The following is a 249,488-nucleotide window of genomic DNA, read 5'->3' on the forward strand; positions in this document are numbered from 1 at the left end:
ATTTACCAAACCAACTAAGACATTTCGGTAACACTTTACATTGAGTGTATCTAATTACTGTGTATTTACATAGTAGTTACTTAGTAAATACATACGTACTTACACATAATTACAGTGTTATTATGCATAGCTACAATGTACAATAACCCTAACTCTAAACCTAACCCCAACCCTTTTCTGATAAAATTGTGTACTTACATAAATTGTGCAAAAATATTTACACATTGTAACTATTTCAGGTAAAGTATTCCAAGATTAGTACCAATCACTGTCTATGAAACCAGCTGTTTCCACATTTAGGGCACCACAAATATCTGAGGCTATAAAATACATTTGGTGGTTCACTGAACCAAATTAAAGCAGTCTCAAAACTATGGCCTGTAAAACATATGCATTTCACTAAAAAAAACTAAAAAAAAAAAGGATCATGGGTCACCATGTGGGAAGTTCAACAGAAAAAAAGTAGCTGAGCTTGAATCATCAGACAGTCAATAATATAAAAGTTCAAAGAGGAAGGTCACTGTAATGTAAAAACAGAACAGGAAGGAAGCCAGCTACCTTGGAGAGACAGAAAGTAAGTATTTAAAGATTGCCAGCAAGGGTAAATGGGTGGCCTTACTCCTCAATTGTACATTATGTAAAACCCCAGAATGAAATAAAGGTAAGAGAGAAACCGTTTTAAACAGTAATTTTTCTTGGCTGCTGTTATAGAACCATCCTCCATTTTGTTTGTTGCCATTTAAATTATTTGAGTAATAGAAATCCTCCTACTGGTTCATGCGCATTTGGACCGTCAAAATAAGCAGACAGGATTATCACACAATGATGCATGATGAGCTGGGTTTAGTGGAATAATTACTTGGTTGGGCTTGGATGATTTCAGTTATGTAACATATGCAACGCCATTTGCTTTCTGATTGGCTAAGATGATCTTCAGCATTGTGCATGTGCATATCTATACCAACCATGCCCTGCTCAAAGGCTATCAACCAAACATTACACCTCATATTATTTTTATGGGCACCAAATGTAAGCACTTCACAGTAATGGACCTTTTTTTTACAACCTGTTATCTCAAATGGGCTGCAGCGATCTGTAAACGCTGTAGACTATGAATCTTAAACTTGGGTAGACCAGCTAGCAATGAATTACAGTCATAATGTCTCAAGGTCACAAAAGCATGGGCCAGTTTCACTGTTAAGCTTCCATTAAGGAACTGGATGAGATATTCTTCAAATGCTAACAAGCCTTTTATATGTGCGTGGAAACCACAGACACAATTGTTTCATTTTACTCTTCCTGCATCCCGGACTACTTTAATCAGCCTAGTTCCCTTAGATTAAATCAACCCGTCGCCTTTTTTCTTCTTTTCTTTTTTTTTTTGTTTTGCTAGGGATGTACAAATGTCAAAAATAGTCCACAAAAGTTATGTAACAGTAGAAAAACCGCCACAGCAGGAATTATAAACTCCCTCATCCTCTGTAAATGCTCTGTGAACACAGTAAGGTCAAGTTTTTAATTTTTTTTTTTAGACATGACAACCAGGGTCTTACATATTTTAGAGTTCACTTTTTAATCTTGATGTTGCATAAATAAAAGTTATAAATAGTTTGGTGAACAAATCCTGAGTGCTGATACTCTGCTGCAATGTGAGTTCAAAAGCAGCTCCCTATAGTTGCCAGCCACAGGCATAAGTAACACTAGCTAGATAATCCTTTAAGGTGTCTTTATAGTAGAATAGATAGTGCCTAACAAACACATACACCTACTGACATAAAGCCACTTTGACCGATCTTGAGCCTGTGCTACTTTTCTCTATTGCTGGCAACTCGAACTGACAAGCAGCCTTGGAACTCAGACTCAAGCACCTAACACCGACTGTATCAAAACATTAATAACAACACCACGATGTTGAAGTCATTGCTGTAAGGACCATGCTGAATGATTGTAAATATCATAAAAAAGCTAAGAGGTCATCATGTTAAGATACTTACGGCTGGTTTGACAGACCTACTGTAGATTAACATTAATCATGGTCATGGATTACCCAATATTATTGTAGACAAAGTAATCCAAGATTAGTACTGATCAGGGTCTATCTTTAATTAAATTATACAAGGCTTTTTTATCAACTAATGTTAGTATCAACAATAAGCATAATGCAGTGAACAGTGAAAGTACTGCCATGCCACGTTAAATATAAAGGCCAGTATCAGCTCTCTAGCTGTTTAAAACTTACATATGTCACAAAAGTCCCAGTGAAAGACAGAAAATAGATCTCTTAACATTTTCAATTCCCTAATCTTTCCTTAAAGGTTGCACTTGCCTGACCTAGTCTTGTTGAGTTTAACTCACTTTGGTGTTATTGAAACTGATTAGGAAGGCTGCAAACATGTCAAGTGTATTGACTTAAACCTGTGCCTCTGGGAAGAGGATGAGCGATTCTTTACACAAGAGACATTTTCCTTTCATGGCCTTACTTCTGAGCTCCCCTGCTTGGTTAAACATTTGCTATTGCACACATATCAAAATGTAATTATATTACTGGGATAGATATAACACACAATATTTTAATAGGACAATATAGCGTACAGTGTTTAACTTTTACAGAAGATAACGCTTGTATTTGTTTTCTGAATAAATGCAACCATTAGAGATGGGTGGGGGCAGGGGAGTGGAATGGTACAGTAAATGGCAAATCTATTTTTTGCATGGTTATATTAGACACGTTTTTTGCCTCCTTATTTGATTAGTAACAGTAGTGTTTGAACAGTATTCAATAATAAATAAGCACATAGTTGGAATAAGATAGACTAGAATAGATTAAGATAGCAACAAATGATCTATAAAAACCTTGCTCCTGTTTGGCATTATCAAACCATAGGATATATTTCCAACTGTAATTGCAGTAGTAGTGAGAAAAATCTAAGATCTGAATTTGCACATCAAAATACTGAATCCCTGAAGTGCTACAGACAATCTAGTTAACTAACAAAGAAAAATATAACTGGGTTACCTGTGGGGCCAGTCTGCTGCTTTTCATTTTCATTTCAATTTGGATTAAGACAATGAATATCTGACTATTTTTTTTCCTGCCCTTTGTAAAGAGAATATTGCATGTACGTTAATAAACAGCACTAGTCGGTATATAAGGCTACCAGTAATGCTTTATTTTGTGTGGAAAAATAGTAATTATTTAATTGATACTCTAACAGTTATGTAAAGTATTGGTTATGGTTGCATTCATATTACCTTTTATAATAAAAATCAAGGCACATCATGTCAAACATTTCTATTGAACTTGCAATACTGGATTTTTGTGATTTGTGTATATACTGTAGAGCAGTGTGTGATTTTAGCAAAGTCATATAATATAAGATCTGCTGACTTGTGGTAATAGAAAGTTTGTGTGTATAAATACAATTTCAGCTTGTGACTTCCTATCCAGGTATTTATTTATTTATTGTAGTTTGTTAAAAGTTATTTGCATGGTGATGATTGAATTACTGGGAACGTTAGGTTACTTACCGTAACCCTGGATCCCTGAAAGAGAAGACAACCACCAAAAACATTAGGTATGGGATATGCCTGCCTATTGGTAGGTATTTTCTGAGCTCTCTATACCAGAGCTGCCGATAGGCCCATTTCCTAGGATGACTAGGAGTCTGGTGTGGGTGGTACTGGTGCCACAGGAGCTTGGTGCCGTGACAGTAACTCAAGGACCTGGGCCATCCGTTCCTTGAGAGAAATAATATCTCTTGCCTGCCTTGAGCACGTCACCCTTCATGCCTGAGGGGAGGAGGAGCGACTGTGAGGTTTTGGCACAGGAGCCTGAGTGCGGGGATCTCTTGTGAGGGGCTCTGTGAGAGTTGGAGGAGCGGGGATGGGGCCCCGAGGGCTGCTGACGGCTCTACAGTGGGAGACTGAGCGTCTATCCCCATGGCCCATCTGAGCCTATTGCGATGTACCCTGGGCTGAAAAGCCATGCATAAGTCGCAGAAGTCCTCTCGGCCCGTGTGCACCGAATGCACCAAGGCGCTATACACTGTGCACACTGAGTGCACCGAGGTAATGCAAACACCGAGGCGCTATGAACACCATGCACAACGAGTGCACTAAGCACCGCGCGCACCATGTGCACCAAGCGTTGAATGCACCGGGCACCGTGTGTACGAGCACCGGGGTAACGTATGCACCGAGGCGCTATACGCACCGTGCACAGCGGGTGCACTAAGCACTGAGCGCACCGAGTGCAGTGGGCAACACGTGCACCGAGGCACCGAAGTACCACATGCTGAGCGTGCACCGGGGTACCGAAGCACCTGGGGGCAGCTGAAGCAGTGGTGCCTGCCCTAACCACGTGTAGTCAAAAGCCTGGTCAGCGCGTAGCGTATACCAGAGGACACACAGGCCGAAGCTACGGCAGGTGAATCTGTGGAAGGAGTACAACACAATAATACAATACAACAATGTTACAGGGGAGTGGCCGGGGCAGCCGGCGAGGTCTACTCTACAGCGGGTCTGGAAAAATACAGCACGTGGAGGACAAAGCCTGCTGTTTTTTTTTTTTTTTGCTGCTGCACAACGTAGGTGAGTGGAAAACCATGTGCGCACTGCACATGTGTCAGCAAGGGTATATATATATATATATTAAAACTGCTACTTGGCAGCCAGCTGAGTCGCTCGACAGCGGGGGTAAGGCAGAGGCAAATCCTGGTGGAGGATGTGCTCCCACACAAGTGAAAGGCTGTTAAAGATGACAACACTCACTCCTTTAAATCAATACTGCACAGGCAGTCGAGCCACGTACCACAGATAGCCGCGCACAGGTTGCTGAAGAAGAAAGTCACTGATTCCGTGAAAGCGGCACGCCAGCTTTCAGCCTGAAACAGATACATTTCTGCGGATGTTCGGGATGTGACAATAGAAAAAGCATGGCGCGGAGAAAAAAATAGGCAGTTTTGAATCCAAACCTTTATTTTGTAAATCCATGCGGTCCAAGCTTGGACTTGCATAATTACAAAGCAGCACTGGTGTTTTACATGGAAAGACCAGCAATATTAAAACCTACAGGCAATTACGTGTAAACATAATCTCAGGGTCTCTCATGCACACACTGTGGTGGCTGCTGGGTTTCCAAGTGATTCATTGTTTCTAGTGCATTCTGGGTGATGTAATCCTCTTGGATCATTGAAATATAATTTTCTGTAAACACTTTCCTCTCTTTTTTTTTATTGGGCCGTGACATATTCCCTATTTATAAAATTATTTTAGAGCACTCTGCAGTGAAAGAGTTTGATTGGTTGCTGCCAATACCTTGGTCTGATTTGTTTCCTTTTTTGTTAAATTATTTACAAGTATAAGACTTATACTCAAGAATAATTTTGGTCTTCAGTCACAAATTCAATTTCTGGCTTGCTACTTGGCATCCTTGACATCAAAACCAAACAAGAAATTACAGTGCGATATTAAAAAAAAAAAATTGCCATTTCTGTCAGCCTTTCTTCACACCAGTGAACACAAAAATTAATAATCTTTGATTGTATAAATTAATCTTGACACAGTAGGCAAAGCAAATATGCTACAGGGTCTATTTTTACATTTAGTTGCAAATGTGTACAGATATGCTTTTTATGAATTACTACTCCATTTCATTATGCCGAATAACTCACATTAGTGGTCAAGGGGGTGGGTTATAGGTAATCTGATTAAGTTTAGCGTGTTAAAAGCTAATTGAAATTTCAGAATTCCATAGTGTTTATTACAAAGTAATTTCACACCAGCTCAGGATTTGCATAGTAACAGGTGACAATAGGTTATTACTATGTTAATTTTTTAGAAAAGAACAGTGTGGTATTGAAAAAAAGTATATTAACTACTGTATGAAAATACTTGTTAATCTCTTTAATCTTTTCAACTCAAGGAGGGAGAACCAAATACACTAGATCCCAGAAAGCCCCAAAAAGTCGTAAATATACATTACAAGGAAATGTTTTTTTTACAGATTATGTGGCCCATTTTTTATATTAATTGTAACTTGTTTGCTCTCCAGAGGGTTACAAGAAAATACACCTTTAAATAAAACCATAAATTAAGTTTCCTGAGCAGTCATTAAAGAGCAGCACACAAGCTGCTGGGAATATACAATAATGTCATTTCATATGAACAAGGATTAGTTCTTTATTTATTCTATGCAAATGAGGAACCAGTCATTGAAAAACATCTGTGCTATGAAACACATTTTATTATTTTAGTTTTCTACAGATTACAAATGTATGTTGAAACTTGCAATGGCAGTGAAATGAATGCCAGCCTATAATAGTAGAATTGTCTGCATAAAATATGCTGTTAACCATCTGCCAACAACCACAGTTGTGGCCATTCTGCAATTAGTTAATTGCTGTTAATTGGGGTGTGGCCACATGTATAAAAGGAAGAAAAATCCTTTGTTTGGGGAAGGAGTTAGGTGTGTGAAATGCTATAGTGAAGCTGAATGCCCAGCCTGTATTGTTTTGTGTGAACCATTTATTTTGGCCCTTGTGCTGTGTTTATTTTGCAGCTGTTTGGTTTTGTTAATTAAATATTTGCAAATGAAGTGAGATCCTTAAGTTGTCTACCCTCTATTGGTCTGTTTTTTCAAACATTTTATGGAGAAAGCCCTGAAAGCAACTAGAAACTACCGATGTTATACCTGTAAGACTTTATGGAAACTGAGCATTCATAAATTCAATCCCCTTCCAGGGTCGTGGAATTCAGTGTGTCTTTTTGGCTGTTCGGAGATTCATAAAGGTTATCAGCAAGCATTTATAATAGAACTTCTGCTGGCTTTGCTACCATGCACTGGGAGGATGGGCGCGCTATCAGTTTGACATTTCTGTCAGGACTGGTATTTGAACCAATGATTGAATCTGACAAATGCCACTGCTATCGTATGCTCAGTTTTAATTATACCTGACCGAGGCTTTTGAGAAGCTGCAAGCAGAAAACCTAATTAGTTGGTGTAAAGGCTGATGTCCATAGACCTTGCCAGTCGGAATAACCCAAACAGCTTTATTGCATTTATATGGCATTTTAAATCTCATTGTAGAGACAATATGAATTAACAAATGACTTGAGAGGAATGTGATGTTGGGTCACTGAGAATTCTACCATGCACAGCGTGGCTGTGTTTTTTGTGCCGGATTCTTGCAGACACAAGGAAGGCAGGTTTAGTGCATACTAGCATTACTCTGAAGCTCAAAACTCCAGGAATGCCTTTGTGTCAGTTTAGGGTGTCATTGAGTTTGAGTTGCTGTTGAATGTGACCTGGTCCACATTGATATTTTTAGCTCAGTGTTTTACAGAAAGAGAGCAACTGTATGTGAACCTTAATAAAATCTCAGTGTAGTCCTCAAAGTGATGTCCCACAATCAGGGCTCTTTTTATGTATAAAATGGAACACTTAATTTGGAACAGTTTGGTAGTTTTGAGGTATATGACTCAATATTATTACACTAAATCACTACTGTAAAAAGAAACCTGTGACATACAAGTTAAACATATTCATCTTTTTTTTTTCTCTCTTGTGTCCTGTACATCACTAATAACATCTTAGTTTCGAAGAGGGCCCTGTTATAACAGACTAAATGCTTATTGTATTTAAAATAATTGTCATTCATCTCTAATATACTTAATAGTAAATAACAGAAAAAATAAAGAACACACACCTGCATGAATACATTCTTAGAATCGTGGTGTTCAGCCCTCATATTTATATGGATTTCAAATTTCATAATCTAATGTATCTAAAGAAATATGGAAATATTTTAATAATTCTCTGCCATACAAGATGATGAGTCCATTGAAATGATTTAGTAGGAGATAAGTTTTAATGAACTAAAGCTACTCAAGTGTAAGGTCATTTTAATTTAAATCTCCTCCTGTTTATGATTAAGACTAATTTAACAAGTTAGTGCAGAACAGGGAGATCTGATACATTTGGTATTAGGAATTCTAGAGCTGTAAATTAAACAGACCAGTGTGGTTTGCCAGTGCTCTCTTTTGAATATTGTCCTTCTAAAACAAATCATCATACTGGTTCCATGTACAGCATGAATCGCTGCATTTTAATTATTTTTACTTGCAATCTCTTTAACATTTTAATGTCTTTTATCATCCTTTGATATTTTAATTGATTATTCTTCTATTCAACTGTTACACCGTTGATTCGTCAAAGAAAACACAGAACTGTGGATTCGCCAAAGAAACCAGACAGTAACTACACAATACAAACACTTTTTCTGTCTGAAAGTCAAAGTCGTTCATTGCTAAAAGTGGTGGACAATCATTGTCATTTGGTAAACATTTTGTACTTAAATAATTGTTGGTAATTTTAAATGCTTGCTGTTACATATTGTGCTATTGGCATTGGGCTTCTTCTGTCAGGGTTCCACTGACCAATAGAGGGAGGCCCTATCTCCAGTAGTGCTTCACGTTACTGGTTGCATGTGTAGCCTCCATTAACATCTGTTGAATACAGCACTGTCACTTTAAATAAACCTTTGGTTCTGCAGTTACCATAGACACACGAAGGGGTAATGGATAAGGAATACTGTAAACTGTTAAAGATGTACAACACATTATACCACCAGTCTGAATAGATTTTTTGTTTTCCAGAAATTAAACTACAGTTTAAGTATGCACTTGTCTATTCCAGGCTTGTCCTGATTATTATTATTATTTTTTTTGTTAATTTGCCAATTGCAAAAATATCTGGACTATTCTTATATGTATTTGCTAATATAAGAGCTTTTCTAAATTTCCACTTTTCAACGTCTGTGCTTGTGGTCTATGCACGTTACATTGACATTCACTGTGTTAATTCAATGAAAGCACTGTATAAACATTATGTGAGATTTAACAAAGCCACCAGACTATATAACAATGTATTATTATTATTATTATTATTATTATTATTATTATTATTATTATTATTATTATGATTTCTTCTTAGCAGACGCCCTTACCTGGGTGACTTACAGTTGTATACAAAAAATACATAAAGAATTACAGTACAATTAAGAGCAATGTTCACAATGCAACCTGGGAGCTGGGCACATTCTGCAATAATCTTCCATAAACTACAATAATGAAAGACAGCAATATTTCTGGAATGCAAATGCTTAAAAATTGGAACTGGGGTGAATGCACAGTGAATTTGAACCTGTTTTTTGGTCATATATTTATTTTATTTCATAACATTAGATTTAACAAAAAAAGAAAAGAAAAAAAGTCTGCAGATTGCCAGTTAAAATCAACTGAATATGTAACAAAAACCTTGTCATCCCTGTGAATATCTGTTATAAACCAATCTGTGTCTTTTATATTTTCTATAGTCACTAGCACTTGAAAAGGTGTTTAACACTTTATAATGTCTTCATTAATTGCTGTGATAGGGATTTTGAGTTTTTAGTAATGCAAGACAACACTAACTGGTCCTTTCTTATCTGGACAAAGTAAAAAAGTCAAATGTTCTATTGTAGTAGGTACAGTGATTTACGTTGTTATTAACCTCATTTGAAAACAAAACAAAATCAAATCTATTGAATTTCAAGTATTGATTAATTTCACTGCTCTGCCAGGATCTTTCCAGGATCTATTTCTAGCCAATGCTAATGTAAAAATAGCAAAAAATAGCTGGCTAGCTGGTATTACTGTATCTGGAACCAGTATCTTGGCAAGACATTAAAAGACACTTGTAAGAATGTTTAGTACATAACCGTTATATCTGTTAGGAACAAAAAACAGTGAAGAAAAGTTGTGAAATGGCTGTAGGTTTTCTTTGACGGTAAACAATAATTTATTTTTATTTTCACAATAACCACATATTTACCTGACTACATGATCAGTTCTAATACACATTATTGAAAAATTGTCCACCTACACTTGACTGGGACTAATACAGTTTCAATTTACAGTTGTAATGTACAATATGTTATTGGGGGGGGGGGGGGGGGGGGCTATTAGAAAAGTGTATGAAACAGTTTATACTCTTAGCAGAGAACACTTCAAGCACCATTTTGCTGAATGTTAGTATATAGGACAGTATGCAAGGTATGGTTTTGGCATTCTATTTAAAAACAAAGGGCTGTATTTATAAAGGTTGTTTGCATCATGGAGTTTTTAACTTATCTGTGATATGTAAACCTGTCTTGATTCAGCAGCAGCGGCCGCTGTAAGAAGTTGAGAATAAACAATAAAAGAGCAATATGGAGGTTCATTATACAACAGCGTCCTTCATTAGCATATATTATGTGAGGTCAAATTGAGGTATGTGATCAACAAGTGACCATTTTCGTATTCAAGTACAACTTAGCTTCCAAGTTTTGTATTTTATCGCCTTATAACAAATGCCATGGCATATGTTTTTTGCTGCTTGGGACCTTGAATGCATTTAAGTGGGAGCATCAAGCATTGATGCTTGATGCTCCCACTTACCATGTATATAATCATGGGCAGCAGTGTGGAGTAGTGGTTAGGGCTCTGGATTCTTGACCGGAGGGTTGTGGGTGGATGGGGACACTGCTGCTGTACCCTTGAGCAAGGTACTTTACCTAGATTGCTCCAGTAAAAACCCAACTGTATAAATGGGTAATTGTATGTAAAAAATAATGTGTAAAAAATAATTTAATTGTATGTAAAAATAATGTGATATCTTGTAGCAATTGTAAGTTGCCCAGGATAAGGGTGTCTGCTAATAAATAAATAATAATAATAATAAATAGGACCATATGTGTGAATACTGTATGTTTGTTTTTATTTTTTATACCGTGTAGGTGCACATGTATGTCTCTGTCATTTTTGAAAGTTGGAATGTTGGGGTGTAAGGGATTGAGTGCTACTTTGTCAATGGGGGCTTGAGTATCCAAATGTCCCGACATATTTCAGGGTTTAAATACTCTCAGCTGTCTTTGTCTCTGCCTGTTGATAGGAATCTTGGCCACACAAGCCCTCATTATTAGTTGCTGGGAGAGAATAATAGCCCACACATACAGTCATATAAGCCTAAAATATACAAATAACAATAATAAAAAATAAAAAAAACTCTGATCTGGAAGTAACATAGTTAAACGTAATAATGGAGGAAGCGTAAATAATTTGGCTGCATACAAAGATATGAAAAGATGGAAGTTTATACATCCAACTTAAGTTTCACAGGACACAATCAAGGGCTATGTGGAGATGGAACCTCAGGAATTGTAATAAGAGAGAAGTGCTTTGTGACTTAGAAAAGAGGACAGGGTTTCCCCTTGGCTCGCGAAGAGCCACCGTCGCAGGGGTGAGACTGAACCGACTGGCCTCTAAGGTTGGGAAGCAAGCATTATTTCCCCCATGGGAAATCTACAGTAGGCAGAGAACTGGAAAACAAAAGTGTTAGTTTGGATAGATTTGGCCAGGGGTCTCCTCTGGTTCACAGAGAATCTTCCTGGCGGAGGATGAGGCCAGTGCCTGGGCCTCTAAGGTTGGGAAGTGAGCTTCAGTTCCTCCAGAGGGAGACCATTGCAGAGGTAGAGCAGTATAGTGGAGGAGTAAGAATGGTGGAAATGAAAAACCCAAGACAGAGAATAAAGGTGTGACTTGGGGGTTTAAATTGGGAGATTGATGATATTTTGGCGGGACAGAACGGGGGAGGTGCACTAGCTCCTGTCCCCTGAACCACACGCAAGGTTAACTGAAGAACTAACGGACATGAAAGTATAACTGTTGTTGACTGAGCATACACAACGACAAAGACAATACAAAACAGTGAACATCATTTATACATCTCTGAATCCTAAATGAAACATGTACGTACCACGAAAAGAGGTATTTACAAACAAATACTTTTATACATACAGCCCATACAATACAAAGGAACCTCCTTTGGGTCGATTACAAAATATAAAAAAAACAATAAGTTATATTACATACAATCCAGTAGGAAACTGTTGCAGAATATTTATACATATGGATGTTTAAAGCTTTACATAATTCTGTGTTTTTTGTGTTTCAGTATTTCAGACAAACCCCACAACTGAATTCAAATTTTAATTTATTGAGGCATATAATATGCATAAAGATGATAGGCTGAGGCGCTATTGCCTGACCAGTGGATAGACTTTTTAAAATATTAAGGTCCCAAGGCAAATATAACGAAATCTAGGTGGTTTATTTAGATTTTCTGATTAGTTAAGATTAACTTTCATGAACTAGTCTCAAACTTCCATTAAATTCTATTACTGCTTGTGCTTGGCTTATTGTTAGATTTTTTTTAAGTAGTAAATTGAATTAGTAGTGGGTCTATTTAAAAAAAAAAACTAAACTAAAACAAATAAAAACTAAGTTTTAAAACAATAAGGAAACCAATTAAGCTGAAGGAAAAAGAAACATGAAAACAAAGTTTAAAAAAAAATGTTTACAAAAAGTATTCAGGTTATAAACTGTGAAAAACTTTTTAAAAAATGCCACATTGAACGAGGCAATTAAATTTTACCGAATTTGGTAGAGTCCATATTATACAGTAGTAACAGACAAGAAGGCATTGTGTACTTGTGGGTCCTCGGGAGACTTGGCCCCATGGGTCATCAGTTCTTGGATTGTCATCCAATTGTCCAAGATTTTCTTATTTCGCTTTTTCATCATCTTTTTGTGGCTCAGTTCAATAATGTTTATTTCCTTTTTCCCTTCGCTGCCACTTTGAGGGCTTTCCTTGAGGCATTCCAGTCTGCTGCGCATCATGAACTCCCGCCGTCTCCTCTGCTCTTTGGCCCTCATCAAGTGCTGCTTCCTCTCCTCCTTGCTCCAGTACCTGCCCATCTTCATCTCGCTCATTGTGTCGTCATCTGTCGTCATTCCGCTGCGCTCCTCTTTGATCTTCAAGGCACGCTCTTTCAGAATTTTGTCCCTCACTGGCCTCTTTGTGATGTATCTCGTCCCGTCACTACGGACTTTGACCTTCCACTCCATTTTAGGCTCTGCAAACTTCTGCAAGTCTTTGCACATGCTCACAAGGCTAAGCTGGCTCTGGGCGTACTCCACGGCAGACTTCTGCTGGATGAGATGCATGTAGCTCTGGTAGTGCCTGGCGTGAGTGGGTATATTGGTATGTCTGTACTGGGAACTGTGGCATGGTGAAAGATATGGAATCTGTGGAATACTGGACCTCTCATGCTCAGTAAGTTTATTGCTTTCAGGCGCATTATCCTGCTGCTCTGCTGAACTGTCTGAACTTTTAGTTTTAGCCAGACATGCCTCTTTGCTGTCTTGTCTGGCAGTCATTTGGTTTGCTGCAATGGTACTCCTCAGATTCTTCTTGTTCGTAATGTTGATCATTCGCTGCAAAGAGTTATCTGGTGAGTGGCCCACTGTCAGTGGCGTACTGCGACAGCTCTCTGCTGTGTTGTACGCACTGGAGCTGTCCTTGTCCGATTTTTCTGGATGCTCTATGATATCCGCTAGCTTAGCTCTCTGCAAGTCATCACTGGTGTTATAATCTCGATAGCCTTCCTCTTCGATTGACCAGACATCAGCATATTGATCCCTTGCATTTTGACGCTTGTGAGCCTGCATGATATTCTGGCACTCCAGCTCAATGTTACGGAGCTCTTCGTTGAGCAGCTGTAGCTCCCGTTCTACCCCATTTGGTTCCTTGAGGTTGCATTCGATGGTACTGCTGCGGCTGTAGTAAAGGTCATACTCGCCGCTGTTTCTTATCTTGCATTTGAGCTTCAGCAGCTGGCGGAACCTCTCGCAGTCCTCGTCCTGGGCTGCAGTGCAGTCCGAGTCGATATATTCACCAGACACACAGCTCTCGTTACACGGCATCTCATTGCTCACCAGCGTGTCCTGACTCTGGCCCAGCTCTCGTTTGTCCTGCAGCGAAACTTGCTTTTGGCTGTCCCCCAGGTTCTCCTGCTCAGAGCTCTCATCGTTGCGCACACTGTCATCGGTGCGGCCCACCCCGCTGTCCTTCTCCTGGGTGTTGGATGAGGTGGTGGCCGTGTCTGTCGTTCCACCATCTTCCTCACTTTTCTTTGGCTGTGAAAAAGGAAACTGAAATATGTTAGAAATGATAATTTACCCCCAGACTACTTTTGGCCTTCATATAACAGTTGGTTCAAAAAGCAGGTAAAACAAGAATACATGCATCCTGGAACATTTGTTCTCCACTAATTTTTTTTTTTTCTGTTGCATGATTTTATGAAGGGGTACAACTATAAATGGCATATTTAAACAGTAAATCTTGTGCAACGAGAAATACATGTTACAATCACAATTAGGGGGCATAGATGGGGCTTCAAGCAGGGTAATTTAAATGGAAAATAGTCAGTTAAGTGAAATACATCCATATTTGTTCAAAGCTACTTCCTAATGTTTGGCAAAATGGTATTAAAACGAATTAATGACAAAAATGAGGCCATTGTCTAATATTCTACTACAGTTCAATTCAGTCACATTTTGAGCTTGTTTGAACGTCCTTAAATTCGATTCAATATCAGCGTTTCATATAAATTAGGTCATATTACTGTATTCCTCTGCTGTATTATTATTTTTGTTGTAGTTGTGATGTGGTTTCCTCAGGCTTCACCATTCTGCACTGGGTTACCATTTTTGCATAATTTAGATGAGAAAGCAAAACATGAGAAAGCAAAACATATTTCACATTGAGGGGGATATCAAGTTTTTAATGGTAACTTGCAACTAAACATATTCCTTTTACTGTACATGTCAAAACAGCCTTGCTCAGAACATGGCATGCAATTACATTTTCTCTTGAAGTTAAATACAGTTTACAGTTTCAAGCAATTGATATGTAAATGTGTACATATTTAAATAAAATAATAACTAACAGTGGTATCGATAGCAAATGGATTTAGTCCAGCCAACCCTAATTGGTAATAATTCTTTGAATATTTTATTAGAATATTAGAGAAACATTTTACAAAATAATTGCATACTTACAGAGTTGTCAGTTCTAGCCCATTACCTTCATCTAATTTAAACTGTCACAACAGCATACAGGCATCTGCCAGCCAATAGGAATTCCGAATTATGTAATGTTCAGAAATTGATAAGCATCATTAACACATCTGTACTGAGTGAAAAGCTGCTTTTCATGGATCAGGAGCTTGTCTACTAGTCATGAGTTACGTTTGTGAGCTGCTTGGAAGATCCAGCAGAATGTATAACTATAAACTGTGGTTTTGTGAAGAGTTTGGTTCAAATTTGGGAAGTCACATGGTGTGGCAATGAAGAAAAAGTAAGACAGAGATTAACAGTATTTGTTTTTCTTCATTTCTCACCTGCTCCAGCTCACTGGCTGTATACTGCATTGCTTCGTGGTGTTGTTCCTCCAACATCTCCATTTTCAGCTCTTCTAAGAATTCATTTCTCTCATCATCCAGCCAGCCTTCGTCCAGCTACAAAGAAACACACCATCATTTTTACGAGTTGTATACTACGTATCCCTGAACTAGTAATTCTCTCCTTGTGTTCTGCAATCAGCAGGGCAGCAGTGTTGAGTAGTGGTTAGGGCTCTGGACTCTTGACCGGAGGGTTGTGGGTTCAATCCCAGGTGGGGGGACACTGCTGCTGTACCCTTGAGCAAGGTACTTTACCTAGATTACTCTAGTAAAAACCCAACTGTATAAATGGGTAATTGTATGTAAAAAATAATGTAATTGTATATAAAAATAATGTGATATCTTGTAACAATTGTAAGTCGCACTGGATAAGGGCGTCTGCTAAGAAATAAATAATAATAATCAGAAAATATGAGGCCATGCATCTACAACTTTCTATGTACAGTAACAAGTGTATTATTGGTTAGAGAAGTTTAAATAGAGAAAAGTACATGGAAATGTTGGGCATTGCAAAGACAATTCCAATTGCTAGATTTTGAATATTATTTCATTTGCTAGATTTTTAGTATTAACTATCTGTGGATCAACTTAACATCCCAAGCATTTTTAGATAATTGAAAAGAAAATATCGTTCTTGTTATACACCATATTGGATGAGCAAAACACAAGTTAATAAATATTAGGTGATTTTTCAAGTACAGGGGAATTGGGTCAAACAAGACAGCTTGCCTGACCAAAAGTTATAATTTGCATTCTCAGATATTGTCTAACCCCCAAAAGGGTCTGCAGCATTCCTCTCTGCAAAGGACAAACACTGGTTCATTTAGTTGGTCTCATATCTCTAAAATGTTCTCGAATACTAAATGCCAATCTTCTATCACCTGCTCTGACATCAGTCAAGGAACACGAAATATTGATTATCACTCAAGGCTCTCCACCTTAAACCACCCCTATATATGACAGGTATTATTTAATCATAAGCCCCTGCAATATATGCAGGTTGCCCTTCGTTTCTGCTCCACTGATGATGTTTTTTTTCCATTGTCATTGCTACTGAGTCTGCAGAACAATCTTTTTATGTAAGTTTTTAACAAGGAATATACAAGTTGTTTTCTCCTGCAATGTAATAGTTAATTATATTGCATGACATTGTGATGGCTTGGCTATACATAGGGCTTCTGTTTTTCGGTTTTTATACATTTCATTTTTCTGTGTTTATTTTTTAGCTATTTTCGAGTTTTATGTAAATCGGTTACTTTCCAAAATGCTTGGGTGTTTTTTCTGTCAAAATATGTCTAGCAACTCGACAGCACTTGCACACTTAAGTTGTACCTTCTTTCCTTTGCTGCCTTCCACAACGAAATCCTTATGGTGATGGGCACATTCTTCTGGGGTTTTTATGTGTAGGCATTTTTTTACATTTTGCCACAATTTGCTATTCTGTTTTCAATCCTCTGAACCTTAACTGTAATACAGCTTTAAATCCTGCGAAGAAGCCTCGTTTTAAATCTCACAAGCAGAGTCTCCAATAGAAATGTGGGAATTTGCAGCCACTCAGTAGTTGGGGTGGGTTTAAAGAATTCAGAATGATTCAATGACTGATACAAGTCAGGAAGGAGGGACATTGCCCAGCTGCACTGGGAAAGGTATTTTTTTTTTTTTTTTAAATGGGAAAGGGGTGAAGTCAACTCGAATTGAGTAACCATTTCCAGTGTTTTTCCAGTGTTTATTGGCTATACACTGAATATATATATTTTTTAGTAGCAGGGGTGTTTTATCGGTTAAACCAAACATCTGAAGCTCTAGCCATACAGTACAGCGGCTTTCAGTAAAAGTGTGTGTGTGTGAGACTTATTTGTTTAACACTCATTTTTGTATAACCTGCTTTAAATCACCATACATGTCTCATGTTAAAATTAAGTGCTGCGTGTGGAATGGTAATTGGCCTACCATAATAAATCACATGATTCTGATACAAAGGTGAAAGAATTAAGATTCAATACTGGAGAAAAATAACTCAGAACCACAGATTTAAAGCTACGTGACCCCTAACTAATACATTCTTAATAAAAGAGTTTAAGAACAGACATCATTGTATTTTGTTCATGCATCCTGTAATGACTTAATAAAAAATAAATAATAATCAGTTATATATGCAGCATTCATTTACAGTGTTACAATGTGTATATATTTATTTAATGTATACAGTACTTGCTCTTTTTTATGCATTTGTATAATTCTATACATTCATTTTAATATTCAATGGCTGCCTCTTGCTCTTCTAAGGCTTCCTGAGGTCTATTTGCCCTCAGGATCTCCCCTTCACCCTTCAGAGGTCCTTTGGGAGACTAGATGCAATGTATACACATTCTTTTAATATTCAGCTTCTGGATCAGACAGTGAAAATGTCATTTAGTATATTCTACAGCCCATTTATTTTTGGATTATTGGTATCCCCTGTATACAAGGTATAGTTCAGTGTATAATAGTTAGGTTAGGTCATAATAAAAAGCACAGAGCATTAAATTAAAGCTCACTCTTTCTGTCCTTAATAATTCCCTTTGGCCTAAGACAGACATTACATCCACATTGTAAAGGTGCCTGTTATTAAACTGTGTTAGCCAGAAGGTTATTCTAACTTGCCCCCTCAGTGCATTTAATCCAAAGCCTGCAAATTGTTTTTCATAAGCAGTCCTATAGTCAGGATAACAGTGTACGATATCACAAACCAACTTCTATGTTTAATACGAAACTGGAAAAACATAAACAAAAGAAAAAAGCAATTTCTAACCTGTATTTCTGGTCTGGCAACCAGCAGCACAATATTTCGGCAGTCTTCACTTGAGAGTAATGCCACTGCTTCCTCGCGATTCTGGACGTCATGACCATTTATCTTGGAAACAAATGAAAGGGAAGCGTTAGTCCCCCTTGCACACATCAACACACAATAAAAAGGCAAATTTCAGCTGGTTGTTGGTGGTAAAATGCACGCACAATGGGAGTTGCACAAATGTGTTCATTCAGCCCCATTGGTGGCAAGTGCCTTCACTCAATTATGTGTTTACTGTAAGGGGTTACATTGATTGTTGAAGGATGGTGGACATCGGTGAAAGCAGTTATGTTAAAAAAATGTCCAACCTTCATCCTAGCAACATACATCTAGCAACACAATTAACTGGCTGCTGACAGGTGACGTTCATCTTTTTCCGTTCAGAGTAATGGAAGTGTCACTCTGAGATAATAGTGCTGGTGGATGCTGGACCAGGAACCTTACAGCTGAAATCAGTCATACTGCACACTTGCCATGAGCCAATTAGAGAGCTCCAGCATTATCTCTCACCAAACAGTACTTACAGGGCAACGTTGATTGCTCTTTCATTTAATCACTTTGTGTTCTTTGTATGGTTTATAGTTCAAAGGGGCCAGAAAATTCCCATTTGGCGTAATCTGAACTGTTGGGTGCCAGTCCTGAAAAATTGCTCGTAGGTAATAATGCCAAGAAAGAGTTCCTTCTGCCCAGGAGAGACATATGCACAAAATACGATTCAAAATACGATTAAAAAACCCTCACGGCAATATTTCTTGAATTTGTGTGTAAAACAGCTGGAAGGTACGCAGTTTTGCTTACTGGCACAAACCAACACACCAATGATTCTATATTTATTTTTAATTAGTGTAATTAAAGCAAATGCAATGTATGCAGTTTTGAAAAAGTAACATGCGCTTCCAAGACATACGCTTCCAAGACTGGTTTTGCTGTTATTAAAAAAGTGTAATACCTGTAAAATTCGATCCCCTTCTTTGATACGACCATCTCTGGCAGCAATGCTGTTTGGGCCAACCTGTTTGTTAAGAAAATCAAAGAAGTATTAAAATACTGCGTACTGTGCATATGCTACAACATACTGCATAATATATTGAAAACATGAACTTGTATACTTTACATTCTAGACATTATCTTTTTTGATGAAACATAACTTACAATATATGTTAGCTGTATTATTACTGACAAACATTCACGTTTGTATTTATACTGTTCCAAAAATATTCTGCCATGAAATAAGACCTTAGTCTAACTTCAAACCCTACAATACGTATTGGAAAATAAGTGTGTTTAAATTAGGTCAAACCAAGATACTTTTGCACTATTCTGAGAAATATACACTTATCTATGATTTACAGTATACAGTTTGTGGTGGAAACTATTGTCGGAAGAAGATTAAGTAAATATTTGTTATGGCATCTTAATTGAACAAAAGTCTAAATCATTATTGTCCATGTGCTTTATCTGCATTTCAGGCTCTTTACCCAATATGGAACATGTCTGCTTTGTTCTCTCACAGCTTATAGGTTATGTGGCCAGTTCTGTTTTCATGGAATGTAACATGGATGGGTCTCAAGTGAAAATATGAGAAACAGTAGTCCCTAACTGCTTTTACATCATCTGGAATTTGTTAGGGAATATGGCTGTTAACAAAAATATATGGGTTGAGCTAATACTTTATCAGAGTCCCAAATGTTCAGCTTTGACGAATGGTCCATTGAGCTTGGGGGCAGCACTATCTATCACCTTGCCCTTGATTGTTATCTTAAACCATTCATTTTGCTCTGTCACATCACCCTCTGCTATCCTTCTCATTAAAAGCAAAGCGATGTTTCTCATCAAGTTATTCAAGTAGGTTACTTTAGAGATGAGTCTGTTTAAAGATGAAGGCTTCTTCTCTAACTACAATGATGCCTCAACGGACTGCTCAAAGGCCACGTTTATGAATAAGGGAAATTGTATCTGCAGTTTAAGCATTACACAGGGCTTTGTTCTGGAAACCTGCTTCATGTACTTTTTGTATTACAATTCCAGTCTAATAACGGTATAGCCACATTACTATCCCATTGGTGTACTCATAAAGGTAATAAAAATAAGCATCAAAATAATGTACATACTCCCAAATCGTGGAAAATACAGGAAACAATAACTGTACTTGAAAATGCTAATTGCTAAATGCATGGACTTACAAGCCCTATGCTATCCAAAAATATAGGAAGAATAATTCTGTTATGTCTATGTGTTTTGGTTTTATGTGTGCCGTACCACATTCATATAAAGGTATGTTTATCATTCGGATTACATTTATCTCTGATCCTGCAAACAGGTTTTCTATGGTCCTTTTAACGCAAGAATTATGCATAAGGTCAAAAATATATATTTCTACTTACAATCTTAAATAGCAAATCAGATAACAGAAATACTGGTTTAACTGAGTTTGCCTGTGGAGTGTGTAAGGACTCATGGAAAATAGAATATTTTCCACTCTACAGGAGACAAGAATTGTGACACAAAAACTAATTAAAAATTACAATTAAAAAATAAAAGGGGGAAGAAATCACATTACAAACTTGGCTTATTGTTCATGCACAGTCAATTCTGAAAAGATACAAATATTTGCATAGAAACTATTTAACTGTAAAACTAATTGATGATGTTTAAAACTATCTGGATACTTAGAATCACGTTTGACTTCTTTTTTGAATTTGTTTTGCTCAAAATAATTATTATTATTGTTATTTTCTACTTGCCCTTGTGCAGTGTTTCGTAATTAAGACCCAATATTAAAGCATTTGCCTAAAATGAATAAGCAGTGTAATTATATTACTTGGGCAACTCGATTTAGTATGGTAATTTGAACTGTCAGGCTTTGGCTCCCAGCCAGCCTTTGTCAGTAGGGGTGGTGAAGCTGTGCTTCATACATTTCCCATATGTTCCTTACCTCACTGACATAGATGCTCATATCCTCATCATCATCAGTCCTATAGCACAAGGTAAATCCAAGCTTTTCCTGGCTGTTGACACGACACAGTTCAACTTCCTGGAAAACAAAACAAACCAGGGGTCTTTTTTCTTTCTTTTACATTTTATTTTCTGGAAAGCTCTTGGCTTTGGACCATAAATAAATTATCTGTGAGCCACCAAAAATCCCTTTGAAAGCAGGTGAAAGGCACTTATCCTGTGTAACTTGGAAAGAACACAAGCTACTTTTAACTCTATTTGCAATTCGTTACCAGAATCACTTAGCAGATAGTGTGTTGTAGTTCTGATGCCAGAGCACTGCCCTCCCTAGAGTCATTCCATAAACCTCTTGAATATTAATGGTATTTTCGAGCAATCTGTTACATACGGTCATTTCCACTGATTGTTTCAGCCAATGGGTTTTGAGTACAAGTTCTCTAAAGAAATGTTGCTATGCAAAATTCGTGCTAATCATTTAGTCCCAATGCGGTAGCATATGCAGTCTCCTTGCATTGGTGCAGTGTGTAACAAAGTGCTACTTCAACACCTCTCCATGTACAGTGTTAGTGACACTTCCATATAGCCACCAACTGTGAGCAATTAGCAAATCAACCAGCATTTAGATTTTTGAAAGCTCTAACAAACCTGCAAGCCCAGGTTTTGACAACCTCTTGCTGTTGCACAGAATCAGATCAAAGTACTGTAAACAGCACAGCTAATTGGTATCAGAAATGTTGGAATTCTTACATTTGCTCTCCTTTTTAGAAAGCTTATGGAAAATGTTAACTGCGTGGCGGTGTATATCATGTCAGTCAAAACTATCTGATTCCCTACATTTAGATTGGATGTATCCAGCAAACTCTGTGTTTCATAAACCCAAAATGTATTTTAATTTTAGACGAAGGCATTGTGAGAAACTTCAGCTTCAGTGTGCACCACAGACTCCATAAGAGAAGCAGAGTATAGTACTCCAATGGCTGCTTTCTGAACATCCCCTTACCAAGTGTGACTGAAAGAGTAATTAAGTGAAAGTACTCCCCCTTAATGACTTCCATTATCTGGTACTGCATTCTAAAAAAAAAACAGAAGGGGAGTACTCTTCATCCCTGACATGGAGTTTACTGTGTTTCTTTAGTTTCTGAAGGTTAGTTTTCTGATTTTCATAATCATAGTTAAGTGGCTGAACTAAATTCCAGATGTCTTCTTAAAAACAGTCTATTAATGCCATGTTGGTTGAGTGCAAGAACATTGTAACTACAAAATTCCAAACAATTATATAACATTTTAAATGTTCATACCCAAAACTAGGATTAACTTAATTCCAATGTTCTTGCTCTCAGCCAGTGATCTGTAAAAGATGATACATTTATCGTCACTGTCTTGGTAAATAAAAAAAGAAAATTCCATGCACCAAGTTAACGGAACAGATTATTAGCCAGAACACATTTCAGTTTAATACCCCCAGCTTGAACTGTATTAATAGGATACATGGCTTAAAAGATATAATCCACCGTGGCAGGCCTGCTTTACACTTTCTTCCCACATGTAGGTTATATTACAGAACATTTTGAAGAGGATTAAAGTATTTGTCATAATCACTGCTTCCCAACATGTAACCAATACTTTTTTTTAGATATATAATGTATATCTTGCAGAAAAATGGGGCAGGCATCATGCTGTAGACATTTGTGATCACTGCTGCCTGCTGTTATTTTCATTTATTTAGGAAACTGTAATACTACTAATGCTACTATTAAGCATACTACTACTATTAAGAGTAAGTTAATGTGCATGCAAGCCATGGGACCATGGATTCCTTCTACAGAAAATAAATGGGAAAAGGCAAAACTATTTTTCTAAAAAGGGGACAATGAGCAAGCCAGGGGAATCATGTGTTTTCTGATTATGATCATAATCTGACAAATCATCAAACATGTGTCTCTATGTGAGCTGTAACACTTATTGCATATATTTTGACAAGGTTGCTCTCTCAACCCCTACAACCATGCCCCCATGATTTTATATTATAGTAGATTGGATGGCGAATTGAAAAGCAAACGATTGCCGATACTGGACTATGCTGATTTCAGGCTGCAGATCAGCAAGTGATACATTATTAACTTATTGATAAATTGTACAACTGGCTAAATTGGCTATGAGAGATCTCGGTGTGGCGTTAATTGGCTTGCCATTGTTTTCAAAAGGGACTAACTGTAATGATATTTGCAGCGAGGTGGAATTTGAATGGTTGGTTTTGTTGACAACTGTATGCCGTGAATACACCACACCTCTTAACTAAATAGTAAAGTGCTTGATATTTTAGTAAGTTGTTTGTGACGTTAGAGGCATTATTACTATTATAATTATTACACTGCATATTTTTCTTCTTCCTGAATCAGCTGAACAAGCTGTCTGTCTCAGTATTTCGCACCCTTGTTGCAGTTTATTTTCCTTCCTAACAAGATTATTCACAGGCATAAACAAACAATTAAAGCTGAAATAGCATTTTTACATCACATGGCTATTACGAGTTGCAGACTTGTGTCTGGCTGTGAGTTCCTACAGCTGGTTCTCTGCTCCTGATGCGAGCGCAGCTCCTCTGACTATTTTAAATTGCACAGCAAACTCTTCATTTCAGGCAGGAGGTCTGCCTTTGGCAGTAAATTAATGACTATGATTGTGTGATTAGTGGAGATTACAGTTTAACGCGAGTGTGCATTTACTGCTGTCATAATACGTCTGCCTTTCATTATCTGGGATTATTACTAGTCGTAAGGTGGACACTGCTAAAATGTGGTCCACTGTAATAGAAGACCCCTCAATATTTCTGATCTCATTAAATGAAATGATTTCACAGTAACCAGTTATAAAGGTTTGAGATCATTTGTTTGATGTACAGTATGAGGTTTTATTGCAAATTGTGACTTGTTGATCTGCTCGGCGATAGCACTGGATTGCTCAATATAGATGTATTTTTCCAAAGCAAACAGTTGATTTGCAATCAGACCCCACATAGTAGTGTTATTTAAGGAAAACTGACAGTAAAAAAGTCACATGTACTTTACTAAGGATTACAAACCAGTTTGAGCTGACAAGCGTTTTGCACGTAACTGTTGTTATAAGCCATTGGTACAGTGTTCAAAATAATGTTATAAAGCAGAATCAGTTGAAAGGCAGTATGGCTGTGACTCTATGTACCTGTAGTGTCGCTTTACTTGCAAAAGTCGTTTTGAAGGTGAAACGCATATAAAACAGTCTAAAATATTACTTCTGATTAAGACTTAACAAGTTTTCACAGGTTGCTTTTCTGTAGGTTATCCTGTCGTTTGAAAATGAACACGCAATGAAGAGAGACGTTTAGTAATGACATTCCATCGTACGAGGAGCCACACTCTGCCTGTTCCTCAATGACATGCCATCGTACGAGGAGCCACACTCTGCCTGTTCTTCAATGACATGCCATCGTACGAGGAGCCACACTCTGCCTGTTCCTCAATGACATGCCATCGTACGAGGAGCCACACTCTGCCTGTTCCTCAATGACATTCCATCGTACGAGGAGCCACACTCTGCCTGTTCCTCAATGACATGCCATCGTACGAGGAGCCACACTCTGCCTGTTCCTCAATGACATTCCATCATACGAGGAGCCACACTCTGCCTGTTCCTCAATGACATTCCATTGTACGAGGAGCCACACTCTGCCTGTTCCTCAATGACATTCCATCGTACGAGGAGCCACACTCTGCCTGTTCCTCAATGACATGCCATCGTACGAGGAGCCACACTCTGCCTGTTCCTCAATGACATTCCATTGTACGAGGAGCCACACTCTGCCTGTTCCTCAATGACATGCCATCGTACGAGGAGACACACTTTGCCTGTTCCTCAATGACATGCCATCGTACGAGGAGCCACACTCTGCCTGTTCCTCAGTGGCTTGGAAATGCAATGTATTAAAATGAAAGGGCATAATGACATATGTAGACATTCCAGGCATCAAAAGCGACAATAAATTAGCCATTAGAGTCTAATTAACACATTTGCAACTGAAATTTAATGCCATGAAGAGGACACAAGACTTGTCAATCCCCAACACAGTGCATTAGCTCTGGTTTTTACAATCATTTGGAATCATTAAATGAGAGTAACAAAATGCAAAGCACATATGCATTTAAATGTTAGTTTATTACTGTTCTGAAATAAGTCAAGCCAAGTCTACAATCATTTCGGCTAATGTTTAATCACGGATGCTGGCATTAGCCAAAACACTTGTCTGCTTTTGATATGAAGCACTGTACAGCAGGGTTAGGCAATGTCAGCACTTCAAGTCCAGGTCTTTGTTCCAATCATGTCCTTAGTTGTTAAATCTGACCAATTAAACCTCTGACCAGGTCCTGAAGCATAATGGACACAGCAGAGGGGTACATTTTTGGTAATGAAGACACATATTTTGGCAGATTTTACAGACTACGACAAATTTCTAACTTTCAAATATTTTGGCTCACAATCTGTCAACTATTATATCAGAAGCTTACTGCTTTTCAGAAGTGTCATAAGTTTGGATGATTTTTGTCTACTATTCATTGTTAAGCTATATTACCTAGTGTGTCAGGTTATGGTAACAGACTAATAGTCAATTTGTATGCTGTATTTATTATGTATTTTATTCTAGCAGGTTTAAAGCTGCCCTCACAATCATGGGTTTTCTAGTGTGTTGGTTTGTTTGGGCAGCAGATTTCCATTACATGAGAGTAGATGTTAAAACTTCATGCTGATTTGAACTCGGCTCTCGCCAAGATAAGCACCAACTAAGATGTAGCTTTACAGTAAACTAATGTGATCCACATGTGTCTCCATCCATTTACGTTTCCTTCCATATGATGATGTAGATATCCTCCTGTCTGGTGTTAATGGCTGAAGTGTAATGCTGGCTCCAGGGATCAGCTTATTTTGCCTCCCTGGTGCGTCAGTACACACAACGGCTGCGATGCTGGCTCTGGGGATCAACCACAGTGCGGCCTCCCCAGCGCATCAGCATGACAACCGTCTGGATTGAGCTAAGTAGGGTACATCTCTGGGGTCTTCAAGTGGGCACCTTCCATCCTCAGTGTTTCGTCGACTAGCCCACGGCGTCCCAGCATCACCGCCCTCCGTCCCCCACTCAACTCAGCCCAGCTTACTTACCTGAGCATCAGCGTTTCTTTCTTTCTATTGTGCTAGAGATCCTCAGCCAGAATCTTTCCGTCTCAACCACAGCCAGTTGCTGCTCCTCTCTGCTGCTTCAGATAAGTTCTTCACTGTGCGACGCAACTCTTGGCCACTGAATCCGACGTCTCTGAGAAACCGGGTTGTAGAGTGTGCCACAAATCCTCGACAACCCACCTCCACTGGGTAAACCCGGACTCTCCATCCTCGCTGTTCTGCTTCAGTGGCTAGTTGAGCATACCGCAGTTTCTTCCTCTCATATGCCTCATCTACAGCATCCTCCCATGGCACTGTTAACTCTACCAGGTGAACAAGGCGTGCTGATCCAGACCACAAGACAATATCTGGTCGAAGGTTAGTGGTGGCAATCTCAGGTGGAAAAATAAGCCGTTGACCAACATCTGCCAGCATTTTCCAGTCTCTAGCAGCTTCCAGTTGTCCTGGGCGAGGATTGGTTTTAACACCTTTTTTTGGTGGTTGCTCTCCTGGGTGGAGGAATGTTGTATTTTGTGTGTAATGTTTTGATGGAACAGGTGGCAACTTATTGGTCATGTTACGCTTGTCTTCCAATGCTAAGGCCAAACATCGCAGCACCTGGTCATGGCGCCAAGTAAACCGTCCTTGGCTAAGAGCCACCTTACATCCTGTCAAAATGTGCCTTAATGTTGCAGGTGATGAACACAAAGGACATTAGGGATCCTCTCCTACCCAGAGGTTTAGGTTCTGTGGTGATGGGAGAACATCATATGTTGACCTGATGAGGAAACTGATCCTGCTCTGTTCCACTGACCATAGGTCTTGCCAGCCAATCTTGCATTGTTCCACACTCTCCCATCTCATCCATTCTCCCTGCTTGGCCTGGGAAATGGCCTTTATACACCTCATCCTCTCCTCCTGCTTTTGCACCTCGTTGACTACCAGCTTCCTCCTTTGAGCTGGGGCTGCCTTGTGCCATGTAGGAGGAGCTGAACTGAGACCAAGACCTCCTCTTCCATGCTGAACTTGCCCCATGATATCACCAATTCGAAGGGCAGCCTTTGCATCTTCCACAGCTTTCTTTGCCGCCCACTTTCTTCCAGTTTTCAACACAGGTGCTGCCTCCCTTACGCATTTGTCGCGTGACTCTGCTAATGTCATTTCCAGTCTGACCTTGGCGCACTTAAACTCCTCGGTTAGAGCGGAGACTGGTAGCTGCAGTATTACTTTACCATGAGGCAGTGTGGAACTCCCAACCATTTCCTGATGCATGAACTGATTAAAGCTTCCAGCTTCTCTACTGTTGTCAAAGAAACCTCGTACACAGTCAGTGGCCACAGCAACCTCGGCAGTAGACCAAACTGAAAGCACCAGAGTTTTAGTTTACCTGGTAGAGCGCAGCTGTCTATGCTCTTCAACCCTTCCACTGCTTGTTGTCTAACTTCTCCCACACAAACTGTGTCCTTTAGATCCCCGTCGTACCATCTCCCAAGACTCTTCACTGGCTTCTCAGACACTGTTGGTATTGCCTCACCATTAATGAAGAATGTTTTATCTACTACTTTGCCTTTAATTATAGAGATGCTCCTTGATTTAGTGGGCTTGAATTGCATTTGTGCCCATTCAATGTTATTGGTTAATTTGCCCAATAACCGTTTAGTGCAGGCTACTGTTGTAGTCATGGTTGTCATGTCATCCATGTATACTCGAATTGGTGGTAGTCACATTCCAGAAGCCAAGCACTCTCCTCCTACTACCCATTTTGATGCCCTAATGATTACTTCCATTGCCATGGTAAAAGCCAGTGGAGAAATGGTGCATCCTGCCATTATTCCAACCTCTAGGCATTGCCATGTAGTGCTGAATTCTGAAATTGAAAAACTAAATTGCAAATCTCCAAAGTAGGCTTTCACTAAATTTGTTATTGTCATCGGTACACTGAAAAAATCAAATGCTGCCCAAATAAGTTCGTGTGGCACTGAACCATATGCATTAGCCAAATCCAGGAATGTCACATGGAGCTCCTTCCTCTCCTTTTTAGCTGATTGAATTTGTTGCCAGATCACACTGATGTGTTCTAAGCATCCTGGGAAACTGGAATGCCCGCTTTTTGTATTGAAGTGTCAATGAAGCAGTTCTTTAGTAGGTAAGTTGACAATCTCTGAGCAATAATGCTGAAGAAAATCTTGCCTTCTACGTTTAATAGGAAAATAGGATGAAACTGACTGATGCTTGTAGAATCTTTTTCTTTAGGTATAAAGACTCCACCTGCTCGGCGCCATGCTCTTGGTACAATCTGTTTTTCCCATGCGACTTTCATCAATTTCCACAGAATTCGTAGAACTCCTGAAGCACTCTTGTACACTCTGTACGGAACTCCATTAGGTCCTGGAGATGATGAAGCCCTTGCTTTTTTCACAGCTTGCTCAACTTCTTTCCACTTAGGTGCACAGTCCTCCATTTAGTATTCGGGTGGACTGATAGGTGGGATGTCTGACGGAACTGACATAGGCTCCTGCCTTTTTGAATCTGTATGTGTTTCCTCCAAATATCTCTCCAGCTCAACCTTAGATGCTTTTAGTGTGCCATTCTTCTCACTGGTGAATAACTTCTTTACAAATTTGAATGGGTCTTTATAAAAGTTAGCTCTCGCACGCTCCTTCTTTTTGTAGCGTTTCCGTAGGTGCTCAGCTCTGCGTAATGTTGCAAGCTTATCTTTTATGACCCTTTGTAAGAGATTGAGTCCCTCCTTCTGACTTTGTTCTGCTCTTCTCCATTGCTTCCTCAGCTGTCTCCTTTCTCTAACTAAGCGTTCAATCTCCTGCTGCCGTCTAGACTTTCCAGGAATAGTTTGTACTTTTTCCTTCCTTTTTTCAACTCCAAACCTCTCGCTTCCATATGCGTAGATGATGTCCCCAAATTTATCCAGCTACACCACGGGATGTCATGTGTGTCAAAAGTGCTAAAAGAAACAGATTACTGACAAACGTTTAGACTACAAATCTATCTCAATGTCTTCATTGTCACTCAATATTCTTAGTTTCTTTTAGTATTAATACATACAGTACACCACCATTGAGTGTTTGTAGTTATGCGTGAAAAAAAGCAACACTGTTTGAGCCCTTTTCTTTTTGGCGAGTAGCCCTTTGCACTTAAGTGACATCTCATGGTGTAGCACATTTAAACAGCAAAGCGGAGTCCCGGTAAATTGTAGTAATTTGTGTTTCTTAGAAAATGTGCAACCAAATCAATCAAATATCATTTGTAAAAAGCTGTCACAAGTCACCCTTATGGGCAACAATGGAATCAGTAATAGCAAGGTCACATTTCAGTTTAACAGTGGTCACTGTTATGGGGTGGTTCTTGGAAATGTCAAAAGATATTACTAAGAACAATAATAATAAAAAATATCACCTCATACTCAAACTCCTCTGTCCGGTCTGCATCAGCAGGCATGCTCGAGAGAAACTCGTTTCCTTCATAATATTCATGCTCCATTGGATGTAGTGAGTGACAACTACATGAGGAGAGAAAAACAAATTCAGAAGGTAAGCCACTTTTTTCAAATAGGAGTATGATATGATCTGTGTTTATATGCGAAGGCATAATCAGCCATCATAAAACCAAACACTGGAAATGAGAAAATTGTCAAGAATATGCAGTTGTTTAAACACACACACAAAAAAATGGTCATATTTTTCTAATTACAGATTTTGCAATATCGTTTGTTTAGTTTAATATTTATGCTTATTCTTTTTTGCTATACATATGTTGGTAACAGGAACAATCAAAAGTGACGATATATTTCTGGTTTCAGTTTTACAGCTGACTTTAAACATACATATGCTTATATAGAAGACCTTAAAAAAAGTATAAAGTCTTCGCTTCCAATTTCTACCTTATGTTATACATGCTGTATATTGACACATTTTTGGTGTTACTCCAGCATAAATTACATAGTATTCCAGTTTATATTCTGCCAATATTACCAGCAAGATATGTGCATATTACCAATCTTAATGCATTACAATTTTGTCACTTCTGGGGCAGCCACACGTGATAGTTTGAAAGTATTTTTAGAGCCATTAAGTTGTTGGTCTTTGGGTATTGAAATCAAATCAGAAATTTAAATGAACCTTTGATGTAACTTTGCTAATAGTTTTGTTACATATTGTTACACGGTTTATTCCCCCCGTCACTAAAGATGACGCAAATTGATAATTCTGGCATTTAAACTACTTATTTTCAAAAGTGTTTAACAGGGAGAAAGCAAAGTGCTAAAGAGATTGAGGGATTCATAAATGCTGCTTCCTGTTGCTTTGTTACACTAACCATGAATCACCTACTGTAGGTAACTCTCCATTAAACCACATTAAAATGCAACCCTCTAATTATTACATTCCACTCCTAATCGCCATTTATGGTGTTGAACCAAATTACATTTAAAAAATACATAGCACCCTTCACTGTGTCCTGAGGTTTCAATGGGTAGATTTTGTCTGGATTTTATGAATTGGGAGGATGATGAATGTTTCATTGCTGATAACACCAGAAACCCAATGGTGGAAACCGAAAAAAAACTGCTTTTTTTAATACTCATTTTGAAACAAATGGAACCTATTCACAAAATATTTAGGACTGTTTTAAGGAATGTTTTTAAAGCCTATTTCGATCAAGTTCAATCAAACATTTCAAGAAACTTTAGTTTATTTTTAGGCTCAGCTCACCGCTACCACCCCTGCGCTGACTCGGGAGAGCGAAGACGATCACACGCTGTCCTCCGAAGTGTATGCTGTCAGCCGACCGCTTTTTTCACACTGCGGACTCACCACGCAGCCACCCAAGAGCTACAGCGTCGGAGGACAACGCAGCTCTCGGGCAGCTTACAGGAAAGCCCGCAGGCGCCCGGCCAGACTACAGGGGTCGCTGGTGCGCGGTGAGCCGAGGACACCCTGGCCGACCTAGCCCTCCCTCCCCCCGGGCGGCGCTCGGACAATTGAGCATCGCCCCCTGGGAGCTCCCGTCCTTGGTCGGCAAAGGAATAGCCTGGACTCGAACTCGCGACGTCCAGACTATAGGGCACATCCTGCACTTCACGTGGAGCACCTTTACTGGATGCGCCACTCGGAAGCCCCAGAAACTTTAGTTCTGATCTCCTTGTTCTGCAATACCTTTACAGGCACATCCAAAATAAACCCCAAACACAACTGTGTGCATGTGCTGTCTATTGCTATGCTAAATAACGTTAACCTCAACAAGTAAATATGTGCAGGTGTGATTTGAAAACTACAACATTGAGAAAGAAGACAAGGAAGTAGCAGTAAGTTATGTATACTGTCACGCATTAAGCATATAAACAAGCAAACAGCATACCTGTCAGAGAGCAGGAAAGGGCAGATGTCAGGTACGGGAGGAGTTGATGGCCTTAACTTGGAGAGAGCCATAATGTGTTCAAAAGTAATGTCTGTCTGAGTGCAAACATCCACCAGATGGATTTCCTGAGATGTCCCATGATTCTTTGTGATGGGAGTTCTTCTTAAAACTTGAACTACAATTGGTTCCTTGGCACTGCGAAAGGCTTCTACTGCTTCCTCATGCGTGGCCTTCAACAGATCCCTCCCATTGACCTGCAGAGAAAATACACAGATTGTTATACTGACATTCGGATTATATTTTAATCAATTATTAATTCCTTTATTTCCTATATATTTATTTAAGCAGGTACAGCGGACAACTGAAGACAAATTCTTATTTTACAGTGGTGACCTGGGCAACTGGGGGAGGGGAAATTGAGACTTGTAGCATTTGTGCATATATTTCTTTTTAAAAACGTTTTACAAGGAAATGATCCAAGCTATCTTGTTCCATGAGTGTTTATTTAAAAATCACAGTTAGAATCACTGTTTAATATTGTTAAAAAGGACATTCAGTTCCAAATGAAATGATTTATGTAAGGTAATCCAGGAATCTGTCCAACTGAAGTACCATTACAACTATGGTGTTCAGCCAGCAGTAAAAAGGGAACCACTCTTTATGTGTGGGTATTAGCATTTGGAAAGTTCTGATTTACAGCAAAAGGCAATAGATAATCAACTAAGACCTGCAGAGAGGCAGTTAATGTAATAACTGGCATGTATTTAAAAGCAGAAATCCTAAAGAAAGTATGTGCCCCTTAAGATAATCTCTTTCTGTGTTTTATAACAAATTATCTTAACCCTTTCCTCTGAATCGATTGCTTCTGAATTTTGATATAACCAGGTTGCAATCCTGGAGGATCAATTTAAGCTCCTTTCAACTGTAAAAAAAGGCTTGAAATGTGGCTTTTGATGTCTCCTTGCTGTTGTGTAGTACAGTGGTGCTATTTATAAAGAGGAGTCTCTTTATTACTGCAATCCATAACAGTGTAAATGCTACAATGGCTTTATTGCTATCTGAAGCACCTACTACTTCTTGGCATTCAGAATCATTTTCCATTCCTTGACAGAAAAAATGCAGTAAAAAGTGAAATACTGTAGTATGACTCCAACATTGTTTAAATTGCCAACGTTTTTTTTTTTTTTTTTAAAGAAACATTTAGAGAAGCCCAAACTATTATGTTTTTTGGGTTTTTTTTACATTTACATTTCATATTTAGGACCACTATAGAAATAAACCAATACAACAATATTAAGTCTCGCCATGATTAAAAACCCAACTAACACACAGAGTCATGCATTTGTTTAAAAGGCAATATAAAACTCGTAGATGGTTCAGAGCGGAGCAGTCATTATTCCACAGGTATGTACGGCCGATTCCCTCTTAAAACTACAGTAACAGAAATGGAGTCTTGTAACTTCTGTCATGGCACCTCAATAAGCTCATCTATTGCTTTCACAGATTTTATACTGATCACCAAAGTTGAGGATGATTTAATTATTTGAGTGTGCTGTGCAAATATTGTGTTTTTCAAATGTTTTAGTATTTGCTGCAGCATTTGTGAAGCCCTGAAGTGTCTGGTACAACCGACTTAGGTGCTTGGATTTGCCAGTGTAATCAAAGGGCTTCTAGAGTCATAGCTCATACAGCATAGGCTCTGGCCCTACTCCAAATAGAAATGACTAATTATTAACATAGTGGCACACTCAGTTTGTTTAAATTCTATCACTTCATGATTTTACAGTGTAATTCAGAATTATTCAATGGTAGCACAATATAAATTAATACTGTATTAATTTATATTGTGCTACCATTGAATACAATGCAGAATTCGTAGTATGTAATACTTTTTACAGTTCTTTTTAAGTAAGTTGTAAATATTTGCAATCACTAACGGGGTAAGAAAAGAACCAAAGATTGAATTAACTGAAAGGTAGTTATCAGTAGAGCAGCAAAGAAATACAGATGAAATTGACGGCCCATTAGGCTCTGTAATGTGAAAGAAAGAAGAGAGACAAACTGAATTGAAGACTTGTAAATGTTACACTACAGAAACAAAAAAAAGACAATCTCCATTCTGGTGTGTGTTTGTTTAAATGAAGTGTCCTGAGCACCACCAATCATGATGATACATGTTGATTGCAGACATTCTGGTCAGTTGCATTGATCTTTAGTCTGCTGTCCCCGAAGAGGCTACTGTAGTACTGTAGATGATCTGGTCTATTTGTGTGTGTAATGATAAAATACAAAGCAGGTAATGATACTGTATGTCTGCTGGGCCTGGTGATCCACTGGTTAGGAAAGCCGTGTGATTGAAAATGTAGTGAGAACGGTGCACTTCCCACTGTTAAAAAGCACCCTCGGCTCTTTAGTTTCCAACCAGTGGACGCAGCACAGAGTCAACCGACAACATCTTAAAAATCAATTTATTAAATTACACATAGCCACAACATGGGGTAAGCATAACAAATGAAAAAAAACCTACTGAAAGCGACCTACTGAAAGCACAGCAAGCCTGACTGAGAACAAATAAACAATGTTATGCTTCCTTGTCGTCTTTCCTATTAAAAGCTGTTTATGCAGCAACATCTCCAGTAAAGCTTTAATTAATACAGGCATGTATTTTTTTAATTCTAGATTGTGTTGTAATAATAAACACAGTATTATGCATGTAGTGTATTTCAGTAAAGTGAGAAACCAAGACAATGTAGAGACCTATAATATATACTTACCACATTAAAGCAATACAGAAAGTTCTTTTTTTTATAAAGTTCCTCTATGTGTAAAACTGTAATGTGGTGGATATATACAGTATTTGTTAAGGTTATATAGTAATAGCCTGGGCAGGTGCTGATTTTGCTGAGAATTTCTATAGGCTGCTAAGAGAGCCCGGATTATACCTCTATGATGTCAATGAACAACACTGGATCATGTATAACGCAATGTCTTTCTTTATATGTGAATGTGTGCATGTTATTGAAAAGTGTGTCATTGTCTGGTAATGCACAAGAAATAGTGTGAGCCACAGAAATCCTTAAAATCAATATCTGTATATTCAGATAACATAACAGGTCTGTATAAATATACCAAACAAAAATTGAAAATAATGAGATTATTATAATATAGTAATCACTTTGAGCGCATTAAATGTAAAATCCTCACAAACATTTAATTAGCTGATTTGCCTTTTCATAACAGATTGTTTTAGTTCAGTGTCGCCCTGTAAATAAGGGAACGGGAAGCACACATTTGTATCTTGCATCATAGGATTCGAAGACAAAGGATTATAGCAGACAAATGAGCATGACAAGAGCTTCTGACAGACTGGGTGAAACAAAATGATGTAAATTCTACTACTGGTCTCTCTGGTCCTATCTGACCCGTGTCAGCACTGTGCAAATGATAGTTAATATGCCATACTCTTAAATTCAAGATTTTGCCTTCAGAAAAAATTGAAGAGAGTTGCTTTTCTAATATAATGAGTACCAGATGGACTAACTCATTTACAGTAAACCACAGGATATTAAGTAAAGAATACAGCCTTTCATATGCAAGTTATATCACTTCCATACCTGATTAAGCTTCTGTTTAATGACTGCACCATTAGATTTGCTGGCTAATGTGTGCCAGATGTCAACAGTGGAGCCTGTCCAAAAAAAAGGGCAAGCAATAGACATTGCTTGGACCAAGTCCACGAGAGCATCCAAATAATACAAAAGCTATACACTTCCTGCCATTTCTGAAATCAGCATAGGGGATTAACATCGGTATGGGGGGAATAAGTAAGCATGTGTAAGCAACATGAAAAACCACAACTTGGAAATTTATAAATATAAAAAAACAGAGAACTGGCTGCCTTCCATTAGAAAAAAACAAACAAACAAACAAAAAAAACATGGGCTTCTTTGCAACCCCAGAAATTAAAATGCAGAGCTTATCTTGGTTAACACAATAAAAGGTGCATGTGTGTGTGTGTGTTTGTTTTTTTTTTGTAAGCCTTAGCCATGAGTCATGTCTAGAAACAATATACAACTACAGTACAGCACAGGTGAGATTGAGTTATTGACAATGCACAAAAGGAACTGGTGTGGTCAATGCCACAATGATGGCTTTCCCACTTACTTTGTATTGGGTACAGGACCCATTCACGACTGGAATTAACATGTTCAATCAACCTAAAGCATTCCACACTCTTCCTAAAACTCTCCACACATCAACAATATGAATACAAACCGTTTAGTTTACTAGCAGTACAAAACTGAATCTTTCCCAAAATGAAAGGAATGACAAAAGTATCTTTTACTTAATCTTCACCATAAACTATTGTTCTAATATTGTTATGTTACACTGTCCATCTCAGACATTATGATCAACGCCAATGGTCAAGGTGATTGACCACTAATGACACCCTAAAGGCACCCTATAACCATGAACTATAGATGATGTTTGTGGATGCCTGCAGCTTAACAGTGATGAATGGGCAATGGGTAATGTTCTTGTTTAAAGAGATTCTAGAAAAATCTTTACTTTAATAAGACAATATGGTTCAATTTCTGATTAGTGTTCCTTCCAATACAGAGCACGTTATTCACCCTTCATGATAGATTACAAAAATCCAGAAGATGAGTTCTACCCAAAGGGCAAACATTTGGACTAAAATACAATAAACACACGAACGGTATGAGACATGTTTTATGATATTTTGAGGGGCACTTTTTAAATATAGTACTGTGGACTATAATGACAAGAAAAATTAGTAGGGAAACTGCACCAGAGATAAATTGAGGATAGCTAAATAATAAATAATAAAAATTCTATTTTTTTTGGTGAAACACTTTGAAAATACACATCAATTGCATCTATTATTGCACACTGATAGATATGTTATATATCACACAGTTTAAACAATTGGTGAGTTTTATTTTAAAACACATTGTTCAATGTCTGAACTGCTAAATACATGCAGCAAGCATTCTGAATTCATTACAGAGCAACAGTAATTTATGAACTTCAGTAGAAGCGAATTGCTGAACTACAACAATCCTTAGGCAATAAACAGTAAAATTAACTGCATCAGATAAACCACACGATTTACAGTTTATAAACAAAAAAATTATAATTACTCAAGGGTTTTTACGTGCAGATTTATATGGTTTTTATGTAGGCCTACTCCCTCATTTCACCTAATTATGGTACCATTACATTAATTAAGTACTTGCTGAAAAAAACTCAGGTGAGTGAAAGGATGTATGTCCAGAGACTAAGGACTGATCAAGGCATTGCTCCATTAGAAATCACCCTTCAGCATATCAACTTCATATGAGAAGTGTTGTCATTCATGTGTAAAATCCACATGAGCTTGATACTGTAGTTTGCACAGAAGCACAAATGGCCTGGAAAAGCATAATAACGCATGTTGTTTTTCAATTCACTTTGTTTCAGAAATTCAAAGCCAAAAGAATCAGAAACCATCGCTTAGGCTCCCTTCTCAAGTGGGGAATGATCATAGACAGCTAACAATTCCGGGAAACATCGCAAGGATTTTACTGATTTAAATAATGTACTTTTGATGTGTTCCCCATGCACCCATCAAAGCTAAAACTGACGTTTGATAAATGCCATTAGTACATTTCTATCATAAAAACTCATTAAATATTTGTACTTAACACTTAATAGTATATAAGTGAAGGTAAATGTTTTTCGTTAAAATGACTATCACTATATCATATCCAATGGTATTCATTAAACTAAATTGGTTCATGTCGTACCTAGTGAGTTTCAATCATCTTTCATAAACACCTTATTGTTTTGAAACCACAGACCAATATCAATGTGAAATAGGCCTAAATGTCACATAGTAAACATTTATTTCAAACGAGCTAGTAAATCCCTAATGGCAATGTTCATTTTACCACAATGGTAAAAGCTGGGACTAGCCCAAAATGTGTCAGGCTAAAATATGACGCCCATTCTGTCTTGGAAGGCAGTTATGAGTATATAAATCACTCATGACAATCAAAGCCACGATCTGCACTCGTCCTGGTGCTTGCTTGCTCTTATCCGATGACATGGAACTGCAGTAAAAAGGCCAAGCCACCAGGGAAATTTGACAATCCTCCACATTTCAGCATGAACCAACTATCACCCAGCCTTTAACCCTCAACTGCATGAAACACACTGAATGTACCTTTCATAAAACAATATGTATTCAGACATTCCCAGTTTGAAGTATTGTGCTTTCTATCTCCCTGTTATTCATACAATGCGTTATATTGTCAGCTGTTGTGAATATTAATCTTTCGCTCTGTTAGGTGAAATCTTATAGTTTTGGATAATTTAATAATAAACATGACTTTGTCGGGGCATAAAGGAGTGCCTTCAAATATAAGCTTCATTCAAAGGAAAAGCGTAATATTACAAATCAGCAAACTATTAATATTATTGAGACTGTTTTATTCAATGCACATTTAGCTTATCAATATGAATTAAGCATCACTTGGACATCAACAAAACCCTTAAAATCAAAGTGCATGTTTCTCCTTTAAGGCGTGTTTTAATTATATGTACAGATACAAGAGAAAAACCCTCCAGCAAGTTCAAGCATAGGCTTTGCATTGCTAGTTATGTGCCAGAAAACCGCTTTACATCAAACGTAAAACCAAGACTAGTGAAACAAGTTTAAGTTACTGTACACTACCAAGGACCTGTCCCCATTGAATAGGGCTGGCATTTGTTCTAAAATGAGAAGCAGGTTGCGAAGCATCAGTAATGAAAAAAGCTACCATTACCCTTAACTCAGTAATGAAACAGGAATATTCTTTAGCCTTTAGTTTTCACCAATTAATTTCTTTGCCACTGTAACCCTTATTCATTCAGTGAAATTGTATTCTCTTAGTTCAGCGTGTTCAATCAGATTACTAGCACTTTATAAGAAGATGCCACTGATTATTTAAATGGACAATATAAACAGCTGTCAAATTATATTCTGTCTTCATTATCCTTTATGTTAACTGATCCACTGGCCAGATGGCACTGAGACTGAAATAACATTACTGCTCGGGTCATCTTAATATATCAGATGACTGGGGCCTCTGCAAACTCCAGCCCCGTGTCTGCTCTTTGCAAAACAGTGAAGTGGAGGACCCAGCATCTGGAGCCATGCAACTCCAACACACCCAGAGTCACATGCATTTTTATAGAGTCTGGCATATGCTTTGAAACAGGATAACCCCCACAACCCAAAAGTTAGTAAATGGATTAGGACCACTAAATACATTATTTCCATTTTCAATTGAGACACGATCATTTTTTTTTTGGCGTGACATGCATTGTATGTGTTTTCAATTAAAGGTTTGGCATATACAGTATACCAGTATGGAACTTCAATTCAGTAGTTCTAGACTATAGCTCTATTGAATGTAGTAAAGCAGGTCATAAAACAGCACTGTATCCCTTTTACTCAATTGACCCTTTATTCTTCAAATGGCTAAAAACGACTATCTTTTCACAAGCAAACCAAGCTCTTTTCCCTTGGTTGAAGCACACTGATGTGGCGGGGTGCTGGAGGTCTGCAACAGCTTCTTGTTCTATACTTTTGCTGTCAATCTGGCATCTTTCACAAATTCATCACAAATATAAAGAAATACAATGAGATCCCAGCGCTGGAGGGAAATTCTTACTGTTCTGTTCAGCTGGTGACAAGCTAAAGTAAAATTTATGTCAGGATTATGCAATCTAATTTAATGGAAAAGATGCAAATGACACTGACTCCAAACCAAGACAGCTCTTCTGCATTGCATGGCCAGTTCTTACTTTACGCTAATTTAGTGACAAGTCTGTCCCTTTTGACAGGAGAATATGGCAAGGTTTGTGATAATGCTATTCACTGTGAGAATAAGGTAATCTCAATGTTTCAAACTGATTGCATCATTTTAATAAACCATTCAAATCTAAAGTGCTTATCTTGAATAAAGAAAAATGAGAACTGTTTGCTTTTTATTCTGTTACTTCAATGGCAGTTCTGAAAGGATATGTTGCTAAGATCAGTACTTTGTGTACAATATATCAATACTGTAAACGAATGACAAGTCTTATTCAATGAAATGGCAATGATAAGCATTGCAATTCCCTTACCTATGTAACATCCCACAATGCTGACAGTCTTTGTTCTTAATGATTTTAAAGCTTAATAGAGTCCACCCAAGTAACTCTACAGGGTTTGAAAAATAACTAGAGGGTGGTGGCTGCTAGTCAATTGTGAAACATATTGAAACAGCAATACATGTATTTTGAAAATCTATCATAAATGAGGCAGTTATTCTCATTTTAAAAACAAACACCTTTCTCCTATATTAACAACATTCAATGTTGCTAGGTAACAAGCCCTAAAATGATTATTGACAACCCCTAGGAATCAAAAATGATGACCCAAATCTTTTTGACCCAAATCTGTTTTCTTTCTTTTTTGGTCCTTAAAATGACTCCTGCAGTTTCTATGGGAAAAAGCTAAATGTAGCATATTGTTCACCGTATATCAGTGCATGCTGACTCTCCAACAGTCAAATTGGCATATGCCAGTTGTGACTCGTTACCTGGGATAATAGAAAGCTGTATAGCATTCTGAGATTTGTTGATCAAATATAATAAGTACAGAGAGTGAGGGAACTGTCAGAGCCCCCCCCCCCCCCCCCCCGGTTCCTATTTATCCTGCTTGTAAATAATAAGCTGCATGACAAACTTGAGAGGTCCTGTGTGTGTGAAACTCTACTGATATCTGCACTGTTCAGAAACCATGGTCTCTGTTAAGCAAGCAGATGACCCTTTTGCTGACTGTGTACTTTAAAGCACAGTAGGCATCTAATCCTCAAATCCACGTACTATTAGAGATATCTTAAATGGAACAGTAGCCATATTTACTTGGGGATCGACAAACAGTTTTTAAAATATTATTGTAGGCTCTTTAGCTGAGACAAAATAGATTTTCGGCTATCTGTCAAGATTGAAAGATTCTGGCTGCACAAGGACTTAATAGTAGTGACAGCGAACAGCTCTGGTCAATTTGTCTATGATTTGGAGAGATCTGCCAGGATTATTAAAAGGTGGCTATAGGCCCTAGCTGCGAAAGGGCATAATACCTTAAATAAATGGAGAATGGTTGACATGGAAATACAAAAAAATGTTGGTGAAAATAGAGGAAGAAAAGCATTTAGAACAGAATAAAATTGAGCTTGGCATATTTTTTAACTATCCTAGTATCGGATGAAAACAAGTGTATGTCTAAATTTGATTAAACCTTAATGATTAACTTTTGTTTGGTGGGTGGAGCGGATAACCTTTTTGCATTGCATTTTCTAGGGTACAGCAGCTGTAGAGTTCAATATACTACAGAGGATATGCTCCAAGACAGTGTGTCCATCTACTCACATTGAAGAATGGCTTGCATAAGGAGTTTCTATATGTGCAAAATTGCATGTTACTCTTATTAGTTGAAGCTGCAATTTATGCATTTAATCATCAATGTTATGGTTTGATTTCTCAAGGGTTGGAATACAATTTTTTTACATCTGCAGAAATAAAGTAGAACACACACACTTTAAGGTTTAAGAGGTGAAAGGCAAGAGCTTTGGGGGCACAAAACACTGAGCAGTATTAGAAAAACTGCGATAAGAAAAAAATGTATAGCAGGAAGCTTGTGGAAAAGGAAATAGTTTTTTGGCACAAGGAGAGCTAGTTGGACTAATGCTGGAAGCTGGACTGAAAGCACCAACGGCTCTTCTAATTGCAACCCAACAAGATTAGCTGAAACTCTCATAATTATAAAGTGACCATGTTTCTGCGTATAATATTTCTATTAAATACAAAACTAATTTGCACATTTCAAGCACTGCTAAAAGAAAATCTATTTTGCTTTAATAGGCATATACCACAAAGAAGTAATGCAGTGGCACACTTTATGACAGTCTGTTAATGAACTGGCTACTGATTGGGATATCCAATTGAAAATAACCCACACATCTTCAGTCACTTATGTGTTCTGACTGTATAGGCTTTGAAACACAAACCTCTTAATTATAATAAGGTCTAATTATGCTTAGAAAATATCACAATGGGGTATTTTTGTAATTTTTTAATAGCACCAATAGTCATTACATGGCAGTGTGGTCCACCAATGTTAGCTACTGTTTAGAATCAAGATTCCATGCCACTAAACCACTGTGTGAGACACCCACACCCTCCTCAGAAAATGGCTAAAAGCATCTCACATGTGCATTTTAGAAACTGCTATATGTATCATTTTTTTTCATCATTTGTCAGTTTCAGGTTCCTTTACTTCCTAAGGGCATGAAGCGTGTAAGATCTTTCCGAAAGGGATTTCAATTTACTTTGATCAAGCAAAATCAGACCGCACATAGCAGATTTCTCTTCAGATTAATCAATTCAACATTCTATTAAAACAACTGGAACACCCTTTTTGTGTATATTAGATTGTCAGACAGGATCATCATACCACAAGCCTGTGATATGATAAATATAATACTGTTGCTTCATTTAACTCAATGCTCTTGAGCTCACAATAAGGTTTCTTAAGAGACTACAAAATCTAAAGGCTGGCACACTCCACACTGGCTATATATAATCAAAATTAGAGCTTTTTTTGTCCACAAAAAAACAACAACAAAATAACATTGTTTAAAAATCTCTAAACAACCAATAACCATAGCGACTCAACAACAGGCATGTGTCAGTATTGCCTGTAGATAACTTCACCTTAATCTACATATGGATCTTCACACTAAAGACCATAAGAAGCATTCTTTACGTGTGCCTGTTCATTTATTTCCATCCCTGTGAGTGCCTTCTGAGACTGGTGCAGCAATTCACTATTTAATTCCCAGTCAAATTTATGGGCAGATTGAATAACGGATGTTACCCTCCTGGTGCTGGATAGCATTGTCTGAAGTGTCCTCATGGAATCATTATACTTCATTCATCGTTAATCTGCAATTAAACAATCAGGTCTACGTAAAAGATAACTGCAAACATCCCCTCTTGAATGTGTACCAGACAATATATCTTAATAAGGAAAAAGGGGATGGCAATTAGGACCTGATTCATCACTGGGTCCAGTTCAACGAAAGGTTACTTGGGAGAAATAAAAAAAAAAAAAAAAAAAAAAAAAAAAAAAAATCAGAAATTGGACAGAATTACATCTTTACGCGTATGTAGTAATGATGATAGATTCAGAAATTGTGCCATGAAGGTATGGTTTATCTGATAAAACAGCCTTGCATTGCACAAAGTGGAACCTGCTGCAAATCTGCTTTCTCGCCAATTAGGAGCTCCATCTCCGGCTCTGCTTAATTGGAGAGCTATGCTGCCAGGCAGGCACTGGCACCACAATTATTAACAGGTAGTTTTTGGTCATTAAGGTGCTTATGTCTCTCAATTTCCCTTCGAGCAGCACTGTCACGCACAAGTGGCACCTCACTGCTCAGGGCCAAATGGTCTGGCCATAAGAATTGTCTATCACAGGCTTCATTTCTGCCACTTCAGAAAGTGATTAGATTAAGTCATAAGGTGCCAGTGCTTTTGGCAAGGAATTGACTCTCTTATGTGGTGTTGGAGCCATTTGGTCTAGTTCTAATGTTACATACATAATTTGTAAGCAGGTGGGCATCTGCTTCAAATTCAACCCATATTTCATAATTAGACATCAGCCTTTTCCAAGACTGAAGCGTCTGTTCTTGTGTGTGTGTGTTTTATCTAACAGTTCATCAGGAGGGCCCAGGCAAGGGCCCAACATTTAGGAACATCAGTGAAAACCAGTAAAATGAAAATTGTATTCATTAACTGCTATATGAATTTATATTTCAAGAAAGAGTTGTAACCTACATGGTCACACTGAGGCAAATATACTGTTGTAAAAAACAGAATGCTAGTGGAAGAAATCATCAGAAAGCTTTGAACTGCAGTGTTCTGAAGATTAACAAATGAAATTAGTCATGGACAACCAAATCATAAATGAAATAAAGTAGCACTGAAGTCAACTCATAGGGGTTCACAGCATATTTGCACGCCAATATTATAACTGGAACACTGCAATTACAGATAGACAATACCCATGTAAACTATGAATAGGTTTCCCAGTCTGCTTGTTGGTGAAATCCCCATACTCACTGTTGTAGTTTGATGAGTAAATGGGGCTCTTGATCTCCTCACATATGACTTGTAAACAAACTGTGTATGAAGATTAACAATCTATGTCTTATTTCAGCAACTGTCAATAAAACACTGGTGCTACAACATACAACATTACCATCAGTGAAAGATATATGCGTCTATATATTATGGTGAAGACGGATAAACTATTCAGTTGCGAGAAACCAGCCTTTTTTCAGAAAATAAAATTGGATGAATACAGAACAGATTCCCTAAGGAGTGCTTTATAAGTGGTTCCAACAAATATAAGGAGAGAAGAATTGCACACATGAATGAATGGAGTAGGAAAGGAAATCCTGATGGTATAAACAAACATGCTCATGTGGTTTTTAAAAATGACTCCTGGGGACATGTGCATGCATGTACATGTGTACAGTATAATATGGTGCTGGACATGTTTAAAGAAAGAGGATCGTTCTCACAAATTACCCTGACCAGATTACAAGACGGAGGTGGCACAGTTAATGAAAAGATACATGTACGTAGACCATGAAGAACTTTATATTCAAATGCACTCAGTTATAGATACCATATAAACAAGGACTGTCCACAACATTTTAATAGGACAGTAATAATTACTACATATAGAAAAGATTTGGGTTGCTGCATGTGATGGAGACTACAGTAACTCTTTTCCTAAAGCCTCTTTAACCTCTGGTAATGAGTTGTTTTAGCTGGCAAGGAACACTGTAAAAGTAGAGATTTCTCTTTAGTTTAGTTAGAACTGTGTATCGATTAAAAATCAACTTCAAAATAACCTTATGGTTGAGAGTTGTGATACGGATTATTATATAAAAGAATATTAAAGTGTATTGGTTAAGCTTGTTTTAGTATTCCCTGAAGCGTATTCTTCCTTTAACCTCAAGTTTTGTATTGTTGTATTGTAAATGCATTTTATAATGAGTTAAAAGGGTCAAAAAATGTCTAAACCTTACATCTCTCTCTCTCTCTCTCTCTCTCTCTCTCTCTCTCTCTCTCTCTCTCTCTCTCTCATTGGGAATTTTAGATGTAGGGGAAGCTCTATATAGGTATTGCTTAGGACTACCTGGGTTTTGGATTCATAGCCGCACAAGTTGAACAAAGGTTTTTTTCAGGACCATTCAAAGAATTGAGGAATTGAGTTTACTAAAGACAAGAAGTTCTGTACATACATTTTTTCAAAGAAATGAAAAATATGCCCCAAAAATCCTTGGCTACATTGCAAATGCATCAGTAGCATTATAGTTTGATGGTCTGTATGTGTAGATCCTGTTGTTTCTTTGTTTAATCTGTGTACTACAATAACTGCATTGGAATACTAAAAAGTCTTGAAGTGCAACTGCAGGTAAGAAATCTCAAAGCAATCCCATTATTTTTGTCTTACTAAACATTTATACAGGATTTGGCAAACACGGAGCTCCAGTTGAGGTACTGTAACCAGGTCTACCTTTGCTCTTCACTATCATTCTACCGCAAGCAGCGCTGTAATGCAAATGACTGCATTCACCCAGCTAGCTTTGTTGGTTATTCATTGTGTTCTTTATCGTTTCTTTCCAAAGCCTTGCTGCATCTGCAACGAGCACGGAGGTGTGTCAACAGCAGCATCAGCCACTGTCACATGCAGCCTTATCAGGAACAGCAGAGTGCACCGGGAATGTCCTGCAGAGTCACACTGAGCCTGCCCCATCTCCCCGGCCCATTGTGATGCTGCTGGCTCTTGCTCTTTGTCCCCTTTAATGATCAGTCATTCTCTGGCAGTGCCCTGGGCACAGGACCTTCTCCCACATCTAGAGAGAGAGAGAGAGAGAGAGAGAGAGAGAGAGAGAGAGAGAGAGAGGAGAGAGAGAGAGAGAGAGAGAGAGAGAGAGAGAGAGAGAGAGCCTTCCCAAGGGCTTTACCTTTCCTATCAGTGTGGAAAATGGGCATGGCAGCTGTAGCCTTCTTTTTAAATGTCATTGCTGATCTTCAAGGCAGATGTCTAGGTGGCCCATACAACTAACTGTGGCAAATTCAATTGCAAAGATAAGCGAAAGTTTAGGAGGGATTTGTTAGACGGGCTATCTGATTAATGCAGTTTTTTGTGGCACAGTGGATTAGTACTCAGCTTCAATGCACATGTCTGCATTTCTACAAGATGGGTTTGAACCCTCAAAGTTTAGCAATTTTTCAACTGATTTCCTTTGTATAAAGCCAAATAGGTCCACATGTATCAAGGTCTTTATACCAAAGTGCAATTTTCACCTTTTAGAAACAAACAACTTACAGTATATGAGCCCTTAAAATAACCATGTAATTAGCTGCCATTAGCATCCAATATACAATTCTGAGCATCAAATAGACCAAATAACCCATCAAGAGCCAGTAAACATTCTATTACAGAAAATAACTCAATTTTTTGTTGCTTTTTACATTTTATTTTAATGTCACAACAATGTTGAAAACTACTTCAGTTAAAAGAACAGCTTTAATATAATAGCGATGGGAAAAAAAACAAAACATTCAAAACAATAATTAGCACACAGGCTCTTTGCTGATCTTCAGAAGATAACCTTGAAATTTACAATCAATTCAATAGAGGCTAATGGAAGTGGAACTAAGATCACGCACACACTATTGCTGATCTGTAAGATAGACATTAGCACTTTGCCCATCTCAGCTGTGCACAGCAAAAAAGGGTGATTTTTCAACACGAGTAGTCAATTTTAATTGCACAAGACCCCCTTTTTTAAATAATGATGATTTAATGAACATTCATTCTGTCTTTCTGAATACAGCTAATTGGCTGAGTTGCGCTAAGCTACAGAAAAAGAGTCTTGCATATCATTTCAGCAGAATTAGTCACCCATTTTTATTCACAAGGGTGCAAGTAGATTGTCAAGATGCATCAAGCTGTTACTAAGAACTTCACAGTGAACGTGTTACAATGCATTGATTATCGTACTGATAATTTCCTGCCTGACTGCTGTAAAATATCTTAAATGGGTTATTCCTAGTAAAAATACTTAAGAAATAATTACCTGAAATAGATTGTGCCCTGCATAACATTTTTCATCTAATTAGTGATTGTCAGTTGCATACTTGATCGTTTACTTGTAGTATCACGGTGCAGCGGTCAAAAAGGGTTGCCTTCCTTTTACGTTTTGCTCCCTATGCAACTTCCTCATGCAAGTGTCTAACAATAAAAGGAAGGGACCATACTGAGACTGCAGCACCCATGACTATATACAGTGAGCTTTATTGATCAGGCACTAATTCGATGAAAACTGAAGTTAAAATTGAAACAAACATGCAAACGTTGTTTTTCAAGGATTATGTTTTAATATAGAAGGCTATAGCCCTTAAGCATCTAAAAGGATTAATAGGATACACACACACACACACACACACACACACACACACTCACTCTCATTATTCTTTGTTGGGGCTGTGGTGAGAATGTGTCACCGTATGAAAGCCCTGTAATCAATAGTATTTGTGGCGCATGCAGTTGCTGTTGGCTAACCTACTTTATTAACTGGCAGACAATCATAACAGTAGTTTATAACAGTAAAAAGGGAGGCACTCTCTAATATTAAAAAAGGAGGATTGGATACTGTAGAAAATTTCATTTTGAACAGCTCCCACGGGCTAGTCATAGGGGCAAAGGGGATTGTCTCTGCAGCAGAAAAGGTCAGCAATACATTTCTTGGGACAGAAAATTGTAGAACTGGAAAAGGTCAATTCATCAACTACCTCCTAAATCCTCAACTTCCATCCTGCTAAAGATGTAATATAGTCGATAAGATCTCTAGATCTCAGTACTATCAATATTCATATGTATTGCCTTTTCTGAGAAATACTGCTTTCATAGTTGTAACCTTGCTACGTGTGAAATCAACCAGAAAAGCCAAGGAACATCATTATTATTATTACACAATTACTGGTCGTGCCTGGTACTGCAGTGTCTAAATCAACTTAATATAGTTCATGCAACCTAGTATGGGGAAAATGAAATCAGCATTTCAGTTAAAAAGATCAGCAGCATTTTCTTGGGCTAGAAAACTGTAAACGTGGAAAAAGACTGAGTCATCAAATACCCCTTAAATCCTATACCGCTAGACTGCCTCACATTAAACTGACTAGTTGTAAAGGTATACAGTAAATGCAGAGATTAAACCTCAACACCCACTCATATTTATTGTCAGTGCATTAAAATGCAGCACTGTAAAAGATTCTGACCCTGATAAAAAAAAGAAATGCAGTACTTTTTGAGCAGAATCATAATAATGCAAGAGACTGAGCAATATGCACCCAGATATACAGTACACAGTAAATTTGCTCACATCCTACAGTCTCAGAAATAGGTCCACAGCCTATGTTATATTTCAGAGTAATCTTGCTGGTGGACACAAAATCAATCAAACAACACATTTTTCTTTTTCTTTGTTCTTTCCTATCAATTTTAATGGGTGAAGAACATCATTCACAAAAATGTAATGGGACAAGGAGATGGATGAGTACATTTGTAGCTAATAGTCATGAGATAGAAAAGCTTCTGATGAGGTGACACAGCCAGCTGAAGGTTCAACAACATAGGTTGGGCAATATAACATTCTGAGATGCACAAGAATATGTATAAATGGTTCTAAACAAGTTAGCAACCCCAGTGATACTGTAGGAACATCATTTGATTTTTTTCCACAAAGCAATATAAGGATACTGATTGGGTCAAAATCACTAAGATGAAAAGACAACATTGTCCCAAGGCATATTTATCCTAAAAGTCAACTGTTACATATAACATATTTACTTCAGAGAATCAATGACTTCCATCCTTCAAACAAACAGAGCCAGCCACATAGATGACACATTACAGTACTTCTGCTTGTCAGTGTTGATGTCAAAGGGAATTATTTGAAGCTTACAGTCTGCCCCAAAATGGGATTGTCAACAATACCCTGCTGGTTATGCCAAGAGTTTACAGTGATGTCAAGACACGACACAGTCCAGGGAATTCTTTTAATAAACTGTGTTCCCATTTGGGATACGGTGTACTTTACAGTAGGAAGGAAGATTAGATTTACATAGATTATATACACACACACATACTGTTGTAATTAACATGTTTGGAAATGAGGACTTATCTCGAAATAACATTGCCTCAGAACTTTAGTGTAGCCTTGTGGTTGTAGTTGGGTACTGCTGGGACTAATGTGATCTGAATCGAAGCACAACCTCTGTCTGTAACTCTTTGACCAGGTCAAGTTATCTTCTTGTGCCTTGCCCCAGACAACCAATAAAACAGACTGGAAAGAGCATTCAACACGTGTCTGTCTGTACAATAGAAACCAACGGGTTACATTATTGTTAAAAATACAAGATGGAAACTGTCCATGCGTCTAAAGATAATGATGAACATATTAAATCCCAGTCTTACTCTTTGAGTGGAAGTACCAAAACACAGAACTTATATATTTTTGACAACACAGGGGCATTGTTAGGGCATGTTCTCCAAAGTTAAATGTCATTGAGTAAATTGCATTATAACCTGTTTAGAAACATTTACACAGAATTATTATTAAGATGTGCTTTATAATTCCTTGTCATACTATTTAATACTTCCAAACGAGGGAAACAGGAAACTTAAATCATAGCCTAAGTCACATTAGGAAACGTGAAGCAGACCTTGAAACACTACATTGAAACTGTTATCTGCTGTACTATTGAATTGTATTTTGTAACACTTGTACTTGCTTGAACCAAAGTCATTGTATTTATCTTGCTCTTAATTGTATTATTACTTGTACTGTGATACTTGAAATGTATTTGCTTACGATTGTAAGTCGCCCTGGATAAGGGCGTCTGCTAAGAAATAAATAATAATAATAATAATAATAATAATAATAATAATAATAATAATAATAAAAAATAGGGGGGAAAAAAGCCACTCAGTGTGTTATGTAAGAGCCAATTTAATATGCTTAAAGGTCCAACACTAATACTCAGTGGCTGCCACTAAGGATTTCTTTCTACCACGAGAAAACTACTACACTTTCCTCCTTGGAGAATTGACACATATCTGAAATTTGACCCACCATTGTGTAAAACAAAAAAAAGGTAAAAATAACTACTTGTCCAAACAATATCACCAAAGTTATAAATCCTTCACTGGGTACAGAGGTCAGGCATGCAGGAATTGTGTCAAAATTGATCCTCAGTGTGAAAAAAAACCTACATACTGTTTGGATGACCATGTTTTTTTCTTCTGGTGTACCGCTACACTGACTACCATTCTGTCTGCTTTAGGTGGTCTCTAATTTACATGAAATGCAAGACATGCAATCCTAATAGAACTCTAATCTGGGAATTACAAGACCATAACATTGGAAAAAAAAGAGAGTGGTAAATCGAGTGCTAATGTTTGAGCAGGCTCCTTTCATTTCATTATATCAGATCCAGCCACTCATGCTTACAAATACAACTCAGAAATGCAAACAGGGAGGTTCCCGTCTTCTGATAGCAGCTGCTTCTAACTGCTTCGTACGATACTGTAGTGCTGCCCCTGATCAAACATGCACATTGTCACTCTGGCACTTCCAGGCTAGGATGTACATAAACCTGTGAGAGAAACCGCTCGCTGTCAAGGTGGTCCTTATGGTCAGAAGTCACATTGCTGTTTTCTCTCGATACTGTACCTTATCTCTGCCTTTACCCTAAAAAATAATGGGATGTAGTGTTGGATGCTGATGTTGCATTACTTCACTGGAACATTTGAGAGATTCTGTCAGGGATTAAAAACGTTATCTGGCAAATTCCAGGATTAGAAAGCATAAGCAGCAGCTATTTCACAAGCTTCTTAACTCCACAACCATAATATACTGTACAAACGCACTTTATAATAATCCTTCAGAATCTGGAGCAGTAGGTTTCCTCTAATAAATGGAGACCCAAGAAAATTGTGTATGCAGTTTTTTCTTTGTTTAATAAGCCACTTGTCCAACAGTATTTGATGCTAGAGCTAGAGCAAAGTAAGGTGCAGTTTGGGCTTTTGAATGTTGCGTTAAGTTGTTATACAGTACCTAATACATTATTTTATAATTTAGTCACAGGAATATAACAGACAATTAACACTTTTATGTTAAAATCACTACAAAGTGGACCTGAAGATGGGCTATGCAGAAGTGCTCCAACAGTGCCCTGTAATGAGAGTGATCGTTAGTCAGGTATCTGTTAATTTCATATAATTTCACTCTAAGCATCTTCTGAGTTTACAGTCGATAAAATTAATCAAAAAAAGCATTGCCCCTGGAAGTAATTATCAGTGTTAATCATCTTTTTCCTCTCTGTGGCGATAAGAGAGACATTTTACATTTAATTAATGCACAGAATCATTTTATAAAATAGATAATGAGCCTGTTATCACATTACCATGAAAATGTTCATTAACGCAGCCTCAGGAAGACGCCGTTTCATGTGTAGCGAATCTGCTTTGTAATTAGCCCACTGTGAAATGAATCGTGTTTGAGGAACTCTAAGGGATACAAGGGGCACTTAGCTTTTGCTGTGCCAGCAGACCACCAGCAATGTACAAAGTATTTTGTTCATGAATACTGTCAATAGAATATATTCACAGCGTATTTCCAATATAGGCTGACTGCTGTTGCATTAAGAATACTGTTTCCCAACTTGAAAACTAAGTAGTAGAGAAACACAAGCAACTGCACCGTTTTGGTTCCCAACATCACAAAACACCCTGTTTAATGTGAAACAATAAATTATACAAATCATATCTATTTTTTCACTCTTATTTTCAAACAAGTCTGTGATCTGTGAAGACGCCAAAGTAAGAACACTATGAAACTTTGAATCACCTGTGCCATTATAATAATACCACACTCTTTAGAGGCTTACAAGACTATTTTCATAAATTACCCTCATAAATACAAAGAAAAGTTTAAAATAAACAACAACTTGAAGAAAGCACCCAGGCACTGACACCAGCCAACAAGACAACTTTAAATAAATGTATAAACATAATTCTAATCACCAATGTAGAGCTGAGGTTGCCTGCATTAACCACAAACGCAATTTCAATGATTGAGAAGTGTGACATCTCAGAGTTAAGAAGCCCTGGGAAACTCCACAAGTCAGCTAAAACTATTTTGACATCTACTGACCTGTGAAAACAGCCATTATCTTGTTCTTTAAAAAAAAAATTTAAAAAAAATCCTAAGAGCCAGCTAAGTCAACAATTTCACCAAAAGCACACTTACCTGAGCTATTTCATAGAGCAGTTTGTAGTGTTCTTCTTTTTTCTGTAAAGAGCACAGATTGCAGCCCATTATAGTGAGCGGAGAATAGCAAGGCTTCTAATTTCCCCTGCAACTGATAGGCAATTGAACTGACAGGGAATCACCCTCCAGACTTGACTACTGTTTCTCATCAGTCACTCTGGCACAGGACACACACAGATACACCAGTGTTAGCTCGGAACAGAAGCTGGCCCAGTGTACAGCAGCACACTCCTCTTTTTCCTCTCAGTATCACACACACACAGTTTTGACTCAGTTCATGGTAACACTCCCCCCGTCTCAGCTTGAATGCACATGACTACACAGATTCCAACTCATGAATAATAATAAGGTGTTCATTGATTATTCATGACACGAGGTGTTAGCAGGGAGGGGTATCACAGCTCCCTCCGATACCAGCTCAGTATTCACTAATTAAGGATCCTTCTAAACAATGCACACTCCTTTGTGTTAGTGACACCTTTGCTTTTATTGAGGAGTACTGAGATTGGACTGCCATTTCAAACAATAACTGGATAAAATGCACAGATTATCTATGCTATGTTTTTTAGGATGAGGAATTATTCTCATATTAGAAGCAGGGTACAGTGCAGAGGCAGTGAAATTGGATTTCATCACAAATAAAGCTGGTTTGATTGTCATATTTTGAGGATTACAGCAACTGAGAAATGTAGAAAGCTCAAATTTGTATTCCCAAAATAAGCACATGCCGAATAAAGTTAGGCTTTTAGAAATGCAGCAGAGATGCAGGGAAGTGACTGTAAACCAATCAAATAAAAAATCTATAATTTAATGGAATCAAGCTAAACATATATATATATATATATATATATATATATATATATATATATATATATATATATAATGTGTTGGTCTTTTATCAAATTATTTTTTATTGTTTTAAATGTAAAATTACAAATTAAAAAAGGAAAATTCAAATATTATAGGAAAAAAAAGAAAATGCACAGTGGATGTTTTTGTCTTTCGTCAGCCAATTTTGATGTACTAACAAATCTATTTTTAGACTTAGACCAATAGTGTCTCTCAAGGCATAGTTTTATAATTTGTTGAGTGGAACTTTACTGTATTCTTCCCTTATGATAATAGGAAGTGATGCTAACGAGTACTCTTTTAACAAATTGGCTTTCCGTCTACAGCACAGGGATAGAGTAGATCGACAGTCATCAGCTGGCTATCAGCCCTCTCCCCTGGGATACAATAATCTGATTTTCTGGGCCTTAATTTTACTTAACAGGCTGGAGGAGAGCCAAGCCAATGCCTACATGAAACAGCATCATTACCATTAATACTCAATGTTATTAAAGATCGCTAAACGGTGGCTTTCAAGTTGCGTCGTAATACCAGCTCCTTGTAATGAAGTGCCACTTTCAACTCACAGAAAGCGAATATTTGGCAAGAGCACTGTGGCAAAGGCCATACTGGAGATATAATTGCATTTCTAATTATTTATTTAGGAACAACTATATATTTTTAATATTATTATGATTAGTAGATGGAAAATACACACATACATAGAAATCACTGCTTCCCCCACCTGCTACACATTTCTAAAAGAAAATTAAATCTACCACTGAATCTACCACTTCACCCTATAAGAATGCACTTGTAACAGTAAATGCGGCACTGCCACTACTATTGTAGTACAGTCTCTGTCCTCTAAGAAAGTTTTCACTTACATTTTAGCAGGGCTTCTGGTACTGTGCAGGTTCCTCATACCAATACTATAATGTAATTAATGTGAAGTAGAATCTTTAACTTGGCCACGTAAAGCAATATTCAGCAAACCTATTTATTAAGAATATTTACCATACCTGCACCTGGTCCTGTCCACTTCAGAAATAGTGACATAGTTCATGCTATTTACTGAACATGATAAAATCTGTCTTAGTCCTGATTAATGTCAAGTAAATCTGTAAGGATGTCTTCAGTTTTTCAAAACACGACTAACCATTCACTAAACGACAGCATCTCAAAACATAAGAAAATACGCTTTTTAAAGTAATTAAAAACATACAATTCAATATACCTTATGTACAATGTCTTCTACTGACTTCTAATTGTAACAGAGTTATCTTTGCAGAATATTATTTAGATGGCGGGGTACAGTAGGCACACAATTCTATGTAACAACCAGATGCTGTCCTTGTTCAGTCTGATGAAACAAGAATACATAAGGTTGGGTTGGTGTTTTTCTTAGCTAGTTGACCATTTCATCCCATTGGATCCCAACTGGACCGAGATCTAATGATTGGGCAGGCCAAGAGTGGTTTGTGAAGTCCTTACTGTGGTCTTCAAACTAGTCCCTGAGCCGTGGATAGGAACATCATCACTTTGTTAGTTACCCTCTTTGGGACTGATATAATGCTGGTTCCTTCCTCAAGTATGACTGCATGTAGCTCGGCCTGATAACCAGATCTGAATCCAATTGGATGCCACATCACCCTAACACTGGATGCATGGTCTAACCAACACCTCTGGGGACATTCCAAGTTATTGGTTGACTGCTTGGTGTTTTACACACAATTATACATGGGAAGATGGCCCTACAACCTATGTTATGCTTATTATGGGTTAACAGTGCATAACAAAAAAAAGCACTAAAATATATTCCATTATATTTATATAAAAATTATTTGAAACATTTTTAAAATGTTCATTAACTATGTCTTTTGTAAACGCAGTGGTATATAGGCTTTAGGATAACTAACGGGTTTTATCGAGTTAATGAAGATATATCCCACTCTCCCTAACACCCTTGTGGCGTTGACATGTTGGGATTAATGTGGCCTTCCTGACAGGATGCAGGCAGTATTAAACTTTTGCTTCAAATTAAACACTATCCCCATGGTCCAATGTGGACAGTCATTTTAAAAGGAAGATCATTTCTACAGCTGCTACTATATAGATAATGTAGATATTAAAGTAATATATGTACTGCTAAGTCAGTGGAACTAATTAAAAGGATACTTGAATTCACTGCTGCATGGTTGTGCATCCTTGCTGTCCTTGTTTGCCCAATTTGTTTCTCTCCCGAACGAGAACAGGGATTCTTAAGTAATTTATCAAGAGGCTACCCTTTGCCCGTTTGAACTGGACAGGTCTTACCTTGTGCATCTACATTCACCTAATGGACAAAGGGAGCAAGGCCACGGGAAAGTGATTTATTTTATACTGAAGGGGCCATTCCAGGATTTCTAAATTTAATTTCTACAAAAATGATATTTGAACGCACCTACACCTGCACTGCTAACCTTGGTTCACTGGAGTGTGAAAATCAAAAACAGAACAAAGCATAAAATGATGATACCTTTAAAACACAACAAAAACTTTTTTCTTTTTTTTTCTGAAGGGCAAACTTGATCAGGAAATGACCGAGCAGAAGCTCAATGAAGAAGGTTTGATTTTTTTTCATATCTGTATTTGAAGGAACAATTTGGTCATTTCTAGAATGACATTGACACATTACAGCAGGTGGTGTACCAATATCCTTTTCAATTAGTGTTTACTTTTTTGAAAATATTACAGGTGTGTGGGGTACTGTGTCTGGCCCTTGAGGTCTATCTTATAATATTTTTGCATTATCTCTGATTGAAGGTAGAGAGGCTTTCGATTTGCAAGATTATGACGTAGAATGTAAAAAAAAAAACTCTATTTGCAATAAACCTCCCTTGATAAAATTTAGTTTCTGAGATTAATAAAAGGCAGTCAAAATTACTCAATTAAAAAAGAAAAAAGAAATAAAGCAAAGTAAAACAATTAGATGATTGAATTAAATTTGAACTACACAGCAGATTGAGTGATTGGGTATCAGGAATCAGAAGCAATGTTTAATCTCTGTTGAAGAAACTGTACGCAGATACCCTACAGACAATGTGTTATTTTATTATAACAAAAACAGATCTTGTACTCAGAACAGCTGTTAATATGATTATTTTTTTTATTTATAATTTTGCTGTATGTTCTATACACAGAAATATCTGTACACATAACTAGAAACAAACACTTTTGAGGCATTACATTAATTGGGGCCAATTTCACAAACCACTTTTAGAAAGTACCAGTCCGCTAAACCCAGTTTTAGAAAATTAAGTGAAAGAAAACAGTAATTTTCAATCATTTAGAATAGCTGAGCTGATTTCTGCAAAAACTATGCCGCTCTATCTTGAAACATTGTTTTGTGAAACAGGGAGATGGAGACTGCTACAATAAGTGGATAAAAGTGCTTTGTGACACAGGCCTCAACTTGCTTGTTAATAGTTATGTTACAGTAAAGTGTAGATGGAAAAATAAAAAACTGTTAAGGCTGAGGTAAAGCGAAGGTGGTCCAAGATTAGTGGTAAATTAAGGGTCTATAAATCCAGTGTGTGTGTTTTTTTTAATTTCACTTATTCTAATGTTACTTGTAAGGTCTATTTTTTATTGCAGTTAAGTTTTAAAATAAAAGTGTGTTGGAAAAAATATATTGAGGATCTGCAGCAATAGCTGTAACATATACTGTTTTCACTGATGATTTCTCTCTGACAGGAGGCCACTTGAGTTACCTTGGTGCAGGAAGCACCTTGTTTGTTCTGCTTTTCCTGCATAAACATTCGACAAAAACAGAGAGTTTGAGAGGTTTTTTTTATCATTATAATATTCATTTTCTATTAACAACAACAACAACAACATGCATAAAACAAATAACATTATATTTTATGTGTTGAATTTGCATGGAATCAAACACAAGAGTAAGTTTGAAATCCCAGATAGGGCAATGCATACAGCTACTGATAATATAAAATGGTGCCTCACAAACCACAATAACCACTAGTATTTTCCTGCTTGAGGCAATACCAGTTCTATGCCTCATTGACTCAACCTCCACCAATGTAACAGTCTGACCCCAACACAACCCCGACCAGCAGATAATCCCGCTGGCTGGTCATGCCGTTTACAAAGCACTGTTATTCTCTCTATGCACAGCAGGGGCGCCACATTGAAAAGGCGCTGGCAATTTAATCTCATTAACTTGATGTAATATTTCTAGGCTATGAAATGTTTTACATAACAGAAAAAAGAAAGAAAGAATGAGAGTACAGTGCACTTTGTCATCATGTTTATTGTATTAAATGAACTGCAGGCTTTACGGCACCACTGCCCTAGGGTATTTACAATGTGTCCAATGTGACCTGGCCTTTGAAATGTGTTAAAAAAGAGCCATTCTCATTAAACCAGATTGAAGGAGTTCATTCTTTAATGCATTCCTTTTTTCCTGTCCTTAAGATGAGAATGTCAATTGCCAGAGGAAAGTAATTGAATTCACCCATTAACCACATCTCTCATTACAGTTCACCCCAACTTTACTAAACATAAATATTAAGAATATCAGTACATTTTAAATGAAACTTGAATATGCAAGCATATTGCAGAAGGATTACAGGCAGCTTGTTTAAAATGGAAAGCTTCATGAGGTACCAAGCTCAGCTTCTATTATATCCCCTCTTGTAGTATCAAAACTGCAAAAATGAAATGAATAGTAACTTGAAGCCTGTACTGTACAGTATATCCTCCAAGGTTGCTTTTCACCTCACTTTGGTTGACACAGCAAGCCTAATACAAATGTTATGTGTAGCAACTGTATTAGCTATAATAATTCTTACATTTGCCCCTCCCCCCCCCCCACCCCTTTCTATAAGCTGCTTCATTAGAATGAGCCTTATAAAAGGTGTTGAATCACGAAAAACCATCACTTCTCGTATACCACAATATAAAACAGCAGGTTTCAGCAGTCAGCCCTTCTTCATCAGTGCAGTAAGACAGCAGGAGCTAGCTCTAGAGAGGACTCATGCTACAACATTCAAACAACATTCAGATTTGTTTTTGTTTTGTCAAATCTACTAAAAGGTACAATCATTTTGAACAAAACATTTTGAAGCCTGAATGTTAAATGCATGGATTATTTCAAGCATCATGCATTTTTTTCAATTAAAAATATGACAACTACATTTAAATACATTTTCATCTTGCTTTGGCATTTAGAAAGCCCTGTCACACAAGAAATGGTTACTGTGTGTATTCATACGTTATCAAAATCTGCTAAACAGTCGCGTGGTACGCAGGGTGAGTCATACAGCGCAGGTTCGCGTCCTTGCTGAGCGAAGTAGGCCGGTCTTCGCTGGGGACTCTGAAGTGAGCGTTGGCGCTCCCGTGGGTTAGGGAGGGACTGTTTCTCCTCATCGGTCTACAGCGAACCCTGCTGGCCAGGTGCCCAGTGAGAGCAGACACCTGCAGGGCTGGCCTTTGTCCTCCAGAGGTTGGTAGCTCACTGACATCCACTCTCGAGTTCCTGGGTGAAAAAGGAAGCTGGCTTGGTCGTGGGATCGGAGGACACCCACTGAATCTTCAGGTCTCCTGAGCCATGTGGGGAATTGCTGCGGTGAGGGGAAAAGCGATTGGGCATTCCAAATTGGGAGAAAATCGGGGGAGAAATATAATTGGACATACTAAATAAAATAATTTTTTTTTTTTTTTTTTTTAAATCTGCTAAAACAAGTAAACACATTCAAATTTTATAATAATAAAATCAGTCTCCAAAACCCCAGGTCAACTTGTGAAGTTCTTTGTGTAAAAACGTGTTTGGTTGTTTACCCAATTTAATTGTTTACAATGCTTTTTCTCAATTAAATTCCATGTTTTGTAACCAAAGCGTATATCTAGTGGTTTCTGTTGAAACTGGAAAACCAGACAGATCCTGGGAAGTGTAAAATAAATTCTGTCTCATCTCAAACTCTTCACTCATGAGAGCCTCTATATTTTTACATATTACTACATTATTCAAATAATAAGAAGAAGAAGAAGAAGAAGAAGAAGAAGAAGAAGAAGAAGAAGAAGAAGAAGAAGAAGAAGAAGAAGAAGAAGCATACTCCAATCTCTGGAGGCATCACATTTCAAAGGGGGGGGGAGACATCAAGTGTCAGGTTGCTATGTCAGCTGTCTAAGAGATGCACCAGTCTGTTTAAGGCTAACCCTACCCATTGTTTAATATCCCGCCATACTACAGTCTGGAGCCTGTAACAGCTGTTCTGCTATTGTACAGGTACTTACAAAGATTACAGCACACCAAGCCACAAGCCTAGCACTGAAAAGAGCCATCTAACCTGAAACCCTCAACCAGCAATTGTGGAGACAATCTGGAAGTGTCGGATGAACTCAGGAGGCTTAAATAAAGCGTCAGCGGCAAAACTCTATTCTGAGGTGCCCCTCTTTTGTTCAAACTTCCTGCAAGAAATTAGCATAGCAAATCCCAGCTTTATCTTTCCAATCGTTCAATAGATTTCTGCAAAGTATTAAAAAGGATCCTTAATCTGAGATCTGATCACAAAAAAGACAAGGAAGAGAACATGTCAACTTGCAGGGAGAGATTTGTCACACATCACAGAGTTTTGGGATTTGGTTTCTCTTTTTTAGATGTTTGTCTGTTCGGTTCTTGGTTACAGTTGGAAGCATTCCCTCAATGGCACCTTCACTTTTAGTAGATAATACAGCTTCCATTGTTTCTTCCTAACACCCACCATGGTTTCACTGGGCCACTGCTAACGCATACATTACAATGAAGCAATATACAGTGTTATGTTTCTGCTTCAGAACTACTGTATGCCTGATGTTAATCAATACACAGTTTCATTCTATGGAAAAGTGGGAATCACTAATGTGAAACATGATTCTTAAAATATACGCCAACTTGTTTTCACTAAATACAAGCCTATTTGTACTGCTTTGAATAACAATAAATACATAGAAAATGACAGTGGTTTCCACTGAAAAAGGAAAAGAAGAATGTCATTGTGTGCAATGAGGTTGCACATCAGTGATATTAAATTGTTTGCTTAAAAGGTAATGTGTATTAGTGAATAATGCAACAATGCTAAATTGGCTCACATAATTTACATCTAGTTTCCTATATTGCAAGCTATATCTACAGCAGTTAAACCTTTAATGAGGCACTTATATCAGCGTGCTGATAACCTTTTATCTCCTCAGTTATACAGACATGAAAGCCAGGCATCTTTTAACTTCAATACTTGATTTCCTTCCACCACTATTTCGGTCAGCTTGGTCTCTTGAATGGGTTTTCATGTTCTTTCATGTTTAATGCAGGGACTGGGCTTTCTGATACCAGAGTATCGCAGTGATAAGAAAATCCTTACAAAATAATCCGATCATGAGGGACTGAATCTGTCAGCATTCATATTGTCAAAACAAACGTCAGCCAGCTTGACATATGCAGCATATACTTTACATGATAGATCAGCACCCCTCCCCTCCTCCACCACCTCCATTCCACACACTGTAACTAAAATGTTAAGGTTGCTATGGAGAACATCCTGCTTCAGCAAGAGTGCAGAGACGTATAGAAAATGGCTCCTGAGGAAATGTGGAGCCTACAAAACATTATAATACCACTACTGTCACTTAAACAGCATTTCCGGATGTAAGGCAACCCTTACAGTCCTCAAATAAAGCTTTCATTTCTGTGACAGAAACTTTCTACTGTGGGACAGTCAATACAGAGCTGTTGCTGTGCCAAGGTGTCAGACTCTCACTTTATGGTGCAAGATCTGAGTGGGCTGTACGTTGTACTGATGGCTACAAGGAGAGACAGACAGCGCGTGACACACGTTTAATTGATTTTAGTCTGTTATCCTGCTGCTGGCAGAGTGGCAGTCAATACAGTCAATACCCTCCAGATTGTAAGTCAGAGTTTTGTTACATCTTACAACTTAAAACAGATCTATAGGACACTCTGTATAGACAGCAACACTGTGGTCCCCTGAAAGTCAAAAAATGTGTCTGTAATGTGTGCCGATACAAGCATAAAGCTGTTCTACTATAGCTATAGCTTGGGGTAGTAAAAAATACCCAACAATTTACTGTAATCGAAGCCTCCTCAAACTCCTCCAAGTAGTAACTACTGTATGGTACACAGTAAGAACCTGTTAACCTTTATTACGACCACTTCAAACACAAGGTGGCAAATATAAAGTAGTGTACTTATACAAATGCTTTGAGCTGTCAGGGCTTCATGTTCATTTAGTACTTCTTTATAACAAATGTAAGTATTGACAACTTGTAAATAAATATTACACAAAAAAAAAAAACATTTGAAAACATTGAGAATAAATCAATAAAATCACCAGAAATGCAACCCAAATTAAATTAAGAAAATGGAGTCAGTCAGTGCTTTAAAGTTAAACAATGAAACAATATTGCTTGTTTGAGAAGGAGTACAAGCCCATGACACTGTATCCAGTTTGACCTTAGGTTAGAGGGCAAGAGGGGTCAAATGTCCCTTCTGTTTCATATGTTAATGCACAGTGTATAACCTTACAGACCTTTGATAACTTGCCCCCCTCAAATCCCCTTTCTGAAGCCTATTGCTAAGTGGATGACTCAGGGACATGGTTAATTATAAAAAAAAATCTTATGGTTCATTTGGATACAGGTATAATCTTTAAAACAATTCACAATGAAAAAAAAAATTCAGCTCATTTTATTCAGTATGTATTGTTTATAATTTCACCATCCTCAAGCGGTAGCCTAATAACAGCATTACTTGTTTTCCTAATAATAATAGTAATAATAATAATAATAATAATAATAATATATTTATACAGTAAATGCGGCTTTATTTTTCATTTACGTGGGCCCTTATGAAGCTGAGAAGTTACAAAAAAAAAAACACAGTATGGTTACAATCATAATATTAACATTACTGTCTCAGTTACTACACAATCTTTCTCAAAATAGCCTTCTTTTGATCGTCACTACTGTACAAATATAATACCCTATAGTCTGCAAATTGTCAACATTGTGTCTGCCCTTCTCAGAGGACAGCCATTGATTTTCTAGTTATTATGAACACGACATTATTGAATGACAAATGATAGAGTGTTAGGTTCTACAAGTATTTTCCTAAATGGGTTATCTAGCCTAAGTTGTCATAGCAACCATGCTGTTTGACAGAGCTTATGACAAAGAACTCTTTGCCCAGATTTGGCAGCAAAATAGCTCTCTACTGCTCGCTGTGCATCTATGTAAATAACATAACTCAACATTGTGCTGGCTATACAGAAAAGAAAATGTGTTTATTCAAATTGAAGTCTACTAAACCAGTACTGATGCAAGCATGACAAAGACCTGGATTTGTGTGTCAATGTTTTGCAATCTGTACCCTATAAATATGTATGCAATAGGGCTGGGGAAAAGAGAGTACTGTAATTCATTGCTTTATAGTTTGTTCAAAAAAGGTAGCTGTCCAAGCATGTTAGCATACTCTAAAGGTGAAATAGGACCGGCAAATATGACATCAAAGCACTTGTTTGTGTCAATTATATTTTCTGCTGCACAATTCAACCATCGTTTTTCATGAAAACCGTTACAAACCAACTAAAAGTGAAACTGTCTTATGAACTTGAGTGAGAAACGCATGTCTCATAGCACAGCTCTGTAACGTGACCAAATCATTGATAGACATGGGGGACAGCTTTTGATAGTTAAGTACCTGTAATTTCAAGAAATGGAGAGGTTGATAACAGATAAAATGCTTAAAAATAAAAGGAAACTTGAGGTAGGGGCCTATTAACTGCCATGGCTGCAGGCCTATAGTATGAGGACATTGCACTTTAAATTAGAAGCGATGTTGATGACGTCATTTTGTTCTTAAGTTCAATATCCTGCTCATCCAATAACATGTTTAAAATGGAATCTTGAGTTAGAAGTTTATTACCAACAAGTAATGATGTGGTATTTGTTAAGTACAGGAGAATATATATATAAAACATACTCAAATCCTTTCTAATGTAATTTAATATAACCCAGTACGAGGTCACTGAAGGCCTAGGTGCTTACCACAATATGTCTTTTGTCCAGTCAAATAAACAGCCATATCAACCAATACATTGTTAATCAAATGTTCTAATAAGCAGTCTTCAGAAGCTAACCTCAAGACACCTGATCACAGCAAACTAGGCCGGCAAAGGTCACCCTGTGTTCCAACAGATATCCTATGGCCATGAATAAACAATAAAAATCAAATATCCTAAATGTGAATTTCACTCAGACCACCTTTAATGTCGTTCCACTCCAGGGTATTAGGTCACTGCAGGTCAGTATATTTTCTAAGATGCCTTTCTCTGCCGTGGAAGGCAACACTGTACTATTTGACAAGACAATGTTAATTCACGGAAGATAAATTAATAGCCCTGACAGCGGCCCATGGGGAATGGAGTTTCCGCATCACAGCGCACAACTGATTAAACCAAAGGGGAACAATATTCACAAATCAACCGTTGGTTACTCAGTTATAGGTAACACTTTCTGCAAGTGACACTGCAACGTGACGCTCCCTACAGAATCTCGAGCGACTGGCGACTTCACACAGCCACAACACAAGCCTGCAATCCCCGGACTGTATGACTCACCCTGCACACCCCGGACTGTATGACTCACCCTGCACACCCCGGGCAGTATGACTCACCCTGCACACCCCGGACTGTATGACTCACCCTGCACATCCTGGACTGTATGACTCACCCTGCACATCCTGGACTGTATGACTCACCCTGCACATCCCGGACTGTATGACTCACCCTGCACACCCCGGACTGTATGACTCACCCTGCACACCCCGGACTGTATGACTCACCCTGCACACCCCGGACTGTATGACTCACCCTGCACACCCCGGACTGTATGACTCACCCTGCACACCCAGGGCGGTATGACTCACCCTGCACACCACGTGGCCATGCTTTTACCAGGTGAGCAACTCAGGGATTCCACAAGGTCTTTCTTAACATGCTGCAACTCACCTTACTCTGAGAGGCATGAATAATTATGAGGTATTACCACTCCCACATCCAATTTGATTTGAAAAAAAAAAACATCAAAAGATTTTATGGATGTGACTAGAATGAGTGGACTATTTCTTCCCTTCAACTCAACAAACCTCAATAAATATCTCCCAGATATTAAAATAGAGGTTTGGGGACTTGGGTTTGGCTGCACACTGGCTAGCATCTGAAATGCAAATCAGAATGAATGTGATGAAGCAGAGTGGCCATAATGAAGCAATTATCATTACAACCTGCCTTCAGATAAGGCTGTAGGAACCAAACCAGTAAACATGTTTAAGATTTAATTGGTGATTATTCCATATGTTTTTACTGCTTTTGTGAAGTGTGTGTGTGTTTTTGGGTGAAGGGGGTCCCAAATCAAATACATGAAAGTAAAGGAAATAAAGAAGAGTGTGGGTGATCTTTTAAATCATCCACCCACTTATTCCATGAAACATCTGCCTCTTCACTATATCTATAAAGTTACTGCCATATTCAGTAACTTTATAGATATAGATATATCTTCATATAGAAATATTGTTTCACTTATTTTTTAAACTGAAGATAACATTCTTGTAGTTCCTACTTTCATAAAATGGAAACATTTCAGTGCTGCGGATCACATTAGGTGAACAGGGTTTTTGTAGTAATTTTCCTCTGAAGCCCTTGAAAAAACTGGGATGTGCACATTGAAACTTCGTTTTCGCTAAAAAAAAAAGTGTGCTGGCAGCAAAGTGATCCCATAGTGACGCACTGTCAGTCAGATAATTCTTTAGCTGTTCCAGACTGTGCACAACTCACAAAACTAAACAAAACTAAAACTAAACATTTCAAAAGGATTTTGATAACTGAGAAGCATTATCTGTGTAAATGTTTCTTTTTCTTTTTCTTCTGAGATCAGCTTATTTTCAAAAGACCCAGAACACTTCCAATAAGGACAAAATTATAAAGTTTTTTGAATTATGAGCAGTTAAAAACCATAAAACCATAAAATGTTCTTGCTCCAAGTCAGTGCAGTGCATCAAAAATGACGACTGTTCACATCACAGCTGAATTCCTCTAAAATGTAACAGCCAGGCAAGTGTAGAGAGGTAAAGAGTGTTTTATGGGTTTTACAGCAGTAAGCAACCAAACACAAATCCACCTTTTATAATCTGTCACTTAATTACTCCTAATTACCATTATCAAGCACACTAAAACACTCCACTTATAGCTCCGGAGCACGTCCTATAAAATAAATAAAGAAATAAATAAAATCTGACAAAGCCATCATCCAGTGTCTTTCTACATCGCCTGTTGTGATCCATGCATTCATTTAAATTAGGGTCACTTTGCTAATCACACAGAGCACTTTCCTAAGGTATCTGGGATGAGAAAAGAAGAAAAAAAAGTCCCTGAATGTGAGTGCTGTCAATTTAGGACAAGCACTATGGGAAACGGCTAAATGGATTAAAAAAGAAAGATAATAAACACAATGCACTGTATATTTTGGAATTTTCTGTTTTGAGTTTCCTCAACATTTATTCACTATCGTGGCCTTGTGGTTACAGTTCATCAAACTTAGCGAATGTTTTAAATGTTAAATTAAATTACAAACAGAATAAGGACCTGAGGGAAGGTGTTTAACAATTACTACCTGAGCAACCAATACAGGCGTCCCCTCATAAATACAGATATTGATGTATTAAATGTCAGCAAGTGGTCGTTTATGCTGTCACTGCAGACTGTGTTATTGAGCCTTTAGAAGCTGCAATAAAACAAACTGTGTATTCAGTGAGGATCCAAAAATCCCCTCAAAACTAATCCTGGTTCCCGATTATCACCCCAGTAGGAGATCAGGGTAAAGCAGACAATCTACTTCACCCATCTAGAACAATTCTAGCCTGAGAAGAAAAGGGCTGTTAGGCTTGTCAAAAGCCATTCATGAAATTATACCTGTACAAGTGTTCCACCTGCACGGGGGATGGGTCTTGCCTGCTTTCAGAGAAATCCCTTCTGACAGCTTTTCATTCTGTCAAGCAAATCTCACCATGATTTATATTCTGTTATGCCTGTCATACATTCTAAACATTTCCAACATCTGCGTCCCTACAACAACTCCTACCTACTGGACCTCAAACAAGTTCAGCTTTTGATTTTAACTCCCCGTCCCCATACTTGAAAGCAATTAATATATGGTATGAACAAAGACATAATGGGTTTGTGTTACCAGACCACATTATTTGTATCTTTTTGCACACTCATATCGAGTGCATGTGGTTCACTGATCCTCCTGTTTAGCTGCCGACTGAACACAACATTTTAGCAGTATAATGATATATTTCTTTAACAATTTCCAAACCTAATGATGCATATCATAAATGGGAAACCCGTTTTGTAAGCAACACTCCAGAGTTCCTTTACACAAAGGGCCGGATTCATGTACTTCTCCAAACTTGACTCCTTACTTCTAAATACTCTGCTGTAATTCAAACATCCCAATGGCGTTTTTTATCCGTGGCGTTTGATCAGCTGTAGTTAATTGGTGTTACCGTAATATCACACTTTTTTTTTTACCATGATAGTGGGACTCCTACCTTATCGCCTTCAAAATAAATTGACACACATAATACTTCCAGTACAGCAAAACAGGGAGTGGTTGAAAGTCTACCAAGACAAAACTGCCTGGGCAGAGCAGTAAAAAATGATAATGATAATTGTTTTTAATATATAGACGAGTAATCGTGTGGTATAGTTTTCAAGATGCTTCATATTGTTTTAGTGCCCTGTCCGGACAGTTTTACCTTGGCCCAGCTTTCAAGCACTCCTGTTCATTAGCTTCTCTATGTTTGGTCGGGAGCTGCACACTCTGGTGGATTTGACATTTGGACGGCTGGTCCCGGACAGGGACCCAACGCCAGCAGGGCCAGAGTACAGAGTTTGCATGGGAGCACATTGCAAAGGCCTCAGCGAGACAAAAGAGGGGTATGACCTTCGCTGCAAAGGCTCCCAAGCAACGGAAAGGGAGGTGCCCGAAGCTCTCCAGCTCCTGGGAGGGCCCCTACGAGGTGCTCCACCACATCGCTGACGTGGGGTACTGTTTGCATTCCTCAAAGGTAGCTTTAGGGACAATATATTTTTACCCCCATACAGTGTATGTCACTACTGCAGTAAGAATAACAAGCAAGCCATGCTCTACAACAAGGTTATACAATTCTACTCAATCAAAGCTCAGGATGCACAACAGAAATTAAAAGGGTGTTTACTTTCAGTTTTAAAAGGCAATTTAGATTTAGGATATGTGGGTTTAGGACACATTATAAATGGTATGTTAAAAGTTTGTCAATGTTTGGCCTCCTGTGTTTTCGTGCTCTTCAGGGTGCATTACCGGGGAATGAACCAAATGAACCAGAATTGCCTCTGCCGAGTCAGTACTTCACTGCTTACTTAACTTCACTCTTAGCAATCTTTGTCTATCCTTGGCATCACAAATCAAAGTCTGATGACCTGTCAGTTGCATAGACCCCCTCCTTAGTCCAGTGCTAAGGAGGAGGAACAGTTAAACACAAAATGAAAGTGCAAAAAAGTTGTAAAAACAATAACTCCATTAAGCTCTGACATTTCTGGTGTTATGCATGCTGGCTGAGGGCCGGACCGCCAACTCCTGTCTCTTAAGCATGATGGCTATCACCCAGAAAGGTTATCCTCTTGTCCGATTTTGAGCAGACTTGGTATTTAAGAGGTGAAAATTTGTTGTCTTCAACAAGGGGGGTCACCACATTTGCCCTACAATGCCCTGGTACACTTTTTTTCTTTTAATGTATTGGTACCTTCTTTAGTTACAAAACTATCACCCTAAAGAGAGTATTTACATAAATAATAATACTGTATTAATTCTACATTAAATTATCTTAGACAACATTTCTAACACAGCAAATAAAATACATGAATAGGGCGCACTATCAGTTGTATAAATTATGGATAAACTGCTGAGACAGAAGCTTTCAGGAGACTGTCTCCTCCCTGTGCATTTATATTTACAATTAAATTTTGATTTACTGTTAAGGTCTGTTGAAGGAGCACAGATACACTGCACTACTTAACCACTATGGGTATAAAGCCACATTGACCATTCATGGTTCCACTTCCATTTTCATGAGTTGTTCCCAGCCATTGTAAAGTTTACAGCAAAAAAAATCAAACTATTTTATTTGTTTCGGCAACTGTATGATTGTGTCCTTTAAAAACATGTATTGTAGGCTTTCTTTTAAACTAATACACCTTATTCTATATTATATATATATATATATATATATATATATATATATATATATATATATATGTATATATATATATATATATATATATATGTATTTGTATATCCACTTATATTTACAATGGACCTTATGAAATTATTTGAGATTGAGTTTGCAATTTAATTCCCTAAACTGTTTTGTTTGTTGTCATGAAAATATTTTTTGCCCCAGGAAAGTAGCGCATCTTGTATCATATGAAAATGTATTCTAGTATGCATTTTTGCTAAGGTAGTCTACAAGCCAACAGAAACCCCAGCTGTTAATGAAAGTGGTTGGCGTCAGCATTTTATCGTCAACTTATTAAACCCAATGCTATTCCATTCAACCCACTGGTTGCCAGTAAAATGAGTCCTAACTAGAAATGGGCGTTTTTGTGAACACAAAGGAAACATCCCTGGGGGCATCTGAGGGGCATGTCATAATAGAGCAAATGGTTTGTAAACAAAATGTTCACTGAAAAAAAACCTATAATAAACTTTATTGAAAGACAGCAGTGTACCAACTATGGCGAAGCATGTGGTTTCTATCATTGATAGGGCCAGGGGTTAAAATAATGTGTCAATGAAAAGGTTTATTTTTACTAGACATAACTGTGTACCAAACAGCAGTGTGGAGTAGTGGCTAGGGCTCTGGACTCTTTACTGGAGGGTTGTGGGTTCAATCCCAGGTGGGGACACTGCTGCTGTACCCTTGAGCAAGGTACTTTACCTAGATTGCTCCAGTAAAAACCCAACTGTATAAATGGGTAATTGTATGTAAAAATAATGTAATATCTTGATAAGACGCCCTGGATAAGGGTGTCTGCTAAGAAATAAATAACAATAATAATAATAATAATAATAATAATAATAATAACAACATGACAATACCTCAAAGTGTACTTTCTCTACACTACAGAAACTAAATGTCACATGACCTCAATAAAGCAGCCATACTAGGTCAGAGGTCAATGGCATGGTCACCAACACATTTAGCATGTAGAACACATCAAGTGACTACTTCAAATGGTTTCTGAGATTTGAGGCTTTAACACTGTGGCAGCAGCAGTTTTGAAGTTTTTAGGATTGAACTTGACTCTGAGAATCACAGAATACATTTGTGTACAAAGTATGAAGCCTCCAAGTGTTAGGTATTAATCCTCCAAAAGCAAAAAGTCACCTGGCTCCAATATGGCAGCTGTCTTAGGTCACAGGTTAACGCTGGAAATATGAATAATTGTATTGTTTACCATGACAGTATGTTAAAGATTATTATTATTATTTTTTTTAATAAAAGTGATTTCAAAATACAAGAGTGTGAGGTCATTACATTTACCGTACTGTACTACCGCGTACGGTGTTTCTTCTTGTCATTCAATGTATTAAGTTTCTTTTAGTATTTCTAAATTCATCACTATTTATTTATGGGTGAACTTGTATCCATAAACAAATACAAACTGTGTACAGTACATTAAAATGTACTAGGTTTGTTTTTTTGGATAAAATGTCATCATTGTAGTACATCTACTGAAACACTTGGAAAAGTGTATAAAGTTGAATAAAAACTCAAATATAAATACTACAATGCATATTCTTTTAAAAGTAAAGGTTCCACATTTACAGCCAATAACCAATTCATTTAGGAGCTTTATTTTAAGTTCATTATTCATTTTAGAATTGTAATTGTTTTTTTTCCCCCTTTCAGAAAAATCTTGGTAAATGAGCAAATATCTTTGCTAATATAGAACTACTAGATTAATATAATTAGTCTATTCATCTTAAATATAGTTAATAAACAATTTTAAAATGCAACACATTTACAACACAATGACTCCTTTCTCAGTGTGGGGTTTTCATCTTGAAAGGGTTTAAAAACAACAGATCTAACCTCTATCAGTGTTTCATATTTATAATTATACGGTAGAATTGTTTTATCTGCTCTACCAACCAGATTTTATTTTTTGCAAAGCTCGTGAAGGAAGAAACATGCAGAATAGAAATATTATTGTACATTCCATTAACCACAGTGAAACTTAAATCTTGTTTTAAAATAGGCCATCCAATTACACCTTAAAAGTGTCATTTGTTCATCGTCCGGTACACAATATAGTTTCAAGAAAATTATCAGGAGTCACTCTGCTGCATCAGATCTGAACTTTATATTTAGATGCAGTCATATATTACTTCTGATAATGTGATGTCGGTGAGTAGAGTGGAATTTTTCACTGTCCTTTATAAAGATAAATTGTTCTGTCAATAGCAAATGGCTGGGCAGTACTAATGCTCGGCACAGTATATGACTTTTCATTCCAAGCAAAAAATTGTATTTAATGCCTTTCACAGAATCTAGGACCATAGCTGTTCCCATTATCCATTTAACTACCTTTAAAAAGAGGATTTATTTCTGAAAATTAGGCCCTGTATAACAAGATAGTATCATGGGTCATAAACTTTAAGTCAATACAAGGCAGGACAATGCAGTTAAAAGAAGAAATACCTTGCTCTCATTTACTACTCATCCAATAGCATTATCAGGCAATGGTAAGAACAGCTGCTTCAAGCAGAACTTTATCATGGCCCTCTTCCATCCACACTGCACAATGTCCCACAGTAGCAATTTCCTCATTGGCCTATTACTTTCAATAGGCATGGCAATAATTGGCTATTTCACACTTGTAAGGGTTGAACTGGCAGAGGGTAAAGGCCAGGCACCCAGCCTGTCAGCATCTGGCAATACGGTCATTCATCAACTATTATCAGCCTCCGTGAGAGCCAGTGAATCTCTGCGCAGCCAGTTTGACAAGCCCCCAGTACAATTTCTGTGTAATCTATTAAAATGTAGGAGATTTTTTTTTCATGCGACACACACAAAATGCGGCTCTGGGGGTGCCCAACCTGTTTGTTCCCTGGCAATTGGAAGAAAGAAGAAAAGCAGGTTTGTGTATTCTCTTGGGGTGTTTACGACTTTTGTTAAATTTCTGTGGACACCAGCTGTCTTTCACACATGAGGTTTTTGTTAGCCATGAAAATCCCAGATACTTACAAAAGATGGATTAAAATTAAAACAGACATTTATTTATCTTTTTTGGAAGGGGGTTGGCAGACTAGTTGGCACCCTACACCCTCTTCTTATTTATTAGGGCTTTGTTCACTGGGAAAAGCAACACACAACAGAGAAGCTACAGCTGCTTTTTTGTTCTTTCAAATAAAATCACATTTTTTTTAAAAAATCTGAGTTGTTGCAACAATACTAGTCAGTGTAAAAATGTGTTTTAAAATGCTCAAAATCAAACGATTCTCCAGTTTGTTAAATTTTATATTTTATTGATTAACAAAGCATACAACAGAATTTATTTCGATTGCTAATACCAATAGTACTCCAGGAATATTCAAAATCCTATCTACAATATATCATATAAACCCTACAAAGAATAGAAATGCCAATATTACTGTGTTATGACGGCACAATTCTGCATTCAAGTTTGGCTAAATATTTTGGCACAAACCTTCCGTTACGCCAATGGAAAATGGATGACGTGCTGTTTGTTTAAAAATGTTCCTCACAGCAAGTCATGGCTATTTCTTCTTGCTGACCTATTTGGTCCGGTGTTGTGTTAAGCAAGAATAAGTGGCCCCAGGACATAACAGATGAAACAGTGTAACAGATGTTTATTCTCAGAACCATGACAAAATCCTGTATGGCACTGTTAAACTGTACGGGCAATCTGATAAAAAAAAAAAACAATGGAATCGGAACAAAACACAGGAGTGACCACTGCCAAAAATAAATCCTTTGCAGTTGACTTTAGGGTTATTCACAGTAGTTGAATAAATAAAGTCAAACTGAAGCGTATTTAATAGTAATACATCACAGGCCAATATGTCAAGCTCCAAGTGTGTAGGCCCTGTCACATTTCCCTCTCCATCATTTATGAACAGCCCTTGCTGCCAATAAGGGATAATTACTTCAGAGAAGACAGGGGATCTGTAGGGTTGTAGTGTACTTTTTTGTTGCTAGAACCTATAATTTTCTATGTATACCATGTATAATTATAATTTCATAAATATAATGTCTGCATCGTCAAACATATTCTCAATACCAACTAACACTTTCGAACACTTACAATAGAGATACCCACACAAAATATAGCCCTATGAGTAGCTGGTCATAACATACCATATACTTGGAAGACTATAATCTAAAGTTATTTCAGGGTGCAGTGGGGTTTCACATTTTATTTCCGACACACAACATCCAGAAGTAAACGTTAATGCTACCAATTTATAAGTTCCAAGTGTGTCTATTACCATGATAAGGATATAACCTAATGGACCAGTGCAATATTTGTGTTCCTAAGATGGCAAAGAAGTGTGAAGGACACTTCCATCTAGTACCCAGATTTACATATATTCATGATCCAGAAAGTCTCAGTTCAGCAACTGTCATAACGGCAATCCTTTTCCATTAGAATGCTCCACAGCTGTTTTCTCTATCTACAGTACCTACTGCCCTTTCTTCTTTATTCCCATGTGAAGTGTGCCCGAGGAAGCACATCATCGTTCCATGGACTGTACAAAGAGACCTGTGGACAAAGCTTTAGCTTATCTACTACACAGTAGCGCTCTGCAAAACTAACCGTGTGTATTGGTTACATTTCTATTGGGTATGAAAGCAGGTATCCAAAGATAAAAGGACAGAAGTAGAACAAAGGACAGGAGATGGATTTGGACAACAGTCATGACAAGAGAAGCATATTAACATGATAATGATCCACTGGCTGTGATTGGATTGTAAAAGATTTTACTTGAAAGTGATTAACTGTAACTGGCACAACAGACGCCCTCATCAGTAATAAACCTAGAATATACAATTGCTATGAGGAGAGGAGAGAGCAACACAGCACTTGTTTTTTTTTTCCACTTAGTAAAGTGGAAATCAGCTTTACCCTTTTCTTATACAGTTTATTTTGGGTAGCGAGGTGCTGTTGTTGACCACAAAATATACTTAGTATTGCATTTCAAATATGCTGTTTAACTATTTGGTCAGGGGACTCATGGGGTTGCTTGTAACACAAGCTCACACGGGCCTATGCGTCTCTTCAAACACAACAGAAAAGTACATGAAGTTGAATAATACTATAGTGACAACATTGTGAATTGGAATCCATTCACTTTCATTGATTTTGCTTTTTTGGCTAAACAGTTATTTTATATTCACTGTAGTGTAAAAAAACAAACAAACATGGGATTCGTTGGAATGATATGGTGCCATACACATTTACAGTACTGTAATTTATACTGCATATATAATTGCCTTGTGTAGCTCTCTAGGATGCTTAGAGGATGATATAAATAGGAACAGAAGCAAAGAACAAGAAACGGTATTGAGACCAGAAGTACAGTGTAATGCATTAAAAACTTTCCATTCACAAAAAGCTTCTAAATGGCTAGATCTGAATTGTAATAGACTGTGTTCTTAAATTAAATAACCATGGCACTTAAATACTAAGAGAAAGGGGGTTGTTATGAAATGGGTTTTGCTTAAGCAGTAGATTGTAAAATATCAGAGTAATCAACATGGGACGGGCATAAATCTTACTGTAGACTATTTAAGTATTCTATTGTTTGTCAATTAACTGTTTCAGGATCGGCCCATTGACCCAGAGGCTGTCCTTTATAGCCATGGTTCAATTTAAAAGAGGCTGTTAAGTACTTTTTTTTAGTTCTTTACCTCCTCCCTCTCTATAACTATGAATTGGATAAATCAACCATTAGCCTATAAGGGACTGTTTTGTGTGGCTTCATTAAAGCCATAAATAAAGGTGACCATTTTATATATTTGCTTGGATAATTCTAAATTTTGTTTGACAAAAAACAAAAACATAATTTCCATGCTGTATAGCAACACACAACTGAACTGTACAAACAACTATTTGAATATAAGATTGACAAAGGATATTCATTTGTAAAAAAAAGCTGAAAAGTGAATAAAGCATCAGTGAGTTAATCCAGCAGTTAAACGCAGACTACTGAGTTTCAGAAAGTAAATACAGACAGCATTCAGTAATTAGATATGATACTGCTGAGTCAATCCAGCCTAATGTAAGTAAGCACTGCACTTCATTGCATAAATATTAAATGACAAAGTACCGTTATTCAATTAGAACTTTACGTTATATTTGAACAAAAATAATTAAAAAATGTATATAAAATAACGTATTGTTAACTTTCCATTCTACAGGATGCACACACTAGATAGAAAATCCCTCAGCCTTCAACAGTACTGTAGATGTCTGCTGACAAGCAGTGTGTGTCACAGGATATGATGGTAATGGATCCAGGATCAAAATACTGATTGATTGAATTTGAAGGACTCTTGTGTTTTTTTTCTTTCTTTCTTTTTTTATCACAAAAAAATGATTTGCCATATGGTTGTGAAGCCTAGGATCCTCTCCCTCGATGAGAGGATTAAGCTAGAGATATAATTCGTACTGTAGCCCTCACAGCTGGTTCTGATAATGCCTACGAATGGCTTCATCTATCTGGGTGTCACAAAATAGCTGGTGCGATGAGAATCATCTCCAGATGCAATTAAAATGTACATCATCTGTTAGGAAGGTGAGAAGGTGCCTGACATCGAAGCGTGTCTGGGTTTAGTGTGGCTGGGGTTTAACCCTTTCAAGCCTTTATAAATCAAAAAAAGATTTTTCCTCCACAGAAGTGCAGTTTTCCACTTTACCTGATGTAGGATTTGGACATAATATCCAGACCCCCCCCCCCCCCCCCCCCCAGTTCTGTTTCTGTGAATTTAGGTTTTCCAAAGGTTATTCAAACATACGATGTGGTTCTAGTCAGCACACTCTTATTTTGTCTAATATTCCTAAAGCTACTTGGTAACTTGATCATCTTCAGACTGACACAGCTGGATACCACAGTCCCTTACAATGATGGAGCATACCGATCACCATACTTGCATCTTTGCTAATGTCGTTAACGCTAGCAGGATAGCACTGTCTATCATACAGCACTCCATGTAACCCCTGCTTTCACCAGGCATGCTGTTCTCTTTTGTAGTAACAGCTTGTAAAATTAACCTGCAAATACGACTTGCAGATTCTCAGGTAGCTTGCGAAATGGTTTCAGGTGGCATAAATGTCTGGAAACCTTGGGGGTCTTTTTTTCCCCCACAATAATTTACAGTAGGAAAGGGCAGCATTTATTTTTATTTGATATTTTACCTGTTTATAAGACCTCCTTTGTATGTTGGGGATACCTGTATACAAGACGTCTTCCTTGTTTAGTCTATAACAATGAAATCAATGGGAATGGGTAGTTAATTATATAAGGACAGTTATTTATTTATACACATACCACAATACACATATATTTACACAGCATGGTCTTTGATGGTAAAATAGTTAATTAGCAGTGTGCTAAAAATACTAAGTAATACTGATAAGTAACTAGATGCAAGGAAAGGTTAAAGCAGCAGCAATGGAAGGAAAGTGATGAATCTGAGGTCCTGACCCTTAGTGCCCTAATTCAGACCCAGTGACCTTGCCCTGATATTTCCATACACTACAACGGGTGGCTCGATAGTGGAAACATGAGCAAATCTTGTGTTATTAAATGCAAACAAACCAGGAACAGCAATGAGGCATGATCATTTTAATTATAACTTAACAGCTGTTAAAATAACATACAAGGATATTAGGAAGGTGACTTCTTCCTCATTTGTAATTAAAAAGTTCAGCCTAATTTACTCCTGTCAGAAAAAATACTGAATACCAATCTGATCTACCTAAAATAAATTATCATACTTACCCACAGTACAAATATCTGGGACTAAGATGACACCAATCTGATCACAGCCACTCAACCCATACAGAATACAGGTTTAGTTACATCACAAGTTACTACCTATTGGCTTCAAATAATATATTCTATTTTTTAAAGCCCTATCTATCAAAATAAACCTTCATCTTACACCTGTGACATTGTTGGCTATCACCAAAGATTCCCAGTCGGTGCCGCCTAATTGGGATACTGATTAATCAGGATTTCTGCTTAAATCCTGATTAATGGGAAATGGGAACGGTTCTTCCCAATGCTATTTATGTCGTTTTATTGGGACGTACAGTACAGTATTTTTAAATGATGATGAAGACAGGTCACGTAGCACAGTGCAGTGAGTGCATGATTACACTGTGACTTGTGTAAATTGCGTAAACCACGTTGAGCTATTGAAGGAATGTGGTTTCTCAGGCTGCTGTTGCAAAGAAAAGTTGGTGTGTCAACATCGCAGGTGCCTCGCCTTATTTCATGCAGAAATAAAAAAACAGTGATTCATTTTGTTTAGGAATAAAAAAACACTGGCTCGTATTTTAAATGATGTATTTAACTTTTAATCATAATGTGATGTGAGTTCATTCTTTTTTTTCATTAAGAAACAAAAAAGCTTGACTAAGGTCGTCTCAACTGACTCTCGTTTAATTGGGACAGCCGCTTATTCGGGATATTTTTCCGACTGTAACTATGCTGGTAACATGGAATAAAATTACTTTATAACACACACTTATTGTACAACACACAGAAGAACTGCAAACAAAGTACATATTTAGGTATTTGTTACTGGCTTGCTGGAATAGTTAACTAGTGTTTGGAGACCTAGACTGCTGTGGAAGGTTAAAGATCATATCACAATTCAGCCATAACTAGGTTTTGGATGGTGAGGGATGACAGTGGTCATGTCATGTCATGTCACATCTATGTGTTAGCAGGCCATGGACACAAGAAATACCTCTAACAATGCCTGGTCTATGATTCTGTATGGGCACAAGAAGCATTTTATTATTATTTTTATTTTTCCCAGACCAATTTGATAGTAAAATGATCAAGAGTGGTTAAGATAAATACCACCATAAAAAAGGAGGAAGTAAAAATTAATTTGGGGGCTGGGCAATGAAAAGATCATTTGTCATTGAAGTGCTGAAGTGTGCTGGAAAATGACTACAGCCCTGTGATACATGGTTTGGTCTCATCGACTCTACACTGTATTCTGTCCCTTTCTTTAACAAAAGCCCTGCTCTTAATGATTCAATTCATTCCAAATGAAGGTTATTAGCAGTATTAACCAACCAGGATGGAAGTGCTAGGCCCACGGAGTGGGGGTGGGACGTGAATTTGTAAAGACTAATTTGTCTAATGTGCAGGAACAAAGGAAAGGGAGTCCGTGCTTTGCATCAATGCCACATCAATCAAAGACTAACGGTCCTGGTGCATCTAATGGGAATATTCCATGCCCAGCCCTATAGTCTGTACAGACAGCTGGTTATAATAAAACAAATGGACCTTCAATTCTATGCAACAACTTCTAAATAGAGAGTGGAATACACACACAAAAAAAAGTGTTCAACCTTTGATGACTTTGCATCACTATGTTAAACAATTATTTATTTATTTTTTTTAAGTCAGGATGATTACAAACACAAGTCACATCAATGGCTTTATTCTGCTGGAAGTTTTTGGAGGTTAAAGAAATTCATTAAACAGATTTGCAGGGGGATTAGTAATCCCTTTGTACAGAAATCTAATTGAAAGTGCATGCATTTTATTTTTTACATACAAATCTGATTTGTTCTGAGTCCTGTTGCTTATGAATCCTAATACAGTGTGTGACACTTTCTAAAATTGTATAATGTGAATACGCTCTTCAGAAACATATTGTTCTAAATTAATTTTTTTGCCAACCTATACATGCATGTGTGTTAGCAGACAGATAATACATCCTGTATACTGTACCTGCAATGATTCCCTGTGCTGTAAATTAGTTTACATTTATACAGTGCAATGTCTGATGAACTGAATAAATTAGTATATTTCTAAAACGCTGATTATAAAAAAAATTCAATTGGTAAAATATATTTGTTTTGCCTTTACAAACATGTCCTTAAGATCATTTCTTTCATGTCAAGGACAGGTTCTGACAATATTATTATTATTATTATTATTATTTATTTCTTAGCAGACGCCCTTATCCAGGGCGACTTACAATTGTTACAAGATATCACATTATACATTATTTCACATTATACAGATGTCACATTATTTTTACATACAATTACCCATTTATACAGTTGGGTTTTTACTGGAGCAATCTAGGTAAAGTACCTTGCTCAAGGGTACAACAGCAGTGTCCCCCACTGGGGATTGAACCCACAACCCTCCGGTCAAGAGTCCAGAGCCCTAACCACTACTCCACACTGCTACCCTGCAGACTTGTATAGAAAGGTCTAGGACTTGATTAAAAAAGAGATCAATCAGGACATATCCATTGGTCTGCTCGGTAGTAGACTACGAGACAGTGTTCACATAAGTGTGGATTGTTAGCACCTCAATCCTTTCAATAGGTATGTCAAAGCAAAAATAAATAAATAAGCAAGCCACTCCCGTAAGAGACACAGATGTTATCCTGTCTCTCTGGTGGAAATTCATTTTCTCATTAAAACATGGCCTTCCTTCTTTTTAACAGTCTGTTGCAAATCAGGATTAAACTTCTAGATCGTTATGATCAATAGTTTATCTGTTTGATTTTTCGGCCTTTAGGAACAGCCTGTCGCTTTTTCAGTTATCTCGGGAGAACAAGGCTAAAGCCATTCATTAAACCAGTAGTGTGAGTGACGGGATGATTGGTGCTGGATGCCGGGTAATGTGGCGATAAGGCCCTGAGTTCTGGGAGAGGGTGCTGCTCGGCACTGACCTGTATTGTTTCAGCCATCACTTCTGGCAGTGGATTGATCTCCAGATAAATAAATTGACTATGCTGTGGGTTTTAAGCAGTAAAAAGCACAGCCAAGGAAAAAAATAAATAAAAAAAACACTGTCTGTATTTATTGGGATATAAATCAATAGAGCTTTTCTTTTTTAAAAAGGTATTTTCATTCCGGGGAACGAATATCTATCACTTCCACCTGGAGTCAGTGTTAGACCAAGGTCGGCACTGACGTCTGAATACCATTTAATAGGGATGAGTCGCTTCGGAGACAGCTTTAATATCAAGGATGCAATACAGGTAAAACATTATCCTCCCTATTCTGAAAACATTGCAAAAGCCAAAGGAAAATTAAGACTTGCAATAAACTAACTGCTCCTTCCTGCAAATACTTGTTTCTGGCTAGTTTTATACTGGTACACAGTTGCTTAATTGCTCTCCTACTGTACCTTTGCACTTGCTTCAAAAAAGACCCCTGGCTAATATTAACATTATCATTCAATAGGACAATATCTGCCACTCAAACACACAAATCATACAGTACATATGTCGGTACATTGTACAACATCAGTCCATTTAATACCTATACCTTATTAGTAAATACGCAATGCTGTACAGCTGTTTTATTTATCTTTGGAATAGACTGCGATATATCCCTGTTTCTCAGATCCTATATAACACCTGATCAATATGCTAAGTGTTTACACTATATACATACACACAGTATATATACATATTTTATACTGCATACACTTAAACAAGATTTAAAAGTAAATCACATAAGGTTTTTCTGCATATATTTACAACCCAACTTCAGCAACATTACTGTATTTAACTGTCAAACACAGTGAAGAATCACTGCTGTAACATGTCAGCATGGATAATGAAGAGTTTTAAAGGTTTTCTACATTAACAAACCACACTCCACCCTTGTTACAGGGTGGTTTGTTATAGTACTTTCTCTGATTAACTTCAATTACTTTTGCAGAATAAAAGATGCTGTCATGCTGTTCAGCAATAATTTGGATTATTTTTAACATGATACACGGGAGATACTGTTTGCATTGCAGGAACATATTACTGAAAGTATTTTACAAGAGAATCAAGAATGTTTTTGCTGAATCTGCAATACATTTTGTGAATATGTTTTTTTTACAGTATCTGTTGTGCTTATGAAAAGGTGCTGGATAGGCAGCACACTAAGCACTGACTGCTGGGACGAACATGGGCTTTTCATGTTCCAATATTATATACTTTATTAGCTGTAAAACAAGTGTATAATTTGATACATATATTTGGGAGTAAAAAAAAAGTCACAACCTGGTAGCTCATCAAATGATCTATTGATGAAATGAGAATCTGTACAGTAGAGTGTGTGTTATTTATTTTAATGTCTTTTAGGCAATGGTTTCCTTTGCATCATATCTTTTTGATACAGTCGTATATAAATGGATACAAACATTGCCGTTTTTTGCCACCAAATACAATGAAAGCACTGCTTGCTTGAATAGTCAACTGTTTGTCCCATCTCTACTATTTATTTTCAGCTGGAAGCTCTCAAGTAATGGCAATGTAAGCTTCCTCACATCTATGAACAGGCTCAAAGCATACCCCGGAGCAGTTCAGTCTCAAAGCCCATTTAACCACTGACCTTTTCTTTTCTGGAAAGGTGCCTCGGTAAAGTTAATGTTAACAGTTTTAGATTAAAAAAAATTATAAAATCTAATATAAAAATGGTTTTAGGAAAATCAAATGTAAAGTAAGTACTTAGAACAATGAGCAATCAGATTCCGAGTACTACAGTGCAGGGATAGTGGTCATCCTCTTCTGCAGAATTCCTGTGCTTCTGTCTTTGCAGTCGATGACGTGGGCTGTGTAGAATTGCATCCTCTGAAAGCAGCAAATATGTATTACTTGCAATGAGCAACGCAGCAAAGCTTGGAAAAGGAAGTCCTTGTTGTTCATAACTGGCAGCTTTATAAACCATGCCTTTGCTTTGACCATGTGTTTTTGCATTCCTTTTTCTATTGCTTTCCAATGCCTTTTTCAATTTTATCAAGCTGGTGTAGATACCTAATAGGACCAATGTTTACAGTTTAGAGACATCCTTTTGCACCGGTTTACAAAGAGTAAGGGCATTATCCAAAGCAATCCCAGTCATGCCCAACTAAAACAGAAACGTCAAAAACAACCTTGATACTCGTTCTATATTTTAAAAAGTCCAGTTCTTTTTAGTTTTGTCAAAGGGTTGAGATTTTCCAAGTGTGCTGTGTATAGATACTTAACATTTGCTTTTTTTTATCCCCTTAAATAATCACACAAACTGCAAACCTCTGTCGATTCTGTCTGCAAACGACTCTTCCAACAGACCAATCCCGCTAAAATGTCTCATCTTTGATTTGAAGTGACTTCCAAATATCTATAGGGCCAAGGTCAGGCCTAGGTTGCTGCTTTGGGTAATATGTTCCCCTTAGGCACTGTACCCTGTAGTGCTAAAATTACCCCTAAGCTTAACCTAATTAGTCGAATCCACAATTTTACAATGTCAACGTTACACCAGATGATGTCAGGTATCAGCTGCCCATGGCCTAGTCTGGTCGTGGGATGAAGGATGAAATTACACTGTATACAGTTACTTGGATCTATATTATACCAATCAGGTTTGCATTCTTTGAAAAATCTCAGGAATTGTGACTATTTTTGGTTCTTTGAGAATTGTTCAGAAAAGCATATCCCTCTGATATTCACATGTATTGGGATTGCAAACCCTGTTATGCTGTGATAACGTAGCAAAGTACACTTTGGATAAACAAACGTGACATATTGACAGCATAGGGACAGAAGCATAATGCTGAACAATGGATATATCTGACTTTCTTATTAGAAACCAAGCTCTTAAAGGAAAAGATGAAGTAACTTATAATAGCTATGAATAGATTACATTTCTACTGTAGTGAGACTTCCATCTTCCCTATAAAAAATATAGCCCAGAGATCAATGTGAAAAACCACCTTCTGATAGAACATGTTGAATTGATAATTTCCCCCCTTTTTGCAGATATAACATTTTTACAACCACAATGGAAAAAGCATCCCTGTCTCAGTTCCTGGTTAATGAAAACTCAATCAATCAAATTCATTTTTAATGAATTTGTCTTGTACAGGACTACTAATAAGTATTATTGATTATGGGCACATGGATTACATGGAATTTGATGCAATTACACTCTGCACGGATTACCAAATGCTCTCACGAAAGTGCTTTCAAATACATTCATCCATTGCATTCTGTTATACTTGATTTGAATCTGTTCTTGTATGCAGCTAGAGGCCATGTTACAGCTCACCTTTATCAGAGACAACACTCTCCCAGACTTATAATGAGGACAGAGGTTATCCAGCATTCAAATTTGAAATGCTTATTATCTTCTTGTTTAAAGAAGCATATGGGTACTTACAAGCATTGAAAGCCACATACTGTACCAAACTGAGCTTGCAGACCTCCCAGTGTGCAGACACAGTTTCCAGAGCCTCGGGTCACATGTCATTCAGCAGCAGAAATCATGTAATTGCAGATGAACAAGCCGTTCTATCTGTTACCAATCCCCAATGAATTTTACCATAGCCTAAAGGTACAGTCAATACACTAATATGTGAAGTAACCCATTAGTGGAACAGCAGAAAAAATATACATAATTATGCAGTTTAAATGGTGAATAATGAAGGAAAACTAAACTAGTTGACAGTATATGCTGATTTCAATAATAACAAATACAAGAACCTTAAACTGTATTTAAAGGGACAGTTGTACCTTATTTAGATGTTTAAGTAGGCTACTATTTGAAGCAACAGTGTGCTACAGACAGGATACACGTTACAAGGTCTGTGGTATACTTGCCTGCAGCTTACATCTGCATCACAAGTTATAATCTAAATGACTTCCAACCTGTTCTCATTGCAGCAACTAAAACTAAAGATTTTATATTGGGATTGTCTGACTTTATGAACACATTTACAGTTTATGTTTAATTGATACCTTTACAATAAAGTATATATAAAAAACAGTATTGTTTGATCTGACTAAGTATTATTCTTTGCTCTAGCCTTCTGCTTTTAGCATACCAGAGGCGCATGTTTTACGAGAGCATGGTGTGACAAGAGGTGAACATTATACAATGGGGGCGCGTCGTCATACAGGGGATGTCAATTCCTAAAGCTGATGCAAACCCACTATGTTATGTATTTTACTTTTCTTTTGTGTACAACAGGTGCAACTACTGCATAATATCACAAATAACCAAAATTACAGTTGGTTTCCAAGAAACTTATAAATTAAGTCTAATTTCTCATAGGGCAGAACCTATTAACATTAAGTACATTCAACGGCATTGTGAAGGATGCCAATTATGCTAACAGGGATGTTAACAACAATATCCAAACCATTGCCATGGTTGCAACCAGAACAGTATTGTTAAAAGCCTTGGTTACCCCCTCTGGCACACAACCTTGAATGCCTAGTTTCAAGATACAGTAATTAAATGCAGCAGCATATCGTCATCAGAATGGCCATCCTTAATATAAAATATCCATGATCTCAATCCATGCATTTTGCCACTGTATAATTATATTACTACAGAATAATATCCCATTGTTCCTGGTGCTGCAACACAGTTGTACAAGACTGCTGTATTAATTTCCTCCATGTAACAAATTACCACAAGTGCAAACAAAGAAAGACAGCATGACTAGTAATGTAGAGCGAGTTTCTGAAAGAAGGTCTATTCAAGTTTGTTCAAGTTCCCTGCTGTGACAAACCAGGAAGGTTTAAACACAAGATTGATTGTTCTGACAGCAACAGTTTTCTGCCAGCACAAATTCTGACATGTCACAGCTGTTTATAAGGACACAGATACATTCATTGATATCTAAGACAGATGGGTTAAAGCAACAAAATCAAAACAATCATTTAAAAAATATATAATTTATTGATATATAGTATACCAGTATTGGAGAATACAGTGTCCATCTACTGTCTTTTGAGGTTCACGTGAAAAACGTATTTATAGAAAATAACATGCAAGGAAGATTATATATATATATATAATTTGTTTTTTTTTAAGATTTCAAAAGTTCTACAAAAACTTTTCAATACCAAAAACTATGTAACCAGTGCACACACATATATGTGGACCATCATTACCTTGTAAATGTTTGTGTAAATATGAGATGTTTATTAGATTATACCAAAATGCAATACTAAAATGAAGACAGCTGTTCCTCCATTGGTCTAAGAAGCTTTTAGAATTAGCTTTCATTTACAAGATTTTAGTATTCTGAGCTGAGAAGACGCAAGCAAGCAATGCATGCTCTAAGCTATCTCTTATGAAGAAAAGTATTCACAGTTTGAATATATGCAAATTATTTTAATGAGCAAGCTGTCTCACAAGAACAGTGGCACTGTACCCCAAAATGTTAAAAAAAAAATTGCAATACAAATCAACTTTGGGTGGGACATCTATTGACTGTTAACTACACTCAGACCTTGCCATCACAGATACGATGTATTGTCCCCTTTTCAAAAATAAAATTGAACCATTTACTATCAATGCAGAATGACTGGGTGGGATATTTGTTCTTCATTTTGAAATGTGTTTATGCACCTCATCATCTTGAATGTTTTACAAGTCCTGTCAATTCCCACTGCAGAAAACCATTGGTAGCAAATGGATAACATTAGGGGCGCCACTGAAATAGTGAGACGTCTTGTTAATAAAAAAATCTTCTGCCTATTTTTGGATAGAGGATGATTATCTATTTTTGAATATTAAGATATGTAGATATTTAGGATGCTATACAGTTGCATATACAGACACATCATTTATGTTATATTCCTACATATGTACTATGAGGAGCTGTTGATGTAATTAGTTTCAATTTGTGTTAATATTTGCACTGTGTGCATACAGTATGTGATATACTGAGCATTTTTATGACCTTTTCATTATCATATGACCTACATGTTTTTAGACAGTGTGGTCCAGTGGTTAAAAGTCCAGGGCTTGTCACCAGAAGGTCACCAGTTCAAATCCCACCGCTGCCACTGACTGACTCACTGTGTTAATCTCCTTGTGCTCCACCCTGCGGATGAGATATTAAATCAAAGTCCTATTGTAAGTGACTCTGCATATAATGCACAGTTCACAGCCTACCTCTGTTAAGTGCTTTGTGATATATATATATACCTCTGTTAAGTGCTTTGTGATATATATATATATATTTTTACTACATCTAACCAGGATATGAATGTGACAGATAAAAGTATCCCTAACATTCCACCCGATTAACTACCCATCATATATGAATACATCAGCACAGCACAGCACAGGAGACAGAAACCAGAAATAACAACACAATATTTCAATATGACTCAAGATTTTATACAATTAAAAGAGACTGAACAGCTTATCGTGGTTACAAATATTTACTTTAAGCATTTTATAGTACCAGGGTTTAAAACTGACAACCAAAAAAAATGCAATGCACGCTTTTAACAGTCATATAGAAACAAAGGTATATATTTTTTATTTAATACTTTAACACGTTACATGCAGTTTATATAAAGGCCACGTATTACATTTTTTATAATTTTGTTAACTCGTATTGTGCACGTGTATTCTGCTGATAGTGTTACAGTCGTAGAGCGCACTGCAAGTTCATCGGTGTTTAAATGGTTTCAACAAATAGTGCCAGACAGCAGGCCAAAAAATATTCAGGAGAAATCACTTTTTCCTTGACGATTCCAAAAGGTGTACCACTGTATCATTGGTTTAAAGACCTCCGTTCATCTGTAAGAAACTGTTAAAATTCCATCCAGCTGCATTAAAACATATTTTAATAATAATGAGGACAACAGCTGTTATGACTAAATAAATAACAATATAAAAGTCCACATTCATTACTCTTGGCACGCCTATTACTGAAGTAACATAGCAACCAGATGTTCAGCTCGATTTACTGTATCCCCTACTGGGGGATGGATATACCCACCAGGGGGCATAGTGGAGTCAGGTGTACGTCTGAGTGTCACATAGAGTTTTGCGTGTACTGAATCACTAGTTAAATTGTGTAAAAACTGTTTGTCTTACACTAGTAATTAAATACATCAATACATCTAGACAGAACCATGTCAGTGTCAAGTTTCTGACCATGCTACTATCATGTATTATGCACTTTCCACTGTATTTAATGTATTTTGCATTTTTATTTTTTACTGTATATCATGTATTATGCATTTCTCTGTATTTAAAGTAGTATGGATTTTCTTGTTGTTACTGCATCTTGTAAAGCGCTTTGTGATGGTGGTCCACTATGAAAGGCGCTATATAAAATAGACTGATTGATTGACTGTGCATACAGTTGATAGCTCTCATTTTTAATTGACAGGCAAGAAATAATACAATGCGTGTGCCAATTATTAAGACAATAACTATTTATTCAGCTGAATCTTCAAAAGTCCCATGATCTCAACATGGAAGCCTTATTCAGATTTATTCAGCCTTGCAAAAATGAAGTCACTCAAATGCTTTTTGAGATACAAGGCAGCAGCTTTGTAAAAGAAATGAAAGGCTTATTTTATCTTATATGGCACACAATATCGATCTTGACCAAGAGAATCACAGAATACAGTGTACAGAGTATTATAAGAAGTGAGTAATCGTAGTAGTAGGTGCAGAGGAAGGTTGGGAAACTCATACAATCTCCCCTCACAGGAATGCCTAAATACACTTGAGAGACAGTCACACAAAATATTAGAGATTGAATTTCTAAAAAGTCCTCTCTTATAAATGAGTGGTGGTATTTAGTCTCCATTTAGATCAACTGAATACACCCACAATGTCTGCTTTTCAATTACCCGTATTTAGTGATACAACTTACATATTACCAGATTCTTATGGCTTCACAAGTCATATTTTCAAATAAAAGCAATCCTCTTAGAATACAGTACTACTAAAGAGACATGATCCTGTATATTGATGATTCATGGAAGTTCAATTAAATGTAACATTTATGTATGTCTGTTAAGTTAAAACACTAGCAACACAATGATATGCAAAGGGTAAAGAAGTGATTGCTGTGTTAAAAAATACCCTCAGGCCACATTCTCATAACATTCTTTTATGTGCTTGAAACATTATTCACGTTTACAAGTTAGCACCAGCACAAATTATTGGGCCTCAATATGCTTCAAGACAAGTAGATAGTTATTTCTATCTACTTTAGAATAATAGTACCTTTTGATCACTACTGTTGTGTAATTATTCCACAAATTGTTCATGTCTGTATGTTGGAAAATCATCAATAAAAAATAGTTATTCAAATCTCAGTGTTGTTGGGGTTTGTCCTGACCTACTGCATATCTATCTATACACACACCTACTTTGAATGCTAAATCAATTCAAATATTCTGACCACACTGTAAATACAAGAATAAAACTATACAAACCTGTGGCAATGTGCCCCGCCCCTGTGTGCAATTGTGTGTTATGTGTTGTATGTTGCGTGTGTAAATGTTGGTGTATAGTCATTGGTACACGGGATATAAACGGGTCTGTGTTTCACGTGTATTTAAAAAGTGTATATTTGTATTTAGGCACGGGATTGCACATCACGCACGTGCATTTAAAATATAATATGTGAACACGGGGTTTCACGTAATGAATTCACGTGCTGGGATTCAAGTGAATAATTAATTAGTAATTGAATCCCAGCACAAACAGTATAAATAGATGCACGTTTAGTCACTCGTGGTTAGGTGTTCGGTGAGTGGAGAACGGGTGAGAGAGAAGGAGAAATACATTTAAATATCAATTGCTATTACGTGCTGGTAGGACCAGCACGATACTTGTTTATTTAAAACTCACCATGTTTGTTTGTGTGTCTGTCCGTTTACTGTATAGTCCGTTTTGTTTGTCTTTTTATTTTGGCGTGTAGTGCCGTGTCCCGTGTTTTTGTCTGTTAAACCCTTTTATTTTCTGTGCTGTTTTATTAAATGCTGAGCGAAACCATTCGCTCAGCTCCACCAAACTCCAAGTCTCTGTCGTTTGTGTTCCTGTTTCTGGTCTGACGCCACCCACTCCGGCCGTCTTTGTGACAAAACCATAACAATTTCAAAGAAAACATAACACACCATGGTTTGAATTGGAATAGGTTCGATGTATTCACACTTAGAGGGAAGCACTTGTTAAAAAGTCTATGGGCCTCATGCACTGAACAGCGGTAACCAGTTTACCACGCAGTAAGCCCGTTACTGCATGCTTTGTACACCTGCTATATTCACTAACCAGCGGCAAATGACTTTGCACGCACGAATGAATCACATGGAAAAAGATACCGAATGCTAGTCATTTACAGACAATTAATAATGGTAATCCATGGAAATGTATTCAAATTCTCCCCTCTAATACCGCGAGGTATTAGAGGGGACACACTTTCCTAAGTGTGTCAGCGCGTGTTAAGTTTACTGCTTATTGAAACCAGGCGGTGTCTGTCTAAATCACAATATAAACAGAGCAGACCACAAGTAGTGCTGTGCAGGAAACATGATAAAATGTGTATATCTGCTTTCAGGTACTGTATTTAATTTTTTCCAGGGTAAACGATTGCCCATGTTCCACAGAACACTACAAATAAAATGTCAAATACAGGCTTCATAGGATGTATTTTGTTGGTTTTGTGGATTAATGGCAATATTTTAACATATGGTGTTGTAATACTGTACATAATGATATGATTTTGAAAATGCAACTTACAAAAGATGACTGCATGTGAACTGTATTACATAATAATTTCCTTTATTCCGATTCCAAACATGTTACTTTCTCAATGCAAGATGCATTGTAGGAATAGACAGTGCTGTATAAAATCCCATGATGTACGGTATTTTTTCCATCATGACGTTGTACTGCCGAAACGGCCAAGAGACAGTTGTGCTCTTTTAACAGATGAATTACACTGAATTATTTTGGCCCTGAAAACATTAGCATTTTTGTCATGGAAAAGACAAGAGTGAGTACTGCACACATTGTGACTAGTCTGTGCAGCACGTCGAAATCGCTGGATAAGCAGCTGGAGGGTTAAAGTTTCTTAAAAGAAAAAAAGAAATAAACCGCACACTTGCAATCCCTTTAAAAGAAACACATTTATATTTAGCCAACGTTTTGGTACCGGAGTGCCTTCAAAACAAACCAGGGGGGGATAAAGGTGAACAAACAAATATTTGTGTTCAGTTAATTATTTTCTGTTTCTCTGCTTTGACCGTCTCAAAGCAAGACATGGACGTGGATGGGTGATATCCCTGCACCCGAGTCCTGCTGTGTTCTCAAGCACTGTCATTGTGTTCTGCTGCAGTTTGCAACAAATATTGAAAACAAAACCAAACTAATTCTGTAGCAAAATAAAACAGCACATTTAACACCACTGATTTCCTACAGTACGCTCAGCCTCCTGCACTGCTCAATACACAAAACCCTTGATTAAAATTAACCTTATAAAACTGTATTTCTTTTAAAACAAATTTTATTACATGTAAATACTGTTCAGAAACATCAAGCGTTCACGTATAGCGATCTTGATCTATACAGGCGTCAAATCTAAGGGGATACAGAAATCTGCGTAACACCGGGCTGCCTCCCCTCATCCTGCAGAGACCCACTGAAGATGTAGCTGGTGCCGGCTGCTGCCTCCTTGGTCGCTGTCATTCTGATAAAGTGAGAGCCAGACTACCTGTCCCTTGGATTGCCCATATACTAAAATAAAGGGTGTGTAACACGTGCAGCATTTCGTGTGCTATGATTTTCAAATTAATAATTTAGCTCGCCTTATTTGTGCATATTATTATATTAGTGAATAGAGCGGTCACACCTTCCTTTTTAAGCGCAGTATGGGTTTCTCTTACCATGCAGTATTTCAGGTAATTTACCATCGTTTAGTGCATGACACCCTATATTTTTCTTACCTTTCTCTTGAAATATTGTTGGATGTTTCACTCATAACCATTGTGTATCCACCATTTCAATATACAGTCATCTCCGGCTAAGAGAACAAAGCGTGTTAAGACAGAGTTGACCACCAGACACAATATGAATCAATAAATAAAATAAATATGTATTACTTGTCATGATCCACGTGCATCAACATATGAAATGAATAGAATACGTAAGAGAAAAGCAATAGGCAAGTGTATGTTAATAAAATCTAATAATAAAGTAACAGACAAACTAACGTTAATAAACTAACTGTCAAATTAAATTAACACAGAACCCCTACACACGGTAAAAAATGCAGCAGCAGCTTGAAATTAATTATGAATACCTGTACAGGAGCAATATTGAAGACATGCACAATATTAATTTACAGAATGCTGAACTCACCAGAACGGAAAATACCAAATTGCTCGGCAACTGATTCAGGTTTTTTTCAGCTCAGACAATTTCCAACTTTGTGTAGCAAAAGAAACAGCGGTGCATTTCGACGTTTGTTTACATGCCATTTTGTAGCGATGAGGTGCACTCGTGGAAATCGGAATACAGAACGAGGCAATGATATGATGGCAGCTCTGGAAAGATTGAATAAACCAATCAGTGTGCCTCAAGACACTCTCGCCATGACAAGTCACATTTGAAAAGATTGAATAAACCATCTGAGTTATCAAACTACCATTTGAGTTATCAGGTTACAAAACACTGTATCAGTTGTGAACGAATCAGTAGCGGCGCCAAAAAGGTGTTCTTTTAAGCGAAGTTTAGCAACTGTGTTTGCCATTCATCAAGTGAAGACAGTAGCTATAGGCTAAACACATGCTTAATAGCTTATTTTATATAGTCACAGTCCATTACACTTACTCTGATAAAAAGATGGGATTTGCACAATTTGATGGATGCTGAAGGGACTGAAGGAATCTTTGGCGCTACACAAAATATAAGCTGTCTATATAATTCTGAAGTCTGTACTATAATTTACAGCACTGAAATTCACAGCCCTGAAATTCTATATTGGCTATGTAAACAGGATGGAAACCAAGCAACCCAACAACATGCATCACATTTACTTCTATTTGCAGACATAAGTAAAGTGTGGAGATATGGAGAAAGGACAATCCACTCTTTACATCTGCACTGCAACAGACTGATCTGCATTCTTTAATAGAGCCGCAGAAAGATGGCAAGAATGATCAAAAAAATGTGGCGACCAGGATAACAATAAAGAAGGTTTATGTGACAGCCTGTACTTGTCTTTGGAACAAAAGAGTATGCAACCAACAAGTAAAAGGCAATTAAAAAAAGGACTATTAAATGTTATATTAAAAAGGTGCTTTACACAGTACACCACCTTTACCATAAAACCCCCTATTCAGATCAATGTATGTTTTAATGTTCAAATAAATAAAATAAATTCAAAAGATCGATCATTTGGTTCACTAAAATGGCTTCTTTCTTTTCTTGGCCCATTTTGAGGCTGCTTTTGTTCCCAGTAATTGACAATTGTTCTGATTTATGGCAGTAATGTTATTATTTTATAAGCAAATGCAGTCTCATGGAGAGAAACAGCCATTCACAGCCATGCAAATCAGTTCATTTTCATAATATGGTTGAATAACTGCACTCTTATAAATGAAGGCTGTTTGCCCCCAATAGGCAATAACACTACAGTTTTGGAAATATGAGCCTAAGCTCTCTCCACATGAACCTCAAATAGCTCTCAAGTGAAAATGCATATAAAATAGTCTGTTTCCTACTTCCCTCTCAAAATAATTCTTGATCTGTTACTGTATACCTTTGATGGGTCAATGAATGCTTGCGATGACAGCATTTCAAACACCTTCATGTCAATCCAGCAGCTTCCTGTCACTTGCAGTGAAAAGAAAATTTTTATAAATGAATTTTGTGGCAAGAATTGATTGATAGAATGTGTTTTTATCCTCTCTCAATCTTGTATCTATCCCGAAAGGAAATACAATGATTTTCCTTCTAATCAATCTAGACCCAGTTGTTTTACCTGCTTGTTTTTCTATTCTTCTGTCAGATAAGAAATTGCTCTGTTTTCACTTGAAAAGGGTCCAATGCCTACATGAGGAAGAACTTAAGACTAAATAGAAGAATATATGAAATATGACTTTATTGTACAGGAAAGCTGCAGCCTTGTTAGATATAGGATTTTGATTTATTTGTTTAACTTTGAAAAGCACAATCCTTTTAGCGACTGCATGGTGCATGAGCAAATAAAAAATAAAAAAATCCTTTCAGAAAGTAAGAGCTGTATAGTTACTATAATTGTGTACTCTCTGCCATTCACTTTCATTGGGATTCCAGATCACAATAAATACACAAGACAGTATTGTTCGGATAAAACAAAATGGCACAAAGCGTTCCAATAACAGCATAGTGACAGCAGTCTGTCGCCGAGATGAATGACTGATTCTTATTAACTCGAAAGACTGTGATCTCATGGTACACTTGTGTATTTTTTTCTTAAATAACAAATAATCTTGTACTTGTCATTCTCTATAACTTCTCTGAAGACATTCCTAATGGCAAGAAGATATTCAATAGATTTTATATTGAATGATTCATAAACGTTATCTTTATCCTAACATGTACTTGTAACAGAGAAAGAATGCATCTTGGTTATAAATCTCCCTCCCAACCTGTAAAGGCACTGTGTAAAGGGAACAGAGTGCCCCGGACTGGATGGTCGGACAATTCATTCTAAGGGAAAGGTGGAGTTGGCCACCTAGGAAGGGGGCGGAGCTACGGTACACCAAGTCTTCGCAACCACAGATTGGAGGAGAAACGGTTGCACTCGCTAACCAAGGGGGCATGACTGACGGTACAAAAGGGGATGGGGCTAGTTGATCTGTTCCTTTGTTATGGTTAAGAGCGACCCGTTAAAGGAGAGCTGTAAACTTACCGCAAGTGTTTTGTTTGTTTGTCCTGTCTAATTATACTTGTTTGTTCTTGTTAGACGGCTAACACGATCCGGAGCTGTCGCTTAAGGCCAGCACTAAACCCGGACAACACTTCACAACTGTACACAAATTTTATTTCACCACTTGCACTTTAGCACTCACTCTGGACTTGTGATCGTGTATGTGTCTTTGTGTGTGTTATACTGTGTTTATTCTTTTCGGGACTGTAACCCGTTGTTTTGAAACAGTGCAATAGACATTGCTGTGTATTGCCTGGGATTATTCTTTGCGGTCGCCTGACCAGGATTATACAAATAAACGTTTTCTGTTTGGACCGTGAACTTTGATGTCTGTCTTCTGTTTCGTAATCACGTCACCTCTACACCTGTACACTGCAAACCACTTTTCCATAGTAAGGCAACAGCCTTATGGCATTTAGCAACTACAGTACACCAGCATTGAGTATTTCCTGGGAGGCTCAATCCCAACACATTTCTTTAAATACACATTTCAATTAAATGTACTTTTTCATGACTTTTTGTCATGCCATGGAGATGGAAGGGTTCAGTCCCTCCACAAAGGGCCACATGCGGCAATCCTTCAGGTCCCTGAAACTCATTTCCGATTGATCCCCCTGGCAGCAGTTATTTTTAAAACGTCAGGTTTTACCTCAGATATACAGTAATCATGTAATTCAAAAGGTCAAGTGATATACTTTAGTTTCTTGTAATCTCATAAACCTGGAGAGCAATGGAGTATTTATAAGGAAGTGATGGTTCACCAGCTTCATTGTGATTTCTACAATAACTGTCAAAATATGTCCAGAACATCAAAACGTCAGTTTTGTAGGTGGATTTCGAAATGAAATGATATGCCTATACTGTAATTGATCATAAATACAGTACTTGCTTACAAAAAAGAAATACATACATATATATATATATATATATATATATATATATATATATATATATTACACACACACACACACACACACACACACACACTGTATGTCAACCATCCAATAGGGAAATGTTTGCCATTTCTGAACAGTCAGCCAAGCATTCCTGGCAAGGTTATTCGCAAAAAAAAAAACTTAAACATTGATCCCCAAGCAATTGTTACAAAAAGGTTTACCATAGGTTTACATTACTGCCTATTGATTTGTATGGTATACAGAGTAGATCAGAACTCAATACATTGTGTAATTAACTATGGCAGGCATTAGGAAGCTTTCTGTATGGTCAGGTCTGAATTATTTAATAACATCAGAAATTGGTCTCTGAAACAATTAAAAAAAATGCTATGTACTCAGACACTCAATGTTGCTGGCTGTACAGAAACGCTAATTTACTGTACTGAACAATGTGGTCTTCACCTGATTGTTAACTTATAATGCTTCCAATATTCCACAGCCAGCATTAACATTGAAGAGGAGAATAACTGTAAACATAAATTATAGAAGCTATCAATAAATAATTACATTCAAATGGCTGTTAATGACTACAAACTGCTGACTGCTGTCATTTGTGAGTTTTAATGAAATATAGTATAGCCAGCAAAAATGTAAGGGGTGAAGGAAGTCCACAATGAACTGGAGTTCATATATGTATCATTATGACATTCATCCTCTGTTTCTGGTGAATCTCAAATGAATCCTTTAGCTCATTACAGAACCAACAGATGTAATTTTCAAATGGGCTCCTAGTGGCTTCTTTTAGTATTTCTACTCACTGGTGCTTCAGAGGTCACTAACTGTCGGTCATTCAAAATTTGATAGATGAGTAAGATGGGTTGTGGGTAGAGAAATCCTGCAGTTGCACCTACTGTCGCTCACCGTGCAGTATAGCACCCTGCAGGTAAAGCCACATTCAGCTACTGATTTAATTTACCACTGAAAGTGTTTTTGAATACCAACAGACTACTGAGCACTCACTGCACGTGGGGTGCTTGCATCTCAGGACAATGTATCTTAATGAAAAACTTCTCTGCTCACCTAAATAGTATACTGTACTGTAGTCTTCCTATGATTTCTGTTGACAGCACAATGCTTGGCTTGCAAGCGATGGTGCTTCCTCATTTATTACATTCAATGAGAAAGCTCTGAATATAAAGAAGGGGATTTTTGACAAATGAAAGGGGACAGGGGACTTTTGGAATCCCATTAATTTTCATTGGATTTTCTCAGTGACAGCATCAAGGCAAATTAAAGGGAACTGTAGCAATCTTTTATACTCACATCCTTTCAATCAAAAATACAATTCTTTAACAAGCAATTAAACATTTCTCATTTTTGTCATTCATTTTGCTACCACTGCACTTTACCCTGTTTTCTCATTTAAAAATGACTTGCAAAATGTCATTTTATCTCATGGGATTTTATTGGGAAGATTGCTGGCATGTACAGAACAGAGCCATTTAGAGGTACATGCTTCAGTACACCATTACTAAATTATAAATAGTAAAAAAAGGCAAATAAATAAATAAAAAATAAATACATTGTGCACTCCCACCCCCAAAAATGCTCATCTGCACCACAGTACTGTGGAACACCAGGCAATATCAAAAACCCTTATTATGGTCACAGTGACATTTGAAAAAACTTTAAGGTAAATTTACACTATAATAATAATAATAATAATAATAATAATAATAATAATAATAATAATAATAACTTCCTAAAAAGTCACTTTACCCACAGTATTAATAAAACAGCTTTCACAATGGTCGACAGATTTAAACCCAGACAAGGATCAGCTAAGGTTTCTGGCACCACTGTGCACTGGTGAATGAAGAGCTGTGTGTGAAGGAAAAGGAAATGGGAAGAGACATCTTATAGAACTGAATATGACTATTAACCAATACACTGTTTCACCTATTGTCAAAGAATACCAAGTTTGAAACCAAACATAAATTGTACTAAAAAACAGACATATACGGCAAATAGCTATACGTACACATGTATTTACAGTCCTGTTGACAGTGCCAAACAAATAGGTATCATGCAACATTAAGCATTCACTAGGCGTTTTCCCTTATTTTAACAACAAAATCAGACTTCTTAGTACAGTTATTAAGGTAAACAAATCCTGAAACAGTGTCTCTAGTTGGACTAACAAAGATGTTGACAGAATAGTAATTCGCTTGCATACCTGACAGGATACCAGCTGTTTTGTGGCACAGCACAGAGCTCTGAGCTAAAGACATGGTGTCTGGTGTAAATTTTGAATTTGAGCGCTCTTCCTTCTTTTATTTAAGTTCCACAACTCCATGAATTATTGAAAGCCAGGGAAACATTAAAACGTACATACAACATTAAGGCCAACAGCAAATGTAGCATGAATACTAAATATTGCTCACCGAGGATGTGCTCGGAGACAGAGAGAGTGATAAAAAAAGATTCTTGTTAAAAGCCTTTATATTGTCTCTTTAGACAAGATCAAGTGAACACCATATATACTGGGGGCATGCATAGTAGAGCGAGTATATTTCACATCATTTGAAAAAAATTATATTAATAACCTCTTTTCCACTACAGAAAAATAGACACCAGCACCCGAGATAAATTATTTTTTTAATTGTTCACAATATACATCATATACAGCCTGCATAATGCATAGAAGTGGGTCATTTCTTTAGATGTGTTGCACAAAGTCCTAACATGCATATTAAAGGGATATTAAAATGCCAGATACCGACTGCTGGAATTCCTTTTAAATTAGACATCTAGTGTATACAGTTTTCCAATTTAGTTTGTGGATATATCCTCCAGACAGTGACCAATAAATCATAAGCAAGGAAGTTCATTGTAACAATTCTACATTTACATTTCAAGCCTTTTGCGGCAATGAAAGCAGTAAACTATTCACATAAAGACACTTCTGTATTTCACTATAATGACCAATATATAGTGCCAAGATTTGTCTCTCTATTAATTCTATGAAATTATGGATACGGCTTTTCAGCTTAACACTTTCTCCTCAGCTTCCTTTTTTTTTGTAAATGGCCAATAATGTGCTATGAAAATGACACCATTGACATCACCATAGTAATATATAAAATAAGCTATACCTCCCAAGTCAGTTTCTGTCCTGAAGGTAAGATGGTTGTTGGCAGGTGCCTATATCCAAAACTGAGGAAATTGCAGAACAAAAAAGTTTCACAAGGACATTTTTATAATCTTTATTATTATTATTATTATTATTATTATTTATTTCTTAGCAGATGCCCTTATCCAGGGCGACTTACAATCGTAAGCAAACACATTTCAAGTGTTACAATACAAGTAATACAATAAGAGCAAGAAATACAATAACTTTTGTTCAAGCAAAGTATAAGTGTGACAAACCACAATTCAATAATACAGCAGATAATAGTGATAGTTACATTTATGGGGCATTCTTTATACCAATTCCAGCAGATCTCCACCTCTAACATTATTTTAGTGGTTAAAGCGCAGGTAGCTTCAAATGTCAATGTATTTATTTGTTCACCTTTCCCTTGTCCTGTTATGGTCTTTGCAATCATTGTGAGTGGTTCTGGGTTTTGATGCCCCAATATTGAGTATATATTTTTTTTCTATATCTGTCTTTGCTTGGCTTCGAACTTGCTTTGAGCTTGTCTAGAGAATTCTAACTGTTTAGAACTGAAAGACTTCCTCATTGCATTCAAACTATGTGATAATGTGAACTTTCACCTTTGCTGGCAAACCTACTTTACATACAGTATATATTGAGGGTGAGACCAGCCAAGCTGAAAGGCTATTTTGTCACATGATTTAAATTAAAGTCAGTTCAGTCCTCGGCAGTTAGAAGCTCACAGCCAGGTACAGACACAGAAAAATGATCTCAATATCAGATCAACAGAACTCAGTTAATTTCAAGCATCACAAGAGGGCAAGGGGAAGTGAATCATAAAGAAAATTACATTTTAAGCTTCTTACTCTTTAAATCATTAGTTTTTGGTCACACATCCCTCAAGAACAATTTACACACCTTGCAGACTAATAACAAAGGCCATACTGCATATCGATAGTGTTATGCAATGTATTATTTTTTTCTCCCAGTGCCCTCCAAGTCCCACAGGCACAGATGAACATGTTTAGTCCCATTGCTCCCCCACTTGAGAGCAGAGAGGTTCCCCCTGTAATATTGCAGCATTAATAAACGAGTCCCTGTGGCCCTGAGCAAGGGGGTAGGGAGAAGATGACCTGAGAATGACTAGATCATATTATATTACATGGCCCCTACCTTTACATAACAACCGCTTCCGCCTGTTAGCTACAGGAAATAAATTGACCATTACCAAGACATTTCATTGAAACCTTTGTAAAGTTGGCACTTTTATTGACAATTTATGAAGAGCTATTGTTATCCCAGATGTATACTCATGTTTAAAAATGAAAACGGATGGTTATATAAAAACACTCAAGATGTCACAGACCTTTTTATACAACTGGCTTTAGATGCATAAACAAAGTCATAAAAACAGAAACAGCAAATCACGTCTGAATCTGCCAACTCTGGCCATAAAACAACAGGAGGCCTTGTATCACCGATACCTGAGAAATATTGCCACTGGTATCTAAGCATGTCTCCCGCACTAAACATTGCCCTGGAGAAGCAGTATCAGTCTAAACACTTCAGGAACCATTCAAAGCCTTATGGCACCAGACTCAACCAGACCTCAGGAGAAAAAGGTAGCAGGAGTCCCTGCCAAACTAAAATGATTTATCATCACGAACCAGAACTAATGCATTCTGCTTTACAACTCTCCTGGTAGTCCAGGGGAGCAACTGCATTTATTGCCTACACATGCTGCCCTATGTAGGGAGCTCTGTTTTATTCATAAGGCTACCTTTCTGTCATTATGTCACTGCTAAATTATGGAAAATACATATTTAATATACATTTATAGCATGTTTCTGTGTATATCCCTATACATCAACACAGGGATATTTGCAGAAATAACTGGCAGTGAATAATGCATCAACAACTAGGGGGGCATGAAAAATACGTTGTACGTATTTAATAAACATGCACCTTTATAACATGATGTTGACCTGAAGATGATTGAGTTAACAAGGAGATAATATACCAATTCCATGAAAAGGTATTTGAATGACACAATTTGAGACTGCAAGGAAGGCAGAAATGGCATACTTTTGACGGTGTGTGTCTAATATGATATGAACGGAAACATAATGGAGCTCATAATACATTTTTGATGTGCTTATTTATCAGTAGAAGTAGATGTATTAAGTTTCTAAATCAATGTATTACTACTTTTTAGGGGGAGAAATGGTTGGTATACGTAATGTACTGTCAACAGTGGATCTTTTAATAAGACTGTCAGATGAATATTACAGTGTGAATGATAATATCTTATCATTAAAAAAGAGCTGAGGATCCCTTCTATGAGGGCTATATACCTCATCATGTATAAGAAAGGTAACTTTTCAGCCTTTATAGTGTTACTTCACCTACACACATTAGCTCCTCGTCTTACTTTTCTTATGACACATAGTGAACTCCTGGTTTGGTCTTGTATTGTTTATTACTACTAAAATAAAACATGTTCTTTGTTTCATTCCTTTCTATAGCCGATAAAGTTCGGATTCTAGAGGCACTACGTGAACCCGGTGCTAAACAAGTACGAGCAGCATAAAAGTTTGGCATCTCAAAATCTGTTGTATACTGCATTTTGAAATTGGCTACGAAGCTGCATGTAAAATTGAGAGTGATTTACAGCTGGAGGTGGGGAATCGTATAAAAACAAACATTGAACAACTACTTATTTTAAAATTATGCTTCTGTATTAAATGTAAGTACTATATACTACATTTGTTTACTGGTTTTAAGGATATTGATAGTACGTTGTTGTTGTACTATGTGTACAATACAGTACTGTGTATACGTTTTTGTTTTACACATCTGTATAGTATTAGTAAACAGTTGTTTGTTCTGATATTTCATGTTTTTCATGCTTATTTTTTTTTTAAACACTGCAGTGAACCAGGACGTGTATTTCAGTGCGCTGTTTCTACAACTATAGTATACATCGTTTTTCCATATGCACTTGAAAATGTGGCTTTTTGCTTTATAACAACGTTCAGTTAATAACAACTTTTTGCTGGGGAACCGAGAGGTTGCTAATAAGCGGTATCTACTTTGTCTGTGTGTGTACAACCTTGAAAATGACTCATTTTCAAGGTTGCACACACGCACACACACGCACACACACACACACACACACACACACACACACACACACACACACACACACAGTAGAATAAAAGGGACATTTTGTTTTGTAGTAATATTTACAATATTGTATTATTTGAATGTCTTCTTTAGCATCATAGATCAATTTACCACCTTTCCCCATGAATCTATATACTGAACTTGAAACCATTCCAAGCAAACATCATAGTAAATAGCTGGTCTGTGTAATTTCTTGGTAGTTTTAAAACATACAAACTATTTCATTTCTCTTTGCCATTGCATTTTCTTCAAAACAGAACCAATTAGCTTTATTCTTTGTTTTATTATCTTTTTCATATAGACTCCAACATACACATCACATTATAATACCGGTAATCATCACTCAATAATAATCATCGTTTATTACAAGACTAAAGCAGACAGGCTACACCATGAATGCTTCAAACATCTTAGTTCTTTGGAATAACAAACCATGTCTATTCTTGTTTCATAGGCAAATGTGTGTGTGTGTGTGTGTGTGTGTGTGTGTGTGTTCTTTTATGCTCCTTCTTTCCTTTATTAAAGCAAAACCCACATGGCAATTAAATAATCATAAATGTCCAAATACATGTGCATTGTGCCACCTGCTGGTTGTAAAAAAAACATCACATTTATTTAACAAACAATAGAAATTAAGATTCCACTTGTTCTGTGCTTCAATGTAAATATCCCCATTGTAACCAAGCACTGCTTCAGAATTATTCCATGCATAATGTTTGATCCAGCGGAGTGCTCATGTACAGTAACATGTGCAGAAAGTCTATATAAAAGCATCCACTCATCAAATTAGCCGACACTTTCTGACAAAGCTTATGGAAACAGGATACACAAAGAGGTTGATACTATTCTTAAAACATATGTGTAGCCCAGATGGTCATCACTTCAAACTGTTGACAGGAGCACAGACCTACTGTATCAATATAATTAATACAAGTATTGCAGAGCATCCAGGACGTGGAGGTGGCAATTACCAATAAGGGTGTCACTAGAAGGAACATTTATTTTATTGGCTGCATGTTGACTTTTAATTGGACCAGTTTAATGATTATATTATTTCAACTAATTTGAAGGATTAGTGGTGTGTTCCATAAAAGCAGTGCATTGCAAAAGCAATTTAAAAAATGGTTCCATCATGCAATTTTTTTTTCGTCTTTCATTTTTTTTCCTGTTGCTAATTTTGTTGTAGAGAATGATATTCCAATGCACTTTTTTTTTTTTAATTTTAAAATGAACAGTTCACTTCCAGGTGGTCCTAAGCTTCACAAGAATATACTGTAATGTTGCAGTGATGTGTCACGGTATTTTTAGTGCTCCCTTTAATTAATGCAAGCTTAAATATAGGAATTTGAGGTATTTTGTCTTTTCCATGTATTGTGTGGTTTGCTTTGACTAGCTGGATATAAGAAATGCATGTTTATATTCAGGAGGAAGATGGGAAAAGAAAAAGGGCTCTATTTGTATAGTCAAAGTCAAATCCAGGGGCACAAACAATTTACAGAATAAAACTAGCAAGAAAGCATTCAGAACAAAAATGAATATCCCTTCATTTCTTGCAAGCTGTATCAACAACAACATACATTAATTGGATTGTTTAATGTATATGCAGACATTTTACATTACTATTAATAATACTTGTAACAGAACTACGGACATGTCATGTGACTGTACCAATTAACTTGTGCTCACCTATGGTCGATACAGTAGAATGATTTCTTCTGCTCGCGTGCCCATTAAAAACTGCTGTATGACAGTGCGAGGCTTCTGCTCTCACCATATTTATTATTTATTATAACAGTATTGCACCAAGGGACACGGAGTGTGTGAGAACATGTTGTTTCAATGATTGACCTGGAAGTGGAGCCTACACAAAGGACCTGGCATAGTCATAGCATGCAGTTTCAGGCAGAGATTATACTGGAATTCTAAAATTACAATTGAGAACAATAACATCTTCTCACAAACCACTTAAAAGGATTATGGGTAGGCCTACCTGGTTTTAGACATTTTGGCTTCTATTTATAAAAGCTGTTTACTCAAGGGCACCATTTGAAAAATGTCTTGTGAAAGATAACACCACTAGGTAGAGTCCTTAAGTTAACTTCTAAAGTTGATGGTGGCGCTTGCACATACTGTAGCCGTCAACATATTTGATGAATATGAGCATGTGACAGTGTCTCTTGGCATTAAACAGGTTGTGTTCTGGTTTAAAGACATACACTGTATATTAGACACCTTTAGACTCCACAAAATCTTGAGGATAAATTATATTTGTGACACAACAGAATATACTTCTTCTAGCCTGTACAATGAAATAGCTTTTCTTGAAGTGCGATTGAAAGCAATGCTTTAGATACATTATTGGCAGTTCTATGTAGGAATTGCTGAGATATTGTAAAGGGAATCATTTCTTATGGTCATTATTTACATTTAAAAGACTGAAAAAAACTAAAACAATTCAGTGTGTTTTTTCTTAACTAAGAGCTGATGAAAGGCTAACTATCTTCTCAGCAGCAATGAACTGGAATCTACTGTATGCTGTCCTTACCCCGGGTCTGCATAGTTCCACAGCTCCTGCCTTCCAGCTACATATAGGTTCTGCCACCTTGGTGTTCGTGCTCATTAATCACAAGTGCAAAACTGAGCGCAGTTTTGGTTCGCAGGCGAATGTCTACCCATGTGATCTATCTCCCTCGATTGACAGCTTGAGTCAGAGTCCATGAGGATGTAGAAAAACAGATGCTTATTTCGTACGAAGCAGCGGAAATCACAGGGCCAGGGAAGAGAGTTTAACTAATGTGATAGAAAGATGAGGATTTGCATGAACAACCACATGATTTTATTTAATATACCCTATATATATATATAAGAAAGAGAAAATACTTTTTTTCTTATTTTTAAATTGGAATGCAAAACAGCTTTTCAGGTCAATTTGTGACCATACATAACATCAATCTTTCATGGCTATAGGGTATTTGCAATACATATAAATATTAATTTAAATAGCAGTTAACACTGCATCTTTTTCCCCTAACACAGACTTTTTAAGTTGATGTAAATGCAATTATTATATATCGTATTTCTTCAATTTGGCGCCGCAGCATTTATTTTAAATTGATCAAAATGACTGTGGCCTACGAGTGTGGCCATTATACGAGAGCGGCCTTTATTAATAACATTATGATTTACAAACGCTGCAATATTTTATTACATGATTTAAGGCATTTTAGAAGCGGTGCCATGAGAGGCTCCGATCTGCAGCACTATACTCTTGTGTGTTTTGGGGGCTTGAATACAGTACATTTACTGACAGTTAACTAGACCCTATTAGGTGGGAATTGGGCGGTCAGGGGTGTACTGTACCAGCAAATCAGAAGTGTGTATTGGTTGCTATGGGGCGGGACAAGAAGAGGAAAGAGAATGGTAGTTGAGTGTGATGCAGTTGTTTTTCTTAACGAAAAACATTACCTCTGAATATCGGTATGGTTTCTGTTAAAACTAAAATATATCCTACTCGGTTATTATTATTTTTTTCTCACTGTAATTTTCCTGCTTGTTTGTAATTTCTTTGTAAGAGAAACTAAATCTTCTCAGAGATAGTAAGCACGTTTTTATATATAATGTGTACAGGACTGAGTATTATTATTATTATTATTTATTTCTTAGCAGACGCCCTTTTCCAGGGCGACTTACAATTGTTACAAGATATCACATTATTTTTACATACAATTACATTATTTTTCACATACAATTACCCATTTATACAGTTGGGTTTTTACTGGAGCAATCTAGGTAAAGTACCTTGCTTAAGGGTACAGCAGCAGTGTCCCCCAGCTGGGATTGAACCCATGACCCTCTGGTCAAGAGTCTAGAGTCCTAACCACTACTCCACACTGCTTCCAATTGAATAAAAAACAAAACAAACTAAACCCCTTACAAGAAGATATCTTCAGCCAGCTTTCGGATAGCGCTTAGAGTGACCAGCAAAGCTCCAAGTTCCTCTGAGTTCAAGTTTTCACCATCCAAGCTGACGATGAGGTAAACAGACAGCCCTTGTTTTATCCCCTGCTGTGTTGGCACTGAACTCTGCTGGAAAAAAAGAGACGTGAAGGACTGCTGTGCTGTAAGTAGTTCATCTTGGGTTGTCTTTCGGGACTAAAATAAAATGTGCTTACTAAGGTGTGTGTACATTAGTTTGCATTACATGGTGGACTGAGGCTACAATCACTTTGGGGGTGTCACATGTACATAGCCTGAGTTGTGCGTTTCTTTCTTTTTTTTTGAGCAGGGGTAGAAAAAACAAACCTTTACATTTCTTTATTGAGAGCGGCGTTTATTCGAGGGCGGCGTCAATTAAAAAGCTGATATCTGAGTGAGGCGTTAATTTGAATATGGTAATATAATTATGAACAATATACAATACATTCGAAATGCAATATCATATCAGGATTTCATCTATCTAGTAAAATAAACATATATAAAATGATATGGCAAAAGGTTCACCTCGTTTGAACTCGAAAAACAGTGTGAAACATTTGTCAAAGAATTTCTTTTAGTATTAATATTTATACAGTACAACCTCTGAGTGTTTTAAAGTCATGGCTGAAATACCTACTGCATTGGAGGATTTCACTGATGTAGTTTCAACAACAAAAAACAGGTTAGTAAAAATGAACTTCCTCCAAACTTATATTAATTAGATTTTTGCAAATTCTAACAGTTGTTGGCATATCCAGTGGTGGATCAATATCCAAGGAAAGGTTCTCTAAAACTGGTCAATGCCATGCACCAGTGATTGCTGTTATTTTCTTTGTTTTAAATAACTAGGTTAGTCAATCACATTTAGAGGGCAGTTGCTATAACTTAGTGAGAGCTGAACTATAAAAGCTTCAGCATCTCTCTGAAGGTCTGGAGACTAGTCTTCTCGACGAGGGCAAAAGGTATTGCCATCAAGAACGATTCTACAGTGAATCTGCTCCAAATTGTGATATATTCCAAGGATAAAAAAGAAGGACACAGAAATTGAATGCAAAAACTATGTAAGTATCCCTGTTTATTGCAGCATGTCAAACTCGTCTCTAAAGCACTCAAAAGAAAAACAGTTTTACAATGCCAAAGTGACACATCTGAGCAGCAAATACTGTAAATACAGTCCATGTCAAAGCACTGTACACGTAATGCTACTACCATGTAAAACAGCGTCAAATCGACTGGGATACACTAGGAAACCTGTTGTGGATTTCAGATCTAATGAGGTTTATAACATTTGTGGTCCTTTAATAGGAAGCAGTGTACCTGCTGTCCCTGGTTTAAAACCCTTTACCACTGAGTGGATGCTCCCTGATTGAACTAGCATTGTTACAACTGCTTACTGTATCAAGTACAATGTTGTGCTTTTAAGAGATTTAGCAGTAAAGGTACATTTGATTTTAATAGCCCAGCAACAATACAATACAGTACATAGGAATACACGGTTTCTCTTCCTTGTTCAGACCTAGACAGAGATTTTTTTTATGATTCGACTGAATCCCTATAGTGCTCCCTTTATTAATTCATCTTTTGATAATTGACACATTTGGTTAATTCCCATTTACCATAGGTCTTTCTGAAAGTAAATTGTACATCACTAATTCACCATACTCAATATTTCCCAATGTACTGAGGTGTACATCATATCTCCAAATAGAGCGGTGTAGTCATACACTGCCTACACCATGTATCTGTTAACACAAAAACAAGTTTCACCAGAATGGTATGTTTTATTACTGTTACGACATCAAGCAAACTTCTGCTACAGTTTTACCCTAAATTTTCCACTGCTTTAGTAAAAGGTAGCAAATGGCCCAGGGCGAAACTACATGAAGTTAAATGGCTTTGTATCACATAGGATAACATATCACAAATGGCATGTTCTACAGTGAACGTTTATTCATGGCTGTCAATCACCCAGGCAAGATTAATTTATCAAAGAGAGGTAACTGACAGACATGATCGTACTGCACCTCCAGCAATGACAGGAACTGGCTAGATACAATGAACAGGGAATGCAAACTGTGAGTCAGTATAATGTTGTCATTAAGCCAGTAATATTGACTTAGAGAGTAAGGTAATGAAAACTTGTATGTCTCCACTCCCTCTCTGTAAACACACAGCAAAACACACCCCCATTGGAACTGTGAAAAGCTATTATATATATATAATTTTAAAAGCAGAATGTCTGCTAAGTGAGACAGATGCTGAAATCCATCCAAGATTTTATACCTCACAGATCTTAATGACAAAGGGGAAAGATTAGCAAAGTAACATTTTTCAGCTCTGCAGTATAATCGACTATTCTAGAGTCCAAGAAAAAAGCAGAGTGCTTCAAGGCAATATTCACGGCAGGCCTACAGCAATGGCATTTGTTAGCACAGCAGGGTATTTGGATACAACAATGTTCAACAGCTACACCTGGTGGAGAAGCAGTGCTGGTTTGAACTACCTGCATTTTGTTTGGTTTTACCTTTATAAAAGTGTACCATAGTAAAAACATAGCAAAGTGTAATAAAGCATGGCAAAGCATAGGTAAGCACTGTCCAGAGAGGTCTGGAAAAGCATATTAAAAACATGGCAAACCATGATACACTGGTTAATGCAAAGTGCAGAGATACTCTTGTAAACGATAAGCAACAATATCAACAATGTAGGATATTGAATCCTCAAGACAGGTCCATCCGCCCCCCATTATCTGCAATATGTTTTATTGAATAAGCTATTCTCACTTTCAGAGACTAAGGCTCACAGACAAACCACCCCATTTTACTTAAAAAGTCTTCCCCTTCACCCTGAGAGAGGATATTGGTCTTGCCCTTGTAGATGCAAACTGCATTTAAAAGGCTTGTGATTATGTTACTAGAATTAAAAAATAACACCTGTGTTTTAAAACCAAAGCAAAACTAAATCTGTCAATAGTATAACTTAATTATTACATTTTTCTGAATATGATTGTTATTTTAATAACACTTCATAAATCAGCAAATTCTGATGCAGTTTTAATTTCAGGACCACGCTTTTTATACTGATATAATCAAAAGATATTCAGAACGAGCAAAGTATAAATACAGGGAACAACTGTATAAATAATAAGTACAATTACAAAAAGGGTAAACCCTAAGGGAGCGATAAGAAAAAGAAAAAAAAAATGCCCAGGTTAAACAATCAAAGATCACTCCCCATATCCCACCTTTAGAAACTTAATAATGTATACAAGTCAAACCTGGCAGCTCTTTTAAACATGCATGTGTTAATCCATAATTAACAAACCATATCAGTCAAGGAGAGTCAACACAACTTTTTTAATCCATTTAAAAAGACATTTTGTCAAAAAAACATTTGTCAACTTGAACTACTTTAATTGAGTTTCACTTTAAATATATAAAATTAGTAAAAAAAATACATTTAAATAAGTGAACATCTGCTGAACAAATGCAAGAAAATTAGGCAAACAAAAAAGTTTCATTAAATGTTAAATGCTCAGCCTTCTATATGAAGAAGTGTCAGAGGTAAAAAATAAAAAAAACTGTTTTTACTGCCCTCTAGTGGAAATTTAACAAATACCTAAATATGTGGAAGCCCTAAAGTGTTATTTATTTGCCTGGAAATACAAATTAATAAACTGGTTTGACAACTTACTGTGTATAAAGATATTTTAGATCTGATACAGCCTAATCTAAAGCCCCATTCACTGTCCTACAGTAATAGACTTTGAATATGAACACCAACTAAGATTCTTGAAGAGCATCATTGTAATGGCTTAAACCTGCTGCAAGAAATCAAACGTACAGTATATACTGTAGATAACAGCATACAGATGTCTATTAAGATGAGATTTTATTTAGCTTTGAAGGGTTCATAATTCATCTCATGATTTTGCCATACGAGCAGCTAATCTCAATATGGTACAGCATTATTGGTTATGTGCCTTCTATTTTAACTTTCTGTGTTTGCTAGGTCTCTCTTTATCTCCCCATGTAGCTGCAAATTTTGACAACTGCAGTAACTGAAGAAAAAGATGCGCAGTATCTTATCAACTGGAGTTGCCAAAAGCAGTACAATACAGTAACATGCTGAACACTTTGCATGAACCTGTTTTAGGCATTTGGACCAAATACATTGAATTAAACTACACTCTTCAAAAAAAAAAAAAAAAAAAAAAAAACTGTATAATACCAGCAGACAAAGGCTGGCAGATCTGTAGTCAGCAGGGTTCTCAGTGATATTTACCTTCACTGAACTTTAAAGAGAACGGACATTCAGGGGGCTCATTAAGTCTCAATAGGTATGTTAAAACTCACTAAACCCTATATATTTACAGCACCAGGGGAATCGTTGGTTGTGATTTGTGGTTGAGCACTGGCTGGTGACTTACATCTACAGAAAATCAAAGGGGTTATAATTCTACACAATGACATAGATGACTGGAAGTGGTAATCCCATACTACTCAGGAGTTCTGAGCATACCTCTTCATGACTGGATCAATCAGACACCTCCATAAAACCTAACCAAAAAAAACATGTTTTTCAGCACACGTATCGGTACTAAAGAAATAACACAAAAAGGATTTGTTGGTATCAGTTCATCTTTACTGTGTCACTGGACTCAAACTAAGACAATGAGAAAGTCATTAGCTTCATGAATGCATTCATTTATTTATGTATGTTTTACAGTCCTATGTTGGCAATCAATCAATCTGAGAGGTTCTGGTTGCAGTTTCTCAATATTGTGTTGTTTCTAGTCTTTTAATTTTACACTGAATTCAGAAGCTGATCTTCAGCTCTATTTGCCCGTCATAGATATATGTAATGTAGGCTAGATCAGTGTTTTCATATTAGTAAGTGCCAACTCCATCTAAAGCTCTGCTTTGTATTGCCAGAGAAAACAAAGTGGCAGATCACTAGATGATGCTGGCTGTTTATCATATAAACACACTGTGGCTGATCTAGCCTGTGTTGCTATGGTAGGCAGCTTGAACTGAAGAGCACCTCTTGAACTCAGGTGAAATCACCTTAAGGCTCTAGACTGGAAAAACAATGCTGGTATATTAATAATAACATAGGGGTTGAAAACACAGCCAGAATAAAATAAAATAAAATAAAATAAAATGTATACTTTTCATCTTGGGGAAGATCAACCCTTTTGTTTGGAGAACCAGTAAGTACTTCCACACATATGAGAACAATTTAATGTAACATTAAAAGTGTAACTACGACCATTTAAAATGTCATATTATATTAAACAGTGCCCATATGATGTCTAATAGAACTTTCTATCCTTTAGAATTGAAGGACGCAGATCAATTGGCATGGAAGTGTTACTCTGCTACTGCTAACTTGTCCAATGTCTCATGATTGCACTACCCATCTACAGCTTATCATTTTTTTTATTCTTGGTTGACATCCCTTGCTGACAAGATATTTCTTCAGTCCTACTAAGTAAACCAGCTACCCTCATCATTTAGAAATGCATCAGATTTGATCATTAAAACATTAAAATAATTATCCTCATCATCACCACTCCCACCATCAGGCGACACCTACTCTGAAAGATACAGGATTTATCAATTGATATAACCAGTGGAAGATTTAAATACTGTCAATGAGATCATTTCAAGTTGAGAACCAAGGACATGAAACTCAGCACAGAGAATCCACCACGGATGAGATTTATTGATTGCAATTGTAGATGGTTTGATGAACTGTGATGGGCATTCAGGGCCTGAGTGAATAATAAATTTGACCGGAAGCCTCGTCCATGGGTGTGCAAAGGCTACCTGCATAAGGCCGGTTGGAAAAACATGAACGGTTACAAGCACCCCAGTGCCGCAGCAAGGAAGTGGCAATGAGCCACCCCACCCCAAAAGACGAAGCCGCCAAAACCATGAATGAAAAATAATAATGATTAACGCACCCTACAGTGCTGCATGCCACCTACCCCCAAAATACTGAAGAATTAATGTAAATAAAAGCTGAGACACGGCCCGTCCCCTGGAGCATCACTGCACCGGGGAGAAAGAGCCTAGCCTCTCAAGCCTGACCACGCACAACTAAATACGAACCACTCAGCAGTCAGGTGAGGAAAAAAGCCCTACTCGCATATTTAACATTTTTTAGGGGGAAAAGTCCGTGGCTGAGGGTAGCCCTTCCTCCAGGCTCCAAGCGGTCGACTCCCGTTTCGGCCGCCCAGCTTTCTGCTTCCTAGCGCTGACTGAGCGGCCGAAACAAAAGAAGCGACATGAGAGAATAACAAGGCGGATTCTCCTGCAGAAAAGCAACCACGTTTACAATGCATTATGAATCCAGTACTGAGCACAATATCCGATATCTTGTGTGGGTAAAACAAGGGGAAAATAAAAGACACCGGTGTTGCTATTATATTAACTTTCATTTTAAAATACCAAAAAGCAGCAGTTTGCCGTTCATTTTTATATGACACTTGATCTTTGGCTTGCAGTCAAAGCTTTAGCAGGGAACCTTTCTTCATTTCACATGGGGAGATGATTTACAGCTTACATTGATTGTTAGTAATTTTCTGTCCCTGGTTATGCCTCACAGCAACTGTCCTGTGCCCCAACTGTCTCTATTGGTAGTGAACGTACAGTAAATCTGAGCTGGTGTTTGTTCTGTCTCAGGGTGACCTCCCCAGCTGGTGTTGGTGTGCAGGCGCTGACCTTTTTGTCTCGCATGACGAGGTCAGACACCAGGACAGGGGGCCAGCAGTGGGAAGCTGACAAAAAAAAAAAAAAGTGTGGCTGGTGACTCATGTGAGTTTCATAATATGGTAAAAAAAAGCTTCAAGAACCACTTTGGTTGGTTAATGACTTTGACAGTGGAATTCAAGATCACAAAATTCAAGATCAAGATTATATATATATATATATGTATTGTAGGTTTCCTGGTCAGTCAGATCGGTCTACAGTCAGCCTCAGTTCCATTTTCCGGCCTAGTCTAGAACAGCCTTATCGTTTTTTACACTTCATTTTATTTAAGCCATGTAAGTGGCACTGTGCCTTAAAATAACCAACAAAGAACCAAAGTTGCATTTAGCTCTTTTGAATGCTGGTTAAATCAGTACCATTTGCAGACAATAAACAAATGTTCACCCAGCTTTCAACTGCTTCCTGTTCCAAAAAGTTATTTAGCATTAAACCAATAACACTTTAAAAGACTAATGAACCTCTGTTTATACAAAAAAGGATCTACTAAAAGCAACACAACTCATTGGCCCTGTTAGTGCCGAGGGAGATACTCTACAGTAGGATACTGGATAATCAGGCATTTGAGACTTGAGTTTGTATTTGGAAGCTTAAGTACCAGGAGTGTTTTGTTCAGTTCACAAAATAATGTTTATTAAGCAACAGTTCACTAAATGTGAATACATACCACTGAAAGAGACATTCCCATTTAAATGTGAAATACAGTCAATACTTATGTATAGTACACAACACAAACAATCTATAATGTGGCCTTAATCTGATGAAAAGAGGGTGCTTCTTTTATGTAGATGCGCAACGTCTTATTAATAATGTATCACTTGCTTCCTGTGAAGCATGTGATACATTATTACCATAGTTTGATGATGTTAAGTCTGTACAACAGCCAAAGGAAAGGGGCTCTGCTTCAAAGCAATTTAAAAGCAATGCTCAGGGCTAATCATAAAGCACATACAAGTACAGTACACATGTGTTCCATACTGTGAACCTGACTTCTAAAAATCACTTCCTGTTCACGCTATCCTGTGGATGTTGGTACATAAATCTACTCTGTGCTTAACCCTGACATGAGATAAATCACCACCCGATAGCTGTATAATGGCGTTTTAATGAAAGCTACTTAGGTTTCAAACAATTCTCTTACAATATCAATCATTTACGTACACATAGCACAGAGTAACCTGGAAATCCCTTTTTCTGTTTATTTGTGCCCTTTCCCCTGGGAATGTAGGCTGTATTCCAGATGTTAGTATTTTGTTTAATTATTCCATATGAAATATGTTATAGTTCACTCAAAGTTGTCAAAAACTACACATTGCAATCATTAACATAAATGACCCCAACTTTTTCTTGCTATCGTAGCATAATGATTAATTGCGGTAGTCAAGCAGCTTCAGACTTTGTCAAACTGTCTCAAAGCTGTCGTGTCTCCTTAAGAAAGGAGCAAATGCAGAGTGTTAAGAAATATGGATTAGAGGATTTCTATTTTTCATCTCTTTCTCTTTCCCCCATTGTATTCACTGCGGAAATCTTTGAACAATAACTGTGTACTGTAAGCAGCATTTAATCAAACTGACAAGGTTACTGCTGTGAGCTTTCTGAACCCCCACATCACAACTAACAATGGGGCATGTTAACAGAAAAACATAATCACTCCAAGCTTTCAGTAGTTTTAATCCTCCACTTTTATGTCAAGCTTTTCTAACACAGGAGTGCATGTGTATTTCTGGCAGCTACAGTACATCAAGAATGATTGGAAATCTCCCCTAGATAGCTATCTATATATATATATATATATATATATATATATATATATATATATATATATATATATATATATAGATAGCTATATATATATATATATATATATATATATATATATATATATATATGGATGAAAGTTGTGTATGTGTATTTCTCCAGCCTTTTAAAACACAAAAATGGATATAGCATCCTCCATTTCTTGAGATTCTTTTGTGCAGATGCCAAAGTAAATATTTTTTATTTGTGTTTTTTTTCAGGTTTTGATGATAAATTCACCTCAGGCACCAGGTTGACAAGTTGTATTTTTTGTCTTTTCACACAATTACAGTTAGAATCAGGATATGACATCTAAAGCTGTAGTGACTCTAAAACAACATGTAGTGTTTTCAGTGGAGAAATAAGTGCTTTCACACAGAGCAGTCATTCACAATTGTTCACAGGGTTATTCAAAATCAAAAGTTATTACAGAAAAACATATTTCTGTGCTGGGCGCTGGGAGGAAACATGTTCACTAACACTTCAATGTGACATATTGCCAGACTAGCTCAGACTGCAGATGTGTTGATGCATCTACAGTGCAATCTGCCAACTGCTTTAATGACAGCGGTACATGTCACAGCGGTGTAACAACCAGTCAGGTCCTACCACAGCAGCTCCACAACTCCTCATAGGAGTCATTTCCTGTTTAACACCCACAGCCTATAACAACAGGCCTCCATGTTCAGCATCTGAAACAGTGCACATTGTGTCAATACTGCCAGTTAAAACATGATGACTATCGATACAGCCTGACCCTCGAAATCCTAACACTCACAGCTGGACACTTAAAATGAAAAACCCTTTCTTTCCAATTTGAACTTTTGCAGTTAGAGCCCTGTATTGTGTGCCTCCCAATGTGTGTTCAAACTGAAGATGGAAAATTAGCTACCTGGTAAAAGGTTTGACAGTGCAATGGCTGTAGTCAAAGACATACTAACACTGCCCCATTTCTCCATAAAGGACCTTAACTGATTTTTCAAAATGAATTAGGGGAGGGGGGGCATCAGTCATTGGAGGGGGGAAATGGGTGACATGTTGTTTCTTATACAAACAGGCCCTACAGTTGATATGGATCATTTAACCATTAAATGGTGCATGTCGATGCAAATCCATCTGCGCGGTGGTCACTTCAGGGAGGCAAAACCCCCCTTGATGCTGTAACACTAGTATAATGTTAGTTTGATATTCATGTACACTATGGATTTACTGGAGTGCATACATTGAATTTGTCTCATAAATAAGTAAGTGACTGGTTTAGTAATTGAAACTGGACAGGGATATTGTACTATAATTACTAAAATCAGTAACTCTGCTTCACAGCGTTATATATGTAATTCACTGTCATTAAAATGAAAAGAATTGTTAGTAAAAAATAAATAAATAAACTCTAAACTGAACGGTGTTCAGCACCCTTAATTTTAAAGAATTTAGCTGTAGGGTAGTTTCAGACCTGCTGATCTCACCTTTGTAATTAGGTGTATGTAATCTGGAGACCCTGTGGGGCATGGCAGGCGGTGAAACCATGGAGAGACTGTTTTCACAACAGCCAGTGCAAGTTAAAAGGATACGAATAACTCAGTTTACAGTTTGTTGTTTTTGAATCATAGTAATGGTTGTATATTGTAGCCCATGTACTTTTTATTAATGATTTTCAAAATGTTTGCATCCAGTTCAATTCATGCTCCCCTCCACATGTCGGTGCTCTGACTGTATTGAAAGACATTGTGGTAACAGAAAATGACAAGCTGCACTGAAGTGAGATAATGTAATTGTATGTAAGTCGCCCTGGATAAGGGCATCTGCTAAGAAATAAATAATACGCGTGGAGTGCAGGATGTGCCCTATAGTCTGGACGTCGCGAGTTCGAGTACAGGCTATTCCTTTGCCGACCGAGGACAGGAGCTTCCAGGGGGCGGCCCTCAATTGGCCGAGCGCTGCCCGGTGGGGGAGGGAGGGCTAGGTCGGCCAGGGTGTCCTTGGCTCACTGCGCACCAGCGACCCCTGTAGTCTGGCCGGGCGCCTGCGGGCTTGCCTATAAGCTGCCCAGGGCTGCGTTGTCCTCCGACGCTGTAGCTCTGGGTGGCTGTATGGCAAGTCTGCAGCGTGTAAAAAAGTGGTCGACTGACGGCACACACTTCAGAGGACAGCGTGTGCTCGTCTTCGACGCTCCCGAGTCCGCGCAGGACGTGGTAGCGGTGAGCTGAGCCTAAAAAAAAAATAATTGGACATTACTAAATTGGGAAGAAAACAATAAAAAGAATTGGCGACCACTAAATTTATAAATAAATAAATAAATAAATAAATAGTCTCAATACACCATGATGATGCATATGAGAGAAACGTTCTTTGCGCAAGAGTAAAAGCTCAGTGTATTCCCCAGGTGATTTATGAACCATGAACCAGTATTTTTACTGAATGTGCACAGTTCTACAATGGTTCAGCCTATAAAAATAGCATGCAGCATCCCAATTGCAGCTTTGCCTTCTGCTTGTTACAAGCTAATAGCTGTTGCTGCCTGCCATTAGCTCTGCCCGCCCTGCTGCTGCCTGCTACATCCTACATGCTACCAAACGAGCAAGATGGGCCGAATGGCCTCCTCTCGTTTGTAAACTTTCTTATGTTCTTAAGTCACCAGAGCAGACTGTTTCATTGCTTGGCTGGGCTGCACAATTTCACTTTTTACTTCTCCCTGCTTGGTTTGATGTGCCACTTCGTCCAGCTGTTTTCACTTGGACTGTGCTCACAGTGGCCCCTTTTGAGCCGTGGACACGGTAGTGTTGGCATTCAGCATTTCTATAGTTTTTAGACCAAGTCTTGAACAGTCAAATGTTCCGCAACTTGATTGTTTTCCTACTGGTTAAAATTAACTCTGGAATGACACAGTTTCTTAAGAGTTGTTTTGTATTGTATTTAAAAAGGAGTCTGTCTGTTTAACCTTTTCCTGTTGTGGTCTGGGTGAGTTCAGTTACACAGACCAGTGGGCAGCTTCAAACATGTAAGCCTGAAAGTAACAGTTTATCCTCCTTTCCCCCCTTGGCAAGTCCACTCCAATTACACTCATATTTACTGACTGCTCTGGTCACTCACAACTCACTTTTTTCCAGCTCTCTTTGAAGAGAGACAGCATGGCTCCATCTTGTCATAGGTTAAGTATTTTCTTCTTTTTCAGTATGTGTAATGGGCTAGAAAAAGTAACCTCATTTACCTGTATGAGTTTTCAAAGGATTCTATTTAAACATAATTAAAAGTAATAACATCTGATAGCCCATTCATGAGCCTATTGTGAATATTGTATCACACCATTAATGCCAATATAACTCTTGTATACAGCAGTCTTTTAGACCTTCCTAGAATACATATCCATTCCAGCAAAGTAAAAATAGAAAAAAAAAGAAAAAAAACAACTTGTACTTGTTTGCATATTGTAAAAATATGTACACTGTGTGTAAACTGAATTGTATTCAAGTACTGGTACCGATTAGGGTAGTGAGCTTTACAGTATATTGACACCTCAGAAGCATTATGCTACAGTATCATGAGGTGACTGATCGAAGCAATCAGAGGCGGACAGAAGGTTTTATTCCAATTACTTTATGTATTAAGAAATATTAAAAAATACACGTTAGAAGTATATTTTAAGAAAAAAAAAACAGAGGCTCTATCATGTTGAACGAAGGTTTGGATGTAATTTACATACGTTCCTGAAATATAATTTTAAAATCTGTTCTATTCCAGCTTCTAAGTTCAGGGCAAGATCAGTCTTTTCTAGCTCTGCCAACACAAAATGATTTAGGTAACTAGACCCATATGCATAACGCTCCTTGTTTTTGATGTGTAGGATTGTTTACACAATGAAAATAAGTATAGAAAATCTGCAGTACCCCCACCACATAGAAAAAAAAACAAACAAAAAAAAAAAAAAAATTCTGTGTATGTCACAATTGTTCCAGAGTTCACTTTTGAGTGTGTAAACAGCTTGCGCAGTACAATACAGACCACTGAACGTTTTATTAGGGTCAAGTTAACACTTTACTTTACAGCTATCGTGTAGTTACTCTGCATGGATCTCAGGCTTAATTGAGCCTTTACAGACACCCCTGTGCAATGAAATGAGTTCCACTCAGCTCTCTGATTAGCTGCAACCCTATGCTATGGAGTCTGCTTCTAGTGCTAGGAGAGCATTTTGCAGTATGTGCACTAAACTGTACGGCACATCCTTCTTTCAAAATCATTTAAATACACGTTTTAAGAGTATGAGGCATTAGTCCAGTTCTCTCAATTATCTACCCTTTTCGCAATTATTACATTATTTATTATCTCTGTGTTGGCACAGTGGCAGTAATTAGAATTTACTTGAAGCAAAAAATATATGACATAACAGATATGGGGACATGCAAAAAATCCTCCACCCGCCAAATATCCCTCCAAGACAAACAAGTACAACCAGAAACGGAACACATTCTTCTTATATTTGATCTGCCAAGTCAATTTCGGGGTAAAAAGAGTCTATATAGGTAAATAAGAACATCATGTTACTTAACCTGAAACAGCTGCGTTTTCAACAAACCAAAGGTGTGATTACAGCCTGGTATTTGATGCAGTGCCTTTAAAGCCCCTAGATTGAACATATATTACATTCATAAACCTTTTAAAACAGCTCTGCAGAAACCTATAGTCTGTCTGTCTAGCTTTGTCCTCTGCCTTCTGCCATTTAATCAACTGAAACTCAATGCTTCTCAACATCAAGAGTCGCTCATGAATGCTTTTCACTGGTTAGTTCCTTTACAAACCTGGGACATATCTTATCTTTGCCCACTTGCACAGTAAGATTAAAGGAGGCTAGTTAATAACTTATATTGCCTTTGGATGCAGGATTCAGCCTGTCTGGCTCCATGCTCCATTACTGCTGCTGTCAAAACCATTGTTTCCTCTCATAACACTTTTATTCAAAATCATTTAAACTACTAAAGGCATGTTATTGTCTGTGCAGGCGGACAAGATGCAATTATCATTGGGAAAGCTCTTGTGACAACATAACAGTGGCACGGATCTGAAGTTTATTAAAGTCGTACAGGCAGAACTTATTATTATTTGTTTATTTAGCAGACGCCTTTGTCCAAGGCGACTTACAGAGACTAGGGTGTGTGAACTATGCATCAGCTGCAGAGTCACATACAATTACGTCTCACCCGAAAGACGGAGCACAAGGAGGTTAAGTGACTTGCTCAGGGTCACACAATGAGTCAGTGGCCGAGATGGGATTTGAACCAGGGACCTCCTGGTTACAAGCCCTTTTCTTTAACCACTGGACCACACAGCCTCCTTATTACACTACTGCAAATACAACCTTTGAAATCTGAAGTCTAAAGCAGAACATAATGTTGCGCTGTTGTTTTCTCATTGGTACCAGTGCACTAACAACTTTTGAGCCCGTCATATATTAGTGCTACCAATATTACCAAACCGTGCTAATGGTGGCACAGATGTGAAACGAACTGCTTGGCTTTGTTTTTCAACAAACTCAATTTAAACCATTAACGAGAACACTTTAACTGTTAACTGTAGCACACCTTTTTGCTGACTGCCATGCAAGGTACATGCGGTAATAAATGGAAAGTACCTGAGGCATTTAGTTAGTCCACAGTATCAAGAGAGATTATGGTCATGAATTTGAAGGACAAAAAAACACTTAATATTTGAAAGAACCGTAGTCAGTATACCAATTAGAAAAATCAGCCCCTGGGAAATGTACTGTATTAGCTAACCTTTTATTCCTTCACTTTATCGGCTTATGCAAATTATATGAAAAAAAAAACTTTCAAATTACATTTAGCATATAACAGTACTGACTAGAAAATGTGATAATTGCGATAACGTGTCTGAAACCACGTTGTAGCTAACGGTATTAAATCCCCACAAAACAAGGATGACATTTTCTGTCAGTCTGAATATACAACCTGAGACCCCTCAAATTCTTGCATTGTTTGATACTCCTGAATATATTTCAAAGCACATGTGGCTGATGAAGCTTTTAAAAGATTACAATTCCTTGAATTCACAGCTTTTGGGAAATAAAAAAACCCAAAACAAAACCAAGTTAAAAAACATGGTACCTTTCTAAAGTTACGGCTATCTTTTAGTAGACTCCTTTGGGATGGTATTTGCCCTGAAGCAAGTTATTGTGTGGGTTGAGAAAATGTTATGATGTTAAAAATAACTTTTTTTCTGGATTCCAATACAATGAAATAATTAAGGAGCAGAGACATATACCACAGAAATCTCAGGTCTACTTTCTTCTTTAAATCACAGCTGTTAAAAGCTACTACCTACTGAAACAAAACTGCACAGTTGATGAAAATGGCTGATACAAGTAAAACTGCTGAGCACAACTGAATTAACCACATACTGCAAAACCCTCTTTATAGATTCAACAACTTTATCTTCAAAATGAAGGTTCAAACATGATTACATCAAAGGGTTTTCACGGTACATATTTTTTTTTCCACAGCCTTGTGCATCTCCCTGGCATACTCTTCAATATTTTTTTAAGAGTAACTGAACTGGATTGAAAAACATGACTGAGAACTCTCACCTGCCCAATGTGAGGCATTTTTATGTTCACAATTGGAGAGGTTAGTGATCCTGGGAGTTCATCCTTTCAACATCTATTCATCCCTTGTTAATGCAGAAGCTGCCTGTCTAAAGAAAGAAGTGACACCACACAAGCTACTGGTGCATGCTGCCCAAATTGTCTATCAACACCTGTTGAACTCTAAATGGGATTCAAATGGACAAAAAAAAAAACCAAAAGCAAGATGGTGAATTATTCCAAAAATGCTCCACAGAATTTTTTATTCTGAGACACTGACCTTGGAATTGACGACCATTCATTTTCACTTCAGATTCTATATACTGCTTATCCTTGTGGTTACTTTTGTATTTTATGTCTGTTTAACATTAATGAAGAAATTACATTTTAGTCAACCGCCCTGGGATACTGCAAGTCAACAACTTTCATGTAAAAATAACAGTGCTTGTGTGGTCTCATTTTTGACTGACAAATATACCGAGTCCACAGCAGTCAAATACACACACTCTGAATTAACTCAAAAAAAGCTAAAACCTGGTGGAGCTTGTTTTTGTTGATGTTCACCGAATGTGATCCAAGAGTTCCTCTAAAGAAGGAATTTTCAACAACACGTGACGGCACCAAGTACTTAAGACACCAAACCATTTAATTGAAACCATGCAGTTAAATTAAACATACAGTGCCTTGCGAAAGTATTCGGCCCCCTTGAACTTTGCGACCTTTTGCCACATTTCAGGCTTCAAACATAAAGATATGAAACTGTAATTTTTTGTGAAGAATCAACAACAAGTGGGACACAATCATGAAGTGGAACGAAATTTATTGGATATTTCAAACTTTTTTAACAAATAAAAAACTGAAAAATTGGGCGTGCAAAATTATTCAGCCCCTTTACTTTCAGTGCAGCAAACTCTCTCCAGAAGTTCAGTGAGGATCTCTGAATGATCCAATGTTGACCTAAATGACTAATGATGATAAATAGAATCCACCTGTGTGTAATCAAGTCTCCGTATAAATGCACCTGCACTGTGATAGTCTCAGAGGTCCGTTTAAAGCGCAGAGAGCATCATGAAGAACAAGGAACACACCAGGCAGGTCTGAGATACTGTTGTGGAGAAGTTTAAAGCTGGATTTGGATACAAAAAGATTTCCCAAGCTTTAAACATCCCAAGGAGCACTGTGCAAGCGATAATATTGAAATGGAAGGAGTATCAGACCACTGCAAATCTACCAAGACCTGGCCGTCCCTCTAAACTTTCAGCTCATACAAGGAGAAGACTGATCAGAGATGCAGCCAAGAGGCCCATGATCACTCTGGATGAACTGCAGAGATCTACAGCTGAGGTGGGAGACTCTGTCCATAGGACAACAATCAGTCGTATACTGCACAAATCTGGCCTTTATGGAAGAGTGGCAAGAAGAAAGCCATTTCTTAAAGATATCCATAAAAAGTGTCGTTTACAGTTTGCCACAAGCCACCTGGGAGACACACCAAACATGTGGAAGAAGGTGCTCTGGTCAGATGAAACCAAAATCGAACTTTTTTGGCAACAATGCAAAATGTTATGTTTGGCGTAAAAGCAACACAGCTCATCACCCTGAACACACCATCCCCACTGTCAAACATGGTGGTGGCAGCATCATGGTTTGGGCCTGCTTCAGCAGGGACAGGGAAGATGGTTAAAATTGATGGGAAGATGGATGGAGCCAAATACAGGACCATTCTGGAAGAAAACCTGATGGAGTCTGCAAAAGACCTGAGACTGGGACGGAGATTTGTCTTCCAACAAGACAATGATCCAAAACATAAAGCAAAATCTACAATGGAATGGTTCACAAATAAACATATCCAGGTGTTAGAATGGCCAAGTCAAAGTCCAGACCTGAATCCAATCGAGAATCTGTGGAAAGAACTGAAAACTGCTGTTCACAAATGCTCTCCATCCAACCTCACTGAGCTCGAGCTGTTTTGCAAGGAGGAATGGGCAAAAATTTCAGTCTCTCGATGTGCAAAACTGATAGAGACATACCCCAAGCGACTTACAGCTGTAATCGCAGCAAAAGGTGGCGCTACAAAGTATTAACTTAAGGGGGCTGAATAATTTTGCACGCCCAATTTTTCAGTTTTTTATTTGTTAAAAAAGTTTGAAATATCCAATAAATTTCGTTCCACTTCATGATTGTGTCCCACTTGTTGTTGATTCTTCACAAAAAATTACAGTTTCATATCTTTATGTTTGAAGCCTGAAATGTGGCAAAAGGTCGCAAAGTTCAAGGGGGCCAAATACTTTCGCAAGGCACTGTATATACACAATTGACCATGAGTATGAGTCAGCATATTGCAAACAAACATTAAACATTTAGCTCTCAAGGGAACTGGTCCTGTTGTGGGTTAACACAGAGAAGAAAATGTAACCTTGCAGCCCTATTCGTAAAACTAGCCCAGGTCTGGGAGCTAAAGCATTTAAAGGAAACCCAAAACCATGGAGATTAACTCTCCCACTTAGGTTAGCAGAGTCCTCTTTCAGGTCACATGGCCCAGCTCTTGCTTCTATATCAAACAGTCGGGGAAATAGAGAATACACCATGAACATTCATAGAGTACTATAGTTATTTCACAAACATAGCCGAACAACCATGAGCCCCCGAAGAGCTCGAGTGGGTTGTTTAGGGCTCTCCACATGAGTGAAGTAACCACATGACTATGAACTCATGACTGAGTATTCTGTAGAATAATAATGGGAGAGAAAGTATGTTTAGGTATAGCTTCCCTGCATCAATTTTTAAAGAAACTACTCTTAAAGAAGTTTACTATGGTAAATGAACACTTCACTTTGGAAAAATGCATGGTCCTTCAGCACTACATTAACATTTGAACTTTATTCTTAAAGAACTCAAACACACTAAATAGTGAAAATCTGCCTTTGGTCTACTGAGACTCCAAATCAACAATCAACATCCTTTACTGGACCACTGCATAGCCAGAGCTTGTTTATGTAACCTTTTATCCCTGTACCAGGTCTCCATAAAAGCTTCACATAGTGTAATGCATGTATATCTGGAATGAGAATAACAACACAGAGTGTTTGTTTTTTTGTTTGAATCAGAGCATCTCTGCATTGAAATAAATAGAGGGTGTCAAATATGTTATATATTTGACATGTATATATGCATCACCTTAAACCTACCTTACCATAAATGCACTTCAACCAAGTGTGAATTAACCTTGGCAGGGGAGAACGCAGCGTCTCCACTAAGGCAACCACAATGTCATCTTGATCCTTCTTGTATATATCATTTGTACAAACAGTAATATAAATACATTTCCTTTCATGAAGAGCTAAACCCTAGCTTAGCTGATTTCTTTTTTTAACTTGGGAGGCTGCTTATTTTATAATACTAACTTAATGGAAATCATAATGTTGTCTGGTTTAATTAAGCTAACAACAAAGAGGGAGTTTACTGGTTTGGTTTAGTTTAGTCTCGGTCTTGTATGCCAAAGCCACCTATAATCCTCATTCCTAATTTCTGATGCAAGGGGGCTTCAGTGCTGTCACTGCTGGTATATTACCTCATTCTTATTCCGAACAATTTTGACCCAAAGTCATTTCTGACACACTTCTTATAAACAAACATATGCTGTTAAGCATTAAAGGACTGCAAACATACTTGGTGTCAAACATTGCCGGTGTGTGTGTTACTTAGCAAATGCCACCCAACCAGGACTGAAGATCATGACCCCCATAAAGGGCATTAGCTCAATTAAAGGCTGCTGTGTTTATGGATTCAGTCTGTTATAGCTGAATTAGCCAGTTAAACATCTATGTGAAGTCTCAATCCAAATAGAGAATCTCTGTCACTGCCATTATACAGCATAAAGAACGAACCTGTACTTCAAGTAAGGTGGATTAATTTGTACATTAGGAAAGAATCTAAAAAAATACTTTTAAAAAGCTACCTCTGATGGCATTGAGATTTAAAAGTTACATGCATTAGAATATCCCTAGAGTTATCTTCAAAAGCAGAAACTGATATAACAATTTACTAGAGAACAATGCTCAGCCACAGAAGTGGTTACTGGACAGTTTTTTTTTTGTAGTATGAAATAATGGACTTTGGAGCTACAGTACAGTATGGGTCTTTATTCACAAAACATTGACTTGCACTTCATTTAAAGAATGAATGTTCGAAAACCTTCTCTGCAGAGTGCACTAAAACACAAGAATAAACTCAAAATATACCTTTGAAACAGTCAAGCAATGTTTAATTCAACAGATCTTTGGTAATACGGCCATGGTCTGAACTTGTATACATGACCTCTTGGTTCACAGCCCCCTGGAGTGACAAGTTATTTAAAACAACACTATAAACTCTAAACTTGCGGTTAACGCAAAGGTAAGCCAGTACTCCATGAACTTGATGAATGACCCTGGGGCAAGTCACTTCACCCCCTTCCAACTTGGTTCATCTACAGCAGGGCTTCTCAAACCCGGTCCTGGGGACCCCTGTGTCTGCTGGTTTTCATTCCAACCGAACTCTCAATTACTTAACTATACCCTTAATTGAATTGATAATTTGCTTAATTAGACCTTTTTACTTGTTTTCAGATCTTAAATGGTTGCAGATTTCAAGTTAGCTATAACATTTTATAAGTAACTTGAACTGCAACTGTTTAAGAGCTGAAAACAAGTAAAAATGTCTAATTAAACTAATTATTAGTTCAATAAAGGGTATAGTTAAGTAATTGAGAGCTTGGTTGGAATGAAAACCAGCAGACACAGGGGGTCCCCAGGACCGAATTTGAGAAGCCCTGATCTCAAAAAGGTCAGGCAGGGCCTCTCATGAAACAGGCAACTTCACAATCCCTATGGTATTCTGCATAAAGATACAGTACATTGCTTTCTAAACAAAGCTTCTAGACTATGAGACATATCAAGCATAAAAAGTTACAGCACAGCTCAGCCACAGGATTTTGATTAAAAAGCTTTCTGCACTTTTGAGACATAATGTTGGCTATTGCTGAAAGCGTAGTCTCACACACATAAACGTCAAACCAAAAAATACGTATTGAAAGACACACTAGGCAGCCAGTTCTTTTCGGATATTCTCACTGTATTATGCAATCACCCACCGAATACAGTATTTCATGCAGACAAAAACTAGCACCAGATTTGCCCCAGATCCACCACAATTGTCTGGAGAAGTCAATAGGTCATTGAAGTCAATAGGGTTGATGAATTAAAAATGTGATTGAGATTTTAATCTGTTAAACAAACACTGTATATTGGAATGTATGCAAGACAGAATGGATTTGCAGGTGCTTGTTTCTTAATTGCCTTCACTAGGTACAAATCCTTTACAGTAAGTGGAGTTTTAGGGTTCTGTTGTCACTCAGCTCACATGCTGGGAGAAGGGCTTACATGAGAACATAAGAAGAACATAAGAATATAAGAAAGTTTACAAACGAGAGGAGGCCATTCAGCCCATCTTGCTCGTTTGGTTGTTAGTAGCTTATTGATCCCAGAATCTCATCAAGCAGCTTCTTGAAGGATCCCAGGGTGTCAGCTTCAACAACATTACTGGGGAGTTGGTTCCAGACCCTCACAATTCTGTGTAAAAAAGTGCCTCCTATCTTCTGTTCTGAATGCCCCTTTATCTAATCTCCATTTGTGACCCCTGGTCCTTGTTTCTTTTTTCAGGTCAAAAAAGCACCCTTATGCACCCTTCTGACAGCTCCTAAATAGCAGGTACACCAAATGAGACTAGGGCCCAGTGTCCAAAACTAATAAATCCTAGTAATATTGTATTAGGCCCTGAACAGATTTGCAGACAAGCATTTACCTAACTTTCATAAAATAAGCATTAGGATCACCACATAGACTATTCTGAAAAGAGCTGTGACATCTGTTAACTAACTTATTAAGGATGGAGTCATTTCTGCCAAACAGACACTGTAACTTTTCAACACTGTTCACTGCACTCTGTGCAGTCCAACACGGTCAACATGCCATGAATAACAGCATTTACAGAGACATCTCTGTTTAAAGAATTAATTCATAATCATGATTTATTGTCAGAGACAATTATTCCCCCCCCCCCCCCCCCCAGAGATGCCTCAGGAATTTGCTTTCTTTTTCCATCGGGTTGTCATTAGGAAGAGAAACACTGAAAAACAGTATGAGAGAGATCTACTAAACGATTCCATCTATCTAGGAGGTACCTAGTTAGCAGAAAGAACATACGTGGGTCATCCTACAATGTCTTACAAACAGAGACCAACTGCAGGGTAGATATAAAAAAAATTGGCACAGTTATAGTACAGTATATGCCCTTGTTATGGCATCCTCTTCATACAAATCTGTCACAAGTATGTTTTCTATATTAGGATACCGACACTGCTCAAATACATAAAAGGTGCAAAATAAGAACTAGGGTGCAAAATAGTTTTTACTGCATAACCCAACATAGAGTTTGTGAGAAAAGAGGAGGGACATCCTGAGGATTTATAATAAATAGTATATGGTTAAAATTTAGCATTTCAATAAATTGTTTTCTTTAATATTTTGAATGCAAACTTCTTGATTTTGTACACTTACTCACAGTAACGTGTGTATGTCATTAATCTCAAAAAAAAAAAAAATCATGTAAACTCCTGACATTGTAGGTTTGTGTTTTGCTATTATATTCATTTTGGAGGTAAAAACTGCATTGCAAAATATTGTTTTGCAAGCTTCTGTTTACTTGTTTTTCTCCTGCTCCTCCAGTAGGTGCTTTGTATAAATTGGAAGCTTTGGTTAGATGCTTTTAATTAATGACACCATTAATTTCGGAAAAGAGAATGTACTTAACAAGGAGCATGTTTAGGAGCTGGAAAACATTCCCTGTGAAACCATGTTTGGATTTAAAGACATGACAGTCACATCCTATTGAGTCTCTGATTATAGGGTTAGCAGAGTTGCTACACCCAACCACACATAATTAAATGTTTAATGAAAAGGGAGACTGGGAAGATTGAAGGATATTGGGCACCCAGTCTGGGACTCTGACAGTATTTCTTGCCTTGAGGTAAGCGGATAACGTACTGCATTCATACAACATACGTTAGCTGTCTACTTCTCTTTATGAAGCTGCCTCAATCTACAAAGAAAAAACTACCTACTCAGTCCATGATGTGAAATTACAAGCAAGCTTAGAGTGGCTATGTGAAGCGGTGTCAGCGCCCCCAGCATCTGGATGTTCTGTTAATCATTGCAACCAGTCACTGGTGTTGACTTCAAAAGCTGTTCTCCACACAACTTACAAAGTTAAGAAGCCCCAGAAGTGTGATTTTGCTTCTTTTTTCTCAGTGTCCACCATGATTAATAGCCACTTTCTGTATTAGAAATGTACAAAGTCCTCCTGTCAGTAGCTGGCTAGTGCCTGTGTTGTACAGCATGGCTACCATTAGGACCTCTCTCATTCCAAAAGCCTGCACTGTACCCGTCATAAGAAGATAAGAGGCCATTCAGCTGCCAGTGATGGGTCTATTAAAACACTGAGGTCTTTCTCTTGGTGAGCCTGTTCTAGTTCTATAACCCCGATCTGGTATTTGGATCCTACATTTTTGTGACTGTTCATGTATCTCTTTACATTAAACTTAATTTCTGCCTAGTTCTGTACAGTATGTGGCCTAAAGATTTTTGGATGTCCTGGGGGGCTGAAAGTGTGTCGTCAGCAAATCTGAACTAAGATTGCTACTTATCCCCCAATCTGTCACTGATGTAAACAAGAAACAACAGGGCTCCAAGCATGGAGCCGTCAGCACCCAGGCTCAAGTTACACGCTGTCCTTTTACCCAATAACCAGTGAAGCACCTATGAACTCTGAGACAGTTACGGTATAAGTTTATATTAAATAGTCTTTTTTTAAATGATCCCCCTCAAATCATGAAACACATTATACATGATGTAATGCAGTACAGTACAGTATAACAGTATCCCTTGAAGATAGTTGGCATCTGAGCAGAAAAATTGATAAACTGACTAGTTAAAACCTCAAAACTGTTAAATCCATTATAAACACTTCACTTTGTGGTATCCTCTGCAGTTTGTGGTTCCAAATAATTGGCGAAACATCCCTTCAGTGAGGCCCTTTCATGTTTAAATTGGTCCCCATGGTGCCAACGTACCCATGATAGCAGTAATCAGACCTGCTAAAGAAATCATACAGTGACAAATTACCTAAGTTATTTTAGTCAAAACACAGCTAATCCATGTAGAAATGTGCTTGTATCAGAGGACAATATACCAAATGCCTTGTTCCAATATGTGTTCAATATAATGCTTGCAGTATTTATATGGTATTAGAAATAACCAGGAGTTCAAATGAACTGTCTTCCTTAGAGCTCCAAAATGTGCCTGCATAAAATAACATGTTTATATTTTATATCAGAACTGGCATGCTTATTTTGTTGTATGTCCATAATATAAACTGATGTTTAAACTTTATTATAGTGTATTTATTTAAAAATATCACATCCCTAATTTCAAGACCAAGAAACAAACAAACAAACAAACAAAGACCCAAAACTAAAATTCGTATTATTAGAGTGACAGTAGTTGTTTCAAAGTTTTGATTCACTTCATATTTGTAAACACAACCCGATAAGACTTGCCTGAGACCATCTGAAGACGAATCACAAGATTCTTGACATGGCTGCCCAGAAAGCTGCTTGAACTATGTTTGTCTCTCATACTTCCATGTTAAAAATGTACAGTAATGTAGGTTACAGAAAGCTCTGTTTGCATGTCTTGCTTTCAGTCATTGCGTATCCTGTCAATTGTCCGGACCTCTTCAACAACTCGTGTCCTATTGGTTATTAACCATCCAGTTATGCATCCAATGTGACATTATTTGCCCCCAATTACACTGCTGAGGAGTTGACAAATTGCTTGAGTTAAAATAAGACATGCAAAGAGAGCTTTTGTTAACCTACTATGCTACCAGATCAAAAGGCATGTTTGCTTCAGCATGTGTTTCTTCCAAAACTGCATATGTGAGATCTCAATAGTGAATTTTGCACGCAAGGTAAGATTTATAGGATATGTTCATGGAGTACTGTAGTTTTTCCACGAACGAGGAAAGCCAAATATCCAATGATCATCCTCGTGAGTGTCATAAATAAAGTACTCTGTGAACTGTGCGATCCACCCAGTCATTCTGTTGCAAGATTTTTAAATGAATGCAAGATTAATTCCAAAACGAAACCTGGTATAAAATATTCACTCTTTACATTATTTCATTTACCAGAATTATTTTAACACACTGGGCCACCTAGCTCCTCCTTTTTGACCAAGAGAAAAAACAACTTTGTTACTTGTCATGAAGCAACAAGTACAAACAGTCTGAATTAAAATAACTGTGCTTTTTAAATATACAGTCATTGTGGCAATGTTAGGCACCTAATAATAGTCACATTTTAACATGGCATTTCTTTTAAAATGGCGTTACCAATTTAAATCTAAGACTTGTAAAGCAATAACAACAAATACCAGAGCTGGTGAGAGTAAACAAAAGGTTCCATTTTTTCTTCCTACCTGCTTTCCAGTGATTACATTATCTAATCAAAAACAGCTGGCCGCACAGAACTGAGCCAGACGTTCTCTTTCAAAATGAGGGTGACTACACAGACCCCTCAAAGCAGGAGAGCAAAGCACTGTCTTCCAGATGGTGTTACGCTACATTTCAGTTTGGGACTGAGCCTAAATCACCCTTTGCATGGGGCCTTGCAGTTTAAGACTGCTCTGTGAGATGTAAGCTACTTTTATTTGGCAGAACTAGTCAGCTGTGAGTGCTTTTGTTTGGCTGCTGTAAATTCAATTCCTCTTACAAGCTATTGCTCTGTAAGTAAAAGGAGTTATTTTCAGAATTACCTTTAGCCTCCTTGGGGGTGAAAATTTATCGGAGCTGTGTCAATGTTAAATTAGTCCAAAATGTGTGGTTTATTCACCTCCAGATATGTAAGTGCCCAAACTGTAGCAGTACATATCTGTCTGTCATTACAGTATACTGCCTTTCTTTGTGTAAGTGTTTTAGTTTGCTTGTTTCTTTGTTTTTTATTTGTATTGTACAAGTGTGTATGTGTGCTGTTATATACAGCCACCAAGAGCATTGAAAGTATTGTAAAAAAAAAAAATCCTAAACGCCTTTGTATTTTAATTGAAAATGTCCTGTTATATGAGGAAATGAATGGTCAAAGTTGAGATTACTAGAAACAAATCCAAATAAAAGAAAACAATTCCTCACAGCACTCTTACAACTCTAGCAGTATACAACTTCACAGCCCTGGAAGTAAGTGCCCTTTTATATATTCAAGAATTTGTGCTAAAGAATGTGTGCAGAATATCTGATAACAATTTTATGAGGTAAGCCATCCACATGGATGTACCATGACATATACAGTATGTTAAATAACTTCTTGAAACAAATGTACAAGCGCAGTTTCTTTAAATTACCAAAACTGGTTACAAAGATACAGGTTTATTAGCTATCCTAGCCAAGAACTCATACATAAGTGGAACACCATGACCTATATTCTGAGAAGTCTCAACAACATGTGTTAACAAACATTTATATGATCGTTTCTATTGAAATCTAAAAAGTCTGATATTCCAAGTCAGTATATCCCATCACCAGAGAGTAGTCATTATAGTGGTTTCATAATTTGTTTTTAGATTTGAAATTACTATATATATATATATATATATATATATATATATATATATATATAGTACTGCTGTACACTGTCCTTCTTGCACAGCTTGGTGGGCCAGAGGCACAGTAACTGATTTATCCCCTTGTTAAATTAAATCAGGCCATCTCCAAACAGGGATAAGAAACCAGGAAGACAGCCCTTAGTTTTGCAAGTAGGTCTTAAATCATAATAGTTAAAAATAGGGAATTATTTACTACTGTATACAAAACAAACAATTAACACATACATGGGAATAAGGTAACCCCCCCTTAAGAATCTCAATATTGCTGCCCTGAACCTTGGAAACTGTCTCCTGCTGCCTTCCCCCACAGTATGAAGCCTTGGTGTACTTCTTGTCAGCAACCTCTCCTTTAATGCACACATCTCCTCCGTGGTCACATCTTCCTTCTACCATCTTTGAAACATCTCCAAAGTCTGTCCCTACCTTTCCCTCCCCAGATGCGGAGATACTTTGTCATGCATTTGCCTCCTCTCGACTCGACTACTGCAACTCTATATGGTGGTCTCCCGGAATGCACCATAAACCGACTGCAGCTAATTCAGAAAGCCACTGCCAGGATCCTTACCAGATGTAAAAAATGTGATCACATCACCCCCCCGTCTTGCCCAGCTGCACTGGCTACCTGTAAAGTTCAGGATTACTTTCAAAACTCTCCTGCTCACCTACAATGCCATTCATCACACAGGTCCTGAGTACCTCCTCAACTTGCTGACGCGTATGTCCCTGCACGCAAGCTGAGGTCCTCCAACTCTGGCCTGCTTGTTATCCCCAAGCAAAAGTGCACCACATCTGGAGAACCCTCGTTCAGCTTCATGGCTCCAACTCTTTGGAACTCTCTCCCATGCTCCCACCGTTGCTCGCTTTAAATCAGCTCTCAAGACCCACCTGTTCTCTTGCTTTCCATGCTCTTTAAGCCTGATGTCTGCTATTAGCTGCTGTGTTGTTGCTACTATTTCATGTATTGCTACTATCATGTATTATGCATTTTTCACTGTATTTAATGTATTATGCATTGTTGTTGTTTTTAATTTTTTTTGCAACTGTATCATGTATTATGCATTGTTTTTTTTTTTTACTGTATATCATGTATTATGCATTTCTCTGTATTTAAAGTATTATGGATTTTCTTGTTACTGCATCTTGTAAATCGCTTTGTGATGGTGGTCCACTATGAAAGGCGCTATATAAAATAAAGATTGATTGAATGATTGATTGATTGATTGATTGATTGATTGATAAAACAACTGAAACAAACAGACCAAACCATTTAATGATGTGATTACAAGACAGCTGTCAAACAGCTGTGCCTGGAGATTCTATTGTCATAGTGTAGCAAGGCATGGCTCACGCCAGCTGAACCTCATTTTTCTCTTTTTTTTTAAAAATCCAAAAAAAAGGGTTGGAGTTTACATAAGGGTATAAGACTTCCGTAACTATGAGCACACCTCTCCTTAAAACTAATGCCAGACTGTTGATTTGCTTGACCCTGATTACACAGTAAATACGCTGATGTATTACTTCCTCCAAAATGGCCTATAACAGCTCAAACTAGAAGTCTTTTTACAGTGTATATATATATATATTTTTTGACACATTAGTTGCAGATGTCATGCAAATGCTGGTTTTCCAGACCCCTCTTACCTCCACAATCCTGTCGTGAACTTGAAGTCCATCTGCTCTGTCCGCTGAGCCATTTTTCAAGATTTTTGAAATATAAATTCCTTCGGCAGTAGAATCTTCTTGATTCTTCATAGTGATGGGTTCACGAGCAAATGAAGAATGAAACAGCGTCAGTAAACAAACAGTGACAGAAAGCCTTTGTTTCACATTTTACTGAAAGCCTGGAGGTACGCAACTGAAATGAGTATGGAAGTGATTTAGCATGAAATACCCTGCTGTCACAGTTTGCGGAGTGCTTAATGATGATTAAATCACAGTTGGTTTTCAGGTGTGCCAATCATTACAGAAACTGTTCCCCAGTGTCTCACTCAAATGCAGGTTTGCTCAACCAGAAGCACTCAGAACAAACTGTAAAAACAACAAAAAATCCAGCCCTTAACTTAATCCCAACTCCACTGTCCCTAGCCCTCAGCCTCTCCCCTTTGAAATTATTTAAGTTGCTGCAGTTGTTTATGTAGCTTGTGCTTCTAGTTAAACTTTTCTTTATGCATGACGCAACACTATTTTATCTCCAATGGTAATGATAAAATGTCTCTGGTCCCAGTGTTCTTGTGTAGCAAGAGCCCTTCTCTGCTGCACAGAAGGATGCCAGCTATACTTGCTGTAAGCAGCACACACACACATTAAAACATGTGTGTCCTGACCTGACCCACAATTAAAACAATTCCCATAAAACAGGCATCCCACCCTGAAAGAACAAGGGTTACCAGAGCAATAGTATTGCAAAACTGTACATTAATCTAAGTCTCCAGTTAGTATGACTAATACCGTATATACAATGTTTCAGCAGCAATACTTACTTTAGAGGTATGTTTTAATAATGTATTATGACTAGACCGTAATGTGTATCTCCGAATACAAAATACAAAAATATTTTACCTGGCACGGTCTTCCTCCAATGATGTTGAATCCCAGACTGTCACTTTCTCTGTGAAGAACTATATTAAGTGTTTTTTGTTCTCCTCCCTAGAAAACAAATACAATTGGTGGATCATAATTTGTGCACAAACAGTTTGTGGAAGTGCCTGCCCTTAAACAAATTAGGACTGTATTAACCAGCTAGTCAAGTTAAAACTAAATACATTACGCAGTAAAAAAGTAAATATACCGTTTTGATGTTGCTGCAAACGCTACCAGGTGCGTTTACAGTTGTAGCGAAGTGTTTATAATCGAGACACGTGTTTGTTTGTTTTTTGTATTATTTTATTTATTTATTCTCATTAAGAGCAGCTGTTGTAATCAGCACCGCCATGACCTAGCTTGTTTTAACACTGTTGTGGCCGTAGAAATTAGTGAAAATTGACCCTTGGTGTGTTTGACATTTGGTATCTATCATTTAAATATATTTCAGCAGATCATACAGTATACATTTTTACATTTTAATGTGAAGCATTTCTCAATTTAAAAAAAAAATAATAATAATAATACTAATTTGCAATTTATGTAACATCCCTATGTAATAAAATAACACCCCTTTTATTAATATTTTGTATTGTTATAACATTACTAGTCGTCGCAGTAGTAGCAGTGTACAATATTCACCTACAGTATTTCATATACCAAGACAAGCACTTCCATGGAAATATAAGTAAACTGAGAAAAAAGAGTAAAAGATGGTGCCCCCGCCACCTAGTGCAGTGTATCACCCATATCTTTTTTTTTTTTTTTCTTACCTTGCAGTGGCTTGCAACATATTTAGTAATGTTGTTGATGTGGATCATGTACTGGTTAAATTTCTTCTGGTACCTCAGAGCAGTGAGTTGCACTTCATTTTGAAGTGCTGATACCTGAGCCAGCAACGATTTTTCTCGTTTGCTCCATTTGACAGTCTGCTTCTTCGTGTCTTGCTCCAAGCTGGACATTTTTACCTGTAGCGCCCCATTCTGGGCTCTCAGTGCCCGGAGGCAGCAGTGATTTCCCTGGATCAGGTCCTTATGGAGCAGTACCAATCCGCACCCTTTCTGACAGATTCCTACGGGTCTGTAATCGCAGCTTTCCCTCATGTGAGAGTCCATGTCTCTTAAATTGAGCACCTCTTTGCAGCCCTTATTCCTGCACTGGGCTGGACTGTAATCACACATTTCTACATGATCTCTCAATTCCTGCAGTTTGACTGTCTTTGCACAGCCCCTGGCATGATAATCACATCTGGTGTCCAGCTTCTGGATGAGATTTTTCAGTGGAAGGACCTGGTGAAGTTCCTTAGCAGAGATGGACTGACACTGCAGCGGGCAGAGTCTCTGCTGTACCGCCCAAGGTAGCAAACAGCCAGCACAGAAAACGTGTCCGCACGGGGTGGACAGCGGCTCCTCCAGAACTTTTGCGCACAGTTTGCATTTTAAGTCAGAGTCCACGTCTTCTGCAAACCGATCCAAGTCAAACCCCATGATTTAAAATATATATATATTCTGGTCGGTGATTAGTGAATTTGGAAAGTTTCCCCGAGCCCCGCGTATCTGTACGAGATGTTACCTCAGTCATTGGCTATAATGACTTCCAGTTTTTTTGCTATGAAGTTTTAAGCAGCCTGCGCCTACCGTATTGTCACTAAACTAAGCGCCCAGAATTCTCAAACTAAAACGCATACTGTAGACAAATTTATATTTAAAATTATAATAATGTAAATAGATATTTTTCTTGAAATAGTCAGGATCAACCAGAAGGTAATATAATTTAAAAAACACGGATTATAGGAAAACAGGAGCAAATGTATGCTTCTTAAAAAAAAAAAAGAATACTAGTAATGTATTTTTTTAAAAGTCTGCTTATAAAAGTCTACTTAAAATACACAAATGGCAAATGGAGAACACATTTTCTTAATACTATTTGATTTAATGGGTGTCTAACTGTTGTAACCATAATCTGTTAAATATGTTTAATCTCTTTTTGTTCAACAGTTTGCACTACGTATGGTTACATTAAAATGTAATAAAGCACATAAAGTCTGTGACCGTTTAAATCCCCTTTTTTTATCTAAATGTTATTAAAAACTGCAAAAAGAAAACAGAACAACTTCAGAAAACCACATGACTTTCAATTAATAAGAGCAACTCAGATTGCATGACTAACCAAACAAGACTGATTATGCTGTAGGGACTCCCATGATGTTGTATCATGGCAGTCATCCCTAGCATAGACATACTGTAGCCGATGATGCTTGAAAAGCACAGGAATGGCTTTTGGGGTGAAAACAGCATGGCAGTTCCATGGGGATTGGCTGCACAGTGGGTTACGCCATCCTTTCGCCTCTGGAGGCCTGCTTTTGAATCAAACCTATGCTGGCAGTGAAATTAGTTTTGTGATTTTAAACCCACAATACTGTACTGTTGGCACTGGGAACCCCTGCAGACATTCATAAAGAAAGAAAAGTAAAGGAATGAATGGGTGTGTAACTGGGAGTGTTGCGTGATACACTGCCAGCACAGATTCTGTCCAGTCCCCTGTCGGTGAGATGAGATCAGGTTAAAAACTCTAAAACCACAGATGCAAACAGTTCTTTTGTTTTGTTGTTGTTGTCATTGGCATTGCTTTAACTGAACAATAAATTTAAACATGTAACAATATTTTATTTAAGTTGTTTAAAAAGTTTTATGAGGAGTTTGACATCTTGATCTTGATTTTAAAGAATCAGCTACAAGTACATGCATTCTTTAAATACTGTAAATACGTTAATGGATGTTTGGATTGAGTAGTCAGTAGAATGGTGTGCAGACTCTTAGCATAGCTGTACTTATATTGTACTTTTTAAATCATTTTAGATCATTACAGTATATATGCAGATACCTCAAAGGTTCATTTAAGGTAACCTCTTATTTTCCATTCTTTTATTGACTTGTCCAGTCACTCACACTCATATGTATGCAGAAAATACAGTCCTGTGTATTACTGTTCTACAATATCTTGCTATGATTAATACAGCAGACTGGAAAGACTCATGTTTGTCTTCCATTTACTACTATTTAACTCCAAAGTAAAGCATAGTTTTAAATCTATAAACCAGGAAAAACTTTTAAAAAGCATGGGTATTCATTTATTTTAAAGGCTCTATGGCATTTCACAGTTTATGTAAGAGGGGTCATCACCAGAAAGATAGGGATGCACTTGGGGCCCCCGACTAATAGCATATTTTTCCTTCATAATACCATAGTCTGGAGAAGACCAACGATTCCAGCACCATTGTACAATAATAAAAGCAATACAATGAATAAATAAATAAAGCAAATACAAAGATGAATTTTAACAATTTAACAATGCAATAAATAGCCTAAATCCTTAGCTAAATACAGTAAGAAATGGTTAAATGGTAAAAATGTCAGAAATGCAGTATTGCTTAGTGTAGTTTCCTGTGGGTCAGGGTTTAATTGTAGGCTGTGGCACTCTATTTGGTGAGCTGCAGAATCATTGTCAACCCAGTTAAAATGTCTTGTGCAAAAATATAGAGAATTACTGATACTGTTAACAAAACACCCGTAAAGGCTAAAATGAAATGAACGTTGATACAGTGTTAATGTTTGACTTTTTTATGTTTTTTATATTTGCACAATTTACCTAATGGAGATTAAAAAGGTATTGGGTAAAAAGGTATGCTCTTAGTCTTTGTCTGGAAGATGACCAAATTAAATGAATCACTCGCCATCAGCAGCAGTTCCTTCCATTTCTAAACAGATCATCTTCATGGGCTAAGGCCATGCCAGTTCATCCCTTTCAATCAAAGGTTGCAAACTATTTCAATCACTCCCCTCTCAATTATTTTTTTAGATGAGAGCTGTTACACAAATGTTACAACCCGTTTCAACGTATTTGTTCAGAACACTTAAACTGAGATAGTGTCCAACAAAGGAATCCAGCGTCTGTTGAACATATTTCCCTGTGGGTAATGTCTCCCCAATGTCATTGGTCTATCAACAGCAATGTTGTCTTGTATCTTTCAGATTCTACATTTACTTTTTGTTAAATATGGCATCTGTGCTTGCTTATGTTGCGTGTATTTCTTAAAAGACAATTCCTTGTTGGTAAGGAGACTCATTAGTTTACATGACTTGAACAACATCCATTCCAAATAGAATTTAGCCCTCTTCCAATTTTGAGGCTCTCATCTTTCCCATTGACGCCAAAGTCTATAATGTAACTCGAAAGAAAATGAGTATGAACAAAGAAGGACACCTTTTTGTTGCAGCTGTTTGTTAAAGTGGTCCAAATGCGAATGCTCTTGCTTGCACTGACAAAATGTGCAATGCAGGCGCTGTGTAGGGCTTTTCACACTGCACCACCAAAACCCGGGTTGAGTCGACACGGGGTGGCCCTGGGGTGACTCACCCCTGAGTTCAGCCCTGCACGCATTCACATTTGCCATGCTCTACAATTCTCGGGATAAGATTCGCCACGGGGTTGGACGTGACGTGTCACACTGCATATTTTCAACCCGTGTCAAACACAGTAGCAGAAGTAAATATCCAACATGGCTCCCGACATGGCGTTCATTTCTCTGTGTTCTTTATTCCAAGCTTTTTTGATTATTTTGCGAAGGAGCGCTTGTGTACAACAAGCTCGGAGGACTCGTGTACAACAAGCCTGGAGGAGGCGCCGGCGACGTGTGCTCCGTGCAAGACGTAACCTTTTCAGGTTACCACAACCCCGAAACGATCTCTCTTTTTTTTATTATTTTCTTTATTTTACTTATTGTAGATAGTTCTTTGTGCAACCAAAGTTACTTTTGTTATTTCTTATTGTCTACACCAATCCTGGTCCTGGAGGACCTCGTCATTGGTCCATAACATTCTTGCCATTTTTATTTTTTTATTTACAACTGCCCGCTGATGCGTGAACCTTGTCTTTTGACGTTTGTTTTTGGCTACTGTCCTGCGCGTTTTCAACCCGAGCGTAACGCTAAAGCATTCACATTTAATTTTTCAACCCGAGGTGAGCGCTTCGTCCTGGGTTGAAAATGTTCAACCCTTGTTTCTGTTGGGGGTGAGTTTACCCCAGTAAAACAGTTTCGCCTCGGTTTGAAACTAGCAATGTGAAAAGTCCTTGTATGTAAAGTATGTGTTGCCATTTGTTTAAATGCCGTATCTTACTCAATAATATATGAACAAGAAAAGGCCCTATAGGTAAATAGGTCCAGCCCACATTCAGGTGGTTATCCTAAAAGATGCCATATCAACCTCCTGGAATTGTTAGCCCACCTACTAATAAGGCTTATTCATTTCTAATTATTATTCAAACATAACATTGTACTGTCATATTGTTTTCTACCAATTCTAACGTTGCTTTTGCATTCTTGAAATAAATATGCCCAGTAGTCCCCTGTATGAAAATATCATCCAAACCAATCATGTATAAAGGAGTTAGTTAAAATAAACTCGTTGTTTATACAGTAGTACTTATAAAGTTACCAGTATCATTGTGAATGATGCAAAACGGTTCTCCGGTTTGGTTTTATTGAGTGGGCTAGTTCAGTACCAAAAAAAGTATCTTATATTGGGAAGTTTGAGTTTAGGCAGGTTTACTATACATTGCAACATTATGCTACACTGGTTTTTGGGAATCAGCTTTAAAACATTAAAAGTGTTTAGGGCAGTGTGCAAATGAATCATTATATCTGAGTGAAGTAAGCTTCTTTCTTTTGCCTGCAGTTTCTTATTTAACCAACAGAGGTCTCTTCGTGTGCCTCTACTGTCATCAATGGAACATTTAGAACAAAGCCAACACAGTTCTAAAACATTCTCCACAGCCTGGACTCTCTCGTCCAGTTGTAGGTCAGCTGAGGACTGGCAATCTGTAATATTTTCCAGAAAGTCTCTCCTATTTTCTGTTTCTTTTAGATTTAAGCAGTTATTTGTGAAGCTAGCCAGTCTTTACGGACAGAAAATAGTCAAATGCATTTAGATTTTTTTAGATGCTTCTAGATTTGTTTTGTTGAACTGACGACCTTGCATCAGGCTTTATTTTCAGGTTTTATATTTAATATTCTGAATGGCAGAAACTAATCATCTGTGGTTAAAATACATTAAAAAAGATGGGCCTGCAAGATAATTGATTTCCACTGTCATTAAGCCATCTGCAGTTTTATGTTTAACAATAGAAAATACCGTATTTACAAGAACAGTATACATTTATGTTTTTTAACAACTTGCTTGTTCTTGACATCCCCATCCACTGGAAAAAGGAAGTGTCCTTTTGCTATACTGTACAGTTAATACAGTATAGCAGTCATATTTCTTTGTGACATTTTGTCAGATAAGTATTACTTTGAATTCTGTCTTGGAAGCCACATAACTGCTGTGGGAAATGTACATGGAAGCCGTCTGGTAAAGCATTTTAAACTGACATTTTCCTGTTAGTATTTACTGCACGTCTCAAAAACCACATAGTTTAAAAGCGGGAGCAGCCAATACAAACAATCACACAAACTCTCTTACTTTGGTAGCGGATTCTGAGCCAGACTGTTACCTTCAGTTTAAGAACTGAATACAAAGGAAAAACACTTGGAAGCTTTGCTGCTTTCTACTTTTATTCAAATTAAAGTTAAACAATGTGCGTTTGTGTTGCCATAGTCAGGAAGGAGGTTTATGACATGATGTAGTTCATCTTCACCGAGATGCATTTGTTGGCAGCTTTGAAAGAATGATGGAAAATACCCATCTCTTATGTATAGTATTAATGGGAGTATTATTCTATCAAGTATACTGCACAGATATAAAATTGCCATGGAGTCATACCTCATAATATTATTTAGCTGCTTGTATGCAATTTGGAATTGTTGATACACTGCACAGTGGGTCAGATTTATCTCAAAATCATTTTAAGATATCTAAAAAACATTTAGAGATATCTCAGAATGATTTCCAGATATCTTTAAATGGAGCTTTAAATTAGATATGTAAAGTGCATTTTCAGATATCTTTAAATCATTTTAATTGTACTGTATATTCAGGGCAAGTACAGAAACTGAGAAGGGGTTACTTCAAAGGAAGAAAAAAAAGAACATATGGCCACCTGTGTCCTTAGTGGGTGCCATCTGTTATCTGTTTACTTGTTGTGTGATGGGGAAAATCAATTATGTCATCTCTGTGGCAGGGCTAGAACCTTTGTTTTCCATGCCAGATATATCCCTTTAACTAGACTCATGTCTTCCAGTACACTATCTGCAGCTATTACCTTACCCAAACAATATAATTGTCTGCGTACTGCCTTTGTATTTCCTTGAAAATTCATAGGAACTACCTAACTGTGTATTTGTATGAACCTACTTTGTGAAAAAGACAACAAACATAGGACATGACTATTTTGTCAACCTTTTCTGTTTTATGCATTAACTTCAAAAGTAATAGGAACCAAATTTGAATCTTACTCATTTATACCATATTGTATCATCTATTCAAGTACTGTGAGAAGGTTAAAAATAGAGGATTGGCCTGCTCACCTGCCCTTTTATCCTGGAGGTAAAACGTTTCCCATAATCCTTGTATGTCGCTTAGTTTATCTGTGTAACAATGACCTCAATGACTTACTTAGTTTGTGAGATACAGTGTGTGAAGGACGGACAGAAGGGCAATAAGTACATTTTTGTAGTCTAACCTTCACTTGGCATGGATGCACATAAACATTCTACTTTATTATATAGAACTTACAAACATACCTTTCTAAACTCTAGTAGTGGCAAAAACTATTTGTGTGCAATGTATTTGATCTACAGTAGCTTCTATCAAAAGCAAAGGCCAGTTTCATAAAGCTTTTCACAGGATGGTAGTTAGCAAAACACTATTTCAAGACAGAACGTCATTATTTTGCAGAAATCAGTTCTGCTAATTTCTGCAGAATTAAACTGGAGTAGAAACAATAGCAGTGGAAGAGGTTTGTGAAAATAGCCCCAGGTGTCATATTAGTGGTTCAAGCTTATGCAGCGGGTGTATTAAAGTTTTTAAACCTCACATTTTCACATTTCTGGAAGACTTTCTTTGTGTCATAAAAGAGGTTATTGAGCTTTATTTTGAGAGGGAGAGGACAACTGTGCAGCAGTTAGGATGACCAAAAATTACATCCTTGCCTTCTGCCAAGACATACCAGCACAAGTGGTCTACTGGGAAACACTGTATAGAAACAAAGAAATGTAACCTTATACTAATGGACCAACTCCAAAAATGATGTTAAAAAAAACTGCCTTTCATCTGATACAGTAGGATCCCCAAGTGTCTTATTGTCTAATCTAGCATGACAGATTTCAAGGATTCAAACAGTAGGGATCGGTTTTCATTTTTGTTATGCTTCCTTCGCTTGTTACAACAGCGTTTTAAGAAATTTATACTGGTGACATCCTAGAGCGTCTGGAAGAAATGATAATTTGCCAGCAGGTGTGGGATTACCATTACAGTTACTTTAGAGAAGCATGGGCTTTGAATGTCAAGACAAGTCCATCTTAAACTAACAAGCAACACAACATAATAAAATACAGCAAAGCTGAAGTTTATAACCACCACACATGAATTTAAAATCAAGATTCGAGGTATCTTGGGTCTATAGTAGCTGCAGAGCTGCTAACACATGTAGTAAACATGGCAGCAAGATCAGCTATTGGCTGCCAGAAGTCAAGTGAAAAAGTTTGATACATTTATACTAATACAAGCTTCTCATACTTTACACGTGGGTTAGAATAACTGTGTTATAACACATCTCAGGTCACAAATAAAATGAAGTAGTTATTTCAACTTTACAGTGGAAATTACTCCCCATCACATGCCAATGGGCAGTCTGCTTGAGCTAGGCCCAGGACTGAATGAGGTGTGCTCACTGAGCTGTCTCAATATCAAAGATACTGTAAATGAATGCCTTTAAAAAAAGTATAGTCAGTAGTCAGCAGAAAGTATGTTTTTTCTTGTAAAACAACAAGAAATAAAAATAGGTTGAAGTTTGTAGGTAAGCGTTGAGCAGGAGAAACCTTGATGATACAACAGGAAGAAAATGAGGATTCATACATCAAAGAATCTACCCATGCAAAACAAGAAATGAAAGTTCCAGATACCAACAGTATTCTGTTACATCAAAGGCTTCCTGGTCATCTTTTATGGAACCTTGTCAAATCCATGGTATTATTATCAAAGATTCTGCACCCTGAGGCATACATACTGCAATGTCATAACGGAGAAAAGCCATTATAACAGGTCCACCACCAGGACATCCTTCAAATTAAGTGAACCACCTTATAGGATTTATACAGTACATACATATCTGTGAAATAAATAAGACATTTAGAAGATATTCATAAGACATTTTGTGTATCAACACTGCACCAGGAAGACTGTATACTGTCAGCCAGAATGCATGGCTTTTATTAGACTGGAGGCAGACTTACAGTATATGAGTGCTTCATATGGTACAGTAGCATTCTTCTCAGTGCTTAACCATTTGTGTGCTACATTGTACTAAGCCAGATGTACTACATTTGGCTTTGCTTTCACTACACTATATATATATATATATATATATATATATATATATATATATATATATATATATATATATATATATATATATATATCTGTTAACTTTTTTAATGGAATTAAAATAAATAAACTGGAATCAACGCAAGGCTGATTATTTTGTTTTGCTGTGCAGTAGGCTTGGTCCTTTCTGTTCAGACACGTCTACAACTGATTTCACGGATCCCACGAAACTAGGCTGGCATTTATGATTACGACTGGATGCATGTAGCACACAATCATGGGATTGTGAGAATGGAAATCCAAACATTACCACCATGTGATGAACAAAGTTATTTTTCCTCTCACATCATTTTGTTGTAAGTTTAGTAAATAATATGAAAACGTATTGTGTAGCTATAGTGTAGTTAATGTATGTTTATTTTGAAGTGTATCCATTTTAACGCTGGTACTAACATTTTTTTATTTTATCAGCCTGTGCAGTTACTGTATTTCTTGCCATTTACATTCTACTGTATAAGTTATTGTCCTGTGGTAGATTAATATATATATATATATATATATATATATATATATATATATATATATATATATATATATATATATACAGTATATCTTATTATGTTGACATTTGCAGATGATACTTTCAAAAGCACAATAAAATATGAAAAAAAACTTTGAATCGACCCCATGGTGTTATAACTATGTCTTCCCTTTGATATTCATAGGTTTAAAGTCATACCTTAAAATAGACCAAACCATAGATTTACTTTGATATTTTACTCACTAGGAAAGAATGACATTGGACCCAACTGGAAACTAATTTAATGTCAATCATATGTAGCTTTCCTGGTTGGAAAAGCTTACAATAGCGATACTGATTTTATTTCACATCTCCTGAAAGCTGTGGAACAAATGTTGAGGGTGATTTAGCATACCAGTAATGATTACTGTAAGCAGTACAAATACTTTTTCACTGGTACTGCTTAGTGTTTAAAGTCATGCTGACTGCCAACAAACCTAACATGAGTTATGGTTTATGTTCCTAAAGTCTCTCTAATTTAACCATCACAAACGTCAACACACAACTTGGTACAAGGTTATTTGCCTATCAACTTTCTTGAAATTAGTTTCCTGTAAACTTGAATCTTGGATTTTGAATCACTCTCACACAATTATTTTACATAATTTATTAGAGATACTTTTTGTCACTGAACATTTACTGTTATCAATAATGTTCCTCATAATATTTTTAAATTGAATACGTGCCAGTGCCCCCCCCCCCTTATTTAATCCCATTTACACACACACACACACATATATATATATATATATATATATATATATATATATATATATATATATATATATATATATATATATATATACTGTATATATTCTAGTGTGTTTAGCTGCCAATGATGATGACGATTTTATCTTAGCTTTGTTTTTTGTGTCAAGAAACCCTTGTAAATGAGAATGGGTACTTTTCTGGTTGAATAAATAATAGTAAATAATTGTCAATGCAATCAATGGGACATGAGTCCAGTTCTAACATTATCAGAACTGAATTAAACAGCCTGATGTCTGGAATATGGAGGGACATATTTGTAAAATATTGGGAGGTCTTATTTGTTTACAGGCTCGTTATGACTTCTTAATATTCCATAGAATGTGCAAACGTTGGAACAAATTACAGGACATGTCCCCTGGTGAAGTCATGAACGGGTGTTTTTTGTAAATAGAAGATAAAATGCAGGGCAATTGGTATATGTGGTCATGTAGTTATATGTAGTCGGGTTTCTGAATATCACATTTGAATCAGTTCAGTTGAATAAACTGGCTGCTCTCTTCACACAAAATCGCGGTTGATTTCCTTCAGATTAACCTGATTAATGATATCCTGTTTTTGTCTCTGGTGCACTAAAAATGTTATATCCTTTCTGCTTTTATTTTGAAGGCATCATTGGTTGTATGTCCTAAACTAATGGAGCCCAGATGTTCAATGCAGGGGTTTAACCCTTAAATTGAAACCCAATATGCCACCCAGGTGCAAGGAAAGCAGAGCAATAATTTCATATTGTTCTACATTGCATTTGCAGGTGGTTGAGATTCTAGCATGAGATAATACTAGATTAAATTGATGTTACTGTTTACACAGCATTTACTGCATTATTGTCACTGCTTCAAAGTCATATTATATTTCATTATGAAGTCAAGCGCTAAATGTATTTTTTTTTTTTAATTCTTTTAAACATTACTTATGATGTGCATGGCAAAACAGCATGGCAACTCCTACTTAGAGATGCAATGACAGATGGTTTAGTAACTAGCATGACGTGAACTCACCTGAACTACTTTAGTGTGTTTCTGTCAATTTGGGGGTCACATAAGCTTTTACATTGTGTAGGGTCTTGCAAGAGGGTGATGTCATGCAGATAGAGATTTTCTTTGTATTTTCTTTTAAATATTTTGGCAAATAACTTACTCATGAAGGGCGAGGTGCAGATGGCCCTGGAGCCTCAAACTATCCATCAGTCTCTCCACCCATTAAAACACAACACAGTGTGGGCTGGGCTTCCATACTAGTGCCTTGGATCTACATCGTGTGGGTCGTTATTGAAAACCCAGTCCAGCAGGACTGGAACGTTGTCTATGGAAACATGTCAGGTATACCCTTTTCAGACCACCCATACAGACCTTTAAGTTTATAGTGTGGGAAAGTAAAATTCATTCTATGGTAAAACTATTATATGGAAACTAAATCAAGTAGACAAACAATTCTGTTAGTATCTTTTTCAGTGTTGGTGGTTTTACTTTAGAATTCTGCTTAGGCGTTTTGAATTTATGGATAACATTTTTGTTTTATAGTAAAAGTCATTTTATACACACAGGTTTTTACTTTCACACAAGATGGAGGGTCATGGATAGTCAGTAGGCATCCTCTGAACCCACTGCCAAGCCAGACACTTCTGTAAGGAGGTCAACAGCTGATGACGAGGTACCAGTCCCTGAGGGAGCATCCATACTGGTACCTACTCTACTGTATCTCCACAACAAAACAAAAAAAAATGGCATAGCCCTTCACTTTTATTAACTGCTAGTGTTTCGCCTGTCCTACTGTTATATTATCAAAATTGCTTTTCCATCCACCATTAAAAACTAAATAAAAAATAAAACACATCAAAAAGACTTTCTAAATATCTTGTGGGTCATTTTAAAGCTTTTAAAGTGTAAAATGCTAAAGTTACAAAACACGAAATAAACCATTCAGGTTGATTGAAGGCTATTTTATGTACCTTTTTTTCAGTTCGTTACTTGAGTGTTGAAACACTATTGGTTAGGGGTAGCACCAAACAATCGACTGGTCAACTAATCGAATAGTAGTGACAGTCGACTTCTGAAACTTGTGTCAAATGATTGTGTGGAGTAGTGGTTAGGGCTCTGGACTCTTGACCGGAGGATCGTGGGTTCAATCCCAGGTGGGGGACACTGCTGCTGTACCCTTGAGCAAGGCACTTTACCTAGATTGCTCGACTAAAAACCCACCTGTATAAATGGATAATTGTAAGTAAAAATAATGTGATATCTTGTAACAATTGTAAGTCGCCCTGGATAAGGGCATCTGCTAAAAAATAAATAATAATTGCGAAGCGCGGTTTCAACCTATTGACATATAAATAACATTAATAAATAATTTTTAAAAATTCCAAGTTTTAAAAACAGCAGTGTTACAAAACAGTACTATACATTATCAAATACATGATTTATTTACTTATTTATTTTTAAAAGTGGTGACGAGTCGACCTATTCGACTATTTTTACCTCAACTATTGCACTTGGAATAAAGAGCCTATTTATTTTGTAGAAAAGCACATGGATTATAATAGTATTTATTGTTAGGTCTACTGTACTTGGTTGTCTACAATTCAAGATCCAGTATTATTTGCCAAACTTATTAAATACAACTCATCCATACTTTTCAAAATCAGCTTCAAGTTTAAACTTGTTTCTGTGAAACGAACCAGAACTAAAGTTTTGTTTTATGATTTGTAATGGTATTTTACTTTACATATGGGGACAAAGTCAATAAATCTCAAACTATATCTTTGAAGGAGATTTAAATTGAACACTCTGTTTGTTTCACCAACCAAAAATAAATTTTCTAAATCTCTTGTATATAGAATAACACAATAACAAATGATATCCAAACTTATCCTGTATTTTGCATGGTTATCCATCTTAGCATGGAATGGTAGCAATATATTTTAAAATGTTACTAAATCCATTAAAACACACTTAAAAAGGATTATAGTAGTCTCCCAAGTCATTCAGGGCAATAGCTGTGGTAACCAAAGAACGTCCTAAAAGAGATATAAGGATCTTGAGTGGTAAAACATATCATCTTGTTACCTGTGTGAATGTCTCAGGTTTGACCATAAATCCTCTTCTTCAAAGTTTAAGTAGGAAACTGGGAACTATAAAGATAATCAGACTGAAATATTCAATATTAAATGTCAAATTACATATAGCTGTACATGTGAAATACAGATCTGGCATATCAAATACGTATCATGTATGCCAAAAGATGTTGTTTTTCTCAAATAAACTTTTGATTGAGTAACACACTGACAAATCTTTCAAACCAAGTGGAAACATGTTCCTTTGAAATGTCAACATATTTCAAGTTTCCAGTTTTTAATTGTAAAAATGACCCATATGCAACAGGCAGAGGCTGGGCGCAAAGCTGCCAATAGAGGCCTTGCCAATTGGCTACAGCAAAGCAGGGATAATCTGAATCACAGCCCTCATGAACAGAATGTACATCTTGAAATGTACATGGAGTCTGTTACTGTCTGGGGACCACCAGTAAATATAACTGAGTGTGTTGCACATGTTTAGACCACATTTTCATGATTTAGCTAATACGGTCCATATCATTTACTACATTAGGACCTATTTATTTTCTTTTACTAAATACTATATTTGATTATGGCACAATGCACAGAAAACAACACATTTGTCTATATAAATTTTAATTGAGAAGACTGGCTTTATGTAAGCAGATAATACATAGGTTAGGCTTATTTACAATATTTCTGACACATAGGGTTTCATTCAAACATGTATGTTTTTATACCAGTAAAGGCAGTTTAGAGTTACCTGATCAGTATGTGAGCTGAATTATTTTTTATATGTAATTATGTTTAAATTAAGCTTTACCTTCCATTTCCATTTCATGCACAATAAATGTACCCATTTGCTCTGAATATCATAGATTTTGCAGTTAAAGGCATTCATGCATTTGGCAATTTGTTCAGTTGATTTGTTGATTATGTAGAAAAGAAAACACACTTTTTGGTGGTTTCATATTAGGTACTCACAATGCAGAAGTGTATATTTGTGTATCATACTGATGTGTTTCAAACATAACATTTCTGGGAAACTATACATCTCTATTTTCAATAAACATTTCTGTGATAAGTCATAAAAAATTATTATATCAAACCAAAAAAACAACATTTTAAGTCACAGACATAAAACTCATTAACAACTTGTTTCCTTCATATTTAAAAAATACAAAAATCATATATTACTGTAATAATAACAAAGAAATGTATATTTAAGCAATATTGTGCCTATTCTGCTTTTTGACAGTTAATAATACCAATATGCTTGCTGCTTTTATTTTTGTTTACTGCGAAATTCTAAAAGATAAAAACTACCTCTAGTGAGCTTGCCAGGGTGTGCTACTAAAACATCATTCAAAGCTAGTATTTTTGAAGCATCAGACATTGTACTACTTGAGCCAGCTGTTTCAGAACCACTTCATATAGTCAACACTCACACTCAGACTGGAATATCAACAATTTAAACAACAAAAAGTACATTCTTTACACAGCACCAGCATGTAATACTGATTTCCCAACGATACAGTCAAAACAAAACTATATCTGTTTTGTATCATACTTGTTTACCAACTTTCAGTCCAGTCAATTTGTTATACACAGTATTATGATTCCCAAATACACTGTCATCACCATACATTTAAAATTGATGTTATAAAAAAAATGTTGTCAGTGAGTTACTGTATACATGTTAATATTTCCTATTCATTGCTTTAGGTTTCTATTTTTGTATTATTCTTGTTCTTCATTTACTATTGCTTTCAATCAGTAAAGGCCAAGACAGCTCATAACTATGCTACAGACTGGAAGTGTTTCTAGACATTCAATATTATTTTGCCAGATACAGGAGAATTGTTTTCATATCAGATTTTTCTTTACAATAACTTGTTATGGTAGCACTATAAAAACATTATAGTAGTCTGCTGTTATATATTTTTTAGATTTGGCCTTAGATAAAAACAGACACTTTGTCAAAATATTATCACAAGATTCTTAGCACACAACTTATGATTCCAATTGATCTTGCAACATTGAAAGAATGGTATCATGGTAGAATAAAGATATAATTCCAAAAACACCAGACTTAGAATCACAAAATGACTTACTATTAATTTTCTTGTGATGTTAAAAAATATCACAGTTTTTTTTTGTATGGATATCCTACAAAGTCAATTATGAAGTTTAAAAAATGCAAAAAGCCAATTGCTAGATGTGCAGATAGTGATGAGCTGTGCATATGTAGGCTATAGCAAGCAAAGCTAAGCTGCATAATGAAACATTTAAGCTTGTTACTATATACAGCATGTAAATGAAATTTGTATTTGTTTTGACTGTATCTATATAGGGGGTGCTTTATTTATGTAGAAAGGAACAACAGCCGTTAATCAAATATGCAGAACACAAACATATAAGACAGACTCAATTACTCTTACATGTACCAGTTACACCCGAATGTTCTACTAAATAAATTGGACATTTGTTCTTGAAGTTAAATCCCCTACTGTGGGGATTTAACAGCCTTAGCTATTGTATTTATATCACTGTTATCTTGTACCTTGTGACCAAATCATGCAATTGTAAAAGATCATTGTAAATGTTTCTATAAGGCATATTGAACATGTTAAAAGAATTCTCTTTCAGATATATTTTTTATAGGTACTTAATATGGGATTTTCTGGCTGTCTTTGTCCTTTAAACATTTCACAAGTCTTTTCCACTTATATATTCCAAAGAGCATTGTATTTGGCTTTAAGATGATGCCAGGGATTCTGGAAAGAGCCAACGTCCTCACAGGCTTGAAACTTTCGGAGTCCACTTCACTCAGAAAAATAATATGGCGACTCACAGCTCCAGGCAACGAAGAGCAACCAGGACCAAAAACAGCAAACTGGTGACACTGGCAGACTGTACACTGGTGGCTCCTCCGTGTTCACCTACAATTTCAAACAAAAGCAGACAATCAATACTCAGACAGTGCTATTCCAACTGTGTTAGCAATTGCTTCCCAGACACACAGAACATCTGAACAATCTTTGTTTTTTTGGATACAGTATGTAGTTTGGACCTTGGCATCTATGGTGTATGGTAGGAAGGAATGTATAATTCATAGTAAAGCCTTAAACAATGGATAGTGAGTGTTGTCGAGACTCTTGGGTGAAATATTTCAACATAGTGAAGCAAAATAGTAATACTTTACCATGGATGGTACTGGAGACAGCCACCTGATTTAATATAGGAGGCTTTGTGGTCCAGTGGTTAAAGAAAGGGGCTTATTACATGAAGGTTCCTGGTTCAATCCCAGCCCAGCCACTGACTCACTGTGTTTGACCCTAAGCATGTCACTTAACCTCCTTGTGCTCTGTCCTTCAAATGAGATGTAAAACCGAGGACCTGTTGTAAGAGACTCTGAAGCTGCAGTTGTTGATGCATAGTTCACCCCCTAGACTGCAAGTTGCTTTGGATAAAAGCATCTGCTAAATGACTAATTAATAATATTATTAGTTGCTAGAATCATGGATAAATCACATAATCACGTGACTTCAGGGATACAACTGTTGTGTTCCTTTCAAGTCAGTGGATTATGGTAATTTTGTGAAGCACTTTTATTCAGCCCAAACGCTCATTATTGATTTTTATTTTATTTCTCATATGTACAAAACAATGTTTTTTAAAAACAACTCCTCCAGTGTGCTCCATTGGACACCCCTACAAGATGGGCAGAAGGGCAAAAAAGTGCACTTCTTTGTAGCTTGCAAAAAAACAACACCATTGGGACCAGGTCAAATGAACTGACAATCCGCTTCTTTCCTGATAATCAATTCTGTACTACATCTAACAGCACCGTATACAAGGCGAAATTTACAACATTCAATTTCTTAAAAAACATTTTTGACCTTGAACTTCTGATGGTGGGGAGTACATTGCGTCAGTAGCCAATGTCCGCTTTCCTGGAGCAACACACTTTGCTCTCAACAACCTGTTTATTTTTAACCTGAAAGCTCTTCTTAAATATCTTTACAAAAAAAAAGTCTCTTTTCTGTTCTCAGTACATAAACAGTTGTCATTTTTAAGGAATAATTTGTGCTGTTGCTGTTCCTGTAGAATTCTGTCATCAAACTTCATGAGCCTTGTTAAAAAATGTTATTAGAATGGTATTTTAGAAATATGTGGATCGTTCATCCAAAGTATGTTAATGGGGTTTATGAAGTTTGATAAACATGGCAGCTATTTGGTTTATGAAGTGAAAGGATAGGCACGGACCAGCCACAGTCTTGCAGATCATACATACGGCAATGCTGCTAAGGATTATGTTAAACTCACAATGTTTTTAAAACTTCTGCATTGTACCCTCTTGACTGCTTTTATTTTCAGGGACCATGAAATCAAGCTGTCAAGAGCGTTCCGGCTGAATGATAATGGATATGACGGTGCTTCCTTCAGCAAGTGAGATCAATTACAAAATGGTATAGCTGTCTTTGTAAAAAGGTAATGTATCCAACAAAAAACAGGGCAAAGGAATGAACACATGGAGGTAGTTAAATCATGGACTGTGGGGACTTGCCATTATTTATAAATTACTAACGCTTTAAAAATGTCAATGGATGGTGCTAGCACACAGACTTCTCTGGTGACTTTCCTTCAGTATGTGCTAGCTCTTAAAAATGATAATTGAGGTTTGGTATGTTTCATTTTCACATTGTTTTATTTCCACACTATGATAATGGCCTAATGTACTTATACATTTGTCAAACCTTTATTTAAAATAAGAGATATTGTTTCAGGCTGGATATAGACAAATCATTGAGCTCTGTCATGGTTGACTTCAAACACACCACACCCATCTGCTGAACTTAACCCAGAACCCTACTTCACAATTGAAAATCCATGAGACACAAACTTGTTCATGAACGTGTTCATACGGTAAGGATTTAAAAAAGAAAAACGGCATTATTAAAAACATCAATCACTTAGTGTTTCCACATCTGTCTGGAGATGACAATTTGGGTTTCTAAGAAAGAATTCAATATTAGATTATTACATACAAATTGGCTGTTGGAAAACATGAACTCAATGAGGCAAATTGCTGTCTGGTTGCAGTTGTCGTCTGGTGATGTATGGATGATTCTGAAAAGCATATTTTAAACTGGTGAAAATAAGGGCTTAAGGAAAAGGGTTGTCAAATGTATCCCTTTAAGATGTTGTATGTTTTATTAAATAATGTTTATGTATTTAAGTACAGCAGAGTCTTATAATATACAACAATGTTGAATATATCATCTTTAAGTGTTTCGTGTGGAATGGAATGAAAATAACATAAAAGCAGATCCCATTTTTTCTCACGTTTCCATGTTTGTTTTGCCTTTCTTACAGTGATGCTTGTAGCTGATCTTCATAAGGAGGAGGAAGTAGGGTACCTGGTGTTCCTCATGTCTTTCATTTCTGAATGTCTGGGTAGTTGAAACTACCTTTCAGAGATGTACGCAAACAAGTCAACAAGGAACTTGCGAAGTAAAGGTGCAGAATGGAAAACTAAGGCTACAGAGGATACGCCATAAAGGTTCACATACTACTGTAGTTATTCCACGAATGAGGATAGCTGAATAACCCAAGTTGAGTGGGTTCTTTACGGGTATCCTCATGAGTGAAAGAACCACAGCGCTCTATGAACTGTAATGGTGCATTATGTGTATATAACAAGTACCATGGAAAATGAATGTTTAAACCTATATTAAACAACTGAATTCTGAGAATGACTTTGATTAGATCAAGCGCCGCACTTGCTTAGGAACATGGCGTACTTTTAAACAGCATGATCTGGCAAGTCATTTTGTTGTTGGATTTAAAGGAATGCGAAATAGATTCCAAAATACAGTAGATAATGTAAAAAAAAAATATTCAGTCATGACCACCGAGTATGAAAAAGTTGATTCTACTGTAGATCTCTCAATGCTTGCTGTATAAAGGCAAATATCCAGCACGAAGCAAAGAGAAAATAGAGCTTAATAAAGCTACTTCACAAACAAATATCATGATCATAGATGAATGACTTCAATTGATGAGTAGCAGCTAGGAAACCAGTGGAAACTAAACAAAGTGGGATTTTTCAATGAAATAGAATGATAATTAATAATAGCAACATTATTCTTTTTTTTCAATGGTGGTGTAATGCTAACAATACTGTACTTGTTAGCAACAGTAATGTGTTTATTACTTTGTTGAGATTTGATGGTAACCTGGTAGTTGCCTAGTAGAAGCAGATATTAATCTTTCAGCTCCATCTGGTTCACTCGGCAGCAAAAAAGAGCTCTTAAGGAGTACGGTAAAAGACTACTGCTTGTGTAGGTGTATCAAAAATGACTTCTCCTGTTGTATAAATCTTTTTTCAACTTAACTCAGAGTGACTGTCAACATTTTTAAAAGAACACCACAAGTAAAAGGAAAAGGGCTCTAGCACAAGTTTTGTTGTCCATGCTTCATATTCACAGAAAATTAATATTCCCACTAAATTATAGCTTTCCACACCATATAATTTGTCTGCTATAATTAGTTTGGCAGCAGATTGGTTGAGGAAACTGGGATTACAATTCATGCATTTTATTAGCGAACAGAGCATAGCTCTGCTTGCAAGATGATTTGTGAATCATCTACTGTATTACATTGACCACATATGAAGGTTTTATAATCTGATTGTTCCCCCAATTCATCTGTGTGCTGTAAAATTAGGCATTAGAAAAAAAAACATATATTGATATAAAATGGAAATAAAACAGTATATATCTAAACATTATGGGTTAGGTTTACTAGGTTTTCTTCCCAATGCAAAGTTTTCTCAATTTTTTTGTGGTTCAAAACTACCGTAATGTTTTGTTCTTGAGCTACACCTCAGCACTGGTGGTGTGAAAAAGTTGACAACAGTAAATTTGATTTGTGAAATAAATACGTTTAACAAATTGTTCATAAAGAAAACTATACGTGTATTAAAATGAAATGGTGCATTAAACTCGGTTATCAGTGATACTATTTTTTGTTTTGTTTTTAATCTAGTCACATTAGATACTCCACTCAAATGAGAATATGAGTGGAGAAAAAGTGCATTCAGAATTCACCATTTCATTTCACACGTCTTGATTACCAGTCATCACTATGTATTACAGGTCTGGTAACGTTACTTATTGTACTGTTTTCTCCAATAATAAGTGATACAGAAGTGCAGTCTAAGTATAAGTAGTACAGCATGACATGTACTCAGCGCATGTGGTGTAAGTATGCGTGTAGGTCATCTAGGAAGATCATCTATGAATTTATAAAACAGCTAGTAATACCTGCAGCTAATGCTTGTTCTTCAGTTATCCCAGCATCAGTGTGTAAAAGGCATTTTTAAAAAAATATTCTTCATCTAGACCAGGGTCCCTGGAGAGCTACAGGGTCTGTTTTTTGTTTCAACCAAGCTCTCAGTTACTTAATTGAACCAATTACTTTTTAATTAGTCAAGATTAACATATGTTCCAGATCTTTAGCTATTGATGATGTAAAGACACCTATAAAACCTGCAGGACTGAGGATCTCCAGAACCAGGTTGGAGACCCATGATCTAGACTGTACAGGTCACAGCAGACATCTTCAATATCCTTTATTTGATACTGAACTTGCATACTCTCCATCTTACCACATACTGGTAACGTTTTGTTTAAATAAACGTTACTGAGTATTCTGCAGTGTGTATAGTATTGAAGGTCAATGAATTAGGAAATCTTTTAGAATGGAAAAAGAGGTTAAAGGGTTCTGGAGCTCGTCCTATGAAACATCTAATACAGGGGTCTCCAGCCCAGGTCCTGGAGAGCCCCATAAATGGCAAAATATCTGGAATGCATGTTAATCTTGACTAATTAAGCTAATAATTGGTTCAATTAAGTAACTGAGAGCTTGGTTGAAACAAAAAACAGACCCTGTAGCTCTCCAGGACCAGGGTTGGAGACCCCTGATTTTACTCATCAACAGAACAAATCCACCCCAAACCATGTAAATATACCCTCAATCATGCAGTTATACTGGTAAACATGTAAATATAGCCATGCAAGTATACTACAGAACCAGATGAAACTTCCACCCCAATTGAATTAGACACATCTATGTGCACCGGTTCAGTTAAAACACAGGTTTCGCCATTAAAGTTCCATCATACCCACCTCAGGAATAAACACTAATGCTGGCCGAGTGGAAATAATCCTTCGGTAACAAGACGCTGCTCCTTGATTATTCCAAATTGATATGCCTTAATAATCACGATGCAATAAGTCTCACATCTGGTCCACTAACTAACTAACTAACTAACTAACAACATTACATTGATTGTATGAATTAGAACATACCTTGGAAAGTAATTTCTCTTAAATGTACAGGTATTTCCCTAATTGAATAAATAAATGATTAATAAATGAAAGCAATTACCCGTGATTTTGACTTGAGCCACTGCTCCATCTCCTCCTTCACTATGTGCACGAACTTCAACAATATACTCGCCATCTTTTGGAACTGGTACATCTATATAGTGTTTACCGGTTGAATACAACATTCCATCGGGCTGTCCTTCTTGTCTGTACAGCACCTGAAGAACCATTAAAACAATATTATGCCAAAATACGTGTCTAAATAATATAATAATACAAACTGAATCAGAAAATTGACATTTCTGGTGAAAGTGTATCCTTTTTTATAAACAAAGTCAAGGGGAGCATTAGTTATGTCATGATTTAGCAGAAATTGAACTGTATTTTATTATAGAAAGCTATCCACTAAGACAACAGGCCCAAAAAGAGACTTTATTTGCAGGTAGTCTGGAATAAAAAAACAAATCATATATATATTTTATACATGTCAATTTAAAAGTCTTCACACATGACCTGGCATAAATGCATCCTGACACTGTCATTTATAGAAATGTAAAAAAAAAGTAAAATCGCTGTTACAGGAAGCATCCTATTAATCTAAAAGATATAGCTGTCTATATAAGTTCTAAAATTTCACTTTATATATTTTTCCATCAAAAAGATGCCAAAGTTGGCTTGAGTGTGAAGTATAGTAAACAACTGAAAAGAGATTTGATTAAATAGACAGTATCATCTGATGTCATCCTTTGTAAATGTGATGTTTCATCTCTATATCTCAACAGATAAAAATGTATCATTTTTCTCTTATAAAACACACTGCAACAGAATCATTGAAATATGGAGATGTCTAACCTTGTATCCTTCCACTCTAGATTCATTAGCCAAAGGTTCAACATGCTCCCAGACGATGCTCACTCGGGAACCCACAATATGTTTACTGACTATTTTTGGAGGGCGGCTAGGAGCTGGAAAATAACAAGATTATTCAGATAATGATATAGTATTTGCATGGCGGAAACACCTCTAATTCATTGAAATGTATTGCTGAAACTAACCACCATACTAAAAGGTTAACAAAGAAAAAACAATTACAATTAAATTGCATTTAAACAGAACACTAGGTTAGATAAATAGATGTTACTAGTACTTTCTTAGAATTAGCAGTTTTGTATGAACTTAATTAAGAGCTATTCCATTTCCAAGCTGTACTTAAACAGAGGTTCTGCAAGTACTAGAAACCCACTGTATTGACTATACTGCCATCTCCATACTGTACAGTGAAATTCAAGAAACTGCTTAAAATAAATGGATTTGCAGAATGAACTTACGTGCTTTCTTTGTGTAGATATCATAGAGCTCGCTGGGAGGCCCATACCCAGCTGCGTTAAAGGCACGGACCTCGATGTGGTAATGTGAATCTGGAAGAGTATTTTCCAGTCTGGTTGAATTACTGAGGCTGGACACTTGTACTCGATGTGCAGCTTCTTCTTTGTCTTGTGTCCTCCAGTATCGAACCTGATGAAGAAAGAAAAGTGCTATTGTATGTCATTGACCGAAAAAAAACCAAACTGGCAATTGGCTAGAAAACAGTCACAATCCTTTATAAACTGCCAAAAGCTGGATATCATATCCCAACATACAATAGTACTTGCTTACCTTTGTGCTCACTAGCCTAGAGAATTAATTTGCCAACATAAATAACCTGGTGTACTGTATTTGTAACAACATTGGATTATAACATAAACCTTTTAGAAATAATTTAAATGACTAAACATACATGTTTATGAAGAAAACTTTCAATATAACAGTACCGCCAACATTCTTCAAAATGAGCATGGGACAGAGAGAGAGAGAAACAATACACGTGTTTACGTATGATTATGTTTTGCTTTGTTCAGTCTGTCATACTTATTATGATGACTTGTTGTATGACTTGTATTGTAACACTTGAATGTATTTGTATTTGCTTGCGATTGTAAGTCGCCCTGGATAAGGGCGTCTGCTAAGAAATACATAATAATAAAATAATAATGTAAGAGAGTTGTTAAAAAAAAACTGTTGAATGTTTTCACTTAGCTTTTGCAGACAACTTGTTTTCTTGTAAAATCTGAGTTTGTTAATAAATGTCTGTCGGCTCATAGACTGAATTTGAAAATGGGTTTCATTACCAGTAGGGGTGTGCAAAAACAGGTTACTCATACTCAGAATTGTATTTAAGAAGTTTATCAGCAGGTGTTCAATAAATCCATCCACTACCATGTTGATTTCAAAACAAGAAGTTTAAGTCCTCGGCCCAGTGCCCTGGATGAGAGGAAAATATTCTTCCAGTGGGCTTTTAAAAACACTCAATACATAAATCAACACGGTAGTGAATGGATTTATTGAATACCTGCCAATAAATAGACAGAGATACACTTCTTTATCTCTTATGACAAGTAGAACGCTCCAGTTACATCTGCAGTAAACCTGAATGGCCATGATGAAGTAAGTCAAATTGGAATGTTCCTGTAATATAATTCTAAAGTCATTGTAAACACTGTTTTTAACGTATTATATTAATAGTACGGGTCTTAAAATGCATCACATTCGAAATATTAGCACAGCCTTTCATAATTCCCATAAAACGAAACCCACTGCCTTGTTTGTTGTAAACCCATGTCAAGATAAAAAAGAACAGGGACAATCATAGCGTGTTAACTCTAGGTATATAATTTGATCATTTTATTTATTTTATTTTTTTTTGAACATTTGATCATGTCTTCTGAGACTAGGTGTTTCAGGTCTCTCATCTTACCTGATACAAGTGAGAGATTTGGTGCTTTTAATAAACAGAAGAGCATTTATTTCCCTTTTAAAAAAGGTGTCTCAAGATGATTTGCAGAGATCAGGAGATCTTTTTGATTTGTTGCGGTTGGCTGTGGTTGGAAGACATGCTCTACTACCATCTTGACTTTATCATGCAATATATCTGAACAGTACGTGCAAAACACTTTATTGACCTTAAATATGTTTTAAATTATCTAGTTAACTAGTTCATTACATGCTATATTTATATAATGTCTACCTACAGTATCTGCCAGTCTAAATTTATGATCACTTAAATAAAAAGGTTAAAACTACCCATAAAACAGCACCACTGTACGATACCAGTATGTATTCTACAATATATGATCCAAATCCACTGTGTTGCTAGCCTGGTAAAGGTGTACTGTAAAGCTGCTAGAGTTGAGGTAACACATGTGTGCTGTTTCCTTATGTGTCTGTGGATAGTTTTTCCAAATATGTGTTCTCTTGTAGCTAGTCTGTATATGCATGATATGAGGCTTGGAACGGATCTCTTGACTACATCCTGCCTATCCTGGTAAGTGTTCCTCATATTTCTTGACATTCAAGGATCAGCCGCCAGAAAGTAAGAACAATATATTCAATTTACAGCAAGAAAATGTCTCAAAATATAGTAAAAGTGACCAAATTTTGTTGGTGAGAATAAAACATCTCAGAGCGGTCATAGACAAATGTGCCTTTGAAAAACGATTGCTATGTTTTTTTTAATTGCATCAATCAGCACCATCATAGATTTAGTATTATTATTATTATTATTATTATTATTTATTTATTTATTTATTTATTTCTTAGCCGACGCCCTTATCCAGGGCTACTTACAATTGTTACAAGATATCACATTATTTTTACATAAAATTACCCATTTATACAGTTGGGTTTTTACTGGAGCAATCTAGGTAAAGTACCTTGCTCAAAGGTACAGCAGCATTGTCCCCCACCTGGGATTGAACCCATGACCCTCCGGTCAAGAGTCCAGAGCCCTAACCACTACTCCACACTGCTGCCCTATTTAGACCATGTACCTGATAGAAAAATGCTTCTAAGTAATTTATAGTGTCTAGACTACTGGCAGTTGACCTTATTGGGAATTAATACAATCAGGAATCTCTGCTGTAGAAGCATCAACAGCATGGCATTTTCCTCATGAAAGGTGCAGACATACCTCATACCCCTCTATTGTGTGCTGGACAACAGGCACCCAAGAGACTTGGGCTTCAGAGGATGACAAGCTTTGAGCCGTTACACCTGTTGGTGCTTCAACAGGAGCTGAAAAACATACAATGCAATGTGTGAGCATCAGTAGAATTGCCAGCTTTAAAACTCAATCAAAAATAATAATAAAGGTGCTATTACTGACTACGTCAGTAGACAAATGCAAATGCTCTTTTTAATGTATCATGTTGTGAGACAGTTTATTTTTTATACACACACACACACACACACACACACACACACACACACACACACACACACACACACACACACACACACACACACAGCACAGCTTATTGTACGGTAACATTGCTGAATGTAATTACAACATTGTTTTTATCCTTGCACCAGGCAAGGTTCAGATTGTGGAAAAAGTGGATCTACTGTATAATACTGCCACCCTTTAACTGTTTAAGGGGGATTTATTGACCCACTTAATAAAATTACTACATACAATAAACATACATTGAAATTAGGTCCTTCGAAAATCATTTTTATACATTTTAGGAAGTCAGTATAAGGATCTGCCATGGGTTAGATCATTAAAATTGAACCCCTAAATGTATGTAATATTGTGTGTTCATTCCATGTACTGTAGATCTACTAATCATCATGCATAGTAGTACTTCTGCTTTTATTCATCATTGCCACAGATTAATACTGGCATCTAGTTTACTCTCTTACTTTATTCAATAAGAGATGTTGGTGAAAGATCTCATTTCTCTTGTTAGTGTGAGCTGTCATGTATATATATATATATATATTTCTTATAACAAGTTACAACACACTGCTACTACTGTCTCTGTTCCAGATAACTTTCATCTGATATTTAATCTTCCAACTGGGCACTGAGTCAACTATGCATCAGAACAATCAGAGTTCTGTAGAAATACTTCGTTTCCATGGGAACATATGGAACAAAAAATGATATTTAATTGTTAGCATCTTGCTGCAATAGCTTCTTGATTGCCTTTCAGTAGCTGGTAATAACTCTGCTACTTAACATTGCTGTCTGCACTGTCACTGTCAAAGTACATTGATTCAAATAATAAGAACATATGACAGTACACTTCTTATGATTCATAAATTTGAATGTTCATTGAAAGGCATGTTTAGGAAACATGTAAAAGATGAAAACATACATACAGGCACCTTTTAATAAAATATTAAACTGTCTGTCACAGTTCTCAGTTAATGTAAGGTAACCAAATTAGGAAAAAAGATCAGACTTTCTGTTCTGATTAAAAACTTTTCCTGACAAAAGGAAATGAACAAACTCATTTAATATAATTACAGTTGATGAATACGGTTTAACATGATACCATAGTTACATTACCAATAATTACATACTGTATCTCTTAATCTAATGATTCCCAAACAATTAGATTCAGTTCATAACCATAATATTTCAGAGTAGAAATAGACAGAGATTACTAGGCTGTTCAAAATATTTTGTTATGCGGTTTATTGTTGTTTATTTATTTTTTACATTCTCTGTGGTACAAATGCTATAAATGGCGTCCCCACTGCTACACTAACCCAAGCAGCATACAATTCCAGGAGCAATTCCAACTGCACAACTAAGAGACTGCTAAGAAAAGCACAGGGAAAGCAGTGTTTAGCACTGCACCTGAGAGGCATCAAATAAGGAAATACTATCAATGATAAATACAGACAAATAACTGAAAGATCTTTAACTGAATTAAAGGGGGTTAGTGATAACATTCCTAGTGGTAATACAGTGGTTTGAATAGTAACCCACGAATAGTACTCCTGTAATTATATACTTATATATCTTACAATTCTACTTACTGTCTTGGGCTGAATAAACAACTGCTGTTAGACTGAAGGGTCCCTCTCCCTTGTTGTTGTAAGCTTTGACTTTGACTTGGAATTCAGTGGACGGGGTGATAGACGCATCTTTGTGTACATAACGCCTGGCTTCTGGAGAAGCCACTGTAACCTTTCTCCATTCCTTTTCACCATGAGGCTTAAAGGCCACTATGTAGCCAAAATTACCACCAAAGTAGTACTCTCTTGACACTGGCTATGAAGAGAAAAGAAAAATGTTTATATACATACTCACAAACCTTCAAACTGCAAAAAATGTAACAATACTGCTGAGAAACATTCTTTGGTTTGACTCCAACTTTATTAAGGACATCATATGCAAAACACAAAGAGCATCTGGTATTAATAACATCTTAATACCGGTCTTATCTTACCTACTGACCAATAGCAATGTGAATACAATGCACACGGTCAACCCATCAGACATGTAAACATATCATTACATTTGCTGTGACAAGACACCTAATACCACAAACATGTGTAAAATAGTACATACTTAGCCGATAAAAAAAAGTTGAAAAAAGTTATCACAGATGTTTGTCTCATATTTTTTAGTGCAGCTGGCCAAAACAGAAATCCCAATGAATGCCTCATCTGGCACTAAACCAGTATGTGAGCAGTGTGTCTCTTGAGTTATTATTTCCTGTTCAGAAAACGGTTTGATCTTTATATTTAGACGTCTCTTATTGTATGTTTCTACTTGTCTTTCAACACCATTGACATTATATTCAGTAGATACATCTCTGTAAATAATAAATTAGCTTTAGTGAAAAATGATACTGTTTAACATGTCAGTACTGATAAAGTAACTTTACAAGTCACTCAGAAAACAGAAGCATGTGAGCTGCTTTTCAGTCCATATATATATATATATATATATATATATATATATATATATATATATATATATATATTATTTTACCCCCGATATTTATCTGAAATTGTATAATGTCAAACGTAATTCCATTGGCAACTGGGGTACATAAAAACCAATTCAATAAGCATGACATTGGGGTTGCTGAGTTAGCATTCACTCACTAAACTCTCGCTGTAGACATCAAACAGATGGCACAAGTGAGGCAGTACCTTTTTTTTTTTTTTTACTAATCCATACCCATGCTGGACACCTGCATTTGTCAGTCCATAATTTCTATAAACCCATCCACAGAATGTGCTTTTCTTTATTTTTTTATTTTTTTTTAACAGTCTGTGCGATATCAGAACCTACCGTCCATGTAATTATTAGCTCTCGGTTGTGTCCCCCACCCCCTCCAATATCAGATGGAGCCACAGTGGGAGCTAAAAGAGAAAGGAACAGAAACAGTCTTAATGATGAGTTAAGTTTGTTGAGACGTGATTTTTTCTTTACTAACAAAGCCAAACAACACATGTGGCTCATATAGTTACAATAATAGTGGCCTTTGACTGCTGCCAGGGTCTACAGTACTGCCAAGACTAATACTTAACTGTTACCAGAGGAAAAATGCCAATGAAGTACGGATATCAGCGACATCTTTGAGTCTCTGAAACAATGGGAATAACATGGCAAAAACACTGCCTCCCGCTTTAGCCCTATAATTTTACAAATTCACACTTTTATCAGATAACTTTTTTTTTTCTCCCAAAGGTGCTGTTTACAGAATATAACTGAGACTGATATAATTTAGTATGGTTGTCCTCTTCTCCAAATATTACAAATTAGTGCTCTTGGAATATATGTGCTTTTTTTTTTAATGGAGCAATCTTTTAATACAAGATCACACTTTAAGAAATGTAAGTATTTATTTGTATTGTATGACTCCCAGCCTGACAGTTCTTGCAATGTTAAACCAAAACATTTGATTGTGTTGCATTCTAACATATTTCTTAAAATCTCATTCAAGCATTCATAATTACTGCACAGTATGTACCTTGAGACCATTCACATTTTTACAAAGTGTACATGTTAATGTACTTTTTTTTAACTGTTAACAAATATTTTTAAACATGTGTTTCAGTTATTTATTAGGTAAAATATAGTAATATATGAATACACTTATTATCCATTATATTTGGTTTGGGTGTGTTTGATTTTGAAGGTTGTAACTGGTATTTTTTTAGTAACCAATAATTAAAAGTAATACAAAACAGGATTTGAATTTGAATTTTCAAAAGCTGTGCCAATCCTACACACAGCATTTTTTTCTGTGGGTTACTTACAACTACATTTCTGCCTCAACTACATTTCTAATAAACCACAAGTATGTGGTGGAGCATGGCTTTTTTGCTGCCTTATGGCTTTTTAAATTAAGTTGCTTCATCAAAATATGCATACACATGATCCCACAAGTCATAAACAAATTAAATGGATATTCTTAGAACTTGAATATGTCTTACATCTAAAATTGCATTTGGCCAACCAAATTATATATATATATATATATATATATATATATATATATATATATATATAGATACACAAAACAAATTTGAGAAAATCATAACCATGTAATCGGTGGTCTCATAAGGAAAAACAACAAGATTTATCTATATACATACACAGTATTTCCCACATTTTTAATGCATTCTAGTGAAACTTAAATAAACAAAAATATTAAATGATGAAATCTATTAATACAAAGATGAATAAATACATAAAACAATGTAGAACATGGTCCTACCTGCTTCCAGAGTCTTTATTTGACTCGACGGCATGCTAGGCTCTCCTGTCCCTAATGTATTTGTTGCTATTATACGGAATTCATACTCCATCCAGGGAATTAAATCAATTACATTTGCAGCCTCCATATTGCCTTCAATGTTCGAAGGAGCTGAATAGTGGTACAACATACACAGTTAGAGGTACAAAGCAAAACACAGAGGCAAAAATAATTTTGAATAAAATTAACCTAATTAAACCCTGAAATCGTTCTTTAGATAAGAAAGATGATACTAAAGTTATTATTGATATTAAAATGTATAATTATTGTATTCTTAAATCACAAAAAAATGTAGTATTGTGAAGCCTCAATTTGCAAATCACAAAACTAATGATCTAAATCTATTATCCACATAATTATTTGTCCTGCTTTTTATTCATAGTTCTATGTATCTCGTACACTCCTACTATACATTGTAAATCCAGTTTTATCAATAAGATGTTTTATTAATAAAAGCAGTCAAAAAATAAATAAATAAATAAAACTTTGTCAAAAGGGAACATTGTTTCAGAAGCCATATTTTATATTTTTATCTGGTTGGGAATGCACTTAATTAACACAGATTTATATGTGTGCCAGGGCTGTCCAAAAATACATTCTGGCCAATAGTAGCTACTCAGTTTTACATCACTCCAATAAATGATCTCTGAGAAACAGTGCAGTATGGGTTTGAACCTGTCTTTTTACATTAACTAACGGTGAAGCGGCAGGGAAGCGAAAACCCCTTTTAATAATTTAAGGGAAAAAAAAGCCAGTTGATGTTTTAAAGTAACACATACATAATTCATCAAATATAAAACATGAAACTGTAAGTCATATTGGCTTATTTTTAACAGTTTGGATGAGTATTCTGAGTAATTAAGTTAAGTCTGCAAATTATCAAGGTAACTCACTCAGTCTGTACAAACATGGGGAGACAATGATTAGTTTTCCTGCAATTAATAATGGTAATTTACTCAGAGCTTGGCTGACACAAACCACCTCCACTTCAAACTGTGTAAAGCTCTGATATGACTAGCCAATCAGAAACTTTCTCTGACCTCCCTTTGTTCCAAAAATCCCTTTAAGACAAGAGTTTTAGCAACTCAAAATTGGTCTCTTCAAAATGGCTACAAAGTTGTATTAAGGTGCACCACGGCCCTAGTTTTTGAAAACGGCTTCGAAATGCCTTAAGACGCCTTGCTTTACCTAAACAGAACTATCCGAATGGAAATGACATGCAAATATGAAGCTAATACTTATCGGGGTATGATATATAGCAACATATATGCATGTATGTGATTAGATAACAGGTATCTTACCATATAAACAGAGTTCATATTGTAATTTTGGTTACTTGTGGTATTCATTGTGAAGTCATTCTAGAGAATGTCTTATGTAAGTAATACTATGCTCCATGCAGTACTAGTGGAGTATATCTTAAGACACTGAATCAGATATTTCACTAGGAGCACTGTGTATATAGAACTGAAACCCTAAATGTCCATGCCTTGTTTGTATTAACATTGTTTAATGTAATATTGACAGTGCAATTGTTTTAATGTATTGCCTGCTTAATTGTTTATGCTGATATTCTGCATTATCGTTTGTTTTGTTGTTTTTCTAAACATACTATTTGATTGAATGCATGTTTCATAAATTCCCTAGTTTTAAATAGATTCCTGGTACATAATTTGCCTGTGTAACAACCTTGATTTATGAACTTTAAATGAAATAGAGTGTGGTCTATTTTAGTTTGTTGTAACATGTAGACCTGCTGTCGTTTTCAGAGAGTGATACTGAGAACGAGTTTATACATTATAATAAATACAGTTATTGTTTTAAGAATTATAGCTGCTACGATAGCACCCACAAAGCCATGTAATTACAGTATTGTAGTTATATAAAACAAATACTATTTACTTTAATAATAAATAAAAAAAGTAGCAGAACGTTAACAATATAGAACAGACAGTAACACATTCTAGTGTTCTGTTCCTTCTGTTTTGCAGCACCATTCTGACTCACATGTTTTGACAGTTTTCCAGTCCTCCCACAGCACACTCCTGGCCTGGATGGTGTATCTGGAAATGGGGCTGTGGTTGTCAGCTCCCCGGCTCCATGTCAATTTCACTGAGGAATCTCTGATCTCTTCCACTCGAACACCACCTGGAGGTCCTGGTGGTCCTGTAGAGATTATATAATAAGATGGCAAAATATCCACACACAATGAGATAAAAGACCATTTGGCTCTTTGGTTCATGATAGCACAGTGTTGCATGGGCTACATTTACAACGAAATTAGAGGTAGCACGCTTTGACTGTCATGTTATTATTCCTGAAAAGAGATCCCGTGACCCTGTCCTTTTGTTATTTTGACAAGGGTTTACAACAAACTTTTAAGTGCTGCGCTAGTGGTTGTCATTTTACAGAAACGTTCCAATTTTACTTACCTAATTGTGGCCATCAGGGTTATTGCTTGACCTAAACTGAGAGCTCAACGCATTGCTGAGATTTCAGTGATTTATCAGCCACAGTCTGGAGGTATGTTGTCAACTTGTATATTACATTGTAATGTATATGTATACAAACTGTTCTGACATTATTCAGAGATGTTTGTTTTAAATGCACTTTAAACAACCATGGGGAAGCGCTGCTGTAGCTCTGTGCCCTGTCTCTGGCTGGCTTCTTTTCTTCTTTGATACTGAGTTTCATTGGCCCTTGCATTATTTGTTTTTGATGTAGTGTGATATGCATTTATTAGCACAAGGTTTGCACAGGATTGCAGAAGATAATGAAGTGTATTTCTGCCTGACAATTATTTAAGTTGCCCCTTGAATTTGACTAATTTTCACCCAAAATCTAGAAAACTAGTACAATAGAAAAAGAATTCTAGGTGGCAAAAGTCGTTTTAAATGGAGCCATAGACTTTAGACTTGTAAAATACATCTTTTAAGACATAGACTTTATCACCACAGGTACAAACGGAATGAAAATATTGAAAATACAGAATTTGAAGGAGCTACATTAAAAATGAAAAATACAGATTAATTTCTGAAAGGCAAATTAATTTAGGGAGAGATTATCGAAAATTGCCTTACCCATCATTAACTAGATGGTAAAGGTAAAAGAGATTGTACTTTGTATGTCACATCGATACCTGTAGCATCAAGTAGGTTAAGAAACCCATAAGCCAGTTCAAGATATCAACAACATGCAATATAATAAAATAAGTACGACCTGTTTAAAGAACATTTAGAAATACCAATTTCACAGTTTTTAAACCATACATGCCAGGATTACCGCTAGTTGGCATACAGTATCTATATATTGCCCCTTGCCTGGAGGCAATACCACAATCATAAACCACTTACTCCCTAGCAACATTCAAAAGGGACACTGTAGACCTGCTAAAAAAATACATATATAGACAGTGATGAGCAAATCCCCAATTCCCTGGGCCATGCTCATGGTTGACTGCAGACCTAGCTTTCTGAATACTTACAGACCACTTTCAGGCAATTATGAGCATTTTGGTGAGCAATTCAGTGTGATACTGATCAGCAGAACATGCCTTGTCAAGTAAGAAACCTCACCTGAAGGGTGTATTGAGAGAGAATGCCAGCTCAATGGAATGCACTGCCAGAGCCCATTGAGGGAAACAGGAATGTTTTTAATAGATCAAGACTGAGGCCTACTTGCTATTTCACAGATTTACTTCAATTTTTTTAAAAACATTTTTTAACTAGACATTCCCATCTATGCTGAGTAAATATGCAGAGTAAAATCAAATAGTTAGTGTAACAGTTATAAAAAAAAAAATGTTATGGTAATTTCTTTCTTTTCATATTGACCAAGCTATTTAAATTGTGAAACACAGACTTTTTTTTAACAAAACCACGACATTGTTCCAAATATGCTTTTGCCGAATATTGCTTGCTTTTGTCACCATTTTGAACACCAGTGATTGAATCATGTTAACTGTTTTTGAATCATCATAAGATTATTCACATGTTTCTGCTTCTGTTGGAAATCACAAAGCCTTTAGGCCAACACACTCCACTGCACACTGCCCGACTGTGAAAGTAAAATTCAGGGCAAAGGTGGCAGAACAAATCATTTTCCTAGCAATCTGGCTCCAGTTGCATCTCCAGTGTTGTTGGTTGCTGCAGGCAAAACAAGTCAGTCGCATCCCAACTCTGTACAATAAAGTGCTGTGTGTAATACTGTACTCTAGAGGGTCTCTACCATTGTCGGGATGACAAGGAACATTGATTCATGTGTCGCCGTGTTTGGACCGTCTCAAAATTAGTTTTTGTGTAAAAATACACCTTGTGACCTCTTGTCAAAGAAATGTGGGAAACAGCGCTCTTAAATGTCCTTTTGTGAAATACAAGATCATATACATGCTAGGAATGTCTGCCAATTGTGTGGTCACATAATGTGGTTCATAACTTGTACACTTAATTAAACTCAGCAACTTCCTTAAATTGCGCATATACCCATTGTCATGAGTCCAGACACTAGTAAGAATCAAAGAATAACTTCAGAGGGAGGAAACAGCTACACATTCATTAATCCCACAGGTACAGTACTCCCATCCTAAATACTGATAACATACTTTTGTTTTTCCTTACTTTGTGTATCTGCGTTATTTTCTTTGCCATGTTTTATCAAAGCAACGTATTTCTAGTCACAACGTTTGTCATTGAATGCATTATGTTTCTTTAGTATTTTTAAATTTAGCACTATTGAGTGTTTAGCCTAATAGTTATGAAAGAGCAATCAGACGGGTCAAGGGATGAAATCTGTGTTATGTATGACAGTGATTGTTTGTCTTGATTGATTATGATAAATTATACAGTACTTTTTATGTCTGCATCCTAATAGGACAGGTTTTGAGATATTTAAATAGTACTATCTGTAATTACTTTGATAGGATTTAAGGTTGCATTTTTAAGGCAAGTCTGCACATGTAATACGTCCTAAATAATGAAAGATGTGTAGAAGACTGCTTAGCCAGGGTATCTTTTTCTTTTGTTCCAGTGTGAACACTGAAACTGGGACCAAAACTGACTTCATCTAATTTAGTTCCCTTGTCATGAATTCAGCCTGTAAAGCCCTGTCAAAAACTACAAATGTGGGGATCTAATACTTTTCAATGGCCCATTTGACCTAATGAAGTGACACGCTTTTTTTCATCTAGCTTAACACCTCTCTCTCAAATTCAGCAAATTGCCTGGTCCCAGTTTGTGATTCTGAATTTATTATAAATGTATTAGAATGTAAACTCCAAACTGCACTCCACAATCTAGATGAGACTTGTTCATCCTAATATCAAATTATAACGTTATAAGGTGCAGCTTTCTAAAACTGTCCTACACTTTTATTGCATGTACTATATACTGAAACGAAAACCTAAATTTGAAATACAGTACTGTGAAGCATACTAATATAACAAATACAAAGTAAGTATATCAGAATGAACAGAATAGAGTTGCAAATGCTGCACTCCATTGAACCTGAACTGCCAACAGCCTTTTGTTGCACAAAATCACTTACAGTGCAGGCACAATGCAGGTCTTTACCCCCTGTGCTTCAATAGAAAAGGTTATCACTGAATTGCATTCGCCTACAGCTTTCCTGTTTTTATTTAATTTCTTCCCACAGGGATTCTTGCTTTGTTTTCACCTGCCTGTCAACACCTGCTTGAAATGGACTTTAGGGAAGTATATAGTGCCTCCCTAGTTGATTCCCTTAACCTCCAGAAGTTTTGAACAGCTGAAAGATGTATTTTACAAATGGGAAGGCTCTCAGATGCTGACCAAGCATTAATGTCCTTTTATCTGAGCAGTTTTATGGAGTAACTGTCCCATTTTCTCCTTTGAGAGCTGCAATCAGGCTTCATGCTCACCCCAGTGTAAATTCTGAACCAACCACAAATGGACAGACTGTCCTTTTTCTAAATGAGGCACTGCAGTTCAATAATTTCAGTAATTTATCCACATTCCCTTTACCCACATCTCTCAGATGCACTCATCTCTCAGATGCACTGAAGTGATAACTAAGCCAACAATTTATGAGACCTTCATATCCAGTTCCCATGACTAATGAACCATTGCCACTTATCTGTGCTGCTACTTTAACTGAATTTGTTTTTCCAATCACACATAGCTCATGCTCGAATATGGGTTATTGTTGAGCTGTTCTGTGAGGTGCCTTTACTTGCTGCAAAGAAAGGTGCAGCAATGAAACCTTCAGCTTACCTCAAAGACTTCTTTATGAATCTTTTTTTTTTACAAGGGTTCTGGCCACATACCATTTCCATTGTGTGTTTGTGTTTGACATTTCTTGAGTGTTAATACATGTTAAAAACATTGTGTAGAATCCCAAAGGGTCACCTACATTCCATGGAGATAATGGAACAAAAACAACATGATTTTCAATAGCAGATACAGTCCTTATATTTCGTAGTCGCTTGAGCCAAAAGAGACCCAGTCACTGATTGTGAACTGTTACCCCTTACAATATGTTTGTCAGACTAATTAAGGAACGAATATATGATAGAGGCTTGTGCTTCTAAATGTCCGTAATGACATTTAGAAAAATGCTAAAGACAAAGGTCAAATGTATAAGTCAGAAAGTTAATGGCTGTCTCGTTTGTAAGTCAACTACTGTATGACATCACTGATACCAGGCACAAATCAGGACCCACATTTCTAAAGGACACAACTCTTGTCACACAAACACATTTTTCCCCACCGATTTGTTTTTTTTCCTAGATTTTTCATAGGCTAGCCCAAAACCTTCGCGGTCTGCTAAAGAGTCATTCTGCAGCTGCTATGGCATTTACAGTCCAATCTCTTAATGAAGGCTGTAGTGAACATGTCAGTAAAGCTGTGTATCTTTCCCCATGCTTAGTCCCTTGTATTTAAAAACAAATGGTTGTTATATGCATTTGACTGTATACCCTTGCAGGTGGCAAGGCACCTTTTGATTTCCTCAATCACTTTATTAAAACTTCAGAGTTTGGTGGACTGTGTCTACTGTACAGTGAATAGAGACTTAAGTGTTTCCAATACAACATAAGTTTTAAGAAGTGACACATAAACCCTCTCTCCATTTTACATAGTATTGCGATTCAAATAATTTATTACTGTGAATGTTAATTCACAGTAATAAATTAATAAGTCTTGCAAGATTGCTAGTTATGTACAGAATCATATTTGGTAAGGGGCCTACAATAGACCATGCATATATAATTACACATATACACACAGTACCACACTTTGTCTAACCCTAGGTCATCACTTAAAAAAACAGTACCATCTTTTGACAATATCCCTTCAGCTTCGCATAAAATAAAATTATTGTTAAGAAGTTATGGGTTGTGCTTTTTACGACTGCATTATTATTGTTCCTATCATTTAAACTGGTCCTTCGTTGATGTGCATTTCTTAGCGGACTCGAACATTGTTGCCTTTGTAATTGCTACTAGTTAGTTATAAAAATCAGCTCAATAAAAAGACAGTAGTGATTTAACAGTCCCATAAAATGTGATCTTTGCCAATGTAGCAACAGAAAATTCCAGACTTTGCAGAATATTATTTATCGTGTACCCTCATGAATCCAAGCAGGCAATTAAATAGAATTTTTTCAAGCTAAAGAAACCATGACAGCAAGGTCAGTACAAATCTTTGGCACTAAAGATATCCAAACGTAAGCCTAATACTGTATACAGTGTGTATTTAATTAAATATATTGAAATAGGTTACTTTCACCTATATACTGTACTTAGTCATCCATCATTCCTACGTTTTTATAACTGAACACTACAGTATATAACAATTCTTCTGAAATGTGTACAGAAGGTAAGCCATTGATCCAATATTTTATTTGCAGCAATAAATTGATGCCAATGATACTTTCAAAATGGTAAACAAATGGTCTGAGAGAGAGGGTGGAATGTCTGAGACCACAGGAAGGCCACAAATGCATCCAGACCTCAGGATCATTTAATATTTGGAACAAAAACTAAAAGCATACCAATTGTTTGGAAATAACTGGGGGCTTTATTACTTTATTTAAGGATGCCTGTCATGCATTAAAAAGGCATCACAGTTCTAAAGTCCGGTGTTAACAGTGAAGACCACCACTTTATAGACATTGTTATTTACCAGGAGTGACCCTGAAGATTATCAGTGTATTTTTAACATTTTGTAAAAAGTTGCCAGGAGGCTGAAATTATACCGCTGCAGTGGTGCAGTCATTCCAACTCACTTTGAACTGTGGAAGCGTATATCAAATAAGGCCACTTACACAATTGGAAGCCCAGACAAAGACGAGTTTATTGCCTATATGCAGAAAGTCCTTACTGGGAACAAAGAATATATATATTGGACTTTTCAACACTCCATCACCATCGCTTTCCAATTTCATTGCCCATTTACCAAAAAATAATAAAACATTAATAACAATTCTGTTTGCCAAGGTAAATGAAAGCAGACAGAGGTTTAGGCTCACGGGATTCCTAAGAGCTGAGCACAAAGAAAGCTAGCTCCTTTGGACAGGATCCATTACACCATTGAATCAATTGCAAACAAAGCTTTTATAGAGGGCGGGTTTGATTCCTGTTAGATTTTTTCCTTGTCTTTCTTTTTTCATATAAAATTATAAGAATAATAGTGACTGTAAAGTTTAATTGTCAAACATTATTTAGGTATTTCTATGTTCACACATGTGTAAAGTGTAGAATATATAATAATATTGCTGTAAGGGATACCCCTTCCTGTCACACTTTTAATCTGTGCCAAATGTGTTCTTGTATATTTAAAAAACAGCTTTAATGTAATCTCTCATATTGCCAATGATGAGAATATACAAATGGAAATATTAAGTAACAAAAAAATTGCTTATTGACTGTCTGTGTACCCTTTAGTAACAGTTTGGTTTTTATATTTAGTGGCTTCTCTTTTCTTCCTGTTTTCCAGCACTCCCTCATAGTTCAGTCTCTAGTCTTAATGAATCAATGAACAAGTTTTAGTTGTAGTGTTGTTTTAATTTCTGATTAAAACCTGTGCAGGTGGCTATACATTTTCAACAGCTGCATATGTTGTGCATTGGCAAATTAATTATTTTAGGTACCCAAGAAAAAAAAAAAGCTGTTATAAGGTGGCCCTATATACTGTGAAAAAAGTTATAAGGGGGTATAGTCATGGCCCCCATTTGCCCCATAATGGCATTACACTAGCACTTGTGTTCTTGTTATAAGGTACCTTTGGATCACCATAACAACAGTGTTATAAAGTTGGAACACTGTATTAAGTACACTTTTATTCTTTGTAGCACAAATACACTTTATACTGTCATCAGTAACTCACTACTAGCTACTTTACTTGTGCTAGTCTGTTGACTATGCAAGTTATTCACCTCCCTTGTTGGGTTTATTACCAATGTAATTCTTCTTTCATTTTAGGGCACTCCAAATGAACTCAATGAATTAATTAAATAATAAAGCTCTTTGTCAGCTCACTTTACATATCTATAATTAAAGTGTATAGTCCCCAAACAGTCATGGAATTATAATAAATACTGAATTGAATTCTTCAAGTTCAAGTTTGAAGTGAAAGGGTGCTACTTTAAGAGCATTAGTAAACTTTTTTTTTTAATTACTTTTGAAAATAGAAGGGTTCAAAAACATTTAGAGAAGCTGTGAAAAAAAGAAAGTTACAGTTTTATGAATGCTTACAGTATACTATAACTCAACAGTGACCCATTTCTGAGGAGTTTACATAGCATGATTTAGATTAAACCAGCAGTCCACAGTTCTTGAGTTATATGACTCTCATTTGAATTCTCTCTACAGTGTGTATCTTTATTTTTTCCCTTCAAAAAGTATTGATCAGGCTAACTTAAAAAATAATGTCTCAACTTACTAAGTATATTCACCAGGGTCAACCCAGCTGTCATGCAACGCTTTAAAATGCTCTTGTCCCTAATGAGCTCTCTCTTAGGAGCACTGTCTGCTCGTTTGCTACATTCGGTATCAGTGTTATTCTGCACACAGTATGCCGCTTAATTCATCATCCCCTTTGTTTTTCTTTTTCACAATGGTGTCCATGTCCAGTTCTTGCAAACTGTTGTGCAATTTCTTTCTGTGAAATTTGACTCTCTCCATTTAGTTTTTCTTCATATTTTTGGCATAAATCTGATATCTGGAGGTATTTCCTGCCACAGAATGTTTCCAAGCTGTTACAGTTAACCATACGGATGAGAAATAGCCTCTGCTTAATCCACAAGGATTGGCTATTCCAGCTAGATGTTACAGTTCTCATTGGGTTCAAACTGAATCAAAACCCTTAATAGAAAACAACAGTTATATAATTTCCAAGGCCAACTAAATGCTGTCTAAAATCAAAGGGAACCTTTTCTTAATACATGTTTCTGACATGACTGCAGCGACTGTCTGACCAGGTAAACACCAGACAGTTAAATATGTTGTCAGGCTGTTATTAACATGATATATTCAGTCTCTTCAAACTAAGAATTCCCTCAATTCCTTCCCACTTCTGTCAATATGTATTGTAGAAATCTCGGTTAACGCAGGCAGGCGCATCACGCAGGGCGAGGCAATCCACACACAGGCGGAGGGCGGGCACGAACCCGGGACCTCTCACACTAAAGCGCAGCGCCGATACTGCTGTACAAAAGAGCCGGCTTCTTTGCAAGGAGCGTATAACGGGCTTATGTCTTTGTGTGTGATTACATCACCTACCAGCCCTGCTGCTGCCTTCCCCCGTGCACGCTACACTCTCCCCTGCCAGCCTCAAGTCCGCCCCAGACTTGCTCACCAGGCTACAGTCCGTTGAGTGCGTGTCAGGGTACCTGCATCCCACTTCCTGACACCAATGTAGCACTGTCCCTTTTCGTTGACAAGGTGAGTGTCGTTTAGTCTTCTTTTATTTATTCACCACCAAAACAGAACTGTAACTGTCACACACACTTTTTAAAACTAACGTCCACCATTCACACACGCACCACCGACCCATGCAGACATGCAGTCTTCATTTTCAGTCAAATCTGCTACATGTAACAAGGACTACGTTGTTTATAGATCAGTATGCTCTCAAATAGAAATGTTTTATAATACAGTCTTACTATGCTAGAAATAATAACATATTTTTAAAGCGGGTAAAAATTAAGCTGATGTGTTGACATACCCATACATTTGTCTTCCAAACTAAGTGAAAGCAGCAATTACTGAAAAAACAATTTTGATAGTAGAAATAGATGACAGACCTACAGATCTGAGATTAAACAGAAGCTCCAGCCAAATGTAATAACTGGTGCTGACAGAAAAGTTCAATAAAAGGGCTAGAGAGCAGTTTCAGTCAAACACACAGAGTTTAAACATTGTATTCTGAAAAATGCCTTTATAAAAAAAAAAGCTAAATACTAAATAATTTTCTTGTTACGTATCCTTTTTTAGCATCAACTTAACCGATGACACTGAAGAGATATCAGAAATACACAACAAACATACAACACTACTTCAGAAAAAAAATCTGTTTTTAGAATGGTCCTGTAATTTGTTCTCCTAAAAGCAGTCAAACCTAAGCACATGAAATGAAACCTTCCTTTAAAAAACAGGTAATGCACTAAGCTACAGTGGGAGTTACTAAACACTCCGTGATATTAGGCATCAGTGAAACCATAGAAATGTGTTCAATCACTCCCTTTTGTTATGTTATGGTGCACAAGATTCGAAATGTACAACAGAGCTGACAAAGCTGTAAGTGTTCATTTCAAAATAAACCCAAGCACCTGACATCAGCGGTCCTTTAAATAAACGGAACATTGCTTTGTCAGGTGTCGGGGTTATTTAGTCCCCATGCGTATAGTGATCAGTTTTTCTGGTCAGGTTATAAACTTTATATAATCCTGATATCGATTCCCTGAAGTTTATAAAGCTGATATTTTGTGGACTGTGTCCATCGTATTTGTATTGAGTTTAGTAGTGTAAACCAGGTGGTCAATGAATCAACCCTTGGGGAAAACACCAGAAGGATTAATATAGAATAAAAAAGTGACAGTATTTAGATCTGCCGCTGTTTAGATAATTAAAAAAGGTCTAAATGTACTAACCGTAATACATTTGCCATATACACATTTTCTCTTTGCAATGACTTACCTCTCACAACCAGGTCTGCGGATGCTGAAGAATTGTCCACTATTGTCTGAGCTGTGCAGGTGTACCTCCCGGCATGCCGTAACTGGACATTTGCAATGAACAAATCCCCTCTGTCTTCATTCTGTTAGAGAGTAAATCTGGATATAATTCTCACAAGTAAATGCATTAGGCTACATCCTAGAAATAAAAAAATGTTATTACACAAAAGGTGTAAGACTTTAACCTCGTGCTGGCACGTAAGTGTTTCATGGCAGTGCTGTTCACACAGAAGGCATACAGCATGCACTCCCATATAACACTCCTGTTGTTGCCAGCAGACTACTGTGTCCTATAAGGCCTGTAACCTTTTTATTATATCATGCCATTACACCTGTCAGAAGGTGTCCTCTTAATTCAAACTAGCTCACTATGGGCCCTAGTCAATAACTATCTCCCAGCAGGGAAGTCACATTGAAAGACCTGTGCCCTACAGAATGTGAGGAGCCAATCATGACTGTTTCACAGCAACAGAACTCCACAGCAGCTGTTGCTTGTCTTTTCAGCAGAGCGAGCAAGTTTTTTATAAAGGCTGTATTCCATAAAGGTCATGAATAGAGGTTTTTTTTTTTTTTTTTTTTTTTAATATTTACATAGTTATACTCAGGTATCAACGTACCACAAAACCCTAAGCATATGAAATCAAATCTTTTAAAAAAAAAAAAAAAACACATTTAATTTTGTACAGGAAAGGATTACATTCACAGCTGTAATGTTTTTTGATATTGTAAAATCAGCAGAAATTCAGTGAACATTTGTCCTCCCAGATTAAACAGAATGCATTCTGCCCTATATAAATTAGATAATACATACAGCTCTTCAATCTATGCAGTAATGATAGTATTGGCAAGTGTTTTTTGCTCTTCAAAATGCCATCATTTGCATAAATGATTAGCGATTGTTGGATTGCTGAATAAATTCTGAGCTGTCGTTCTTCTTTAAAGGTTAATAAAGATGAATTCAGAGATTCATTCTGAGATTTGTGTTAACCATCCACAGCATGCTGATTATCTCACTCAGTTAGAATGTGCTGGTATTCAGTGAAGAAATGCAGAACCATATCTTTTTTTTTTAATGCAAAAGAAAACAATAGCAATGGACTGGGAATTAGATAACCATATCTGTGTTCAACAGCTTTCTGTTGGACCTTGGTAAAGCATGGGAGATCATGGTATAAATGTACAGCAGTAAACAATGTAAATGGGAGCTCCCAAGTGGCACATCTGGTAAAGGCACTCCGAGTGGAGTGCAGGATGCACCTTATAGCCTGGAGGTCGCCGGTTCGAGTCCAGACTATTCTATTGCCGACCGTAGATGGGAGCTCCCAGGGGGAGGTGCACAATTTGCCAAGCACCGCCCGGGGGGGGAGGGGGGCTTAGGTCTGCCAGCGCAGGGGTGGTAGCTGAGCCTAAAAATAATTGGATATGCCAAATTGGGAGAAAATAAATCAAATAATTGGCGATTACTACAGTTTTATTTAAAAAAAAAAAAAAAAAAAAAACAACACACAAAGTGAATGAGCTTTTGGACAGACATCATTTTGGGGAAATAGAAACCCCCCGGTTTACATTAATTTCTAGTTAATAACTCTTCTATACACTGAGAAATCTGTCACAGGACTGGCTAGTACATTCACATTACTAATACATTACAGATAACAGAAAAGCTCACATAGTGAGCAGTGCAGAGGCATTATTTTCTGTTATATTCTGTAGGATTAGAAAAAAATGCTATTTGAAAGTTCAGAGTTTTGTACTGCACAAAGGCATATGGATGAGAAAAAAATGGAAAAAAAAAGAAAAGGATTTTAAAGGTCTTGCTAAACAGGCACTCTTAATGAAATGCCTGCACATACTCAAACCCACGAATGGAAACAGGAAATTCCTAGAGCTTGATGTTGCAACTCATCAGATACATCTTGAATTATCTTCTAATAATAGAAATGGCTATTTGGAGTTCCGTGGCATGAAATGTAAAATCAATAAACAAAACATCACATTTCTGACAAGATAACAATAATGCTCAGTTCTGCAAACCAATAAATATGTTTTTTTTTCGTATCATGGCATAACTTTTCTATATTTTTCATTCCAATTTATTGGGTGCTTGGCATCTGTTATTCAAATGTATATAAAATGGGGTTGAAATCAGGCACAGCCTCTCTTCAAAGTTGTACAGACCTGCTTAATTTACTGTTACAGCTGAATTAATCTGTGCAAAAGCTTTATAATCTAACTTTTTTTTTTTGGTTTACAATAATTTCCCAGAAGTGGCGCAATCATTATTGTTACTTTTTGGGCAAAGAATAAAACAAATATGAGATATGCCTGTGATGCGATAACAGGTAAAACCCACACAGTCCTGTCTCAATAATAAAAGAGATGTGATTTCAGCGAAACCTTTTGCAAGTACGTTTGACATACCTCCCTCCCAAACCCGATTCCTAGTGGGAAGAACAGAAATCTTACAGTGCAGGAAAGGAACTTGGGCATCAGCAAAATCTCACCACAAATTTAACTTGCAATAAACATAAATTCTTACAGAACCCTAACTTTGCATTACTCCAGACTGCCATACTGAAGATAGGTAACCTTTACAGGGAGTTGGATTTGTAACTGGAAACAGTGATACAACACTGGCCGATGTTAAAACCTCCCTGCGGTTTTAGCCACAATTTAGTTTTCCTGTTTGGCATCACAAGTTGCTTTAGCAGATCCGTCTGCAAAGCAGGTTTTAGGAGTATGAAATCATTTCTCTGCCACGAAATGATGGCTTTATAATACCCAGCATGCACTAAAACTACCAATCAAGTGGTGCAGTGGTTAGTTTAGACGACTTTGGATTGCGAGGTCACTGGGTCGATCCCTGTCTGCTCTGAGTTGCTGGTAAACTTGATTAGAAAGAAATGAGCACACGGGCTCTTAATCCTATAGATCCTACTGCAGAGGAAATATGCAGTGACAGTGGTGTAATCCAATTGAAACTCAAGCAGGAGAAATGCTGCTGTTTCCCTGTACAGATAAACGGCATTGGAATAAGGAAGACTACAACTCAAAATATTATAGAAAGTGTACATAAAAGTGTTTTTTGCTAAAGAAAGTTGTACTTGTTATTTATTCATAAAGAAAATGACCCACATTTATACAAAGGTAATACAGGACTAACTTTTTTTTTTTTTTTAAATTAACTGCAAGAAGGTTGTTTGAATTTAAAAACAAGTCTTTATTTCAGAAGCATTTAATTGTTATCCATTAAATGAAATATGTGCATCTTGACCTAAATTATAAGCCGTCTGTGTACAGAGTGTGTTGAAAAGTGATTAGAAACTGCCACCTGCTGGTGAAAGTGAGGACTACAAGTGGTAAATACAAAAACAATATGACACGTTTCATTTTAAATCTATTACATGAGTAAAGTGCTCAGTGGTGCCATGGACCAATTCAATAGATATTCAGGATTTCATCTGTACCAATCTGGCACAGGTCACAGCTGAAATTTGGTCTACTTGGTTCCCACCACAAGACCACTCATTAAGTCCTTATTGCTCTCATGGCTCCTGCAGGCACCGGGCTTATTATTATTATTATTATTATTATTTAGCAGACGCCTTTATCCAAGGCGACTTACAGAGACTAGGGGGTGTGTGAACTATGCATCAGCTGCAGAGTCACTTACAACTACGTCTCACCCGAAAGACGGAGCACAAGGAGGTGAAGTGACTTGCTCAGGGTCACACAATGAGTCAGTGGCTGAGGTGGGATTTGAACCGGGGACCTCCTGGTTACAAGCCCTTTTCTTTAACCACTGGACCACACAGCTTAATTGTAACTAAGGCTGTTCCAATGTTTAAAAGGTATGTAGACAAAAAAAAACACCTAAGTGGCATTATTTTACTAAATGTTTACCGAAAATCTACTGTTTAACAGGAATATTAATTTTTATTTATTTTTTTGCATTTTTTTTTTGATGCATTGCAAACCACTGTGATTGAATACTAATTTAAAATGTGAAAAATACAAAAGAAAAATATAAAGATGACCAAATACTAAATAACGTCTACTGTTTTAATATAGATTTTGTATGATAGTTTTACACAGAAGGTTCCACCTGTTAAACATAGATTTACAGCCCTAATTAACTGGCGGTATTGTCCCTCTTCAGCACTAAATTCACAAGCACCATTTTATTTAAAGGTACAAGGCTCTATTCAGTTGATTTCAACAGGCAGATCCAACACTGGAGTTAAAAAATTGTCAAAGAGAAATACACGAACGAGACTCACTTGCACTGTTAGATGTTTGATTTTCATAAGTGTGGTACAACAAGGCCCTAGTTTATCGAACCAGTCACAGTAGATTCACAGCTGCTTAGATTAACTAAATACACCCCACAGTCCCTGTTTATGTCTACAGATCTGTCCTTTGAGACTTACCATCAAATTTCGACTGTAGTGCTCCTTCTCTTTATCAAAGTCAAGGACGTGGCTGTTCACAGACCAGATATATGTAAGATCAAGTGAGGGGTCCCGGGTGGCATGGCACTGCATGGTGGCCTTTTCTCCAACTGTCACATCAGCATTAGAAGGTGCAAGAGTAATTTTACTCGCTTCTGTATGATTTGAGAAAAAGAGAGAGGCTGATTTAGCTTGATTTGCTGTCAGCAATGGCAATACAAAATAACATAAAAAGAATAAACAAAAAAATGTTTAGTTTTATTAACACAATTTTCATTGTGTTTCTTGTAAAAGCTTTTTTTAAATTACCGGTATTAAAAAAATTATAAAACATTTTAGGACCCTTAAAATGTTTTATAATTATAGCCCTCCAGGCTTCTAATAACATATCTGGGCTGTTACAAAATGTTACCAGCAACTGTAGAGAATGACTCTATTGTACTATATGGTGCTGGAAAAAAAAATATGATATGTCCTGTTCCCTGACCTGTGTTTTCTTTTAGCTGTTATCCTACAGTACTTCAGCAACCGGCTGCCAGGCAACTGTATTTCTAGTTAATAAACTTCCGTTTCAGATCTAAAACTTCCATTAGATAGAAGTAATTACACAGGAAAGATATGCCCTGCTGCAGAAAGTAATTAGCTGAACAGACAGCACATTTGTTGCTGTCATAAAGGAACTTAAAAACAAGCTAGATGATTATGATTACATCACAATTCATCCTGAGTGTTCAATATTCCCAAAATAAATAAATAAAAACATCTATACAGTCAGCCAGCAAATTTCTAAGGTTTTTATCCAAACCAAACTGTTTTTGTTTTCCTGTAAATATATGGTACCCACTAAAAATAGATTATGTCCATTGTTTTTCTAATATGCTTTAAAATGTTACTGTATAATAAGAACTCAAAAAAAAGAAAATTACATTTTACACAGGTATACAAAGTTGTATTGTTGTCCGTGAATGTAAGCTGTTAATGAGTCTGTCAAGTTGTAATGAAGTTGAACAATAAACTGAAATTTTAAGCACAGACATACACATTAGTACTGTATATATGATGAGTTTACTGGTCTGCTGTTTTGAGTGTATCTCTTCTACACAACTGGTCTGCATTATTGAAGTTAAAAATAATTTAGCAGGAAAAAAATCTTCCCAAGCCGTCACCTGTAACAGAAAGGGTGCCTGTGCTATTAGCCTTCCCTCTGTCGTTCTCTGCGAAGCACGTATACCTTCCTTCATCCGTTACTGTGACATTGAGAATTTCCAGGCTACCATCATCCCAAATATACATCCTAGAGCAAGCACAAATGGCATAATGTGTTACAAGTGGCAAGAAAGCTAAGAGACTTTGAAGTCAAACACAATAACCTATTTCAAGTAGAAGCACGATAAAAACGAAATGACAGGGGGTAGGACATTGGTTGCTTGTTTTACTGTACTCAGACTCCTTACTTAGCCACAGTGTATCCTCTTCACATATGTGCAAAAGACTGTAATCTGCAAATTGTCTTACAAGTGAAGATAGAAACTAACATTTGCAGGATCACTGGGAATTGGGGCAGTGATAAGGTGGATTCACCACCATCGCTGTAAATAAAATACAAAAAACCTTGCTACTGTAACTAAATATCTTGATATCCCTGAACAGAGAATCATGTACCAGTCTTGGACAAAGTTATGAATTTCTAGTGCATGTTCATACAGATCACAAGCACAATCTCAAAGCACCCTGACCTTGTACTGTTTTGTAGCAGTTCTGTCTCTTTACTCCAGGAGAATTTGGGTTTGGGGGCAGCTTTTGGTTTGCACTCAATTACCACTCTTCCACCTTTAGCACCCAGCAGCTTCTTTTTCACAGGGTTCAATTCAAAATCAGGTGCACTGGCTAAACAAGAAAAAAAAAAAAAATTTCTGATGACATTTAAATGTTGCACACACAATAAAAATAAATCAGTATGAGCCATTTTGTAACCATACTTTAATTTGGTAGCTATCTAATGGCTAAGTTAATGGTTGCTCACATTGAGAAAGCACTCTTAAGTAAGCAATAACAACTTGTGCTGATATATAGATATATATATATATATATATATATATATATATATATATATATATATATATATATATATATATAGACACACACACACACACACACACACATGATTTCCATTACACGAGAGTAGATGTTAAAACTTCATGCTGATTTGAACTCGGCTCTCGCCAAGATAAGCACTGACTAAGACGTAGCTTTACAGTAAACTAATGTGATCCATATGTGTCTCCATCCATTTGCGCTTCCTTCCATATGATGATGTAGATATCCTTCTGTCTGGTGTTAATGGCTGAAGTGTAATGCTGGCTCCAGGGATCAGCTTATTTTGCCTCCCTGGCGCATCAGCATGACAACCGTCTGGAATGAGCTAAGTAGGGTACCTCTCTCTCTCTCTCTCTCTCTCTCTCTCTCTCTCTCTCTCTCTCTCTCTCTCTCTCTCTCTCTCTCTCTCTCTCTCTCTCTCTCTCTCTCTCTCTCTCTCTCTCTCTCTCTCTCTCTCTCTCTCTCTCTCTCTCTCTCTCTCTCTATATATATATATATATATAGACACACACACATACACTGTAGCTGTACAGGCTTTTTTTACCCACTATAGCGCTGTGTTAAATCTTTAAATGGTTCTCTCTCCTGGGTAGTTTTTTTTTTGCTACTAAAGGGGTTTAATATAATCAGACCATCTCGGGTACTCCCTCTATATTCAACCTCCTCTACAGTGAACACAGATTATTGTTCTTCTAAGAACATAAAGTTACTCACCAATCACGCGTAACTCAGCATTTGCATAAATAGTTCCATGTTTGTTTTCTGCTACACACTGATACATTCCAGCATCCTCCAAGGTCAGCCCATAGAATTTCAAATCACCCTTACCATACTGCAAAGGAACATAACATTTAGTGTGCAAGCAGAATTCATCTACAGGTATTTTGGTGCAGGCAGAAAAAAACATGGATGCATTCACCAATAAATACATATTGCATATACAGTGGAGTCCCACCAATACAATCACAAGTTGACTGGCCCTGAAAATGTTCTTTCTCAATTCTAATCAGTTTGGAGAATATCTCTTGTATTATTTGTATTGCCATATTTTCACTGTAGAAAACTGCTTATTTTACAGCATTTCACAGACTAAAAATAGGTATTTCTGTACGTATCCTCAGTTGTGTACCTGTTCATACCTTCTTTATGTTAAAAAGTAAAGATCTGAAGACATTACAGTTCTACTTTACTGTTGTAAGGTTAGCACAGGCTACTTCATTTACAAAATCTACAGTGCTCAAAATTTTAAAACTACAATCCATAAACATAGTATGAAGGACCATTTGTTAAATACTAGTACATACTGTGATTGAAAGAAAATAACTCAAAGTTTACCCCAATTCCATTTTTCAGCCATCTGATAGTAGGTTTAGGAATGCCTTTGGCTTCACATGACAAAGTCAGATCACTTCCAATGTCTTTTTCAGTGTCATTTATATGTTCTGCCCACTCTGGGTAAGCTAAATAAATAAAATAAATACAGAAAATGGTTTATATACCGTGGTATTATTATCCTAGGTGGTGGGTAAAGGAAAGATGTATTGTAGCAATACATCATAAAAGAAGAATGAGGTCCATTTAAAAGTAGTCTTTAAAAACATAATACACCATCTTATTATACTGAGTCATTCACAGCAAATAATTGGATCAGATAATGTGACAGAATTAAGATTATCTGATGATTAAACCATTAAAATTGACCTCACTGAGATAATCTCAAGATTATGCAGGCCCTACAAGGATGAACGATGAGGACTGATGAGGAATACAGTGACTAAAATGACATTGGTAACTATTTACTGGAAGATTATATTGAGAATTGTTACATAATGTTTTAAATGTTGTCTATTTGTTTGGCACTATTTTTTTTTAAGGCAAAGCCCCATTCTCTGAGTGGGATAAAATCAATTGCAATGTAATAAAGCTATTAAGAAATAATACAGTTACATGAAGTAGAAGTTCATTTTTGTTCTGAGACGTTTTTCTAGCTTTATAACACTGAAATACGCTTCGGTTATTGCAGGGCACATAAAGGTAGGCTAGAATTTACCTTTAAAAGGATCACTTGGAGTTTTAAATTAAGTAAATACATTCTGACTTACCCTCGGTATAAACTCTTGCCTGGTGTCTATCTTTTCCTTTTATGTTCAATGCTTCACATTCATACAGGCCCTCATCTTCAACCTGGACGTTAAATATCGTGAAAACTGAACCAGACAAACTGATCTCATAGTTGCTTGGAAAGGGCGCATCGACTTTTCTCCACACAATTTTGGGATTAGGGCTAAGGAAATGGGACAGGACAGTAAGATTATCATACTGAGAAACACATTATTATGAAACACTAACTTAAACCATGATATTCCAAAGAAGTTAAAAGCTTTTTTTTCCAGTGAAGTGGATGAATCAACGTCGACTGCACTTTTCCAAATTCCCTTATTCTTCACACAGGAATATCTCACAGCTGTGCCCTGATTTAATCACACCACACTGTTTAACACTATAGCCTGCTAAGGCAAGTTAAATGAACAGCCAAAATATCCTTTTGGAATTCCTATTTAGATAATATATACATTGCTATACTTAAAGTTTTTTTTTAACCGATTACAGAGCTCTACACACCACATTACAATGCAAATGTACATTATAACCATAAAAGGTTATTAATCAAGTTGCAATAAATCATTTTGTGACAGGACTTACTTTCCAAGAGCAAAACATTCAAGTGACACGTTTTGTCCAACCAGTGCATAGGTGTCTGGGAACTGAACTTTTATGTCTGCTGGATACTTTCTCACTTTCTCACCTTAAAAAAAAAAAAGTATGTGCTTTAAAAAAATTGACATAAAATGACTCCTTAAAGAGTAAGTAGTGGGGTTACAAAAAATATAGCATTATACATCCCCATGTGTTGCTACAACTGTTTAAACAACTTACCTGTTATTTTTCTTTTCATTGTTAACATCCTGACAACTTTTTACACTTACAAACTTTAAAGTCTGTTTCAAAGCTCTTTTCAAAATGGCTGCTCTAGTGCACTGGGGTTTGAGATCTGTCCTCTAAAAAAACATAACAAGTGCTTTAGTTTTTCTTTTCCATACCACATCATGGATCGTTACTGCTGTGCTACCTGTTTGACAATAATCCTTACACTATCAGTGCACTAGAGCAGACATTTTACAGTACAACTAACGTTACAGAAATGATAACAGGATCAGATGATTAAAGTCCCATCCCCCTATTCTCATTTCTCACGAGAGTGACCGCCTGCACAATAAATACTCACTACTAAAATTTCCTTTCATATTATTACAGGGTGAAATTCAATCATCTCTCAAGGCATGTAAACCAATTATTAAAAAAAATAATAATAATAATCAGTTCCCCTGAAGGAACAAAGAACAAATAAGTTGACACTGTTATTAGATTTTTGAAAAGTAAATAGGGTGTTACTGTATATGTCAGTATTTGTTACTGCGAATAAAAAAAAGTACTAATGTACATTGTGCCTGCATTTACATACCTATTCTTCCAGTCATTATAATTATTATTATTTTTTTTGCAAAAACATTATCTTCAACAATGACACTAATGTCAAAATACTTACGTTCGTCCTGGGGAGCCAGTGAAATAAACTTGCTGAAGACGCTTTTTGCAATAGATGCACTGGACACAAAGCATGAGTAATTGCCCTTGTCTGCTGGATCGACATTTGAAATGTACAGATTGCCAGTTGTCTGAGAGACAAACTTTCGATTATCCGGTGTGATAAAGATGGGGAACTCGTTCAGAAGCCAGCGGTATGACAAGTCATCTGAAGAGTAAAACATTAGAAGTCATGAATATGATGTATTCCTAGAGTAAGACGTCTAGATTGTGTCTGGTTTTGAGACCCTAAACATATATCACAAATACATGGCGACTACCCAACCAATTACAATAAAGAAATACATTCACGGCTAGTGTGATGGATTAAATACCAAATTAAATGTTTCCATTGCCAATTTGATCAAACTATGTCCCAATTTTGAAGCCTTACGGATTATCAATATCTTAATAAATAGATTTTAAAATGCAATATAAATGTGTCAGTTTTAGCTAGATAACTAAAAACAACAAAAGCCTGTGTATAATGTGCATAACATTTGTATTTTTTTTTATAAATGATGATATGGTTTAAAGAGTCTAGAGTGCTTTTCATTGATCTGCAACACAGCAGATACAATTTTTCTTGTGGTTTTAAATTGATATACTTATATAATTTATGAATTCCATATTTAATTAACATAATAGTAAAGGCTCCCTCTTACACATTTTTGCTTGTTAGATAGATAAATAAAATGATTAAATAAACAAATAATCAATGCTGCAAGTATTACCTGGGTAATGTGGTGGAGGTGCACAGAGCAGCACAGCCCCTTGTCCAACTTTCACAGACACTGCAGAGCGTTCTTCTGTTAAAAATGGATCAAGGTCTAGAAAAAGCAACAGCAGTTTACACGTCTATAGTTAGTTACAGCAGCTTATTGGTTTTCACACAGGTGAACTGAAATATAAATGCACAGAGTTGAAAGGTCTTATTGTCACACGATCTGAATGGAATGCGTAAGGTTGTTCAGTCCCTGCATTTCTCCAGACCAGCTCAAAGCCAGGTAAAGGCAGATTTAGAGAAAAATGACAACTCAACATTGGATATATACAACTATTTAGAATGGCGGGAAATACCATAAAACAACGACACGGGAAATGTAACATAGCAATTGAAATGATATTTGAAGCTACTTGCACTTTACATATGGTTTTACAGATGTCTGTTTTTCATTACTGATTCTTGTTTAAAAATAGATTATTGAGTCTGTCTTACTGTCATGTAATATAAATTGCTTTCAATATTGGGTTCTAAACATACATTAGGATTCCATTTTTATTATTCTTACTATCCTTCTTATCATTTTAATAATCTGTGAGATTAATTAAAATAGGAAAGGTCTCTAAGAATGGGGTTACTGTACATAATCACTTACTGTCTAGTAAAATCTGATAGTCTCTCAGTATGCCATTCTGTCCCAGAATTAGGCAATGGCCACGTTACATGCACTCGTTCACTTGCTTGGTGGTATGCATACTGGTTGTACTACCCAGGTTACAATTTCCATCAAAACTCACACTCTCATTTGCAGTACCCTGGATACTAAATCTAAAGCCTGGCGCGTGTGGAAACCAAAGTCTGTAATAATATAAGGGACACTCCTTTTTGTGAAATGCTGTTGATGTGCAACACCAGGAAAAATCCTGCTATAAACTGAACTGTAAATGTCAAATTACATTTTTTTTTATTCATACATATGATGATACAAAGAGTGAACGTCAGGTAAGTAGTCTTACCTCACAGTCTTAGTAGACTTTGATTTGTAGTGTAAAGGATACTGTGATAGCACATGTAAAATGTTTGTAAACACTTACTGTAGATACATAGAGTATGGGTCATTCGACAATTGTGGTGCATTCTAGGTCTCCTTTATGAAAAAAAAACCCCATGAAATACTGAAAATTCAAATAAGAGCATGTGCCAGTATGTACATAACTGTCGCTGGAGGTCATGTAATATCAATGATCAATTATAGATTTATATAATATGGAGATATTTTAGACAATTTAACAAAAAGTTAAACCTGTACATGTACAATGTATTCTGCTCACTATTATGAAAAAACAACAACAACAACATGTATTTAAAATTTCAAATGCAATGTGTGTCACTCAATATTCTGTCATTGATGCTTCATTTGTGAAATGACACCATTGCAAATGAATGGACACTACAACCAAGAACTTCCTGCCACCATTAGAGGTCATTAGAGGGGAGCTTCATTGATGTATACAAGTTAAACATGCTTCTTTCATTTTTAATAATATTCATGTTTCAGTTAGTAAAATTAATTCCAATTAAGATCCAGGTATGTCACTAGTGTTATGTATTTTGTGCTCAAGAGACATAAAATCATTTACAAAATGGTCTTGTAGTTATTAACAAAAATATGATTTTATTAATGTATTGCACTTTGTTTTCAATGGTTCCTATAAAAGGCCAAGGTTTTATGTTCCTATAATCTGTCATTGGGGTTACCAGTCATTGGTGTTACTGTAAATGATTTTGGGCAACACCAATGACACTATTTTGATTTCAGTTTTTCATAAATTGATTACATGTTCAAAATGTATATAATAATATCTTTGTATATCATTTTAAATCTAGTAAGCTATGTCCAAATGATATGCAGCGGAAAAGGAAAGGCAATATTGTCAAAGTCCAGGTGCTGACGTATTTTGTTAAAAAAAGGCAAACCTACCTTGCACATCTGGAAATCAATAAAAGGAAATGTATCAATCAGCTGACAGAAACAGAATAGTGAAAAATGAAAACAGCGAAAGTAGAGGAGGTGATATCTGTAATGACTTTTAGCAAGTTATGAGGCACTAAGTTGCATAAGTGCATGATAAAAAGCACTACGACCAGAGGGGACCAGTGTGGTTTGGCTTGGTAAAAAGTGCACCATACCATATACTTGGCTATAGATGATGAGCAATAAAGATATGGCACACCTTTTTGTGAGCTATATTTTTTTTCCAATTCTTGTGTTTCTGTTATGATGGGTTAATGTCAGATATTATAAGTTCTATTAAACGCATAAATAATAATAACTGCTGACCCCAGATGCACCCTTAAAGTTTACCATGGTATTTTTGCACAGTATATTATGCAACTTTACCATACTTTTCCCGTGGCTATACTATGCATTTACCTTAGTTTGCCATGTTTATTAATATTCTTTACCATAACTCGCTATTCTCAATGCTTACCTATGCTTTGCCATGCTTTCACTATGCTTTATTACACTTTGCTATGCTTTTACTATGGTAAACTTTTATAAGGGCAGTGGTTTGTAGAATGACCCATATTCTGATATTGTATGGTGTGCTATACTCAGGAGCTCTCAATACCAACAGCATGTAAACGTAGGCACTGTGGGAGCTTACTAAAGGATATTTGAATTGTATAAGGTAATACTATATGAAATATAAAAACATACAGCACAACCACTTACATCCAAACTTGATGGTGACCACTCTGCTGATCACACTGCCATATATATTTTTTGCTACACACTGGTACCGCCCTTCATCCTTGCTTTTTTCTGGGTTGTTAATCATCAGGTTCCCCCCTACCATAGTGTAGTGATCATCTGTGTCTAACACAGGGATATCCCAGCCATTTAATTTCCACCTATGGAAAAAAGGAGGGATTTGAAACCTTTTATTTAGAACAAACATTACATCAACAGCTGGGGTCCAATTTAAATAATAAAAAAAAAATTATAAAAACAACAGTGACTTCCTCGACAAATATAAACTGTAAAACTGTACTTGGAAGATCAAAGCATAATGTCATATATGAAGGATACAGAAGAAAATGCAGGTGGCAGAGCATTCTCTTACAGAGCCCCTAAACTGTGGAATGGCTTGCCACCATCTGTGAGGGAGGCTCCCTCTGTTGCTGTTTTTAAAGTAAGACTGAAAACGTACTTTTATGACACAGCGTTCACAGTTCTGTAAATGATATTTATTTTTATCACTTGTTTTTACTGCTTATTTACTTACTTATTTATACTTATGTATTTATTACTTGTTTGTATTGTTTTTAAGTATTTTCATTTCTGTATTTATTCTTTAAAAATATGTTAAAATTTTATTTTAATTTCTCTTGTTCAGCGCTTTGAGGCAAATTTTTGTGAAAGGCGCTATATAAAAATACAGACTGATTGATTGATTGATTGATTGATAGATATACTGTAAATCGTACTGTTCACGTTCTATAGATTTACTGTTCTTACGCCAATCCTTGAGCATTCAAATACACATCTTTAGAGGCAGTCTTGCAGACACATTGGTTGATTCACAGTTTGAACCACCAAAAAAAAAGACAACTACATATTGGAAACTACAGTGTGGTGAATATCTGTATTGATTACTTGTATACAACAGCTGGGTTTCCTCGTGCTCTGCAGTTCATAGTGACTTTTGCTTCAGGAGACTCCTCTGCATAGATTGTATCAATTGGCTGCTCCTGAAATACTGGTCCATATCCCGTACCTTCCTCTGAAAAAAAGGAGGAATGTGATAATTTGTCACATGTAGAAAAATGACTAGATTAATTGGTGGAGGCACAGCTCAATATTGAAAATTGAAAGGTTGGTTACGTGTTTGTTTGCAACCTTGACCTAGGGGCTTGCTGCTTTCATCAGTACAGCGCTATGGGAGTTGCCATCTTAAAGGCCAGAGCATCATACAGAAAGTGAAATGTTGCAAAGGCCTGAGAAGCTGTGAAGGAAGGAATCATTATTGGGTAATAAGGCAGATAATTCAAATAGAATGTAAGTAATTCAACACAGGAAAGGCAAATTGCAATAAAGACCTTATTTTCAAGGGTCTAACCACAATAAAAAAATGCAACTTCCAGACTGTAATGCCCTCTAATTAGGGTTCCATTGCACACAGCTTTCGTGCTGTGTTCCAGTTAACATTTCTACTCAAGGATATAATAGTACCACTTTAAAATGCAGAATGACCTTAATTTAAAAATTCTTCTGAGCAAGTTAAAAAGAAAATCCCTCCATTCGTAATATCACAAAGAGCGAAATGACGGTTAGCGGTTCTTTTCATATGTCTGTATCTGTGAGTGAAAGCTGATCCTACACTACCAGTTATGTGCAGCAGTCTCCTTCCAGACACTAATATCCTGCTGTGTTATTATGCCATTGATTTCTATAAAAAGCAAGAGAATTGCAATCTTTTCAATTCAAAGACAAAGTTCTCAGATTTTTCAAGAAAGCCACGTGTGATTTTCAACACACAGTGTATTAGACCAGCGGTTCTCAACCTTTTTTTTTGGACCACTTAATCAACTTTTTTATCTTCTACAAATCAAAGCACATAACTCATATTTTAATAACCATAGTCTTGCCTTTCTAATGCGATGGATATGGCTGTTTTGTGAGCAAAGTTTTGTGAGTTGGGTGTAATGTTTGTCAGCTTCAGCCTCAGGTCAGGTTCAGCATTCACCCTGCTTCTGTATTTGGACTTGAGGACGGCAAGTGATGAAAATCCCGTCTCGCACAGGTACGTAGTAGCAAATGGCATCAGAAAATGGATGGCTTTGTCTGCAAGTTCTGGGTACTCTCCATTTCTCTGAATCCAAAACTCCAATAGGGAATGTCTTTTAAATTCTGACCTTAATGTTTCGTCGCAAGAACGCTCCAACAAGCACTCTTGTGCCTTAGTGGAGAAGCCAGCGGGCAGCTCACTGATTTCAATGCCAAATGGGTTACGAATCCAGTTGTTGGGTTCGGCTTCAACTGGAAAGTAATCTTCAAACTGTTTCTTGAGAACAACAAGATGTTCTTCGATGTCATTTTATATTTTGTTGTTAAGAAACAGTTCATTGTCAGACAGAAAACCTTTCAATGCTGGAAATGCGCTGAAGTCATCCGTCTTTCTTGATCATTGCAGTGATTTTGTCTCGCACTTCCAATATAATCACTGAAACTCCCTGCAGCCCCACGTTCAGCTCATTTAGGCGTGTGAATATATCAGAGAAGTAAGCCAATCGCGAGAGCCAGGATGAATCTCTAAAACAGCTTGTGAATTGGAATGGATGGTCTGTTAGCAATAGCTGTATTTCTGAACGTCACTCAAACAAACGAGGAAGTAGTTTGCCTCTTGACAACCACCGTACTTCTGTATGAAGAAGAAGTTGGACATGGGCTCTACCCATTTCATTGCACAGTACACTAAAAATTAGAGAATTCATAGGTCGTGCTTTTATGAAATTTACAGTCTTCACAGCAGAGTCCAAAACGGCCTTCATTTCCACTGGCATTTTCTTGACAGCTAGTGCGTCTTGATGAATGCCACAGTGCACACATTTCGCATTAGGTGCCACTTTGTGGATACAAGCCATTACCCCACTATGTCTTCCTGTCATTGCTCGTGCACCGTCAGTACATACTCTGACACAACGTTGCCAATCAATACCGTGTTCCTTCACAAACTCTGAAAAATATGTTCTGCGGTTGTTCTTGTTGGCAGTGAACGACAAAACAAAATATCTTCCAGTACTTTCCCTTCCCACTCATACCTGATGTAAACAAGAAGATCTGCAAGGTTAGCGACATCATTGGTCTCATCCAGTTGCAATGCAAAATACCTACTGCTGTTCATACGTTCCACAAGAACGTCTTTAACATTGCCATATCACGAATTCTGCATGACACAGTGTCATTTGAAAGAGGCACAGAATCTAACTGCTTTGCCGTCTTCTCTCTGCACATTATACACACAAGTTCTTTAGCTGCAGGCAGAATAAGTTCTTGCCCAATAGTGTGTGGCTTCCCTGCTTTGGCAATTCGAAGGCTGGCACAATATGAAGCTTCCAGGGCTTTTACATTTACTTGTTTTCCCTGGTTTCAACTCAGTGAGTTTACGCAGAAAAACTTCAGGTTTATCTTTGAAAGCAGCATGTTTTGTCTCCAAATGACGCCAGAGATTTAAAGGCTTCAAACTTTTGTTAGCAAGCACTTCGTAGCATAACAAACATTTCAGCCTTAGTTCATTTTGTTCACCAGTCCATGTGAAGCCCAAATTAATATATTTCTTCCTGTTTTTCGGCATTTCGCTCTATTTTCATTACCGATACTTCCACTCGTACTGGTACCTGGCACACACGGACCTGCACTCAAATCCTCTGCAGATGGATGTCCACTTGCTGTAGTCGCATGTTCGACTTCTGACTTTTCACTGATCTCACTATCATCACTGACTTGATTATGTGTTGTTTTCTTTTTCAAAGATCCCGTTTTCAGCCACAAATCCATTTCTGGAGGTTAAACGATTGCTACTAGCCTACTGTACTACATTTTTAGAAAACACACTGGATTCTGGTACAGTACTTTCCACGTGACAATGATGGAAACCGAGTCATGAGCTCAGAATCAGATATGCTATGAGAACATGTGTAATAAAGTTAATAATAATATCGAATATTAGTTGTAGTATTGATTACAACATTATACTTTACAATAGTTCTCATGGTATACTTAATCATCAGCTATCTGTATAAAATTCTATACCACCAAAATAAAGCACAGTTTGAGAACCGCTGTATTAGACCATGAAATGACTACTGTATAACAAAGTGTCAATAACTAATTACTAATAATTATAAACTCCTGAAATCCTGTATTAATGCCTTCATATATACATCGCTGAACAATTTATTTTTGGAGCAGTGTGCTGTAGTAAACAGTGGAATGAATAAGATGTGAAATGATATAGTTACATACAATCATTTGCATACCAATACATGCTTTGCATTCCTATGTGGTCACCTTCTGTCTAAATGTTTTATAGACTATAACATACTGTAACCTCAGGTCAGGTTTTTTTTTTTTTTTTTGCCTGACCTGTCTCTCCACAGCATTCTTTCGAAAAATAAATGGACTAAATTTCTATTTTAGGCTTAATTTATGACAGGGCTTTCATTAAATGTAACAGTTACTTAGTTATATATGCAATTATTCAGAAAGATGTATTAATACTGAGTTATTATTAATACATGACATCAGAGTATGCATTAAAATATGGATATAATATGGATAAAATATTATTATCAGTATTTCTGGCATAAACTTATATCTAGCACATTTATTGATTGGGTTAGACCAGATCATAAAATCGGTACCAGTCATATTTGACAAAACAATGTTTGTCCTTTAAATGTAAAACCAGTCAACAAGACATTCATACAAAGATATTTTTTTTAATTCTCTTTTCTCTATCACTGTCTATTTTAATTAATTATAAATTAATTATTCATATTATAATTATCTCTTGAAAAGCCGTCTGATTTTACTATTCTGGTTGGTAAAATATTCATATGGCTCTGGTTTCTCTTGACTGCAGGAATGTATAAAAATAGAGGTCAAACTATCTCCCAGCTCAAACTGAGACTCACTGGTAAAGAGAAGATAAGGTGGTGTATCCAGGCAGCACAATCTAAGGACAATGGGGTCTATTCTGACTTACGTACGATTTACGCGCTGGAAGAAGGGTTTACATGCCCATGAATGGTAAATACAGTACCATATATGGGCATATAAGTCCTTCTTCCAGTGCGTAAATTGTGCGTAAATCAAGTCAGAATAGACCCCTATCTGCAAAATATCCTAAACCCTGCTCCAATTTTATATGCCGAATGGTTATATTTTCATTTGTAAGGAATATAATTTTGATTTTCACTTATTTTTAAGCACCTGCTGGCAGAATGAAAATAGGCTTGAGAAGTACATTAGTTGCAGCTTTTTCTTTCAGCTGGACATAATGAAAAAAATCACTTAAGCCAGTTATGCAGAGAGGTTTTCAGATGTCAGCAGCCATAATTGCAGACTTTTATTCACAGTTACGATCACAATAGTAGGAGTTGCTGCCTGTCAGTATCAAAGGTCTTTTGATAAGGGGGGGGGAGGGGGGGGGGACGGGGGGACGGGGGACATACTGTATGTCTTAAATTAACAATAACAAGGGAAGGATATATCCCAGAATTCTAAATGCTACATAGTGTGGAGTAGTGGTTAGGGCTTTGGACTCCTGGGTTAAATCCCAGATGGGGGACACTGCTGCTCTACCCTTGAGTAAGGTACTTTACCTAGATTGCTCCAGTAAAAACCCAACTGTATGTAAATGGTTAATTGTATGTAAAAAATAATGTGTAAAAAATTGTAATGTCAAGATTTGTCCATGCACTTATTGAGCCAAACAAATCTATAAAATCTGGAGTTATTCATGTATTATTTGCATTATTTACATTAGGTTAAAATTATATCAATGTTATAAAATAACCAAGTATCCAGTACCTTTTCATAGCATGAATAAGTAATGTTCTGCACAGACTTATAAACTGAACTTTTAATTTGTTACATAAACATCAAGGCATTCCCTCAGCAACTGGTCAATGTAAACATATATAGTATAGTACTGTATATGGATAATCTAATAACACTATTATATTATGGTACTAACTGTCACTGATAGTTTACAGCAGTTTTCTCAAACAACATCAGTTATGAATTTATCAATTTGGTGAACATTGCAATATTGCAATCTACCAGTTGCTTCAGATGTTGCCAGAAAAATTGCCACGTGTTTCAGGGTTTAGTGTTGTTTTTTCCTTCAGGTTTGCAAAGCAGCACATTATTTTTTAAAGAGAATTTCAGTAGTGATATCAGAGTGATGTTTTTGAACGACGATAAAATTCACCAATGTGTTTGTTTGAAATGTTCTGTGCATTATATAATTATATAATCCAAATGCCTTTAGAAAACTAGATATTCTTCATAAATACTCATGGCATACGTCTTCTTCCCACAACAGATAAAACTACATATACTATTTATTTATGCATAAAATATGCTACACTAAACACTTTTTTTACAATTACTTTCTAAAAGTATATAGCTTGTCAAGAAAAAAAGCCATTTTAAAGATGTTCTTCCAATTATACAAAAGTTGGACTGACCTTCTACCAGATTATTCTTAAAATACAACTCTTATCTGGAATCCATAAAGCCGCATCAAACTGAAATCATGGGCAATGGCTGCATGTGAGTTAAATAATAGAAGAGCTACACTGCGGCTTGATAGTGCCCTCCAGCTCCAGATCAGTCTGGTACTCTATTTCTATTTCTCCTTTACTTCAATTGATAAGACAGGAATTGATTTCACTTACTTCTTGGTGGTACTCACTCAATAACCCTTACAGGGCTTGTCAAGAACAAAATCACATACCTGTCCAGACAAAGTTCTTCAGTTCCCAGTAGCCAAAAATTATACTGATTCAAAACATTGTTTGTTTTTTTTTATAATTAATATGGCGTAGTGCAAAATTATTCTGTAAACATCATTATTGTCTTTTTACTGAGCCGTGAATTACTTTCAATATGCATTAGCCAGAACAAAACACTGTCTAACAAAGCACACAATGACAAGCCTGGAAAATAGGAATTCATTCTTTATAAGGCAGTAGATGTGAAAGAATATGTGAGGTCAGCAGCAGTATTAACTGTCCTTTTAATTTTCTCTATTGCTATTGTTCTACTGCACTGCAGCCCATTTGCATGAAGCACTACGCTGTTTTTGACAATCAGCTGCAGCTTTGTGCTCAAAGATTACAGTAATCTATGAAAGATGTACATTCTAGCCTCAACGTAATTCACTTTTGAAAACACACTCTTGGTTAAAAAGCCCATTACTAGGCCAATATGTTACTTACCAGCATGGCACAACATAAATGACAAAGCAACAAGGTGTAAGGTCAGGGGTTGCATTTTCTCTCAGTTTTCTAATGAAACAGCATCAATGTTCAAGGGTTGAAGTCTTGTATTCTGCTTAAACTCGACTGTCTGTAAAATTAGAGGAAAAAAAACAAGTTTAAGTATCAAGATAATATTGTTCTTTCAGAAATTGTTTTGCACAGTATGCATTATTTAGTATGTCTGCTGACACCATACAGTTACATTGATTGCAAACACTGCAGATCACATGGCTAAGACACTTAAATGCAAGTAGCTTTTGTGGTACAGGAAACAAATTAAGGTACAGTACAGTTTAGCACTTACACTGTTGCGATCCATTGCATTGAGAGGCACAAAGTGTGCAGATGTTTATATGGGGACAGAACCTCTCTTAGGTAATCCGATGCCAAGCCATTTAGTGCTTTATATGTCAATAGTAAGATTTTAAAATCCATTCTAAAATGCACTGGAAGCCAGTGCAGGGAGGCCAACACAAGAGTTATACAGCAGGTCTGTTTCTTTGTTCTAGTGAGAACCCAAGCAGCTGCATGCTGAGCAAGCTGCAAGCATGATAAGGCAAGATGCGGAAGCTCAGCAACTAAAGCATTACAATAGTCAAGTCTAGACCAAACAAAAGCATTAATCAACTTCTCAGCATCAGACAAAGAAAGAAAGGAGACATCCACCAAAAGATTGAAATGAACGATTTGTATTGCACTTGACAGATGGCCATGTCCATGATGAAACGTAATATACTTTGGCCCACGGCCTTGTCCATTAGAGCTCGATAGCCGCCCCATGAGCTGGCTGAACTGTGATGTAATGATTATTGATTAATGACAGTTATAGTCAGTGGGCAGGACAAGTGGTACTCTGGGCCATCTGCCCCCACCCCATGAGCTGGCTGAACTGTGATGTAATGACTATTGATTGATGACAGTTCTAGCCAGTGAGCAGTGCAAGTGGCTCTGAACCATCTGCCCCACCCCATGAGCTGGCTGAACTGTGATGTAATGACTGTTGCTTGATGACAGCTATAGTCAGTGAGCAGGGCAAGTGGCTCTGAACCATCTGCCCCCACCCCATGAGCTGGCTGAACTGTGATGTAATGACTATGATTGATGACAGCTATAGCCGGAATGTTACGGAATGTTTTGATTACGTAGGTGATTAGAGGGAGGGTCCTCCTTTCAGAAACACAACATAATTAAAATCAAATCACAATCAAATATAACCTACAGATTTCATATCAGATGTCAGGTTGCCCAAAACATTTTTTTAGGAATTTACCAGCTGAGAGCCTAACAGAAAAACTTGTGTCTTACCTGAGTTCAATTGCAAGAAATTCTGAGACATCCAACTTGATTAGCAAGACATTCCAGTAAGGCTGAAATAGCAGCGGTGTCACCAGGTTTCACAGAAATATAAAGCTGTGTGTCATCAACATAACAGTGAAAGTTTACACTGCGTTTACGAATGACCTCAACTAGTGGTTGCATTTATAAAGAAAATAATATGGGACCAAGAACAGACCCTTGGGGCCACCACAAGTAATAGTGGATAATCCTGATACAACCCCCCCTAAAGAAACAGAAATACTGTCTGCTAGTTATTATTATTATTTGTTTATTTAGCAGACGCCTTTATCCAAGGCAACTTACAGACACTAGGGTGTGTGAACTATGCATCTGCTGCAGAGTCACTTACAACTATGTCTCACCCGAGAGACGGAGCACAAGGAGATGAAGTGACTTGCTCAGGGTCACACAATGAGTCAGTGGCAGAGGTGGGATTTGAACTGGGAACCTCCTGGTTATAAACCCTTTTCTTTAACCACTGGACCACACAGCCTCCTAGTTAGATAGGACTTAAACCAGTTCAGAACAGTTCCAGTCAGGCCAACCCAGTTTTAAAGATGATAATTCAAATTGAGTGATCCACACTATCAAACTCAGCACTAAAGGTCTAAATATAACATTTTTGATCTATTTAAAAACATTTCAATTTCAATTTTTTTTTTTATGATATATTTTTTTAAATGACTGCACAGATTCTTAATTGCCAAATGTGTGGCGTTATGCCCAAAGCAAACTAAAAGCTGAATGTTTCTTTGATCATCAACAGCCTTTCCCACTTGATTTGCTGCCTCAGTACCTTTTTGCTCTTTTCCATTTGCTGTTTGCGCTTTGACCTAATTCTTAACTTTCCACGTCATTCATTTTACTATCATGGATCTGCAGTACATTGTGTTGTGCTTGGTGTTTTGTATCAAAGATTCTGTCGTTTTCCAACCTTTTAAATACATGTTTTATTTCAAACATATGTATTTACCAGTAATTTCTCCTTCTAATTAATTTGTATCTACAGTACCACCTCCAGAGCCTGACTGACACTTCGCTGTCAGTGATATACAAATGCATGAATCTGGCTGTGGGGTGTGCCTCAAAAGACAAACTCTAGGTATTCTGCAATTAAATGATTGGTGGCAGTCTTCCTCAATACTCTAGCATGTAATCTCTCATCGGGTTCAGCATTTCACTTGTGCACTGTAGAAGGCTTACACAAGGGTTAACAAATACATAGAAATACCTGCCATTCTGCACGGCTAACAAGAAGTAAGAAAATGGATACAAAATAAATAAGATTAACACACCTTTAAAGCCATGGCTTGGTTGAAAAATGGCAATATGCTTAACAGTAATAATCAATTAGATACAAATAAATAAATAAGCTGGTTTAAAAGGCCAATAAGTTACAGGGCAAATCAAGGCTCAACATTTGAAAACACAGTTTGAAAACACACTTGCTGAGTAAAAAAAAAAAAAAAAAATGAAATCGAGTTCGCTACAATACAGTATATTACATATTTATACATTCCAAACGTACGGTCACTACTGTATGATTAACACGTTACCCAAATTTAAAATATTATACTGCACTCCTGTTATAGTGGACACAAACTCTGTACTGTAATCATAAATTACAATGTGTACCAGTCGTCAACAAAACCGTACAAGTAAACAACATCTTTTTTGTGTGTAATAAAAAATAAATAAATAAAAATAAACACCAGTCTAGGTTTACAATATGTTTCTGGTGAGGACACAGCATACTTTACTTACTGTGCTACATTACAAGGACTATGGGACATGTTTAACTGAATGCAGATGGCTGTTTACTAGAAATCTGCCTTTGTCAAAGTAGGAGCATTAATGTACACACAAAGGGATCTTAAGCACATTTTCTACACAAAGCTGTGCATGTCCACACAAATCAGTGAACGAACAATGTCAAATTTATGAGAAGATGTAATGCTTTGCTTTTATCAATAAGTGAATGTCCACATTTACCATGTCTACTGTATAACTGTAAAATACATGGTTCAGTCTGGATTGTAAAATAAGAAGGTTTTCAACTTACCCTTATGTTCTATATTGTGTAAAATAACACATTCTTCCAGAAAGACCCAGTTTTAAAGTGTCACTTTACAGGCAGTTTGTATTTGAAAATAACACTCACCAGTGATTATAAACATATTAAGCATTTGTAAACTATTGATTTCTAACATGAAATGAAATGCAATTCCTCCCTGTCTCGTAAAGACACTCCCCAACATACTGCTTAGGCTTTGCAGCTGGAGACTAGCACAGTGGGGATTTCATCTTCAAGCTGCTGGTTTCCTAGCAACACCTTTTCAACAAGAGCAGTTGTATTTTCCCTTTTTATATGAATAAACAATGCAAATTAGAATACTCTTAAACAGACCCCAACTTTCATGCTGTTAACTGCAAATGTTGTTTAAAGGATTAAAAGGGAGACATTGTTCTAGTAATTATTTTAAATCAGGATGTTATGAAAATAAATACCCCAAAATGTAACAGGTTTTATTTATTTGTATGATAATTCTCACAGCAAACATTGAACATGGTTCTTGGCATGTGTTAAAGAGAGGAAATGACCGTAGGGGCAGGCAAGCAACATTGGTGTGGTGTGGTGGTTCTCTGTCCTGTTATTCTATAAACTCAGTGATTGAGGATAAGGACAAAAGTAATGAAACAAGTAAAAAAAATATGTTGAAACTGTTTCTCTGACAGAATCTGTTTATGTTGGTCCCCAATGACTCACCTAGTAAAAGCACGACCACATGGTGTGCAGAGTGAGTCATATAGTCAGGGGAGCGCAGGTTTGCGTCCTATCTGTGCAAAGTCGGTGGTCTTCCTTGGGGATTCTACAGTGTAAGGGAGGCAAAAATCGACGGTATCTTGTCAGCATGCTACAGCAGACCCCACTGGCCAGGTGTCTCGTGAGCTCAGACAGACACATGCAGGGGTGGCCTTTGTCCTCCAGAGGCCTGTTGCTTGCTAATGTCCACTCTCAACCTCATAGGTGTTAAGAGGCAATTGGCTTAGTTATATTAGGGATAGGAGGAAGCCCACTGACCTTCAGTTCTCCTGAGCTGTTATAGAGAAGCGCAATTAGATATTCTAAACTGGGGAGAAACTCGGTGGGTAAAATAATTGGGCACTCTAAATTAAAAAAAAAAAATCTAGTTGTACACTGGTTGTATGCCAAGTGGTTACAGGAAATACAAGGCCACTTATGGTTGAGAAAAGAGGCTCCCAGCAGTGTTGTTCTCAAGGTCACTGATTTGTAACTGATATTATGATGAATTGTATTGCCCGGAAAGCTAAAAGATCCTTAGAGTACTTTTCACATCTGCAATTTATTTTCTTTTTTTTTTATCTACTGTATGATCAAAGATATGCTAGTTTAAACAATACAGAGACACATTCCAATCGTTCATTACTGCTCCTATAATAATTGAATAAAGCACTGAGAATCAACATGCTGTTTCCAAATTAAGTGTGATAACTGTCTAAAGTAAAAAAAAAAAAAAAAAAAAAATATACATTCATAAATGCAATAGTGGAAATGGCTTGGGGTGTTAATCAAATTATCAAAGTAAAATTATTAATATGCCATTCCCAACCAGAACCAATAACAATAAACATATAACATCCAGCACTGTACTGCACTGACACATTTTAATACCAGAGATACCAAACATTTTAGTTTTAAACTAAACAAAACCAAGACTCACTGGCCCTTCTTGGCTTCCACTTAATTAAGTACATTGTTTATGCATCAGAACTTCTATCAGTAGCTTGTCTATCACCATGCACACATGATACAAGGGAGAAGTTCATGATACAAGACAGTACTGTCTTTTCAAATGGTCTCTTAAACTAGAACGTGTATCAGCCCTCAGCTACTACCCTCCAGGCGGCAGCTGTGACTCTCAGCTTCCTGCTCTCTCTCAATGTGTCTCCCCAGCCACACAAACTCTAATTTGTCAATTAGCCAACAGAGGTTTAATAATTTGCTGGGTGAATACACTTGATTTCTGACTGTTGCTTTACTGCCCACATTATGAGGAATATCAAAAAAGAAACTATTAAGACCTCTAGTACTATCCCTCATAAAATTACAGAAAATCTAGTGGCTAACACCAATTAAAAAAGTAATCTAGTAAAATTGTCAGTATATAAAAAAAGAAAATGACACTAAAACACAATACTATGGGGGTCATCTATCAAGCGTATGCGATGGCATTAAGGCCATAGCGCCGAGTTTACACCGGGCTTAAAATTGCCCCATATGTATCATGACAATTTTGCTCCGCCGCTCATTAGCTATGCACTTTAAGGTGTGTCAAGCCTTAATTATATGCATGGGCAAATTGTAGATGGGGTTCATTTGTAAATGAAGTCTGTGATATTAAAATGAGATTTATGAAGCGGCAGAACAGCTGCGCCAGCCCTAAAAGGGTCCACAAATAAGTCTGATTTTAAATTGGTCTTATTTGGGCACATAGAAAATCAGAAAGCAGCTGTCAGGAAAGAGCATTATGGCAGCAGTCCTATTTCTTATGAAGGAAAGTGCAGCCTTCTACCTTCGTGAACAACCCAGGAACAGAGGGAGAGTACTGAGAAAAAGGGAGAGTACTTAGGGTCTGCATTACCCTTTTTGTTCCCCCTGAGGATTAAATTATAGGTTGACAACGGTCATATCATTATGTGCAATTGTTTATATTCATTGTATAATAAAAGTTATCCTTTTCATTATGTATATTTGGTTTTATCTGTCGTATAATAATAATAATAATATAATATAATAAGATGCTTAGACAACACGGGTCATTTCTGCCTCTCCAGATGAGCTACCTGGGCTTTAGTGGGTTAAAACCTATACATTTTATTTAAAACACAGGTTAGCCCATTTTGAACTGTAATTTCTGCCTCTCCAAATGACCGACCTATTGTTCAATTGAGGTAGGCCTAGCCCATTTGGAGCGGAGGTGCTATTTTTCAAATTTGTCTGTTAATCTGTGCTACCGGTAGCCCATTTTGAGCACCGGCGCAGCGCATTTAAGGATTTAAATGTGGCAGTTTACGCCATGCCTCATTAATTTTGGGCCAGTTAATACATTCGGGATGGGGTCAAATTTGTGCCGCGGCAGAGCACTACTTTACACTCCACCAGTTTATCGCTGCGTCAATCGATCTTGATACATGTCCCCCCATGACTTTTTTTGCACATCTCATGATGTCTTCAAAGATACATCAAGATAAGACTAGCACACTTTACTGTATAAAAGATTACAAAAGTAAAATACATCATGGTAAAAGCATAGCTTTTACCATGATGTGGTAAAAGCTGGGCAGCAGTGTGGAGTAGTGGTCAGGGCTCTGGACTCTTGACCGGAGGGTCGTGGGTTCAATCCCAGCTGGGGGACAATGCTGTTGTACCCTTGAGCAAGGTACTTTACCTAGATTACTCCAGTAAAAACCCAACTGTATAAATGGGTAATTGTATGTAAAAATAATGTGATATCTTGTAACAATTGTAAGTCGCCCTGGATAAGGGCGTCCTCTAAGAAATAAAATAATGGCAAAATTGCAAGTTTACTATACAGTGGTACTTAACATTATAATAAGTACTGTAGCTGTGTGATAAGGAAAAATATTCTTACCATTTGTATATTACCATGTATATTTCAAATGGCTATGGCTGTTGGATATAACTTTTAGTGATCATTACTGTAGAATGATTGACAAAGCTTGGTGCCAGTCAGTCTTTGGCTTCAAATAATTGCTTACTGAATTGATTTGTTGTGCACCATTCTGCACCAGCCATAAGGCTATCCAAATGTAATATATTTAAAGCCCAAGTTGCATTCAAAAACAATATATCTTCATACAATATATACAGTCAGTCCAGATTGTAGGAATATAAGGTATAAAAAAACACATGGTACCACTGCCTACAGTACATGTTGTGTCCTTTTTTAAAGGGTGTGCAGAGCATGCACAGAATGTAATTGTCAAAGCTGCAGTAGGAGATTTACAGAGATTTGGGTTAAGAGTCACGCGCAGAATGTTGTCGGCTTAAAAGCACTGTTCTCAGATAGCTAGCGCGATCGTCTTGCATATTAATGAGAATAAAAACACAGCACCAATTACAAAACAGAATCTGTAAAGTAAGAGACTTAATAAAATACCTATATGCTAATTATTCATACCAGGCCATTATGGTACAGTTGAGAAATATCATTTTTTAAACGGTCCAGACATACACAGACACAAACTCTGTATTCTGCACGTACCAGCCCAGAATCTTAATATTTGTACAAAAGAGACTTATTAGGACCAGTAGTTATAGAGCTGACGTCTTACATGTACTATCTCCTTTACACCGCAGGGCACAGTCTCTTACAAACTCTCACTACATCTTTTTCCCCTGAATCAGCCCCTCCTGCTATATTATTTTCTACCAAAATGATGCTGCTTGCTTAAACAGTTATAAGTGAAGGGACTGCTGTGGTACAGGTGATAGTACTGGTGACTAAATCATACTTAAAAAGACAAATTCATTCAGTTGAACAGGGAGACATGTCTAGATTACTCAACTCGGTCAACTAATGGGGGCGGGGGAAGCTTTCTATATTCGATACAAAAAAAGTAATAAATCATACTAAATGTTCATTGACAGACCACACATTTTAAAGTTAACCCCCAGTGCCATTGTTAGCAACACTGTCATTTTTACTTCAACTCTCTCTGATATCTAAAGTTCAGGCTGGAGACGATCCCTGGAGTTTGTGATTATGGAGACCATGGCTGGCCAGCTCATCATAATCTACTTGCGTTATAGTATTTGACTTTGTTATGTACATTATAAACCAAATGGAAAGCTGAACAGATAACAGTGACAAGAACAACAAAACTGCAAGATTTATGTCTAAATATAAATAGTCACTAGATGCCAAACCATGACCTTTCAACAATGCAGTCATTAATACAATGTGATGAAAGCACTTTGCCATATATACTGGTAGTGTATTCACTGAGAAATAGATTGGGCTGGAAAAACAGACAAATGCTATAGCTGGCAAATATTTTACATTGTACATTTATATAGTACAGTACAATTAGAATGCTATTCTTATTATTTTAACATCTGTTACATAATGACAACACCACCTACACTACAAGAAAATATTCATATTGTATAAACAGGTTTTGGTAAATTAGGTAGGTACTGTAGCTCCTTTTAAGTTAACCAGAATGAATTTCCACAGTACAGTAATCCGTCACGTATCCAACTGCGGTGGGACCAGAGTAAGGTCGGATATGTAAAAAGTCAGATAAATTAATCCTGTTTTAAAATACCATTATACACAGCTGTAACAATAACTATACTTGCACAATAATCGTTTGGAGATAGAGCTTTTATTAGGGAGCTCCCCTAAATCCCTTATTTAAAAGGATACAGGGTATTAATGCTTGTGACGGATTACTGTAATTTAGCATTTTTATGTTGATACTGTGCATTTACAGCGGCTTCTATGGTTAACTATAGTTAATTGTGTTTATGTTTTACCATAGTTAGCAATGCATGTTTTCAGTAGGATTTTTCTTTTCATTACAAAATGACTGCAGTACACCAGAATGTTCCCATAGAAAGAAATGCAGTGTTTCATTGAAAATGAAGGTGTGGCCATGAAGGAGCTGAGGAATGTGATTGTAGCAGTATCTCTGCAGACAAATGATAATGTCAGGAGAAGGATGGTCAGTGTGAGCGAAAGAAATGGCATTAAACATGCATGAAGTCACAACTGTCTGTCACACTGCAGATTGTTTATTTCCAGAGACAGAACAAGTTGACTCTGTCTGAATAACAGCATCTGCTCTCTCTTACCGGTGACTATCTCTGTTATAATGTAAAACAGAGGACAACAAAATGTGCCTGGTGATGATTAGCTGTGGGTGGCAAGCAAGTTATGAATGCATCTTTCATTGCAAGACTTTTCTTATTTTCTCATTTTGTTTTACTTTGCTTTACAAAATAACCATTGTGTTATTTGTATGACTTTTGAGTTGAACAGCACTCACTTATTAAACAATCTTTTATTATTTGTTTGTTTGTTTTTGAACTGTTACCAAATTTCTACAATAGTTTGACTTTAATGTACAAAATCCACACTTACAAATAATATGGTCAACTGAACACACCACTTGAAACTGGAAACAGGGCTTCTGGCCTTAAGTTAAGCTAGCCCTGTAATGGGCTATCACCTGTAATTAAATGGGGGACAACTCTATAATTAACATGTATTTTCTGAACAAAATAAAATTGTTTTAGTTTTCGGACTGCTGTGCACTGTAGCATTGATAACTGATAAATCAGATATAAAATAAATAATCTACATTGCGTAAGATACTAGATCTTTGGAAAGAAAATTAAATGACTATTATTATTATTATTTGTTTATTTAGCAGACGCCTTTATCCAAGGCGACTTACAGAGACTAGGGTGTGTGAACTATGCATCAGCTGCAGAGTCACTTACAACTACGTCTCACCCGAAAAACGGAGCACAAGGAGGTTAAGTGACTTGCTCAGGGTCACACAATCAGTCGGTGGCTGAGGTGGGATTTGAACCGGGGACCTCCTGGTTGTAAGCCCCTTTTCTTTAACCACTGGACCACACAGCCTCCTGTAAATATAAAATGTCCCTCCTGGCTACAACATGTCCACAGCAATGTAGGGATGTCAGAGATGCATACATTCTAAATACCTCATTTAGAAGATTGCGGTGGCTGGGTTTGGTCAATCATCATTAACAGCTTGAAATATACATATTTAAACAGACCCAGGAAGGCTGTGGAGTAATGTATGTAAATTAATGATGCATTTTTTGAGGCGCTTTGGCAACATTTAGTTAAAGAAGTAATATTAATTTCTAACTCCAAATAAAGAGGTTCTTGATATCCAAGCCTAGTATTATCATAATTGGTACATAATGTTTAAGCCATGTCTTTCACTTTCTACTGTAGATTTTATAACTAAGACATTGAGAGAGTATCAATACCCAATCCACAGTAAGGCTTTGTCTCACAGTCCAGACTTCAGTAATGTTTTGTGAATGCATTGTCAGTGTACAATGTGCAAATTAAGGTGAAGAGAAATATTGAACAGCCCTCCATATTCTTTTCAAATCCTATCAATATATATATATATATATATATATATATGACCTTTCAACTTTTCCTGCCCCGACTACTCTCTTTATACACGTTGAGTAGGCGGAGCTGGCACAGTTGAAAGGTCATATTGTCATGAATCAAATAAAATGAGGAAGGGGGTTCAGTGTAGATACTTACTGCATTTAGGTGCTCGGGGTTTATTGAGTGGGGGTTCTCAGCCAGGATGCCTAATGTATTGGGGAGACGCGAGCCAACACAGTGTGGAAACCTCTACCTTAAAGCATCGTCTGTAGTACTGTCACAACAAGCAAGCTCTACCCCTCCCTCTTGCCAGGCCAAAGAGAGGTTTTAAAAAATAAAAGATAAATAAACTCTGTGACATTATTTCCATAATTCTCAGGTACTATAGGCCAGTTACATATATATTTTACAATCCTCCCATATTCTTTGTATTTTCAACTATACAGTAATTAAAAACTCCTTATGCAGTGCAGTACATATAAAGATGTGGCATATTTAAAGTTCCATAAAGGATTTTCATTATTAATCAAATTCATAAGCAAATGCTTGGTGCCATAAATCCTTGATTGTCAGATTGTTCCATACAACTTGAATGACCCACTGAGTTTAGGAAGTCCCCGTGAACAAGATGCCTGAATCTCAGTGCACTGATTCTGAATAAATCAGTTAACTGAGCTGAAGGAAATCGGAACAAGCCCACCAACCATTTGGTTTAAAAAGGAATACAAAATGGAAGAATGTACAGTAACTCAATGCAATGTGCTTTACAAACTGTCAGCTTGTCTGTTTCCCCGGGCCTATAGCATCACTCATAGCAACCAGAAATTCTGCAGAAAAGCTAGAAGAAACAAACCCTAGGATTACATTTTAACGATGGTGCTGCAATATTTAGTGCGGCTTTCAAATTGATTGTGTGATTTATTGTTTGGTACTTACTTTTAAAAAGCTGAATAATTCAAAAGTAATCCAACAGTCAAGTAGTTCAGCGTTCACGATTTATATTTACTGAACCAATTGTTTGAACTATACCTGCATGTTTATACCCCAGGAACTGAGCGGATCAGGGTAATGCAAGACTATTCTACTCTAGTTCTTTGTTGCTTTAATCTAAGAGGTTATGGTGCACTCTCCTCATTGTCCAGCTCTTTAATGTCCTGGACTTCTGTTGCTGCCAGAAGAATCTCTGTCCTGTGAGAACACCACATTCATTTTTCATGGTGTCTCTTCCACCCATCTCATTGTTATATATCTCTTCCACTCTAAGGATTTGAGCATTAATAATGTATTTAAAAAGATATAAAGTTGCTCATCATTGACACAGCACAGATTTCCATAGATGTTCCAAAAGAAGATTCTCATTTTTAAATTCAATCAACCAACAGAGCTTTGCATATTAAATATGTGGAAGCTACAAGTAAAGGTTTTAATGTACAAAGCACGATGTCTTAATGGGTTTTTCTTCTGGTATTTTAGTACAATGGGTAACAGGGTTGAAGGCTAAACATAATAGATCCTTTATCTTCCACTTCAATATTGGGGTCAAGTACAAAAAAATAATGTATCTCTTGGCATGTTAATATAAAATAATTGTTTCTGCTGATAGGAAGTAAATAGCTGAACAGTGGTAAATGTTAAAGTGTAGGATCACATGTATTAATTGGATTCACATTCTTGGTTTGGGAGTTGGTGTTTGAGAAGACCACATGAATTTTATAACAGGGTAGGGATCTGTGTTTTAGGATAGGGTAGAGGGTTTGCTAAGATGGAGAGAGTTATCAATCAAGTCAAGATAATAAAATCTTAGCCACCACCCCTTTATTGAACATTTCAACAGCAGCTGGAGTAATGGATATGGTTTAATTGGAATTGTGTCCTCTAAGCAGAGACATAATATGGCACCTTTGTCTGGCTGCCAATATGATGCCATGAAAACTTTTCAAACATCTCCATTTAGCCTTCATTTTGGTAGAATTTTAGTATGCAATATTATCCCCATTGGTTTTACTACTACTGGTACTGAAATTACTATGCAAGAGCAACACAACTGCAGTAGTAAATATGAGTTTGTGTGACTAACTGCAAGAAACCTGCTTCACACAAGATTACGAACACATTTTACCTGCTCATCTGAAACTGTAGCTACAGTTATATAACCTAAAGCAGTCATTGCTGCGATGCTATTAATCGCTTCCTAGAAGAAAAAAAAAAATGTGTTTTTTAATACAAACTTGGCAACAGTGTCATTTTTTGGACAAATTTAATTTGCAGAACATATGATGATTTGTTAGATATGTTTCTTCAAAAGCAAGTGGATTGAACATATTCTAAGAATATCTGAATATCTAAATATCATTTAAATGTATGTAGTAGAGGTCATAAAGGGCTTTTGGTGGATTTTTTCAAGAACATGTGATTTTTTTGTGCCAATACAAAAAGCAGCAGTGACAACTTACTGTACCAAAGTTCATGTATGCATTTAAAAAAAAAAAAGTTCTATATTACATGCAGCAATATGCTATATAATGTACCAAAGCATCTGAAAGGACACCAGTTTAAAAATAAAAACACCACAGATGCTTCATAAAACCGACCGATTTAATCTTCTACACTTCCATGCTGTCTAATAGGTGGAGCTGTGTTATCTCAGTCTGAACTGCAAGGAAAAATGTTTTTTGTCCAAGGTTACTAGATGAAAGTTCAATAGATTAATCAAACTAGATATATAGATACAGTAGATAGATATAGATAGATAGATAGATAGATAGATAGATAGATAGATAGATAGAGATAGATAGATAAACTGAAATAAGGACGGATACTGTGACCTTTAAAAAAGTCAGTATTTTAGATTCCACACCTATAAAAAAATATTGTACATACTGAAGTACAGAAATAATCTAGTATGTGTCTATACACAAATGTATAGTGCACATATCAAACTAAACATTATTTACATTTTTAAAAACGAGAACTGACCGACATGTGCTGTAATGGTTGGATCTGTAATGCTCAGCTGTGCACGTGCAGAAACAATATTGCAGCAGCAGGCATCACCTTAAAAAAATCCTGACTCTGTATTCTCGTGGAGGGGTCCTAGTCAATGTTAATGCCACCACACTGCATCACCAGATCCCCGCCTCAGCACATTTAATCTCCTGCAATCCTACAACCAGCAGAATAAAAATCAACTCACCTTTTAATGCCTCTGGACATGAAAAAGAGACACCGTGCCACTCCCATGTAAATATCCCACTTTCAGTGCAGTGCAGGGATATTGTTTTGTATAGTCTATCTTGCAGCAGCCATCAAATTAAAAGGATTTCAAGCTGTGACCTCAGAGCAAAGCTCAGCCCAAACAGCAACTCCCAGGGTGGTTAGGCAGTAGGAATAGTATTTCCGCACCGTGTGTCGTAAATGCTTGCTGATCAAAATGCTTAGCAAAATAAATATTTTTTTTTCAGTCTCCTTGAAAACAAAGGCATCAGAATTACTGCCACTTGCCTGCATGAAACTATGAAGTCCTTCTCTGCAGTCTCTTAACGCAAGAAGCAATCCCTGCTCTCTCCACAAGTCCCCCTCTCACTGCTCTGAGATTAAAGAACCAGCACGGCATGCATAATTTATGGCGTCTATGTTTCCTGCATTCACTGGTGAGCCAGCCCTGTAATGTGCTATCGATCACTCTACTATTACACTATTCAGGAAGGAGGTAATTGATTCACTGCAACACACAATATTCCATCCTAAATCTGGCTTTGGATGTTGGTTTTACAGCACTGAGACACAATCCAAGCTCAGATCATGTGTGTTCAGCACGCCACTGCAGGGTGCTTGGCTCCTGCTGCATTCACTGTATCTCTGCCCGTGCTGCAGCATTACTACCTGTCATTAACCCCTTTTCTGCAGTCATATCCTATGTTCTGATTTAAGAAGAGTAGACACATTTTACAATTTTAAAGGGATTGCTCTTTATGTTAAACTGTTATCTATGCGAGACAGTAAACTAAATAGATGCGTTCAATTTGCAGCAATAGTGACATCTGTCAATTTGATTACCATGTCCTATATTTTCTATTATCAATTTGTAATACAGCTTACTATCAATCCATTTACTTTACTGGTACTTTCATATATAGGTCACCATTTGTATTAAGCTGGCTGATGCGGATGAATACAGACATTCATTAAATAAACCACCATGTTATGGACAAAGCAACAGGCACCAAATTACAGTGAAGATTGTTTTAAATGTTGATTACTTCAGATATTCTTAATGATTTTCAGATACGTATCACATATTGTTATATGTAGAAAAGATAATCAATTCAAATATCTGTTTAAGTATTTCTGTTGTGAAACCATCCCATAGTATTAAGAGTATGAAAAGGATCCAACATTATATCATATATATATATATATATTTTGGATGTGCACATCAGGGTTAAATGATTACAAATAATTGATTTCAGGATGTTTCAGAAAAAATCCCTTCTTCAGCTGTATGGAAAGAAAAGTAAACTTGTTATTTGTACATCCAAAAAAAAAAAATTACATTTTTTCATTTGTGTGCACTACAGTTATACCTCCTTTAAACAGTATATGGATAACTTTTTTCATCACAATACTGTACATCAAGTTAAATTAACAAAAACATCTCACAAATAAACATGCCATTTTGTAAGCCATCTACTTATAAAAGCCACATACATAAAAGACTTACACCAAAGAGGCAGCTGGGAGAGGATATAAAACTGGAATGAGCAATTTTCTTATTGTTTCCAAGGAAAACAGAAAAAATAACCTCTAACCCTCACAAAAATACATTTATTGGAAAACCTTATTAAATCCCTCACGCTAGGACTGAGCAATGGAATTGTACAGTACCGTGTCCTTTCCAAACAAGCACATTTTGAACAGATGGTTCTAAGTTGGTGCACACTACAGATATAGCACCTGCTTATATGAGTCCATGTCTGACATTACATATCTAATCTGGCCATGCCAAATACACAATAGATGTTGGTAAGGTTCATCTTTTAAGACACTCACTGACTGAGCCATTCCAAGTTCCCTTTAAAAAAAGAGAAGAAAATATTGAATATATTAATTGATTAATTATATAATTTGAATATATTAAGATTTTACCAGCATGGGCCATGCAGAGATCCATTTCAGATCTGTACAGATATGTTTTTTAGTAGAAATACTGGTCAAAATGTGTTTTCCTAACCTGAAAAATATCAGCTCTTAAATTAAAGAACAGATGTGAAGCATGAAGCAGGCTTATGAAGGCCCAGGTATTATGAATCAATATTTAAAGCAATTGATTGCTATTGATTACATCTGAATTGAATCACACAAACACAAAAATTAAACTAGTCCAGTTTTTGGGCCACGGTTTGGTCTGCACAAAATGTTACATGGAAACACAAACAGCTTTTAAAAAAATACATTCTGTGATAGTCACCTGTCAGCAACATTGTGTGATTAAATCTAGGTTTTTTTGTCAACTTGTAAAATGGATTCCTTTGACATCTAATTTAACAATACACAGCACAGTCCAATCACGTTTCAGGTCAATGTATTTCAATGTAGTTTAATTCCTAACAAAGGCTACCTGATCTTCTTCCTTTTAAGTTGGACACACCTTTATGGTTACAATTATAGTGAATAGTCTTCTGCATGCATCTATATAAGGCATTGTGAATATGTGAACAGTAAGTGCTTTTTCTCAAGATAGCTGTGGCAGATGAAAAAAAATGCTAAAACTAAAAACAAAAAAAGTAGTCAAGTAAAAAAAAAAAAAAGATTGTTAAATATACAATATAAAATATACTACACATTCCACAATGGTTGTCTGTTTATATGTACAATATACATTTTATCTTGGGGAATTTTGATTGGATTTTTTTAATGAAAATATTTAAAAAAACAAAATTCTTTAGGGGATAGGAATAGAAAATAGCTTAATGGCCCAATTAATGTATTTATACATTACAGACATTTGAACCACATTTTTAAAATATAAGTTTATTGTTTTAAAATGTCTAATTATACTTTTGTTTAGGGGTGGTCCAAAATGACAATTTTCAGTGTGCTATTCTAACTTTGTGCCAACATGCTGCTACTACAAATTAAATTAAGTTTACTTTTTAGAACTACATAAGTTCATATGTGCTTTGTTTTTTGGTTACTCAGCATTGAGACTATCAGAATCACTACACTGTACATGAACTTCATGAAGATGTGTCTGGTAAAATATGTTCCAATCTTAACTTTAAATCAATACATTTTCCAACGAAAGGCTATAACTACTAATTATTTTGTATTAAAATATTTTTCAACAGCGGGACCCGATGCTCAAGGACCGTAAATTAAGGGTTTATTGATTGATCTGGTGGTATGTATATCAACTTGAATATTGCATTTATAATGTATATGTATAAAATGTACAGTATAAACAGACTAACTTGTTTTGACATGATTTAGAGATGTACAGTACTGTGCAAACGTTTTAGGCAGGTGTGAAAAAATGCTGTAAAGTAAGAATGCTTTCAGAAATAGACATGTTAATAGTTTATATTTATCAATTAACAAAATGCAAAGTGAGTGAACAGAAGAAAAATCTACATCAAATCAATATTTGGTGTGACCACCCTTTGCCTTCAAAACAGCATCAATTCTTCTAGGTACACTTGCACACAGTTTTTGAAGGAACTCGGCAGGTAGGTTGGCCCAAACATCTTGGAGAACTAACCACAGTTCTTCTGTGGATTTAGGCAGCCTCAGTTGCTTCTCTCTCTTCATGTAATCCCAGACAGACTCGATGATGAGATCAGGGCTCTGTGGGGGCCATACCATCACTTCCAGGACTCCTTGTTCTTCTTTACGGTGAAGATAGTTCTTAATGACTTTCGCTGTATGTTTGGGGTTGTTGTCATGCTGCAGAATAAATTCGGGGCCAATCAGATGCCTCCCTGATGGTATTGCATGATGGATAAGTATCTGCCTGTACTTCTCAGCATTGAGGAGACCATTAATTCTGACCAAATCCCCAACTCCATTTGCAGAAATGCAGCCCCAAACTTGCAAGGAACCTCCACCATGCTTCACTGTTGCCTGCAGACACTCATTCGTGTACCGCTCTCCAGCCCTTCGGCTAACAAACTGCCTTCTGCTACAGCCAAATATTTCAAATTTTGACTCATCAGTCCAGAGCACCTGCTGCCATTTTTCTGCACCCCAGTTCCTGTGTTTTCGTGCATAGTTGAGTCACTTGGCCTTGTTTCCACGTCGGAGGTATGGCTTTTTGGCCGCAAGTCTTCCATGAAGGCCACTTCTGACCAGACTTCTCCGGACAGTAGATGGGTGTACCAGGGTCCCACTGTTTTCTGCCAATTCTGAGCTGATGGCACTGCCGGACATCTTCCGATTGCGAAGAAAAGTAAGCATGATGTGTCTTTCATCTGCTGCAGTAAGTTTCCTAGGCCGACCACTGCATCTACGGTCCTCAACATTGCCCATTTCTTTGTGCTTCTTCAAAAGAGCTTGGACAGCACATCTGGAAACCCCTGTCTGCCTTGAAATTTCTGCCTGGGAGAGACCTTGCTGATGCAGTATAATTACCTTGTGTCTTGTTGCTGTGCTCAGTCTTGCCATGGTGTATGACTTTTGACAGTAAACTGTCTTCAGCAACCTCACCTTGTTAGCTGAGTTTGGCTGTTCCTCACCCAGTTTTATTCCTCCTACACAGCTGTTTCTGTTTCAGTTAATGATTGTTACTTTACAGCATTTTTTCACACCTGCCTAAAACTTTTGCACAGTACTGTATATTTTCAAATTACAATGTACTGTTGACAATAGTGAGGAAGCACTGATGTAGCTCTCTGGGCTTTCGTGGTCGGCTTTTTTTAATACTGAGTTTCATTAGCCTTTGTGTTGTTTGTTCTGAAGTTGCATGATAAACATTTCTTAACACGAGAATTGCAACGGGATTATAGGAGATAAGGAAGTCTATTTCTGTCTCAGTAAGATGACAATTCTTCCATTTATCTCTTGAATTTGACACATTTTGACCCACGGAGCAATATTAATCATACCAAATTGGCAGTGGCCTACCCCCTCCAGGTGTTCCACGCTTGGAACGCGCATTTCCAAATTCTAGAAAACTACAATACGATCACAGTATGATGACATCACGAATCTATAAAAAGGACATTCCATTCTGGGTGCCAAAAGTGGCCCCATGTTTCTTTTCTTCCTTACAGTTGGGCGCCAGACAATAACGTATGAACTTCCCTCATTGATTACACAGTCAGCACAATGTATTTGCTGTCCACAGCCTTGAATAAGCACGTCTTGTTCCGCTGCCATTTTGCATAATTAGATGCAGGGACTGATAATTCCACAGAGATCTTCAAATGGAAGCCGCTCCTCTTCAGTCTATGAAGAAAGCCTCTCTGAAGCTATGATTAGCAAGCCATGGACACGAGACAGGCGATCGCTACCCTTACTCTCCTGCTTTGTGCAAAGCAGGAAACACCCCACCCACAGTTTCCTTCTTTCAGCCAAGGTCTGAAAGAGACAACAGGTGACCACCACCCATAACCACTGTTTTGTCGACATGCCCACGACACATCATTATGTTCACTTACACTGGTACATAGATTGTTTTTTTTTGTTTGTTTTTCCAACTTGTAATTTGTTTTTCATCCAGTCAAAACCACGTCTCTTTACAACACACTTCATATGTAGATATAGAGAAAGATAGTGAACCATCAAGAGATCAATGTGCCCATATACTGTAGTTCTTATCTCTTGAGGGAAAACAACACAATGGAGCTCTCTGCTCTGGCTGGCACTGGGGTTTTAAAACAAGACACTTTTCAGAGTAGAGGACAGATCGGTCTTTGTATTTTGTTTATGTCCTTCTAAATGCACATCTCCCAAATACTTTAAAACTACAAAACTGGAGCATAATGGATATCCAATAAACTGTATAATATGAAACCATCACAGTGACACAACTGACTGAATTAGCCATGGTAACAGTTGCATTGTACTTTATATATAAAGAAGTGGTAACCTGCTTAATTTACCACACAAAATACAATAGGCTTAGGTGGGCTGCCTTTCACCTCTGGGTTAGGCCTGGGTTAGGCCTGGGTTAGAATCAGTCTGGGCAACTGCATCACTGTCTGACGCAACACAATATAAAACATGAAAGGCCCAATCTACTAAGTCCCAGTAAAAAAGATTGCACTTCCTAAAAGGAATTTAAAAAAGTGTTTAAACTGTTTGCCTAATACTGCAAATCACACCTATATGCACACACAGATTTGGCTCATGGATATATCAATAGTTAGTTGTGGGTGTTTTCTGTATTTTTGTAATTGTTTCGTACAACCACCATTCTGTCAAATCAATCTATTCACAACTTAGTCACGAGCTTTCATAGAAATAATCCATACATACAAACATCTATAGATGCAAAAAAACAAGCTCACATTGATAAACGAAGGATGCTAAGGTACAACTGAACTTGTTTATTTTGCAGTATTGTAACTTTATTAATCTTTTTCCTATTTATATACTCTTTGCACTGCACCAACAGTTTAGTTAATCTAATATAACAATAGTTTAAGAGTGAAACAACATGTAGTAGTACATCATGTCTTTATAATTAGTGTTGTAAAAATCAGACAATTTATATATAGATTTTTACATTTAAAAAAGAGGTAAATGCAGTTTTATAGGCCATCAATATTTCCCCAAAGAAAGAAAAAGACAATTAGAAACAATAACAATTAGAATTATATTAAATTATATCCCATACATTATTTGTAAACTATTAAAAATGTAATACAATTGAAAATCTTTAAAATCTTACTTTTTCTTCAGTCACCCCTCATTACTGAGAAGTCCTTGATTGACAGAAAGTCTAGCTTCAAAACGAATACCTATAATCCAATGAACTTTGAGTGAATCCACTTAGTCAGAAAGCTTAGCACTGGCTGTTCCATTAAGCTTCTGTTACCGCTGTACTGCAGCTTAGAATGAGTTGTATTACTGTTGCCAATCTCATTCTGTGTCTTGTTAAGAAAAGTAACCAAAGAAGCAAAAATGTAAAATGGAGAGCAGCTGCAGGCTCTCTAGATAAAAAGGAAACTGTAACATTGATTCAATTAACATTGATTGATAAACATTATTGAATGAAAATTTCAAAGCGTGATGATAATACATGCATTAGAAGACTTGTATGTAATATGTTAATTTTTATGACATCTTATGGTGCAATTTAAAATCAGGCAGATTATCAATAAATAGTACTTCTTTGTTTGGAGTTCTGATTAACAGAAATATCTACTGTCAAAATACAGTATTACCAAATGCTTTAATGCGGTATTATGGAGAGTAAACAGTACATACAAATTAGGTAATCAGAAAGCTGCGATAGATACACTATTCCAGTTTCTGTCACAGAAATATTGGTTGTGGGATAAATAGCCAAGGCAGTGTCTTATTTCCGCAATGAATCAATAGATCTTAAGGTAAGATAATACTTCTTCTGGAAACCATTTACATGATGCTTTCCATGGTGCCTCTGTAAAGCTCAATAATTAGCTATAATAGCACAAATTAAAACAGGTTTGCCTGTAAAATAACAACATCCTGAGCAATAATGATTTATAGATTTATTTTTTCCTCTCCACAACACAAAAGCACTATCCATAGCATATTGAAGGTTGCAAGAGTTATTTCAAAGGACCTTGATCCTATTTAACAAGGTACTATCCTTGCTCATAAGGTGAACAGCTGTCTTCGGAAAGGAGGAGGAATGAGAAATGATCATATATTCATTGCCAAAAAACTCCAGTCTGCTGACTCTGAGTGGCAATCAGCAGAGATTGAGTCACTAGCCTTGGGTTTGGCATCTCAAGTTTTAATGGTACCATCCTTTATATAAATAATTAAAAGCAAAGCTCGGATTTCTAAGGTACTTTTTTTTCTTGGAGCCACCAATTTGGACACCACTTCCAGATAGTGATTTCTATTGCTGTAAAAATGATACCAATTCCAGAAAAAAACGTTCAATTTGTGTTCAGTGTTGAATCTCTAAAGTATACAAGGAGGCTTGGTGGTCCAGTGGTTATTAGTATTTGTTTATTTGACAGACACCTTTATCCAAGGCGACTTACAGAGACTAGGGTGTGTAAACTGTGCATCAGCTGCAGAGTCACTTACAACAACGTCTCACCCGAAAGATGGAGCACAAGGAGATTAAGTGACTTGCTCAGGGTCACACAGTGAGTCAGTGAGTGAGCTGGGATTTGAACCAGGGACTACACAGTCTCCTGATATCAGGAGGTCCCCAGTTCAAATCCCAGCTCAACCACTGACTCACTGTGTGTGACCCTGAGCAAGTCACTTAACCACCTTGTTCCCTGTCCTTCAGATGAGATGTAAAACCAAGGTCCTATTGTAAGTGACTCTGCAGCAGTTGTTGATGCACAGTTCACCCCCTAGTCTCTAAGTCACTTTGGATAAAAGTGTCTGCTAAAATTACTAATTAAGTATGACATTCAACTTTTGTGCACTCAAAAAATGTAAATAAAAAACTGCCATTCTCTCTCATATTGGAAAAAACTTATATCCTGGAAGTTAATTAAAATTTCCTAAACATAGGGGGCTCCCGAGTGGTGCATCCGGTAAAGGCGCTCCACGTGGAGTGCAGGATGTGCCCTATAGCCTGGATGTCGCTGGTTCAAGTCCAGGCTATTCCACTGCCGACTGTGGATGGGAGCTCCCAGGGTTTGGCGCACAATTGGTCGAGCACCGCCCGGGGGGGGGAGGGGGGCTTAGGTTGGCCTGGGTGTCCTCGGCTCACCACTCACCACCAACCCCTGTAGTCTGTAAGCTGCCCAGAGCTGCATTGTCCTCCAATGCTGTAGCTCTAATTATTTTTTTTTAAAAAAATGTTGTAAACGTTATGCAGCCACTTTGACATGATATTAAACTTTCAAGATGATGTCTCTTGGTCCCTGCAGATATTGAAACTTCTGAAGCTGTTGATTTAAATAAAAAGATAAATATAGTTTGTAATGACAATTGTCCTCACATATTGCTAGAACAAAATGTATCTTTAAAATCACTTAAACAGTATAAGCAGACTCAGAGATGTCTCAAGTGCAGGCAAATGGAACATCAATATGTATGTTGGACAATGGGAACTTGCTTACCCTATTCAAAATTGAATATCAATAAATAAAAAGTTATCTCCCGATTCATCATGGAACGCATTATGCTTTAATATATGGCTATCTTTAGACTCCACTCATGAAATACTTACAGTATATGTGCATACATCTGTTAGTCATACATGTGCACATATATTCTCCCTTCTAGGAGTAGTATTTAGCACTGTAACTTGCTACTGGCTCTTGATTACTCAAGGGCTTTGATAACAATATATCAATCTGCATAAAAAATGCAGCTTCTTCTATCCTTGACACAACCTCTTTTTTCAAAATTACTTAATCATGCAGTTTGATTTCAACTGCCATCCAACAATGCTCCCTTAATTATTCTCTGGAATATGCAGTGCAGTAATGTTTTGATATAGGAGGCAGCCTGTGTATTACGTGCCTGACTGGGTGTGAAACACATACAGTACCTCATGTATAAAGCAAACAGGATGCTGACAGGGCGGAATGCTAGAAGTAGGGGAGGAGCTCATTCTTCTACCCCCTGAACCACACAATGGTTACACATTGTAAGATTGCATGTTTATGAGTTTCTCTACTACCAGTGAGAATATCACTTTTTTATTAAGAATGTTTTTTTGTTGTTTTGTTTTTTACTAATTAAATAGTAGTATTTTATAAAACAATGATTGGCTGTTTCAAAGATTTACAGTAAATCAGAAACTAATATTAAGCATTACCATTACAAATATGGTCAAAAACAGATAAGGGCAAAACAAATCCTGAAAAATACAGAATAAGATTGTGAAAATGAACTTTTCCAGTCATAGCAGATTACAGTAAAAAAAGCAGCCGCACTAATCTGCTAGGTAGTAGTACAACACAGATTAAAACCATTTCTTTGAATCTAAATTCTAAATAGAAAAGCTTCAGCATTTAGTTGGTTTGCCTATTTTATGACCAGAATGAAACCTAAAAGATTACATTTGGAAATGTAACTCATCTCCACTTTGGACTAAAAAGGCCTCTACAACTGTCAATTTTTAACCATGAGAAAATAGTGATTCAATGTATATCTAAATGTCTTGAATTTTTCTTCCCAAATGATGTTATAACAAAGTGAATGTCAGCTACATTCAATAAACTTACAGTTGCAGGCTGCAGCAAAACATTTATTGTGCCATTTATGGACTTCCTCCAGATTCTTTCATCAACAGCCACCATTTCCGAACGTGCTTTGCACACCAAACCCTAGTAAACAACTAGAGATGGATTTCATACAGATGCCAGCTCCCTGTGTATATGTTTAAATGGCTTGCAGTGATGTGTATGGTTCAGCAAATCTACTTGGGCAAGAGAGGGCTGAAAAAAGTGTGCTTCCCTTTGAGTAGCAACAACGTATTGCATGCCACTGAATACCAAGTGATCAGATATTTATATCATGGTTTTATTAATCCAAGCTAAATAAATTTATGTAATGCTGTTTATTCACATTCAGCACTGTAATATTGTAAGTACTACTCAGGTTATACAAAATAAGATATCATTTAATTCAGGAAACTTTATTGTAGTTAGAATTTGTTTCTGTGGTGGTTGCATCGAGCTGTAGGTGAGCTTTGGATGACTGCAGAATTACAGCAAATGGGGACGTTTGGAAAAGCTCCATGTATTTGTAGTTTGTTGTAGAAGCACTAAAGGAAAGCTGGCCACCACCTAATAACCCCTGTGGGACAAAAGTCAGTCCATGTATTTGAAGATTTGAAAATTACCAGGGATATTATTAATGATGTCATCTCAACAAATCCAATTTGGTCATCTGTTCAGTTTATGGATCCATGATGGATGTGCTTTTCTTCGGGTGGCAACAACAGGATATTTTTTTATTAAAATAAATATATGCCTTTCAATTTATACATATTTATATAATTTATATATATATACTGTATATATACAGACGTGCTCAAATTTGTTGGTGCCCTTACAGCTCATTGAAATAATGCTTCATTCCTCCTGAAAAGTGATGAAATTAAAAGCTATTTTATCATGTATACTTGCATGCCTTTGGTATGTCATAGAATAAAGCAAAGAAGCTGTGAAAAGAGATGAATTATTGCTTATTCTACAAAGATATTCTAAAATGGCCTGGACACATTTGTTGGTACCCCTTAGAAAAGATAATAAATAATTGGTTTATAGTGATATTTCAAACTAATTAGTTTCTTTAATTAGTATCACACATGTCTCCAATCTTGTAATCAGTCATTCAGCCCATTTAAATGGAAAAAAGTAGTCACTGTTCTGTTTGGTATCATTGTGTGCACCACACTGAACATGGACCAGAGAAAGCAAAGGAGAGAGTTGTCTGAGGAGATCAGAAAGAAAATAATAGACAAGCATGGTAAAGGTAAAGGCTACAAGACCATCTCCAAGCAGCTTGATGTTCCTGTGACAACAGTTGCAAATATTATTAAGAAGTTTAAGGTCCATGGAACTGTAGCCAACCTTCCTGGGCGCGGCCGCAAGAGGAAAATCGACCCCAGATTGAACAGAAGGATAGTGCGAATGGTAGAAAAAGAACCAAGGATAACTGCCAAAGAGATACAAGCTGAACTCCAAGGTGAAGGTACGTCAGTTTCTGATCGCACCATCCGCCGCTTTTTGAGCGAAAGTGGGCTCCATGGAAGGAGACCCAGGAGGACTCCACTTTTGACAGAAAAACATAAAAAAGCCAGCCTGGAATTTGCTAAAATGCATATTGACAAGCCACAATCCTTCTGGGAGAATGTCCTTTGGACAGATGAGTCAAAACTGGAGCTTTTTGGCAAGTCACATCAGCTCTATGTTCACAGACGAAAAAATGAAGCTTTCAAAGAAAAGAACACCATACCTACAGTGAAACATGGAGGAGGCTGGGTTATGTTTTGGGGCTGCTTTGCTGCGCCTGGCACAGGGTGCCTTGAATCTGTGCAGGGCACAATGAAATCTCAAGACTATCAAGGCATTCTGGAACGAAACGTACTGCTCAGTGTCAGAAAGCTCTGTCTCAGTTGCAGGTCATGGGTCCTCCAACAGGATAATGACCCAAAACACACAGCTAAAAGCACCCAAGAATGGATAAGAACAAAACATAGGACTATTCTGAAGTGGCCTTCTATGAGTCCTGATCTGAATCCTATCGAACATCTATGGAAAGAGCTGAAACTTGCAGTCTGGAGAAGGCACCCATCAAACCTGAGACAGCTGGAGCAGTTTGCTCAGGAAGAGTCGGCCAAACTACCTGTTAACAGGTGCAGAAGTCTCATTGAGAGCTATAGAAAATGTTTGATTGCAGTGATTGCCTCTAAAGGTTGTGCAACAAAATATTACGTTAGCGGTCCCATCATTTTTGTCCATGCCATTTTCATTTGTTTTCTTATTTACAATATTATGTTGAATAAAAAATCAAAAGCAAAGTCTAATTTCTATTAAATATGGAATAAACAATGGTGGATGCCAATTACTTTTGTCAGTTTCAAGTTATTTCAGAGAAAATTGTGCATTCTTCGTTTTTTGTGGAGGGGTACCAACAAATTTGAGCACGTCTGTATATGCGTTGGAAAAATTGGGTTTGCGAGTTGTTCTCTCGGAAGTGCTTTTCAATCAAATTTAGGTTGGTGTCATGAATAATTCCGCAAGTTCACCATGGAAATCACTTAAGACTGGTTACACTCCTCTTAATTATTTCTCAGGAAGTATTTCAGGACAATCTCTGTTTCTAGTTAAAGAGTGGAGGGGGTGGGGGGGGGCAGGGACGGACAACTATGTATTTCGCCCGTCCCCTTTTTTTGCTCTGTGTATATGCTCTGTTATTCTATGTTTTGTTATGGTTTGGCATTTAAACAGTTTAAAATTAAATAGAAAGTGGAAAGGCATTGAGATGACTCCAGAAGGCCGACATTAATAATAATAAAACACGTACCCGACACAAACATTGATTTGACCCATGGTCCACGCTGTTGTAATATCTAGCTATCTAACATTATCAGCGCTGTGAATGCAACAGAACTTGTAGTTTGTGGAGATTGCAAAAAATAAATAAATACATAAATAAATAAATACATACATACATACATACATTTCTGTTTAGGCTAGATAGTTGTTAGCTTGGTTTGTTTTTATTCGCTATTAATTAATTTCTATTCATTGAAAAAAGGAAAGAGAGAACCAGACCATTTTTATTGTTTTTATATATTTTTTGAATAGGGGAAGTTAGCAGGCAATGTTCCTGTGTGGGGGAAGGGGTACAGGTATAAGTTCTACACTAACCCTAAATAATATGTTGTTCCTGTTATTAAGCAGTAGTGTAATCGGAAGCAGTGGTACTTAAAAATAACAGAAGCCAGTTTTCACTTTAGTGAAGTAGGCTACAATATTTGTTTTCATTAAAAACGTGTTGCTTATTGAAATGAATGCTCAGGTTTCATATTGAAGCTTGTTGTGTACTGCTCATTCAATCAAACCGAGTAGTGTAGGAATTTGCTTGTATCTTTCAAGACGTTTTTCAAATCAAGTAAGCTTATTTCATTTGTGTATAAAAAACGACACTAGAGTCGAAATCCTTCTTTTGCAGCCAGTGTCATCTTTATGGCCCGTAAATGGTAAAGTAATTAAATGTCCCTGGCAGTGGACTGTCTCTGTTTAGCACACACAAGAACTTGCAGAATGGATAAAACTGTGTTGAGAATTGTAAGAAAATGTATTTGAGAGCAAAACATTTCATGACATTTTTAACTTTCATAGCTGAAGAGGTGCTGGGGCTATGCCCAAATAACGCGTCTTCATTTTGCAAAACGTTGCGAGAGAGAGTTGCGGCTGGTTTCCTGTGTTATTTCATGTTAATTTATTAATTTCCGCAGCGCTGTGATAATTGCAGTTTCTCCGCAAATCTTTTAGATTTCACTCACTTGTGATTTTACGCAAAACATTCACAACGCAAGCAGAGTTGCGAGAAACTTCGCAAGATCATTGAATATTTGCCCCATTGTTTCTACAGTAGCTTTTTGTAAAATAATTTAATTTAAAAGTAACCATCTATCATGAATCTCTAAGATTGCTTTTAGAATATATTAATAGAAGATCAGCTACTGAATCATAAATATCTCCATGTAGTCTAAACATTCTGGTAGATGCATATGAGACAAAGGATAATTTATCCTAAGCAGTTCTTGTGAAAAGAGGCTGAGCTTGAACAGCAAAGGTAAAGTAATGTGAATGTGTTTTGTTAAAGATGTCTACAGCTTACAGTATATGTACTTTGATCTATAAAAGACATTTTGATGTACAATGTGGCATGCCAACCATTGCCCAGTAATCTGAATCAAGTAAAGCTACAAGACAACTATGTTCCACATTTAAACTGAACAGAGCTTCTCTGTTACATAGATCTGCCCCTGGGTTGCACGTATAAACTGTACTGTAATATTTAGAATATAACAAGCACCCTATGTATAAAAGGCAGCCTTTGGTGATCCTACATCTGAAAAGACTAATTTGAATCTGTATCGAGACTGAATTGATCTCAGTTGCTGAAGTTTTGCAACATTTCAATGAAGTACCCCGGAAGCCCAGCATTTTGATTGCCAATACCGCACCTGCTCTTTGCTTTCTGCAAACATGCAGTACATAATCTGCTTACTAATTCAGTATATAATGACGTCCAAAAGTTGTAGCTTTTTAGCTCATTTTAATTACCTGTTAACCACCAGTCATTTTTTATATGCTCGACTGCCTAGATTACACTACAGTATTTGCATCCATCTTTCACACTCTACATGGTAAAGACAATAACTGCTTTTCATGAATCCTTTATCATACACTCCAAGCCTCCGACAGATCTTTTGGATTGCATTTAGGAATAATACAATAAACTGTGGATTGTATTAAACATTTACAACACAATGAAGGTCCTCCATATGTGTGTGCACAGGTTTACATTATGGACAGCCACCTACCAGTGCCCACACTAAGGTGATTCATAATTCGCATAACATTGTTGACGCATCACAAAAACTGGAGGCCACATGGAGGATGGGACGTACCGTTTGGCCACCAGCGGTTTGGTCTGGTATAAAGAGGTTGGATCCCCACTGTTCAACTGTACTCACAGCAGAAGGACTGTTAAGCATGTCAAAGTTTACAATTGCATTTGAAGAGCGCACTGAGCCAATTGTGCTATGTGGCGAAAATTGACATAACAGTGCTGCAACAGCTTCTGCTTTGCTAGCAAGCACACTGACAGAGGCACATTTCCAACATCTGCCGAAAGCGGACATCCCACATCTGCCACCCATGAACCGCAGTTATGAGCCAGAGACAGTCAACAAGAAAAACAGCCAGTCTGCATTGTGGGACAGTATAGGAAGAGGAGGGCATTGTTATAACATTAGACAAACAGTTTTACCAAACTTATTGTCTAAATATTTGTTCAATTATATAGCTCGGTTTCTTTTCAGTCCTAGCCAATAAAATCCAACAAAAAGCATTTTATAAAATGTAATCATATAACGTTTATCAGCAGTTACAGGATGGGATTTAAATTATTGTAAAGCCATTTAAATCCTCTAGGGGGCAGAAGACTGGCACTGTACATTGTGTTTGTGAACATCATAAAACCTATCTGTGACTGTAAACTATCTGGAAATGTTTGATTGGTCCTATTCTGTCAACTGTCATTAGTACTACCATATGTACTAACCACAGGATCACCCACAGGTAGTATTCTACTTTTACTTTGTTGAAATTGAAGTACTGTATGTCCTTTCAGTTTTAAAAAAGCCAGCGAAACTGTTCATAGGCAGGTCAACATTGTGGGAAATCTAGGGTATTGACAAAACAATTCCCCCAGTTAGAATTCCATTATTTTATACTTCTGTGCTGGCATCTAAACAACATCAGAAATAATAATGTTCATATTTGAGCAAATAAGACACCCAAAAGTGTTGTTGTTGTTGTTTTTCTTCTTGTTGTTAAAACTTGGAAAACATCCCTACATGTGCTTCTGGCTGGACAGTGTGGTTAGAGCAGCTGGCTATGGACTACAGTATAACTACAACAAGCTTTGATCCACATCAACAGCAGATGCACTGTGATTCATAACCTTTCCCTGAAATAACGCATTTATGCCTGATGAATAATTTTAGGAATTAGAATTGAAATGGATCTGTGGCTACAAGGGCATGTTGATACATTAGCCAACCAGGCTTCTTTCCCCCTTTTATCCATACTCACTTTGTATGCTGGAAGAGATTGTTTCAGCCTGTCAGCTGACCTACTGAAAATGCTGCAACACGAAACTAGAAACCAACCTGTGAGCTGCACAGCGCGGGCTGAATGCTAATTCTCTGCATCAATGCTGTCTTCAAAGGGATATTTTGTCAGGCACCACTGAGGCCCAGAACACAGAGGACAGCCAGAAAAGAGCAGAGCATCACGATCTTGTCAAGCAATTCAGTGTTGTCTTTATTTACTACTAATTTGTGTGAAATCCCCTTGGTTCTCTTTCTGCAGTGATTTCTAACTAGGACACACTACATTTTTTTGTTTTGTTTTTCATTCGGAACATTCTGCAGGACGCATGCCAGGCAATGTATTCGAAATCTCTCTTAAACCGTTATTCAGGGCAGAATTTCTTAAACCATTTCAGAAGCAGCAATAACTTATCTTGTTTGTGTAAATATAGCTGACTGAAAAGAGAACCTCACAAAAACCTTTTCAAAAAAGCATAGATTCTAAATGATCTGGGTTTTAAATAAACACTGAACCAATACAGACTGAGCTGTCCACTGACTCATCTTAAAAAGGACAAAAAAATAGCCAGAATAGCTTTCCGTTTCCAATGATTAGTCGAGACTCCTTGGGGGTTGACCCATTCACAGCTTTATATTGTTTATTTAAAGCATAGGCTCTTAAACACTCACATATTCTTCTGTCACCCTTGTATAAGTAATAAGTGTACACTACCCGTCTTCCGATCCTTCGCTGTGATCTAAAAGCTCCTGCCTCCATCTGTTTAGGCAGGAGCTTCAGAAGCACTAAGCTGCCCCTGACTGATTTCATTACAATATCTGTTGCATTTTGGTCTCTCTACACCACATGTTTATCTGTCAGAAAGCCATTTGTAAATACATTCACAGACACGAAAGCTCCTGGCATCGCAGCCAGTTTATTTTAATATAGAGTGTTTTGGGGATTTCATCGATGTATTTTTTAATTTACCTGTTTTATTTCAGCCGCGTTCAGGACACGTTTGCAAAATACATAATATTTTAGTAAATAGCAGTAATTCTAATTTTACTATATCATCCTGCAGCTTTTATCAAATCTTGAATGAAAGCTTCTGCAGAAATGCTTTACTGAAACATAATATGCATCTTGTTTTCTGGACTATCCACCACAGTGATAGAGGCAGCCAACACCCAAGCAATTAATACTATAGGCCTCTACAACTGTCACCAAGACTGTTCTACCAGCAAGAGTCATATTAATTGTTACTTTAGTCACTGCACCAGCTTGATTTATTTTCTGTATTGCATTCATTTCTTTTTATATACATATATTAAAAAACATGATTCTGTATAAAAATAAAACAAATAAATAACAAAAACACACTGTATGCTACTACAGGAAAACTACACTTACTTAAACATGGCATAAAACTCCAGATACAGTATTTAGGTCTAGGGGAAGTCTACATTCTGTGTCATGACACGGATTCTTTGAGCTATAAAATACAATTTTCTTCAACATTATGTTGGGAAAGCATGAAACTTCTGGATATCAATTCTAAATCTTTCAAATTAAAGTTTACGTCTGTGTTTTTGGAAATCATTAATGCCCAGACTGACTTGTGCAATGACATTTCTCATTTTAAATGCACTTCACTGGTATTATTGCAATAGAGGCTATTGATCCACAAACAATTTAGCTGCCCAGAGTAATACAGAAGGGACAGGGTGCCCTTAATATATAACAAAGCTTCCTGAAAGCACAGCTCTTCTTTTCATTTGGATTCCGTCCATGTCTCAGCAGGTTGTAAATTGTGATCGGCCCGGTCATTAGTATCATGATGTGTCCAAGTTTCAAACCCCATTCTCAAGTGTACGGAAAAACATATTTTCTTACTGTTTTGTTTTTCTTTTGATAAAGTATGTTATTAACACGTTTCTTCTTTATTTCCTGTACAGAATCCAGTTAAGTAAATTAAATACTGCAATTAATTATAATAACCATAGTAAAACTGCCAATTACATTAACCAATGTACAGGACTAACAGAATCTTAACATACTGGAAATGTACTTCATTTTAAGTACTTTTTCTGTGTACTTATTGTAGAAAATGTAGTATGTAGTATATATTTTTTTTAAATGTAAAGGGGCCACATGGTAAACAATAAATAGTGATTGATTGAACCCTCCTTAAACTATTATAAATGAGCAGCATGTTAAAGCTTGTTAATACAACGAAATGTTAGAATATCTTGATGCATCATACCATAGGACATATTTGTATTTCCTGTAGGGCAACATACATACATACAAGGGCATACAGTTTACTAGATTAAATAATGTAGTGTTTCAGTACATTTTGCAGTAGAGCGCACATCATATTACATACATCTTACTGTAGTAAATATTATTTGTTTATTTAGTGGACGCCTTTATCCAAGGCGACTTACAGAGACTAAGGTGTGTTAACTATGCATCAGCTGCAGCTACAAACGTCTCACCCGAAAGACAGAGCACAAGGAGGTTAAGTGACTTGCTCAGGGTCACAGTGACTGAGCTAGGATTTGAACCGGGGTCCTCCATACCTTTTTATAAATTTAGTCATTGCCAATTATTTTTATTATTTTCTCCCAATTTGGTATGTCCAATTATTTTCAGGCTCAGCTCACTACCACCCCGTTGTCCTCCGAAGTGTGTGCCGTCAGCCGACCGCTTTTTTCACACTGCGGACTCACCATGCAGCCACCCAAGAGCTACAGCGTCAGAGGACAATACAGCTCCTGGGCAGCTTACAGGCAAGCCGACAAGCGCCCGGCCAGACTACAGGGGTCGTTGGTGCGCGGTGAGCCGAGGACACCCTGGCCGACCCAAGCACTCCCACCCACCCCCCCGGGCAACGCTCAGCCAATTGTGCGCCGCCCCCTGGGAGCGCCAGTCCACGGTCGGCTGTGGAATAGCCTGTACTCGAACTGGTGACGTCCAGGCTATAGGGCACACCCTGCAGTCCATGCGGAGCGCTTTTACTGGATGCACCATTCGGGAGTCGGGTCCTCCATAGCTTTAACCGGGGACCTGGTTATAAGCCCTTTTCTTTAACCACCAGACCACACAGCCTGCATTATATATGTTTTGTAATATGTAAAAGTGACTTACCCTTCTGTCCCCAGTCCAGAATGGACACAAACGATGAAGGGCAGTAAAACTCTGAACTGCAGCTCGTGGGAAAGACTTTTTACAGTGTTGTACAACCCCACCTCTAAAATATCCGAAGTGAAGGCGTTACCTGTATTTCCTGTCTGTAGTGACAGAAAACAGCTGGTTATTTTCATCCTATCCGTACAGTAGATTTTTGCTAACCCAGAACCCTGTAGACAGAATCGTTCCACCATCCAAACCATGCTGTGATAATGAAATGCATTCTGATAGTTCGGAATAGCAAATCTGAATATCACATTTTTGATCTCCCTTGCAATATTTTCCTCATTACAATGACTCAATCAATTTAATATGAAACTAAAAAGAAAACTTAAGGTGCTCATACTGTAAATAAATACAATTAGTCAGAATAATTGCATCTGTCTAATATTTTTCAATTCTGAATTCCTCTGCTGTAGTTTGGTAAAACCACAGGGCATGACTGAATATAAAATATCTAGTGTACTGTTACAGCTGTATTTGTGAGCTCTGATTATGAAAATTCTGAGAGATTACATTATTTTGATAGTTATGTGTTTATTATATTATGATGTCCCAGAATTACTTTTCCTGTGAAGCAAAGTGTGTTACAAACACTACAAGTGCTTCAACTCAATTGACAGTCTGGCTTTGTCAAGCATTTTCAACAGGACCCCAATTAGTAGTTGTTACCTATGAATAATATTGACTAAAACACGGCTAGCATTAGAAATAATACCAGGTGAGGTATTATTGGGCTCAGTGATAAATTATCGCTCATTTAAAACACTTTGATTGCTTGCATAAATTATTACAAATATATTATTTAATGATAATTAAATATGGAATCTCTCTAAATTATAAAATATATAAATTATAAAAAACAATCAATACAGACCCCTTTACATGGAACCATAAAAATTAACATTTGCAATCCGTTTATTTGGAACACATGCAAAATATCAAGACGAATACAAAGTTGTGTATTTTTCTTTAATGTATAAAGGCGACATAACTGTTGTGCAACTGCTGCTTGTCATATAGCAGAAAAGGGCAGCGCTGTAGTGAGTCTTTTTAATCAGTCATTTGTATCTTTCTTTTTCTCTGCATTTGCTCGATACGTCTGTGTCTAGACCACAGATGGTTACAATTTGATCTGAAGCATAGATTACCAATATCATAATATAATGTGCAAACTGTATTATATTCACTGGAATTATTATTTCATTATTTCAGTATAATCAGTATTTAATGGTCTGTCATTCTAACCACTAAAGGTACATTTTATTTGCTTTCATCAAAGCTTCAATTCACTGAATCCCCACCAAAAAATGTACTGTATATCAACCATTCCAAGACTCGTTGTAACTAGGGTTGTGAACTGGTCGGTTTTATGTACTACCTTGCCAGTCGCCGGTAAAAAGATTTAATACATTCATACATACAAAAAAAAAAGTTCTCTCTTAAAATATACATAATTTGGGTAGAGAGGAGGTATGTTTCATGTCATTTAAACAGCAGTTATCCTGTGTTATATGGCTAAAACACTTGTCTTCAACAACAAATGTACAGATGTTGATTTAAGCTACTGCACTGTCTTAGAGACTTTAACTTCTCTTTTCATCTGTAGGAGATATCAGTCAAATTCAGCTTCTATTGCACATTGTAAATCCTTGGTTTTAGTTGTAGCTAAGCATACCCCGTTGCCCCTCTCCCAGTACATTAACTAAGAAATTACATCTATGTCCAGCAGCTGCTTCTGTCACCTGAACAATTAGTGACCTTATAACACATTCGTATTAAATTGGATTCAAAGATAATTACATACGATTGTGCAATTTCACAGCGAATGAGGATGTGATTACCACAGATGGTGCAAAGACAAGGACACACATGCATTGCATGCAGTTTCTCCAGTAATGCCAATATTTCCATGACACAGAGAGATATCAAGTTGGACGGCATTACACTGATGGGAGACGATTATTTTTACATAATTTTGTTGGCATTTCATTAATTTAAATTGAAGTACTCTACAAATCCATGCCTGTTGATGACATCCAACCAAATTACAATGAATATGAAAGCCATATTATAATTAAAAAATGTCACTTTTATTGCACATTTCTGTGCTTGAAAATGTGACAGAGTGGACCAATAACTGTATTCTTTTGAACTCTGAAGTTTTTAAGTTCTGAATTAACAATGTATGATTATGACTGAATGTGGATTGCTAGCAAAGTGTTAGTGTGTCAGTGACATACATCCTGTCATGGCTGTAAATCAAACATCTGAGCTATCAATATCACAAAATAGTTGATGACCACATCAACATGTATATCAACAGTTTACAGATTAGCACAGAATAAGAGTTGAGTTTCTTAATGAAAATTGGATAGTTGGTGTTTAACCACCCAGCTGCCCATTTATTTTGGCAATTTCCATGTAAAAAATGCTCTCTTTTTTTTTTTTTTTTTGCAGATTCTTCATTCTTAGCCCTCAAATAAGCAATTTGGACAGTGTTCAAAACTATTTGTGCTATTTTTTTTTTAAATACACACTTTTTTTCTTGTGATTATGATAAACGGAAATACAGTATTTGACTAGAACTTAAATAACAAAACAACAATATGTTTACATTTGTAGCATTATAATATAGATCACAACATAACATCATTCTTTTTGATGGCAGGCATATCCCTTTTTAGAAATTATTTTTTGTGTGATAGATTTCAAAGCAGACGCACTTCAAACCCTCATCAATCCTAACATCTTTATCTAGCACATACACATCAGAAAACTGCCGTTGCAAATTTTCAATCACGTCATATACAGTATCTTCTCCAGTTTCAGGCACGGGTGTATAGCGCTGTTATATGAATTAGTATCTGTGAAATGTAGATACAATAAATAAATAGGTTGTTTTGACCAGTACCAAACCTGACAAGGCTTCCTTACAACCTGTAACACCAACAAATAAATAAAGAAATCTCCTCATGTTATTCTCTCTAGATACACAGGCATCCATGTTTCACCCTCAGCTGTGTGTATACAGATGACCCGGTCTGTCAAGCACATTTCTTAGGGACTGCTGCCATCTGTCAGTAAAAAACAAAACTGCATACACTTTTACAATACAGTGTTCTTATTTTTTCATTGAAGCACGTTAAAAAGACGTGTTAAACTTTGCAGATGCCCATATAAGCGTCTGCACGCTATTCTCACAGGAGTGACAAATTTGGACTTGCTTGCGCTCCACATGGAAATCGTGGGATAAGCAGCTGGGTGGTTAAGACCTAGGTGTAAGTATATAAACAAATAAGGTGTTAGTATCATGGTATATTAGTATATGACTGATTTACAGTATGTGAAATAAATGTACACACAAAGAGACACACAGATGGACAAATGTACAGCCCGACAGACCGACCCCCATAATATCCACAGAATCTAATACTGTGTAATCTAGGGGTGTGAATCTCAATTAAAAAAAAAAAAAAAAAATGAGAATGGCCCAGATATTATGTGAAAGTAAACATGTTTTGCTTCAGCACTGTCATGAAACTGTGAGTCAGTAGAACAGAAAGAAAAGTGTGGATAACATTAAATGTTCTGTCACTAACCATAATCAAACTGCCATGGGCATTTAGAAATCAGAAGCAGACTCAACTGGTGTGAACAAATTGAGAACTAATTGCGTTTTGTATTCTGCAGTGTAAATGGACTGATCTTTCACAGATTCAATACCTCAATCCTTTCAGTTGTGTTGATTTTCAAGGGTTATACGTCTATTGCACTACAATACAGAAATACATACTTGTAGGGTTACATTCATGAAAGGAAAGTGTGTCTGTATAAGTGGAATGCATCTACACAGTTACAGTGAAAACCACCAATTAGAATCGTTGGTTTGAATCAACCTCATAGTGCAATCGAACTAGATTTATTTTGCTATTCTTCAAATACCAAATGTACCTCCTTATTGAATCAATTGCTTAGGTTATCAAAATGAAAATATACTAACATGATTAAAGTAATGAATGACAGTTAATAACAAGCAAAATAGTGCTTCTGTAACAAAAAAACACAGTCGGAAAATGCATGTGATGGTTATATGTAGTATTTTATAACAGAATCAATCTGTTACATGGCAGACCGAAGGCTAAATGAGAGTGATGGATTAATGAGAGGTGGATACAGTACAGTAGGCTATTACTGTATATACCACCCTCATGTATTTGCATTTATCTTTATTTCTAGAAACATCATAATGCAAAATGTACTTTTAATTTTATTACGACATGACAAGAAGAAGCAACTTTGGCGGGGGCTGTCATTTTTAAATCTGTTGTTGGAAGAATGAACATAAACCCAGTCAAATGAGAGTTTCATTGGAGTAAACATGTAATAGAGGAAAACAGAATTGAAATGAAAGGCATAATACATTCAAATACATACAGAACTGATTAGCAAGTCCCTCGGGACAACCTCCTCTGCACAATTCAAAGTGTAAACCTCTTATGCTCTCGAGTGGGTGACTCAGAACTCCATAGATTACATGAACAAAACAAGGCTGATGCTGTGAAGCACCACGCATTGAGAAGGATGGATCCAGGGTTTAGTGTTGGTTCGGTTGGAGTGAAATGTGGGAAGCTTAAAAACAGGACCAGGGTATTGTACTTCATTTGAATAACGCTTCAGTATTTTTTAATTAAAAACTGGTATGTCGTATGAAAAATAATACCCAACGTCTTTCACTCGATATCTCTCACATACTTGCTTCATGATGGTCAATCAATACTACAATACTACAGAAAATTGTGAAAGAAAGAAAGAAAGAAAGAAAGAAAGAAAGGAGATATAGCTTGAGTCAGTATTTTCTCAAAATTATGTGTTTTTTATTGTCTTCATGTTTTAATTTTTGCACTTAAGAAATATTTAAACTCTCCTTTGGAAAAAGTGGTTCATTAAAAAAAAAATGACCTGCTACAGAACTACTAAATGGAAATGTCTTGCACTGTTATTCAGTATTAATGTTTAGCCATTGATACTATCAGTTGTATCAAGGACAGAAGGCATGCTGAACTGTAGGAGTTGAAGGCGAAATGTAAGACATACTACGATTTATGTGCAATTCTTCCGACCAAATGGCTGCTTAATTATCCTTCTGGAGTTAACAAAGACTGAAGCATGAAGAGAACTGAATTTCAAAGAATCTAAACTTGGCTTGCTCTTAAAAGAAACAGCATTACAAGCAATGTCTTCAAAGCTCTGGTGTGCTCGAGTGAACTTGCACTCTTTACTTTTCTAGTCAGCAGGAAGATTGAAACATCAAAAGTAATTTGTTCATATTAGGAGATGCCCTTCAGCATATAAGTTTGTCACACTGCGTCTTTTGAAGAATGACCTTCATTCGTGTGTGTGTTTCTCTCAGGTTTAACACTGTGCTTCATTACAGTTGGCAATGTAGTATAACTTAACAGTGAATGGTGTGACCGTGTAAACAAGCTCAATAAAAATAATGGAAAATTATCACCACTGCTTGAAAATGCCAGACCTGCCAATCACACTTATGTGGTTTCCTTATCAAATGCAAATCTGTTTGCTTGAAAAAAAAAAAAAAAACATAAAAAATGTGATCCTTTACCTGCTACCAAAAGAGCATATTCAGAGAAATCACATTCTTTGGAAAAAAAAGCCTACAAAAGACATTCACAAATTAAATCTAAAAGATGTGGCTATATATCAGTCTTAGCCATTAATATGAACAGTGGTTGCCAAATGTTCTGGACTCAATTGTCTCATAGGGCCTTTACATAAAGTAACGTCCTTTTTATCATCATAATTTATTAAGGATCTGGAATGAGTTTTCAAACACCAAAGCTAAGCATCTTGGTAAATGCTAAAACTCACAACTGACAAATGCTAACTTCACCCCACTAAAGATCACAAGTGATCATTTCCATAAGTCATTCAAAATGATTTATTATCAAGCTAAACCCTTTCCAGAAATCTATATTAGCCTAAGCCTGTGCTATTTACATACATAGAGCTAACAAAATAATTCTACTCAATCTTATATTAAATAAGACTTACTAAAATTGTTTTTTATTTTACCTCTTCCACTGACAGGAACAATTCAAAGTTGACTAAAGTCCTCTTGTGGCATCATTGCTGTTCTAAGGGGCCAGGCCTCTAGAAATTGAGAGGGCAGATCAGCCTCCATGGTCATACAGTCATTGGCCTCTGAAGTCAATGAGACAGACAAAGCTAAATGTGCTAATTAATGCACTTTTCTTATGTGGACGCTTGATTTGTACCTTCTTTCCTTTGCGGTCTCCTTCAATTAAATATTTATGGTCATGGGCACATTCTTCTGGGGTTTGTGTGCATCTAGGCATTTTTTTTTACATTTCTCCACAATTTACAATTGTATTTGAAATCTTACCTAACTAAATGTAATATACTTTAAATCCCGCGAACAAGTCTCTGTTCCTAATTGCAGTTTTGTTTTCAATCTCATAAGCGGAGTCTCCAATAGAAATTTGCTGCCTACATTAGTAGCTGGTTAGTAGCTGGGGTGGGTTTAAAGTATTCAGATCAAATCAATGGTAGATACAAGTCAGGAAGGACAGTCTGCGCTGGGAAAGGTAGTTGTTTTGGTTTTTTTGTAGTAGTTTTTTTAATGGGGAAAGGGTTACAGTAAACCTGAATTGAGTAACCATTTCCAGTATTTTTCCTGTGTTTATTTGCTGTACACCAATATCATTTTTGTTTTTATCGGGGGTGTCTTATCGGCTTAAAATCAAAAATCAAAAGCCGTTGTAACAGGGCGAGGAGCCCTGTACATGGATTTGTTCATTTCCCCATCCGCCCGTGTGCACTGTGTTATTTTGTATTTGTGTATTATGATTTATTTTGTGTATTTATGTATAAATATAGCTGCGGAGTCGTGTTTTGTTATTGTATTTAATGACGTGTTACTGTTTATTTACGGTTTATTGTTTTATAAATATGACGGCATAGCCGAATGTTTTTGTTTTATACTGTTTAGCAGCGTGGATGGGAAACCCCGTCCACATTAGAAAACTCGTGCAGAATGTGACTGGGGGATTAATAAATAATTGATAGGTAGTTAATCCCTCGGTCACGAAAATAAAAGCCTGCAGCTCTCGGCACTCGTGGTGGGTGTAGAGAGGACAGTATGGGAGAGCAGAGAGCAGAGAGCAGAGAGCAGAGAGCAAAGAGCAGAGAGCAGAGAGCAAAGAGCAGAGAGCAGAGAACAGAGAGCAGAGAACAGAGAGCAGAGAGCAGAGAGCAGAGAGCAGAGAGCAGAGAGCAAAGAGCAGAGAGCAAAGAGCAGAGAGCAGAGAGCAGAGAGCAGAGAGCAGAGAGCAAAGAGCAGAGAGCAGAGAGCAGAGAGCAAAGAGCAGAGAGCAGAGAGCAGAGAGCAAAGAGCAGAGAGCAGAGAGCAGAGAGCAAAGAGCAGAGAGCAGAGAGCAAAGAGCAGAGAGCAGAGAGCAGAGAGCAGAGAGCAGAGAGCAGAGAGCAAAGAGCAGAGAGCAGAGAGCAGAGAGCAGAGAGCAGAGAGCAAAGAGCAGAGAGCAGAGAGCAGAGAGCAGAGAGCAGAGAGCAAAGAGCAAAGAGCAGAGAGCAGAGAGCAGAGAGCAGAGAGCAGAGAGCAAAGAGCAGAGAGCAGAGAGCAGAGAGCAGAGAGCAGAGAGCAGAGAGCAGAGAGCAAAGAGCAGAGAGCAGAGAGCAGAGAGCAGAGAGCAGAGAGCAGACAGTAGAGAGCAGAGAGCAGAGAGCAGAGAGCAGAGAGCAGAGATATTTAAAATTAAACCTCTAGGTTCAGTGAAGTCGATTGCTCAGCCTGACTTGGGTTTTCTTTATTTTGTGTTCGTGATTTTGTTTTTGTTTAAACTTTTTATTTTGCTCTGTGAGCAGGTGTTTTCTGTTTAAATATTTATTTTATTTTTGTTATATAAAAATAAAACGGCACAAGCACCTTTGCCCCGTATCTGCAGTGTCTGTGTTTCTTCCTGTATTCTGGCCTGGTGTCACCACAACGTCATCCTGTCACAGCCGTATATAGGTAATGTTTCTAGACTCACACAGTCAGGAGTTTGGAGTATAACATCATATTAATGCTTGTTGATGGTCAAATCATAAGAGATTTTCATCACTGATGCCACTTTAATAATACACACAATAATAATGTAATAAAGCAATCTATACGAATTTGGTTTTCTAAAGCTATGTGAAAAAAATTACATTGACATGGGTTCAATAATAACACAAGATGGGTTCAACTGTGCCAATTTCTGTACTTTCAACAGATTACAAACTAAATATGATACTTATAAAATGAATCCCTTTCACATATCATAATGGCTAAGTCCTGTATTTTTAAAGCACATAGAAAAAATTCTAATGATCAATATAAATTACTTTAGGGTAACAGTTTCCTATATGATAGTCCCACACATTATGGTTAATGTGTATTTTATTTTGTAATGTTATTTTTTGTAGTAGTTATTGAACAACAAATATGCCGAATCTCTCTTACATTTTTTAGTCTTTCACTCCCAAGAGAAATCACATGATGAATACATGGAAAAAGCAGAGACTGATTACTGTAAGGACAGCCAAAGCTCAAGGACCCCAACTCCCAGAAGCCTCCATGCTAGTTATTTTTCTCAGTAAAATTTAAACTGCAGAACAATGGGCACATTATTGTTTGAATAAAGATGTAAGGAAACTAATTTAAATTGTATACTGAGGCATGGTATATTTGCATTAAGTGCGATATTATATATATTTAAAAAAAAAAAAAAAACTTAGTCAATAGCAACTGAAGCTCATAAATGATTAAAAAGAGAATCAACTGCAGACAGACTGATTTAGTAAACATGAAAATCAAGCTACTTCTGAGAATGTATTTTGACCATGGAAATCCCTATCTGCTGCACTCTGATATCGTTCACTTCATTACGCTGCTGTCAGAACGGCAGCCATGCTTGACACTAATCTCACAAGGTGGATTAAACGATTCCCTAAGTCACTGACAAACACATTTTAAATAAACTGGAATCCTATACGTTTCCCTTAACTCCTGTCAAAGTGTAAATCATAGATTACAGAACCATGGTGAGTAGAAAAGATTAACTGTTTAATTACAGCAGGTTCTGGAAGAGTATTTTCTTACTTTTTACTAAATTCCTAAAACATTCATTGGCACTTGACACACTGTTACATTGGCATTTAATCCATAATAAAAATTAAAAAACACATTTTATTTTATTCCAGTTTTCAATGCCAATGTGGGGATTAACAGGGCGAGGAAAATGACTGGGCACGAGCCTGGTTCAGTACTTAGCACTTCCCAATCCAGATCTTTCCACTGTACAAAAGAGCCAGGCTGGATATCTCTGGTATCCTATAGCCTACAGTTCATAAACAGGTCATTTTAGTAATATATCTGTAAATTGTGTTGGCTGACTGACAACAAACACTTTCAGTGCCACCAACTGTCTTTAAAGTTGTTTCCTGAAGAATCAGATATTTTCAGTGGAAAACAAACCACCAACAAATCATAAGAACAGCAAATGATCCTGCCCATGGTAACCCATAAGGTTAGGTGGGGTGACAAGCACTTTTCTTCCAGACTCTAAACAGTGGAGAAGAAGAATATCGAGGAATACTGAACTTCTCAATGAGAGTCTCCCTATTTGGAGAAATAACAAAAACGCTGTTTTTTTGTTTTTTTTACAGCTTCTGATTACAAACTATGAAAATCCCACATATTATAAGATTATATTTAAAATACAAGAATAAAATAAAATGCAAGTAGTACAAGCAAGTACCCAACATTTTATATTTGCACCATTTTATTTACAACAATATTTTGTGCATTTTCCATTTTCTATCACAAACACATGACAATTAAAATGATGAGTACCTTCTTCTCCATAGCTACTCAATAAGCTTGCATTGAACTGTAACAATACTAGTGAATACCTGTTTATCCACATTTTATCAACAACTTGCATTATTTTAATTAAAACAGTGTCCTATCATGTTGTTTGTAAGACAATAATGAGGTGGGTTTTTAATCTACTTTTTTAGAGCATCTCTCATCAGATTCATACAAATGAGAAACTGAGTTTCTATGTAGTGCAGTAGTGGTAGTAATCTGCCCAGTCTATCCTCCAGCCACTGCAGTCAGAAACCCTGTTGGCAACATGTTTAACTCAGGTCTGGTACACATTCATTTCCTGGCAGAATGACAAACGGATGTTTTTACCAAAAATGTTTTGAACATGTACTGTACTTTTACACAGACAGTCGACTTGACATGCACATGTGTACAAATGCATTTCCAGGACTGGTACAGAATAATAAGAAACATGTATTAAACCACAGGCCTACAGGGTGTAATGATTCATTTAAGTGTCCATTAACTGCAGTATAATCACTTTCCAAAACCTTCTCAAGCAAACTTTGCTGGTTAGCAGCTCACTATGTTATATGAAAGTCTCACATGTATACTCAACTCAACGTGTACACAGTGACCCTTGGCTATTGGGGAATACTGGTGGTGAAATGGGATGCATTATCAAGTGCTTTAAAATAACTTAATATGAAGGCTTAGGAAAGTTCATACACTTCATATACAACATCCCCCAATCAGAAGCATCAGGTGGAAGTTGAACAGATACTGTAAGTCAACTCACAAACCACGTAGCATACAATGTATTATGTGAATAGGTCACACTGCAAAATGCCTCTAGAAATTATGGGTTCCCAATGTTTTAAAATACTGTATTAGGAAATGACCTTCATCCTTATGCAGATAAGAGCTATAGCCAGATCTGCCCATTTAAGGGGTCAATACAGTAACTATGGAGGACGCCCCATCTAATAAAGAATAGTGTACTATGCAAATACTGTAAGAATGCAGAAACTGGAAGTAATACACATGTCTGGAACTGCGTTTCTCATTCCAGCTTGTCAAAGCACCCAGTCCCTAATCCTGATCATTCTATCGCGAATATTGCTGCAATTGTTTGGAAAATGTCATTAACAATCAGGTTTCCACGTTTTGTTCAGTAAGGTGTTACAAATTGCGACCACTGCTTATTATACTAGCATTCGGTTTATAATCTGACATTTTATTTTAATTATTAATACATTCCTGATAGTGCTTCGTGCTTGTGAATCACACACGCCCTTTCTGTACCTTATTTTTTGGCAAAACAATATTAGCCAATAGAACCTTTTTTTAAATCTTATTATTATTATTATTAATAATAATAATAATAATAATAATAATAATAATAATAATTACATTAACAGTAATGTCATAGTTGATTTTTTTCCACATGCATGTACCAGTACAGTCTAGTACAGGATAAATGTAACAGCATCTGTGCAATACGTTCGTATGGACATATTGTATTACAATAAGCAAAACTAACAAAAAAACATACCAATAGCCCCGTAATGTAAAGCATTCCAATGCATCCTGTGCACAAATGTAACCGATTTTTTTTTTTTTTTGGATAGGGCAGGCTATTCGTATAAGTATCCACATTATATAGGCTTTCTAGAGAAACCCGCCGTCATGTTTCTGCATTGCGGTAGTTTGTTCCACTGGTCTTTACATTCACATATGTGCACATTTGCTACCACCGCTAATTAAACTGTCTGTGTTCTATTTTTCGCATGCCCATATTTTCTTACCTGCAACAGCGTACCGTCGATCTGTGCAGTCTCTGCAAAGCACACCTGGGTCCGTCGCACCGCCAGTCAACCAAGCCCAACCGACGGGAGGGACCTTTTATTGTTATTCTATTGGATACTGGGTGATGTTTGACGTGTAAGGGTAACGCGCTTGCGGTTTCCATTGGACAAAAGGAATGTCAATCCAACTGTACTGGGCTGGGCTGGGATGCTAATAGCTGCAGTGGGTCTGCAGTCAAATATTATACAGGATTCAGGGATCAGACAACGGATTTGTGTTGCCTTGTCCAAAGCGAGACAAGGCATTTTGGGAGAGGGAGAGATTGTTATGTTAAGTATCACTGACAGTAGTAATCAGCAAACCCAAAACCCCGAGGTCGACAATAGGAAGCAGTGGCGTCTGATACCACCGCAATAATCACAACATCAGTTTCCAGAATTATGAGATGCTGGCAAATTGATCGATTTATACATCATGCATTTCAATCTGCAGGGTGCTGCCGCTTGTCCAGTTCAGTGCTCTGTTCCACACACCAGGACTTATATCTTATCTGTAATGGAGTCACACATCAAACTGAGACCCCATCGTCTAAAAAAAAAAAAAAGGTTTTCGCCGGTAAATCCGCAGAAATGGAAAAACGCACCGTCTTCGCCATATATGATACGGTGGGCTGAGCGAGTTAATACCTATGAAAATAAGAACATGGTTGTATTAACCTCAATCATTGTTAAACAAACTAAATCTATGCTAGGTTTTAAAGATGATTGAATAAATTGTATGTGTTAAATGTTAAAAAATAATATATAATGTATAATTATTATAATTAAAATAACAAATGTTCTATATTACAATAGTGCTGGGGAAGTGTAACATGTTGCTTGTTACCCTCACTGGTTAATTACTGTATATGACTTGTAAAATATTTCAAAGCACATAGATGAAGTAAAAGGAGATACTGTAGTAATAATACATTTCCTTGCAAAATATCACATAGGTGAAGCATTGTGCAATGCAGCAGAGGGCAGTCTTAAAAGATCCCCCTTCACTCTTGGCTCTTTTTAGAAGAAAAATAAAATTAGGACCAGTCCAAGATCCAAGAAGTGTACTAGATAAAGGTCAAGTGCTTATAGAACAGGTCGTGGAAAATGTAAGTGATTGGAAGTGATTTTCTTGTCTGCAAAGTGATTTGAGTTTCCAGACATTCCCCCGTCAGAAACAGTGGTGCTGGAACACTTTTTATAGTGGGGGTGCTGAAAGCCATTGAACAAGGAGGAGGCTGTGTGGTCCAGTGGTTAAAGAAAATGGCTTGTAACCAGGAGGTCCCCGGTTCAAATCCCACCTCAGCCACTGCCTCATTGTGTGACCCTGAGCAAGTCACTTAACCTCCTTGTGCTCCGTCTTTCGGGTGAGACGTAATTGTAAGTGACTCTGCAACTGATGCATAGTTCACACACCCTTGTCTCTGTAAGTTGCCTTGGATAAAGGCATCTGCTAAATAAACAAATAATAACAAAACTGTAACCCCTGTATACAATGGAAGCCTTGCATTTGGTTGCTATTATATTAAACACGTTAATACAATGAAGCAGCATCGACGCCTGTTTATCTATGTAAGTACAAAAAATGCTTTAACCACAGTCCTTGCTACAATTTTTACAACATGCTTACCATAAAACATTTAGAGCAAACAAGTCAAACATATCATGCTATGATCCACTTAAGTACCGCACCCCCAGTGCCTGCGCCCCTACTCGGAAAACGAATACAAGAAAAGATGAGTTGGTATTGGTATTGTTGCCACTTTTTTCAGTTCAGCTCCTAATCAATGTGACGGAGACCAGGTTACTAAATGCACTAAACAACCGATGCAACTGAAGAAACAGCCATGCAAATGTCTGACAATGATATTACATCAAGGCATTTGCTAATTAAATAGTTGGGAAGGTAAAGAGACCATACATAAGAAACGAATATGTCACAGTAGTCGCTCAGAACTCCCCCACAATGCACTTGGCCTTCTACAGTGTGTATTGAAAGATTGATGTCCACCATCCTTTTCTGTTTCTACATCCGATATGGTCCCTACTTTGAAAAGAGAAAAGTGGATAAACAACTACAATTGGAATATGACCTTGTCAGTGAAAGCAGGCAGGTCTTCCCACTGGGAGTCAATCCTTTAAACCACTAATGCACCACAGATAAATCAGCCTTCCAGTAATGTCTAGTGTATGACCAACACAAAGGCAGTACAATACCGTATATGTGAGACCAAAGGTGAAATGCATGCTTCTTGGCATGTACTTTTTTTTTTTTATCAATTAGATTAATTCAACTAATAATCATTTGGCCTCATTAAAAACTCTGTTTCATGTCTGGTTTATGTAGTGTGGTGTTCTGTTTAACCAAGGCGATAATGATGACAGGAAGTTGTTTAGTAGCATTCATGGGCTGGACCACTGCACGAGCAAGGAATGGTCATTTTTCTCCATACAAATACTTTTTATTTAAAAAGATTGTATATTTTATATAGTACACATTCTGGAACATGGTGTTTAGGGTGGAACATGTTGCTCACTAAAAACAGCCTGCTAACAACGTATCTTGGTATCTCTAAATTGTATCTGTTCTCCAATACTGCATTCTACTGAAATTGCGGCTAGATTAATATCACATTTCTGTTTTTTTTTTTTATCATGATATATTTTTTTCCATTCTGACTTAGAGCAATATCATTTATTTACAAAAGTACATTAATAAATACGCTTCTAAAAAGATCATGCCATATGCTCCATCCATAACCTTTGTTCTTATTAAAATATTGCACTGCTTTAATAGCAATGGGGAAAAAAACGTAAGAAAACGGAGGGCTCTTTTACCAAAAGCCATGTACATGCAAAATACAAATGTTCTGTAATAAAAATCACCTCTGTGCTAAAATTGTATGTTTTAAAAAGACACGAGTAAACTTTGATTTTAAAATGTACCTGGCCAGTGTATAGTGTTCAATCAATAGAATTTCACAAAATTATAGTGTTCTATTTTTTCTGTTTTTCAGATAAGTAAATATTGCATTGTATTTAATTGGCTACTTATGTGTTCACATAAAAATGCATTTGTAATTGTAATTTTTGTCACTAGGGGGCAGTAAATACTGCAATACATACATCATAAAGGCATTGAAGATAGCTTTTGATCAGACCTGTATATCCAATATGAGAAGAGAATAGTACTCTTATTTTCAACACTGTTCCTATTGGTCATGAAAGCACATTCTTTTCAGTCAATTCATTAAGAAAAGAAAAACTCTCCTATGTCGTTGTATATCTAATCAAAATGTGTCCATGGAGTGATTGGTTTTCAACTACTGCACAGATAATAAAATCCTAATACAGGTTCAACAGCTTGTAAATTGTGTACAGCACAGGCGTGCTTTTGACTGCATCAGCTATACCAATATGATGAATCAGCAATGCTGTACATTTCCAGGAAGTGAACCACATGGATGAGCACTGTACTGTAGTATCTCAAAGCTGCTGCATAATTAAAACAAAACAAAACAACAAAACAAAACAACAAAAAAAACGTATCTTTTCAAATCATGTGGCATTGCTTGTCCAGTGTTGAAGGTTTCTGTGCTTTGGGCTGCTGTACAACACATGTCTGTGTTGCTTGTCACATTACATGTCATAGGTCTGTATTACCAAAGAAAAACTACAGCCACCAGCATTGATTTAATTTCATAAGCATCAAAAATGCTTTTTGTTTCACGACAAATGCAACATTTCTTGAAAAATGTGAAGTGGTTGCTTGTAGTGTTTTGTAAAGAGTGTTCTCCACAATTCTGGGGTTGTGAGCTAGTGCACGGGATAAAAGGCTGCTCCCACCACCATTTTCTTTCATTTTTGTATTAATACTGGGTTTTCTATTGTGTCCTTATGTTCTTATGTTCCTAATTGCATTGAACATAAGAACATAAGAAGATAAGAAAGTTTACAAACGAGAGGAGGCCATTCAGCCCATCTTGCTCGTTTGGTTGTTAATAGCTTATTGATCCCAGAATCTCATCAAGCAGCTTCTTGAAGGATCCCAGTGTGTCAGCTTCAACAACATTACTGGGGAGTTGGTTCCAGACCCTCACAATTCTCTGTGTAAAAAAGTGCCTCCTATTCTCTGTTCTGAATGCCCCTTTATCTAATCTCCATTTGTGACCCCTGGTCCTTGTTTCTTTTTTCAGGTCAAAAAAGTCCCCTGGGTCGACTGTCTATACCTTTTAGGATTTTGAATGTTTGAATCGGATCGCCGCGTAGTCTTCTTTGTTCAAGACTGAATAGATTCAATTCTTTTAGCCTGTCTGCATACGACATGCCTTTTAAACCCGGGATAATTCTGGTCGCTCTTCTTTGCACTCTTTCTAGAGCAGCAATATCCTTTTTGTAACGAGGTGACCAGAACTGAACACAATATTCTAGGTGAGGTCTTACTAATGCATTGTAAAGTTTTAACATTACTTCCCTTGATTTAAATTCAACACTTCTCACAATATATCCGAGCATCTTGTTGGCCTTTTTATAGCTTCCCCACATTGTCTAGATGAAGGGATTTCTGAGTCAACATAAACTCCTAGGTCTTTTTCATAGATTCCTTCTTCAATTTCAGTATCTCCCATATGATATTTATAATGCACATTTTTATTTCCTGCGTGCAGTACCTTACACTTTTCTCTATTAAATGTAATTTGCCATGTGTCTGCCCAGTTCTCAATGCTGCCTAGATCATTTTAAATGACCTTTGCTGCTGCAACAGTGTTTGCCACTCCTCCTATTTTTGTGTCGTCTGCAAATTTAACAAGTTTGCTTACTATACCAGAATCTAAATCATTAATGTAGATTAGGAATAGCAGAGGACCTAATACTGATCCCTGTGGTAAACCACTGGTTACCTCAATCCATTTTGAGGTTTCTCCTCTAATCAGTACTTTCTGTTTTCTACATGTTAACCACTCCCTAATCCATGTGCATGTATTTCCTTGAATCCTTACTGTGTTCAATTTGAGGATTAATCTTTTATGCAGGACTTTGTCAAAAGATTTCTGGAAATCTAAATAAACCATATCATATGCTTTGCAATTATCCATTGTCGATGTTGCATCCTCAAAATAATCAAGCAGGTTAGTTAGACACGATCTCCTTCAAGAAGCTGACTGATGAGATTCTGGGATCAATAAGCTACTAACAACCAAACGAGCAAGATGGGCTGAATGGCCTCCTCTCATTTGTAAACTTTAAGTTCTTATATTCTTATGAACATAATTTAGATCCTTCATTTAACATCATGTAATCAAAGAAACTACAAAATTATATTGCAAAGGCCATAATAGTACTACAGTATTTCTTCTTAAATTTCTAAATGTAATTTTTCAGTCAGTTTTTCGTTGAGTATATGGAAAACTAAAATGCAGTATGTAATTCAATATGTTAACATAACATTATTCAGCAGGTTTCGTTTGACTTTATGAAGCAAAGTTAGTTTTATAGGGTGATGCAAAATGTTTGGCTGTTGCTGTAGAAATCCTCTGCAGAGGCCTCATGATGCCTCAGACTCAGTAGGGTTATTGAATCCAGTCACTTGTGTTAATGGTCACTTGACTGTGTTAACGTCACCTGCACTAATAATTTAATATTAAAAACCAAATTCCAACCGTGTTACGAAGCAAAATTAGTTAATTCTATAGGGTGATGCAAGACTTTTGGCCATAGCTGTCGATGTGTTCTATAGAAAAGAAAATTGACAAAAAATATCCTGGAAAAAATTGGACAAATGAAAAGATGAATGCAGTTACTTTAAGTGCAAAGTGTTTTTAAAACATGGATGTACGTCATGATAAGCATTTACAGTAAGTAACCTCGTTTTGTTCTTCACTCCACTATTTAATTTGCATGTGTTAATGCAGTGGAACACTTTAGTGATTTAGAATGTTGTACTGCTATGTCACACATATCTCAATTAATACAAAAAAACAAACAAAGTGACACTGAAAATGACACTATTACTATCCACCACCTGTCTGTGATGATCCTGAGATTACACCTAAAAATAGATGGTTGATGCAACCCAGTGGTATTCCCCTGTGCTTGAAAAGGCTCCAATAAAAACAACAGTGGCTCGTCGAGGTTAATCAAAACCCAACCATTAGTTTCATATAGCATTAGGGGTGCTGGTTTTTATTTTTTATTTAGTGCATTTAAATATGTTTTTTAGAATTGTATGTTCTTTTGAATGTTGTTCTAAAATACATTTTTACATCCCAGCAACAAAAAATTACCTATCATGTTTCATACGAAAACGACATCAATTTTAATGGGAACAGGAACTGAGGAAAATAAACTTTATTTTGTGAGATTAGTTTTCATTTATTTTTCATGCAGTAGACTGTAGTACTAGACTTGTTATAGGATCTGGGGTCCTTTCACAAAGCTATAAGCACCTGGTTATTAAAATCATATTTTTAAAGAAAGTCTGTTTCGATGGATTTCGTTTAGTTTTGTCTGCATTAAACATTTCTTACCAACAGATAATTCACTATCTTGTAACCAAGATGCTATTAGAGGACTAAACATGCACACATTTTCAAACCAGTAAAAGTGTTTTTTGGCTTGCAAACTTCTTTCCAATTAAAGTTAGTTGCTTTTCTGATAAGAATTTACACTGTAGACAACGTTTCTAATTTAATTAAACGAAATGCTCGCTTCTGCTGCCAGGTTCTCATTCATCTCTATAATATAATGAATTAATGGACATTGTGCACCATCAGCTCCTTTTTCTGTTACCAAAAGGTACTTTTCATTGGTTAATATTAAAAAAAAAAATCACTCATTATAGAGACCTTATTCAAAACCGCTGACGACCAATGAATCTCACTTCGGTTGCCAAAACTCATTTTTCGCTGTTCTACCCACACCCAGTACCGCTTTGCTATAAGCAGGCAAAGGTGAGGTTAGCAATTAATTATATTTCTTCAGCCAGTCTTACTGTGTAATAAATAGAGTTTGCACTATATTGTTATATTTTCAAACTTAACAATTCTTGTTATAATAACATTTTTCCACTCATATTGTTTTAATTATTCTAGAATAATTAAAGACTACTTTCAGATCAAGCTCACTTCTTTTTCTGACTAAGAAACTTGACTGTGAAACCATGCTTGAGCCAATTAAACTAAATGCTTGTTTTCTGCCTGTTCATACTCCCTGTAACAAGACTTTAACTTTTTATTACAGTAAAACTCCATACAAGTGGAATACTTATATTAGTTATTTTGATAGTTTGTTATTCTTATAGAGGCTCTGCGTTTAGTTTAAAACCTGTTTCTAAACTGGAGTTATTTTTTTTTCTGTTAAGAAACTTGACTTATTTGAGTTATTTAAATGAGATGCTCATTTCTGCCTTTCCTCCAAGGCCAACAGAGGCTTTTGCGCCGATAGCTCTCATTAATTTTATAGATAAGGGAGGCCCTATGTTTAAGTCGGCCAATTTCCAAGAACTTTT

At 36.8% G+C, this 249,488-nt stretch overlaps 2 protein-coding genes across 5 annotated transcripts; both read right to left on the reverse strand.

The window, feature by feature from the left end:
• Positions 1 to 9,085: 9,085 nt before the first annotated feature.
• On the reverse strand, positions 9,086 to 134,456 carry LOC117419485 (PDZ domain-containing RING finger protein 4-like). 2 transcript variants are annotated; one of them, XM_034032259.3, is made up of 10 exons: positions 133,660 to 134,456; positions 132,866 to 132,952; positions 131,948 to 132,052; positions 31,723 to 31,976; positions 29,764 to 29,866; positions 21,146 to 21,244; positions 19,160 to 19,222; positions 18,172 to 18,273; positions 15,321 to 15,437; positions 9,086 to 14,055 (listed from the first exon to the last, which is right to left on the reverse strand). In XM_034032259.3, the coding sequence occupies exons 1-10, from the start codon at positions 134,371 to 134,373 to the stop codon at positions 12,532 to 12,534; spliced, it is 3,168 nt and encodes a 1,055-aa protein (XP_033888150.3). In that variant the 5' UTR covers positions 134,374 to 134,456; the 3' UTR covers positions 9,086 to 12,531. The 2 variants fall into 2 exon arrangements, with proteins under 2 accessions (XP_033888150.3, XP_033888151.3); XM_034032260.3 differs by lacking the exons at positions 131,948 to 132,052; positions 132,866 to 132,952; positions 133,660 to 134,456 and adding an exon at positions 52,215 to 52,509 and having other exon boundaries at positions 9,088 to 14,055.
• A 12,988-nt stretch (positions 134,457 to 147,444) lies between these two features.
• LOC117419767 (contactin-1-like) lies at positions 147,445 to 242,050 on the reverse strand. Of its 3 annotated transcripts, none has more exons than XM_058985757.1 (23): positions 241,943 to 242,050; positions 196,966 to 197,095; positions 190,613 to 190,739; positions 189,689 to 189,867; positions 186,962 to 187,057; positions 186,190 to 186,396; positions 185,286 to 185,388; positions 184,685 to 184,866; positions 183,918 to 184,042; positions 183,297 to 183,414; positions 182,222 to 182,372; positions 181,652 to 181,779; positions 180,465 to 180,640; positions 175,997 to 176,117; positions 165,835 to 165,993; positions 163,789 to 163,938; positions 162,357 to 162,427; positions 161,090 to 161,324; positions 159,228 to 159,331; positions 156,550 to 156,736; positions 156,074 to 156,186; positions 155,283 to 155,439; positions 147,445 to 149,767 (listed from the first exon to the last, which is right to left on the reverse strand). In XM_058985757.1, the coding sequence occupies exons 2-23, from the start codon at positions 197,018 to 197,020 to the stop codon at positions 149,676 to 149,678; spliced, it is 3,036 nt and encodes a 1,011-aa protein (XP_058841740.1). In that variant the 5' UTR covers positions 197,021 to 197,095; positions 241,943 to 242,050; the 3' UTR covers positions 147,445 to 149,675. The 3 variants fall into 3 exon arrangements, with proteins under 3 accessions (XP_058841740.1, XP_033888734.2, XP_058841741.1); XM_034032843.3 differs by lacking the exon at positions 241,943 to 242,050 and adding an exon at positions 210,751 to 211,276; XM_058985758.1 differs by lacking the exon at positions 241,943 to 242,050 and adding an exon at positions 200,408 to 200,555.
• Between the last annotated feature and the right edge of the window lie 7,438 nt (positions 242,051 to 249,488).

Source organism: Acipenser ruthenus, chromosome 14, assembly GCF_902713425.1.
Source record: "Acipenser ruthenus chromosome 14, fAciRut3.2 maternal haplotype, whole genome shotgun sequence".
NCBI lineage: Eukaryota > Metazoa > Chordata > Actinopteri > Acipenseriformes > Acipenseridae > Acipenser > Acipenser ruthenus.

Excerpts from the sequence above, each read along its gene's own strand:
- LOC117419767 (XM_058985757.1), bottom strand. The coding sequence starts at position 197,020 with ATGCAACCCCTGACCTTACACCTTGTTGCTTTGTCATTTATGTTGTGC. Across the intron at positions 183,415-183,917 it reads GGCTGAAAAATGGAATTGGG|TATGGTAAGGGTGATTTGAA; the intron begins GTAAACTTTGAG and ends GTTCCTTTGCAG. Across the intron at positions 165,994-175,996 it reads CGCAGACCTGGTTGTGAGAG|GACCACCAGGACCTCCAGGT; the intron begins GTAAGTCATTGC and ends TAATCTCTACAG.
- LOC117419485 (XM_034032259.3), bottom strand. The coding sequence starts at position 134,373 with ATGGGGTTTGACTTGGATCGGTTTGCAGAAGACGTGGACTCTGACTTA. Across the intron at positions 31,977-131,947 it reads TTCACGACAGGATTGTGGAG|GTCAATGGGAGGGATCTGTT; the intron begins GTAAGAGGGGTC and ends TTTTCTCTGCAG. Across the intron at positions 21,245-29,763 it reads CAGAGGAGTTTGAGTATGAG|GAAGTTGAACTGTGTCGTGT; the intron begins GTGATATTTTTT and ends TTTGTTTTCCAG.